General features: G+C 35.9%; 2 protein-coding genes across 6 annotated transcripts; one reads left to right on the top strand and one right to left on the bottom strand.

The window, feature by feature from the left end:
* Positions 1 to 61126: 61126 nt before the first annotated feature.
* LOC102688566 (protein phosphatase 3 catalytic subunit alpha) lies at positions 61127 to 227531 on the top strand. Of its 5 annotated transcripts, none has more exons than XM_069189313.1 (15): positions 61127 to 61609; positions 147305 to 147505; positions 177740 to 177864; positions 178479 to 178590; positions 182632 to 182777; positions 185122 to 185261; positions 193565 to 193642; positions 196836 to 196930; positions 205252 to 205377; positions 210099 to 210170; positions 214785 to 214811; positions 218793 to 218877; positions 219856 to 219953; positions 223345 to 223374; positions 225781 to 227531. In XM_069189313.1, exons 1-15 carry the CDS (start codon positions 61549 to 61551, stop codon positions 225975 to 225977), a joined length of 1593 nt encoding a protein of 530 aa, XP_069045414.1. In that variant the 5' UTR covers positions 61127 to 61548; the 3' UTR covers positions 225978 to 227531. The 5 variants fall into 5 exon arrangements, with proteins under 5 accessions (XP_069045414.1, XP_069045413.1, XP_069045417.1 ...); XM_069189312.1 differs by lacking the exon at positions 61127 to 61609 and adding an exon at positions 75621 to 75693; XM_069189316.1 differs by lacking the exons at positions 61127 to 61609; positions 214785 to 214811 and adding an exon at positions 75621 to 75693.
* A 2525-nt stretch (positions 227532 to 230056) lies between these two features.
* On the bottom strand, positions 230057 to 230686 carry LOC102692132 (olfactory receptor 1P1-like). Its single transcript, XM_006629750.2, has one exon. The coding sequence runs from the start codon at positions 230684 to 230686 to the stop codon at positions 230057 to 230059; it is 630 nt and encodes a 209-aa protein (XP_006629813.2).
* Positions 230687 to 237802: the final 7116 nt, after the last annotated feature.

Raw genomic sequence — 237802 nt, 5'->3', positions numbered from 1 at the left:
CACTTGACTAGATCACTTTACTGGAAGTAATATGGAATGTGTGGATAAAAAAATGTGTTTTATTTTTATTTCCATTTGTTTTTTATGTATTTTATATTCTTGATTCACCTTTGAATGATGAGAAAAATGATGATAAAACACTGCAAAAATAGGAGCGAAATGTTTTGTAAAAGTTGTGGCGCTCGCTAGTGTTAAATGTAGTCCCCCTGTGGAATTTTACCCTAACAGTTTCACGTTTTTTTCACACTTTTATTTCTCTGTAATAATCAATAAGGCAGTAAAATAATCCAAGGAGTACAGATATTGATGATCAGAATTAGAAAACATCTTTGAGGGAACTGCATTTCAGAATCGGGGCTAACACTTCTTTCTCCAAAATTCCCAGGGATTGGGTATGTGCAGAGCAGAGCTATGGGTCCTGAAACAAAGTTAATGTAAAAATGAACAGAAAAAAGAACTTTGCAAAAATTATAATCATTATGGCCAATCATTATGGCCAGCAGCCATAGCACTTTGGCAACCCACTGAAGCTAAGCAGGTGTGAGCCTGGTCAGTGCCCGGAATGGAGACCTCCTGGGAAAATCTTAGGTTGCTGCTGGAAGAGGTGTTAGTGGGCCCAGCAGGAGGCGCTCAACCTGCAATCTCTGTGGGTCCTAATGCCACAGTATAGTGATGGGGACACTATACTGAAAACAGGCGCCGTCCTTCGGATGAGACGTAAAACTGAGGTCCTGACTCACTGTGGTCATAAAAAATCCCAGTAAAAGAGTAGATGTGTAACCCCAGCGCCCTGGCCAAAATTCCCATTGGCCCTTACCAATCATGGCCTCCTAATAATCCCCATCTATGAACTGGCTTCATTACTCTGCTCTCCTCCCCACTGATAGCTGATGTGTGACAAGCGTTCTGGCTGCACATCGGTGGTGGTGGAGGGGAGTCCCCATTACCTGTAAAGTGCTTTGAGTGGAGTGTCCAGAAAAGTACTATGCAGCCCCACCTGGATGATGCGACGACAGCCATAGTGCACCAGAACGCTCACCACACATCAGCGATCAGTGGGGAGGAGAGCAGAGTAAAGTAGCCAATTCATAGAGGGAGATTATTAGGAGGCCATGATTGGTAAAGGCCAATTGGAAATTTGGCCAGGACACCGGGGTTACACCCCTACTCTTTTCGAGAAACGCCCCGGGATTTTTAATGACCACAGAGAGTCAGGACCTCGGTTTTACGTCTCATACGAAGGACGGCGCCTGTTTACAGTATAGTGTCCCCGTCATTATACTGGGGCATTAGGACCCACATGGACCGCAGGGTGAGCGCCCCCTGCTGGCCCCACTAACACCTCTTCCAGCATCAATTTAGGATAAGCTTTCTTGTTCTCCAAGACTCTGACAACCACTGTCATATCCAAATCTGAAACTTACTTAGCTGAAAATAACTATCAGACTGAGAAACCTACGTAACCAGAATTCTGAGTCTTCTTTTGCAAGAAGAGAAGTGTGAAGAACACATTAATTCCCAATAGGAATTTCACCCGATCAACAAAATAATACAATCTGTTGTATTTTAACTCCTGAATATTAATGCTTATTCAGAGTACCTGTTGTGTATCTTAATAAAGAGCTGTTCTTATATTATTTTAACTATTTTATTAACTACACAAATCACACCCTTACACCATATATTCCCGCCTTCTACTCTCGTTCTGTTGTCTCGCAATGTCTACTCACTATACTACAGTACCAACCACAAGCATGGGGGAGCAGATTTCCCCCCTAGTCATCTCAGCATGAGGCTCAGACAGAACTAATTATCTTTTCTGTACTAACAGGATGTGCTTTTGTGTAAGCCAACAGACAAACACTAAACACTGACCAGAACGAATATTCCTCCCCATGGGTATTTTTAAAATATTGTTAGAAGTTCTTATTCTTAGAAAGACCTTGTCAAGCACTCTATTTTTTAATGGGTATACTTTCAGTGTTCATACTATACTGTAAATCTCAAGAAGCTTAATCTAAACATGTTTAATAAAGATTAATCCATGAAAGTAATACAATTTTTATTTGTTTTTCAACTGTATGCATTTTAAGTAATTTGATAGAACTAATTTAAATGACAAGGTTGTCCACTATAAAATGTTTTTAAGTCATGTGTAATGTTGCCATAGCCAAAATGTAAATGTAGTGGCTCTCTGAAGGCACCAGTTCTGTAGGGTTTGGGCATTTACTGGGACAATTATTAATTGTAACATTAAATCACAAAACTGATTCTTTTGATGGCTTTAGAATCCAACCATGCGACATAACTCAAACAACGCACACACACAGGTACTAATACACGAGGATACATTTATTAATACATAGAATATGCATATAAACCTAACAGATCTTATCGAGAGGGTTATCAGAATACAAAAGATATATATTCAGTCAGTTACAAAGTGTTACACATATCAAGAGGACATACGTTCAGTATATCATTCATTTAGACCGTTTCGTAATTGAACTTGGTTACAACTTCTACATTAGATACTCAAAACAAGTACATAACTCTTAGGAATTAAATTGATATCAACTGGTTGGGATAACAATTGAATTCTCGAGCTGTAATGCATTGAAGTTGAATACTCATCCAATCTCTGGGGATTCGGATCTCCTGTGGGCACAAAGAAACAGTTGCAGGCTGTTGCTGTCCAATCCGCGCTCTCTGGCTCGGTGCCAGGCTGTGCTGTGCGGCTTGCGACGGTGCGCTGCTAATGCTCACTGACCAGCTAGTTAGTGTTGGCTTTAACTAGCAAAGTTTGCGTTTGGGTCCCAGCAAGTCAGGATGAGGACCGGTTCGTTCCTGATGAAGAGCTAGTTCTGAATAGTGATTCAGCTGTCCACAGTTCTGACCTGTTCACAAGGCTTGCTGCTGGTGCTAACCTCGGGTGGATCCTCTAGTTACTCTCTGGCAACCTCCGCTCTAGACTCTTAGAACAAAGGAAAGTTCTGGCACTCGGACACACTGGCCGTTCCGTGGTTGTCCGGGCTGAGTCTCAGGATGGTCAGGAGGCGCGCTGCAAGAATGTCCTGCCCTTGGGAGCCTTCTGCTCCTGGGCTGTCCTGCCATGGAATTCTCCTTTGAATTCCCTTTAGAAAAGTCCACAGAATTCTCCTGAATCTTACTGAATCTTACTGAATCTCTCAGGCTCTCTTTGTTGCCTATTTTTACCTGGAGGAACTTCAGCTCGCTGATTGGCTGAAAGTTCCATGGGCATCAGAGTCCCACGTGGGTTACTCGGCCCTACCAGTCCCTGATTGGTTGATCAAGGTGAGATATGAGTCACTTACTCCTGACACTTAGGAATGCAGTCCAGATGTCCATCTGGCACTCCCTAGACAGATAGGCACCCCCTGCTGGCCCCACTAACACCTCTTCCAGCAGCAACCTTATCAACAAATAACTTTGGCCTATTAAGAAATATAGAACATGGGAAAATACAGATGCAAAGCTTCCAAAACATAGGGAGAACCAGACAGAAGGGCCAGGCTGGTCCTACCAGAGCTTTGTACAAATCTACCAACACTACAAAGTTATGGGTTTATGTTATATGGGACCTTGCAGTCACGCTGTGTTACAATATATATAGACATTCAACATCAATAAAGAGAAATATATATATATATATTTTTAATGACAGTGACAGATATTTAACAGTAAAAAAAGATTATTCAATTGTCCTGTACCTTTATATGGAAAAATACCCATTTCAAAGCTACAAAATGACATTACACTAAAATAAAATTGCCCTGCTCAAATATTTTTACCTCTAAGGCCCTGGAAATACTGTACCTTGCAATTCTCCTCTATTTACCATTCCTGTATTTGCAATCTCCTTGGTAACAAAGTGAGCAAAGAGAGTAGAGCCTGTCTCAAGTCTTTGAAGCTGTTAGGAGGCTGTAGCTGAAGATGAAGCCTTTTCAAAATGTAATTTTGCCTGTAACATTATGCAGTGTGCTTCTATTAGTGTGTTAATGGCAGCTCCATTAGTCAAGCAGTATACATAATTAATGTTGTTGTTATATTGTCAGAGGCATGAATTAGTGTTTTTTCATGGGTTAGAAAAAAAAGCTTGCCCTCTGCTTCCTAATATACTCTATGTACACCTCAAAGCAACTGAAGTTGCTTTCATTACAGTAAAATTACAGCTGATGCCAAGCATCATTTTAATATTTAATGGACCTTAAACATAACAATTAAGCTTGGTTTGATATAAGTCAATACAATGATATAATAGTGGGGGGAAAAGTCTCAATCCCACCACCTGAAAATATCTCCACTCTTCTTTAACATACAGTACAAACAGTAATCATGCAATTGTGTATCTACTGTATATCACCTTTTGTGCTGTGGATACATTGACATTTTTGACTAAGTTCAAGAGGTATGATGACGCAACTGAACTAAATCATAATTGATCCTGATGTAATTTCTCAAAGCTACTGTACATGTATACATGGAAATCCTTTTTGTACATCCTTCCTCCACTGATCTCTGCCTTTGCCAGGGGCCTTCAGCCAAGTGCGTTAAGCCAAATTTCGCTGTGCCTGAATACTTAATAAACATTAAAATTACAAATTATTCTTAGGTGTCATTATTCCTCACAAACAAGTATTTGACCAACATCAGGTGAAGTTGTTCCATCCATCCTTTATAAGAAGTTCCTAGTCCTGCAGAAGGTCAAAGATGCAAACTGGGACAGAAAGCACACAACACCTAGAAAAGTGCTTTACCAGAGTACACATATATCACATATATTAAAGCTGAGTAGTGGCACAGTTATACAAGGGGCAGACAGATACCTTTATTTCACATTTTCATGATTATTTCCAAATGTTTCAGAACAGACTGCTATTGCATTTGGCATGCATCATCTACAGTACATGTGACATTTTTTCCTTATGCAAATTCATCCCTCAGCAGTCATTATTTCAGATGACACATGATAATCCTGAGCTCCTCCCAGGAGACAGAGCTATATTCTGGACTGCACACCAGTCACACCCACAGACAATTTAAAGACACCAATTGCCCCAGCTTGTATGTCTATGAATGTTGGGAGGAAGCCAGAGCTTCTGGCAAAAACCAATGCAAGCTCCACACAGACGGCAGCTGTCCAGTTTGCTTTTTATGCAGGATATTAATGAATTTTACAATATTACAGTGTACTGAAAAATTACACCCCTTAACATTTTGTGGTTTGAATTATTTAGACATAACTGACCATCACCAAGTTCTAACAGCACATAAAACTAACCTCACTTGATAAATAAGACATAAGTCTTTGTCATTATTTAAAAAAAAAACAGCCAGAACTTAATATCTTTGTGTGAAAAAGTGCATCCATGGATTGAGTAACATGTGGCACCATCTTTAGAAGCAATAGCTTAAATTAACATTTTATTGTAAGAGTTGATCGGTTTCACATCACCTAGGAGAAATTCTGTCCCACTCTTCCCTACAGAAGTGCTTCAACTCTGTGATTCACAACTCTCTCCTGCCACAGCATCCCTATAGGTTTTAGGTCTGGACTTTAATAATATTATTATATAGTGGACACTCCACTCAAAGGGCTTTAGAGGTAATAGGGACTCCCCTCCACCACCCATGTGCAGCATCCACCTGGCTTGCTTCAGCAACCACTTTGACTTGCCCATTCCAAAATCCTGAATTCCTTTTTTTTAGTCATTCTGTCATAGGTTACTTGTGTGTTTTGGATCAATGTCCACTTTTGATTTATCTTTTGTTGTCAGACAGATGGTCCCACATTGTCCTCTATAATACTCTAGTATACTGTGGAATTTGTGGTAGACTCAATAGATAGGGCAGTGTCCAGGCCTGCATCACAAAGCAGGCCCAAACCATCTGTTACACCACACCCCCGGAGGACTCGTCATTCCATCTCTGATTCCAGCACGTTTCCCATTTAGCCCCTTTACCCCAGCCTATTTAATGCTGCTTCACACTCTCCCCTGTGCTCAGTATTATGTTTTCCTGGTTAAAGCTACCTCGTCTTCCTGCAATTATTTACATCTTGGTTTTTGGCTTCCTGACCCTGGTTTGTTCCCCAACTACGTCTTCTGGTTTTGTTTTGGTACTTTGGTTATCGCTCTGGCTTTGACTCTCGGCTTCCTCACGGCTTACGGCTCCGCTTCTGATTTTGTACTTTTGTACCAGTTTGTTTTCCTTCGGCTTTCGGACTTCAGACTGTTAAATTGACTACACTTCTGGAGTTCGTCCTGATTTTTCTGCACAGGGTCCTCATTAATATTCTGTAACACCATCACAGCTCAAGACCAGGTGATAGTTGATATGAGGTTCTTCTGGTCAAAGGCAGTGTCATGGGAACATGAGAAATTGTTCTTTTAATAAACCCATCTAAAGTTATTTGTTTATTGTACCAACACACCTTGAAAGCACCAGCTGTTGTGTTTTCACTTTCTCAAGCTGTTGGTTCCAGCTGTATATTCTCGAATCTGAGGTGTCTACAGCATTTATGCCTGGTTGTTAATAACTTAAGTTGCCTGACGTACTTCCAATACCAATTCTATACAGTTAGTAGATACATCTAACACAGCCTGTATAAGGCAGCAAATTATATTTATAAACAAATTCTTTCAACATGTGTCTATCACCACTCATTCTTAGAATTAGCAACTATTGTAAAAAATTGGAAAATATGCTTTACATTTTAACTAGCACTCAATAAATAAATGGAAGAATTAAAACAAAGAGTATTATATAATATAATAATGTGTTTATATGTTATATAATTATGTAACTAGAATCCTGCAAGCTTATTTATTTGAAAGTACATCTTTCATTTGTCTACATCTAAAACCTAATTGGCATTTAGTTAAATAAATCCCATTTTATTCAAAAACAACATCACAGCAGAAAGGTAATCTATTATCTAATCTACCTAAAATACCTGCAACACAACAATTTCATTTCCAATATAATTACAATTTAAATGTTGGAATCAACAGGGGACAGAGAGAGAAACGGACATGGGAAGAGAAAAACAGAGGAGAGAGGATAAAGGAGGACACAGAAAATAAAGAGTGTGCCAGGTGAGTGGTCTTTGGCAGATCCTCTATAACGACCAAATTTGAGTTAAGTACAAGTTTGAACCTTGTTAAGCGAGCTTGAGATTTTGTTGTTTTTAGGGAACTCTGATTTCCTGTAAAAAGAAACCCTCAGTTAAAAATGTCAGTTAGTGGGTGCATTTTTAGAATAGTGAGATGGGTTCTCATTCATTTTGTATTATCTGGGTTTACAGAGAGAAAGACTTAACTGTACTGTAGGTCGCTCTCTGTTTTTATCTAGATTTATCTTGTTTGTGTAGTTGTTACAGAGGATTTGAATACTTGAGAGCAGTCCATGTTTTTTCTGCCCTTTCCAGGGCTTAGGCCTCTGGAAAGACATATTTGTAATTTTGTAAATAGTGTAACTTGTGTATTGTATATTTATGTTGTGTCATGTTTAGTGTATTATTAATAAATTTGTTTACTCCAGTGTGAATTGTTATTCTTTTCACAAAAGCTGTCCCAGAGAATAAAGAAGTCAGGTGCCTTTAATTATAACAACCACTTGGGTATATTATTGGCAAGAATTTTTACAATTTGGTGGTTATGAATATTTAATTTAATTACTGCTGAACCCACTTGGCCTGTTTCTTGTATTCACAACTCTTTCCTGCCACAGGATCCTTACAGGTTTTAGGTCTGGACTTTGACTTGGCCACTCCAAAATCCTGAATTCCTCTTGGCCTGTTTCTCTATTTTTGTAACCCCTGTTTGTAACAGCTCTAAATGCTAAAATTATGGTGATGAAATTTGTGGAATTCTAAAATAATCTGTATTATGACCACTACTCTCCCTGATTAATATCAATCATCTAGGTTCTGGCATAGTGAATATATCAATCAGGATCACAGAGGAAGCCGCAGAAGAACTACAAAGAACATGTAGTTTGAAATCAAGACTCAACAAACGCCTGGCAGTTTATATTTAATGTAAGCCAGAGTCTTACAGTACATGTAAGCAGCAAATTCAAACTACAACTATAAAATAGGAAACACTGAGCCTGAATATAGAAAGCATAGAATATAATCAATGGATGTTATATTGATTTTGCACAAAGCATTATAAAAACCTAATTTAGAATATTGCATAGAATTGTGGTCACCGCAATACTAAAAGATATTGTTGCTCTAGAGTCCAGGAAGGTACATTTCCAGGTTCAAACTCATGTCTTAAACACAACATACTAGGAACTGCCTGCGTGATAGAGTTTGAAATATTTAATTTATACCATGTCTGTCCATTTTAAACTATATTACTGTTTGTAGTATTATGATACTTTATTTACTCTAAAGTAATAAGTGTATTTATACTGGAAAGAAATTGTGTTCACTAGAATGATCAAATTAAATTAATGTTAAATTATTAACATTTATTATGTTAAATTAAATTTTTATATTTGATCATTTCATATTTTATTACCATTTAATAATATTTTATATTTATTAAAGCATAAACTCAAAACTAGGAGATCACGATTTTCTTCTTGAACAATACCACAAAATGCTTAAAACAGAAGCTGATTTAAATTAAATTATTATATAACTTCATGGAGATAACATGAAGCACGAAATAAAGCTCTGTACCTCATAGCTCAAACAGTTTCTTGTGAATGGATGTAGAACCCTCTCTGGAGACAGAAAAATATTTGAAGTTGCTACACCCCATTGATGGGAATATAATATTTTTTTTCCTGCTTTCATGGACTTTGTTTGAATTTAAAATCAATATCAAACAAGCTTTTGCACTTTGGTCTCACACGAGACCTCTGTATTCTGTGAGATTGCTTCAGGACACCAGAGATACTGTTTAAGTAGAGTATGGTAGTCATGGACATCATGCACAAAGGACAGAGACTTAATCAATACAAGGTTATGACTGACGCTTGCTGGAAATTCGTATATAAAATTATAATGGGGACAAAAACACAGTGTGATCAATTAGGTCTGTAAATACCAAATATAGAAAGACGTATATAAAGTCTTCTCATATGAAAAAGGCCCTATCATGAACCCTCTAGAAAAACATGAAAAATGAAACTCTGTAGAGCCTGAAAAAAGATTTCAAACAAAACTATTTTTTCCAGTGAAAAAACACAGTTGTTGCTTCTGTACTGAAAAGTGCTATATCATAGGTTATACTGTTAAAATTCCATAAAAAGTTTTTGTATTTAAAGGGTTCTTTTTAATAAAAAAGCATGCATAACATTCAAAGATCATTTATAGATCTATTTTCAAACCACTTTATCCAATACAGGGTCACAGGGGAGCTGTAGCCTATATTGAAAAGCAACAAATGCAAAGCAGGATATGCCCTGCCAGTCCATCGTATAGCTCACATATACAGTATAGACTTGCACACAGTCAAACCAGGGCCAGTTCTATCATAAGCCTACCAGTACTGTATGTCTTTGGTCTGTGGGAGCTAATCAGAGCACCCAGCAGAAATCCACATGAACACAGGGAGAACACGCACCCCACAGAGATAACACCCCAGACATTGAAACCTTAGCCCTGGGCATTTCAAGGCAGCAATGGTGACACCTGTGCCACCTTGCTATCAAAGTTTTCTATTTTTTAAAAGAAAAAACAATTCTTCAACAATTCCTCAAAAAAAATAAATTCTTCCTGCTGATATATCAAAGGAATCCTATGGTTTGGAAGACAAGATCAATATAGACCAGGCAGAGCATGCTTCTGTACTGGTACAGGTACTGGTACTACAATCAATGGAGACCAACTTACTCCAAGACATGCTTCTTTGGCATTTTCAAACATATTCTGGAATAAATAACGGTTAAAAAGAACAAGTTTAAGAAGTCTTACAAACTATCCTTTGAGGTAGTTATTCTTTCACTTTCATAGAATTTTGTTGTGAAAAGTATGGTATATTCTTTTTCATTCAATCGTTTTAATTGACTTACAGTACATAGAGATGGGCATTATTGTTCTGAAGGTTAGGTTGAATTCTTCAAGTTCTTACAGATTTGAACACAATACCTGAAATAATCTTCTTAGGTACTGCAAGAAAAATTAATAAGCTTGATATTTACGTTTTAATATTCACAATATTATTTGATATTTTTAAGTGTATAATTGTTTTAAAACAAACAATTTTGAAATTATTGGATTCACTGATTTCATCCAAAAACCATCTATAATTGGGAATTTAACTAGATTTTGATAGCTTTATATTTGTATTATGCAAAGTCTAAATAAAAAGTGGCCAAATATTCTATAATATGTCACTTTCTAGTCCCTAGTGAACTTATGTTCTTATTGATCGGGTGTGCTAGATGGTTCTGTTGCATAATAATATTTATTGTACCTAGTAAAAGTATTCATAGCCTTGTGCAGTTTACCTATTTTGTTGCTTTAAAGATTTCAGTCACGACACCCACTCTACACATTCAAAGAAAAACTAATAAAAAGAAAGAAGTAAATATGTAATTAACAAAGAAAAGTGGAATAGTAGAACAATAACAGGCTGTCCATTTAAACTGAGCAGCTGAGCAAGGAGGAAACTGCTTAGGGTTGCCACCGTGAAACCTACAGTGACTTTGAAAGAATCAGAGTTCAGTGGCTGAGACAGAAGAAAATGTCCATGGATCAACAATATCCTGGTCACTCTACAAACTGGACTCATAGAATGCATAACAAACCATCTCCAATTCTGCACAGGGTTTGTAACACAGCACTTCAGTGATAATTCCAAACACAGCAAAATTAGAACTTTATCTAAAGCATTACACCTGACATACTGTACAGTAAACCCAATGTAATCACACAGTCGATAGTGTCACAGTTATTCTTCTCATCAGCTTGTCTAGACTGTAGAGCAAAGTATTAGTAAATTTTAAAAGGACCTAAAACTAGGACAAGGGTTCTGCTATCTGTGGGACAATGATCCAAAGCCCAAAACCAGAGTTACACTGGAATGGCTTAAGAATTTGTGCAACTCTTTCCAGAACAATGGGCAAAACCTACACCAAACCGATGTGTGAAGGTGGTAGAAACCTTACCCTCCAAGAAACGTGTGGCTATAATGTCTATGTTGCTTCCACCAAAGTATTCAAGGATCTGAATAGTTATACAATCTGTAATAACCGCTGCTCTTACTCAATTGAAAGAAGCGTCCTTAGTCACAGAGGTGAACCCAGGTGGAAGGTGGGGCAAGAAGGCAGATGTCAGTCCTAAGATTGAAAGCGCAATTCAAGCTGTGATCAGAAAACAGAGTTCCAAGCCAGCTGAGAAAGGAAAGCAAAACAGATATCTAGGAGCACAAGTGCAGATCAAAACCAGAAAAGATAATCAAGCTGAACCCAGGGAAAAACCAGATTGAAGTCTAAACACAATCAATGTCCACAGCCGGAAAAGTCAGAGAGCACAGGGAAATAAGGTACAGTTAGTACTGATTTAATAGTGGACAGGTGGGGGTGATTTCCTGCCACTTTGCATTGTCATGGTAACAGATTGATTGACAGGTGCAGCCTAATAGTTGTTTTACATGGTTTCCCAGACATATCTGCAGGTATTCTGTTGGGAGCAAGTATGACACAATCAACATCTTTAAATTTTTTTCTCATTAGTTTTAACTGACTTTCTCTGTAACTTATTTTATCATTTAGAATTTGAGTATTCAGGGTTGAAATGAAATATTAAACCTGATCTAAACTGTATATTACATGTATAAACACCAGGAGCAGCTTCCACACAGATCCCAGCTGCTGATGTCCTTCCGTGGTCCCCAGGCATCCCATTGCCAGGAGATGAATAATAATAGGATTATAGCAGTGGTTCTCAAACTGTGGTAGCACCCCCAGGTGGATCGACAGATGACCCGGGAAATTTGTTGTGTACACTGAAAAATTGGGAATTAAAAATAGAATAATTAAAAGTATGTACATTTTTCATCTGTGATTTACTTAATCAGTTTCAGAAAGCTTGAGAAGGGTTTTCATACTTTCTATTTTAATAAAATTAGTTTGTGCGTTAAATACATGGCCTATGTACTTAGGTAAATCGATACAGCGCACTCTAATACTTGAGTGTTCATACTCTCGAGCTTTCAGAGACACAGCTTAGCGCCACATTCGCCAACAGAACAAGTGATCGAAAATGAATACCTCGCAAAAAACAAGTATTATGTCATGAACCGACACCAGCTCCGATAGATCACACACCCATTGAGAACGAGGAGGATTATACATTGGCCACTAGGGTTTTACCATATTTGAAAAACCAAAAAAAGGGGACACCATGAGGAAATTTCCTCTGGCCTTATCTGGGAAGGGGGTTGTCTTGGAGAGGATTTTCAAAATATCACAGGTTTTATGTTCATTGGTAAAGTAACTGATGATGTTTAACTGTGTGAAGTGCATAAGTCCCCTCTGCTGCAATAACTGTGTCCTCTGTTTTGCTGCCAGATTTGACAAAATAATCGTGTTTGAGGGTAGGAAAACGAGAAATTAAATAGGGAGCCTTTTGAGGGAATGCTTCTGCACTGCACAGACTGGGTAAAAACACTTATATTGGCACCCTATTTTGCTCTTTCCTGACAATCATACATATACAGGATGAAAACTGAACGACAACGTACTGTAGGTCGCGATGTGAACTAGAGAAGTTAATAAACTCTCTCTCTCTTCCTAACCTCCTCATCTACTATCTTTAAAACTTTTGTTAATTATTTTTCATGGTGAAAATAAAGCGGTCAAAATCCTTGACATTTTTGGCTATTTAAAAAATTCACTCCTGGACGAAGATATAATGATCAAAATAGAGGACATGTCCAGGAAAATCCGGAAAATTGATATAGCGCCTTTAAAGGTGGCTTCTCAATGTGTTTTACAGAAAAAAACAGTAACAACAACAAATAAAAATAATTAAGTGAGAGGGTTGAGCCTGTTTAGTCGAGCAAAGCAGATGTGAATTAATTTTTCAAGCCCTGATACAATTCACAACAGAGTCTAACAGATTTTAAATCGTGAGGCATTTTCTTGACTGCAAAAGTCTCGTGGTGGATGTTGCAATGCGTCCATTAATTTCTGCAGCAACCTCTCTAATTTGTGCAACTGTCATGGCTCTAGCACCGTCTGTGCAAACTCCTCCACATTTTATCCACTCGATGCCATTCTCTTCCATTGATTCATTCAGAAGCTGAAATATGTGCTCTCCTGTAGTTCCAGTTGGTAGCGGCTTACAGAACAGAAAGTCCTCATGGGACATGCCCTCAAACTCGTATCTAACGTAAACGAGCAAATTGGCCAAATCGACTACAGACTCATCTAATTGCAGTGAAAAACATCTGCTCATCTTAAAGCGCTCTATCAGCGTACGTTTGATATAATCCTTCATTAATAATTCTATGAGTGACTGTGTCTTTCGGGGGGGCAGAAGGTCGAGCTGTTTAGCAGCTTTTTCTTGACACATAATACGTGTCAGCTCTTTTGCCAACGGTAAATAAGGTTCTTCAAAAATAGTGTAGCTTACCTGCTTTAGCAATCCACAAGCTTGCATGTTTCCACGTTTCCTTTTTTTTTACCCCCGTATTTATTTTATGTTTTTATTTCATGCGCATGGGTGCGAAACACAGAGACACTCTGTGTATTTTTCTTAAATTAACTTACAGTAGAACAGTTCTAAAATATTTTTCTATCACCCTTTCCTATGCTCACAAGATTACCAGCATTCGTAGCACGTATTTCTATGCATTCCTGTGCTTACAACATTGGCATTGTTCCAAAATCATGCACATTCTCCTACCTCCCTATTTGCTGGAGATACAGTAGCTTTTTTTTAAAACAATTGGTCACTTGCGTCCATAGCACCCATTCCTATAGAGTGGTATAGAATTACAGAGTATCTCTTGTGTCCACTGAAGTATTAGCGCACACTGTATCGTAGTACATAGGTTGCGTATTCGACACGTATTAAAATACAAAATATGAAAACCAGTCCCGATTTTTCAGCGCACACAACACAGTTCAGGGTCATTTGGCGTACCACCTGGAGGAACTCTGCGTACCACTGCAGGTACGCGTACCACAGTTTGAGAACCACTACAATATACAATATTAGCAGCACAAAACGTCAAAAAAAAAGTTTTAGATGGTAGCAAATTTCAGTGATCCTAAAGTTTACTTGGGCCCCACAGTCCAGCACCGAGTGTAAAAAATGCCTACGTTGTTCGGGAATGCTAATCCTAACCCTAGCCGGGCTCTCAAATGAACAAATCTGCAATCTGTGTCTGAAGCCCTCAACTCTTCAGATTTGAAAATATTGTTCAAACTCAAAAATGAGTCTTAAATGATCTACACTGCTGAAAAAACCTCTTGGAAATATATATTCTTCAATTCCATACAGTACCTTGTTTGGACATGTTTTCAAACAGCTCAAAAAGGCTTCTGAAATGGTTTTAAATTCATGGTACATTTGAGTCACTATTTGGGTTAGGGTTAGAAGAACCATTAAGTATTGAGTTTAGCCATGCTTCCAATTGCGCTTAAATTACAAATTTGAGAGAGTTTACACAGTAGAACTAGGTATCTAACAACTTTTAATCTGGCTCAGTTTTGGAATACCATTACGGTGCAATGCAATATACAATATGAGCAGCACAAAGCGTCAAAAATAAAAGTTTAAGATGGGGGCAAAGTTTCAGTGGTCCTAAAGTTTACTTGGGCCCCACAATCCAGCAAGGAGTGTAAAAAATGCCTACGTTGTTCGGGAATGCTAGCCCTAACCCTAGCCGGGCTCTCAAATGAACAAATCTGCAATCTGTGTCTGAAGCCCTCAAATCTTCAGATTTGAACATGTTTCTCAAACTAAAAAATATGAGTCTTAAATGATCGACACTGCTGAAAAAACCTCTTGAAAATATTTATTCTTCAATTCCATACCTTGTTTGGACATGTTTTCAAACAGCTGAAAAAGGCTTCTGAAATGGTTTTAAATTCACAGTACATTTGTGTCCCAAATAGGGTTAGGGTTAGAAGAACCATTAAGTATTGAGTTTCGCTATGCTTCTAATTCCACTTTAAATGACAAAATTGAGCAATTTTACACATTAGAACTAGTTATCTTACAACATTTGATCTGTCTCAGTTATAGAATACAAGCATGGTGCAATTGTAATATACAATACGAGCAGCACAAAGCGTCAAAAATAGGATGTCCCAAATAGGGTTAGGGTTAGAAGAACCATTAAGTATGGAGTTTAGCTATGCTTCCAATTGCGCTTTAAATGACAAAAATGAGAGTTTACACAGTAGAACTAGGTATCTAACAACTTTTGATCTGGCTCAGTTTTGGAATACAATTACGGTGCAATGCAATATACAGATGCAGCCATTCAAAATGCGCTGGCGATACCGCATTATTTTGCGGTGCGCTTTACGCAGTCTACCGCGAGTTACCATAAATTCTCCTATAATACCTCAAGCAAAATAATAGTATCCGGAATTTCCGCAAGGTGGAGCTAATAAAGGTCAACCTCTCATGTTTGAGCTGTCGCCATCAAAGTCTTTAACGAAGATATTACTAATAGTATTAATAATGAATGACCTTGGACAAGCTGTAAACTCAAAGTATTGCCCTGGTCCACATTCTTTTTTTCATTGACCGTCTTGGTAAAAGTAACACCACAGCATTTCGCAATCACGCATTTGTTTCCAATCATGCAAAGTACAGTAATTTTTGAGAATCAATTCACCATGCCTTTTACATGCTCATAAAAGAGATTGATTTAGGAACATAAACATATTACCGTATGCAAACAGTACTGTATACAGTATGTATATGTATATTTAATGTCTTAACTGTGCCCGTTTAAGTATTGAATATTTATATGGAATTTTACCACTGAAGGGAAATCTTAGTACCTGAGCATAAAAAGAATAGGAGCATACTGTAACGCGTGTGAAGGCCATAAACAATATTAATTTTGGAACTTAAACATACAGTATATGGCTGGTCTCAGTACTTTAAAGAAAACATACACACCAGTATTCCGTTTCTCCCTAAACATTTTAAGCATCAAAGTCTTTAAATAACATGATACCGGAGTCAACAAGCATACTTTTAGAATTTGATTAAAAGGGAATATAATATGGAATCGCGTATCTAAAGAAATTAATAACGATGTAATTATATTCATGTACCGCAACACAAGAATAGTACACGCTGTACATTGTCTGTTGATAATGTTTCTGTAGTGCTTTATCAGCCCTCTGCATCTGACCTTGCTGGTGGTGCAGTGGGTTAGGTTCCTGACTCCCACGTCACATGGTCTGTGATTGAATCCCACTGGAGCCATGGATTTCCTTTAACAAACATTTCTTTGAAAAAATGAAACGTTTCCCTGAGTCAGAGATTAAATAAAACCTCACTCTCACTAAACAAATTTATATTTCTAAATATCACAACGTGATCAAATTTAAGTCATTTTAATAACAATGAATAGTCACCTAGGCGTTACAATATAAACATTTATATTTATTTAAATTGCTTTTTGATTTAAATCACAAACGCGGGTTTAAATATATGTGTTTTTTGATTCACAATCAGACAAATGCAACATAAATTAATGTCTTTGTCTTTTAAGTATCTTAAACTTTCAGCATAGCTTTCTCTTGGGATCTTGGGATCAAACGTGCAAAGATTAGATTGTAATCGTTTTTATTTTTTAAATACATTTTAGAAAAGTGTAATCTATACTAAAAAGCTGTACACCACCTGCTATAAAGATACATATTGTAATACTTTCGAGTTCGGATAGGACAGACACGAGAACTCAGAGTTGCGGAGTTAAAGCAAGTTAAAGCCTTGATTTTATATTTCACCTTTAAAAGTGGCATCTCAAAGCAAAGTAAATACCCAACACTGATTGTACCCATCTGTCATGCTAATAAAGCACCTCGAATTGAATTGAATTGAGGGAGAGAGGGGGGGAGGGCGAGCGAGAGAGCCAGGACAGACAGGCAAATAAGATACACTCCACAGACATTCACAACAGCGACATATCATAAAACGTTTGCACATATAGTTAAGTTATTACTTGGTTTTCAAAGTAATAATAATAATAATAATAATAATAAACTTTATTTTATATAGCACCTTTAAAGGTGGCTTCTCAAAGCACTTTACAGGATGACAATAACAATAAATAATATGATTTCACAAGATAGGACAATTATAATTACAACAATACAACAATAACAATAGAGGAGACCGTGGAAGGTGGTATTAAGAAGAGCAGAGGGGTGAAGAATGGAACCAGTTAAGTAAAGGCTTTTCTGAAGAAGAAGGTTTTGAGTCTGGATTTGAAGGAGTTTAGAGAAGGTGACTCTCTAATATCCTTGGGCAAAGAGTTCCAGAGCTTGGGGGCATAGCAGGAGAAGGCCCTGTCGCCCATACAATGTAGACAGGCTTGGGGGACAGTAAGGAGGGCAGAACTTGAAGAGCGGAGGTTGCGAGGTGGGGAGTAGGGGGATAAAAGTTCAGACAGGTATTGAGGTGCCAAGCCATGTAAAGCCTTATAGGTGAGCATGAGGATTTTAAAGTCTACGCGGAATTTGACAGGAAGCTAGTGCAAGGACTCCAGGATAGGAGTAATGTGAACACTTCCACTAGACCTGGTCAGGATTCTGGCTGCTGAATTTTGGACATACTGCAGCTTGTTCAGAGTAGATTTAGATACCCCAGGGAGTAGAGCACTGCAGTAGTCAATTCGAGAGAATACAAATATGTTGATCAGCTTTTCAGCCACAGTTAATGATAGCATTGGGCGTAGTCTTGCGATATTTCTAAGGTGAAAAAAAGATGTTTTGACAGTATGCTGTACATGTGGGTCGAATGTTAAGCCAGAATTGGATATAACCCCAAGGTTTTTCAATTTAGATTGAAGCTCAAGTACAGAGCCATCTACAGACAGGGTTATAGGACTGGCTTTACGAAGTTGATGGGGGGTACCAATAAGCATGACTTCAGTCTTGTCACAGTTAAGATGAAGGAAGTTTTGAGTCATCCAAATTTTTATGTCAGAGATGCAATTAGATAGAATAGAGATAACCACATCAGTGTCGGGTTTGGTATGGATGTATACAGTATTTGAGTATCGTCAGCGTAAAAATGAAAGCTGAGGCCATGTGATATTAAAAGCTGACCAAGTGGGAACATGTAAATGCTGAAGAGCAAGGGGCCCAGTATTGAGCCCTTGGGGACACCAGACTTGACAAGACCAATTTCAGACCTGTACCCATTGAGAGAAACAAAGTGACAGCGATCAGAGAGGTAAGACTTAAACCATTTGAGGGCAGTTTCAGAGACTCCAAACACAGTCTCGAGACGAGAAAGTACGATGTTTTGGTCAACTGTGTCAAAGGCAGCACTGAAATCAAGAAGGATGAGTATGGAAAGAGAACCAGAATCAGAAGCTATTAGGAGATTGTTGGTGACTTTGACTAGGGCGGTTTCTGTCCTGTGAGGTTGACGGAAGCCAGATTGGAGGGGTTCGAAAAGGTTGTTTGTCATGAGGTGGTTATGTAACTGAAGTGTGACAGCACGTTCTAGGATTTTAGAGAGAAAGGGTAAGTTGAAGATGGGGCGGTAGTTGAGTTGTTAAGATTGTCGAGAGCCATGTTAGGCTTCTTTGGCACGGGGGTAATAGCAGCAGTTTTGAGAACCATTTGTACAATGCCGGTGCTCAAGGATTCATGTATTATATTGAGGACAATGGGACAGAGAGAAGAGAAACAGGACTGGAATAAAGTGGTGGGAATGGGATCTAAAATAGATGTGGTGGGTTTCATGCACGTAACTAGTTTGTTTAGGGATGCTGAGTCAAGAAGAGAGAAGCTGGAGAGACGGAAACCAGAGAAGTTGGATGAGGAGGGAAGAGGTATGGAAATTATATCCGTAGTAGAGAGAATGTGATGCCGGATGTTGTCAATCTTAGAACTAAAGAAATCTAAGAATGTGTTGCAAAGTTGTGATGAGGCAGGTAATGTGGTAGGGCAGTTTGGCTTGAGCAGTCTGTTGATGGTGGAGAAAAGATGTCTGGGGTTGTTTTGGTGATTTTCAAATAATGTGAGAGAAGTAGGTGGATCTAGCAGACTCTACAGTAACCTTATAATCAGATATGTAATCTCTCCAGGCCTGATAATGTACATTTAGGCCGGAAAGACGCGACCTACGCTCAAGTTTGCGAGAGGCTGCCTTCATGAATCGCAAATGGTCATTGTACCAGGGGGCAGGGCGAGAGAAGGAGATGGTTCGAGTTTTTAAAGGGGCAAAGGTGTCGAGGGTAGATAAAAGAGCATTGTCAAGTAACTGTATTTTGTCCTCTAGAGGGTCAGAGGAAGAGAAACAGGATAAGGAGGACAGAACAGAATTTGCAAACCTTGGGTGATCAATTGATCGCCAGTTGCGGAAATTTACAGAGCGTGAGGGGGAAGTGTTAGAAACAGGTAATTCCAGATTGAAGAGAATGGCTAAGTGGTCAGAGAGGCCTAGATCAAGGGGAGAGCAGTGGGAGACAAAGGAGTCATTTGCAATAATTAGATCTAAGGTGTGTCCTTTGTTATGTGTAGGGGTACAAACAAACTGAGCAAGGTCAAAGCATCCCAAAAGAGAAAGGAAGTCTTTAGCCAGACTGGAAGAGGTTGAATCAATGTGTATATTAAAGTCCCCTAGAATAAGGATCCTTTTAAATTTAAGGGATAAGAATGAGAGAAAATCAGCAAATTCACTTAAGAAGACTCCACTGGGTTTGGGTGGTCTGTAAACTGTGGCAATAATAGTGGATTGGGGGATAGAAACATTTAAAACAAGACACTCAAAAGAAGAGGGAGGAGGTATAGTTATAGGACTTAGACTGTAAAAAGGGTTGTAAATAACTATGATGCCCCCGCTTCCAGGAGGAATTAGTTGGTTGAACAGGAGTCCATCGTTTTGTTTGTGCCATGTTTCAGTTAAACACAGAAGGTCCAGTTGTTTTTCTTTGATAATGTCACATAAAAGAAGAGCCTTGCTGTTAACGGAGCGGGTGTTGAGTAGCGCTGATCTGGCCAGTCTCGGGGATGCAGGGGGAAGCGGAGTGCGGTCCAGGTGCGGTAGTGAGAGGAGATTTTTGAGATCGGCGCCGGTACGTGATGGTCTTACAGACGTGCGCCGAAAGGCAGGGACAGAGACTCCGCAGGCGTCTGAAGAAGTTGCAGTGCAGTGAAATACAATATTGTTGTTGTTGTTGTTATTGTTGTTTTTATCCTGTAAGGCATTTTGACAAGCCACCTTTATAGGCGATGTGGAATGTGTTCCGCCGGGGATTCAAAAATTATTTTTTTTAATCGCATATCTAAGGAAATAGCAGTATAACCTTGTTCATGCACAAACAGTGGCATGTTACATTATTAATTTGGGTGTCTCCTCTTACCAGAAAGCTCTAAATTGCATTTTGAGTGCGGTTTTTGGCTTTTTTTAAATTGCAACCCATAAATAAAGCTGATACTGTTTAGACTTTGAATTATTTTAAACTGTATTACAGCAGCACAATGGACAATGCAACGTAAATTGCAAAAATGCACTTGGAATCTGTCCAAGCCCTACTTTGTCAGGCATTTTCTTTTACTGCAACGGACATAAAAACTCCCTTGCTTTTAACACAGCGTTTCATAATTTCTAACTACCAAAATTATTTAAACTGCGACACTTATCATTCAACCAGAGCTCGAAATATCACAAGGATCCCCAAGAGCACAACAAAGACTGTATTTAAAGAATCGCATATCTAAAGAAATTAATAAGATATAATTATATCCGTGTACTGCGACAGGGCTGTGTAGGGCTGTTTCACCTCTCTCTTCATGTGACTCTATTCAAAAGCCATTTAGCAAAGAGGGGATGAGAAGAGTGACAAACTAGTATACTTTAGATCTTTTTTTCTGAACCGGGGAAAATCTGATCATGTTTCTCTATAACAATAATAAAAAACATTGCCACACCCGGACTGTTAAACCAACGCATTAGCGCGTCAAAGCCCATTGAGGAGCCGGGCGCAATAATTGTTTTGTCCCTTGATTTACTGATCTACATTAATTACAGAAATCAAGTTCCTGCTCTTTGCAGACGACCTGGTCCTGCTGTCGCCCACAGAACAGAGGCTGCGGCAGAACCTGGCACTGCTGGAGTAGCACTGTCAGACCTGGGCGCTGACAGTCAATCCGGACAAGACCAGAGTTATGGTTTTCCAGAAAAAAAGCCAGACCTCAGGGAAACAGGTACAAATTCACACTTAACAACAACACATTAACACCTAACAACGGGAGCAAGGCCGAATTAGGCCAGTACCCACTATTGTTAAACATACAGAAAAGAATATTAAAGTATTGGCTTTAGTATTAGCCATACAGAACATTAAAGTGCCCCTTTCCATTCAGCAGGTGTCTGAGCTGCTGTGTCCTATCTTCTGACAGTCGCTGTTGTGAATGTCTGTAGAGTGTATCTTATTTTTAGTACTATATTTTAATATTATATTCCCTATTAATCAAACTCTAAGAGTATGTATTGGCTTGTCCGCCCCTCCAGCCCCTCTCTGTGTACAGTAGAGCCTCCTGTCCAGCCAGCACATGTCCACAGACATTCACAACAGCGACATATCATAAAACGTTTGCACATATAGTTAAATTATTAGTTGTTTTTCAGGAAGTAAAAAAAAACACTTGAATTACTTATCCAGTCTCTCGAAATAGCTATTTTTCAAGCAATGCAACAAACGTCGGGCAAAGTGTTTTTTTTTATATCCAACATTAACAGCCACATCTTAAATCTTGTCAGTCAGCTCTTTTTTCTCTCTTTGAATTGTGGCGATTCAAACAACCTGGGATAACAAGTGGTCTCAAAGTCACCAAGCTCACAGAGCTTCAACAACAGATTACAATTCCCTTAGTCCTCCCTTAGTCTTCCTGAAATTGTCGGATTATGAGTGAATAATGGCATGTTATTTAAAACACGATTGCATTTGTTTGGGAGCTATATTATGTATTTTTCATATGTAAGATATAATGATGTGTTCCCGTTTACACATCGCACAACTTTAAAAGCTAGAAAAACAGGTTTCGATTCACATTATCTGGCGAGCCTTTTGTCAAAGGACAGCACAAAAAAAACAGACAATACACAGTGGGGGGAGGGCAAGCGAGAGAGAGAGTTTTTTACCCTCTGTCAAAAAAAACCAAATCACCCGGGGCAGAGACTCTGGGGGGATCATTGTGTGTTACAGAGCGGAGCTCAGTCAATCCAAACAAGTACAGTAGTAAAAAGAGAAAAGTCAACAATTGATTTAAGGACGATCTTTCAAAGTGCAATGAAATACAATATTGTTGTTGTTGCTGGTATTGTTGTTTTTATCCTGTAAAGCGTTTTGAGAAGCCACCTATAAAGGCGATGTATAAAAGCGCTGATTCTTATGGAATGTGTTCCGCCGGGGATTCAAAAATTATTTTTTTTAATCGCGTATCTAAGGAAATAGCAGTATAACCTTGTTCATGCACAAACAGTGGCATGTTACATTATTAATTTGGGTGTCTCCTCTTGCCAGAAAGCTCTAAATTGCATTTTGAGTGCGGTTTTTGGCTTTTTTAAATTGCAACCCATAAATAAAGCTGATACCGTTTAGAGTTTTAATTATTTTAAACTGTATTACAGCAGCACAATGCACAATGCAACGTAAATTGCAAAAATGCACTTGGAATCTTGGAGTCCAAGCCCTACTCTGTCAGGCATTTTCTTTTACTGTAACGGACACAAAAACTCCCGTGCTTTTAACAGAGCATTTCATAATTTCCAAATATGAAAATTATTTAAACTGCGACACTTATCATTCAACCAGAGCTCAAAATATCACAAGGATCCTCTAGAGCACAGCAAAGACTGTATTAAAAGTATACTAGTGACAAACTAGTATACTTTAGATCTTTTTTTCTGAACCGGGGAAAATCTGATCATGTTTCTCTATAACAATAATAAAAAACATTATTTTACATATCACCTTTATGTGATATCACCTTAAGGACAGCACAAAAAAGGTTAATTGCACAATGGACCGCGCAAAGAAATTTAAAATAGTCTTCTTTAGGTGTGAGGGCAGGAGTGGATCGCAGAAGGCATAATCAGCAAATTAGGAAAACAAAGAACAGGACAGGTGAGACGTTTATCCAGAGAGCAAGTGATCAGAATAAGGAACAGCTGTTACGCCCAGGTTTTACTCTCTCTCTCTCTGCTGAATGAATAAAAGCATTTTATTAAAAACACGTTTGCGTTTGTCTGGGTATTTACTGGGTAATCTGTGGTTTACATCTACTGTATTGCTTTGAGATGCCACTTTTAAAGGTGATATGTAAAATAAAGTTTTTTCTTATTGTTATAGAGAAACATGATCAGATTTTCCCTGGTTCAGAAAAAAGACGATTAAAATCTGTAATCTTTCCACTTGTATGTCATCGGAAAATACAAGGAGTTTCTGCTTTGTGTAAGGATGGTATCAAAAAGTAATCTAAGTGGTGAGAAAGCTGCGCTCCTCAAAGCGCTTTACAGGATAAAAACAATAACAACAATAGTGTTAGGCTGGGCAAATTATTTTTTTATAGAAATACAAAATGAGATATAATGATGTGTTCTGGCTAAGACATTAATGAGTACAACCCCTCTCTGCGGGAGTGCTGGCTGTGACGAATTAAACCGGTTTCACAGGTATTTTCAAAGTAGAAGGGGGCAAGATTTCCAGCGAAAGACACCTCCCCCCTCCAAAACCACGGAAGTACAGTACTTACTAGTTAAGAAAGCTAGGCTCCTCAAGGAAATCTCTTTAACATGCTAATGCTTTGGTGTAACAGTCCGGGCATGGCAAGCTTCTAATGTCAACTCGACTCGATTGGAAGACAATGAACATATTCTAGCCCTAAATGAATTAATAGCAAACATGGTTTACATAAAAGACATTTTTCCAAGAAGGTTTATAATAATACGATCTATAGTTGAAATCTGAGCCTAAATAAAAAGAAAAGGCATTTTCAGAGAGCAATTACGCTGTGTTTAATTGCTTCATTTAATTGTGGCAAGCTTCTAATGTCAACTCGACTCGATTGGAAGACAATGAACATATTCTAGCCCTAAATGAATTAATAGCAAACGGTTTACAAAAAAGACAAGTTTATAATAATACGATCTATAGTTGAAATCTGAGACTAAATAAAAAGATAAAGCATTTTCAGAGACCAATTACACTGTGTTTATGTAGAAAAAGTGATTAGGTTTATGAGCAATCTAATTACATATTTGTTTAAAACGCTATATAAAATAAAGTTTCTTATTAATTTGCTGGACAGAGCGGTGAACATTATTATGGATAAGACAAAGATAACGATCCTGATCAGTTTAGAAATCTGTGTACGCTGTAAGGTTTTTACTTCTTAAACTTTTAAAATACACGTTTCGAATAGAAAGAAATCATCTTCCTGGTACAGTATGAATAGCAAACCAGCACGTTTTTTTCACCAATCAGAGGGGTTAGATGCTCGGTTAAAAGCAAAGGAGATTGTCTGTTATAGTGGACATAAAAACAAGAGTTCGCTGGCATGATATCCTAGAAGACACAGACCGGCGCCAGACCGGGAGAATGCCCGTAGCGTAAAAGAAAATGCCTGATGAACTAGGGATTGGACAGTTTCCAAGTGCTTGTACAATCGATGGAAATGTTCAAATAAATGTGCAAAAGAAATAAACAAAATAATCATTTATTTCTTTATCATATTGGCTAGCTAATGTCCTCTTTGCTAGTTAGTGGCTGTGTTTCTGCGTTGTGTAGCAACGGGTGACTGTTCTCAGGCGGAAGATGTAAACAGCTTAATTTTCATGTTAAATAATTTTTTAAAATTAAAATTAATTCTATATAGCAATTGCATATTTGGGTACCGTTTCATAAAACTTTCATGCTTAAAATGTTTAGGGAGAAATGTAAGACTGGTGTGTATTTTTTCTTTAAACTACCAAGACCAGCCATAAACAGTACAGTTTATGTACATACAGTAATGTTTATGTTCCTAAATTAATATCGTTTATCGTTTATGACCAGATGCGTTATGCTCCTCTTCTTTTTATGCTCAGCTACTAAAATTTCCCTTTAGTGGTAAAATTCCATATAAATATTCAAAACTAAGCGGATTAAAATGTGCACAGTAAAGACAATAAATTATTAAATCTTTTCACTACCAACCAATGCACCACGAGTGCCCCTGTCGGTCATTTTGGCCAGCCAATCACTTACTGCGGTGCTATGGTGCCCCACGGTGGCTTGTGGGTAGATTACCATACCGCAGGTTTGTACCGCGCATTTTGAATGGCTGCATCTGTACAATATGAGCAGCACAAAGCGTCAAAAATAAAGGTTTAAGATGGGAGCAATGTTTCAGTAGTCCTAAAGTTTACTTGGGCCCCACAATCAAGCACTGATAGTAAAAAATGCCTACTTTGTTCAGGAATGCTAACCCTAACTGGGCTCTCAAATGAACAAATCTGCAATCTGTGTCTGAAGCCCTCAAATCTTCAGATTTGAAAATGTTGCTCAAACTCAAAAATGAGTCTTAAATGATCAACACTGCTGAAAAAACCTCTTGAAAATATTTATTCTTCAATACCATACCTTGTTTGGACATGTTTTCAAACAGCTGAAAAATTAAGTATTGAGTTTAGCCATACTTCCAATTGCGCTTTAAATGACAAATTTGAGAGAGTTTACACAGTAGAACTACAGTGCCTTGCGAAAGTATTCGGCCCCCTTGAACTTTTCAACCTTTTGCCACATTTCAGGATTCAAACATAAAGATATAAATTTTTTATTTTATGTGAAGAATCACCAACAACTGGGACACAATTGTGAAGTGGAACGAAATCTATTGGATTTTTAAAACTTTTTTAACTAATAAAAAAATGAAAAGTGGGGCGTGCAAAATTATTCGGCCCCCTTGCGTTAATACTTTGTAGAGCCACCTTTTGCTGCAGTTACAGCTGCAAGTCGCTTGGGGTATGTCTCTATCAGTTTTGCACATCGAGAGACTGAAATTCTTGCCCATTCTTCCTTGCAAAACAGCTCGAGCTCAGTGAGGTTGGATGGAGAGCGTTTGTGAACAGCAGTTTTCAGCTCTTTCCACAGATTCTCGATTGGATTCAGGTCTGGACTTTGACTTGGCCATTCAAACACCTGGATACGTTTATTTGTGAACCATTCCTTTGTAGATTTTGCTGTATGTTTGGGATCATTGTCTTGTTGGAAGATAAATCTCCGTCCCAGTTTCAGGTCTTTTGCAGACTCCAACAGGTTTTCATCCAGAATGGTCCTGTATTTGGCTGCATCCATCTTCCCCTCAATTTTAACCATCTTCCCTGTCCCTGCTGAAGAAAAGCAGGCCCAAACCATGATGCTGCCACCACCATGTTTGACAGTGGGGATGGTGTGTTGAGGGTGATGAGCTGTGTTGCTTTTACGCCAAACATATCGTTTTGCATTGTGGCCAAAAAGTTCGATTTTGGTTTCATCTGACCAGAGCACCTTCTTCCACATGTTTGGGGTGTCTCCCAGGTGGCTTGTGGCAAACTTTAGACGAGACTTTTTATGGATATCTTTGAGAAATGGCTTTCTTCTTGCCACTCTTCCATAAAGGCCAGATTTGTGCAGTGTAAGACTGATTGTTGTCCTATGGACAGACTCTCCGCCCCAGCTGTAGTTCTCTGCAGTTCATCCAGAGTGATCATGGGCCTCTTGGCTGCATCTCTGATCAGTCTTCTCCTTGTCTGAGCTGAAAGTTTAGAGGGACGGCCAGGTCTTGGTAGATTTGCAGTGGTCTGATACTCCTTCCATTTCAAGATGATCGCTTGCACAGTGCTCCTTGGGATGTTTGAAGCTTGGGAAATCTTTTTGTATCCAAATCCGGCTTTAAACTTCTCCACAACAGTATTACGGACCTGCCTGGTGTGTTCCTTGGTCTTCATGATGCTCTCTGCGCTTTCAACAGAACCTTGAGACTATCACAGAGCAGGTGCATTTATACAGAGACTTGATTACACACAGGTGGATTCTATTTATCACCATCAGTCATTTAGGACAACATTGGATCATTCAGAGATCCTCGCTGAACTTCTGGAGTGAGTTTGCTGCACTGAAAGTAAAGGGGCCGAATAATTTTGCACGCCCCACTTTTCATTTTTTTATTAGTTAAAAAAGTTTCAAAAATCCAATAGATTTCGTTCCACTTCACAATTGTGTCCCACTTGTTGGTGATTCTTCACATAAAATAAAAAAATTATATCTTTATGTTTGAAGCCTGAAATGTGGCAAAAGGTTGAAAAGTTCAAGGGGGCCGAATACTTTCGCAAGGCACTGTAGGTATCTAACAACTTTTGATCTGGCTCAGTTTTGGAATACCATTACTGTGCAATGCAATATACAATATGAGCAGCACAAAGCGTCAAAAATAAAAGTTTAAGATGGGGGCAAAGTTTCAGTGGTCCTAAAGTTTACTTGGGCCCCACAATCCAACACTGATAGTAAAAAATGCCTACGTTGTTCAGGAATGCAAACCCTAACCCTAGCCGGGCTCTCAAATGAACAAATCTGCAACCTGTGTCTGAAGCCCTCCAATCTTCTGTAATCATACTCGGCCCAGGGACGCCAAATATGTAACGTTGCCATAGCCAAAATGTAATGTAAAAACAAGTACATAACTCTTAGGAATTAAATTGATATCAACTGGTTGGGATAACAATTGAATTCTCAAGCTGTAATACATTGAAGTTGAATACTCATCCAATCTCTGGGGATTCAGATCTCCTGCGGGCTCAAAGAAACAGTTGCAGGCTTGTTGCTGTCCAATCCGAGCTCTCTGGCTCCGTGCCAGGCTGTGCTGTGCGGTTTGCGATGGTGCGCTGCTGATGCTCACTGACCAGCTAGTTAGTGTTGGCTTTAACTAGCACAGTTTGTGCACAGGAGAAAAGATGACTGTGGGTCCCAGCAAGTCAGGAAGAGGACCGGTTCGTTCCTGATGAAGAGCTAGTTCTGAATAGTGATTCAGCTGTCCACAGTTCCGACCTGTTCACGAGGCTTGCTGCTGGTGCTAACCTCGGGTGGATCTCTGGCAACCTCCGCTCTAGACTCTTAGAACAAAGGAAAGTTCTGGCACTCGGACACACTGGCCGTTCCGTGGTTGTCTGGGCTGAGTCTCAGGATGGTCAGGAGGCGCGCTGCGAGAATGTCCTGCCCTTGGGAGCCTTCTGCTCCTGGGCCGTCCTGCCCTGGAATTCTCCTTTGAATTCCCTTTAGAAAAGTCCACAGAATTCTCCTGAATCTTACTGAATCTCCCAGGCTCTCTGTGTTGCCTGTTTTTACCTGGAGGAACTTCAGCTCGCTGATTGGCTGAAAGTTCCATGGGCATCAGAGTCCCACGTGGGTTACTCGGCCCTACCAGTCCCTGATTGGTTGATCAAGGTGAGATATGAGTCACTTACTCCTGACACTTAGGAATGCAGTCCAGATGTCCATCTGGCACTCCCTAGACAGATAGGCGCCAATGGATGACCATTGATCATGATAGCCAGGCTTAGCTAAGTGCATCCCCCTTTGGGAGCTGTCCTAGGAAACCTTAAATCAGCCTGCATGAATAGTTTCTCTGCGGCTGCACCACAGAGATGAACAGAGAAATGGGGCCTCATTTGGGAAAGCCCAGAACACTTAATTCTTTCTTATTATTAAGCCTCGCCGCTACACTTCAGATTTGAAAATGTTGCTCAAACTCAAAAATGAGTCTTAAATGATCTACACTGCTGAAAAAACCTCTTGGAAATATATATTCTTCAATTCCATACCTTGTTTGGACATGTTTTCAAACAGCTTAAAAAGACTTCTGAAATGGTTTTAAATTCACGGTACATTTGAGTCCCAAATAGGGTTAGGGTTAGAAGAACCATTAAGTATTGAGTTTAGCTTTGCTTCTCATTCTGCTTTAAATGACAAAATTCAGAGACTTTACACAGTAGAACTGGTTATCTTACAACATTTGATCTGGCTCAATTTTGGAATACAATTACCATGCATTGCAATGTACAATATGAGCAGCATAAAGCGTCAAAAATAAAAGTTTAAGATGGGGGCAAAGTATCAGTTGTCCTTATGCTCTCTTTTGCCGTACAATTTAGCACTGAGTGTAAAAAATGTCTACTTGTTAGAATTTTTACCCTTACCCTATCCAGCCTCTGAAATGAACAAATCTGCAATCTGTCTCTGAATCCCTGATGCCATCAGATTTGAAAATGTTTCTCAAATGCAAAAATGTGAGTCTAAAATGCTAGAAACTGCTGAAAAAACCTCTTGGACATATATGTTCTTCAATACCGTACCTTGTTTGGACAAGTTTTCAAACATCTGAAAAAGGCTTCTAAAATGGTTTTTAAATTATAGTACATTTGAGGCCTGATTAGGGTTAGGGTTAGAAGAACCATTAAATATTGACTTTAGGTATGCTTCTAATTGCACTTTAAATGACAAAATTAATAAAGTTTATTCTGTAGAACTGGTTAACTTTTTTGGATCAGTTTTGGAATACAATTAAAAAAAAAATTAATCAGCTTTCTGTCAAAGGCTACCAGAGGCAATTTTCACCTGGAAAGATGTTCTCTCAAAGATTTTGTAATATTTCTGGAAGTATTGATAGTAGTGGTGTGGTTTAAGGCTTAAATTGAAGCTTATTGTTGTAAGAGAGAAGTATTCTGTAAGTGCCTTATTTAAGTGAGAGATTAGGGCACATAAAGTTTAATTCATTTGCAAATATAGATGAAATAAAGTTTTTTTTAATTTTCTGTTGCCTAACTAATCGATATCCAAATGAAATAATGCAAATTATGTTCATGTTTGATGGGCAGTGCAGAGTTAACAACACAAAGGAAATCCATATGGTTCCACAAGTTTTCATTTTAATCTTGGCACATAAAGACCATTTTGGTTTTCACCCAAAAACAAGGGCACCTTCAAGCATTAGAAATAAAAGATCAGCAGCACCTGCTGCCAGCCCCCTTGGAGCCTTTGAGAAAGAATGCATGAGCACGAAGGAGTTGGAGCTAAACCTGATATACCTTATGGCCTAGAAACTCATATTTAAAACATTTTTTTAGAGGAGAAAGCACAACCCAGCTTAAGAGCAGGATGTCATTTCCCACATTCCAGAAATGTGCTCAATAATGCACATTGCTTTTTTTGATACTTTTGATAATAACAGGTTCCATGACAAGAAATTTAAAAACTGGAAAAAAGTCTGGAAAAACGTTGGGATATACATCAGTTCATTCTAGAAGCAGCTACAGTATGTGATCCTGAAAAAAATGTATGCAGTGGATGCTTTTATAAACTTATAATGTGGTAAGACCCATCACACAAGTACTGTACTTAGTTTGTCCACTCACAAATTGAATGTTATTCAGTTATTTTGAGAATAGATGTACTGTGCTAGTCTATTTTTTCATAAACTCAAAGTTTGAAGAACTTCTCAGGTTTGTGTAGAGTTATGAGCTGTTTGTATTACTTATTACATACACTACTACACATTTGTCCGTTCATAATTTTTCCTTTTTTTAAATTGGATGTCAATTCATCTAATTTAGGGTCACGGAGGAGTACATTTACTGTATATACATTTGTATCATCTGCAATTTAAACATTTTATTGAATCCAGAAGACTCTAATTTGTTTCTTTTTTTATATAAATTCGAAGATGCAGAGGACCAAGTACTGATTCCTGGTGGACTCTATTATTCTATTCACTCCACTTATAAATATTCCCCTTTTAAGGGCTCTTTGTTTTCTTAAATTAACTTTAATTAAAATTTAATTTATATCAGTTTTGTTTTAGATGCTTTTTTCAGGGTGACATAGTAGCATGGTGGTCAGCATTGCTGCTTTGCAGCTCTGGGGCTCTGGGTTCAATTATAGACTTGAGATGCTATCTGTGTGGAGTTTGTATGTTTTCCCTGAGTTCATTGATATTTCCTCTGGGTGCTCTGGTTTTCTCCTACATTCCAAAGACATACAGGTAGGCTAATTGGCTTTTGAAGAAATGGCCCCTCGGTATGAGTGTGTCTTCCCTGTGGTGGACAGACATCCTATCCAGGGCCTATCCTGCCTTGCACTCATTGCTTGCTGGGATAGAATCCAGTTCCCATTGAATATAGTGATTAGAAAACGGATGGATGCTTTTTTCATGTGAAATTAAATTTGTTTTCTCCACTGGCTTTCCCAACCTGGTACAGAGAATCTCTACATGGTTACATTGAGTTTTGCAGAGCTCAAGTTGATTAAAACACAGCTGAGGTCAACCTTGGTACAAGACTGTCTCAGTGAGCATTCTGTCATGAGCATCAGCCATGGAGTGGGTCAACTACTATTGTATGAGAAGTGATGATTTTGCCTCCCAAATATCTAGGCAAATTGATTTATAGAGCCTTTTATTCTAAAAAATTCCCATCCACTCAGCCTTAATGATCTCACTTTAATTACATATTTATTTCTACAATTCCTTTCTACAAAGGTTTCGATGCATTAAGTTATGATTTGCTATATTTTTGAAGTAACAGATTCTGTTCAAATTTATTATTAATGTTCCTATTATTATTTTCAGTGTTAAATTTCATTGTCCTTGTTAAATTTGTACTTCTTGTTCTTCTTTGTAACTTATTTATTATGTGGTCTTCAAAGCTGGTTAAATATGTTTTCTAGTTATATAATTAATTTAATTGTTCTAAATAGTAAAATAAGTTTGGGGTGGGAGCTGATAATAGTGTATGCACAAATCATAATCTGGAGGGGCCCCTTTCCATAAACTTGCCAAGGGCCCCAAAAAAGCTAGGGCCTGCCCTGACTAAGTACTATAAATTTACTTCAAATATTCCATATTTAAGATACATTTCATCATACAATAATCCTTGGTACATACAATAAGCCCTGGTAGCAGGGTTTGACAACTCTTCTTAAACCCCGTTACCATTTTAATTAAACTCAAAAGCCAAACACTGGGCAGCTAGTCTTTATATGAAATCACATGACAGGAGCTTAGTGTTTTGTTAATCCAGTGAACAATACTACTCATGCAACCAACAAACCTCTCTGCTCACCAGTTCCAAAGTAAAAACCATCATGTACAGTAAGTGCTGAATGAGCTATAGAGGTAGAACAATAGTTGCTTTTACATTACATTATATTTAGAACACTGTTGTATTATCGTTTGCTTGCCGTTGGGATGCATTTAGGCTGTGCCTCTAGAAATGTTCTGAAATGTACACATTTGTTCTCTACTGACTTCATATCTTTTTTTATCCCTATTTCACTCTCTTAAACACCCTGATTCTAAAAAGATCCCAATACTTTAACCTCTGTTCTCTTTAGTGTCTTTTAAAGACTGGGAAAGGAAAGATCTAAGGGAGCAGTGTCTCTTACGGGTGTCTTTAGAAATCTGTTGCAACAGGCTGTCAACTCATGGTCATCTGAAGAGGACACACCTGTTAGGGATGACCGATACTTGCAGTCCTCTCTATACAAACTGGTGCTCTTTTCAAGCAGGTGTGAGGGTTAGCCACATAAAAGACAGATATGGCACAAATACTTGGGCACTGCAGTAGAGCTCAACAACTGAAGAGTCTAAGCTATCAAAGTATAATAATGTAGACCAAATATTTCTGTTCACTGAACTGTAGCAGGTTGTTGCTTAATCCTGCCCCTCACCAACGCCTTCCCAGGTATGACCATTCGTGAGTGCATCTCCTGTTCTCCATGTTTATCCAGGTGATTTTTAAGTGCCATCACTGATTCTAACAGCTATTGGATTCTTAGGCAGTTAAAGACATTGTTCAGCTCCGTCAAGCTGATCTGTGAACAATACCGGTTGTTCTGTTCGGAGAATAAGAGTGTCGGCACATCAATTTCATTTTCATCAACACCCAAAGAAGGCTCCACAGTGTTCCTTTTCTTCTCTTTTCAACATGGAATGAACCTTTACTTGTTCCTTTACATAATTTTTATGTTGATATTTTCAATAGCTCAATTTACTGTGTTGTGGTCTTCTTTCTTTTTGTACATTTTCTAGTTTCCTCCATTTGATGGCACAATAAAGATTGATATGTTGTCCTCTAGGTGTATTTTTTCTCCCCAAAGTACAGAATTCCTATTTTCTAAGTGTGGAATCCTTATTGTACTTAAAACCAAGCATAAAATAGCTGTGTAATTTGGAAATCTTACCTGGAATTCATTCACACTTCATATTAAATAGTTTTGATAGGCTAAGACTGCTTTGTTTGTCTCATCACAAACGTACCCTTGTCATACAAACTTGGCTCTGTCCAACCTACATAAGGAAGACTAAAAACACCTAGAAATAATAATTAATAGAAAGCAATGGAGCAACAATTTTTATTCCCATAAACCTACTGCTAATTTTTAATGCCCTCCTATTCAAACAAATCAAAGATATATGTTTATAGCATATTGCTGTTCATTGGTAAGATATACTGCTCTACAGATACTGTACATCTCCCTCTAACTCAGACTCTAAGATTGTTTTACCAAAGTAATTTACTTCTTCCAAATTCCTGGTTTAATTCTTCAGTAAAACACTTATTTCTGAATTTGGTTACTACTATTTTTTTCTTTTGGGAAGATTATGTTTATGTATCTTACACATGCCAATGTGGATCAATTAGTATCGTTAAATTTAGTTATTGTAATAATTAAGATGATGTTTTACCCAAAGCAACATATACTGTAGTACAGTATATGTACTGTATATAAACAATGAACTATTGTATATAAACAATGAACAAACAACATGGTACAATATTACTGTACCTTGCTGTAAGCCTAGAGGAGGACATAAAAGTCATAGAAGACTCCTATATGTAAACATACTGTATAGTAAATTTCTAGCTGCTTTTCATTGTTTTTATTTTGTAAGATGGTTATTTATTTTTATGCATATTCTGCATTTATATTTAATGCCTTAAAATGTAGCTTGTGTGTGGCATTTCATGCATTTTCAGTTACATGTGAATGAGAATTTATGTAATAAAAACTAATGGTATCCTACACAATTTCTGTGAGTCAGAAAAGGGAAATGCATGAACCGTCTTACATAGTTGATATCCCTGTCGTAATGTTGAACTTCCTAGATTTCTGAGAAGCCATTATAAAATGTCTTGTAAATGAGTGCTTCAGTTTTACTGCTGAAAAGAGAATAACATTGACAACATGCTGTGGTATAAGAAAATACTTATTTCCTAAATACAGAAAACACTGTTCTATTTATACTGTACATTTTATTGCTTCAGCAGTTTGTGAATGGTACTGTAAGTGACCTTTCAAAAAGAGTAGTATATACTGTATAATTGCAAATGGGCTGTGGGAACATCCAGGAAAATAACTCCACCAAAATATAATCAAAATTACAGTGGTTTATTTTATTGTTAATTTTTAATTAAAACATTTCTATTGGTGGGAATGATAACATTTTGTTTTTGTTAACCACATTTACCTTGGATTAGTGAAAGATGTAATTTATTCACTCCTCTTTGTTAAATATTTGTATGCCAAAGGTGCAATCATAAATCAGTCTCTACAATGGAATGTGATTTGAACTCATCTTTTCACACAGAATCAAAAAAGATTCATGTCTGTCAAAAAAAACCTCCAAACTACAAAACCTTGAGGGGCTCGAGTGGTAAATTAATTAATCTGCAGTGAGTCCTTTATGCTTAGTATCTGAGATTTCAAAGCAAGCTGTGGCACCCTATTGCCTCGTATTGGAAATGTTTCTAAATATCCATTACTTAAAGCCAAATCTATGGAGGTTATTTTCTGGGCTTGCAAGAAGATTGTCTATTTTCCTTATAGAGGATGTATTTGTGAGGCATGTATATAATTATACATACCTTAATATCCAGCTTTTTTAGGATGAGACTCAAACACAGCTGTAACACATCTGATCTAAAACCCCATTGCTTGATTGACTTCTTGTTTATTTAGCTAGGAAATACATAGGGAGAACCGCATAGAAAGGCATCTGTAAGTCCTTGCCTGTTTGAAAAAGATTATTTTATCGGGGGAATTGTTTGATTTTCTACTCCACAATGGTCCCTATTGTGGTGTAGAACATATCTCCCTGTACTTAATAGCCATCTTGGTCTTGCCAAAATCCAGCAGTAATGCGCATCTGGCGTCTGGTGATTTGTCTAGACTATGGAGTTGAATGAGTAATGATTAAACTTTTGTAGTCTTTTGGTTTCGAAGTTTGAAGAAATTTAACGCTGATTTGGGGGACTTGAAAAGAATTGAAAAACACGTTTTTCTACAGTGCCTTTGAATATTAGAAAATAATTAAAAATTGGGAAAAAAAGCATAGCTGAAACCAGTTTCTGCAGCTGCGGTCATGCCAGTTTGATAACTGTCTGAGTTTCTTTTTTTTCCCCAAATGTACAAACACAGCTTGCGCCTTTCGTTGTTTTCTTTTAAAGAAGCACCAAAGCTTTCTCATGGAAAGCAAGCTGGGGTATGCGAAAAGAAGAATTCCTAATGCAAGAAATTGTATATGGCTAATAAAGTGATCTTATCTCAAAAACTATTTTTCTACTCATTCTGTACTAGGACAATTTAAAAGCTTATTGTTTTCATTAGAAGTTTAAAAATATAAACCACACTGTGGGTACAGTAATGTTCTTATTTAAAACAAATTGCTTTAAACATCATAGAAAAATACTTAAAAATCAGTTTAAAACAGATGGCAATTCCCCAAGTAGTGGAGCCCAATTGGCCAAATGCCACAAGGGTTGAATGGACTACACTGGACAGAGGATTCCTCAGAATCTCCCTGGAGGCAGGGAGTAGAGCGAGAGATGTGCTGTTCATTCAGTCATTGCTACATATTGTACCAGGGTTACATTAGACACTCTAGGCATTGTCTCTCTTGTGAAAAAACAATATCATGAAATTATATATAATTCTGCATTATCTTTAGTTGTCACAATGTATTTTCTGCATAATGTAAATATTTACTGGTAATCATTATTTCCTAGCTCCTCGCTCCTGGACTGGGCTGTAGTAGTCACAGGTTGAGCAGAGTAGACCAGACACCCCTTTCACTAGCAACAGTCTCCTCCTGTGGGACAGCCAAGCATTCCCAGGCCAGCAAAGAGATATTATTCCTTCTGTTTCCTGGTTCTGCCCTGGTTCTTCTCAGTGTGTAATGCCCAGTACATCTTCACCAGATGCCCGAGAAACTGGCTCGCATCGAACTGGAGCACCAGTGACTCTACTCCAAGGTCTTCCCAGAATGCTGAGCTCCTCATCCTGTCACAGAAAGTAAGCCCAGCAACCCTACACAGACACCTAATTTCTACCGCTTGTACCCATGATCTCATTCTTTCAGTCACTACCCAAAGCTCATGACCGTAGGTAAGGATATGTAGGGGATGTAGATCAAACAGAAAACCTACAAATCCACATTGTGTGGTATTAGTTGGAAATGTGTCTGATAACCAGGATATTTAAACTCCTCCACTCGAGGCAGCTGTTCCCCCCCCTCACCTGAAGAGAGCAATTCATTCCTTTCTGAGAGAGGACCGTGACCTCAGATTTGGAGGTGCTGACCCTCATCCCAGTCGCATCACACTCAGCTGCGAACCTCTCCAGGGTGCGCTGGAGATCACAGTCAGATGAGGCAGAGGAAAACATTATCTGCAAGCAATAGGTTGCGATGCAACCCTCAGATCCCCAGATTGGATACACACCAAACCTCGGCTGTGCCTTGATATCCTGTCTATGAAGATAACACATGGGGTGCAAGAGCTTCAGTTGCCTGCCATCTGATCCCTATATTTACAGAGAGTTATGTCCACACTCTCCACTTTAAGTTGAGCTCGCTCAAGGTGAGTGTCACAACACACCAATGGTGGACTCTGTTCTTTCCTGGCTGTGATTTTATGGTGATATTAACAGAGAATTCACTCTGCACTAAAATTTAAAAAATGAGAAAAAGGCACAAGGCATTGAAATATTAACAAATATTCTTTTACAAATGTCGTCGACATAATATCATCCCTAAAGGATTTCGCCTTAAATTTAATACCTTTTCTTTTGACTCTGATACCACCCAGAGTAAAACAGTTTTCTAGGACACTAATGCTCTCTACCATTTTCTCCCTCAAAAAACAGATTATCCTTTCAGACAACAACATCAAAGAGGCTAAGGAATTTCTTTGTCTGACAGCTCCACATCATCTTCCCTTCATAACTAATCTCATTAGATCTCTCAACTCTAAACTCTACCAGTTTCACACTACAGAGAAGGACAAAAAACTCAGTCACCTTCTACAGAAGAAAACCATCATCACCCCAAACACCCTCACCAACCCTAACCTTGTTGTCACCATACCTTCTGACCTTTCCCTTTCACAGGATGAGCGATCCCTCCTCAGCAAAGGGCTCGGTTTTGTACCAGTTTCCAGGAAGCTGGACATCCCCCAGACCAATGTCGACCTTAACCGCTTTTACCGCAGTATCCATCTCATAGCACATTTTGCAGACGATTCCTCTTCACAGGCAGCTGATAACAACCCGGTTATTGATGTCATTAACAACATTAATCCCAAACAGAGCTGTTGGACTCCCCCCTCTGGCCATTTTCCACCAGTTGATTATTTCATCAACCAATGCACTAATCAAGCTCCCAAGGCACTCTCTGTACCCAGCAAACACAGGTCTAACCTCACCCAAGCAGAAAATCAGGCACTCCAGTCTCTCCGCAACAGGGATGATATTGTCATCAAACCAGTGGACAAAGGAGGCGCTGTTGTGGTGTGGCGTAAGGATCTATATATCTTTGAAGCCTCTAGAGAACTAACTGACACTTCTGCCTACCTCCCTCTTCAACAGGACCCTACCACTGACTACCAAAAGGAAGTGGTATCCACCATTTCTCTTCTTATCAGCAGTAAGGAGCTCCCCCAGGAGGCGAACCGGGTCATCATGGAACATCCGCAGGTATCTCAATTTTACCTCCTCCCCAAAATCCACAAACCGGACAATTCTGGACGCCCATCGTATCAGCATGTATCTGTCCAACTACTTACATCTCAGCCTTTCTCGACAGCCTCATGAGACCGCTGGTTGAAGATCTTCACTCATACATCAAAGACACCAACCACGCGCTCCAACTTTTTAACGATTTCCAATTTCAGGGTACCGAATGCTACATTTTTACCATGGACATCCCATCTCTGTACACCGTCATTCCCCATAATGACGGCCTTACAGCCCTCAAGCACATGCTGGACAAACGCACAGTGCTTGATCCACCCACCCACACCCTGGTACGCCTTGCAGAATTGGTCCTCACACTAAACGCATTCTCTTTCAATAATCTTTTTTACCAACAGGTCAGTGGAGTTGCCATGGGCACCAGAATGGGACCCAGCTATGCCAATATTTTTGTCGGCTGGGTAGAAGAACGCTTCTTTGCTTCCTACACTGGCTATGTCCCCGACCTCTACAAACGATATATTGATGACTGCGTCAGTGCCGCCACATGCTCCAACGATCTTGAGCTCTTGAGCTTGAGCTCTTCCTGCACCATTTCACCAACTTCCACCCGTCCCTCAAATATACGGTTAACATATCTTCCACTACTCTTCCGTTTCTAGACATCAACTTCTCCATCAATTACCCCCGACTGTCCACTTCAGTTTATTACAAACCCACGGATTCACACAGCTACCTCCTGTACAGCTCATTTCACCCCAACCACACTAAAAACTCTCTTCCTTTTCACAGTTCCTTAGGCTACGACGATTATGCAGCGACGACATCAACTTCGAGAACCAAGCCCTCGAAATGTACTCCTTTTTCATCAACAGAGGATACCCCAGCAGTGTGATTGACAGGGCCCTTACCCGAGCCAAAAACACCCCCCGGACCATCAACCCGATCAGGAACTCCCGCCGTAACAACTGCATTCCTTTGGTGCTTCCTTACCACCCTAACACAATTCCTATCCCCAGGACCATTAACCACAACTTTTCCATCCTACAGGATGATCCCTCCATTGGAGCCTTCTTTTCTGATCCCTCTATTATCTCATATCGCTGACCACCTAATCTGCATAACCTCCTTGTTCACAGCTCCCTTGATCGCCCTCAACAACCATCCACACCAGGCACTTTCCCTTGCAACAGAGCTCGCTGTATCACCTCCAAGTACACATCCACCACCACACTCATTCAAGGCCCCTCAAGACAATTCCGGATCACCCAGACAGCATCTTGTACCTCCAGCAACCTTATTTACTGTATCTCTTGCAGTAAATGCCCAGCCATCTACATTGGAGAAACAGGAAGGAGACTCGGAGACCGCTTCAGAGAACACGTCAGGGCTGTGAAGATTAAAGATCTCTCCAAGCCCATTGTTTCTCATTTCACCTCTGACTGCCACGACCACTCTAATCTCTCCGTCTGTGTTCTCAAAGACGGTTTTCCGAACTCATACATCAGAAAGACCACTGAAACCAAAATTATTCTGCAGCTAGGATCACACATTCTCCCTTCTCTTAACGACAGACTACTGTTCTTTTAAATTTTCTCCATTCATTGGATGTTTCATTTCACACCTCTCTGCACCCATTCTGACTTCACACCTCTTGATTGGCCTCTCTTTCTGTCCACTGCTCCCGCCTCTCACTCCTCCTCCCTCCCAACCTTTGTTCTCCCGCTACTTTACCTTTGCCTACTGCCCTGTCTCTCTCACACCTGAAGAAGGCTCCACGGCCAAAACATTGTGTTCTCTTCTTTTTTTCAGCATGGAATAAACCTATTACTTGTTCCTTTGCAGCCTACGCATGCTGACGCAGCTACCCACCTGAAATATTAACATACTGCATGTGTAGCAGAGGAAATATACCATGGGAAAAGACTTTCTCCACCTTTAGTGGAGAGTTTGTGAGATGCTACTCTTAATTTTAGGAATTTAGGTAACTAATCTAAAATAGCAAGTTTATCCCTGACCAAACCAAATACTGTACAGACATAGCATCATTATGTCTCAGAAAGACTTTTCAAAACTGGATTTTCAGACAAAGCAGCAGGATCTATTGGGGATACGCAAGTGCAAATATATTTTACATTTTGATTATCAGTTTTTAGGTAGTTGTTTAAAAACAATAACCTTAACCTCAGGAATTAGTATTTATTAAAAAAATATCCATATAAATTAAATTGGTGCATACTCTAGGTTTCAGTATGCATTCTTTTATGGATAATAATAACCATAACTTTGACAGTGAGGTCAAGTGATATACAAAATAGGCATTGAAATACATTTGTCAGTTGAATTTCGTCAAATTATAACTACCAAAAAGGCAAGATAGGCAGAATCTGAGGTGTTGGTGACCTGTGTTAGTTACAGTTTCATTTCCAACTATGCTTCTAATTAGAATACTGCTATAAGAACAAGACTACAGTATATGGTTGAGTCTATGTAAAGTGCTGTGTGGTGGTAGCCATTACCTACCCAACCACTGACATCCCCACATATTTCTGTAACTCATCTCTAAGTCACCAGGGAGTTTGGTGTTTGTCAAATGATGAATTAATTTGATAGATAGTTGTACTGGAGGCACACATTTTTAGTCTGTGTAGTACAGAAGTAAAGCATTAAACTGAGTTGTTAATTGGATTTACAACTGACAGTTCCAAACTGGGCGGGTATAGAATAAAAATGGATAAGTAATTCTATTAGAAAACTTTAGTCAAACATGTACTCTATGTTTGTGTATGGATTCAGCTCATTCACTGTAAGTGAATCTGATTTATTTTCATAAAACTTGAAGTATCACAATAAATGAATAACATGTCTTCAACACAGGAGTATAGCATAGCACAAGCAAGCTGCTCTGTTAAAAATAATTATTTGAGCTGTAAATGGAGATTGCTGAGTCACTGTAAGTGATGTAAGTATTTGTATTTGGGAAGACACATTTGTTTGTTTTTGGTAGTGTACATAAACATGCTTCAAAATGGTTTTTCAAGTGAGGCCACCTATTATTTCATTTTCACAAAGCTCAAACCATAAGCAATTCTTTCTCGTCAGGCGACCACCTATAGTGTTGTGTTTGGTTACATCACTTGTTTTGTTATTAGAAATGACAGGAAACTAGCCAATAATTGCCAGCATATGGCAAGCCCAGACTTTATTACTGCCCTGCAGCATTCATTGCTCTCTGCTTAAGGGTTCTGTCACTTTGCACCAGCTGGTGGCTGGAAAGTCGACAAAAACATTATAAAAATTCTAATCTCATTAGATGAAGTGGTGAGGTTAAGCTTTGAAAAGAGTTAATTCAGTCTGCATAACAAAGTTTTGAAATAGGACAATTAGTTTTAAAAGATGAAGGAAATTGATGTCAGTGCACTTCTAGTTATTTATATTTTATTTCACTGCATAAAATTAAACTGCAACTGATGTCATTCATGGTCAACCTGATCACAATCCTTAAATACTTTCTCTGTCCTCCTTTTATGACTGCATTTAAAAGTTTTTGTAACTTTTGACATTGTCTAGTGAAAATTATAAACAGACAGCTTTGACTGGATATACACAGGTGAATTTTCTGACAGATTTGATATCCTTTTGAAAATGATTTAGGACAGGATTAAGGTCATGTTATAATAACAAATCCATCCAATTTTTATCTTCTTAAATAATTCTGCTGGTGCTCTGAATCATTACAGTGTTGAAACACAAAGCTATGTACAGGTCACTTGTGACAGCTATGTATAATTTGTATCAATAGTATATTTTGATTGTATTGATATGTATTACACGTGTCAGCCAAATCTAAATTTGACAGCAAATCCTTGATGTCTGATAGTAGGTTCTGTACCACTGAAAGAACTGCAGTCCCAATTTCTCAGACCAGTTATTAACTCTTGGTAACAAAATGAATTAATTGACAGTATCGTAAAATTTTACAAACTCCAAATTAAGCACAAGATTGTGAACTTTGTGAAAATACTGTATGGTCGCCATTGTTGTCACAAACCCCTTGTCTCACCATGGGTGAAAGTTCACAAGAATCGCAACATGAAACAGCCCTTCCTGCTCACCAGTCACTACAATGATGCGGCATAACGCAGGGGCGTGTTCAGTGTGGAGGCGGAGGGCTGGATTAAGGGTAACGCATTGCCTAAGTAATCACAGCTGTCCTAGCAAATTAAGGACGAGCAGCAGCTGTGGAGGACACTGAGCACCTTCCCAGAGGGACGAGCACACCCCCGCAAGGAGAGAACCTTCCAGCGACAATCCCGTAGGGAACTGTGATGCAAGCGTAAGGCCGCATGTTTTCTTCTTTTTTTTTCTTTTCTCCTGTTCTGCTGTATATCTCCCACCGGAACAGGTTGGCCCTGTTAGATAGTCCAGTCTGGATACCACTGTTCCAAGCAGTTCTTTTTTTCCCCAGGCTGGACCCCACTAAATAGGGACAGTCCAGCCTGGATGCCACCGTGCAAAGTGGTGCGTTTCTCTTTTTCCTTTTTTTTTTGTTTTTTGCTAGCCACACACCGGTGCCTATGCCTCCGCAAATGGGGTACTCTTAACGGTATTTGTCATGGCTCCTCCCACTCCCACATTGTTACAATGACTACTGTATGTAACACAGTGTATGAGTAAATAAGTACAGGTTGTGCAGCAAACATTTTACTGCAGAAATGTTCCAATATGAACTGCTTGCAGCGTTATGCAGTTATGAATACGTTTTGTCGAAAAACAGAGACGTCGAAAGCAATGCTTCTACTGGATTAAAAGAGACATTCACGAGCCTGCTTGTTTACACTGTGATATGGCTGCTTCACCTCACTGAATGTTTGGTTGCCTTGTTCTGAATCACAGACTATGGCGCTGTGAATATCTGGAAATTTAATCTATTTTATTATGTAAAGTGAAGGTTTTACATGATGCTGTGTACATTTTACTTCATTGTGGTTTGCACTCATCAATGTCGATTCTTTCCAACCCCAAAACAAAAATACAGTCGCAGTTCCCCTTTAACATTTGTATTTTTGGATACCTCCTTAATAGAACCCCATCAGATAATAGGAACTTGTCAAATAATTTGTTACCTGTGTGAAATTCTAAAATATGTATGCACTTACACATTTATTTTTCTGGATAAAAGCTAACAATTGAAGTTCCCAATTCTTCCAAATAATTACAAAGGTTAAAGTTGTTCATGTAGAGGTTTTAAGAACCTCGTGAACAATTTATCTTCCTGTATATACACCTTACTTGGTCTCCTGGGTCAAAGAATAACTTTGGTTGTATAGTACCTGCTCACCTGAACATCTCATTTAGAGGGTGGCAGGTTCAGACAAGATGACAGTTCTTGTCTGAAACCACATTACTCAGAAATGCAAATGGGAATGGCCTGCTGTCCTCAGCCACCTGACCAGTAGGTTGGGTGTCATTTAAAACCAGGATCAGAGACTTCCACATTGGTGGTGTATATCTGGGGCAAACATCTGATCCTCTGTATTGCACTTTATCAGAAGAAGTGATTGAAGCATCCAACTGGCCTGTGAGCTTGGATTGAATTGTTTTTTTGGAGGAGTCCTGAGGAGAGACTATGAACAGGTTTTTAAAAAATCACTTTTTTTCTAGAGTGATTTTGTTTTAAACAATATTTTGGTGCTAGCAAGTAGCTTAGTTGCCTTACTGTTATAGAAAGGGAGCAAAGATATTTTATATGTTTTTACCTTACAAATTCATATGCGTCTGTTGTACCCGAGACCAACAATATTTAAAGATACTGTTACAGCACCATTGCCCTGGGTATGTATTATCTCATAATACATTCTATGCAGCTAAATATCCTAAACATTCTTGCCACCTTTGTGTAATGTGTCTAGTTCACCTAACTTTGAAAATTCAATAGTAATCACAAATATTGCTGACATTGGAAAAACCCTTATGATGGATCGTAAATTACTATTTGGCAATTAATAGAAAAAAATCAAAGTTTGTCCCAAGGATCTCCATTAAGTTGATTTGTACAGCTGTTCAGGTTCTGGCAGGATTTATCTGATCTGTCGTAACACCTGCAGAGCACCTGTGAGCAGGGTTGTAGAATGTTATGTAAGAAAAAGTATAGTTAGTTAAAATAACATGTAATTGCAGTACTGTAAGTAAACATTTCCTTCTGGAAACAACTTGAATAAAAACACAAAAGCCTCATCTCACCATAATCAAAAGTCAGAAGTAATAAAGTAGCTGTCCTTACATTCTACATTCCATGGAAGTCTGCTGTTCTGAGTCTCACACCAATTTACAGTATTTATCAATGGTACTTCTATTTTACACAACACCAAAGGTTAGATTGAAATCTCATATTAAGAATGTAAATTATAGCCACAACATTTTTCTATTGATAAAGAATGAACCAAAAACATAGAAAGGTGATGAAAGAGAGAGGACCATTAAACCCATGAATCCTAGGATTAGATGATAAAAATGTGAATTGATTTTATTTTGAAATGGTTTGCAGAGTAAATATCTCTTCTAAAATACTGAATACACCCTCCACACCTGATCTAGAGCAATACAGATAACAAAAAACTTACACTTAGATTGTTTTATGTTGTTTTTTTACACTCAAAAACATGCATTGTATTGCTAATTCAAAACTTATTATTCAGCCTTAGGAGCAGTTGGTTAGCAAAATCCTGTCTTACTGTCTTTATGCCGTCTTGCTTTCTTTGGGGTGCTCAGAGGCTGAAGTGTTTACAAGAGCATTTGTTTCCATGGACTCTCTGCTTGTGGGAAACTACTTCAGCAGATCCATTTCACTGTATCGGCTGAACAGGTCAAACAGCCTTTGAGCTGTTTCTTTCTACTGTGCAAGGAAATTTCATAGAAACAAAACAGTCCTCTTTATCTGTGTTGTTTTGTGGCTCAAGGGGATCCAATAAGGCTTCCATCTGCTGCCTGATATACTCCAGTCCTGTACTGTAAAATAAACACTTAATATCCATAATACAACTTGTATAGAATGTTGATGTTACACAAATGTGAAATGGAAATATTAGGAAACTAAAATAATTACATTAAAAAAATGGTGCAATGCCATTAGCCAATCAGCATTCAGAATTAGCAGGCTATATTTTCCATATATGCCTGCTGGAATGTAAATTGTAAAATTAAATTTTATCTCAATATACACATACATTTACTTTCCCTTTTAATATTACACTGTAACTTTGAACATGTGATAAAGTAGGGCAACTAATTTATAAAGGTATTTTGAACATATAAATATTAGTTAATGGTTTCAAGCTCTGTCTCCAAAAACAAGTACTGTACCAACTCACGATGATACAGCCAAGATGTATTACAGTTTTTTTCTAGAAATTACTTTATCAATGATAATAATGTTCACTTTTCCAGCAGCAACATCAAGAAAGTGTCATTTGCAAATTTTCATTTCTGCGTTGTTACTTTTCCCTACTGTTACTGGGAGATCCAATCCTCCAATCAATGCTCACTTTCTCTTAAGGCTCAGTGAATGAAATGAGGTCCTCACAGGTGGGGAGATTATAGAAGTGAGTACAAGAAGACCACATTTTCATGTGTTTTACAGTAGCTGTAAGCCAACTTCATGAACAATTGGTGATTTTAAAGTCAATGGTTATTTTTTAATAAAATAGGAAATAGTACCATCCAATTACGAAACCTTTGTGTTGTGAGGTACAGGTACACAGTACAAAGTACTTGTTCAAATACATTTTGTTCCATTTATGCTATCAGTTTTTGTCAGGTAGAAATGAAAAGGTTACACATAATGTATTAGATAATTCATTGTTATGCCACTAAACTATCTTTTAAATTCTTCATTTACTTGAAAAAATATTCTTTATTTCGCTGATCGAGTAGGACAATGAACTGTTTATTTGAACATTCTGTTTATTTCAACTGTTTATGTAACAAAGTCTTATTACTCATAATTGATTTCATTTAGTTGAATGTCTTGATTAACATATGGCACATTACGGATAGGCCTATGTGTTCTTTCCTTTCAATGAAAATTAACTTAATTTAAATAAAGTCCTTCTATTAAGCCAATGGTTAAAATTTACTGTGTTATTTTATGAAGATTAAAAGTAGTTTTTGGTGCATTAATACCTCTCAACATTGTCATTGAATTCTGATGAGTTTCCAAATATTACTGATTGCCTGAACATCATGTATCTCAAGAGCAGCTTCTGTGGTAGAGCAGTCACATGCAGCACTGAACATTTTGTTAGTCAATGGACACACAGATTTTCATTTCTTCATACGTGATTGTTTATATAGAGTGGGTGGCGCATATTTGCAGGAAAGTCATAGTCACCAGTAATAGAAGCCCAGAGCAAGAACACTGTAAAATGTCTTCCAAGGTGTCAGTTCCCTCTTGTTTTTAAACACTCTTGGCATGGCAGAAAGCTTGATGTTTTTAAACAAATACTGATGCTATTTGACAGCAGCTAGTTTTGTGATAATTGTGCCAATGTTTAACCACTGTAGTCTCAAATCATTTTAATGATTACTTTAGGGCCCTCAATGACAACATCGTCCTCCTTAATGATACACTACAGTTATCAGTGTTTTCTCAGATTTCTGGCCTAGAGGGCAGCTGTACTTCATTTCTGCTGCCAAGGCAACAGTCTTGCTGCAGGCAGTGACTCAGGAAGCATCTGTATACTGTAGTAGAAGCAAGATACTAAAAAAGAAAATTGGCTCTCCCATGTGGTTTCTGATAGAGCTGAAAGGATGCCAAAAAACACAGATACGACTTCAACTGGTTACAAATATTTATCTATTTTAAATGTCAGGTGAGTAATCAATATGATGCCGTGAACAGGAAAAGGATATGTGTTGTTTGTTGAGAGCTCAACAAAGCCTGTATTCTTGCTTTCATTGTACTCCCTTGTCAAACATTAGTGATTAAATTTCTAAGCCAGATGCTAATCTACATGGTCACCAGATGTGTACTATTGTCATTGTGCTCTGAGTCATATCAGGAGCCAGCAACCTGTTTCTCACAGGAGATGAATGATTTAAGCCAGGAGCTTGCATTTTATTGAAGCAATACCTAATATACAAAATTACTGTATTTATTTTCACAGAGACTTTAATAGAGGTTCATTTTGAAAGACAAATCATAATTGCTGACATGGCATTGAAACCAAGAAAAATTAAGTGAATAGTTTCACTTTTCACTTAATTGGGGGGGATATACGGTAAAAATCAGATGTTTCTTTAATTCATATCAGTTCAATGTACTGTTGATACTGTTAATAATCTGTTATTATCTACTCAGTTATTTGAGCCAGTTTCCAAGCATAGACATGTTCTGTACACGTACGTGCAATAAGACTTAACTTAAAAAAGAAAAAAATACACTTATTGTATGAGGTGCAAAATAAAATAGATGATTCACTAAATTAACACAGATTTACTTTTATATATTGCAAAAACGTAATTACAATAGAAAGGTTTGGTGTGAAATGCTTTCCAAAATTATAGACCTTGCATTAGTGTTTCAATGATTATAAAAGTCATATGCAAACTGCAGTGAGTTGCTGATACAGAATTAAATAAAACAAATCTTTTTAATTTTTTGAAAGATGGTCAGTTTTGAAATTTACTGTAGAAATGCAATAGTCCCTTCACAAAACTATGGGATATTTTCTTTTTATGGAAATGTAATTATTTTGTTTTTTACATCATTATTGAAGTGCCTTCATCAACAACTCTAGATGTTGAGCTGAGAACTAGCAGACACTTAGATAAGATCACTTTATTAGCCGTATACAATTCCTTGCATTAGGAATTTGTTTTTTCGCATACGCCAGCTAGCTCTCCATGAGACACACAGGCAGGGAGAGAGAAGCTAGGGGTCAGAGCACAGGGTCAGCCATTTATATGGTGCCCCTGGAGCAGTTGGGGTTAAGGGCCTTGCTCAGGGGCCCAACGGAGAAGGATTCCTCTGCCGGCCGCGGGATTTTAACCTTCCAGCCACAGGAACAGATCCTTAGCTCAGAGCCACTGCTCTGCCCCTAGGGGATCCCCTGCTTCTTGTGGTGATATGCAAGTGTAATTGGGTATGACTATACCCAATACGAAAACAACAAAATAAACATTTCCATGAAAAGAAAATATCCCATAGCTTTGTGAAGGGACTATTGCATTTCTACAATTTCATAATTGGTTACGACTACAATTGACTATATTCCTGAATTTATAGGAACAAATTTATGGATTAAGGATATAGGAACTTACGTAAATTTGCGAAATCCACCAAGATTTTCTTTTTCAATTAGTGAACTTAGAAATGTCATAATGTGGAGGCAAGCAGGAAATTGTTTTTTTAATTTTTACCCACTGGAGCTAAGCAGGTGTGAGCCTGGTCAGTACCTGGATGGGAGACCACCTGGGAAAAACTAAGGTTGCTGCTGGAAGGTGTTAGTGGGGCCAGCAGGGGGCGCTCACCCTGCGGTCCATGTGGGACCTAATTCCCCAGTATAGTGACAGGGACACTATACTGTAAACAGGCGTCTTCGAATGAGACGTAAAACCGAGGTCCTGACTCTCTGTGGTCATTAAAAATCCCAGGGCATTTCTCAAGAAGACTACAGGTGTAACCCCAGTGTCCTGGCCAAATTTCCCATTGGCCCTTACCAATCATGGCCTTCTAATAATCCCCACCTATGAATTTGCTTCATTACTCTGCTCTCCTCCCCACGGATAGCTGGTGTGTGGTGAGTGTTCTGGCGCACTATGGCTGCTGTCGCATCATCCTGGTGGAGGGGAGTCCCCATTACCTGTAAAGTGATTTGAGTGGAGTGTCCAGAAAAGCGCTATATAAGTGTAAACAATTATTATTATTAAATGAGCTTTTATTTCAGAACATCCAAGAAACAACACAAACACGTCTCACCTCGGGCTTTCCATCCCCATGTCACTCCTGTTATATTTATGTCATACCCAATTACTCTTGCATATCACCACAAGAAGCAGGGGATCTCCTATAGATCAACTATCCTCATAAAAAGTGTTTACACAGTATGTATACAGTACATGCAGTTCCTTGCACCCTTTAAAAGTTTTCAATTGTTGCTGGATCACAAATGATATTTACACATTTTATAATCAGTATTTTTATTGTAAACTCACATGCTCAAGCATGAAACAGTTATTTCTCAGCAGACATCATAAAGTCAAAAACTGAAATATGTCACTTCCATAAGTATTTAAACTCCACACATTAATACATTAAGATTTGGTAGAGCCACCTTTTGCCACAATAACAGCTTCAAGTCTTTTGCTGTTGCTAACCACACTGGTTAGGACAGTGAAAACAAAATGTGAATGGTGAGTTATACTTTTTGGGAGAAAAGGGTAGCCATTCCCAATATACAATTTCATTGTTCAGTTTTCTGGATAAATTGCACTTCTGGCTTGAACAATCTGACCTACAGTATCTAAAGTTACCCCTTAATTCAATTGGTAGAACAATTTCAGTTCTAAAGCTCTTGGGTAGTGAGCTTCAGTGGTGGATGTTATGGTTGCCTTCCTACATATAAAGTGATTTGGGACCCTACAGGAGGGAAAGCACTGCATAAAATGCAAGGACTTATTCTTAAATTTCCTACAACAGTCCATTTGGGTTAAATATCTGTCTTGAGGTTACCCTAAGTGAAATAGTTGAGTATATTTTTAAACTCACATTATATTTTATTTTTTTCTAAAAACCCTAAAATGGAGTTCCACATGTTAATGAATCTTTAACAATGATAAAATAAAACATGTGTTATCTGCCACATGAGGTTAGATTTATCTATTGTTAGGACTGTTGAGGACTAAATGAAGGTCAGATATGTCTAAATATCTAAAACCATTGAATCATAAGGGGGTGTACTTTTTCACGATATATGGCACCCCACCCTCCAGTAAGCCACAGTTTATTCAACTCATAATTCAACACTTTAATTGTTTACTCTTCAATGACACCTGTCCTAAGTCACTATAAATAAATACTGATTTTAGACATTAGACTACAGAATTACAGTATAAGACAACACCATCACTATAAGAAAACGGCTGTTTATTTATGTTCAAACATCTACAGAATATTTATAGCATGGAATAAAAAAATAATTGATCTGTTTGAATTTTACCTGAGGCATTTCAGCCTTTTCAAAATATAATCTAGAAGAATTACATTGTACTTTTCAGACATATATAGTTGACTTCAGAAAAGGGATACAGTAGTTGTAATCAAGATTGTCTGTTGTGCTGAAGAAGAAAACTGAAGTGAGATGTACTGTAGTTGTACATTGTTTCTGCCTGTGTTCCAAAATAATTAAATTATAGTCCATTTGCCAGATTGTTTAATCAGCAGCTTCCTTCAGATTGCTTGTGGCAGTTTGCGTCTCTGGAATGCATGCAAACAAAGCCTGAGCAAGGTCAGACTTGCCCTGTCAAAAAGGGCACTGACATACAGTAAATACATTGCCATTGACTCACAAATAAGGTTCTTGGGCTTATTGCAGTGTAAGGTGCAGCTGAAGAAGTAATTTAGAAAGTATTAATTGGAAAGGTATTGGGAATAAATCCAAAGATGTCTAATTTAAGGGTACCTTTTTTGGGACATCAAGATGCCCCCATGCTTTTAAATAAAATACTGTATCAAATGAACAAAGTAAAATGGCCTCCTCATTTCATACTATATGGTCTTATTTTTAATGAAGACCACTTAAGAAACATGCAGGAGAAATCATTTAGCCTAACATGTCATGGTGCTTTAAGATAAGTGTTCCTTTCAAGTAAAGTGAAGACTTTTTGTGATTAGTATAATCATTTAAAGTTCTTATGGAAACATATGGAAAGTTTGTGTGGGATTGTTTTAGAAATAATTCTTCCAACAACCACTTTTCATTCCAGGAACAACAGCCTGTGGTTCAGTTATGTTGTCTAAGTACATCTTTTATTCCACCAAATAAAGGTTTTCTTCAGCTTAGTTTGCACTTTAAGTATAAGTAATTTTTTAATTACTCTACCGCATCAGAATTGATCTGATTTGTGAGGTCTGTTAGAAAGTGACAGCAGAGTCGGGCAGAATAACTCAAAACTTGTATTCAACACAAACACGACTATCAGCTTTGTAATTCACTTTTGGACATATCAGATGGAAACATGAGTTTAAAAAGACTGATGTTTGTTTTGGTGAAGAATTATAAGCAATGGTTTTCTTCACAAGCATTTATGTACTATACAAGGTATTTCCAAACTTTTGAACACTGTTATATATAGAGAGAATAAATCCTTGCTCAAATGTTTAAAAGAGCTTAGTACTCACTGTTCAAGAACTTCAGTTTTTAAGTTGGTACATGTAGCAACATGGTACATTCTTTTTCTTTTTCCATTGATAACAGATACAAATTTAACTGGAACAACTCCTAATTCAAGTACTAGCATTCTATTCTAAATTAATTCCCATATAGATCTAAAAGTTTTGAAGTCCGATAATTCTGAAGTTTACAGGATAACACGATGTCCATGTTGATTGCTGTTTCCTAGTACTATGAGCTATACCATAGCATACTATATTCAAAATAATTTTAAATTCCAAATTTATAATGTTTGAAATTGGGATCTTGTACAAACCAATACATGTTTTTACCCTTTAGATTTATGCAAATACATTACTTCTTCATGGGAGGATGCTTTGGAAAAGATAAACCTACTGTACACCAATACAATACAACTGTTTCTTCTATAAAATTAACTATAGGTAATTGATAGATAACTGGATGTTGAACGGTTCAATTGGCAAAGTATTGTAGAGAATAAATGAAATAACCAAAGCAGTCCACCAATGCTGTCTGTTTTCCTTGTTTAAAGGGAAAACAGTAAAGAGTAAATGAATTATATTTGTTTAAAAATGTAATTTGATTTTAACAAAAGAAAACATGGCAAGATTGAAACGTTTTAGAAACAAAAGAAAATCACTTTATCACACCCCCATCCAGACTCCAGGATCCTGTATGATTGGCTATTACTGTACAGTATATGTGAAAATCATTAAACTAATTTCCAGCTAAAACTGAGATGGTATATCTTAATTAAAATTTCTGACAAATGACTTAGCATGATTTATGAAAGTAAAACAATGAACTGCTGCAGATGTAAAAATATTCTTCCAGCTTTTTCAGTATGTTTTTGCTTTACTCCAATGAAATACAAAAATAGGTGTTGTCCATCAGAGGGAGAATTCTCTAGTAAATGTCTCTTTTAAGGCATCATTTTGAAGGCATTTAGAATTGATTTTTTTCATTGATTAAGCCCTTATTTTTGAAATATTTCAACTGATACCACAGAGTAATGACAAATCACACCCTAGCATTGGACTATGACTTGGGAAATACACTATTCATACACCTTTCGTTGAGCAGTTGCTAGATAAGTTCCTGAGGGTGCCCACTCAGGACGTGACTAGTAATTGTTATTACTTAATTTCATGTACATTCACATACATAAAACACATACTTAAACACAGGTAAGAGTGAGCATTGTGGTGTGAATAGAGAGTGCTCTCAAAATGGATGATACTCACTGTTTGTTTGGTGTTTGTTTGGTGTTTGTACTTCCAGGGTGGGTCAGTCTATAGTGTCCTCAGAAGGCCAAACCTAACACCACTTCCCAAGGTTTATTTATGGAGATGGAAAAACCACATGCATGTGAAGAAAGGGAAATGTTATTGTTTGTATTGTTTATTTGAACCAGGATCAAAAGAACTCTGTTATTAAGATATTTGATGTTTTTGGTTAGAAAGGAATTAATTATGAATGTATACATTGTGAAATTATGATGAATTAGAGAAATGGTTCGTTCCAGAGGGGTAGGGACTTACATGCTATTTAAGCTGGCTCCTCAGCCTAAGAGGGAGTTGTTGGTGGTGGTTGGTGAGTCAGGTGGTGTGACTTAAATCAGAGAGAAGGCACTAGGAAAAGGAGGATTTGTCTTTAATTGAATAATTATTTTTGTTCCTTTTTGGGTTTTAGTTTTTCTGGTGTTGGGGACTGGGAGCACTGTAAATAAACTGCACTTATTTTACTTGAGTGCTTTGCGGTGGAGCTGTTTATTTATAAAACACATCTATTTTGGCCTTCCTCATGTGATGCAATCACACCCAAAAACATGACATGGACCACAAATATTGACATACACCGAGTCTGAGTTGTAATCCTTCAAACATGCCAAAAGGTTCCTCATTACCATTCATATAAGACCTAAATAATTGCCAAAATAAAACAATGCAAATCATGAATTTCTAAATCAAATTTCATAATGAATTGCTTTATAGTAGCAAGAGGTTTAGTTGTCACGCAATCCTGTCTCTGTGGGTAATGTAGACCGGGATATCTTTCTTCCACCAATCTTGACAGGAAACAAAAACTCAAAATGTAAGGTTTCAGGACAAACAATTGGTACTGTAGATTTATTAAGGTTGTGAGGCCCATAAGGACTCCCCAGCAACCTCTGGGTGTCTCTCATGGACAGAGTACAGGGACAAGAAAAACAAAAATAAGGATAGGAATGATACAACTAAAAAAAGCTATCTGCAAAAAAAAAAAACACAAACAAAAATTAAACCAATTGTGGATTACCACCACTATGCCTCCTACACTGGACACTGAATCACTGACCAACTACTCTCCTCTCAAAACAAAAAGGTCCACAGTGCTCTGCTTCCCAGCATTCCTTTTATGTGGCCTGGAATGTTCCAAAACACACAAACCATAAAAATAGTAACAGTAAATCAAACAATCAATTTCCATATTATTACAAAGCTTAAATTATTTTAAATTTAATTATTATTCACTTAAACTATTCACACACAAACAATACAAGAGAGACGGACATTACATTATAGACATTTTTTATCAGATTAATAGTTGAGGTACAGTAATATGATAGAGTCATCTGAGGTTTCTAGAAAATATGTCAGTCACACCTGCCTTGATTAACTAATGTGCTGCCTGTGGAATGGAACTTCACAGAAAAAGGCATATCTAATTGGTCCTGTGTATAACTGGACAATCTTCAGGAGTGGTACCAGTCTGTATATTTCTGTATAGTCAGCAACAGGTGCAAAGGGCAAAGGGCAGAGGGCTGTGTCTAGGCTCCCTCTGTTAAGGGAGGGAGAGTGTGTCAATTGTATCCTGAATTTTAGAGAGTTTAGATAGCATAGTGTTTATTCAATGCCTGTGCTTTAAGGGGCGGAGCAGTGGTACTGTGGCTAATGATCTGCACTTGTGGCTGGAAGGTTGCTGGTTCAAATCCCACAGCCAGCAGAAAAATCCTATTCTGTTCAGCCCCTGAGCAAGGCTCTTAACCAAAGCTGCTCCAGGGGAGCCATATAAATGGCTGACCCTGCACTCTGAGCTTCTCTCTCCCTGTCTGTGTCTAATGGAGAGAAAGCTGGGGTATGTGAAAAGACAATTTTACAAGAAATGGTATATATATGGCTAATAAAGTGATCATATCTTATCTTAAATCAGTGGCCAACTGGCAGGCCTAACACCAGTTTTATGATTGAAACTCTACAGAGATAATGCAAACATGCAAGGAGTTTGTAATGGATTGGGTTTAATGAAGAAAAAGGTGGAACTGATTGAATTTAGCATTTGTTTTTATAGTATGTACTGCTTTTCCAGACTGTGGTAACCTGGAGAGATTCCCAGAGTCAACTGTGAAAGACCACCCAAATGTGCATGTGTAATCTGGTGACATGTTGCCTCAGGGTTACAGTTTATGACACTTTGGAGGTTGGCATTTCCACATTTGGTGTCACTAGTGGGATTCCAACTTTGTCCACTTTATTAGCCATATACAATTTCTTGTATTAGGAATTTGTCTGTTCACACACCACTGCTTGCTCTCCACAAGACACAGACAGGGAGAGAAGCTGAGGATCAGAGCACAAGGTCAGCCATTGTACAGCACCCCTGGATCAGTTGGGGTTAAGGGCCTTGCCCTACAGACCCTGCCGGCCATGGGATTTGAACCAGCAACCTTCCAGCCACAACCACAGCTCCTTAGCCACAGTGCCACAGCTCCACCCTGAGGGCTGTCTTATCCCATATTCACATACAGTACATGCCCTAAAGTTAAATTGGCTATGGAGAAATTCAATCACAGACTACTTAGATTGACAACAATAGATCGGTTTAGTGTTAAAATGATAGTATCTGTGAAATTATATTGTCGGCTTTTTATCATGAGCACCTGGATTAGTTAATGCACTTAAATACCAGACATTTGAATATGTTAAACGTTCTTATATTCCTTTTATCCTAAATGTTTAATTATAAATACCCCCCTTTTCCAGATGCTGTATTTTGTGCAGAACAACAGCATGGTGATTACCAATATGTGCTGGTACAAGTTTCACAACTAATGGGTTCTGGGTTTGATTCCAGTGCTTCAAGCGCTTGCCTGTTTGGCATTTGCATGCCTCCCCTATGTTCTTCTCTTCTTTTCTCTCACCTCCCATAGACATGCAGTTTAGGTTTGATTAGCTGTTCTAAAATGTTCCTTTCTAGGTATAAGGGGTTTCAAGAGGATTTCATACATGGTGGGACTCTGAGAAAAAAAGTATTTAATTCTTTCATATTTTGTTCCTAGCATAATCTGTATTGGCTATGGAATATACCCTAGATGGAAACAATTTCTCAGAGTTGCCTATTCTACTTTGTGACGTTCTGGTGGTCCTTTCAATTTCTGTTATTAAACTTGTGTTTAATGAAAGAAAATGACTTTTCACAGCCACAGCTGTGGTTATCCACTCAGTACACCCAATACCCGGAAATAAACTCCAGAGCCATGCATTAAATAGCAGCTAGAGATCACAAACACAGGTTTTACTCAACATAGTAGTTTATCTATACTGGCAAATCAATGCAGTGCCTTAACCCATATCTACAGACCCTCAGATCCCATACGATGTCCATATGCATGATCATTCAAGCTGTTAGAGCTGGCAACAGAATTATGTCTATAGATCTAAAAGATCTGTAAAGTAACTATTTCCATATTGCTATATTGAAACAACACGGACACTAGTGGCATTATTTAGGAGAGAGTTTGAATTTTATGCCCTCCCTTTTGGACTCCTGCTTGCACTTAAGACATTCCCAAACCGCATACAACTAACTCCACTACAATTCCAGGGAATGCAAGGTTTAAATTACCTGGAGGTTTAGTTCACCTTCAATTACTGCTATAACACATAGCCTTAACTATAAATCATGAAAAAAGTATTATGTCACTGACATATTCTGCCACTTTGTTTGGCCTACAGCTTGAAACAATGAGCAGACACTTGCTAGCAGGTGCTACAACTATAGCACAAGTCTCTATCATGGGTTTAGAAGTAAATCAGCTTATGTCAGCAGACTAACCTCTCAGTCCTTACAATGGAAACGACATTAATGGATTCAGACAAGCAACAGCCGCATCCAACACTCAGCACCACTCCACTCCTGTGACTCTATATATACAGTATCATGCATGGAAGCAAGACATCAGGTTTGGTGCTGCCTACAGTACAGTATGTCACATCGGGCACAATGCACTACAGACATCTTCTCCCCACATTAGGCACAGTCCACTAAATTCCTTTCTACTTCCTAAACTCTCCTCCAAAATTATTCCTAAATGGACATCTACACCGGAGCTATGTGATCTTCCCTGTCCTGGTTCCCCATAATCTGCCATGTGAATGTGCTGGAAACCACATGTCCATCCTTTAGAAACACAGTCTCGAAATCTGCCACATCCCTTGTGCATTACTGTGTTATAGCTCACATGTATTGCAGAGGCAGTTGCCCATTTGCAGATGCTTCAGTATTCATCACCACTGGTGATGACTGAGTTTGTATAGAGGAAGGTAACAATGGGCGGCTTTCATAATCTTGATTCCCTGAAAAGGTGTCATCAGCTTTTTTGGGTCCCTTTAAGTTGACCTACCTGCCTTTTGGCTATCCCAAATTTAAGAGAAGGGCAGACCCATTGGGATGACATGGCTGACCCTTCATGGGACTAATTTGGTACAAGGTCTCAGAATAAAGGGATTGAGAAGGCACTTCCCAACCTGCAATGACTGCATTCTTTCAGAGGGAACCAAGGTTATGAAGACAACACACCATTTACATGTCCTTGTAACAGGAAGGACTTCACATAACAGAAATTAGTTGTTAAAAAAACTGCCTCCTTTGGAATATCTCCCACACAAGACTGAATACTGTAGTTAATCTAATGCTTTTGTGAGAAAATAAATAACATTCTGTTTCTGAGTAAAATCTATGCTGAAGCCAGCCTCTGCATACCTCCAAAGCAAGCAACTAGTAGTAGGTAAAAGATGAGAATGTGATGGAATCTGCCTGTATGAGAAATGGCACTAATATAATTAAAACCACACTGTACCTAATACGCTTCCTATTAACCTTATATAACTAGTGTATCGTTATTTCATTTCGTGCATATTTTTATTAGGTGGGACTCAGGTGACAGCTTTGTGAAGCTGCCCCCCCCCCCTACAAACAGCTCAAACAATGAAACCCACCTCATTTGTTAGTGCGGTGCTTGTGCCGGTTTCTGCCGTTGAAAGTAGCGTTTGTGCTGCTTTCGTTTCTGAGATATAGCGGTTTGTTGTTTCGGGGTCATGGCGTCAATCAGCTACCATAAAACGTTGTAGAACCAGTCTAATTTGTTAGTGCTGCGTTTGTATCGGTTTATGTCACTGAAAGTAGCTTCCAAGCTGCGTTCTTTCCTGAGATATAGCGCCTTCTTTTTGGAGAAGTCAAGGGGAACCAGACCGGCCTCATTCGTTAATGCGAGTGTAAATCCGACCTATCTGTCCAGCCACGTATTTAAAAAGGCTTTAATTTGCAACTTTATGAACAACAAAACCACTGTTTCACTTTTTATGCAAAGCAAATTCGTCAAGGAACCAGTGTGTTTTTTACACAGGTAGTTCATAACACAGAAGAAGCAACATTGGAAAGTCTACCGTCTTACACATGCAGACCGCGGCAATATTGGAAAAATATTTTTATTTTCACATAACAGAGGTGAACATATATCTAAGTTCCTTAATAAACTCTCATTATCCACGTGTTTGTATTTACAGGGTTCTCATGCGCAAACATGAAACGATTAGCTCACAGTCTTTTTATCTTTGTGTTTCTGGTCAATCCTTGGTGTAGAGTACAGCGTGAGGGCACACCTTGACCTCTGAAGACAGAAATGAGCGCCTTTGTTCGATCGTCATATTTCTCCCAGGTGAAGTTGTGTCTTTTGCAGTATGTAGTGTAATGACCCAGGACATGTTTGCTTGTCCAGCTCCATGAACTTGTCCTCCCAGCCAGCAAACAGCAGAAACGACGGAACCCACCGCATTCGTTAGTGCTGCATTCGTTCCGGTTTGTGCGTTAAAGTTGGTTTGTGCTGCTTTAGTTTCCGAGATATAACGCCTTGTTTTTTTTCGGATAATCACATGACTATCTTCAAGGACGTTTACAGGTACTGTACCAACATACTCGGTACTTTAACTCCTGAATGTGATTTAAACGATGGGTGCAATTTGTTTTCTGAGTCTGTCTGCTTGGTGGCGTGGATATATAAATATATTTCAATATAGCGCCTTCTTTTCTGGCTGTGATATCACCCTGTGACGTACAGTACAAAAACAGCAAGGTCACGACCACCACATCTTTCAATTGTGATCTTTTGATCAGTTGACCCGAGCCTTTGCAATTTAACACCTTTATGGTCGGGGAACTTTTCCTTGAACAGAGCAACACACCAGATGATGCAAATTTATACTAAACTCTTTAATTCTTTAATATACTCTGTTTTTATAACTTAATATTGCAAAAAAATATATTTTTATATATATACAAATATTTGCTTTTGATTTTATGGCAATACGCACAGATTATTGGATATGTTGTAAAACGTCGTTGTCCAAATAGTTGATCTTTACAACACACAGGCAGCAAATGGACAGTTTAGCTCGTACCCTTAACATTTTAAAGACAATCAATATCCACAAATATACGAGCCTGCTTAGATGTGAATAATACTTAAGACATAATGCAACAAGTTAACCATCTACGACATAAAACTGTGGTTGTAATGTATGTAAAATCACCGTGATTGTAAGATCTTTGGTTTTTATTTTCTAAGGCACGTGTTCCTTTCTTTCCCTACCGTGACACGCTGTTCCATACTATTGCGACAAGACCTCCACAGTGTGTCATGATAGGGACCGCATGTACTGTACATTGCAGCAGTGTATATCACGACAACGGGCGCACGTGACAATCACGACTGGTGCCTTGCTTCCATGGCATCCTGGCACCGCTGTCATGACAAAGGTGTCATATCACGACATGATATACCCAGATATGTATGTCATATCGCGATATATGGACTTCATGTCACGACATGGGGGTGGGGCTTTTTTGTCGGGTAGGTCATATCGCTTCATGTCACGACATGTGGGCGGGGCTTTTTGTCGGGTTAGTCATATCGCGATATAGCGCTTCATGTTGCAACATGGTGAGGGGGCTTTTTGTCGGGGTCTCATATCGCGACATACGTTTAGCGTTGTAGCCTTTGTGCTGCTTTCATTTCCAAGATATAGCGTCTTGGGTTTTCAGGTAGTCACGTGACTATCTACAAGGAGGTTTACAGGTACAGTATCAACATCCTCGGTACTTTAACTCCTGATGTGCTGAAAACAATGGGTGCAATTTATTTTCTGAGTCTGTCTGGCCTGGTGGGGTGGGTGTTTGGATAAATTTCAATATAGCGCCTTCTATTTCGTGACGGCAAGGTCACGACCACCAGATCTTTCAATTGTGGTATTTTGATCAGTTGATCCAGCCTTTGCAATCTGAAAAAAAGGCGCAAACGCTACTTTTAATGACACCAACCAGCACAAACGCAGCACTAACGAATGAGGGGGGTTTCATCGTGCTGTTTGTTGGTGGGGAGAGCTTCAGATGGCCTAAGTCATTTGCATTGCCATTTCAACTGCTCCTTGTAAAAAAAATCCATTATCACAATGAAGTGCTGTGCATTAGAACTGTAAATTACTAATTACACTTAATAGTGGCATTCTCGATGCAAAATACGAATCACCAGTTCGTTTACCTTAATGGATATTAGCTGTTGAATTACATTTATTTATAATGCTATTTTTAATTGAACGGTAATTCCTATCAGTGAGAAGTAATAAAGATTATAGGTGAATTCAGAGTGCCTTTGCCTGCGACACCGTGGATTCACTCTACTGCTTACTGCACCTAAACGATTTTCATGTGCGTTTCTCCGTGTACTTCATTCTTAGCGAAACCTTCACTTATACATACGTATCTAATCTATATCGTTAAAATTATTTGAATAAAACGCGCTTTCTCATAATTATATAACTGGTATTTTTTAGGAAAGTGTTTCTTCTAGTATACCTTCACTATATAGCCGCCTTTTTATCCTGTTTTCGTTATTAAAGAACTAAGTACTGTCGTTGTACTGGTAGGACCAAGGTTCCAAGGAAGCTTTGTATGCAGAAGTTGTGTATTGCGTCGTGTTCTCTTCTATGGCTAGCACCCAAGCACTGCACAAATTCATTTTCTGCCTACGTCCCTTCTAGCGCAACCCCCCTACAGTATTTAGTCTGTGAGAGAGCCCTGTCTTCCTACATGGACGATTATTAATTACCACTCCCCAACCAACGAAACCCTTCTACTGCTGCCTTCTGCAGCAATTCACGGCATAGTGCAACAGCATACACACACTTTTTAGCGTAATCTAACCTGAAATATACACTGTGCACTAAGATTGACAGGAAGCTCGCCCATACACAGGAAAAAGGGGTTTCCTGGAGTCGAAACAAGCTGCGTGCGTTACCAATAGACATACAACCTGTGAAAGGAGGCGGACGTATCTGAACTGTAGGCTAGGTTGAGCTGCGAGCAGGAGACGGAGAAATTGATACAGTGGAGCAGAAAATCTGGGAGACCTTTACTGTGTAGAAATTTGTAACATTGTTGCAAGTATTTTGCTTACTAAAGACTGAAAGAAGCAAGAGAGATCAGAGTGGTTTCCCATTTGGGGACGAGTTAATTGTTGAGCAAGGGCTATAACGGATCGTTTTCAGCTACAATTTAAATTTGACTGAAATATTACGCTGGAAATGTCCGAAAATAAGCCGAATGATGATCCGAAGTTGTCAACGACGGACAGGGTGGTGAGATGTAAGTATAAATGTATTGCTCGTGCTAGTTAGGAGGCTTTTCTCAGTAATTTGAAGACTATTTTTATTATTTGCATTTTCCCCTGCACTAGGGTTTGTCTAACCACACTCCGTAGCACCTTTTAAGCGTCTGGTCTGCTAAAGAAATGAAAAGCTGCTTTGCAGAGAAAAAGGGTGTAGCTGTATTAGCATAAGTAGGAAGTGAATGTAATTATTTACTCAGGTTTGAGGCATGCCAGTTCTACCCTAATTTGCAGTACCCTCCTCTGTTTGCCACTGTTACTAAACACCTACTCTAGTATTGCATTCTTGTTTATAAAATTCTACCAGGGACTGCATTACACACGATCTGTGAGAGTCCCACTTCCTAGTTTAGCATCTGCTGTATTGTATGGCTTTGAACAGTTCATACTGTTTGTGTATTCATGTCTCGGTGAAGAGAAACCCGTGTTGCACGCGCTGTGAGGGTAATTGTTATCGCAAGACTGAGTTCAATAAAAGTTTTATTAATGTGATTTCAAGAATGTGGAAGCCACTATGTTGAATGGGTAGGCTGTTGTGATGACCAAATCCTTGCAAAAAACAAGGTATTATTTACGAGGAATAATAAAACATAATGCATTCTTCCGACACACTCTACACCTCTATTTTTCCATCTGTATTATAATAACGTATTTTAACAGGGATAAGGCTGAAGTAAGCGCACGTAAAACCTTTACATATCCTTCCAGTATGTTATGATTAACATCACGAAATGCTAGCTAGTATGTGGCTTGTCTTTAGATGTATGTTCATAAAATAAATAAATTTAAAAAAAATGTAAATACTAAGGTGTTGTTATGTGCATGCACTTAAATACTGATATACAATATCTGAATAATATTATTTATATTAAGTTTTAACGAGAAGTTTCAGGTTTTCCTGTTATCAGTGAACTCACTGTGCAAAACAACGGTCTTTGATTAATATATTAAATAAATATATTATGTCATTCTTTTTATTTTTGATGTCTGAGCTGCTGGATGTTTTGAAAATTTGGAACATATATTTTAGTACTATATTAGTACTGGGCATTACTATGCAGTACATACTTTTATAATTTATTGAATTAAGGCTGAGGAAAATTTAACATTCTTGTGAAGGTAATTAATCGAGAAAACGTTTTCTGAAGCTACAGAAAATTATACCTTGCTTGACTGTGAAGAATCAGAATTTCAGTTGTTGTTTAAAACAATGTACCTGAATTTAACAAGAAATGTGTCTGTTTCAAAGAGTACACCTGACTACCTACAGTATGTGTTCTTAATTTATATTTCACTTTGAAAATGATATCGACTAAATTTATATTTTGTCACATCACAATTAGTAGTCTGCCTTGGGGCCAATCCTGTGTTTCTTCAGAATACTGTATGTGCAAAATGACACCTGTAAACCGATCTGTGTGTCGACTTTAATGTGTGTTCTACCATGTTTAACCATGTAATTTGCAAAAGTCTCTTGAAATCTGTATTTTTATGGCTCATATATTTTTGTCATTATGTAAGTAATGTCATAATGTCTGCGGGAGTGGAAGATGAAACAAGGTAATGTTTTGACTGGTGATAGGATTTTTGAAACTGCACGCTTTTAATTTACAAGCCCAGCGAGAAAGATAGTGATGCAGTGAGAAATATATTACGTTGTAACTTGTGGCTTTGATTCCTTTGATAGATGTAATAGAAGCTTAAGATATTTGTACTTGTAATTGATCCCTTTGTTGTATTCTCTGTATTTTACATCTACAGAAACAATAGATAGGCTATTCATAAATCAGGTCTGATTAACTCGGAACAGATAATCATTTTGTTATTGATATGGTAACAATGATTTTAGTTTGCACATGTGATTATGATGTCCTTTGACTTTTCTTTTGCTATATTTTATTCTACACTACAATTTCAATCACTTTTTATTTTGTCTCTCTCGTGCATGTGCTTGATATTGATTTCTTTCACATTTTGCCATTTTAACAGGAAAGAAAAACCCTGGTACTGTATGTTGATGGGTTAAAGATATGTGTTTTGTTTTGCCCAGGTGTGCAGGCACAAGCACCAGATGAATTTACTGAATAAATTGGTGTCCTGCTTTAGTTAATTATACAAAATTCGTTTTGTAATTGATTTTGAAAGCAGAAAAGATTTATTTAAGGTCTTAGGGTCCCTTTCACAATGAAAAGTTATGATGGCTCAGTGCTGCCTCTGAAGCTACAGTGTGTGTTGCATGAATTGCCTATGCAGATACAGAGCCTGCACAAGCCTTTAGCCACCCTGTAAGGTGGTTCAGAGACAGTCCATAACTTTTACAGTTATCTATGTGAATGGGTATACTTTTTCTGCAGTGGAATAGCACATATTCAAGCACTGCAGCAGCACATAAGCCTGTACACAAGAGGTGACAAGGAAATAGGTGTGACTGTTGTGGATATTTTGCTTCACATAAACATATAGGGGTGTAACCCCGGCGTCCTGGCCAAATTTCCCATTCCCCCTTAACAATCATGGCCTCCTAATAATCCCCCTCTATGAATTGTCTACATTACTCCGCTCTCCTCTCCACTGATAGCTGATGTGTGGTGAGCGTTCTGGTGCACTATGGCTGCCTGCACATTGGTGGTGGTGGAGGGGAGTCCCCATTACCTGTAAAACGCTTTGAGTGGAGTGTCCAGAAAAGCGCGATAAAAGTGTAAGCAATTATTATTAATTATTATATATATTTCTTAATTTCAAATATAAATAATTCGATATAGCAAAACATTTATTTTCCTCAACTTCAGAAAATTGTGAGAGAGTTCAGTTTCAAAGTATATTTCTGGGTTGATGCTATTAGCCCAATAGTGTGGTCAGGGGTGCATTCTATATGTACAGCAATCATGCATTATCGTTTTTGCTTTCATTGCTGTTGCCTTGATGGTATATATCTTTCTCTTTTAAAGATTAGGTGTTGCCTTCTTTGAATTAAAATGTGGGATCTATGTTTTTCCTGAAATTTCAGTAATCTGGCACTGCTTGTGGTGTTGCACTGTAAACAGAAATAATCATGAATTTAAAAGAGAAAGCAAAACTACTGGGGTCCTCAGTCAAGGATGAAGCCATTTTGTTGCACTCATTTACATGACAACAACTTGCAGGGTCTTTTATGATACCCCTGTCTGTGTGAGCAGTATACAGTATTTTGGTCCAGTAACAGTACGTATGTGCTGTTTTTTTTAGGAATATGTGAAACACCTCTGTGATGGTTTAGAGGCAGCAGTTCTGTGTGAAAAGGGCACTGTAGGCATGCATTGTATAAACATTAACAGGGCTACTTTCAAAGCATTTTCCTCCTTTGCAAAACTTTCCCTATTTGTTTGTTGTCAGGATAAAGAATGTTTTCCATCTTGATTAGCATCTTTGTTCCTTTGTGAAAATGTTTAGCTACCTACGTGAATATTCTGCTCTGGAGCAAAGAACTTTCAAACCCCTGCATACTAACATATGAGCTACCATAGAGGCTTTACATTTCGTCTTATTTATATTTTCATATTCCAGACGTTTTCAAATGTGAAGTGTGTCTCAGGAGTGTCTGCTGATAAAGGAGTCTCGGTATAAGAGCGATCATGTCAGTGGCTATGGTCTCGGTCCATCAGTTGGTTTTCTGGCGTGTGTCCCATTCAAGTCAAAAGGCTTGAAACCAGTCAGTGATGTAATCTGGCTTCTGGTGAAGGCAGTTTTAAAGTGCTCCAGAGAAAAAATATGATGAATCATCTAAAACCGAGTTCAGAATGTGGAAAAGGCATACAAGACCATTATGTTTTGATTCTATTTAGATAGCTGACATGTAAAGGCATACAGATATAAGGACCAACCGACCACTCTTGCCCTCTATACCAAGCGGTTGGCTGCTGGATATCATCTAGCCGTTTCTTGATAGAAGAACTTCCACCAGCTTCCACAACATGGCTAGGTAGCTTGTTCCATACTTCCACAACATTTTATTAAAAAAGCATCTCTCATTCTCAAATTGAAAATGCCCTTCCTCTTCCTCACAGTTGATTCTGCAGAAAGACTTTGTCAAGGTCCTTAAGAACGCTTAAAATCGGGTTGCGTCACTATCTTTGTTCAAGACTAAAGGGACTCAGTTATTTCAGTCTGTCAATGTCAGACTTTGTGTTAAGCACAGAAATATTTCCTGTTGCTCTTATATAGATTGGGTCCCTAATAATATATTTGTGTAATGTAGCAACCAAAATCAAATTGTACAATTGTAATATAACCCTTTTTTTAAACGATATACATTCTACAGATCTGTATGTCACAATAGAATATGATATATATACTCTATTTACATATACATCCTAACACTGTTTGCCCTTTTAATTTTTTGATCGCATTGTCTAGAAGATAAATGAGCATAAATTGTTCATTTGTTTCATAAACTTCTCTAAGTTTTTTTCCCATTTTGTATTTATAGTTTTTTCTGTCTGTGCAGTTTCTAAAGTGTTTGTGATAATTATTTATTGATATACAGGGTTTCACAAAGAATGTTTAATACCTTTTTTGGAATTTCGGTGTAACTCAAATGTGGTATATAAATATCAATAGACATGTTAAATCTGTTGCTTTATAACAGGCTTTGATATGCTTTGATTACCTTGTTTTAGATTTGCCTCACCATTAAACACTTAAGACATTACAAAATACAGAATTAAATACAGATTGCAAGAGTACAATTTATGTAATACAGTATACCATATTAATGCAGATGTATTTCTGTTCTCCCATATAAATCATGTTTGCTACCCAAAAGGCAGCTGATGCTGTTGTATTCCAAAGTCCAGGCCTGTTGAAAGCAGTTATTATAATTGCTGCAATTTCTATTTTATTTTTCCCTAATTTGTAATAACAAATTTACTTGCACAGCATCATATACTGTATGAGCCAGGAATGCAGAAGATGAATGGCTGTGCTGCAGTGATAGGGCCAAGTCAGGTCCTCCGTTCTCCTTGTGAAATATTGAGCTGGGGTGGATGGAATCTGTTTTGGTCAGATCTGTCCTGTCCTTCTCTGAAGTGTGATCAATAATGCTAAGCAGTTGTGATATTCACTGTAACTCTGTTGATTTATCTATGAACGATCTTCATCATGATTGTCCTTATTCATTACTGCAGTTGTTCTTTAATATCTCGGCAGAAATGCACATAATTTACTTATTGCTTAATTTAAAAAAATACAGTATTTCATACTAGACATAGAAAAGCCTCTCTGTGTTCAGTATGTAGTCAGTACCCAGCAATAATTTTGAGGCCACAAAACATATTTCCACTTCATTCATATCATTCTATTGCTAAAGTATAATAAGTATGTGTCTGAAGCAAACAATAAATCCATTGTCTGAGAAGAAATTAATTGCTTTAATAGTAGCATACTGTAATATTAATTTATACAGCCTTGTTCACTTTTTTGGTATTTTGCATATGAAATTAGGTGTATTTATTGAAGAAACCAGAATACATTATACATGCTCCTTTTCTCTTTACCTCTCTCTTTCTTATACACATGAATATACATGCTCCGTGCATTCTTCCAGGTGTACAGTGGTACAGTTCCTGAAGTAGCAGACAATTTGACTGTAAGACTGTGTGTGAACAAAGCCAAAGTCATGTTGGTATTATTTAGAATAAAGGGAATATAACACACATATCATAAATACGTCTTTATTTAGCATTTTATGCACACAGGAATACTGAAGAAGGATAGAATTATTTTTCTATAAACCTTGGAAATGTGGGATAAAGTAGTCATGAGTGCAGTTCCGTGTGGAAGCCCTTGATCAATATTAGATTTGAAAAATCAATACTTAGGTATCAAGAAATTACATTAAGCAAATTTTATATTTATTTTGTTAATCAGATCCTAGACAAATTCGTTTTTTCAAGACCTGGTTCAGTGTTATTGCTCTATAGTGTAATAACGGCATTGAAACCAGCATTGTGCCTTGTTGGTTTCATTAACCTCTATTAATTTAGACCACTTTTGATTTAGACCACTAAACATTTTTGATACAGTAGTTCTTTGGATATAACAGGTGTCTTCTCCATTTTAAATTTTCAGATCTAATTAGAATTTTTATAATTCATAGGAGCCCCTAGTTTATTTATGTGTTAGTTGATACAGGCTGAAATACATTTAATTGGCATGACAGAAGTTCACGAGAAGAGCATACCCCAATTCCCAACACCCACTGGCTCTCTAAGCTGTATATTTACAGTAGCTCCTCCCACATCAAATCTTACTCTTCATTACAGTTAAATCCCTATACCTTATTTTATAGTATGGGTGTCTGATTTACTTGCAAGCGGTTTAAAGATAAACATATCAATAAATACTCTTTCTTTATTACTATTGTATCTTTTTATACTAATTAATTTCTTGCAAAGTGGTGGCCTGCCCTGGTTCTGAAGAAACACTATCAGCAGCCCTTGTATTTCATCCTGTTTATAAGGGCATAGAGACGTATATTGTTGTTTAATTCTAAAAGTTAATTGGATCAGTTAGGTTTAGTGAGGAATGGCCAGCTGTGGTCCATGAGAACTATTTATGTTTTCGAATGATCTTGGAATTATTGAAACCGCTCACCTGCTTAAGTGGTCAAAATGATATTGCCCCTAGTGCTCAGAAATGGATGAGTGGTGAATTGATTCATTGGACTGTTAAACCAAAACCTGCATGTAATATCATGCTTACAAGTGCATTAAGAACGGAGTGTTATATAATCAGTACGAATAAAGTAAATACTAACTATTCTTCATGTGTTTTTTAGTCATTATAATTCATCTGCCTTTGTTACCCTACTGACTGAGAGACAGGTGAATATCATACTTATCTAAAAAACTGCACATTTTGTTAATTCTTTTAGGATTTGTTACTCAAAACCCTGATATTTACAGCGACATGTTGTTAGATTTAGAAAACCCTGTATTTATTAGAGTTTTCTTATCGATAAGGTCTCCCGTTATTCCCCTTCCCCCTCCAGTATGATAAGAGGTTGGAATTGCTAGACAGAGAGATGTCGAGTTCATATGACCCCAGTTAAACTGAACTTCTCCTTGATGTACAAAAATTGGTCAGGTATTGGTGACTGAAGAAACTGAATTCAAGGAAATGAGCTGTCTTTTATGTTTGTTAAAATATTTCCCTTATTAATCTGCCAGGCAAGGATTATCCCTTTTACTCATATTTTTATCCAGTTTAGCATCAGTTTAGATTACAGACTCACCTTTTGATGATTAGTTATGAGCATGGATGCCCTTTCACTTATATAGATGTATGCTTCTTATTTCAGCATACAGTACAGTAATCTGTCTCGGTAATCTATTTGGTGAATTGAATGTGGTGATTTGGCCCCTGGAACTCACTCCAATAGTAAATATGAATCTGTGTGTTTTGTCTTCTGTAAATTTGTATAATGTTTGTCTTTTAGGCTCTTGTCTATTTCTCTATCACCAAAGTGTTTATGGAAAATTAAAGAAGTCGTGTTACTTTGCTGGGCATTCCCAACCAGCGCTGGGTGTTTTGCTGTTCAACTTTCATGAGATGCTTCTACTTCAGCTGTTGTGAGGACCGACTAATATTTGAACCTCTATTTGTCTTCTTTTAGCTACTAACAACCTCCTTGATTATAACAAACAATATCAATATTTTCTCATTTTAAATAGATTAATGTAATAGGTAAAATAGTTTAGGCTAGCTTGCTTATTTGGTTGTGAAAGAAATACACGTTACAATGATGGTAGGTAGGTCCCTTTTCAGGCCATAAAGGCCCATGGGGAATGGGGGGCAAGGGCCAACACTGGAGGTGGAGGTGATGTGGTCAGCATCATGTCCGGGAGCCAGCCTATTACCCCCAGAAGGATTAACCCCCCTGCTACTCATTTGGAAAGTAGGCTGAGTGGACCTGGGAGCCGTCTGGAAGGAATTAGAGCAAGCTACATTGCTTGCTCCTACCTGCGATTGAACCCGGGACCTTCCCGTTAAAATGATGCCAACAGTAAAAAAAAAAAGGTTTCTCACAAAATTAAACAGGAAATGCATTATTTAATGACAGAAAGGGTTTAATATTAAATGTGATTGCTAATGCTTCTTACAATGCAGTAGTTGAATTCACTTATTTACTTGGATAGTTCTAGCATATCCTATATGCTAGTATTGCCTGATGCCAGGTATTATTCTTAGTTCTTTTATTTTTCCCATAGAGATTAATTAAATTCGTATGTATAGTGAATTGATCAATGACTTTGCAGGATACCTAATGCTTTGAATAGCTATCTTTTGCATATTTTAATGTAGCTTGTTACATAACATGCTTTTTCTCATAGTGGATCTGCAATTCAAATGTATGATGAACTAATATAATGAACATTCAGATCTGCAAGTTTCTTTTTGTTTCTTTGAAAGAAACTCAGCTCAACACTATTTTTTCCGGTTTTCTAAAAGTGAAATAAAGATTTCTATTCATTATGTCTGCAAGACATATTAATTCAGTTAATTAACTGTCAAAGTAGCTGTCAAGTAAAAGACGCCAGCAAAAGTAGACATAAAATCTATGTACAGTAAAACCTCAGATTCTGACATTCTACTTCTGATCTTCTTGTTCAGTTAAGGTATGATTTGAAAGTTGACATTTTTCAAGATAGAGATGTCATCCTTAATGCATTTGGATTTAAGCATGCCAGGTGTTTTACTACAGCAGTCTGAATGAAATAATTTAACGAAGGGTACGATATTGGTGCTCCACCTGGGATTTGAACACAGGGCATACCAGTTATGTGTCAAGAGCCCTAACAACTTGTTGTAAGGAAAACATTTTACATCAGGTTAGTATATAAAACAGTAAAGCCATATTCTGATTGAGTTCTTACTACTGCAGACTGTGGTGTTCTTAAGATCCTAAGCTTAGGGTGTTACAAAAGTATTTAAGTCCTTGCACAATTTTCACATTTTGTTGATTTGGGGCTTTTGGTCCCTTAAGTAAAGCAAGCCAGATACCTTTACAGTTAGTGAGAGCAAGATGAAGTGGGATAGAATCAATTGGTGACGAGGGGAAAACACATGCACACATTTCCTAATTGAGCCTCAGAGATGGACTGAGAAGCTTCCAGCTTCTGTGAATCTTCAGGAATGCCTCTCAGACCAGGCTTATCCTGACACCACAAGCATGTAAAACCACAGATGAAGAAACCTTGGATGAAGACGAAGAGGTATAATGGTGTTCACAAACTATTAATTGGCATTACAGTACATATACCAGTAACAGATTAAACATTTCAGAAAGTGATTTTTAGGGGGCTAATGGTTAAACAATCCATTTGTAAGAGCAGAGGATTCAGTGTTGGTGTCTTTACCTATGTGAAAATGATTTGGATGTTGTAGTAAATTTATCACTGTCGTCATTCAGGATTTGTTAAGTGGTTAAGAATGTAAATTGGATAAGAGTATGCAATACTGAGGTTAAGGTAAACTTGTATTATACTTAAGATAGACCACACAGGCAACACTGTCTTCAGTTTAGAGACTTACTGTAGGTGCTTAAACTGAAATTATATACAGTATGCAGTTCACATATAATTTCAGTGATAAACCTGCAACCAAATGAAAATAAACACTCGCATGCTGAAAATCACATTTTACAGATATTAAATTAGCTAAAAGTCTTTATACTATGTAGGTAAGAACTCGTATGTGAGTATTGGTTAAGGCCATCAAAATATTGATGTAATGAACAAGGATCTACCGTAAATTATGGTACTACCAGCACAATCTGGGGTTACAAATAGCAGGTGGAATATGAAGAGGTGAAAAAAAATCTTAATAAAATATTGCAGTTTTCCCAGCTGATCAAATACTGAATTCAAGCCTCTAGGATCCTTGACCAACCAGTTTATGCTACATTACATTCTTTTTGCGGGAACTGATAGTGGCTTTGAGCTCCTGTACCTGTCTGTCTTAATCTCTCTTAATCTTTTCTCAGTAAAATAATTCTGTATATACTTTTCTTAACAAAGGTCTTAGAAACAGTAGACACACTCAGGAGTTGAAATATGTGTGTGGTATTGCCATTAACAATTACCTTAAAGCCTCCTTTAGTGTTTTCTGTTGTTATAACAACTTTACCTTAATAATACCTCATAGTTTGCGTAAGAAGAAACCATAGCTTCTTGCACGGAAGAAACTGGAATACTGAGCAAAACTGATAAAATGTAGAGAAAATACACAAAGTGTATCAGACTCATTTAGAAAATAATTGCTGTTCACATGCATTTACAATTGTTTTTTGCTTTCTTTAATAAAATTTTCACATTTTATAGTCAGTATACTATAAGGGCTAGGTAGAAGCAAACACTGTTAATTAAATTATTAAAATGTCATATATAGCAAAATAAAATATTTATTCTGTAATATGTAATGGTAAACTTTAAAAAGCTTTGAGGGTTTATGGTTTTACAGTTTTCAGATCATTATAATGTTGGGTTTTCAGGGTTGTTACTATGATACTGTACATCTGTGCATTGCATAACAGTAATATCTTGAACATTATATAACCATACCTTTAAATTTAATGGGGGTTTTGGCCAATAAAGCTCAATTAATTAATCTGTATGTTATGTAATGGTAAGTACAAACTAAACTCAAATGAACACACTGTGCCTTTTTATCTTTAATTAAAGAAATATCAATTATGGCACAAAATCTGTAATTAGGAGGTGTCATCAGGGCAGAGTATTACAGAGACCTAGAGCTCCTTCTAAGCCTACAATCCATTATTACCCTTTGTTGCCAAAATGAATATGAAATAATTTAAGCACACTTTAAAACATAATCTTCCATTGGTCTTACAGTAGGTATCACTAAAAGCATTATAAAACAGAACTGTGAAGATTTAAATCTTAGAGATACACTGCCATTCTATATATATTCTAGCTTTTCTAGCTATTTTGTTAGTCGAGGACGAAAACAAAATGGCAATATTACACCTTCCTTAGGTGATTAATGTACATTTTAGACATTTATATTTAGACATATTGGGGCAGTGCGGTGGCTCTGTGGCTAAGGATCTGTGCCTGTGGCTGGAAGGTTGCTGGTTCGTATTCCGTGGCTGGCAGAGGAATCCTACTCCATTAGGCCCCTGAGCAAGGCCCTTAACTCCAGCTGCTCCAGGGGCACCGTATAAATAGCTGACCCTGTGCTCTGGCCCCAAGTTTCTCTCCCTGTCTGTGTGTCTCTGTGTCTCATGGAGAGCAGGTTGGGGTATGCAAAAAGACAAATTCCTAATACAATAAATTGCATATGGCCAATAAAGTGATCTTATGTTTGTTAACATGTTTGAAACAAAAGTTTTAGAAGGCTAACACTAGCTTTAATAGTGCTTGGACAAAATCCAAAACAAAAGAAGCATATTGCCCCAGATGTATGACTTTATTGAACTTTTCCCAAAGTTACCTCAGATTTGATCTTTAAAATATGTTCTTGTTCTACTTGTGAAATGAGTGATTTACTTTTCACTTTGTGCTTTTACCTGTCTTAATTGATTAATGCCTCTACAACAGGTGTGATATACTGTGAACTCTATGAACTCAGTTTCAGAAGACACAGACAAATCATTGCAATGCCTTATTGATATTTTAGCTTTAACTCTCTTATTTTGAGGGAAGGACAGTTGGCTATATGGATGAGGAAGTTAAAATCTGCCTAGTCAATCTTGCTGTATTGGTGGTGGGAAAGTGTAAGTGCACCAAACACTGGCAAATAGTGGTCTGGTGGGTGTTATACCCAAGAGTTAGGGTCTCTAGCCATGGTCCCAGAGTGTCCCTATAATTATTTAAGATGGTGTTGTTTCACCAAGTAATTTAGAGATCATTCGGAACAAAAATTAAAATATTCTTCTTCGGTAAGAACCAGTGCACCCTTCATTACACATCACTTTCTTAATGAATCTGTTGTTTAAACAAGTGTTCCTGTTCTTTAAATAACGGATGATTTATTGTGACCTTTAAGAATAATTGGATTAAGTCTTTCCAGTACCATAGTTGGAGACTAGTGCCCCCAAGCCATTGATTGGTGGCAATAGGGTCTTATCCTGCTAGTAAACTTTCTTTATGTGCTCCTTATGTTGGCATGAATCGAGGAATAAACAACATTTTACACAATTTCAAATTGCTCTGGTGAGTTAATCATTTTCAGGCAAGAGTATAAGATGATTACTTTATTCATTGAAGCATGCCCATAAATTATGTGTTTTTTCTGTCCTTACATGTATATTTGAAATGATTGTTTTTGGTTTAAAAGTTTCCTGATGTATAGCAAAGAGCAGTTGTGAACAGAACATTATCTGTCGAAAGGCTGAAGGTTTCTAAGACTTAAGCATTCTGTAGAGACATTTATGTCTTTGACATTATATATTGTGGTGCTCTTTGCACTTTCCATTTACGTGCAGCAGCACAATAGTATGACATTTCAAATTTTTAGCCATTTTGTTTTAAGGTTAAAGACTGAAAGGTTTGTATTTTAAAGTACAAAACATTGTCTTTTAGCTTTAATTGGAATTGATTGGTTAATGTGATTGATAGGCTACTGCAACTATTATTAAATGGTTTCTCATGTATCATTTGTCTTGAGCTGTGATTGGGATTTAGAAGATCTGCCCTGTATAAAGTAAAGATTGCTAAATTAAATGATAAGTATGGTTTATTCTCATCCAAGCTAAGGTGTATTAACCAGATTTTTATAATCGTATAAAACGCTAGTGGAAGCTGTGAGTGATTCATACGTGTATTGTAAGATGTTTAAGATTTTTACATAGTACTGTAGGTCTGATAATTAAGGATTGTATAAGTTTCAGTGTTTCAGAACCTATTCTGCTGGACCAGTCAGAGCATATTAAATCATTTAAACTGGAGCCATGGACTACTACATCTCAGTTTAATTTAAATAAAATAATAATAAAATAACAAGAATGTAAAGGATTAGGAAATCTATAAAACAAACTTGTTTAAGTAGGACAATGAAGACATTTTGTGGGATTAATAATTTGCACATAAGGCAATGTTATTTAATATTTTCCTTTTATTTTCAGATATAAGTAGCATAGCATGTTATGCAATCATGTATAACCTGTCCTCTTTATACACTGTTTTGTAAACTAAAATTGACCTTGAGCATATCAATGAAGTAGCGTATTGTCCTATTGGTCTTAAGTGGTTTGTTTTCTGTAAGGAATTTTAGATGCGATTGGCTATCAGTTTTCCAGTCTTAATGTTTTAATGAGAAAACACATCCCATATAGCAAATTGAAAGTGAGATTGCTTGTGTTTTACAAAAATTGTTGCACTAAATTCTAAGTGATGTGCATTTCTGCTGGTGTGCTTTAGGATGCACAGTATTTAACTTCCAAAAGTCAACATCTTTTTAAAGTTTTTAATTACTTTAGTTCTTGTGTTTTGTGACTAAAGCTGCCATCTTGTTTGTAGAATTTATTTTTTGAAACTGGACCTGAATTTATTTGATCAGTGATTACCCTTGAATGCTGGATTCCTACTTTTAATTTTTAATAGTATGCAAGACGAATGAGGCTTGCGGTCAAACGCATCAATTAAAACCCTCATTTATCTCACTAGATTTCCTAGACTGCACATGTATGTTGCCATATTCTTTTTTTTAACAAACTGTCTTTGAGTCATTTCTTCAAGGAGGCAGGACAGTTTGCTTGGCGATAACCCCTAAAATGTGGAGCAGACTGAAATAGACACTGGGGCTCAGGGAATAGCTTCCAGTTCTGTACCTTCTGCTTAATATCTGTCACATTTCTTTCCTGCCTGTGGTTCTTGTTGTTGCACTTTTCCTTGACACTGAACCGTTTGGGAGGTGTCTTACTGTTGAAATTTGTGCAGCTCTTCCAGGAGGCTTCAGTGTATCTCTCCTGTCCTCTCTATCTAATCGGCGAGCTCAATGTTGGCAATGGCTTCTTCTTTTTATTTTGCGGAGAGGGTGAATAAAGTGGGAAATGCGAAGAGAGGTAAAAGACAAATGCCGTCTTAAGAGTCGTTTTTGTATTTTGTAGCAGTTGGGTTGTTTTATTTTAAGGGCAGAAACCTGAATTCTGCCAGGTTCAGCCTTAAAGCGATGTAGGTTTTTGTAATTGCAAATGTGAGTATTGAAATGTGACTACAGTATTGACAGAGCTTATCAGGACTTAGGCTCTCATATAAGATTGGTGGCATGAAAAGTGAATCATTAGTAAGAAAAGCTTGAAACTTGTGAAGATTAAGCCTTCGTTGAAAGGATAGGGAGGGCTTTACATTAATAGCTGTAATTTGTAGTTTGAACATGTACAGTACAAGATACATGTCTAAAATGCTTCCTTGTCAGTATTGAGAAGAATTAAAATTTATATCTATCACTTTCTAAATTGGAGTTTGCTTATAGGAAAGTGAAGTCATGACTTCATTTGTTGTATAGTACTGCGTGCCCTCTTTCTGAGTGATTGTTAAATCCTCAAAATGTGTTAAAGCCTGTTGTACAGAAACAATAACTTGAATCATTGGCACTCTTTCATGACATTTCAGAATACTTTTCAAGGGTTGTATATTTCACGGTATAAATAGACATTCAGCATTCATTTTTCTAATGTGTGTTTTAAACTCCATTGAGATTTCACCTGCCATTTCTTATTACATTATGTTGGTAGACCTAAAATGCAGTGTAGCCTGTACTTTTTTTGTCCCACAAGCTGATTTGTTTTAATGTTATTCATATATTACCACTTGAAATCTAGAACTGTATTAAGCAAGAAATATATTTAAAACCTATACAAATGACAGATATGTTAACCAATAATTCATAGTGGTTTTTGTTTAAAGGCCACTGGATTATTTGTAACTCAATTTGTACAGTGTAATTTATTTTTTCTAGTGGAGCGTTCTTGTTTACTTTACGTCCATGCTATTAGAGCCTAGAATGGTGCATTTGTTGCATCTGTGTTTTCTCTTCCAAGTGTTGAAGCTCATTTTGTCACTTGTGCTGTGCCATGTATTTACTTGTCACACACCAATTGCAACTACTGGGTTGTGAGTCCAGACCTTGGCCAGTTGTCAAGTACTCTTGTTAATTTTATTTCCCAAGGGATTCAAAAGAGACTGACACTGAAAGATGTAGTGATTGAAACATGTATTAGTTATGCCTCTCTTAAATGTTTCTGCCCCATGTTGCAAGGTCTCTTCTTAAATTGCTCTACCTTAAATGCTGTGTTTTTTAAGCGATCTTAAAATAATGTGCCCTTGATACTGTGAAGCTTTTATTTATTAGAGCAAATCTGCAAGAAAACTTGTGCCTACTTTAGGGGACTGTTTCTGGAAAAAAGAGCTTAACAGCAAGGCCACAATTGTTCAGAGCCTCAGGTAAAACTCCATGTGGAGGAGTATTTTTGGAATTTGGGTTACAGATTTCCCAGGAGTATTAAGAATAGAGAGCAACCAAACAAGTATTTTTTTTTGGAATGAACACAAATTAATGGGGAATTTGGGCAACACTGAGAGCCTTTTCTGTTTAATTTCAAATTAATTGCTCTATATGTTAAAAATGTGATCGCAATGTCTTTAATTAGTACAATTTACAAATATTCCCTGTTTTTGTGCTCAAAAGTTCTAATGTGTTAAGAAAACAATTTGTTTTGACTAATATTAAAAACAGGGCAGCATGGTGGCATGGAGTTTAGATTTTCTTCCTGTGTTTGTGTAGTTTTATGCCCACAGTCCAGATATACTGCTAGGTTAATTGAATTCTGGTAAATTGGCCCTGGTGTGAGTGTTTTCACCTCTGTGGTTGTGTGTTTGTGTACCCTGTGAAGGACTGGCAATCCAGCCTTGTGTCAGTTGCTCTGTGGGACGGGCTACTGCTTCCCCTCGCTCCAGAATTGGATGAAGCAGTTAGAAAATGGAAGGATGGAATATTAAAGACATATTCAAAATGGACATTCATACAATTCTTTTGCTATACACACAGCGATTACTATTGAAAGTTTTCCCATTGAAACACTTTAAGATTACAAAAGGAGCAGTCTTTGTTTTTGTCTGATCTGTTGTACAACAGGATACTTAGACATAGCTCTACTTTTGTTATACAGTATATCATTGTGATAAGCTGACACTTCCAAGCAACATAATGGCAGAGTAAATTGTTTATTTTATACACTGTGTTACAGAGAGCTGGACAAGGATTACAGTGAGAGAAGATACTGTGATCTCACATGAAGAAAGTGGCTTGTTAACCACTACCCTTAGTTCAAGTTGTAAGGGATTTTGATTTAAGATTTTGATTATGGTTTGATTATAACACCACCAATGAATCTATATCACATATTTATAAGTACAGCAAATTATAATTTAATGAGTGCACAAAGTTGTATCTGGTGTACTTTCACATCGTAGGTTATTGTAGTAAAAGGATATTAACATGGCAAGTCTATAGTGTGGATTCTTATCTTAAGTCCATTATTTTTTATAATGGCCTGGAAAAGCTCAGATAAGTTATGCCTGCTGTTCCACTTTATTGTTCCAGATCTATGGTAGCTAGTTAAATAAAACCAAATTCCTACAGTTAGTGAAATATTTGCTTTGGGAGATCTTAAAATTTAAACTAAAATCTCATATTAGAACACCCAAGCTTTGCTATAATTACTGAAACTGTGCTCTGCAAGACAGATCCTAAAATAGATAGCTCAAAAATGATTGAGAAAGCTGTATTTACATAGTTTACTTAAACTCCTCAGTCCCTATGAACAAATGCATTGTTGATATAAGGTTGTATCTACTGTATGGAAAGAAAATCAATTGCAAATTCATATTTTCTTAGGTGACTAGTCCTAAACAATATGAAATACCATTAATGAAAATAAGAGGAAAAGGCTAGAAGAAAATATTTTATGATTGTATAGAATCTTATCTCGTAGGATTGGGACCTTGCAAATTGTGGGGCATTTTTTGCCAGGATTTAAGGGCAACCAAAACCTCACTAAATGCAAAGTTTGTCTGAAATTTCAGAAATACTGCTAGTTGTAACTTATTTTGACAGACTTAAAATAAACCACCCATTAACAGTTTGTTATGAAGTGGATAACTGTGTATGTACAAGACATTCTACAAAATGATGCAAGTACAATCTGTAAAAACCGAAATAGTGTGGAAGAAATAATTAATACAGTTGTAATACCAATTCATTTTATCATTGCTGATATGAAAATTGAACTAGCTTGTGATTAAGTGTCTGTATAGGTATGGGTGTCTGTATAGGTTGGAATTTGTCAAATCCAGATTATGCATACTATTACTATTAATGTAATATCTTATTAAAGGTGTACTTTCATTTTAATTTTCAGACAGTTGCTGCTTTGTCTTTTGTTAGATCTTTATAGGATTGCAGTTGTTGCAAAAATTGATCAGTGAAAGGTTGAATGTGCAGTGGTTGGAGAATTGACAGAAAATAGAAAGGCTTGAGTAATGAACCAGCAGTTGTGTGCTTTCAGTTAAGGAGTCGAGCACATATACCCTTCTGTTTCGTCCCCATCTGCATCAACAGCCGCCTTCAGAAAAAGACACATTCATTATGCATTCAGAAGATTCACAAACGCTCACAATTAAAATACGAAAAGAGATACTCAAACTCTCATGTTTGTGCTGCACTGTGCCGAGTGAATGTCTTACCTCTGGTCTGCATTCTAATCGCTTAATTACTTGTGGTCTCTTTCTTTCAGCTGTTGAAATGATATTTTCCCTTCAGTGTAATCATATTACTTTTAGCTAGTTTATATTTAGTGTATATTGAACTTGGACTTCTGTAAAATGTATGATGACCGGAGGTAATGTTAGCACTTTATAGCATATGTAATCTTGTTGGATCTGGGAAGCTGAGCAAAACTGGTGCTGAGTACTAGGATTGGAGGGTTGAGAGGAGCTGCGTGAACTCCTCTGAGAAACTCCGGAAAAAAGAAGCCTTCTTAGTATGGTGACATTAGACAAATATTGTTTTGGGTGGGACATTAAACTGTGCTCCTGTGTGCTTGGCCGTTAAAGATTCCATGGCACCGTTCATAAGAGCATGGGTGTTAACCCTGGTTTCCTGGCTAAATTCCACTTTGGCCTTGCCCAGTCTGATCTGCCTCAGTTCGGTTGATGAACAAATTTCCTGACAAAGAAAAGAAATGAGCTGTAGGTGCATAATGGGTGTCCATGTAACCCAGGTGGGTACTGTACTTATTTGGTAGATGAAATGGGCCCCCTTCCGCATGTAAAGCTCTTTAGAAACCTTTGGGACAGAAATCACTGTATCAATTCAAGTTATCATTTAGATTCAGGAAGCACCACCAATGAGAAAATTCTTCATGTTTCCCAAGAATGAATAAAACATTGCCTTATCTTACATTCTAAATCACCATCGTCATGCCTTTTGGCAACATTAGGAGTGAACCTGTTTTATATCTAATTTCTACAGGCACACTAAAAAAAACATTGATTGTTTTCTTTGTTAAATGATCTTATCATCTTATCATATCTCATACCGAGCAATGTCTTAACACATTAGAAGGGTTTTTTACAGGTTGACAGCAATTCCTGCGTGAAAGCAGTGATTCTAAATATATTGGCATATGAGTGCTTTTTTTGTTGTTTAATGCATTTTCCATTGTATTTTACTTTTTGGATTTTTTACTTGTTTTACTAAGGCAAGAAAAATATTGTGTGCAAACAAGACTTCACAACATACCATTTTTGGAAACGTCTGTATAAGAAGCATTTCCATCATGTTAAGTAAGCTCTTTTTTCCTCAAACATTACTAATTTCCTTCACAGAATCCTTCTGTTGAACCTATATTGTTGTATAAACCCCTATTCTTTTGTAGAGCCAATACAGTAGGGGTTACATGGAGGTATTCCCCTGATAAGTTTACTCTCCCTGGACTCCTCCTATTTACTCAAATTCCCCTTGGTCTGCCAGTGATGATCAGTCCTCCCTCTCCTGTAGCTTCTTCTGTCTCCTTTTTGCACCATTTACTACAGCTGGTAAGCATTGAGAAGACCTCTAAGTCATGACTAATGTTTTTTTTTGTATGCATACTGATGTACAAAAGAAATGTCTGTGAGCTGTCAAAGTGTTGCCCCCAAACGGCATTTGAGCTTGCAGATCATTTTCATGCAGACACTAAGCTACAGTTATTCTACTGATACACTGGTTATTTCTTCCTGCTGTAGCCAGAGTACTGTGATAAAGATTACACAGGTGGATCAGATGGTTATCCTTTGCCTTTCAGAAAGAGCCCTGTACCTCACACAGCCTGGTTCCTGATTTCTCTGTTGAAACAGAACATCTCGTTCTTCAATCATCTTTTTTTTCAGGCATGCTGCCTTCAAACACGCTGCTAGCAGTCAGGCAATCATCGTAAGCTCAAATGGGAACAGTGCTCTTTTGCTGTTCTTATGATAATTGAAATGTATTTTAATGGATACATATACAGTACAGAGTCCTTACTTATTTTGATGATTTTAACTTGCTTTCCCAACAATGAGCACATGCCATTTTTATGAAATCACAAAGGAACAATATTGCACAGAAATTATCAGAGCTGTCTGAGACCTTTATAAAAAGTAACACTATGTATGCACCCTATTAATTATTGGGTGCATTTATAATATTCTATCTAGTGAAGTTTACACTATTACATTTAGACTATTGCATCAGTATATAATGCATCTGATAATTACAGGTGAAACAGATTACTGCTCTTTCAATTTCTAATTTACATACCTCCTTCATTAACCCAGGCCCTCCTAATACTCTCCATTTTAGTTTTATATACAATTCTGCACCTGTTGCTAAGCCCTGACAAAGGTTTGCTGTCCATTACACAATTCCTAGAAACCCTCCAAAGGTTTTTAATTTGTCTGTAGGCAGTAATAATATTAATAAAAACAAACCTGAGATATATGTATCTACAGTATTCATACATTTCTGCTACTTACTCAGATTGGAAGTTTCAGCTGTGTGTGAGGAGCCTACCCTGCTTTGAAGTTTGCCTGTTCTGAATAATGATTTGGCAGGTAAAGCCAACGATGTTCTCAGATGTAACAACAGAAAATCATACAGAATGTTTACCAGGGAATCCAAATAACATATCAGGAAAGTATATACATTTTGCTTTACATTTTTCCTGTTTCAGGATTATACAAGTGTGTTCTAAGGTTTGAGTGATACATTTTTACATTGTGATCCTCAAGTGCATACAAGTCCTTTTTGACAAAGTTGTAACTTTGACAAGCCACAAGTGTAGTTGTACCATGTTCAATAAGAATGGAAAGAATCCAAGAGTTTGGGAAAGTAAGTTTGTATGTAGCAAATAAAAGCTTGGCATTTCCTTCTTTTTTTGTTTCATGACCTGTTAAAAAGCGCCCTCACCATTTTGTTTTTAAGGTGGTAGACCCTTAATCCAATAAGTTGTATCTTGTACTGTATGTACTCTTGATTACCACTCAAATCACTTTTTTTACCCAGACAAAAGTCACAGTATACTGTATGATAAGGAAATCTAGACTTGATGCTTCAATTTTATTTCTTTTACACTGTTCAAAGCTAATACTACCTTTTTTTCTAAGCAGTTACTCTATTCTAGCTTTTATGATTCCACTAGATAAATTCATTTTAATTAAGTAATACATATGTAGATAATATACCTACAAGGGCAGGTTGTTGCACTATAATGGTGACTTATTGTTCTGAACAGACCTTAATTATGGTTGTATCTAAGGCATTGAAATAGAGGATTAGAATATGGAGAGCATGACTAAATTTATACAAAAACCATCAATGAGCTGTTGAATTTGTAAAATTAATTCAGATTTAATGTAATAGAACTAGTAACTTTGCCTAGAAGTATATTACATTTCTGTGATGTGAATGTGAGGATACTTTCTTATATTCTTTCAAATGCAGTACATTATTCTTGAAATTGCTAAATGTTTTTGTGTGATTTGTTTGAAAGTGTTAGTATTTTGTAGCTGTAAGTGTAGTGTAAATATTCCAAACATTCCTGTGCCTTTAGTGTCTTAGTGTTTCCAAGCAGAGCAGGTTTTATGCATTTGTTCTTTTCAAAATTTGTTGGGAAGCTGTTTAATTCTTTATCTGGAGTGAATTTAACATAAATCTGCTAAGCTTTTATCAGCACAGCATCCCTTTTAAATGCATCTATTTTCCTAATTCTTGTTTTATCAGGTTACAATGATATTGTTTAGTTTTCTTTTGAATGTGATATTTGTGATTAAATTTCTTTATAAAAAGAGGAATTTTCAAGTTGTAGGCAGTAAGCATTCATTATAAAGTGTTATTTGCATTGAAAACTGGTTAATTGATAGAAAAGTGACAGTACTAGAGAGAATGTTCTCTTTTCAATTGTAATGTTTCTTATGTACTTAAGTAATGTTTGGTATGCTTTTTTCTTTTTTATTTGATCATTTAAACAACAACAGTAGTATATACAGTAGTACTTTGACATTTACTCTAGATTCTTGATTCCTCACCTCTTTTTCATATGAATCTCCAAGTAGTAGTGTAAGATTTATATTTTGAACTCCTGTTTTCTGTACCATTTATACTACATTATGATTAAAGTGTTAGTAATGGAAATTAAAAAAAAATATCCCCTTAAGTCCTGTTACTACTGTTAATTCTATCTTTGAAGGGTTATTACAATCTTACTACCAAACGATAAGCATCTTTAATAGAGGGAACAAGTTTCTTTTTTCATGTCCTTTGAAAGAGGTTTGTTTTCACTGAAAAACTCCAGAAGGAAATCTTATATGAAAAGTTGCAGGACATTATACCCGAAGAACCAAATAAAGAGAAAAGGATAAATGTGTCACATGCAATAGAATGTCAGCATTTTGAGTCAGGTCAGAATACTGTCACATGACACATTTAATTTACATACTGTACTGTACATACTGTACATACTGAAAAATATTTCCTTCCCATATATATATATTAATAAGGACCCTGTATTTAAAACACTTAAGATAGTTGAATTCCTTTTTTCAACATTGTTTCCTTTGGGAGTTTATTTTAAGTGTTTTCATACAGTATATAGGATCCTAAGCCTTTAACATAAAACTAAGGCCCCTTTATTATGTATTGATATGATTGTCTATGCTTTATGCCAAAAGCTTGTAACCAGAGTTTTGTGGTGGCAAAGTACTTTTAGTATCCAGGTTTGATAAGCTTGTGAATTGATATCTTTATAGTATGTACTGTACTTAACCAAAGAAATCTTTAATAACAACCTACCAGCTCATAAATCAATGGATATTGCTTATATTAGTCAGTGTCCTATTATATTACATTTAAGCCACACATTATTATCTAATCTTCAAAACAAGAATGTGATACACTCTTCTTACTGGCTTTGTATTATGGTTTTGTAACCATGACAGTATACAGTATCTCATGTTTAAAGCAATAATCTGACACCTTGATTTTTCAGATGTATATGGGCACAGTTTTTTGAGTGAAAACGTTTCTAGTTAAGCATACTTTGTGTGCAGATTGCACTTGAAATTAAACTCCACATAGACAAGTACCGTATATGGAAAGTGTCATGTTTTGCCTTTTGGTACATTTTAATACAGTATATTTAATGTGTCATACTCTTCCTCTCCTCTTTGTTTCTCCGGTTTTGGTATGTTTGGTTCACTTCTTTCATTCTACAAAAGCAACCCACTCACAACTCGGAGTGGTTGAAACAAGGGATGTCCTGTAACATTGTAGTTAGATAACATCCTTATGTAACCCTGAAAACAAGATTTGCCTACACTTGGCTTCATTGGATATGCATTACAGGATTCTCTGCAGCACTGAATGGCAAATCTTGCCATTTAAATTTTTTTCTCCCTTTTTGTTTGGAGCATTGAAGACAGTGAAGTGCCCTTGTGTGTTTTGAACAAGATTGGTATGTGCATTACTCTGGCTGACTGGTAATGCCCCATGCATTTGATAAACAGGGTCACTGGAGATCCTGTTTCAGTTTTTCCTACTGGCACAATAATGATACATTCAACCTTGTGGATTAGCTGTAAATGTTTTCTCCGCTTCTTGAACTAACCCCCAGATACTGAAATATAAGGGTTAGTTTTATGCTTTGTAAAAACACTGAAGCAATATCCGACTGTATTTTTTATTCATTTATACGTTAAATTTGGTCATTTGTAAAACTTAAACAACACAGTCTTTTGGTCACCGTTTTTTCAGATTTGAAGTTTGTAAAGAAAAGGTTAACATAACTTGGACTGGAGTTAAAGAGACAACTTAAATTAATGAAAGACATTTAATTCTGGTATTTGCCAATTAAAACAATGTAATTCAGTAATTGTTTTTTTAAGTTGGAATTTCCAACCTTAAATGGTTAAACAGCTGCAAAACCCTGCACTGTGTCACTGCATGGATGTGAGTGAACGTCCAGGGCTCTTCCTTCGTGGTTATGCTTGTATTGTAATATTGTAATATTGTATTGTATTGGAGGTATTGTAATATGGATGTGTCAGTGAGATCTTAATGACGTTACTTTGTGAGATACACACAATGGCTATTCTCACCAAGACTGTGCCTTAACAATAATGACTCCCCCTAATTACAAGCTGATAGGTTTCAGTATTAAAGCTCTCTAAAGGAGAAGCGACATAGGTTTCATTCCCTACTACAAACAGATTTAAATTGTGTTGCAAGAAGCAATATTGTTACAGATAGTTACCTAAATGATGTTTTGTGCATCATTAATATCCACCCAGTCCCAGTAGAGTAAGCTATACAGTTCCACAGGGAAACTGAAGCCATATCCCTTGTGATTTTTCAGAAGACTCTGTTGGAACAGTTCTGTCTCCCGAGGTACTGCAAGAAGGCTAATGCCTACATATTTGTGTTTGTTTGGTTTCATTGTGGCAGTCAAGTGTAAAGATGCCTAGAGAGAAAACAGCTTGTTTTGGGGTAGGAAATCTGCTTAGTATTTTCAACTTCTGTAAGAACAGAGATAAAATAATTAAAAAAAAAACAAGATTGTGAATACAGTAAGTAAAGAAACCAATACATAGAAATTAGAGATGTATCCACCTGATTTTGAATTGCTGGTTAATTAACAAGGCCTGCTGCTGCAGCTCTTGTACCACTGAGGGAGAAAGGGGACCAGTGCAAGTTGTGCCTTAGAGTAGAATGAGTACCAAATATAGGTGTGGCATGTTTCACTGCCTTTACAGTGACATTATTAAGGGCTAGTGTTTACATCACTATTTACTTGATTTTTTACGAGGGATAGTAAGCATAATATTAGTGCCTTTTGTACTATAAAGTAGTATATAGTTCCCATCATGGTATTCAGTGCCCATTGCCTTCACTGCACAATACAACATAGTTGTCATTTGCAGTTTTAATACAGGATATAATTTTCTTAAGTGAATAAGAGTGTCAAATGGGCAAAATTAACACTCTAATAGGAATTTCCTGTGAGAAACTGTCATCAGAAATGCTTTTATTTCTGAATTCACTGTGAAATATATCAAATATAATCCCTTAAATGATAGGAAGAGGTAGTTAATTGGTGTGTTTCGTTTGGGAACCGTGAACTAAAAGTGAGTAATGCCAGTCTGTATCATAGTGGTGCAGTAGTTACACCCCAGTCTGTGGAGGTACCCTTTATTTGTACTCTGTTTTCTGTCTATATTTTGTGTGTATTCTAGAAATGTGTAAAAAGGAGAGTCAAGTATCTTTTTGCATATTTTGTCATTTTAACCTAAGTTGAGCCTTTTCATTTCATTTCTATAAATATACTGTATGTGACATACTTCTTGCTATAATTAAAATACTTTTGGAGTATTAAAACAAGACAATTTACATATTAGAGGAGCTCAGTCTAAAATAAACTTAGTTTCAACTTCTCTGGTGTTCTCTGGTTTGTGTTTCCATGTTGATTGTAAGGTGTTTGGGTATAATTTCTAGATGCTTGGAACTTGAATACTTGAATAAGGTATTTAGTCTGTTCAAGACAAACGTTTTTTCTTTTAACCTGTTTCAAGTATTGCTGTGCACCAGTATTTATACTGCAGCATGCATAGCATCATGCTGAGTAGAATATTATTGGAACTCACCCAGGCAACACTTGTAAATTCCCAGTGAATTGGCATTTAACATTTTAGAGAAGCTGGAATAACATCATACAAAGACTGTGCATGACATCCTCTCACAAAATTCCCTATAGGACAGGATTAAAAGTGGTGCTTTAGTGATACTTAACATAAACGTGTTTTAATTAAACCTTGATAAGTATTTTTTAGCCAAATAATTTACTGCCATTGAAGAATTATACAGAGCAGTCTCTGAAAACTGTGATGCACAGTGTGTAAGGAATATGTTACATTGAGATATAAGTATGTTTTATCTTTTGACTGACCAGTGAATACCTCTACATATATTCATCATCTTTTATGTTATAACAGCAGAGCGCTCTACAAAAGACTGACGATAGTGCACAGCACCTTTCTGCAGGCAGTGATAATCTTACTGTTGCCTTCAGTGGTGATTTTCAAAGCAAATTGTAACTAGATGCTTTTGTCCTAAGGGGATAATATTGTTAACAATACTTGTGCTTTTATTTCAAAGCTATTGATTTCTTATTTCAAAGCTATTGATAGATTGTTTTCTGATTATCTGGAAAATGTAACTGTATATTAAAAGTTTGATTTAAATGACGAGTGAAGACCACAGTTAAGAAAATCAGATTAGTTCTTTCTTGTCCCTTGTAGTCATGTTACTACTTTTAAGTGATTTGAGTCCCTGCGTACTAATGCCCTCGTTTGCACTTGAGTTTACATTTACAGTGCACTGTAACCAAGAATAATAGCAATGTTGAAGATTTGTAGTTAAAGATATCATGTTAAAATATTCCTGAAAAAAGTTATCATACTGTAGAACACTGTAAAACTTAGGATTCTATTACTGTTGGTGCTTTAAAGTCTTTATCATATATTTTTGTAACATTAAAACCATCTGTATATCCACATAATACATTTTTGGTAGAAGCTGCCACTGAATTTACAATGCCTATTTTTTGGTTTCCATAAAGAGTTAATATCCCTCCTGTTAATTACAGGCATTGACTTTCAGCACCGCAACACCCACGTGCTACAGCAGAAGGACTGTGTGCAGCACTGGTTAACATTACATGCCAAATGCAGTGCAGCTTGGCTGAAGTGTGGCTGTTGAGGGAGGACAGTGGGTTTTGTGACTGCAGTGTGTGGGTGGATTGGTGAGCAGGCAGCAGAGTGAAAACAGTGGACACCCTTCCCTTATAAATAAGCTTCATTGTCTTTGAGTTGTTCTATAAACTCTGCTGTCTAGACAACTGTGCTGCAATGCAGGTTTCTAAGCAGTGCAAAATGAAAACCTTGTCATGAAATTGCCACATGCTTGAAGCAGTATTCTTTCTAGGACAGTTCAGGCGTTGTTCCTGTTGGGACTCTCTTCTCAATAGCAATTGTTATGTTAGTCCTCTCTATGATAGGGTATAAATAATATGGAGCAATTATTCTTTTGTTTTCAACTGCTGTATGAAACATCACTCACAGGCTGCAAATACAGTAATATTTGTATACACAATTGATTCTTCAACATGACCCTGTTTTTTTCATCTGGTACATCGCTAAGCATTTAAAATTCCTCATAATAAAAATTGACGTTCCCAGAATAAACAATTAAATATTAAATCAGTTGAAACGTGTTGAAGTGTATCCATCTTATTCACCATACAGATACATGCATAAAGACGTTTTAGAGTGTTATGTTGTCAAATGTCCATGAAAATCAGTTCAAGGTGAAAGTAAGTTTATTTTTTTCTACTTTCGTGCTGCAGAGCTTCCAAATGTCCTTCAAGCTGAGAAAGTGGAAGCAATGAAGCAGACAGTCAGACTTGAACAGTTTCTGTTTGCTTTAGTAATAAAGACACTAATGTTTAGATTTGCTTCAAGAATACACAATAGTAGTTCTTTTATAAATTTGGGTAGTGTGGTTACTATTATGTTATTACTATAATGAACTACTAATTTACTAATATTCATTTTACTTCATCATATAATTTGACTCCTTTGGATTAATTCCTTGTGTTGGTTGAACTGAGGGCAGTTTTGTATTCTTTCACATTATTATACAGATATTTAGCAGTTTTGAACACAGCTCAGGGAATTATAAGTTTATAGTAGTCACATCCTTTTACTAGTTATTTTGAAATAATTAGCAGTATAGGTTTATTAATTAAATCACATTCTTGTTTTTTTGTTTTCACTAAATTAAGGAGGGGTCAATTAAAATAGTGCTTACTGGGAACCTGATACGCTCTTTATGAATTAGGCAAAAATTCACATTTTGTAAATGGGTTTGTAATTGATCATTTCAGTGACATAACTCCAGACGCTTTGAGGATAACTGTGCAGACCAGTTTCATGATGGCAGCTATCTATACACTGTCTCTTCTGTGTCTGACATAGTTCTGTAGTAGACTTAGCTTCTGTTTAAATGTAGCTCTTGTAACCTGGATTTTCATGTTGATGGGTGTCATGGTCTCCTTAATTTTGAATATACAAATTAGAAGGATAATTTACATATTTTGATGGGAATGGCATGTTCCTGGGGCCTGAAAGTTTACTTTAAAGGTATAGAAACAGCTACATGACAAATGCAGCAACTGGATGTACAGTATGTAATCTGTATACTATAACATAATACTTTTTTACAAGTAATACATGTAAGAATGACTATGTCTTGTTGTCTAGTATTAAGCACATATACATTTCTCTCAAGTTTAAAGAACTTTGTGTGTTTCATCAGGTTAAAGGATTATGTGGATTCTTATTTTTCTGAAGAACTCTTTTGGTTTTCAAAAGAAAACTAATAGACCTACTGTGTGAGTAAAAGAGAAAAAGGTCTTCCCGAACCTTATCTTAGCCTAATAGATATTGTGTAGATTCTTGCTCTGGAGCATTTTCACAGAGATGTGGGAAGTCTGAATCACTGAGTCAGGCAAATACAAGAGGTAACCCTACAGCAATAAACTGTGGGTTACCTCCTTAAAAGAGCTTTCTGTCACTCATCTGCACATTCCCTGTGAAAATTCTGCTTTATTGCAAACAGAAGTTGGGTAAAAATGCATTTCAAAAAAGATTTTCCTGTAATCTCACATTGTTGAATGAACATTTCATGACTAGGAAAACTAAAACATAATATTCTTTTCTGTTTTAGTGATCTTTGTTGGCTTAATTTGGGCTGATAGTTTGGTCTGTCTTATGTAGGTCATTTCAGTGGTTCTGAAAAGTAGAAGTGAAAATGGTCAAGTCTTTAGAAGAGAGATGGGATGAAAAAGTGGTAGTCAACCAAAAAACATAAGAGCTAAAATATCCTGGGAAAAAGCAACTATACAGTATTTAATAATAAAGGGTAGAGGGTTTAAGATTAAATTTCCCAATATAGAAGACTCCTGCCTATTGGCTTGTAAGAGACTGCTTTTAACTTTGGTTACAGCCCCAATCTGGTGTTTCTGAACTGACTGTGTTGTGTTTGCGCTACCCCATGTCCGTACACGTATCTTTCCTTGTGGCATGAGCAGAGAGCATTGTTCCTGGTTTAGAAGGCTGCCCTGTGAAGACTTTGTAAACATCAAACAATTACTATAAAGTGACCTGATACATTCTGTACGGCAGTTTCATTTTAGATTTTTGGTCATGTTTGATATTTCCCTCTAAGTGCATGGTTGTGGATTTACGTTGTGCTGTGACTTTATGAAGGACTTTTTGAAATCTTTAAATGTGATAGAACAGCATGTAACTGTGTTGATATTGGATACCTGCTTAACCTGCCCTCTTTTTTTGTGTATCCACCTCAGCCTTGAATAATTTAAAGAATGCCGACAACTCTGCAGTCCAGTGACACGTTAGTGCATGATTTTGAGACACTTTATTAAACATCCCTTTTACACTTGGAGCTCTGACTGACAGTAAAGATCATTATCTTTGTCATGTTCTGTCTGTGTAGAGAGGGCCTTGAGCAAACTAAGGTGTGTGAGCATATCCCCTGAATACCTGCTGACAATTTATTATACTTCATTCTAGGACAAAATGCTTTAATAACGGTGTTCTCCCAAATCAAACATTCATAGAGGACTAAACTGCAAAATGCCAAAAAATAAGGTGCTCTTGTCATCTGCTGGTTACTCGCCAGCTTCTTGATGTGCTCACAGCTTTGCCTTTTTGAGAAGTAAAGATAAAATCTATACTAATCTTCATTACCTTGATAATGACTCTTCTAATCATGGAATCATTAGGCATTATTCAATCTGTTAAGATTGTTAAATTAGCAATCTGTTAAATTTGTAAATGTTGGTAGATTACTTAATACCTCGTAATCTGTTTTTAAATGTATCCAATAATCTGAAGTAAAATATGTTGACTATTTTGAATTTATCCTGTAGGTTTTTGCATTACAATTCAGCAGTATGAAAGAGGCATAATTGTTTTTGTGAAGAAAATTAATGCTTAAATTGCCTCAAACATAACTTAATAATATAATAATCCTTATCCTTTTAGAAAAACAATCCATAACATTTCTGTTTTTATTTGCATGTTTTTACATGTTTTTGTCTGAATTCTTTTACAAAAATAAAAATACTTGTGGTACCAAACTGTTACACTGTTTAATAGGTAATTGTTAAGTTTTAAAACAACAAAATTCCAAGCCAAAATCACCACAAAAATAATCTCTCCTTGCCTAGTGTCTAGGAACAACTGTTGTTTGTCTTGTGCAAAAGATGGTATGCATTTTGTTATTATTGGTTGAAGAAAAGCATGTTTAAGTGCTCATAAAAAGGAGCTTACACTGTTGTTCAGTGTAAGCCTTGCAAATATTTGCATTGTGCAGGATTTACCAATGCAAAGGATTTAAGAATATTCTTAATGTTAGCTTGCCTGTGTATTTTTGTTCTAATAAGTTAATACTGTATAACATGAAAAGGCATATAAACTGTAGGGTTCCTTATTCAAAGATATTTTTATGTTTAAAATCCTTAACCTGATGAAGGGGAAGATCCGTGTAACCACACTTTTTCCCCAAAGAAAATGTACCCCTTCACCTTCTTGCTAGCTGTTTAACATTTCCCGAACAGACCTTTCCTGAATCCATACGAAAATACCTTTTCATTTTTTACCAACAGATTCTTCTTGTGCACAATAAAAAATTGTCTCTTATTTCAGTATATACCATATATTTTAGCTATAATAGAAAAAAGTGCTTAGCTAGATGTCGCACTAAAAAAGACCTTGTGACTGACGTATGGGAATCATTTCTGTTGGTTTAACATTTTAAAAATAAAAGCAAACTTGGAAAGATGTCTGCAACATCTTATAATCATAATTTATTGTAATTTGAGAACCATTGTGACATTTGTACATGGCAAGAAGTAAATTTCAAAACACAACCCTTCTGAAGGTGAAAGCCTCTGACATTCATATTGTGTCTGGATAGTGACAGACTTATGAAAACCACTTATGGTGAGTTCCTGCGGTTTCCATTTAGAATCATAGTTTCTCCTGAGCTGTTTAACAGAACCTTGTGCCAGATGGGGATACCAGTGACGATGATGATATTTAATACAGCCTGTGGTTTCTTTGACATGCAGTATATATTGTAGCATACCATGGGAGGGTTCCTTCAGACTGCACAAGTGCAAATTCAGAGATGTTAAATATATTTTTGAGCTGTCCTGATTTTTTGCAGTAAAGCAAAAAACAAATCCTGCATTTCCACACTCTTGCTTCCAATGGTAATTCTGAAACTGTTGGGTGCACAGTATGTATTTCAGTTAATAACAAACAACTAAGATAGTTTTGTGTTGAGTATCGAGTGATATTGTACTTCCCATTGCTGTGTCAGCTACAGTATGGTGAAAACTGATACCTGAATTCCACAGGCAACACAGAATGCCCACTTGTAAAGATCAACCACAACCTTTCCTTAAATGCTGCCATCTGACCTACTTACTAAGAACCCCAGGTACAGAGACTGCACTACCTTATTTGCTTTTAATGCCACTAAATACACTAAGTACACGGCTGCCACTGCCGTGCTCTGGAGAATGCTCAAGTTTGCCTCCAGCAATAACTTTGCCATACAAGAGATCTACGACATCTTTTGGCATAATTAATCAGCATGTTGGCAGCATTGGAAGCAGTGCCTTGCCATCAACTATCGACAACCTGTGAAGAGAAAGATGCAATAGGGCCCAGCAGCATTCAGCAACTTGATCATATGAAGCCATTTCTACTTCAGAGCTACCACAGGTACTGCAACGCTGTGAGTCACTATGGGTTATATTTGTGAGTACAGACAACAGAAGTGACCCAGTATTATTATAATCTTATTATATATATAATATAGTTTTATCATTATATAATAATATATATATATACTCATATATAATATAATGATGTATACTGTACTACTGTTTTGTATAATTTATATTTATTCAATTTTTTACTTTTCCAAAAGTCCACCCATTTTTAAAAGCATCCGCATTCGCTATTTATTCCTTTCATAATCTGGATTTTACTCAATCAAAGCCTGTCTTTGTGTTCAGTAACAAAGCAAGCTTTAGCTATTCTTTGATTCATTTCCAGGTTAGATTAAATTCAGTGCTGGCATATCTGCTCAGACTGTTTGAGAACGATGTAAAAGCACAGTTGTTGAGCTGTTTTTTATCCCTTTGTATAAGTGATTTTCACCACTTTTCAATGTGGTGGACGATCCAGTATTGGCAGGTCTGTTTTGAACATGCAGCTCCTTATGATATGTATTACTTTTTTATATGCAACAGTATTCATTAGTTGAATTAATTTAGTTGATTATATAGGACGGTTTCAGGATCTCTTGAGAGTTTCTGCTTTGTGTGAGGATACACTTTAGAATTACCACATATTTTCTCCAATAATTACTAGTTATGCAGTGATAATGGATTAACCTGATCTTATTAGTTAAAATGTGCCTGTAGAAAATGTTTAGACTTACATCCTATAAATTAATAGTGAAGTGTTGATAAACACTTGTTAAAGACTGTGATTTTTGACTTGTGAAACATGTGGTTGTACAAGTCCTGGACACCTAAGCCAAATTTGTGAGAGATGCAGAAACTGAAATTGAATTTGGAGTTAAGGAATTAACGAACCTTATATTCATGGAGCAGTGCTCCCAGATAATCAGCATGCCAACGCATAGAAACTGAAAGTAAGGAATTGATCTCAGAGCGTTAAAGGAAAAAAAGTGCAGAGGCCTTCTTCCCCCCACAAACTTCATATTACTACATTAGGTTGGTAGCTGCATAGGCTGAAAAGGAACAAGTTATAGGTGTATTCCATGCTGAAGAGAGAAGAAAGAAAACATAGCTGAAGAAGGCTCCATAGTTGAAGTGTTGTGTTTTCTTTCTTCTCTTTTCAGCATACTGTATATAAACCTATTACTTGTTCCTTTGAATATTACTACATTAGTTTGGTCCCATCCAAGACCTGATTAAGAGACAGTCATGATGGATGCTCAAGGCAGCAGCAACCAAGACAGTGTGATTTCAGGCATTCTAGCCTTAATGAGCTGCAACACCTTCGGGCAGTGTCGGTGACACCAAAACGGCAATGCAAGTAGAAACAGTGGATGTTGAGGATGGAGTCACCAGTAACACTGCAAATGCGATGTGCATCAAGGATCTTAAGTCATTAACAATGTCCCTGGAGTTGCATTGGTTGATAAAGAGGAAAAAGCAGGTAAAGACCCCATTATAGTTGTTTGTTTTGGTTCAGATGACATCTGCATAAATGGGTATCAAACAAATGAAAGGATCTTGTACATGAAGGGAAAAGTAAGACCAAATCATTGGTTTTCACAAGGGAAAGCAAAGACATCAGAATGGGCCACCAGTCACTTGCTAAAAACTGCAGTGGAAGAGCGTAAATACATAGCAAATCTACAGAGGAAATTAACAAATGGAGAACTCAAGGGGAAAACAAAATTTCAAAAACCAGGGAATTAAATACTTTTAACTTACAACCTTAGTTCTTTCAACTAAGAATACAATGCAAGTTATGTGTTTTTGGTGTAATTGGAATCACAAACATGTGGTTAACAGAGTTGTGGTGAAAAATAGGTTATTAATGTACTGTATACTAAGTAGCCCGGTACATGCTATAGGCCACCTAATTTAGATATCACAATTTATGCCATTTCAGGTGATGGGGTGTTAAAAGGAGGATATGGTTTTCTTGAGAGATTTTAACTTTCCCCACATAGATTATGAAATAACAGGAAGATCAGCAGCTATTGGAATGGTTGACATGGCTAATGACTGTTTTCTTACTCAGTTTGCCTGAACACCTATTAGACTCTAGAGGGAATGGCTGTATTGATCTAGTGTCTTTTAAAACAGATACTGTAGAATGAGATAAAGTGAGAACAATAGGTGAGAGAACCATTGTAGACTTGTGATCATTAAATGTTATTGTACGTATTTTTTGAAACTGTAGAGGTATTAGAATTTTACAAAAGCAGACTCTGATACAATGAGACTGAGGTTAAAAAAACGAGAATGTGACAGGATAAATAAGATTAGATTAAGTCCAATCATCTACAAAGATCTGCAGATAATAGACTCATCTCTTTAGTAAGTAAATAAATAAATCAGCAAGGACAGCAGTGGACTAAATGGTTAAATACGTGAACTAAGATTATTTTTCTATAAAGAGAAAAACAACACTTTATAAATCTGCATTATTAATTTGTACCAGATTTTTCCTTATTAGCTAGTGACCAAAACAACAGAAACAGTAAATACTCTGTAGGATAAATTAGACATGTGAGGAAATGAAATATGCCTGAAACAGGTTTGGAGACAACTTATCACCTGTCTGCTTGTGATCCATTTATAAATCAGTCAGACAAATTGGAGGCTGAATCAAGACATAAACCAGAGATCAACTGGCTTGATAGTATGTTACTGTATATCTCCTGTTATTTATTAGATACGTTTACAAATATCGCAGTAGAAAACAGCATTCAAATTAAACATTATCTAGCAAATGAGGGTTTCTGCTTTTTTTTCCATTGACTCTTTACATTAGGGAACTGATCTGCTACTTTTTTACAACTTTTAATTAATTTTAATGGATTATCAGAAGAAAAATAGAAGTTTGCTCACACTCTACCTGCAGTAAGTTATCTGTCATTATCAGTAAAAATGAACTTTTTAGATAAACAGAATTATTTTCCTACTTCTGCAGATATTATTTGTAATTTCTATTTATACCGTTATTTGTAATTTTACACCTAAAAAGCAGATTTTCAGAATCCAAGCTCCTTAAAAGATAATCAATACATTTGCAAGTGTTCCCAAGTGATATTTGTTGAAATAGAAAGGATTGAATGAAATGAATAGGAGCTTTGCAACTGTTTATGCACCTTATGGATGTCTTTTGTTTTTTTATTCTTAAGTGAGCAGAGTCACAGTGACAGGAGCTCCAGAGCAATAATAGAGTAGTGGGTTGCCTTGGCAACGCGCAGTTGAACAGAATGCAGCACAGTTAAAATGTTTGGAGGTGAAAAAAAAGATGGTGACTGTTATCAAAATTCTACACAGCCCCAAAATCCTGTGACCTGGTTTGACTCAAAACAAATGTGTGGGGAAAAACTGTAGTGTCTTCTCTGAAGAGTGAGGTCTTATGTATTTAAATGCTTCTGAAACCTGTAAGGTAGATGGGCAGATCAGTGTCTATACCTGCCAAGTAACATCGCTTTATAGATTAAAGGCAAGGACCCATATTTGATCACTGTGTCACACTCGCAGAAAACAAGTACAAATAAAGTCACTCTACATGAACACCTGAAGATACTGTAAATACCAAAATCTGTGAAGTATCACGGCGTGAATGTCAGGATTGTGTATCGTTTTCTGTATTTTTATTTTGCATATATTAATGCACAAAACTCACCAGGGAAGTGTGGAGGGAACACCACTGGAAAATGCAATGTGGCATTATCAGGATCAGTTGTTACTGCTATCTCCTAAGTCAAATGCCAAGGACCTCCTAGTTGTGAGAAGAAAAAGCAAACATTGATTTTGTTTCTAGTTGTAAATAAGAAATATGGAATAGAAGATGATTCATTTAGCTAAAGTTGTGTGTGTGTTTTATGTCTGTTGCCCATTTTAGCCTTTTCATTAGGTTGTTACTCCTTTTGCTTTTCAAGACGTTTGACATCCATTAAGATATCTTTGTACCAATCTGTACTGTATCTTACTATTCTGTAAGAGTACAGTATGATCATATTATTATTAACACACATTCTTGTAGAAGCTGGGTCTTGAGGGAGGTCTCTATTGAATCATTGTCTACTACATAGAGAATATGCCTTATGTTTCTACCTCAGATCTACAGTACCTCATCTGAGTCTTGCAGACAGTTCTCCTTTGATACAAGGAGCAGGGCTATAGTCTCATGGAGTACACATCTCTAGCAGAGACCTCAATTTCTGCATGCTAGTCACGTGTTGTATTAATTAGAATAACCATGCCATTTTCTCTGTGTACTCAACACTACAGTACTCTTGCATTCTTGTGGCACGTACACAATTGAAGTATACTTCTGTTTCACTACTTCACTGTACAGTGGTCCCTTTCATGGCTATGCTTGAGAGGGGATTCTGTTACATGCCCTACCACCATACTTGCAATACTAGATAATAAGTAGTTCGATGCTCTTTTGTGTTACTTTATTAATTCTACTTACCACTTACTAGGGAGTACAGTATGTTAAATATATTTAATATGGTGTTTTAATATGCTGTTAATTAACTATAGTTTAACAAAAGATTTATTACACCAAATAAATTAGTAAATGGCATTGCTGAAGATAGGCCATAATATGAAATAAAAAAAGCTTTGCACAAACTGAGCATTTTTTGAATGACCCTCAGTTGGTTGCATCATTTTAGATAACATGTTTGTAAATATTTTTATTTATTTTTATACATTTAAATGATTTGACATTACTTAAAGCATGAATGTAGAACTGTTCTTCAGCAGTGCAACATGCAACGCATCAGAAAAGTTTGAATGGAAGTAGTAGGGACCCACGCATGTCTTTTTTTGTTTGCATGAGAATGTACAGAACCAACTTCACTAGCTCCTGTGTTTGAGATATAAAGTCAGTAAAGTGTTTATCTTGACTGCATCATACTGTCCCATGCTGAGCAGGTATCTGGCGAAATGTGATGCAGATCTCCTGGGCTGAGCTCCAATGCTCAGCAGTGTCTGATGATAAGCTTTATCTGGTGTAAGGATAATCAGTGAAGAAGCTTTGATCAGATGTCAATCATCAGTTTTCCTCAGTTTGCATATTAAGCTGTAGAATTCAATTCAAGAGTCATCATGACAATATTTAGAGTCTGTTTAATTTTCACTTCTACTAATGATTTTCATTTGAGGGTTTTCTTTGGGTCGGGGGTCTGTTAGCTGTAATTTGTTATTATTTTCTATTTCTTCTGACTGTAGTAAAAAGATAAATCAATAAAGAAAAGGAGTCTTTATGCTTACTGTGTGTACCTAAGACTATTTATTTCAGAAGCTAAAAACCCAATGTGTGTCTGAAGCTGCTGAGCTGAATTGCTAATCTGTAAAATGTCTGTGCAATTTATAGCATTATTTTTCATTGTAATGAAAGCATGGGCCTGAAAAGAACAAAAACAAAGTCTGTTAAGATGAAGCAAGAATCAAGTCTCTTTTTTCTGATAATAAATTTTCCTGGAGCTTCTTGACGAACCTGTACTTCAGTATACCTGTACTTGCAGTATACTGTATGTTTAGTCAGTGTAAGTACAACGACTCTATACATCAACCTCTATGAAATGTCACTCACAGCACAAATATAGCTTATTGTATAATATACAGTGGGTGTAGAAAGTATTCACCCCTCATGGACCTTTACCACATTTTGCCATCTCAAATTGCAACACATTTAAACAGGATTTTTTTGTATGATTAACAAAATATACTTTAGATTTTGATGGGGCAAAATCATTTAATATTAAGTTGCTCCTGTTTTGCAGAAATTACAACCTCAGGTCTTTTACTCTATTTTGTAACCAGCTTTTTACATTTTGCATATTTAATAATAACCTATTTATGTTTTTACATATTCAACATGGGACTTTTTGGGAGTCTTTTTCATATATGACTTCCCGCTCGCCACTCTACAGTCCAGATTTGTGGAGTACCTATGCTGTTGTTGACGCATGGTTTCTCCCATCTGAACTGTGAGACATGTTTTGGAGGATGTTCTGGTCATTGAAGATTCTGAGTAGTTTTATGTTTCCTCCACTTCCTGATTATTGATAACAGTGCTCTATAGGATAATAATATGATAATTAGCCTAGTACATTACGAAAGTCTATAAACAGTTATACATATCTTTGAGTTCCATTCCTGAAAGTGCTAATATGTTCTGGCCTATAATGTTGGTTATGTGAGCACTTGATAGTCAGTAAGAAATGCTTCCAGGTTGATTTCTCCTTGTCTTTCGGATCATTAAGAGTTCAGACGGAAGAAGATATCTGCGCTCTTTGACTATACCTTATTTTAGTCCCATATTTTTTGTCTGAGAATTGAGTGTTCTGGATTGGCATAATGAAACCTGCCCACCTGTTTCTCTGCCTGTTCCAAGAATGGCACTAGGAGCCGCATAAACCAGCTCCCTCCTGCCTATTTAATGATCTGAAACCAGGAACAATGTCATCTCCTGTTGACACAGGCTTTGCCAGCAAAGCCAGTAATTAGATGGGCTTTGTAAAATTAATCTCTTCCTCTCTGGCGAGAGGAAAGAGAAAAGAACACTAAATGGGATGGGGGGGGTGGGCAAGGTTTCACATAGCTGCCTTCCATTCTTCCCCCGCACATACCCTGTGCACCACCTCAAACACAGCTTTACTTCTGAAAACAGTGATGGATTCTAATAGTGCTTTTTGTAAATCAATGTGACATTAAAAAAGCTAAATGAATGGCTGAAACAGGGACAGAAGATTTGCTTTTATTAATGATCTACAGCATAAAGGGTGGCAGGGTTGCACTGTGGTTAGCATTTCTGCTTCACTTCCCTGGGGCCTTGGGTTCAGTTCCAGACCTGGGGTGCTATCTGTGTGGAACTGGTATGTTCTTCCGATGTTTGGTTGGGTTTTCACGGGGTCTCTTGTTTCCTGCCACAGTTCAAACACGTACTGGTAGTTTAACTAGCCCTAGTGTGCAGGAGCCTATCCCTATGTGCTATTGGTGCCTATGTGTGACCTTGCTTTGTACCCATTGCTAGCTGGGTAGGCTCATTCTCCCCTGAGACACTGAATTGGATGAAACAGTTAGAAAATGGATAGCTGGAATAATCTATAAATAAAGGCTTCATTCTCAGTGCCTTACCTGATTTTTTGTAATGATAATGGAAAAAACACAGCAGTTTCATGCATCTTTATTGCATCTCGTAGAAGTACTGTAAATGAGTGTTCTTTGTCAACAGAATTTGCAATGAATCGCATATCTTTGATAATGCCTCTGGTATCAGTATACCTAAGTATGTTTTAATTCAACCAATTCCTGTTAATGCATTTATCTGTTTTAACATTAATACAGTTAGTGCAATATATAAAATAATTTCTTAAGCACATAAGAGCAATTAAAACTGAAACATTGTGCTCCTAGAAAAACAGCATAATGTCAAGAAAAGTGATAGGTTAAGACACTTCTGTGTTTAAGGGTTAACAGTGTGAGATTAATACTTGTGCAATTGAGGTTTTTAATGCAGAAGGACGTTTCTGCCACATTACATCACATGCCTGATTTCACCAAGCCTACGATGTGTAAGTGCTTCACTGGCAATGATTTTGCTTAAAAGTTTAGAGTATGGAAATTTTGCTCCACTTATTCTTAGAACTTTTAAATTTAAACTTTCGGGGGTACTAAAAGCTTGGCATCTGTAATGAATCCAATCTGTTGAATGTTTTAGCTTAGTATGTATCAACTGTATTATGAATATTGGGCCTCTATGTGCATGAACTATGTGATGTTAAAATAGAACGCATCCATCCCTTCATCTCTGTCTTGTAATTGCATTTTTAAAATGCCAATGGTTGCTATAGCAGTAAACTACCTCTCGTTGTGTGGTACTTGAGGATGTGGGCAGAAGCATATTTCTTTACATAAAGCTGTGACAAAACAATTTCCAAATGGAAATGATTTTGGCATATACTGAAAATGTTTAATTCCAAATATTTTACATTAAATAACCTCAGAACAAAAGGATATCATAAAACAGTGTACATGATCTAATTTTGAAGCATTTAGCTAAGATATTCACAATGGCTTTGGTGGAACAATGGTTGAGCTTTTAATTATGTGAAAAGAAATGGTCAGATCAGAACACATTTCTGGTCCTACTGTAGTTTAATCATGAGCCTCCTTATCATATTCTCTTCTGGTTCCATGTTTTTTTTTTTCTGATTTTGAGCACTGGTTGCCAGTGTAGTGCTGGTGTTTTTTTTGTATCTCTGATGTACTTTGTGTCCTGTTGCTTCTTTCTTTGGGGCCCCAACCCAATGAAGGTGGACAGAGAAGCCGACCAAAGCTGCTTCACTCATGGTTGGGTAATGAGGGTGGGGACAGTAGCCTTTCTCCTTACAGGGTTAAACCCAAGGGGACAGTGTGGACTGTTTAACCCAATGTAGCATGCGAGAAGTGAGGTGGAGAAAAAAACAAACTGAGGTCCTCATTAAAAAAAAAACCCATGCAAGCACATGAAGGACATACAAAATCTCCATACAGACATGTTCTGAAGGCCAAAATAATACTGGGGACCCTGGAACTGTGAGTGCCAAATGGGCAAGATGGGTTGAATGGCCTCCTATTGTCTGTAACCTTCCTATTGTTATTTCCTCGCTATCTTTGCTACCCTTTTGGATACTTGTACAGTATTTTGCAGTGCAGCATTGAGATGTAAACAACTTCATGTCCAGCTAAATGTTTATGAAATTCAGCTGGATATGAAGTAAAACTGATTTAAGCTAATCACAATTAAAATAAAGGATGATGACAGAATATCTCCTTGTGGAATGTATTGTTTCATAATAACACCTTGTGGAATTAGTGTTGTATATTAAATGCCATGTTTTCGAAATAATGTAAATTACTCTTGTTTAAGAAAGTTGCCGATGAGGGTGAACCTCCTTGGTACAGTATTTACTCTTTCACTGATAGTTTTTGTCTTTTATAATTTCTGTTTTCTAAGGCTGACAAAATTGCACTTCAGAGGGTTGCGTGGAGAATAAACTAAATCAAACCTCCTTGGTGTTGCTCAGTAGAAAAGTAAATCAATTTTGAGGGTCTAGTGTTTGTGAAGTGCCAAACGTTGGAAGTAGTGACTCCAGGGGAGCTATGATACTTTACTTCAAAATGAAATAAAACCAAATAACCAAAAAACAAATAACAAAGCTGGAATGCTGGAAGATTTATGCTGGCCGTAAATCCACACCACAGATTTTCCTGTTAATACAATACAAAAAGACCTACAGTATGAACAGACTGTACCCTATTGAATATTAATGACATATATAACAGGACTTTTATCTGGCTCACACCATGCAATGTATTTCTTTAGTACAACTGATGAGCCAAAATGGAGACCATTCCACAAGGTGGCTGTTGCCCTTGAAGCAGACGAATATATGGTTTTTACTTTTCCACTGTTTCATTTACAACCTGCAGTCCATCCCATTTAATCTGGTATGGACTGTTTCTACGTTAAAGTTCAGTGACTTTTATATATGCATATGGCAACTATTCTAGCAAGACTGTTGATCTTTATGAGGGCAATGGAGGAATGTTATTTTTGTCACACAATGCTGAAAAGTCAATTGAGGAAATCAAGCTAGTGTAACACTATTATACTTCCCTCTCCATTTTTCAAATACTTCTTGTGTTGCTTTCCCTAAACATACCCTAGCTTTTAACTTTCAAAATCCTTTTTACAATCGGTTTTTACAGCTAATTTTATCATAGCAAATAATATTCCAAACAGATAATACTAGGGAATCACATACAATTGAAATAACAGCAAGAAGCATATAAGCATTGCTCCTTTAACTGTTTGGTGGGTTTGCAATCACTATAATTGCAACAATTTGCATATTTCAAGTGAAAAATCATAGTGCTGGTTTAAAATGTAATTTTAATGATTTTGTTCTCCTTACTGTCTTTGTGATGTGCCACAGTAGTACATTTCTGTGTACAATACTCAGTTTTGGGATTCCTTTCTTCACTCAGAGGCTGTGGAAACTCTATGCCGCAATGAACAATGCTCTGAAAGCCTTACACTCTTAATGATGTGTGAATGGGATGTCGGCTTGCTATACAATACATGGATGTCTGGACTTCAAAATCATTTTAATGCTTCATTAATTTGTATGATAAGCACTCCAGCTCAGTTTGTCTAAAAGTGCAGGAATGCCGTTGCCACTGAAACATTTCTCTTTACTTTCACGGTCATGCCGTTCTGGAAAATATAATGATGCATTAATTAGAAAAAGATATGTGATGATCTAAGCAACTACTTGAATTTTAATTTCTAGAGTTCTTTAGGACAGAGTGTATAATATGATTATGTCTTATAAATGTATTTTGAATTTATTTTTTTATATTGTTACTTGTTATGAATGAATAATTAGTTGTGTTGCTTCACAATCAGTATGATGCTTTTGAATTTTTTATTTTGCCACTCCTTATGATTTTCATGATCATTTTTGGTTTAATTCACCAGGTAACGTTTTACCTAGATATAATTGTGTGCTCCCATTCTTAGAAGTAATTTAATCAACATTTACATTTAAAACTATACCTTAATGTTTATATATTAAGATACATATTATTTAATTTGTATTTTCTGAATGGCTGTTGTTCAACTGAGTTTAATGTTAAACTTTCATCTGCAGTATTTTTACAGCTGCTTATGTGTCCACCTGCATTGCAGACACATGGTTTGTCTTTTAAAGTATACTGTTCAAATACGTTTTTGTTAGAGAATATTCACATTTGTAAAGAATGTTAAGCTCAATTGCTTCTTCCACCAGAGACAGAATTGCAGGAGCATGACAGAGTAGCATTGTGGCTGTAAACAAAAGGTTTTGTGGAGAACTTTTTTAAATGTCCTTTGGGGAAGGACATTTTAACCAAGCAGCAAACAAATGAAGTTGAGTTAAAAATATCGCAACTTTCACTGAAGTTTATTAAAGGATATGTTTTTGTGCAAGGATATTATTGTATAATTTGGTTACATTTATTTTGAACTACTGTTCTTTATTCATGCAGGTTTGACTTCACCATGTATTATACATCCATGCAAATATTGTCGTGGCCATCCAAGTCTTAATTTTTAAGAAGCTGTGAGAAATTGTGTATTAAATATTACACAGACACGAATGAACTTTTCTGTAGGCATTTCAGTAGCAATGTGTGTAAAAAAGGTATGTAATAACATACAGTGTACTTCATGTACAGCTTCTCCTGTGAGAGTCACACTAAAATATAATGCTGTTTTATTTGGCAAATAATTATGTGTTGCCTCTTGGTGTGTAGTATACTTTATGTTGATACCCATCTTCCAGTAGTTTGCCAAGAATTATGCTGTGTGAAATCTAAGTGTGTTATGTAGGTGCTACAGGTCTACCTTAATTCAATGTACACTGGGATACCTTGGAAACACAAAATATGTTCTCACTTTTTGAGTGTGATATTAAGAGGGTAAGTGCTCACATCTGCCATTTGCACTCCTCTATATGTCCTGTTTATGATGTGACTAAACATCTGTCAATAGATGCTTGATGAGGTGTGTGTACTTGTGCGCGCACAGACAGGTGTGTTACATGCATACAGGATCCCCACTTTTAATCACACTGTAATGATGCCAGGATTCAATGAATGAAAAAGGAAGAGAATGCATTCTGGGAATGTAGCTGCTGGCAGGAATGTCAGAATGTCAGGTTTCTCTGGCGTTCAGGGACCATTTATCCACTATCATTAGATTCCGGTAGTTTTATCAACTGACAGGAAACTCCCTTGATTGACTCAGACCAAGTCAAGTGTGTGCTATTATTTAATGATAGGCTCATCTGATTTTGATGGAACGCCATAACGGACTGCTTCCACAGTGGAACAATTAAAACAGCTAACACAATTGGGCTTCACGGAACACTTACCACAAATCCAATTACAGTGATAAGGCCACCTTACAAGTGATAGCATTATGAATTAATAGAACTGTGCCGCACAGCTGCTGTTTAGGTATCAAGATGATATCGAGAAAGAGTGGTGTTTTGTGGTAAATTCTGGTTCTTTATCTCATTTGGTTTGTTATAGATCATACGATAGTAGATTTGTTGATAACGTAATAGTGTCACAGCAACAAGGGCAGTATGTTTTAACACAGCAATTCTCATTCTCCACACAGCAGCCATAGTGCGCCAGAACGCTCACCACACACCAGCTATCAGTGGGGAGGAGAGCAGAGTAATGAAGCCAATTCATGGATGGGGATTATTAGGAGGCCATGATTGGTAAGGGCCAATGGGAAATTTGGCCAGGAGGCCGGGGTTACACCCCTACTCTTTTCATAGAGATTAGCATATAGATACTTGACATGAATCAGCCATGTTACTCATTGTTCTGAAAGGCATCACAGCAAAAATGTATGCACTAAACCTAGCAACATCTCATCTAAACCTAATCTTAAATTCGGGTGTTTCACAGTTCCAAAGTGTTTTAGCATAAGTGGGTTATTTTAGCATGAGTATTTACCCTCCAAATGTGCAAAAAGGCTCCACAGTGCCTAAGTGTACCATATTCATTCACTGTCTCCAGTGAGAAAATATTTTCACTTAACCTGATTGTCTCGCAATTATGCAACAAGCAGTAATGCTTGTTACATTAGTGAAAAATGCTAGCAGCATGCTATTGATTATTTTTCTGAGTCTCTGCAGAATTGATATTGCATCTTGTCTTAAAGATTGCCTTTTATGCTGTCAATTAGAAGGCTTCTTAATGCATTTAGAAATCTTTTAGCGTGAATACTGCAGCAAGCTGTTATTCATGTATTTACTGTATGCGCAGGATTATGAGTTTAGTCTAAATGCTTTGTTACTGAAGACTATACTGTAAATGAACACTGTACATACTGTATACATCATTCCAAACTAACCCATTAATACTGAAACACTAATTCAGGCCAATTTTCACAATCAACGTGAGACATAAATTTAAATGTATTTTATACGTTTGGGCTGTGATCAAGCCCTTTATTGTTCTTTTTGCAATAAAGTTCCTGCAAAGGAAAAAATGGACATGCTGTATAATTAGTCACCTGATTATATTCATGTCAAGTATCTCTATATAGCTGATTAAACTGAACTCAATTACCTGACAAAGATTGGTAAAGACGTTGCACCCAGGCAAAACCAGCATTCCCTCCATTCATTTTAAAATATAGATGTCAGATTATATGAGATTAAGGAATAAAAAAAAACATCTTGCGTGGTTAATTATTAGAGGAGGGGGTATTAGTCTTAATAAAGCTGTTTAGGGCAATTTAACCCCCCACCAATATAAGTAAATCTTTATTTATAAGTTAACATCAGAGGAGTTTCAGCTTCCTCAGTTGATCTGTCAGTCTGCATGACACTGTAACCAGCACACTGATATTCAGCCTGTCTTGAATCTTGACTTGATCTATAGTCTCAGCCATGGTCTTATGTTTCAAAAATGATTTATTCTTCCACATGAAATAGCACTGTCTTTTTAATTAAAAAATGCTGGGGCTCCCACACTTTCATCAGCCATTTGATGGTATTGATTTCTCTGCCATGCAGCTTCATGATGGCTAAGCACAAAATGTGTCTGGGCTTCATTTAGATGTGGAGAACACAGCAGATTGCAAGCTGTTGAAAACCCTGTTTTTTATGACTATCTTCTTCTCTGTTGCACTGTATTTCTGCTGTTTTACTGATTTGCTACAGATGAGTTGGTAAAAACAAATCAAATAATTATTCAGTAGTGAATATAATATTTAATTTGTCCTGTGCTGAACAGAAGGTATCCACAGATGGGGTTACGCATCTGCCAGGTAATGACAGGGAACATTAATCCTTTTGTACATATAAATATTTGTATTTAGTATAAATTTAATCTACATGTAACCGGGGAATAAAACATATATAAGTGGAAATGTATCATTGTAAATCTCCGAGATACTCCAAAATGCTGATATGCTATAATGCAATGGTTTAAGTTATGTGGAAAAGCACTATTGAGCCATAGCCTTAAAAAGGAAACTGAAATCCTATGTTCAGACTCATTGATGACAGTTCTAATCTGAAGTAGTGTGGCTGTGGAAATAAATAGTCACTTGGGATTTTCCAAAAATGGAATGATTTTATTTTTGTTGGAACTAAAATGAGACATGATTTGAGAATTTAGTTGCAGAAATAAAAATGTCAACACTTAAATACATGACTTCACAGAGTGAGAGAACTCTGTTTTCAAAACAATATTTTCAACCAAAAGATGAATTGCACTTGATAAACTATATTATATTGACACTTTTGTTGTTGGTGCACAAACAGTTATTCCATTCAATAAGTGGTTGATATGGAGAACAGAAGAATTTATTTTTGAGCACATTTTCAATATAATGTGATTAAACACATGAAATTGTTGAAAAATATTCTGTTTCAAACTTTTTTCTAAAAAGATATTCCTAAAGGGCTGTATCTAGTATAGACATGTTTTTTTATTTCTTTAGAATCTGAGCTATCTACAGTATGTTTGTGCTGCAACTGCAATTATAATATAATGGAATTGAACTATAATCTGAAAGCTCATCTGCCTTTTCTGTCGAATGTTTTGGCTAACTTTATTCCCCCAAGTTCTCTTACAGCAAATCCATAAGGTTTTAATAACTGTTCTTTATCCTTGTTCTGTGGTGCTTCCATACTTAACTACTAGCCAGTAATGTGTTTAGGAAAGTCCTTCTGTTTTGACTTGTAGTTCTTTTCTTTTAACTTATATACATTGTTTCCTGTTTAAGGTTGTTTTTTGCTTTATCCCCATTGTGTGTAAAACTAGAAAATGGCTTGAGTGGAAGGAATGCACACATAGTCTAAACCCAACCCTTTCCCATGTTGCTGGTTAAAGAATTGTAGAGGTAGGCCAATAAAAATAGAATGTCACATTTATTTTTATGAACCTTGTCAAGGTATTGTGAAGACAAAGTATATTCTGTCTCATATTTATTACATATTTATCAACTATCACTGCAGATATGGGTCATATCAGCAAATACGTTGAATACTTTGTCATTAAAAAAAATAAAATAAGATGTTGTTCATAGTACTGAATATAACAGTGATGCACATTTTGTGATGCACAACTTCACATAATTCACCACTCAAAAATAAAATAACTCATGGGACACAGTTCATATAGGGGGTTAATCCAGAAAAATAGTTTCTCTGTATCATCCCATTAAAACATTGAAACAGCCTCTTAATCTTATTTATAAAGTAACATTCGTGAAACATAATTTGTAAGTTATGTCATATGGGCACTTGAAATGTGCACCTGTCAAGTAATCAATACATCTTGGTGTGCACATAGAAGTGTCCATGTTTGAAGATCTGGTGACACATGGTGTGGTGTAGTAATGGCTTACAGAATACAAATTAATTTGACATAAATGCAAAGAAATCCAAAATGCTTCACTCTGGAACTTTTAAAGAGACACCAAGACACCCCTAATTTGTTGTGTAAAAATTGAAATGCAGAAGTAAAAGTTTATTTTTTTCAAACAGAAAAAAAAATTACAGAGTTGCAGAGAGGCACAGCTGTTCTGTGCCAATAAGGCTTTCAACATTATGTTAGAGCCACACCAAGAAATGAACAAGGAGAATTGTGGACAGTGCACCCACACACCTCAGGTATTACCTCTGTGGCTAAAATGGAAACTACAGTCCAAATTAGGTAACAACACATGTAATAGATTACAAAAATAGGCTGTATGCTTTTGAAAAATATAACAATTGAAATTCACTATGAAAAGTAAACAAAGTCCAAATTCTTAAGTCACAATTATAGGGAATGTTATGCAATTAATCAAAAATATGGAAAGGAGGCAAATGTAATAGTCAAGTCAATAATCGATGGCTAGACTGTGGTGACAAATGCCTTCACTTACAGCATCAGAAGTATAGAATCTAATGTACACATTGACAACAGGCTTTTTGCTCTTTGCAAAATATTAAGTTGATCTGCCTTTGTCTTGTTGCTGTGATCAGAAACTGAGAAACGTTTAGCTTTCAATTTAATGGCAAAGGCTTACAAAATCGAGTTGAAGGATTTGATAAACCCCAGTTCTCCTGAAGGCAACCTTAATAAAAGTCTCAAGTAAAGTGGATATGTACATATGTTCCCGTCAGAAATAAAGATTACCCTTGGATTTCCCTTCTTCGGTATCTTGCGGTAACACATGTATACACTGATATATAAAAATGATCATGTCGAGCATCAACACATCAGGTGCATGAAAAAGGAAATAAACCATTAACATTTTCTGATGATTATTCTTTAGTTTCCACCATTACTTGAGTACCATGAATGTTCCATGCCTGTAATCAGTTTGTGTATACAAATGAGTGAAAGGGGACATTTTTACTGTTATGCCTTCTGTCACCCCACTACTGTGCCAGTAAACCCTTTTTCTAATAGAAGAATGAGATGGTAACAGCCTTTACTACCACAGTTAAACAGATGGTAGGTTTTATGAATAACCCTCACAGACTGTAAATGCTCAAGAGAAAGTAGGTGTGTAGAAGATTTACGGAGTGTAGTCAGCTGTTGTTTCTAATAGTTGAAGCTCTTTATATGCTTATTCTTCATGTTACCTTTCAAAGAATGGCCTAGAGACAAACTTGATCAATAATTGAATTAGGAAATAAGAACAATGACCTGTTTGCCAAGTCAGATGTCTGTTATGAATTCACTTTGATACTTTTGCTTTCTCATCTTCTCTTATTTTTCTGGGTGCTGTTTGTTCATGTCTACTTAATCACAGGGATTTTTAAACTTCTAGTGAACTCTGTTTTTGTTATTTTTAAAATATTTTCCATGATGTTTGGCTTGTTTATTACATCTCTTTCAAAATGGGACTTTCAGATCAGGGTGATCGTTCAGTCTTCTTTTAGCTGATGAGAAAAGCAATACAGGTGAATTCAAGGAAAATTACCCTTGTCTTATGAAATTACACCTCACAATATATTACACAGTAGCCGCAGTAAAATAAACGATTGGATATGTAGGGAATGTCAATAGAAATATGAGCAAGAATTATGAATTCCCATGGAAGGCATTCTCATAGTATCAAGGACAGAATGGATTATTTAATTACAGTACAAACCCTACTGGGCATAAAGATAATTTCAGTTATAACTATTAAGTGTTCCTCCTCTTTAAGGTAATTAGGATTCCAGCCTAAGACAGGAGATTAATGTAGCGAATAAAAATCGGTTTCATTATGCTATTCACTTTTTTTAAAAATAATTATTACTGTATTTGCTGTATTTTAATAATTATAATTTCAGAAGATATAATAGTCCAGGTGCTCATATCTTTTACTTTTATTTCTGTTTTATTCCTTCTGAAATTGAATTTAACAAGAGGTATATCTCATTTCCATCTGCAACTGATTTTGTGTTTAACTTTGTCTTTCTTCTTGGCATGAGGTTTTGCCACCTCCATTTCAACCGCAGGCTATCTGTTCATCTTCTACCTGCTTTTTGCTGCAAAGGTCATGTGGCACATAGTGTTAACATAAAAATCTGGAGGATATATAATTTAATATTCTGCTAAAGCTTGTCTAGTTCAATCATTGCAATATTGAAAATACATGGCATTAAGAGAGTTTTAGTACATTCCAGATAGCTGTATCTTATTATTTCTAGTTGGAACATAATCGGGCTGGAACCAATTCTCTAGAGACTTAGGCTTGCCATTTCTGTTCAACTAGATGGTCTTTCTCATGCCTCTGACTCAAAAACCCCAAATCACTTGATTAAAAAACTTCTTCAAGACTCATTTGTTCTACATAAGGCAACATTTAAGCTAAAGAGGCCATTGTTCTACAATGTGAAAGATCGCAGTTGTGAGTTACTAATCCCCAGTCAAAGGGAAAGACGCTACCAGAAGTGATATATAATTGAAATTCTGGGTAATGACTGAAAGGAAATGGTTCTGGGTACAAGTGTCAGAAATTGAGTTTCTTCACAAGGCTTATTCTCCATAATAAGGTGAGGAGCTTGGCTATCCAGCAGAACCTCAGAGTAGAGCAACTACTCTTCCACATGGAGAGAAGCCATTTTTAGGGGGTTTAGGCTTAACGTAAGATTGCCACCAAGGGAAGCTGTGGTTGGATTCCTACGAGGTTCATTCCACTGGCCTCTGGGCTGGGATCTCAAGGCTGACCCAAGAGGTTCTGGAGGAGCTGTATCTCTAAGCTTGCTTGAGTACAACCAAAGTTCCCCAGGTACAGCAAAAGTCTGTTGTGGAGAGAAAAAAGATCTGTTTCCTACTACTTAACGTGCTATTATCATAGCCCTGACCTGGAGGAGCAGAATCAAAATAGATGGGTGGGTGAATGGATGGATAATATCTGTGTTTAAGTATGACCAGATAAGTAACAGATTGGAAAGTTAAGACAATTTGGAATATACAAACAGTACAGCAGATTTATTTAAAATATAATTTGCAGTGAAGTCCAGCTGCCGTCTTTTAGAAAACCAGTAACACATTGGAATATGATCTTTGTGTCTGCTAAACATAATGTTTTAGAATTCATGATTCATTTTGGAGTTTAGCTGAAGTTAAAATTGGCTTTTAAACCTTCTTTCAGAAAGTAATAAAATGGCTTTGTAGTTTTTCAAGTAAAAGACTCGATCGCTCAGTCACCACGTCTCTAATTTTCTTCCAATCCATTTTCTACACTGCAAGCAAAGGACACAAGATGGGATACACACTCATTGGGATGCCTGTCCATCGTAAGGCACATGCAGCCATTCACACCAGGGCCAATTTTCCCAGAAGCCAGTTAACGTACTATGTACTGTGGGAGAGAACCAGAGCACCTATAGGAGACCCACGTGAACAAAGGGAATACATGTGGTACAATCTCCACACAGGTACCACCCCAAGAATGGAACCCAAGGACCACAGCTCTGTGCGACAGCAATGCAAAGCACTGTGCCTCTGTGCCGCCAGCAACTATTTAAATAATTAAGCAGTTTTTCTGAAGCAATATGAATGAAGTACCTCACTCACCAGTACAAGAGCAATGCCCTATTAAAGATTTGAACTTTCAGCCTTCTTTCATAGGGAATTAATTGTCATTTTCTTCTTCACATAACTTTCAAGCCTTGTGGTGAGGGTGCTAATCTTTTGAGCTGTTTTCATTTGTTTCATTATTTATGCTTTGAATTGTCATCTTTATTTCTGTATTTCCAACTCTCTATGTACATGTATTCATCTGTCAACGCTGCCAAAGTGTGCTGGTTGATTTGACATTACAGTCTCAGTGTAGTTAATTAATAATATGCTTTGATTCTCTCAGTTTCATTTTTGCTCAGTTAATTACAGAAAATTAACCTCAGCAATTATAGGCAGTGCAGAGGCTGGAACAGTGTTTTCAGGGAGTGCTAAATGTATGGATAACTTGAAAGCTTATGTATTTTTTGCTTTGAGGGATATCCCATTCATACCTATGCATGTTCCATTTCCTGTGTGGTAATAGACATTCAATCACAAAAGAAAACATATGTTTCAATTGTTTTAAAATATTTGATAACAATATAGCTTTGCCTTCTAGTTATGAAATAAAAAGAAGTAAGACTGTAGTTTTTATGGAAACTTTTTTAAAATAAACATGAGTTTTGTATCTGATTAAATACTGACCTTTATGTAAAACTTTTCAAAAACAAAATTGAAATGCCTTTAAAGCTTGTTTACAGCTCTGGTGAAATACAATTTTATGATTGTGCTTAAATATTTATCTTGATAACCTGGTACATTTAGTTTTGGAGCTGCCTTGAAATGGATTCTAAATGGACATTGCTTTTTTATTTCTTTCTGCTGGTGTGTAAAAAAGCTTACCTTTTAACTACATTAAGTCTAAAATATGTGTTCAGGTTTTTCTGACTTTTTCTGAAAATATCAGGCCTTCATGCTTTTCTACTACCTGAATAGAGATTTAGCATGTTATTAGTGAAGCACATACTGTACTTTGTAAACAAATATTTACCTTTCAAAAGTCTTTTTTCATTCTTAACATAAACAGTCTATGCCTAATTTAAAAACAAATGTTTGTAGTTTTTTAATGATTCATTTATCCCCAGCCAAGCAATGTTTAAAATTAAAAAAACAATTGTTCTGCTCTTTCACTATATTTCTATCATTTACCCTATTTCTATAATTGAGGCTTAGATATAGTTAGGTTCTGCATTCCATACAGTTTTGCACAAAAACATGATGCTGCGTGTTTATCCAAAAAATACACCTTGTATACTGTGTTTTAAAAATGGTCCTAGGAAGGTATTTTATATTAAAGCAACAAAGAGAAGGGCATAATTCAGACAATTTAACCTTTTATTGTCACTTTAAAGTACAATACATCAACGATCTGTACAGTAAATATTTGTAATAATAGTAAGAAAGTAAATTTATATAAACAGAATTTCCATTGCTCCTGGCACTGTGGGTATTGTATATCATCTTTATTTTCTACTTACTGAATTTTATGTCTTCTGCGTGCTATAAAAGGTTCTTGCATTTATTTTTTTCATAGATTACTGGCCGAGCTAGCTGCAGTATTTATTGAAGAATCAATGATCCTACAATGTGAAGATCAACCTGGAAAAAACAGAGATGCAGACGTTTTTCTTAAATTTGGTTTTATGATATCACCATGATAGCTTTCATTATTCATTAGTTTTATTCTTGTTATTATTCTCCACTAGATCATCCTGATGCACAACAATACAAATAATGCAAAGAATGCATTTTTTTGTGATGTGCTGTTCTGCAGTTGTAGTTTTGGACTCTGCAGGTCTTGAGTAGCTGTGGGACGACACTCTTCCGTATATAGGCAGTCAGTTACCAAGAAGCCTCTGTCTATCCAATGATTCAAAGCTTACAGTGTTGAACTGGACGCTATTGCTAGTTTACGTCTCACCCATCAGAATCAATTGGCAAATAACTTTATCAAGTTCTACAAATAAAGTACAACACCCCTAAGCATTCAAAATTTACCATTTGATTGTTTTATTATGCTAAATGTCTTTAGTTTATTTCTGGAAGCTATCAAAAATAAATATAGAGCTCTTTGCAGGATTGCAGTGAATACAATTATACAGTAAATTGGTTTAAGGACCTTTGTTAACTTGCATTTCTTTTTATCTTATATGTATTATTTTGAAAGCCGAGTCACGACTACCACAGAGAATATCACTTGACACTTGCACCCCACACTGTGCTTCGGGATGATTCATACTGTACATGTGTAAAGAGGAGAATCCCTGCATATTATTAGAGTCATTTGTAGCTGGGAAAAGCATAGCACACATTAACCATTTCATTTGGGGCCTAGAGTTGATCAAATTCCAGTTTTGAATGACTGAATAAGTTAAGATTCTTTTAAGAGGTGCAGTAACCAAACATTCTTGATGATTAAAAGCAAAATAAATCATTTTCATACATTTTAGTACGGTAAACACTTTGGACAGGAAAGAGTTCATATTGGAGCACAATCTCACTCTGTCATCTTTGGCTCTTATGCAGTAATAAGCAGTGAGTTCTGGATTTCCAAGAAAGGAAGAAAAGGGAAAAGAGTGCATTGTCAAGGAAGAATAACTAACGGAAAAAGTGCCTTAATTCCTGGCTAGTTACAATTATGCACCATTATTCAGACAGTCTTCAGGGACAGACTGTTTCTGTGTTAAACTAAAATGATGGTGTTGATGATCATTATCATAATTAGTGTTATTATGGCTTTCTGACTTTGATTTCCAAAAGGCATTGAAAGTAATGTGGAATGCCTTCAAATAGGATGATTTTCAATTGGTTCATAAAAATCTAGATCATTTTGCAAGGCATTTATGAAGTGCATAGATATTTGGTTAGATCAGATCATTTATATCTTTCAACTGATGTTTCATCGAAGAATACTTCTTCCCAAGTTGGACTGAGTATATCATTAATGCTGCTTCACCTGTGCTGCTTACTAATTGGCCTGTTGTGGTGAAGTGGAAAATTATGTTAGGAAACAGAAGATAAACATCAGTGTAGGAATGAAGTGTCGTTGGATTTCAATCCATTATCCATTCCTATTCTATTATTGTACTAAGCACCAAGTGGGTTAGATGGGCTGAAAAACCTCCTCTCACTTATAACCTTTCTTATGTTCAATTGCTTTTTTAGTCATTTTTATTTAACTATACACCCTTGAACATAAGCCACACATATTTTGATTGGACATGCACCTGGAAAACTTGGTTTCACTTTAAAAGCTGTCATACTCCCCCATCAGGTGATATCAGCTCGCATCTAGTGATATTGAAGTGATATTGCAGGAATTCTACGGGGGAATGTTTAACTGATGTGGAGAAACGTATTTGTCAGACATTTCCAGCAGAAGAACAGATGAATGTGTCCTGTAATAATACATTCCTGATACTTTTTCAGCACTCCCAAAGTTATACCAAGATTGTCTTTATGACAAATCATCTTGGCTTTAAAGACTGCAGGATGATTGTACATTTTTCATATCAACTGATGTAGACTTAATTTATCCATTGATCCATTTTCTAACTACTTTATCCAATACAGGGTCGCAAACATCCAGAGCCTATCCTGGCTAGCAACAGGCAGAAGGCAGGATACCAGTGCATCATTGAGTATACACAGACATGATCACACACACACTCACACCAGGGACAATTTTCCCGGAGCCATTTAGCCTGCCGGTGTTTCTTTGGACTGTGAGAGGAAAGCAGAGCAAACATGGAGAACTCTTTATGGATATTACCCTTGGAATGTAACCCAGAGACCCAGGGATACAAGACAGTCTTAATTTATATTTTGTCTGAAAAAACCTTCCTAAAAATTGCAAAGCTGTTTCATTAAGATTGAATTATATTTAAGTACTGCCTTTTCAGAAACTGCACTCATGCAAGAAATTGTCACTTTTTTGTAAAATGTTACAGAAAGTATTATGACAGTACATTCAGACAAATACATTCTTGTTCTTATCTATTTTTTACTGTTTTTAACAGAACTAGTCCTTAGTTTTTCTCTCTTGTATATCTAACATTAGTACTTAGGGATATGATCCATGTTTAAATTATTTAATTGCAGTGTACAGTACATGTGATAATGGCGGGACATGTTCATTGCACTTTATTCACCACTTGGCAGTATTGTGTTGGCCGCAATCGATGTGTCTTCAGAGAGTGCTCTAGAGATTTAAACTCTAGAAAAAAAGAAAGGTGAAAGATTAATGGGAATTTGTTGAGAGATTTCATTTTTGTTGGAATATCAATACTTTTGACTTGCTGTGCTAATAAGTGTCATTTCGAGGAGGAAATCAAAGAGAAGTATCAGTTTATTTTGCAGTGAGGTGAATTTACACTCTTATGCTGCCTTTTCTGTTTGAATTAACTGGGTAATTAGCATGAGTCATACAATAGAACTGAATTGAAGACATTTAAGAGAGAACATTTTTTAAATTCTGATACTGTTTACCTGTGAGGCTTCCTACATCAGTGGACACCCCTGACATTGAGTTAGTCAAGACAGTTATTGTGGCCTGTGATTCTGTTCCTTTTAGTACAATGAAGAATTTCTCATATTATGGTTCAATTGCATAAAACTTTATTTTTGACTAGTACACACTATATATCTGCTTTCCTGTCATCTCTCCTGACACCTAAACCTAATACCTGTGTCCCTTAATACACTCTTCTGTACACACCAAAGCCCATATGACAGTTCCCCCATTCCAGTTTTGAACTATCATTTACAATTAATTAGTCCATTTGCACATCTCTATGAGTGCACTGGGTGCCTCTAGTGCCAGTCCCACTGTAACTGGTTCTTGGCTTTACCTGCATACAAAACCACTGTTCTTGACTGGCCATATGAATCTGCAGACCTCAGTCCAATCAAATATTTGCATTTCAGGTTCAAAAGGGCTATTCACAAATGACCTAGAAAGATTATGCCAGTGTAATCCATGTCAGCACAGGGTTACTACAGGTTTGTAAATTAAATGTTACTATTGTAAATTTTGGAATCCAATGAATTATATATGACATAAATAGCATTAGTTTTTATGAGATCTTTCTTTTAAAAGGTGATATAATGCTCTTGTTCCTATTTCATCTGGAATATGAATAATCCTGCAGGGTACTGTACAAACCAAAAACCATACAGGGATTCTCCATTCTAGTCCAGCATATACTACTACTCAAACAAACTGTTATAACCTGTAATCTATTTAAACACCTGAGCCTCCCAGACAGCCTCCCCTGTTCCCCCTACCACTCTGTGCTTTAGCTAGCTAACACAATAATTCCATTGCACCTATTGAAAAAAATTGTATCAATTCCAGAACAAAGCAACATACAGCTGTTCGACCTCTTGTTCTGTCAGAAGTTCATATGCTCTATATTTTACCACTTGAATTCTATAACGATCCAGCCTCTCCTTACAGTATGCACCTTTTTTGCTCCCCTTGCCTATACCAGATAGAATTTGATGTAACCTTATTTTCTTCAGTGTGAAACCCACACAAATTCTAAATGTATTCCTCCACCCCATGAAAATAAGCATATATGTTCTCATTGTGCTGTGATGATTACATTTATGAATATATATAATTAGCGCCAAAGGAAACTGAACACTTTTATTCATATTTTTTTATTTATATGTTATAATAACATTGTATCTTATATGTCTTTTATTTATGTGTTTTAAGAAGTATATAAATTTTGGATGGAGATTACAACAGTTCAACATATCAGTTATTGGGAAGTCCAAGTGTGATGGTCTGGCAGGAGCTTTTAGTTGCTGTAGAACTCCACCTGTTATGATTGATGGAACCCTGACTGTACAATATTATTCTCATCATATCCTGGGAGCTCTCTTGGTGCCCTTCCTGCAAGCTCTTCTTAGTGTGAAAGCATTCCAGCAGGTCTTCTTCATGCTGCATGCATAACAGTGACTTTCTTGTGAGATTAGAAAGTATGAGTTATTTCATGGCTACTCGCTCAAAATGAAGCCCTGTTGAAAAGGTAAGAGGAAGGGGACAGAATCCCCCAAGACAGCAACTGTATCATGGAGCAAACAAGTGTAATGTTGCATTGCTTCCTTTGGTGGCTATATAGCACATGTTACTAGACTGACTTTCATAGTAGTTCAGGTTGGTAGCTATGTCAGCATGCGTAGGCTGCAAAGGAACAAGTAATAGGTTTATTCCATGCTGAAAAAAAGAAGAAAGAAAACACAACGTTTCGACCGTTGCTCACACCTGAAGAAGGCTTCACGGCCGAAACGTTGTGTTTTCTTTCTTCTTTTTTTCAGCATGGAATAAACCTATTAATTTTGACTTTCATAGTAGACACCCCGTTGATAACAAATGTCCATTGATTAACTTACACGTTTGGTCAATATAATGCCAGCGTACCAGCTCCAAAAAAAGATTATATTGTTCCTGGTATTTGTGATTCTGTTGTTATGATAAATTTATTTGGATGCTCAGTATACTGTAAGCACACATACTGTTCATACAGTAAGATGCCTTGCAAAAACAATTCAGGTCCTTCCTATGTTGTCACAGTTGGAGAAGTTACAAAATGATGCTTACACATTTTTTTAAACTTAATATTTATTTAGAACCTGAATGCGCGGTCTAAACATTTCTATGCATAAGTGACGTTTTGTCAGCCATAACTAAAGGGAAAAAAAAACTTGAAATGTATAGGTTACGTAAGTATTGAGACATGTGATCTCAGTATTTGGTGGATTCACGTATTGAAGCAATTACAGATGAGTGTGTTTTAGGTTAAATCTCTACCAACTTTATACTGGCTTGGTGCAGTTTTCACCACTATGCTTGACTGTGGAGATGGCATTAATTGCAAGATGTGTTGTGTTGGACGTGTACTGTACCAGGTGTAATAGTTGGCATTTACACCAGAGTTCCAATCTGATCTTATCTGACTATAGAACATATTGCTACATTTTTGCAGGATCACTCAAGTGTATTACTGCAAACTGCAGGTTGGATAATTTTTTGAAGTGACTGGGATATTGCCGATTGTTGGAGGTGACATTTTCTTTAATCTTTGGCATTGAACTCTGTGAAAGTTATCGTTAGCCTCAATGGTATCCCTCACTAGTTCCCTCTTTGCCCGGCTGCTCAGTTTGGACAGATGGCATCGAGGCAGTCTGGATGAGATGATGTGCCTTCCATGTTTTGATGATTGAATAGATTTGTTGTCACAGGGATATTCAGAGCTTTTGTTTTGTACCCTTTTTGTGATCTTGCTTTTTGGTTACCTTGTCTCCGATTTGCTTTGAAACGTCCTTATTCTTCGTGGCTGAGCCATTCCCTGAAATTCTCTCTCTGACCAAGAAACCTCAGAGAGACAGGTGTTTTTATTCTGAGATCATGAGAGCTATTGTTATTGCACAGAGACAGAGACCACGCAACTAACTGTGTGGCTTGTTATGCTGATTTTGTGCACCTCAGTTGAGGTTTTCCTCAGCAAAGGGCTTGAATACTTATGCAAACATGACTTTTCCATTACTTATCAATATACTTCTTTCTTTTTTTTTTTTAATAAGTGGAGTTGTTAAACGGTATGTATATAACAAATATTAATTACTAATTAAATATGTCATGCCTGCAAACTTTATTCAGACCCTAGTAGCACCATTTTCACATTGTTGTTTTAGTTTTGGAAGGTATTGCACTATGTAAGCATCTAAGGTTTTAATACATTTTTCTATTTTTCTGTGTTTTTACTGATATTCTTGTCATATTTTTACAGTAAAATGAATAAAACATTTTATACCATATAAAACATATAGCCCTAATGTAGCTTTTTTTAGGAGTCTTCAAAATATTTTTTGTTGTAGATGTGGAAGAGAATACTAATAATGCAATGAGTCTTTTGTTGTTAATGCCCCCCTTCCATCTTAGGTGACATTGAAAGTAGTTATGTTTTATTTGAAATATTATTTATTCACCACAATAGCACTTGTTGAATCCTCTTAGCATATTAATATCTTAACTTTTTATAATGTAAATGATATTGAAAGCTTATGAAAGTAAGAGAGTCAGGGAAACAGAGTTATATAACATATAATAATTATACTACCTCAGTGGATATAATCAGGAACGCGTGTCTTAAATTAAAGGGTTTTATCTCATGGATTCTGAAGAATATGAAATAAAATTATGCAAAGTGGGCACTGTCTTGCTTTGTAATCTACAAAACATTTTTTTTGTATACTACACAGTATATTTACAGTACATAATGCTGTAATTCACAGTAACTGAAATCCAAGGACTAATGTAAATTAATATGAAGATGAGTCCATCTGCTCATTGATTTTACCTGAATGGATAATTAGTAATAAACACTTAAGAAAAACAGATGTGAAGTTTGAAGATAATTATTTTTTTCTGCTATTTTTGATACATATTTTAAGTTGCCATTCTCTACTTTAATTTACTTGGTTTTCAAATTACTCCAGTCAAAAAAATAATAATTGTACTGTCTATATACTGTATATATACGTTAAGAGACATAAAGTGTTATTTTAATGCCTCTCATTGTGTATACAGTATATAATTAGAACAAAAGTGTGTTGCTAAGAACTTGCTGCTTGTGGTACCATTTTGTCTATATTTACTGTGATGTCAGAAAACCTTTTGTAAAATTTGTGGATATTGCTATCTACCTTCAAAGAATATTGTAGTAAAAAACACGCATGCCCACTGTGGCTGTTTTGCACCTAGACCCCTTGTTAAGAAAGGTGGAATCTTGAACTCCAACATGTACCAGGGCATTTTGGTCAAAGGCCTTGATCCCTGCCAAGGAGCTCAAATTTGCTAAAGATGGAAATTCCAATATGACAATGATCCAACGCATAAACCCAAGTCAATAAAGAAGTTGTTAACTGCATGCAAATTAAAACTCTCATCAAGAAATCTCAATCTCCAGACCTCAATCCAATGGAACATTTGTGGTTCAAACTGAAGAGGTCACTTCACAAGCAGAAACCAAAGGATCTTAAAGAATGAAGGAATTCTGCCTGGAGGAATAGTCAAAAATTCACCTCAGACATACCAAAATCTCATAGCAGACTATAGGACGCTTCTTGCCCAGTGCAATCCATGCCAGAGGAGGTTATACAAAATGCTAATTTGATGGGCGTGACTAAATTTGAACCTTGTGATCTGGACTTTTTATCACAAAGGAACAAGTAATAGGTTTATTCCATGCTGAAAAAAAGAAGAAAGAGAACACAACGTTTCGGCCTTCAGGTGTCACCTGAAGAAGGCTCCACGGCCGAAACGTTGTGTTCTCTTTCTTCTTTTTTTCAGCATGGAATAAACCTATTACTTGTTCCTTTGCAGCCTACGCATGCTGACGCAGCTACCCACCTGAACTTTTTATCACAAATATGACTTAGCTCTTAAAGACACCTTGTCCAATCTGTACATTGTTTGCTATGTTTTTTTGTTTCTAAATCTGCTGGTTACTGTATTTGGTATTCACCACTTATGAGTAAAACAAGGAAGGTATTACTAGATGAATAATTTCATGTTAAAAACATTACTGTATATTTATATAATGTGTTGTTATCAATAACAATTTTATACAATATTGCAAATATTTGAATATCGATATATACTGAAAGACATTAAAAACATAACACACCTTTCTATCTTTAATGCCTCTTAGTCTATATATTTCTTTTCACTATAACTGTCCTTACAAGACATTTCAGGTTCTTATAAGATACACCCATTAATAGACCAACTACTTTGTTGTTTTGATAAGATTGGCTCAAATGGACTGGTCATTACTAGGTTGACATTGGGTGATGACTCCTACAGTATGTCAGAATGCAGTGTAGTGGCACCTAAAGGCTGTTCTTACCCATAGTAATGGGACACTCTAAACTAACGTTATGGCGTAGAATGTCCTAAGTTCTAAAGATTGTCCCCATTACTTTTTAGACAGTTGCTGATAAAGATGAGCCATTGATCAGATCATCAGAAAACTGGGTTCTTAAGTGAACTGCTTAAAATTATAATACCGTATATGAAAATATACTGTATTTGTTTAACTTCATCACTCTCAAAAAGTGTAAGGCAATAATGGAGCTGATAAGTATACAGATAACTAGGAGGTGTTCACAAAGCTCATGAGGACATTTTGTGTTTTCATTTTTGCTTTTTCATTTTGAAAGCAGGAGTAATTAGATTTAACAAACAGATACAATATGAACAAGATTTAAAAAATGAAGTATACAATGGGTGAAATGATTTGCTGGTTTTAAACTAATGCAAACTTGCATGTAAAAGATATTTTACAATTCTGGTTTGTAGGGATAAGTTTTCAATCCATGGTGTTTGCTTTTTTTCCTGCTATTATACACTGTATAATAGAAAATGACACTGAGCTCAGCACACAGAATCCTGTACAGTAATTTGGTGGTGTTGAAGTGTCATGTAAGTTGTTGTCTTAAGCTACAAGAGCAGGTGACATAGTGTAGAATGTAAATAATTTATCTTCGCAAACCAAATCAACTTAACTAATAATTTGCTGAAATTTGGTTCAGTGGCTGTTGCTTTCTTTCAGTTGATCAACAAGCTTTAACCCATATAGACATTTTTAAAAAGTAATTATCTTTTTATGAAAGTAACATTTAGTGATTTCAAAATTTAACTGTATGGCGATTTGTGTTTCCCAGTCAGAAAAGGCTGTCATGTACCGTAACCACAGTTAAGTAAATTTTTATAATACATTTGACAAATACTGTTTATTAAGTGCATTCTTGAGAATTGGGATTTAGTACATATTTTTTAAGAAACAGAGAATCACAACAAAAACAAATGATTTGACTACATGGTAAGGTTCCGAAATATGTTAAGGGTAAATTCAGTCAAATTTTAAATAGTTCTCCAATAGCTTGATAAATGGTCTGTAATGTGAGAGAGGATTTTAGATGAGATCATAAGAGCAGGCCTCATAAACAGTTTAGCTATATGACAGATTCTTGGCTCAGGACATGGCTGCATTTTGCTGCAATATTTTACAGCTTTTCTTCCAAACAACCTTTGAAAAAGGTTAGCTCAGTGGTGAGGAGATAAAGGAAAACCCCACTTTAAAGGTCAGAGGTGTACCAGGAGACTCAGGGTGCATAACAATTTCATTCACAATGCATTACACATCCTGCAGACTAAAGTCATTTTATTTTTCGCATTTAATTCCCTAAGGAGGCTCTTATAGAATCTTTCTTCACTGAAAGCATTGCTAATGATTCAAATGACAACAGTAGAGGAGAAAATGTCCAGCAGAGCCCTTATATCTATGTGAAATACCTACAATTAGTCTAATTATACATGGTCAGCTGTATGTACTCTAATGTTTAGTTTTCACTAACATGATTACTGGAATGAAATGATCAGTTTGATTATAAGGCTTGAGAAGAGTCTGTTGCATTTTGTAAAGCTAGGTTTTGCTAATTTGGAACAATAGCATTATAGGATGTAAAGAATTGGTGCCTTCGGGACCTGCAGAGCTTTTTCATGAAAAAAAAAAAGATTAAAACAGTGTGCAATTCATTGGTTACTTAATAAAAGGCAGCACAGTGGGGGATATTGTAGGTTAGCATTGCTTCCTCGCAATGCTGGGGCCCAGGGTTCAATGCTGGACCTGGGCTCTCTGGATCATGGTGTATATATGTTCTCCCTGTGTTTCTGTAAGATTTTTCCAGGTTCTCCAGTTTCTTCCCATAGTCCAAAAACATACTAATAAGTTAATTGGACTTGGTGGGAGTGTGTTAGTGCTTGTGTCTGTGTGTGCTCTGGGTAGGACTGACGTCCTGTCTGTTGTGAGACTCCTCCTCAACCCTGCTTTGAAAAAGCGGTTAGAAAATGGATGGATATTAACTGAATTGTGTTGTGTGTAGGATACATGTACTTTTAATAATAATAAAGATATTATTTGACTCTGGAAAAATTTACTTAGAAACAATGGTTGCTAGGAGGAATAATCAGATAAGGTTTTCTAAATTGTCAATTAGGTGGTTTGTTCCTATCTTTTTATTACCAAGGTAGGTTTCTATATAGCACTTTTCTGGACACTACACTCAAAACACTTTGCAGGTAATGAGGACTCTGCTCCTCTACCACCAATGCCCCCCACCTGGATGTTTCATGGAGGCACTGTTTTTTCAGTACTTTATTAGGAGTCCATGAAACAAGTTGTTGTGTTCAACCCCAAAGCTTACTAGATTTAATTCTTCTGACGTAAGCACCTTACAAGACAAAATCTACCCTCATCCACCTTAAATTAGGTTTCGAGGAGATCGTGTCCTCTACCCTTCTGTTCACATTGTGGTAAGAAATGAGCTACCACATCTAGGACCAGCAGTACCAGAGCAAGTCCACAACTGTGCTGGTGTTTGGCAGACAGATTAAACAGATTTGATACTGATGACTGAGAGCTCTCTGAACTCCAAATGGTAGAGAATTTAGTTAACAGTTCCTGGGAGATGCCTAGATTTATTCATCAGTCCCAATGTCCGATGATTAAACTTGTTTCAGAATAACGCAGTAAAGGAGAATAATACGGAATGTGGTTTCTTTACTGACTTTTGATTTCACGTTACTCTTTAAAGTTTAAACACCAATTCTATAGCAGTGGTAAACTTTCTTAATAAGCTTGTTGTATCTATAATTTAAAGTGTATATATGTAAATAAACCATTGGATGGTATATAAAGATCTCAATAGCTCAGTCTAGCCTTTCCTGTAGTCATTCTTGTTTTTGTATTCTTTCTGTTACTCTGAAAACTGAATTGTGGTTGTAGGTTATTTTTATTTCTGAAACTGACCGTACCAAACCGGTCATATCACTCTAGTTAAATGTATCAGAAAGTACTTTCTTGACTACTATGAGAACAGATTTTAAGCAAATTCTGTTTTTATTTGTTTAATAAAATCTATGTATGTGAAAATTGCAGTGAAAATCCACACCAAAACATGTACTGTTTTCTTTGTGTACAGTTAATGTGCTATGATACAAAATATGGAAGCTAGTAAAAGGTTTTTGCACTTCTTGTATAGCTAGGAGATGAAATGGGACAACTGGGGCCTGTACATCTAAGTATACCACTTTATTATTAGTTTTTCTCCTGGTCTCTTTACATTGTTTTACATTCTCTCCAATAATGGTCAGTTCCTTGACTCTCTCTCATCCTAGCGTTAATTCCGCATCAGCAGGGGCCGCTTGTCGGCATGCCCGTCTCCAGTTAGTGGTTTGAACCAAATCTTTGAGCTGACGTTGCCATTAAATGCGACCAAGAATACTCCAACCGGCACTTCGCTCCGCCTGCCCTCAGAGTGGGTTGGGAAGGAGAACAAAGTAATGTAGCCAATTCATAGAGGGGGATTATTAGCAGGCATGGGAAATTTGGCCAGGACGCCGGGGTTACACCCCTACTCTTTTCGATAAACACCCTGGGATTTTTAGTTCCTGGACTGATGCTTTTATATAATTTATCAGCTTCAAAACACAACAGTTTGAATGCTTTTTTGTGTTTGGCAGAAGGTTTCAGACATATTAAGCTAATACAAAGATGCAAATGTGTATGTTTATGTATATAGAGGACACATGCAGATGTTTGCACATATGCACAAGCAAATGGAATGCTAATGAGAAATGAGAGTGGAGTGATTTTCAAGACCTTAGTTTTTATTTAAATTGTTTTCACTTTTCTAGATTGAATTAGTTATTTCTTGTTTTTGACCTGCATTTCTAATTTTGATTATTTGTTGTATCATTTTTACCTTTCACCACCACCTAAATGTCTGAGGTGTTTCAATTCATGTCTGTTTCTTCATATGTAGAACCACAAAAGTGTGAAAACAACTAAATTATAAAACATCCTGTGCAATCAAATGTGGAGACATGTTAGAGATGACATCCCCACAATTTTAGTTTGATATGTATTGCAACATTTATTTTTTGTTTAATTTAGTTATTTCATTTAACACTCACATTAGTGGCAAACACAAAAGCAAGATACTTTAGTAAACATTTTGAACAAATTGTGAGAAAAGTCTTAATCCTAGATTAGAAATTAATGACTGTCAACATCACCAACCTTTCAACTGATTCAGGAGCTCAGGTGCAGGCTGTGTGTTAGTTATACAGTAGCTTTACCAATTGAATATCTAACTATTTTACAGGAATTTGCCAGATAAATGCTCACTGTTAAAGCACAAATTTATCATTAAATAAAATACTGTATATGTGTGTCGGAATACCTGCAAGTTCTGGTTAATCGAGTTGTAGAATTTTTTTTAAATAAGAATTGCCGTTATTCTGTTATACCAGCCTGATTTGGAATTGCCAGTTGTGTTTGTTTCTCATTATGGGTCACAGATAAAGTATGAGATGCAGAACTGCACAGAGGGAAGAATGAGGAGTTCAACTCCCCTTCACTTACCCACGTTTGAGCTACATGACTTTTAATGCACTGCCACCCTGTATCAGATGTACCAGTCTTAATCAGCTACAGTAGATACAAGGCCCAGACTTGAACCCCTCCATATAAAGCTCAGTCCGCGCTCCTGCCTTTACTGGTTGACCCACAGATGCTCAAAGTCAGTATACATTTTGATGGTGGTACATTTTCAAGCACATGATATAGCTTGAATATACTAATGTGAAATGTGTACACATTTTGACATGTCATAAATAGTACCACAATAATAACACTTAATTGAAGAAAGGGGAGAAGTTAATATTTGTTTGGCAAATTATTGGTCTTAACATGTAACAGGTTTTGGAATTAATCTTTCATCTTTAAATTTTATATTGTAATTATGCCCCCATCTTTATGTAACTTGATACTTTTCTTGCCTATAAATTATTTTTTTTTCTGATGTTATTACTGTTTGAATTACTTAAAAAAATAACTTAACCCTGTCATAGTCTTGTGTTTTTACTTTTTGAATGAAACCGTGGCAACAGGAGATTGGTTGTAAACAAACCTTTCTGTTACTCCCAGATACTGTATGTTTAAATACACTGGAAATAAGCCTGCTCTAATCCCCAATATTTAAATAAGGTTTGTCAGAAAACTAATAAAATAAACAGTGCATACTCAGTGCATTTTGTTTACATTCTATTTAAATGTACAGGAGGGCTGTGCATCCATAAAACAAATTTCCCTTAGGGGATAATAAAACTCTTATTATATTCTATAATCTTATCTTATTTTATCTTACTCCCCAAAATAAAAATAAAACTAGGAACCCAATCATATTATTTACAAAACTCACACCAGGAGGCAAAATATCAGTTTAATGTATTCTTTAGTCATTCCAGGATCCAGCAGTACAATTAAACTGCTTTAAACTATTAAAAAACTATATCCCATTCATCCATTTACAGAAAAATAGGTTCGCAAAACAGTTACAGTATGTTTTGCAGTGTGAGAAGAAAATCATTACATAATGCATATCTGTGTGTATTTGGGATACTTTTGTTTTCCAAGTAGGTTTCTTGGTCTGGAATGTTCTGAAAGAAAAAGGAGGTTAATATAAATAATGAAATGATCTTTCAGTATTATAACCACTAAAGAACAGTGGATAAAGTATGTTTTATCTGGGGCAATAATAGGAAACATATACATAATAAAAGGGAAGTGACTATTGTGCAAAATGATCTTCACTCAGGTGTTCAGAGGTATTCACCAAGGAATAAATCAACAACATGCCAAAGGCAGCAGAAAGACAAAGTTCTATATTAAGTAGTATTAGCATAGAATTGTTTCAGGTACGAGAAGCACTCAGGATTAACAAAACTCCAGAGACCGGTGTTATCCTGCCAAATGTGCTTAAGGAAACGAGAGGTTATTCATAAGACATTTGACACAACTCTTCCCACAGTCACTCAGGACAGGGACCCTACCCATGGACTTAAACAAGAGGATCGCCGATATGGAAATTAGATCCTAGGAGATAGTAAACATGCATTTGAAAAGGGTAGGTCTTGATAAGGTATCTTATTAGAGTTATTTTATTAATCAACAAGAGTGATGGACAGACATGAGCAGTGCTTTGCGGTATTTAGATTTTCAGAAGGCTTTTGAATCTTTTCACATTTGTATCTACTTTTCACATTGCAGGCAGTAGGCATTTGGGAAAATGTTTTTAGACTGAGAATTGATTAATAGACAGAAAACACCACAGATTGCTTACATTAGGGTGATGTAATTAGTGGAGTACCCCAGGGATCTTTACTTTGCATTCCTTGCATTTGTCTTTTTGCATCCCTTCTCCATTCTGTCTCCACCTGTGCAGCCGCCCCTTGGTTAACTTCCCTCTCTCTAGGGGGGATCTGACTCCATCGTCCTACAGCCAGGTGGTTGACACTCAGCCAAGAAGGTTAAGCCAAATCTTACTATTCCCAGCGCCTCACTAAATATTCCTCAATTCCTTCAATTTTTTTGAATGTATTATTTAAAAAGAGCTAATCAGCTGATTTCGTGGAATTGTTTCATAAAATATCTGTGTTTTAATAGTGAAGTTCAAATTGTACTTTTATCTTAAGTGAGACAAGTGCTTTTTTGTTTTTATTCTGTCGCTTAAATAAGAGCATAAGGAAGGTTGAAAATGGAAACACATTAGGCCTGTCTTTCTCATTTGGTAGTTTATTAGCTAAATAAATCTACAATCTTGATTAGGTGTTTTTTCGTAGATTGTGCGCTGCTGGTGCAGCTTAGTTTATTACAAATACAACAATTACATGAGAAAATATTTTTATTCTCCATTCTACATGAATTCCCAGTTCTTTCTTCCCAGTACTCTTAGAATTTTATAATCCTACATCAGACCTCTTCTCAATCTCCTTTGTTCTACACTACAGAGTTTTAGGTTCTTTAACCTTCAGAAACTTAATCATTGATATAGATCTGGAAGAGAAGTGGACCTAACGCAGATCCTTGCAGCACACCATTGCCTAAATGTGTTCTTAAATCTAAAAGTTACAGGTTATAACCCTTAAGATGATACTAATTTTTGATTTATGTTAATCAGTTCTCAGTAAAATACATTTAATAAATAGGACCTTATCAAAAACTTTCTGGAAATCTAAGTGTATCATGTCATATGTTCTAGTGTTCTTTACTGTCCTTTTTGCTTGCTCAAATAATTCGAAGATGTTATTTAAACAATACCATCCCTTTCCAAATCCCTGTTGTTTGTTTCTTAAAGAGGAACAGTCCCAATTTCTCACACTGGTTATTAAATCTCCATAACAAAAAAAAAATAATCAATGTTGCATGCAAAATTACAAATTTTAAATTAAGCACAAAATCATAAACTCTGCAGAAGTACTGAAAGTTGCCATGTTGTTCCAAACTTGAATTAGAATTCCCACGAATTGTGACATGATGCAGCCCTTCCTGCTCGCTAGTTACCATAATGACTAATGTAATGTAATATGATGTACAAGCGAATAAATAATAGGGCTGTAAAATGTCACCAGAAGTTTTGTTGCCTCGTTCTGAATCGTAGAACATGACACTGCGCATACCTGGAAATTTAAACTTTTTATACTGTAAATTGGAGGTTTTACAACTTTTATTGCTATTTGAAATGCACTTATCAGTGTTGATTCTTTCTAACCCTGAAATATTAAAATAGTGTTGCAGTTCCCCTTTGAAAACATTGTAACAGATGTAAGAGTAATTATGTAGATTTATGTTTCCCTGGTCTTGATTTGACACCATTTTTATGAATCTTGCTACATTTGCAATTCTCTAATCTGTGGTTACTTCTCTCATTCTAAGCGAGAGCTAGGATATTCAAGGTAGGGTTGTTTATTATTAGCCTCTCATGTTAGTCTTTGTAGAACCTCAGTATAACAGGGGTCACCAGTCCTGATCCTGGATGGCCAGTGTGTCAGCATGTTTTACAGGTCTCTTTAGAGCACCTGTATCTGAAGAGGTGGGATACATTGGTCCAGTTATGAAAATAAACTGGTTCAGGTCATTTAGAAAATCCAAGGGGACTGAAAACCAACAGACACACCTGTCTACCAGGACTGGGAACCACTGTTCAATAATATAACGTTTATGGTATCTTCTAGTGTAAAATCTATTCATTTAATGTGTATCTGTATCACCTTATATTATTGATTTTTACTGCTGTTTTGTAAACTTTTCCATGTTATTTTCCTTTAGAGTTACTTTTGTATTGGATAATTACAGTACCTGCATTATTTAGAATCACTATTTGATGTTTTTTTTTTCTGTTTCATCTTGTCAGTTCTAATTTTTTTCCTGCCATACCTATAAATCAGTATTCTTTTGTCAGAAATCTTTTCATCTTTTTAAATCTACTGTAGGGCCATGTTACATATCCCGTAGAGCTCTTCTCTTCTTAAAAGTGTGTGTGGCAGGCCGTTTCTTGTATCAGAAAAAATGTGGTTGATCTCTGTAAAATAAGGTATCATGTTTATACCAAAACGGGATAATTAATTATTCAGAAATATCTCTCTGGTCCCAGGTAAACCCCTTTAAACTATAGTGTGAAAACTCTTACCTGGTCAGCTTGGCTCCACATCCTAGTGTGAAACATGGTGCACATTTTGCAATGTTTTAAATTAAAATGTATATACTGCTTTGATCTAGTTTTCCAGGCATTGTGACATATGGGTTTCAATCTTTGATTCACAAAACCATAACTAGTGTGGCAAAATGAACCACTTTGGTGTTAGTGTCTGCTCTGGGGCTCAAAAACATCTTTGCATTACTTGATTCCACACATATATAAGATGTAGGATCTGTCATAATTAATCAGTTCAGTGTTACAAAAATTCTTAATTAAACCGTGAAACTCATTACTTTTTTTATAATTTATTCTTTTGTTTTAAGAGTGTAGCAAGAAATCTCCATTAAAATGGAAAGGCACAAGTTGTAATTACTTATTAAAAATGTTATTGCAAAAATCAGTATTCTACCACTCCTGTTAAATTATTCTGTTCAGGTACAGTACTTTGGATTTTTTGGTCACTTCCAAAAAATATTAATCCGGCCAATAAAACCTTTTTTATGTGAATATCTTGGTCAAGTTGTAAGCTAGGGATTCATAAAATGTATTTTTATGTTTTGATCACATAGAGAGATTTGAGTCTCAATAAAATAAAATTATCATATTTTACGTCAGCACTTTTATTTTGTCTTCTGATGTATTATTCTTTTAGATTATGTTATTAAAAAGTGACCAGATGGCCTCCTAATCTAGGGTAAACCAATTAAAACAGAATAGAAATTTACAAAATACCCCCACATTGAAAATATTAAAATAAAAAAATAAAATAAATTAATACATACATTGAATGTCAAAACTTTTTTTAACTTGGCAGTCATGACAATAAGATATTATGCAATTTAAATATTTGCAAATAAGTCTTTATTGTTGTGGTCTTTTATTTTTTTATTGCTTTTTTTGCCCTTACTCATGTTTTACATATGCTTGTCCACTTACATCATTGAATATATTTCCCACATTTTTGTTGGCTCTATGATTAATGTTTGGTGAGTTTGAGCTGTGAAAAGAAGTGGAGGCCAGATGTACTTGCATGTTCAAAGAGAGTTGCACACTCAGGTGGTGTACCAAATTCCAAAAGCAAATCTAATTACTGGTACCTGATAAAGTAAAACGAATACATTCCACGATGCATGTTATTTTTTATTTTAGTCTTGTGTGATTGTAATTATGGATGATTTTATTTGAAATGCAGTTTTATTTTAGAAATGGTCAGTCCTGTGGCCTGTGACAGCAATGCTAACCACTGTGCCTCTGGGTTCAATTCCAGATCTGAGGTGCTATCTGTGTAGAGTCTGTATGTTCTCCCCATGTTTTAATGGGTTTCCATTAGGTACTTGAGTTTCCTCCCACAGTTCAAAGACATATTAGTAGGTCACTTGGCTTCAGGGACAATTGTCCCTGATGTGAGCATGAGCATGTTTGCGTCTGTGTATGAACTGCAATGATCTGCCATCCCATCCAGGGTGTATCCCACCTTGTGCCCATTGCTTGCCAGGAAAAGGTCCGGCTCTTGACCCTGAATTGGATGAAGCTATAAGAAAATGGAGGGATGGATAGGTCAGTTTGCCTTTGTACAAACTTTACAAACTTGACCAGTTACAGCTTAATCAAGGGATTTGATCATAAAGGGTTTTGAAGACATTTTCACTTAGAGCAGTACAAATTATATACATAGATGTGTTTATTTTGATTTTATTGCTGCAAACGTTTAAGCACAAATCATGTTAATGTGATTTCCTTCCTTTTCCAAAGACAGATTGGTTAGTTTGAGTGCTGTTTCTAGATCATCCCTGTGTGTTTGTATGCATGTGTGCTACATTAAATTTTATTTTTTAAAACTCCAAGTTATTTTATTCCTTTAAGATCTTACTTAATACAAGTGCAGCAGCTTATTCAGGGACATGTATCTGATCTTTTAACTCAAGTCTTGAATGGAGCAGTGTGATCTATTCTTATGAATCTAGGGTTTTTGGAGAAATTAATTATCAGTCCAACAGTATTTTCATATGTTGAATGAGTATAGTGAAAGAAATAACATATGGTTATTAATATAGAATCTTCCATGTTCTATATTCCTTTCTGGTTCTTTATGATTTATTTATTTAGAATCTCACTGTAACTCTAAACCTAATTATGTCTCAGGTAACAGTCTGGGCTCAGTTGATATATTCCTGTATTTCATTAGACATATTTGTCATTTTTAACAGTTTTTATAATTGCCACTACTATTACTGATACAGTAGCAAACATACAAATAATAATGATGGTGACAGGCTGGCCGCTATCACCTGCATTTTGTTCTTGTGATTTGGGTCAAATACAGTAGGTCATTTTTTTAAGGAGAGAGAGAGAAGACGACTGGAGGCTTAGGGGTGACCACGAAACCCATTTGTCTTTTCAGTCTAAATGATTTAATTTCAACATCGTTATTAGTGTAGTTCTAGCACAATTACCTTTTTACCTTGTTTTGCATTTTCATTGACTTTAACACTGCATCACTCTGATAACTGACTATTGCAGGTAACACAGGCAATCAAGGCACTTACAGTATTTATAGACTAAAGATCTTTGATCATACATCACAGGTTGCAGCAGATATCTCCCTCCGTGTTGAGGGATTTAGAAATGGAGTCTCAGAGGGGAGCTCTGACCACAGGATAAAACTTTAGCAGTTGTGTTCTGGGCTTTGATGTCTCTTCCAAAGCATAAGATCGCTGCTGGCATGGGAGAAGAGCACTGGTGGGCGGTAGACATCGATTCAGTTCACCTTCTGATCCTGTATTTGTAGTAGTATGAGGGTAGCAGTTTATAGTGTGAACTGTCTCACCACCTGTTTTGTTTTTATTGTTCTGCATTAACATGGAAAGATGTGACCTAACAAAGCATGTTTTTTTCATGTTTATCTTGAAAACGAAGTTTTTTTTGTAGGACAGGATCCATCTAGCAGAATGGTGCAGATCCGGATAGCAGCAAATTTCCATTCAAAACCTGAAAGGTTAAGTTACAGTTTAACTCCTGTGCTGTCCATCCCTTTAAAAATTAATGCTGCTGCTGTTACTAAAGATGACAGGTTTCAGCACGGTTAAGCCTTTCACTACTGAATCCTTCAGACTAAAAATTCGCCCAGACTGTACTTTTACAGAGATGATGATGAAAGTCGGCTTGTAGTCCCATTAATGTATTAACTCATTACAATTCATATCTGGATTAAACTGTAAATCCTGAATTAGTAGAGATTAGAAGCAGTTTATCCTATTACTTGCTCCTATCAACTGTGAAGAGATTTCCACAGACTTGGTCTTCAAAGAGTAATTACAGTACAGTCAGACACAGCATAAACCCATTACTGACCATGTGCCTCTTTTTAACTCATTATGAAAATGTTTACTTTCAGTCTTGACATGAGAATTTTCATTTGGATTAATTGATTTTTCATTTTGAATTGATATTTGTTGTGTTTTTGTTTCAGTCCATTAAAATAATTTATTTGGATGACTCCAACAACAGTAGGGATTTGAACTATAGTTCAGATTTCAGTTACGATTCCAGTTACAATTCAGAGGCTCTTACCTCTGTCCACACTATTGAATCAGTCAGTACCTCACTAACGATCTGACCATGGTGTAAAATAAACACCCACTAGTGATAATCTTCTGTTTTAGTGTGTAACTCTAACACTAGAACTCTAACACTAGCAGTATTGGTTTTTTTTCAATACTTTAAAGAATTTGCTTTTAGTTTAAAAATGATAAAAATACAATTCTACAAAACTATCCATAGTAAATTTATCATAATTCTAACCGATTTTAGTATGTTTCTATGCATAACATTTGTGTTGAAAATATTACCTGTCATTTCACATTTCACCTCTTTTACATACAGGACAACAGTTAACACATGAACAAGCAAAGGTTAATTTAATGTTGAAAATTCTTCATTCATTTACAATGTGTGTACTGATCCCTACTCTAGACCGAAAGGTAGGCTGATGAATTGGGAAATGTTTTTAATTCCAAGTGGATGGATGCCCCAGTGTTACTTTTGGTGCTAGTTTGTAGGTGCGTGTCAGACCAAACTTTTGAAACGTTGGAGCCATTCCAGATACAGTAGATTAGTACTAGTGCAGAATCCCATCAGATATGTACATCCTGTGCTCTTTTTTGGGAATTTACTCTGCTCTGCAGTTGGTCTGGCCATGAACATCAAGAATCAAATCGGCGCATCTTCTGAGAATCAAGTGCAGTACCTTACTACGCCTCAAGTAGTTTGTAATAATTATTGCTAAGTATTTCCTGACAGTTTCTTTTCTCTGTTGCACTCAACTGAAGGAACAAAAGATGAAGAATTAAATTGTCAAATTTGCATAATAGATCAGCAATTCTTTGGAGAGTCTATACATTTCTTAAGATGTCTCATATGTGTGGATGTAGAAATAGTACAGCAATAGCTGTAATTTATCCTAAGCTTTGTAATGGAAATGTGAAATCATTTGAAGCTACTGTATTTCCCAGGAGACCATTTTTCACAACATTGCAGCATTGTAAACTCATTTATTTTAATTTTAGAGATTAGATTTGAGCAAAGGAACTTTACATGCCATGATCAAGGAAAGTGAGACACAGCAACAAGGCATATTTTATTTATCTGAACAATATAACAAAATGACAGAGAACAATGTTGCACTTGGACACTAAACGACAATCGCTAATCATGTTTTGTAAAATCTATCCTTCCTAACTTTAATGATTTTCCCAAAAACAACAGAATTGTAAATGTTCTCCATATTTAACAGAAATTCTCAGTCATCACACATTCTTTATTAGAATATAAGATTTGATTGTTGTGCAATTACTATTTTTTCTTTTGATGTGATGACTGACTTTAGAGCCTTGAAATGTTTTATTCTGTAGTAAAATGGGACTTTGTGTAATAAAGTGATCCACGCTAAAAAGTTTTTTTAATGAAGTATGCACAATAACTTTTACTTGCTGTCTCTAATTAAGGAAGAAGGTAATAGCAATTGATTTTTCTGTATCTACGTGTTATTTTTCCCCATATGATGAGACATCAGTGGTTTCGTGTAGATTAACTTCTCAGTCTCTGCAGAAATATTTATAAAACTGAATGTTTGGGAAGATTAAAATGCATTTTAGCCATTTTCAATAAAGTCTGTGGTCAACAGATGTAAGCGGTCAGTCCACAGTGACTAATTTCCTGGATGATTCTCCTCCTGCCATAATGATACCACAAAAGAGTATCTGTTATGGAGATCACAGGTGAATAATAGTGCTTTTAAAATCTGCCTCAATTGAACAACTTTCTGCCTCATGCCAAAGCCATGTGCTTGCATTGGAATGGAGCTTCATGTGTTTGCAAGTTGGCTGTTGCAGTGCAGTGCAGTGCAAAGCAAGACAGAAGGATATTTGAATTCTTTCTCTTTTTAACTGGAGCATGGTGCAGTACAAAAGGGCATCTCAAATCATGTTTGCTGAACCCACCTGATTTGGATTGTGTGTTTTTCATTTCTTGATCCAACAACCGCACACTTGTCATTTAGCATGTCACAGGCTGGGTAGCTTACTGGGCATTCACCACTGATTAGAGCAGATGCGTGTCTCTCGCCTATACCACGACATGCCTGCAGGCACCAAGAGTCCTCAGCAGTCTCTGAGAGTCACGTGAGGCCAGGCCGACTTATCCAGTACTGCCCTTAGTGGGTCATAATTGGCCTTTCATCATGGCCCTCGTAAGTATAGGATATGACACGTAAGACTTGCAGTAGTACAAAAAAAAAATTGTGCTTTTGTGCTTCCATGGGGAAACACAGCTGCTGGGAAAAACACATTTTGCATTTTAACAACAATTGTATTAACATAGATATTTTTGAAACACTATTTTTTCTTATAAAAGTTCATCTTTTGAATAAAATATTGTTATTTTCACACCAAATATTTATGTATATAGCTTTTGTTTAAGATTATTTTATTTTACATTGTTTATACACTGATTTCTTCTTTCAGACAAGTTTATGTGTATCAGAATATCCCTGCAGATCAATAGCATCATTTTATAACCTCAGAGTTTGAGCTCCTTAGTACTGTTAGGAGTGCTTTACTGTACTTGTAAACAAGATGTCTCAGATGATAAGTGAACAAAAGTATGTTGAAGTTGGAGTACTTTGACATTTTCCTTTGTATTTAGAGGACACATTTCTTTCTGTACATATACTATACATATATAATACATGTTCAAGCCATAACAGACAATATATTGAAACGTTTGTTCTTCTGACAGGATGATTGTTAATAAATCAGAAAATGTTATAATTATGAAATATTCCAATTTATGTAAATCAAGTCCAGTTTTTTTAAAAGGGACATCCTCTTACAACCAGCACATCAAAGCTTAATTTGTTAATAAGCAAATTAAGTGCATAGTTTGTTTTTCTCATGGTAAACACTAAGTTATCTTGTCCTAACCCTCACAGGGAATTCTACACATTGCAGAGCTTTACAGACCAAAGAATCAAGAAGGATTTTTAATAATTAAGTTCTTATGGATTAAGAAACGTTTTACCCATTCTAATAATTTAACTTTTGTTACAGTAAGATATTTTTTTTTCCTTCTGGCTACACCCTGCAATGCCATTTGCTGGCATTTGGATTCTCTTGGCTCTTGTGAAACGTAAAAAGATTTCACTGGGTGTTTATTAAGCTGGTCTTATAATTAATAATAATAATAATAATTGTTTACACTTATGTAGCGCTTTTCTGGACACTCCACTCAAAGCACTTTACAGATAATGGGGATCCCCTCTACCACCACCAATGTGCAGCATCCACCTGGATGATGTGACAGCAGCTATAGAGCGCCAGAACGCTCTCCACACATCAGCTATCAGTGGGGAGGAGAGCAGAGTAATGAAGCCAATTCATAGAGGGGGATTTTAGGAGGCCATGATTGACAAGGGCCAATGGGAAATTTTGGCTGGGACGCCGGGGTCACATCCCTACTCTTTACAAGAAACGCCCTGGGATTTTTAATGACCACAGAGAGTCAGGACCTCGGTTTTACGTCTTAACCAAAGGACAGTGCCTGTTTACAGTATACTATACTGGGGCATTAGGACACACATGGACTGCAGGGTGAGTGCCCCCTGCTGGCCCCACTAACACCTCTTCCAGCAGCAACCTTAGTTTTTCCCAGGAGGTCTCCCATCCAGGTACTGACCAGGCTCACACCTGCTTAGCTTCAGTGGGCTGCCAGTTGTGAGTTGCAGGGTTAAATGGCTGCTGGTCCATTCTTGTGACATCATATGATGTATGTTACTTCTGTTTAAATATTTCTGAAACCTGATTATTAGAACAAGAGGGTTCATCCTTTGTGATGGTGAATGGACAACTTATGGTACTGTCTGAGGAGTTTAATAATTGAAATGTTTATATTAATTTATATGTTTATATTATAGGTTTATATTCCAGAAGGTAGGAACACTAAGTGCCACTCATACTGTATGTATTATGATGTGAGTCTTTTTAAAATCTTTGGGTCTGAAAAATAACCATAACCACAGTGTACACATGTCCATCTACTTTCAGTTCTCTGATTAACAAGGGAGAGACCTTTACACTAAATTTTCAGATCCATTCCTTGGTGGAACTTTATTTGAGCTTAGGTTAAATATAAATTCTCTCTTGAAGAATTAAGAAATTCAAAGAAAATCTCTTGACTCTTCTGTCATGTAAATCAACACATTTCTAATTAGTTCAGGTGGGTAGCTGCGTCAGCATGCGTAGGCTGCAAAGGAACAAGTAATAGGTTTATTCCATGCTGAAAAAAAGAAGAAAGAGAACACAACGTTTCGGCCGTGGAGCCGCCTTCAGGTGTGAGAGAGACAGGGCAGTAGGCAAAGGTAAAGTAGCGGGAGAACAAAGGTTGGGAGGGAGGAGGAGTGAGAGGCGGGAGCAGGGGACAGAAAGAGAGGCCAATCAAGAGGTGTGAAGTCAGAATGGGTGCAGAGAGGTGTGAAATGAAACTTCCAATGAATGGAGAAAATTTAAAAGAACAGTAATCTGTCGTTAAGGGAAGGGAGAATGTGTGATCCTAACTGCAGAATAATTTTAGTTTCGGTGATTACATTTCTAATTAGTAGGTAGTGACTGTACCCCCAATTTAATTTGACCAAGGTAAAGCACTGTGTGCTTTTTCAGATTCTGTGTTTTGTTTAGATAATGTTGAAGACTCTGCAAGTGAATAGCTTTGTAGGTGTAGCCCTGCCTAACCAACAGATTGTTTTGTGTCCATCTGAATAATCCTTCATATTAAAGTCAATTTCACCCAAAGCTCAACCTACACCAATCGCATTTCTGTTGATTTTCAAAGATGCTTGTCTATGAATTTGTAACTGAAATATTGTGTACTTTTAATAACTGGGTTTCAGAAATAAGAGGTTTTCGGAATTGTGTATGACAGGGTGATTCATTTCATAGGCCTTCTGTCAGTTTTACGAGCAGGAATTCTAGAGTGCTTTGAACAAAGATTTTTTTCTGCCCTTTCAAATTCAGGTCAAGCAAAATGAGGACAGAAGTGTCTGTGGCGTCTAAATTCCTATTGCTTATTCTGTATGAGGTGGATGTCATAGTAATTACTTGGTTTGGTTATACATCTACGGACGCCCTCAGCATAGTGAACACCTAACTTATTTACCTTGACAGTTTGGCAACCGATTCTCTTTTGACAGCTCTGTAAAGAGAGTCTTTGCACTTTACTACAGTGAAATCAATTAAAACAATTAAAGTTTTTTATTCCGTCATCATTAGCAATTATTAATTATCTGTTTTATTATTGGACAAGGGCAAGAATGAGTTTGTCAGTTAACCTCAAGATACAATTTTTCCTTTTAAACATCTTAATTCTAGCCATGTTTCTTATTTGTCTTAGAGGAATGTCTGTGTTATACTCTAGACTCACTTGCAGAATGCATTTTTTCTTGTATCACTTTATACCTTCATTTAAACAAAAAAATAGCCTTAGACAATAAAACCAAAGAAGCTTCTTCAGTAATTCTTTGCAAGATAACACTTTTAGAATACATTCTAAGTTGAAGATCACAAGGGTTGTTCCTAATCTTTTTGTTCCTTGTGGCTTAAAATAAATGATCTTGAACATGAGTGGTTGTGTTAACCTAGAGTTGGTGAATTTGTACAGTTTGCAGAAAATGGATTAAAAATTTCTGAACATTTTTTGTTCTGCTAATTTACCAAAGTTACTGACGCATTAAATGGTTTAATTAATTACATGTATTAAATGGTAAATGTAAATGGTCTGGCTGCAATACTGCTTTTATCTTTTCATTTAGTTTGTCATTTTTAGTGTGCATTAGAGGCCTATAAGTGTAGAAAGAAAACCATTAATAGGTAAATCTACCAAAAAATCTACCATTTTAATAGGACAGGACTAAATGGATGAAATAAAAAGAAGTAGCAGAAAATACCTTCAAGCTGTGCCAACCACTCCAACTAAGCTTCTTGCCTGTCTATCAAAATATTAGAGCTTCTGAAGTACAGTACTGTATGTACCAATGGGTTAAATATCTCAAAGAAATGACTGTGAACTCTTATGCTGTAGGTACAACTTTCTTGTTTTTAGTGGTTCAACAGAAAATTGTTCTGATGTAGTTGAATTTCTATGGTCACTGTACAAGTATCAGTGCAGCAGTAACAATACAGTAAAGTTCATTTTTAAACACTGAAATGAACAGTATCTCAGTGGATAATACAGATAATGGTCAGTGAATGTTCATATGATTCTTTGTTAAACACACATTATATTTGTTAGATAGATTAATTAGATTACACATTACGCATTGTATTTGCTAAATACTACATTAACTAAAATCCAGAATAACAAAATCTCAGTTTTCTACACTTTTATTTGCTGTCCTCAAAGAGCTACAGTATCATTACATGCTCTGTTTCTACTTCAGATTCTAAACAGTTGTGTAATAATAGCAGATGAGTCTCCAATCCATCTTCCATCTCTAGTTAATATTTATCTGCATTATTATAATAATGCCCCCTTGAGACTTATTGAAACTTGTTAAGAATGCACTAGTGTAACATGTGACATTAACTGAGTACAATACACTGAAGGAAGGTACTGTATGTACTACAAATCAGCGGGTGGAATAATATTAGAATCTTTTAGCCTTTTTGTTTTTTCTTTTTATTTTCTTGTAATAGAATTATTACCAATTCCATTAAGCTTTTCATGACTTAGCACATGCTCAGATTCTTCTATTTAACATAATGGAATTTCAGGAAATAACATGCATTGCTAATTTTATTGTTTGCTGCTCTCTTACCTCATCCTGCTATAACATACAGTATAAGAATTACATGCATGCAATTTTTTGTTGTACTGAACTAATACTTACCTAACTCTGGATTAGTTCAGGTGTGTAGCTGCGTCAGCATCTGTAGGCTGCAAAGGAACAAGTAATAGGTTTATTCCATGCTGAAAAGAGAAGAAAGAAAACACAAAGTTTCGGCTGTGGAGGCTTCTTCACACCCGAAGAAGACTCCACAGCCAAAACATTGTGTTTTCTTTCCTCTCTTTTCAGCATGGAATAAACCTATTACCTGTAACTCTGGATTAGAGACATTCATAAACAGTATTAAACAAATTTCAGTGTCTAAATAGAGGTAGTAGTTCGGGTGGGTAGCTGCGTCAGCATGCGTAGGCTGCAAAGGAACAAGTAATAGGTTTATTCCGTGCTGAAAAGATAAGAGAAAAACACAAAGTTTCGGCCGTGCAGCCTTCTTCGGGTGTGAGAAAGACAGGGTAGTAAGCAAAGGTAATGTAGCATAGGAGAACAAAAGCTGGGAGAGAGGAGGAGTGAGGAGTGGGAGCAGGGGACAGAAAGAGAGGCCAATCAGGAAATGTGAAGTCAGGATAGGTAAAGAGAGGTGTGAAATGAAACCTCCAATGAATAGAGAGAATTTAGAAGAAAAGTAGTCTGTCGTTAAGAGAAGGGGGAAGGTGTGATCCTAGCTGCAGGATAATTTTAGTTTCTGTAGTCTTCCTAATGTATGATGTCTGATGTAGTCTTTCTATTTCTAAATAGAGGTATATTTTTTCATGGGATTGCTATTATAGTGTATTATACAACATATCCATCACATAACACCGGGCATTCTCATCTCACTTGAGAATTAAAGATCATTTGAGGTTTTCAGTACCTTACACTGATCAAAGTCTCTGCTACTTTTGGTTTTCTAAAAATACTTATAGCAGGTCAGAGGTTTGAAATCTGAAATACACATTATTGGGGAAAAAAAACATAAGCATTACTAAAAGTGGTCTATGAGAAACTGAGGAAAAGCACTATAAAATTATTAAAGGTACTAAAGTTTTTAAATAGCATTTACAATCATCACTAGGTACAGGAAATAATCAGTTAATTAGTTAATTGGCTATAAATGTTTCTCTGACTTTTGAGTAAAGTATGGTTTTATTCCTCAATTTTGCCATTGATTTCTTCCTGCAAATTTGTTGCAAACCTCTGTAAACCTCTGTTTACATGCATTTCCAGAAAATTTGGCGCCACCCAGGAATAGACTATTCTACAATATACAGCACTAAGTTTTGTCAAACTCAGTTTTCTTTTTTTGCCAATTTCACTCTTCTGCCTGTGCAGTCAATCTCTGAGAACCTGGAATAAGGTCTTCACTGACAAATGGTGATAGTTGAGCTTGTCATGACACACCTACACTCCAGGGTTCTGTGTTTTTTTTTCTTATTTAACCTAGCAGAATATCATTCTGTTTCCTACAAAATGTTAAGCACAAGTGGTTGGCTTATATTTACTCCATAGAAGTGTGGGTTCATGAACAGGGGTTAGAAAATACATTTGGAATTGTGCAGTTGTTCATTGCCACCCCAAACACAACGAACTCCAAATTAGAGGTGATGAGCTAAAAAAGCTATACACATAGGCAGTGGGACTTTAAAAGTTAAAAATAAAACTTTCAAAATTAGACAGGTTTGGAATTTAAAAGTTTAAAGTTCTTGGAGCAGCATTTACATTAATGATTTTCATGTTCAGCTGTAAATATCATTGTGTTCCTTTCTGTTGAATGGTATTGGCTAACTACCATGAACCATTTTATATCATTAAGCATAGCTGAAGTTTGAAAATTGAATAGAGATTGAGATCATAAAGTGAATTATTTATATTTGACTGTATGAAAGGCTAAATATCCCAGACTGCTCACTGAAACGCACTATGGAAAAAAATGGGTGTAACAGCGCCAGATGAAAAACACTCTTTGAAATCTGCTTCAGGAAACTGTAATCAGTTTTTCCACTTTTCTAGCCCTTGAAAGTTCAGGGAGTTCTGTTATTCCACAGTAGGCTTTAGCCATATAAATACTAGAATAAAGGTCACAAGCTTGCACTTGTGCCCGGATCATTAATAATTTCTGACACAGAAATGTAGAATTCACTTTTAGGGTTTTTGTTTTCTACAGCGCGTGTGGACAGTTATGGCTCAGTACCTGAGCCTTATGATGAAGATTAAGTACTGTAGATTAATGCAACTGAATTTTGTGTTGTGGGAATTTTATAAACAGATTTGGTCATTGCTTCATTCTACTTTGGCATTTTATAAACATTTCAAGAACTGAGGTTAACTTGGAAAGTTGATATAAACCGAGAGAATAAAGACATTAGGAATTGCTCCTCAATATAGTTATTAGTTGCTTCTTTCCTCTCATTGACCCACTTAGCTATATATGCACGCTGTACCATTCTGTCAAGTAAATATTTATACAAAGATTTGTCATATCTGTGTATACTGTTTATTTTTACAGTATATATATAGTGGTAAGAGACTGGAATGATCTTTTGATTGTATTAAGTCATTAATCATTTTAAATCAGTATAAAGATCTACTTTAACATGGATCCACATTTAGAATTACGTAAATCCACGCACACCTTTAACAGTTTTATTTCTGTCCTATTTATTTTGTTCTACCTTTGTGTGGTTTCACCTATCTGCACATCTACAGTCTACCTTTTTAGAAAGGTACTTAATATTTTTTTATTTTTAATAGCACAACTTTTGCCACAATTTTGAAACCATTTGTAACCATTTCTGTCTAGATTACTGGAAAACGAAGCAGTTGATTATTATTGCTTTGTCTCACAGTCGGATTTGAAATATCTAAATAAGCTACTATTTGTGAACCAAGTGTACCCCATTGGAAAACAGCAATGGCAGCAAGGTACAGTAGTAATAGCAAACATATGTGAATACACAAACATTTGTACAAATCTATATTGTAGTCATTCTGCTGTTTGATAATAGTGATGGCAGTGGAAGAAATGTTACCATCAGTAGTGTTAACGCAGGTTCAGATATGCCAGTGTGAACAATGAGATAGCCTAAAATGCTAAAGTTGAACATAAACAATGTAGTGTGAGAATTTAAAAGAAAAGGGTATAATGTGTTTTCTGCATGAGTTGTCCTTTCTTGCTACTGGCTGATCAAAGAATTAAATTCAGTATGACTAGAAAGTAAGCAGATACAACACTTGACACTTGACATATCCTCCCAAGAAGAAAAAATACAAAGGTGATTATTAAAGTTGTTTATCAGAATAAACACATCAGTCATGGCTTATGTGGTAGAAATGCCAAAGATTATTTCTTTTAGTGTTTAACATTACACAAGACCATGAGAAGGCAGTGAAGAATATTGCATGTTATTGACTAGTGCCTCAGGCATGAGTTGCAAAGCAGACACTGTGGAGATGTTGCCTGTCAGGCAGTCTATAGCAATGGTGTTTGTGATGTGGTGATGAAGTATTGCTGGAAGAGTTGCTAGTTCTTTATCGCTGTAATTGAATTGTCTGTGTTAAGTTTTTTAATGTTCTAAACATTGTGTTAAGTGTTCAAAGGCTGTCCTGTAAGGCAAGTTACCTTTATAGATCATCCCACCATGATAGGGAAATCATACAGCACTTTATTTTTTTTCTTTCTGATTCCAGTAACATCTGTTAGAAATATTTTTTTTCCTCCCCAAGAAACATATCTTTTATGAGTTCCCACATGGCCTTCCCTGACTTCCTTATTACAAGATATTTGAACTGAATTAGTTTCTTTCTGATCTCACTGTCACACTGTCATATAACCCAGTGTCATATATCATGTACAGTGTGAAAGCTGAAATCAGTTCAGATTATGTCAAGATGCACTGGAAGCACTGAAAAAAGATGTGTTTTGCAGTATAATGAGATTGAAATGATATTGTAAGAGGGGAATCTGACTCATTTTTTGTTTGTTCATGCTGAACTAAACACCCTTTGGCTTCCAAATAGTGGTTCAGTTATTATTGGTATAGCTTAATCATAACCAGTAGCTTTCATTTAGTTAAAATGTAGGTATACAGTACTGTATTTAGGCTCTTCTCTTCAATATGATTCCTGATGTTTACACAGAAGATAAAAAAATAACTATTGTATTTTGCCATCTAGTCTACAATGGGCCTTTTCTTTGTAATATTCTGTATGGCTATCTGTGCACTGAGACTGTGAGGTCCCTGTAACTGGACAATGCCTGTCATAAAGCAGGTAGGGAGGTGTGAGATTCTACAGCAGTGGACACTGGAGAGCAATGTAATCTGTTTTCATTCTCCACCAATGACTTAATATAAATTGTGTTTTGTATTCCAGAATCACAGTATAAAAGGGAAAAAAATACACAGCTTTTGACATTTGAAAGTCATTCATTCAGTCAGACTATCCAATGAAGAAGCACTTACACATTCCTATCACATAGTCCTTATCACTAAGTCCTGGAAGAGTGACTTACTGAATCACTTTTTCGATGATGACGTGATGACTTTAATGTGCTCAATGGAGTTAATTTTTGTTGATCAGGCCATGTGAGACTTTACAGATATTTTCTTCCATGAGTAAGGAAAGATGTGTCTCTTAAAACAAAGAGTTGCTAGAGCATCAAATGGGAGATCATTCTTGCTTAAGTTCATTACTTTTTTTTCTTTTAATAAAAAGCTTGTTCTTCAGTTACATTAGTTGGAATTTGCAAATGTAATGGGCTCCTGCACTGTTTTCATGGTAACCATCATCAACTAGCTTTTCAAGTCAAAAGAGAAAACAATACCCCCTAACAGAGTTTAATTTGAATAAAGATAATTAAGCTACTGAAAACACTTCCAAAGCTTATTATTATGAAATTTGAAAATATCAGTAAAATACTAATTAGACATCATGGAATTTCACTCAAAGTTTCTAAACACTTTGTTTTATTTAGTCATGTGTTAACTTTTTAAAGGTCTTAATTTTCAAAAGTATTAACAGTTACATTATGTGTTATCTTTGAAGTAAAATTATCTATGTTACAGTCTAATGTTGTGTATTTGATCAATGACCACAAGGTAAAATAGGAATATAATAATCATATGAATACTGTGTGTCATATTGTTTTAGGACCCTGTTTGGGGCTACGCTGGAGAAAGATCTGAATTAGTCCCACTTCCATGTGAAGGGTTGAGGCTCGCCTCAGATTCTGTTAGAGTTTCTGCAGTATGAGTAATTCACTAGTATTGCAGCTTCCATATGAACATATTTACAAGCAAGAATATAGAGAATGTAGAGAATACACTGGGTTTAAGAAGATCATTGATCATAATGGGGAAATTTGTTTTTGTTTTAATATAGTTCTATTTCTAAAAAGTAATTACTTGGTAATAGTGTTTCATATAGTTATTTTTCCTAATCTACCTCGTGGTCAGAGCCTCTACATGCTGTTTTCTATTTTACCTAACAAGCTGTATAAACATGATCTGTATTAAATGGTTTAAAGCAGCACTTAAGCCTGTGTGTCTTATACAAATGCTAAATATATTAAAAGGGGAAATAATGTCATACATTTTTATATGTGTGAAATTATATATATAAAACCCTTTTTGAGTAATATAAATGTATCACAGATGTCTTTGAAAGGGCTCCTGTAAAATCCCTTTGTATGATGCTGAAATTTCCTGCAATTAGTGCAGCATGTTCACCTGAGAAACGTGTGATGTGCAAGTGGTTGGCATTGGAATCAAAGTTCTCAATTTCAACTAGCCTTAAGTGTTGCCATTTCTTCAAACGATGTCGTGCTTGTGGCATGTCTGCTTGTTAATTTTTGTTGGAATCTTAAGTGTTTTTAAGATTTATGTCTGGGGCTGTGATGTTAAAGTACCATTTTGGCACTGTAGAGCATTTTCCTTGCTTAACTGATAAATTAGACGACTCAACTTGGAGTCTCTTCTAGATTGCCTTATTCTTAAAAACATGGAGTTACATTTCTGTGTAGAACATGAAAAAAGCTTCCATGTTGTGGCTACATGGCGAAACAAAATTAAATCCTCCCTTAATGTTACTGGTGCAACTAAATTTTTGTTTTCTTCTTTCTAGCTGTCCCTTTCCCTCCCAGCCATCGGCTAACAGCGAAAGAGGTTTTTGACACTGATGGAAAGCCCCGAGTGGATGTTTTGAAGGCCCATCTGACAAAGGAGGGCCGGGTGGAAGAAAGTGTTGCCCTGAGGCTCATCACAGAAGGGGCAGCCATCCTCCGATCAGAAAAGAACCTACTGGACATTGAGGCTCCTGTCACAGGTACGCTTTTGACGTGCTGCAGAAACTTTGAAATGTTGAAATGTTGAAAAGTTTAATAAATTAAACAACATTATTTCTTGTTAATTATTTTCTCCTTTTATAAGATTATCTCATGAAAATTATCACTCACATGCTATTCTAAGAATTCCTCAGTGAGCATTGGTCGTGGGAGAAATAATGTCCCTTAATGCAAAGCATATAAAAATGTTGTTGGAAGTGAGCGGACCCTGAAATACCATTGAGTCCACATTTGCACTGAATTGGATGCATAATGCATTCCAAAAATAAATGGTCTTTAGAAATTCAGTTGTAGCTTTAGTTTTTTACAGTTATTTTTAATAAGCATATTTTTATACAGTATACTGAAACCCATTAGAAATGCAATACAGTGATGACAAATAACATGTTTTATAAGTTGATACCTTAAATATAACATAGGAATTTCAAACAATCACATGTGTGGCTACAGAATATCAGCCAGAGTGGTTATGTTGTATGTACTGTACCAACACAGGCATTGCTTTCTTACAAATCCATGTCTTAATTATCTCGAGAGACAGAAGAGAGTCTGAGATGTTGCTTGAATTCTCACCTGTTGAATATCTCTGGACATGTACAGCATAACCAGCATATAGGCAGTATCTGTTGATCATGTTCTTAGTATACCATGTATATCTGATTTCAGTGTTTCATTTCCAAAGTGTGTCAATACATACTGTACATAAACCTTTGCATATACTTATTCAGTATATACTGTATGTGTTTTTTGCACTACTGTATGGGCGAAACACAACTAATGAGAAGTAAAAACTGCCTCTTAAAGTACAAATGTTAGCGTAGCATTCATTAGAGAAATTTGTAAGTCTGACTTATCCTTGTAATTATCGTTTAGAGAAAATAAATGACCTCCCTAAGGTGCATATTAATACATTTTCAGTATTTTGCTTGTGACAAATAAATAAATGTCTGGTTGTAGTAGCAATAGCTCAAAATTATAAAGTAGTAAAATACATGTTTTAGCAATATACAAGTGTTCAGTGATCCATTAGTACATAAGAAAGGCACCAATGCAGTACCCACAGAAAGTCCTCACACCCTTTCCAATGTACGTTAACACATTATATGGCCTAAAAGCCTGAAATCAAGACAAGGTTGTGGAAAGGCGAAGAGTGAGAAATGGATACAATAAAATTTCAAAGGCCTTACATATCAAGTGGAGCATAGTCAAGATAATAATTGGAAGTGAAGGGTGTATGAGACCACCAAGACACTGCTTAGATCAGTCCATTAATGCCAGAAAGGGTGAGAAGACTTTCTATAGGCGCTATAAGTGCCTGCTGTTATCGCTTTTAAAATGCACTTTCACGTAGTCTGAACTCGTGTCCTCTAGTTTGTGTTTTACTGCTGGGTTGACTTTGTTGATGTCTTTGACATTTATCAGGTCCCCCCTTATTCTTCTCTGTTCAACACAAAAAAGATTAAGTTTCTTCCGTGTGTCAGTTTTGGGCCTTAAGCTCCAGAATATATGCAGTATGGTTGGTCTTTTCTGTTTGATTGCAGAGCAGCATCCAGGTGTTCTTCACTATCAAGTAGAGATTTTAGAAAATAAGTCAGCCTTACAAACTTCAGGATTCATTTAAATCCTTCTTCAGCACCTTTGAAATGACAGTGAGAAAACAGCAAATCAGAGTTAAAAAAAATAGCATAACAATTGTTAGAAAACAAGGTTCCCTAGCTATTTTTTTTAAAAAAAAGGATTAGCTGTTGAAAGTCTAATAAAGCTGGTGAGCATTTGTGGTTGTGATTTTTGACAAGCTTTTTTGGCAGCAATTTTCTTATCTTCCATTCATGTCTTATTAACATTCAGTGATTTATTTTGGATGAAATAAACCTTAGTTATACAAATTGATAAATTCCTTTTGTTATTAAATGATAAAAGGAAATCCAGACAGCTAAAAGGTCCACATGCAATAAATCCTTTGTGCTTCATATTTGAATGAATTTAAAATGTTTACTGTATGTCTTTTCATTTACAAAAGCAAGGTAACAGACCTGCTGCCACTTTGATTTTCCACATTCATTTTTTTTTAGTCATGGACATAACTTTGGAGCTTGTTTTTTTTCATCTTACACAACTAATGCTTTATTTTTCTTTGAGCATAATCATTCTAATGAATCACTAGTTCAGGTAATGGGTATTAAAGGCAGGTAGAAATGTGATTTTTTGCTTTTTAATTTCATGTTTCACAAGTGTAAAAAAGGGAAAAGCTTAGAAAGAACATTAATATGTTTAAGGATACTGAAAAATAAATGTCAAGGGGTGAATTAACATAATCAATTGAAATTTAACATCTCTTAATGCAGTTACTATATTTACATTCACAGCCGACGATACTTAATATGTCTTAGAGCGTAACAAATAGGTTGCTTGAAAACAGGCAACAACCTCAGACGTAGAAAAAAAAGAGCTTGAGTTAGAACACATAGCTAATACTTTTTGTTTCTGAAAAAGGTGGCCATATTTGTACTCAAATCTCAGTTCTCTTAAGGCAAACTAGAGATGGGAGAATTGTTTATTTAGGTATATGGTTATGTGTTGCTTAGTTTGAATGTTTAATGTAAGACAGTGTGACATTGGCATAAGTTATTATTTTATACCTGTATATTAAATATTCAGAAACATATTGCTTTTGTTTATTTACTTTATATGAACCAATTATCCTGCAGAAAATCAAGCTATGTCTCTGGAATAAATCTGAATGACTTTTTGTTCCTGAGTTATCAGAAGTTGCCAAAAAGATCTCTTTTGTTTGGAAATCCTTCAAATCAATGAGGAAAGCACCTTTTCCCCTCTCAATATTATGGTTATAGTTCATTTGCAGCATCAGAATATCAGTTGTTTTAAGAAAATGCATTGAAAATGAAAGAAAATTTCTCCACTCTCCATCATTCAGTAAACCAGGCTGTTCTTTTCTAACTATTAAGTATACAATATTTATACTAATAATCAACACTTCTCTGTTATTCCATTCCACGCCTCCCAAAGAAAATGTTGTTCTTTTATTATTTTGATGCATAGAGTATATGATATAGAGTAGCATATACTTCCATCTATCGTTTGTGTTTGAAAGCAATAAAGAACCATAATTGAACAAACACAGTTACAAAGTCTTTATAGGAACAGACTTTTCATTATTTCTGTGATTCATACCTTATTTGAATACCTTTGAAATAATGGTATTATTTCCAAATGAAACAAATACAATCTCACCTGTAGCATAATAATCTTGAATAAAAGTATTCATTTTACTTTGTATTACCTACAGTACACAGTACAGTATATAAATAGAAAGGAATGCTGACAGGTGTTGTAGATGTTTGTGTAGACTAGTGAACACACTGTATACAGTATGTGTACAGTATCTTGGTGGCTCAAGTTAGAAGGCGGTCACTTATATTAACAGCCCTTTTTTCCTTTGGTTCATCCATCTTTATACTAGTTCTGTTTCCCCATGCGCTTTATTTTTTCTTAATATCAAAATGCTTATTCTTAGAAGCATTGTTGTTGACAAGAGTTTAAAACTGCACAGATGTGTAAAAGCAAGACATGAACTAATCCTGTTAAGTAACCTACTTCTGTAAAGGTGCTGTTACCCCATCTCTGGCCTTATTTCCTGTAAGAGGTGTTTATTTTATATTGTATCTAGATTAGTGTATATTGTATATTGTATCTAGATTGGTGTCAAGTGGTCAGACATCTACAAGGTCCTGACAGTGTGTACCTTGTTCACACTGGCCTACTTAGAGCAGTGTAAACCAAACCAGTGGATCTTCCCAAGGCCATCCAAAAGCTCTGTTGTACCCAGAGGTGGCCCTGACCTGCTCAGAGCTGTGTAAATGTGTGGAAACCAGCCCTGCAGCAGCTCATGTAGCAGATGGATGTCAAAAGGCTACATGCCTCCTTGGTAGTGTCCCAACCCAGCTGAGAAACGGGAAAGAACTCCCAAACGTGGGCCTGTCGATAAAAAGCTAAGAATCTTCACACCTTCTCTGAAGGATGCATTTAATCAAAATAGAATATGAAGACTTTAATATGATCTCCATGTGAATGTTAAAAATATGAAGTGCATACTGAGATGTAAACAAGCATTCATTAATAAATACAATGTACAAATTTTACACTGGGGAGTGAGGCAAAAATATTGACAGTGGTGTTTAGTAAAAATAGAGAAAAGCTGTGTATTGCTATTTTGCCAGTGTTACAGTGCCAGTTTCTAAAAGCACTCAGAAAAATGTGCTGTATGAACCGGTCAGAACTTCATAAAATCTTTCTGTATAATTTACTATATGGGTGTGTGTACTGTAGATTTTATTTAAAGTGATATTTCAGATAAAATGCAGATGTCTGTATTTATTCAAAAGTGTAAATATTAAATAGCTTTTTTCTACAGCTGTCTTTTGACAATCTTTTTACACCAGAGCTGATTTACAGTATATAATATCTCGTATTCTAGTTTAGAGGTCATATACATTGTAGCTTGGACCTTAGATAGCTTCATGTTCCGTCATTTGTAAATATATTATGACAAATGATAAAGACTTTGTTAACAGTTGGACCTAAGTCTCAGTTGTCAGTCCACACTGTGCAGAAGGGCCATGTTTCAATGGTAAAAAGCTTGATAAACTTGTCTTTTTTATTTTATTATTTTTTATTTTCAACCAAATACAGACAGATAAATTGTCTCAAGTATAAAAAAAATGAATCAAGCAGATCTAACAAACTGTAGATACTAGACACCATTTTGATTTCAATTTTAAGTGTTTACTCATTCCCAATAATAATCATCCAACAGTCAAACACAACAGGGCTTGTACCCATGGTCCGGAGAACTACTAATGTAATGCCCATCTATAAGAAGGGTGACAGAACTGGTCTAAGTAATTATAGAACAACAAGTGTAACTTCTCTTGCTAATACTGTATGGGTATGACAACAATTATCAAAACTAAACTACAGGATGACCTAGATGGAAATAATATTCGAGAGAATAGTCAACACGGATTTAGAAAAACTAGGTCTAACCAACTTGTTAGAGGTCTTGAACAGCCAAGGGCTGAAATAGACATACACAGAGAATATGATAAGGTGTACTGTATTTAGATTTTCAGAAGGCCATTAAAGGTAGATATGCAGTGAAATATGTGCATTTGGATTGAGAATTGTTTAATAAATTGCAAACAGAGTGCAGGTAAGGAACGACTGTTCAAATCAGGCTGTTATCAATGGAGTACCACAGGGAATCTGTAGTAGGACCACTGTCGTTTTTAATTTATGCTGATGAACTAGATTCTGTTAAAATTAGTAAACCAGTCAAATTTGCAGGTGATTCCAAATTAAAAGGGTTAGCAAATGGCTAATGTAGATACGTACAGGGTTTTGCATTTAGGAAGCCATAATTACAAAATTAAGTTGATTTTTCATCCAAAACTACAATTTTAGTAACAAATAAATCAGATATTATTTCATTTGAATAATAGTTATTATTAAAAGTGAATTCATGAATAATTAGCATTTCTCAGTATTAAGCAAGAGTTACAAGATCTTTTCTTAAAACAAAGCGGAGGATTTGTTCATGTACTCAAGTCAAGCTTTGGATTTTAACTCATGAGCTGTAGAATAGCCGCAAGTCTAATTAGCCATGTATGAAAATTAGACAATAAATTATGTATTCACTACTTGATTATTCTTTACATCAGCTCCATGGGTTGTCTTGCATCTATGTCAAGGAGATCTAATTCACACAAGAATTTCGTAAAGCCCTAGTACAGGATTTGTAATTCAAATTTGAATTTCGTGCTGTGTTTAAGCAGCTCATGCATCCAAAACATTTTTTGCAGTTTGATTGATTAGAGACAGTTGCGAGCCTTTTAAAATGTTTTTTTGGCATTGATTGTAAGATTAGTTGCATGCAGTAATTAATTTCTTTTCAGGTGTTAACAGTTAGGCAATTGTCTTATTTATCTCATAGTCTTTTGGAGCATAGCTGCATCATGGCTTGATTATCTTCATGCTTTGAATTCTTACTGAACCTGGTAAAGACAATCACTTCAACAAACAATATCAGCAATTCTATCTTAGTAATTAATTCAATTGGTGATTTTCTCAGATGTATTAGACTAGATGTTTTTCATTCAGTAGGGTTTAAATAATACAAGCAAAATTATTAAATTATCCTTTTAAGTCTTTGTGCTTATATTTGAAATATTAGTAATATTTGAAGTTTTAAAATAGTGCTGAATGTTCATTAGAATCTCAGAAATACAGTGTGAACACAGGCTGTGACAAATCATTCAGTCATGGATATGCTGGTTATACCTTAGCTCTTTTTGGCAAATAGTTTTGAAATAGCGAAGGACAGCCAGAAGTTTTCTTACCTGATATAGAGAAGTACATATCAGAGACTCAATAAATGTTTTCTGATACAAGTTGGAATTGTGCTCAAATTCATTTACACTACATACATTATATTTCCACAAAGCTTGTAATGCATGATGAAGAGATTGTTTAATGAAGGAATATTTTATGGAATGATTTGCTTTTTAAATAGCGCTTGCATGTTTTGAATGTTTTAAAAATGACTTGTAAGAAGATGTTGGGGAAATGAAGTACTTTGGTAAATGTTTTTAGTAAAAGTGAAAAATAGGCATTTAAAGCTTTCAGTGTGGGCGAGTTCAGTGACAACAAATGGCTATTTTCTGGAGCAGTGGATTTTTTTCTTCTTTCAGTTCTGATATGTTACTTATATGAAAATACCTCATATTATCCTCTCATCCATGACATTAAAATTGCATGAAGCGTAATGGAGCAAAAAGAAATGGATTTTAAGTGGGCAAGCTAAACCCCAAGACATCTCTGAAAGCATTGCACTGCATGTAAATCTTCACTGAACTTGTCATGCACACCAGCCCCACACTCCCTCCAACAAAAGTTGAAAACAGCTCATTGGAGAACTGCTTTATTTGATAATGATGCTGCATGTACAGTATAATGCATGTGAATGAATATATACAGTTAATGATTCAATTGAGCTAATATCAATTTAAAAATAATTACTTTGATCTTACCCCTGCCTTAAGTGAATCTAAATTGCTTCTTTTATGGTTTAATAAAAAGGAATTAATGCAAAGGTAGTATAATCATTCTAGATAGTTCAGGTGGGTAGCTGCGTCAGTATGCGTAAGCTGCAAAGAAACAAGTAAAGGTTTATTCCATGCTGAAAAGAGAAGAAAGGAAAAGCAACGTTTCGGCTGTGAAGCCTTCTTTGCGTGTGAAGGCTCTACACCACACCTGAAGAAGGCTCCACAGCCAAAACATTGTGCTTCCTTTCTTCTTTTGTCAGCATGGAATAAACCTTTACTTGTTCCTAATCAATCTAGATGTTTGATATGTTCCTGGGACAATTTTCTGAAACCTTGAAAAAAACTGGTAGATAATTAAATTTGATATTTTTCTTTTAATACAAACTATTATTCTTAAAATGGTTTTCCATGTTTTCGTCAAGCAAAATTTGATGCATCCTTTTTATTGTTTGAATAATATTCAGTATCATTTATTTAATTGGTAGGACTTTTCTAGCATCTCTCCACGTTTCTCTGAAGTGCCTTACATTAGGTTGTGTGTAGTGGCATAAGCCTTGCTGTATGCCAGATCTATTACATAAGCGAATTAATCCTGCACAATTTGTGGAGATGACAAGAGGTTGTAAAACACTCAAAGACTAAAAGACTGCAGGTCAAGATCAAGACAGTGAATCTCTGAAAGCATGCTGGGGCCCTTTTAAAACAAAGTGTTGAATGGTGCAAATGTTTTTTTTCCCCCACAGAAAAGCAAACACATTATTTAAAAGAGCACCCAAAGGATTTTTGAATTTCATGATGTAATGTGTTGTGGTAATTGGAAACCTTATGTGTATATATATATATCAATTTATACAAGGTTTGCTTTACCGCGTGGTTTTGCAAAAATAGACTTCTTCTCTTATGTGCTCCCTACCTAAATGGTAGGAACAACCCTTTTTATTTAAAGAATTTTAATGTTTTGTCTCCGATGGCATTGAACTACAGTATATACTGTACAATATAATTTATATGAATTAGATTGTTTTAATAAACACTCTGATACCTACAGTATATACTGTACATAAACCAAAATCTAAAAAAACACACAACTTATAATAACATTTCTAATTCTATTATGAAATTCTGAATTTAGAATGCTTGAGAAAGCAACGTATTTGCTTTGATATTCCAAATGAGACATACTATGTAGTTATTATTGCAGGATTTTTTATGTGAGTTTTTTTTTACCCCTGGTGGCTCATCGTTTCTCTCATTATGCTTTTCTGTGGGAGTTTTCTTTTGATGAAGATGGGACCTGACATATACAGATTTGCTGCAGTGATATACAGTACAGAGAATCTAGTGAATACCTTGCTGCAAACAATACATTAATTGCCCATCTATTCTTACTAAGGCTTCTCTGCTTATGCCTCCAGCACCCCCAGTTCTCCCTGATTAAACTGATACAGTTTACTACTACAGTAGCTAATGATATGCATTTGGTACATAATAATTCCTAATACTATTGTTTGGCTTTACAGAGTCTTCTACTCCCCAGCAACAGGCAGGGGTGGCAGAATGTTTAAGAGTTACACTCTCTTGTCCATATTGCACAGGGTAGTTAGATTATCCTAGTGAATGGCAAAACACAGGTGTTAAAAACTGAAAAATGAATAAGGAAAAAGCATCAAAACTAGTGAAAAGGTACCCTAAACACTAAAAAAATGCAGTAAGCAGCAATCTTATTGCAACATCCAAAGCCGATGCAAAGGAAATAAAAATAAAGAACTGGTTGGGACTGGTGTTACTGTAATATTTTCAATTGGATGATTGAAAAAGATGAAGGTCTAAACTAATGGTAGTGTAGGTGTTTCATAGAAGCCCTTCAGATGTTCAGCTTAACTGTACTGATTGTAAGTCCATACAGTCTGATGGCCACAATGACTACAGGAAGAAAAAATTCCATCTCCAAGTATATAAAAACTTAACACTTGAATAAAATATAATTAAAAGAATTTATTTTAAAAAATAAACATTTTATAAAACAAAGAAATGTGCAGTAGTATCTTCCAACCACTCGGTTATGTCCTATGAAACCAGAAAAAGGATAATGGATTCACATGGCTTGGAAATTTCATCCTCGGACGGCCTCCTGTTGTGTCCTGTCTGTTCAGTAATTTAAATTATTTTAAAATGCTGTAACTAATTAAAGAATTTAAAGAATTACCTTTTACTAAATGCGGATATGTGTGAGAATTCTTTGTTTTAATGCACAGTTTGAATTTATTATTGCCGAAAGAAACTTTTTAAAACAAATTGTAACTTTTCTTTACTGTACCATTTACTTTTATGTAACTAGTTTAAACTACTAAATACAAAACTAAAGCTGAAAATTGTTGTTGAAAGCATTACATCTCTAAAGGTAACAAAGGTAGGTAAGGAAAAGAACACAAATGAATGCATAGCAGGAAGTAAGAGAAAGTTAATACTTTCAAACAAAATAATATGTTTAGCTAAATTTTAATGATACATAAAATATTTTCTTGATATCCTAGCCAAACAATATTTTGCTGGTTCTTTGTATCACTGAAAGCTACTGTACACCTGCTAATACCGTTTTAAATATGGAATGCATGATGTCCATTTTTCCTGTATGGTTTAGTTGGCATGAATTGAGGCACTTAATATTGAAAGAGTAGGAATGTATGGAAACATTTCTCAGTTGCGGTGTGTGGATGTGCATGTACTGTATATTGGGGACTTGGCCAAATGAATTGAGAAATTCAATGTTAAAATTTAAAAGGGGGAGCGAGTGATGTGTGGTTTTGAATTTGCCACGTTTCAACATGTTTCATCTCCTGAGCCTCCTGCCCCTGTGCTGACTCTCAAGCCAGCTCTCCAGATGGCCAGGCAAGAAGGGAGACGTGCTGCTCAGGGAATGCCAGGGGAGACCGGCCATGGTGTGCAATCTGCTCCTTGATCTTTTTGCAAGGACAGCATCAGCAGAAGTCAGTGTTTTTCTTAGGATGCTTGTGATTTCTCCGTAAGAGCATAATACATAATGCTTGTTGTACACAATTTTACAAAACATTCATTAAACCGCCCTAGTTTGAATTCAAAAAGGTTCTAAGTAAAAACTGTAAATGTTCTTTCCATGTGTGTTGTGATATTCTACAGATGATGGAATAAGCGGAATTACTTTTTTTTTTTACTTTGTAGCATGAAGGATATGAGACATTTTAGGGACAACTAACTAATGTGTTTGTTTTGAAGGGAGTATCCCAAAAAAAAGTGCTTACAAAAAATCCAGCCTACAGAACACATAGTGACTGCATTTAAGTCTTTTTGATGTTGAAACATTTAGGCAGCCAAACAAACGGACTAAATAATTATTTTGCAGAAATAATTTAATGGGTTGCTTTTTCACAAAGTATTTTCTTAATTTGTTAGTGTCCCACTAGATGTTCAGTAATATTTGTAGTATGCAGTCAAGAAAGTACACCCTCAATTCAGTGGTTTTACTTATGAGGGCATACTGTAAATAACAATTGACTGGTCCTCACCAACTTCTATAATACAAATCCAGCCTCAGATAACAGACAACAAATAACGGATTTCACTATGTCATTATTTATTTAACAAAAGTAAGCCAAAATGCAGAAACCATGTGGGAAAAATTAAGTACACCCTTACTGCTTCCATAGGAATTAAGAAGGTAATTAGCAGCCGCGTGCTGCTAATCAAATGCACTTGATTAGTATATCATCAGGAAGTGTGACCACCTCTATAAAAGTAGAACTTTTGGTGGTTTGGTGGTCTGGAGCATTCAGGTGTGTGTTAAGGAGAAAAGACAACAGCAACTCAGAGAAGCAATTGTTGCTGCTCATCAATCTGGGAAGGGTTATAAGGTCATTTCCAAACAATTTGAAATCCATCATTCTACAGTGAGAAATGAGATTATTTACTAATGGAGAACATTCAAGACAGTTGCCAATCTTCCCAGGAGTGGGCGTCCCAGACAATTCACCCCAAGGTCAGACCGTAAAATGCTCAGAGAAATCGCAAAGAACCAAAGAGCTACATCTAGGGATCTACAGGCCTTGGTTAACATGTTAAATGTTAAAGTTCATGACAGTACGATCAGAAAAATACTGAACAAGTATGGCTTTCAAGGAAGGGTAGCCAGGAGAAAGCCCCTTCTCTCCAAAAAGAATATGGCTGCACAGCTTAGGTTTGTAAAGTTGCATCTGAACAAACCACAAGATTTCTGGAACAATGTCCTTTGGACAGGCGAGACCAAAGAGGAGATGTCTGATCATGCACAGCGCCTTGTGTGGCAAAAACGAAACACAGCATATCACCATAAACGCCTCATACTGTACCAGCCGTCAACCATGGTGGTGGAGGGCTTGTTTTGCAACCACGGGACCTGAGCACCTTGTGGTCATCGAGTTGAACATGAACTCCTCTTTATACCAAAGTATTCCAGAGACAAATGTGAGGACATCTGTCCGACATGTATCAATAATACATACAGTTATGTGAAAAAGAAAGTAAACTTTCTTTTTCACATAACTGTATGTATTATTGACGTAACAATTTTTATGCTTGCAAAGGTAGAATGTTATGCTGGATTGTTTTATTGTAGAAAATGTTAGTCCTGGGTATACATTTTAAAGGTGTGTGGCCCATGTTGTGTGCTAGTATTAAGCTGTCTTTTGTAAAAGTGTTTTCTGACCCATCATGTGAGTGACCTGAAGCCAGTCTTTACATCCCCAGACACATTGCACAAGAAGGCTTTTTTATTCCACAAGTAAGAAAAGTAAATGTTAGGATCTATAGTGAATGAAATAAAAAGGTTCTGTGTATTGAGGCCCTTGGTCAATCTTTCATCACAGTGTCTAATTCAAATACAAATATATATATTTAATTTTGACTTCACAAATCAAGTATCTCATTCACATGGTACATTGTGTTTTATAATCTGAAAAAATGTATTCCCTTTTGTGTATCATTAGAATTTTCTGTTTCATTCAACTGAAACAGTTTCATGTCACTCCAATAAAAGATCTTTTCACATTAATTTAATTTTCTTCTTGGTGTGTTTAAACACTATTTTAATTAGCTGCTATGCACAACAAGACACACTAGGAAGCCACAAAGGTTTTAAGGTTGTAACTGCCGTCCCAGTAGTTAAATGACTTATTCTTTAATCATGGTTTTACCTATTGCCTTCATTCACAAAGACTTAAAGCATCTTAAGTACTTCTAAGTGCTGTTTTGCCAGTAGTAACTTTTATTTATTTCAATTCTCTTTTGGCTTGAAGCTAAATCCGGTACTAGGAAGATCATTAGCTTCTGTCTTACTAGAAAGTGGTATGTCTTCATCTGCTATAATCTGAGCTTTATCAGCTCTATCCTGTGGCTATTTTACACTGATGTAGTTAATATGGCTCACAATTGAGAGGTCATTTTTCATCTCTTGCATATTTGGTTTAGTTTAATGTTCTAAAATTCTATTTTTAAAGGATCTCAACTTCAATCCCATGACCTGGAAGTTGGTTCCAGGCTCACATAAACCTCTATGTTTCCTCTTTTTTTGCTTTTACATGCCCTTCAACTTGACTCCAACTGTTGCTAAATTATTCACTTCCCTTTGTCCAAAATTTTAACTCCCTTCAGCCTAGAAATCAAATATTTTTATTTTGTGTTGCTTCTAGAGCAACAATATCTTTCATCTTTCTCATAACTATTACAACAAACACTGAAGAGTATTACTGAAGAGGTCATCATGATTTTTTTTTTTTGCTCAGAGTCTAGTTCATTGGCATTAGAAAGAGCACCAGTCTTAGAATTCATCACGGAGTTATTCCACTACTGTGCTAATTCTAGTCTAAATCCACTTTGTTTTAATCTTTTTAACAAAATTTCAATACTTCCGCATCTTAAGGTTTATTGGTTAGGGCTTCATATCGCATGTTATCAAATCAAAATCAAAATAATTTGATCTGAAGTTATCTACTTAATTAGTTACATATTCCAAGATGCGTAGTGGATTAGACCAGACGTTTTCATATCACAATCTACTTCTTCTAGAACCATGCTGGCTATTTCATAGAACAAAGTTTTCATTTACTGTAGCTGCTATTCTAATTTAGCTCTATAAATGGTTACCAACTTTAGATTAACATGGTTTTTGCTGTAATTTAGACTCTGAATGAGGCTCTGTCCCCCTTTTTATGAATGAGTGTTGTATTTCCTTGATTTGACAATCAGAAATCACATACCCTGCCATAAAAGTCATTTGAAATATTCCAATGAGTGGTTCATTAGTTACTTACATAATTTTTTTGAATATGTGTAGATAGTGTCTCTTCTAGACAGTTTGCATCTTTATAACCTCACCATTATTCTTTGCTCTCACTATTCGGAAACCTGAAATTTATTTAAAATTTGAGACAAAAATTCAAATGACAATGCTCAAGCTGAGAATTATTTATCTCTGAAAGCTAGCTATTAATTATGCAAGGTGCAGACAATTGCTGGCCCAAGGCAACAGAAGAGCATATACAGTAAGGAATTGAATCATTCCTAAGCCCTCACTAAAAATCACCTACAGTCTAGAAGTCAGAGGCTTTGGCAAGATTTTTATTTTATTTTCCATTCTTTGTATCCCCCTCTTTTTCATATTTTAATAACTCAGTCATTTTGCCTACAAAATGACCTGTGTAGGTTAGGGAGCAGAGTCGTGTAATGTAGCCTCCTACTCACCTCCTAGTGCTGCTGCTGATATGTATTTGTTTAGGAAGATTATTATGACATTATTGCAGTTTGACCAATGCATAGTTCACTTGAGATAATGTACTCCCACCATTTAATGTAGAGGAAGCTTAACTGTTTGCCTTACAAAAAATGTATTATTTATTGCCAAGTTGGAAAAATGCCTTGGTATTAATTTCATATTAATTTTAACCTTTTTTAATATCATGAATACATCATGTATAAATATTAAGATGAAACAGTGTAATTGTGTAATTGTGATTTCCCATAATGTATAGTATTCTGAACATTCTTCAGCATTATTTGATGATATTTTGCAGAGTCCTCTGCAGTACAGTAGCCTAGTATAAGATCCTTAGTGCTTAAGAGAGATATATGCATGCTTTTTAAAGTAATTGTTACATTCTGCATATTTTTACAGTAAAGCAAACACAAATTAAATCAGCGTGTAAAGCAAATTAAATAGCCAGCTTACATTATCTTAGCACCAACAATAAAAAAAACTTGAATGCAGGCACAGTAGCTTGTGTGTTCAGGTAAGATCTAGGGTTGGGTGTTTGGTTACACAACTTAATGAAAGCCTAAGTGACTGACTTAGTTAATAGACTTATAGGAGAAATAGTGCAAAGGTTAGTATTTTCCATGGGAAAAATCCAGGAGGAACAAAAACAAAAGTCTGTGGCAATTTTTTTTAAATTAGCTACACATCATCACCACAATATCCAAGTCATACTACTGTACACAACCTAAGACAAAACAGTATAAAAGTGATTATGTTAAAAATAATCAAGAGAGCAATTGAGACAACAGCAAAACAGACACAAATATAGACGTTTTTCAAGGCTGAAAGCAACAGATAGGTTGAATATGACGACACATGGTTCAGTGCACCTGTGGAGACTGGGGAGGAGCCAATATAGACAGAGTGATGATCAGGAAGTTCAAACCAGCGGTCTTCAGATTGGGCAGTGAGCTGGAAGTCAGGAAATTTCCAGCATTCCAACAGAGAACATTTTACAGAAAATAAAAGAGATGGACAAGTAAGGAGGTCTGTCATATCGGCTGTTGTAAGACTCCTGGGCCTTTCATGAAATAATTCACCCAAAGTATTACAGCACCACAATGAAAGCAGACCCAACACTGCTGCCGACAAGGTTGTGCCACACTTCCAAGATACATTGTACATATTGTGAGCATTGCTTGCACTGGTTCGCAAATTGAGTGCACCATCTGGGACATGGGTCAGAATACAGTATACTAATTGGAATTTTCTTATGGTAAAAAAAATCTAATCATTTCCTGATTCAAGCTGACTACTTTCCAGAATATAGCATTGCTAAGTCATTATTTTAAAAAAGACAACCAAGTGCATTTAAAAAAAAGGGTTCATATGTTCGTAACTGGAGCATCACATGATGCCAGTTTAGAAAACAGCTATTGCCATGAAAGTCCCTTATGTGAGACACCAATATCTGATCTAGAAGTTTGGGTTGGCTAAATAAAAGTAGCACCGTAGGAATTTTGAACTCACTTACCACCCACATTCGTTTAAAACACATTTGTGCCTGTGGCACAGGAGACATTTTGACTTTTAGAATTTATATCAAAGCAGCCCTTCTTAAAATCGATTTCCTTTTCACATTTTATTTTTTTTGGTCACAAATTCTGAATATCTTTAATAATGTTAATTTTTACCCTGCACAATTTCACAATTTAGGAGTGATGAGGACATAAATGCTTTGCAAAACACTCCCTCCCTAATATTAGACAAAATGTGCCCTTTCCTTAGACATTACCACAAAACTACACAGAAACTATCACCTAACATCTAGTGGGAAACTAGAATTATTGATAAAGTAAAACAGTCACAAGAAATATACCTGTAGTGGATATTTTAAATAGCAGGTGTCAACTCTGCTAAAATGTATTTACTTTATTTTGTGCACTACATATGTATATTGACATAAATAGAAAAAAAGTATAGGCACTATATACAGGATATGATTGAAGGGTGTCTGACTGTTAGGTGTTTATAGAATCTATAAATGAAAAGGTGTTATTTAGTGAAGAGCTAATCAGTCTGTAATTTACAGATCATGAATAATTGAGTAAAATCTCAACTGTGATACAAGGTTTAAGATTAATTCCAACCCTTAACCTAGTACATTGCTAGGTTACCTTCTGTGTTGGTACTCATTTTTTAAAAGCTTGTGGACTGAAACAATCAATGTTGCTCAATGTGCTCAGTAATACACTGTATTGCAATTAACTTCAGAACCTCATCTATTGAAGACCACCTTTGATATGGAATCTAGAGCTCTAACCTAATCTCTATACTGCTCTCGCTAAAGGGCAGAAAGACCGTAACATCTTTATATCCTGTGTGATGTCCCTGTCATCACATACTGTATGTTTACTTGCTCAAAGAAATGGCCATGTTTAGAAAGTGCTGGTGGAATTTGATTTTAAATTATTCCTCATAATATTTCTATATTATCCTGATGCATTTAGGCAGCAATGCATTGCTGAGATTGCAAGTGCTTTCCAATTTTCAGCTTTTAGCCACTGAAAATGGTAACCACTGTGCTGTAAATCACACCTCATTTTTCTAATTCACAGCTGTTGTACTCATTGCATCTCTCTGAACCCGGTGTGTAGAAAGAAGCAGAGATTGGTCCTCCAATACTGCACATAAGCAATCTCCAGATTTGGAGTGGTGAGAATTTTTTCATGAGTCAGATCATTTGAATATCTCTCTGCGCTGCCATTTCTGAGCCGGGGGTAACGTTTTTTTTTTGTGTCAGAGCTGAAAATGAGTTTGTAGTCCGCAAAGGTTTTATAACAAATGTGTAGAATACGCAGTTAATTCAGAAAACCTCCTTTCTGAATTACAGAAAGATCTGTGGTCACCCTTCTAACCACAGATCACACTCACAGAACTTCTACAGACCTGCACATTGCATCCAAAAAATACTGCAGCCTGAGTGCTTCATTAGTGGTAGTGAGATTGGATTTGACATGTATTTGCATCAGGTTACATGCATTGGCAATTCCTGCTTCCAGAATCTGATTAGAGGAAGAAATCTATTTCCCAACCCTGACTGCATGGTTTACAATGCTGTATTCCTCATTTCACATAACTAGGACACCAGATGTACAGGACTTCAGCTGCTACAGTATATAAACACAGAGTCGAGCGCAGGTGTCAGATTTGTTGTGTGTTGCACCTAGAGTGTGAAATACTGAATGCATGGATAGGCTCTATACACTATAGCCAAAGTTATAGGTTATTAGGTGTTATCACCATAATATGAAGTAATGTAATTTCTCACCAGTATACTGCACCCAATATTTAAGTTGAACCTGTGTTTGAAGATTGAATTTGCTGCAGTATTTTAACAAAATCATTTCCCTCCTTATTATTTTAAGTCTTCCTAATGTGGTGGCAATAACCATGTGGAGAGCTGACACAGAAGTGAGCGCATAATTTTTCTCCTGTTTTCTGTATTTGAACAGAGTCTATGTATTGACTACTCAGCTGTATTATCATAAGAATGTGTACTACTGTAAATGTCTTTTGGTTACTTTAATTAAAGGAAAGCTCTTTTTGAAAACAGGACCCTCTTTTGCTTAGTGTAGTATTGAAGTGAAGTGTAGGCATAATGTAGCATTTTAAACTCAATAAACTGTATGTTTTTAGGCATTTTGCCATTTTCTTTTTTAATGGTTTACACACAGTATTGATACTGTAAGTGACTCAGTCAGTTTTATTGTAATCTGCCTTGTGGCATTGTAACTTGTATGTAATTATTTATACAGTAGCTGTCTATAATGAACTTTCTTTTTATAATGGATGCATGTTATTTACCTCGGTTTTCTTTTTTAAATCATATATATTCTTCATTAGCTACAGCTAGTACAGTGGTGCCCGTTAATCCAGCACCCTTAAATCCTCTTATGTTTGTTTTATTCTTTTAATTTGCATTCACCTTAAAACCATAATAAGTATGGCTCTTGTTTTAGCATTTGACATGCTATATCCAGTCTTTATTAGTCAACCTAATCGTGGAAATGCAATATACTGTATGGTATGGGAGCTTGATATTTTAAAATTGACATTAAAATGCTTGTCATTAGGATTCTGTGATGATGTTTTTCTGAAATAAGATTCTCTCAGTCTAATGTTAAGGACAGTGGCTGTTTTTATCTTCTCCTTGTATATAGGTATTATGGATTCACTTGATAATGGGCAGCATAGTCTATTGCGTCTGTCCTTCTGTGGAATGAGCTGTCCCTGATGCACATCATCTTCACACCTGACTACAGCCAAACTGAAGTCAGAAATCCAGCTAAAACAGAATAAAGATTGCTGACATTCATTTAATGCCTTTTGTGTTTTTTAAAATAATTTCACAGAACTGAAGATTGGTGTTACTGCTGAAAAAATCATTCTTTTTCTAAAGTATATGTCTTTTTCTTCATTTATTGTTTTTGTGTAGCTATGCCTGTACTGCATAGTCAGTCCATCCCATAGCCTTTGTAATGTCATCTTAGAAACACACTCCTATAATTCACATTCAGCTGTGGTTTGATTCTGAAATCTAGAATACAGTCATATCCTATTTGATAAATTCAGTTTTTTCTTGTTTTTGGAGTTGTACATTTTCGGGTCTTTTTATTAATAATATGTATGAATTATTGTGTAAGCACAACTGAGTTGTCCATTTAATTGCAATTGCAGCTTAAATATAAAGCTTTTAAATGTTGGATTGTAGTCAATGTGTAAATTAAAGTTAACTAGTAACTGTTTTAGTACAGAAATGCCTAGCCGTGTTGTTGGAGGCAAAAACCCTGCAAACCCTGTCTTACTGTCTAAGTAGGTCAAAACTACCAATACCACCATCACTATCATCATCATCATTATTATTATTAACAACTGCACTTGCATCTTTGCAAATATTATTTTTTTATGATCTGCTGTTGGCTGACTATAAGGTATGGGCCGCATTACTAGGATCTTTGGAATCTCTGTAGTTTTATATTTTTTCAGTCAAAAAGTAAAAAGTGATATATTGGTAGTTTTAAAAAATAAAAAATAAAAGCTTATCAAAACTTGACATATTTGAGTCTGTAGATGAGAGAAATGTAGCTGTGTACTTGCTATACAAGGGTTTTTCCTGTTTTTCTGTCTTCAGTGAAAAGCTTATGAAATTTCTTTTGTTAACTGAGCCAGTGACAGACAGTTTCCATGCCAATGAGCAATGTTTCCATGGAGATGGTCAGCTGCTAGAGTGTATTTACTTGGCTGCTTGTGTATGAGCACATTAAGGTGTGCAGACATTATTTCTATACATTGTTTTCTACCACTCTAGAAATTATCAAAATAATAGCCATGGCGGTCAAAAACTTTTTTTTAATCTGGCTAGATTTTAAACTTCAGTTGCCTTATATAGCCAGAAATGGAACAGAACATTTCACAATAATATCCTGAAATTATATATTATTTTTTTTTAAAAACCATTCTGTAGATTAAATTAAGACACCTTTCTACTCCTTTATTCCATCTACGATAAGCAAGAAATCTGTGAAGTAAGATTCAGATAATTAAAAAGTTTTTGTTCATTAATTTTTAAAATGTTTGTTCAGTAAATGTGTTCACAAATGGCTTTCAAAAAGCACTTCAATTTTATCATTTAGAAATTGGAGTATTCCAGATGATGTGCACAAGGAGCATAAAAACATCTACTGATCTATTAAATAGTCAGTGAAAATGATCTTATTTGTTTGCTAGTAACCTTTTGTTGCAACGACTTAGCCAAGTTGTTTCCTGAAATCTTCTTGTGGATCAACATTCCCAGCATGCTCTGGCAGTTTGTTCTGTACGCCCACATCTCTTTGTGTGAAAAAGTGGCTCCTGTTTTCAGTCCTCAATGTACTTGAATTTAATTACTATGTATCCTCTGGTATTTTGTGTCTCTACTGTATTTGAAATAGAGGTTGGTGTTGGTGAATACTGTTAGGATTTTGAATAGCTCAGTCAAATCTTCCTGAGATATTTTTTCCACACAAACATACATACACTCACATACAGATTGAAAGGTGCATGATCCGAGCATGAAGTAAATGGGTACTGTATATATTCTTCCCGTGATGTATAGGTCATAGTACACTACAGATAAAGTTCTTTAAATATGAGCTCAATGTGGGTTGCTCTTTATTATATATATAAGGTTAATTGGTTGCAGAAGAGTTTGGCAACAAAATTCATTGTGCTATATTTATATTTGAACTGATTAGTATAGGTGGCAAGGTGGCACAGCGGTTAGCATTGCAATTCCAGACCTGGGGTGCAGTCTATGTGGTTTGTATGTTCTTCCCGTGTTTGCATAGATTTCCTCTGGGTAATCAAGATTCTTCCCACAATCCAAAAAAATACTGCTAGGCTAATTGACGTCTGGAAACATTGACCATAGTGTGTGCCGGTTAGTATACGGTTAGTATAATTTCTATTTTAAACAGCCAATAAGATTTATTACTTAAAAATTCTCTATCGTAGTTAATTTACATTTAACATTTTCTATTGGCCTTTTTATTTTGGATTATGAACAGTAAAGACTAATTTTAAATATATTTTAAACATGTTGCAGTCACTATACCCATTATTTTTTTTCACATTTGCTGTGTCTTATGTGCCATAATAAAGAATAGAAGAGACGAATGTATCATTTGTACTCAAAGCACTGTAAAGGCATTCGAGCAGCTGTCTACTGGCAAACAAGACAAAAACAAACAACAAAAAGGCCATTCCTGCCATTTTAACATTATATCATGTCTCTAAAAAGATTATGAATGTGTAAACATGGTAAAATCAAAATTATGATCCATCTGCTTCCACAAATCATTGGAGATGTTTTTTTTTCAGTAGGGACTCACAACCGCAAGTACTAGCCACCAATAAATTATTTTTCAAAAGTCTATTGAGAGACCTTAATTATAAGTCCTTATATCTGTCATATTTCCCAAGATACCTTTAAAATACCAATCATCTCTACAATCGTAGATGCAGTAATGTGTAGAAATATTTTCAAATCATGGTCAGAAAAGGCTGCTCTTTTTTAACTGCAGCATGATATTTTTATTTCTTAATTGCATAGTCCTTCAAAAGAACAAAAAGGGCAATTGTGACATTGTAATCCTTGCTATGAATATGTATTGGCCACATACAATACAATGTAGTGGATGCTGTAACCTATTCAAGTATAATAGTCTAAAACAGAATAGTTTTTTCCCATTATTTCTCAAAGATTGTGTATGTTTTCCTCTCAATTTAAAAATGTCCTCTCCCCACCCTGTGTGTAATAGACTTGAGGTATTAAAGAAGATCAATTTAAGTTTATTTATTCACAAGAAACCACTAGAGAGCTGTGCTTGAATCCAGGCAAAACCCATGTGACTGAAAGTCATTCCAGACTGACATATGCAAGGGTCAGAATGGTTTCAGGTAATGTAAGCCCGCTCCCCAGAGTTGACTTGTAATTGGTAGAACTTTAGAAGCCTCAGCTCTGAGCTCAAGGAGAGAGGAAATATTTCAGGCAAGCATGAGTACTGTGTCCCTTAATTTGAAGACGCAAGAAAAGTAACCGATCATTCTCAAAGCAGGGAAGGGAGAATTTTATATTGAATTCAAGTAACGGTGAATCCTATTCAATCCGATTGACACGAATGAGAAATTATTAAATGAATGAGATTATCATCAGGATTATTATTTTCCTTTGCCTTTGCAGATCGGTCTCATTAACCTCGGTAATGTTCAAGTGAGGTCTTTGAAGAGAAAAAAAAGTCTCAAACAAAATAATAGCAAGGGGTCGTGGATGTTATATCAGTATTATTACTACAGTATTGCCATATGCTAGATGGGCATAATGGCCTCCTCTCATTTATACCACTTTTCATGCCATTTCTTATTAATGTACATTTACTCTGTTATCAGAACCATAGATGTGATTTTTCTTTTTTTCTTTATGTGTCCTTCTCTGAGTTGGTCTGTTATCTACAACAAATCCATTTTGAAATCTAAACTTACTGGAAAATGTTATTTTCATACTGGGATATTACAAACACAAAAATGAAATGAAGAAAAATTTCAAAGTATGATTGACAAATTTTCAATTACACTGAGTAATTTAATTCTGGGTTGTTTTATTCCAAAAAGTAAAAGAACAAAGGTTACATCTCCTTGGATTTTTTAATTTCAAAGTGGCTTGTTTATTCTATAATGAAGTACAGAATGACATAATAGTTTTAAATCCCAGAGTAACTTAAAAAAATATTTACATTGAGAGAAAGCTACACAAGAGTAATGTTATCTTTATCATTTCAAGCTCATGAAATATATGTATGGGGCCAGGTATCGATAATCACTCATTCTAAAATGCTAAATCTATGCAAACAAAAATGTAAGTGAAATATAATAAGTAATATTACCATGTAGATATATAAGATAATATCTTAATTGTTTGTGTTGATGCAATTATTTGGTAATTTGTCTTTTAAAATCTAAACACTTGTAGAAACTGAAATAGCTTATATATTTACTGTAGTTTCATTGCTAACAGTCCAGTTACTATATTAAAAATGATAAATGTCGAGATATTGCAAGAGAATGAATATATCACAAAATCAGACGATAGACTCAAATGCATGTAGATTGTACAGACTAATGAAACATTGATTTTCATTGTTTACAATTAAAAGTATATGTAAGGAGTTGTATGTGTTGTATGCTGAATATATATGTGTAAATAAAATATTGCAGATATTAAAACAAGTAATAAATAGACTGATAATAACAATGAAGGAAAACACTGTAGATGAAATAGAAACTATAGACGAAATAGAAACACTTGGACTTTTTGCTGAGTCAGAACAAAGCTAAATTATAGCACTTTCCAACTCTTTATTATCAGATGCAAGAAAGAAAGAATGAGTTAAAATTTAATGTTCAAGGAAATGCAGGCCAGATGGGATTGCATCTGAAGAAACTAAATTATGATAATGCATGGTTGGCTAATTTGAGTGTGCTGCTGGAAGTGGAAGGGTAGCAGCTATGTTATAAAGTGACTGATTTTAATGGGCTTGAAGGCTAGGAGCACTGAGAATGTGATAGTGCCCTCGAAGGCAAGTTACATAAAGAATTTAAAAGGACAAAGTGAAGCAAAATATTAATGCCTAACACCCATATAACCATGTTTAAATTGTTTATAAGGTCAATCACTGAAGAATATAACCTTTAAAAAATGTAAACTAAGATGATGTACAGTAAGTATTTAGATTCACTTCAATCTGAAAGAGCTTTGCAAAGGAGCGGACCAGAGGGATGCAAAAAGTATTGCCTCCTAAATGACCCCTTTATGCCTTTCTAAACATTCAAAATTGGTGTGAATTTCTGTATTTTTGTTTGCTTCTAAAGAGTGCTCGGATGTAAAATTAGGGATGTTAAATACCATTTTGCCATTTTTTATTGCTTTACGAGAGTTATGTTGCTTGCAAAGTTATACAACTTAGAAATAAGAAATTCAACTTGGAATTCAAAATTCAAGTAAAATACCCAAAAATGATTCGAGGAACATAGTGACATTTAATATTAGCTGTATAAAAATTAAAGGACTACTAGGCAAAGAATACAGATTATTTATACTGAGGTAATCTTAGGAAAAAAATCCCAACAATAGCTGCTGTAGGATCCCAAGACCTCCTGCAACTTAATTATTGTCTAAAGAAGAAGCCACATGATAATACACACAAAAATGTTGCTTGTGAGGGTTCAATAAGTAATGGTATCTGAGCACAGGGTGAGTTCTGTGATCAGCCTTCTCATTCTTAGTGAGTCCTCCCCGCACTTAACCCAACCAAACAGTAATCTTGCATTGAGTGTCTATAATCAATTTAGTTGGCTGAACGCCTTTGAAATAGGTCCTACTGACAGTCCACTATAGCACCATCTCACTGTGCATTTCAACAGGACTCCCCATCACTCTACCTACCTTAAATGGTGACTGACCCTTTATTTCAGAATAGGGGAAGCATTCCCCAGAAATTTAAATTAAGTTAAAGCAGCAAGGAAACCCTCTCCCTCTCCAGACAACCTTTGCTAGGGCACAATTTGTTAGTTTTGGGGGTGCCCTTTAATGAACACCAGGGCTCTTCTCTTAGTCACTGAAACAACCCAACTAAGACATTTTAGGTGACCATCCAAGTAAATGGAAGGAAAATTCAAGTTCTTGTGGACCTGGCCAGTGCAGTGATCCTGATTGGAGAGATCTTGCTACTTAACTAACGGGCTTTACCAGCAGTCAATGGAAGTAAACCATGGCCAGGTAGATCTTCTGGATTAAGCCCAGTAGATTTAGTGAGGGGGTGATAACTATTGTACGTCACTCCATGATGATTAGACAACTTTCCAGACTTCCAATCCTTGTTGGAAACCTCATGCGCAAAAGAGAGAAATGGCCCAGAACCTGATCATTCCTTTAAAACTCAGGGTCTTTGTAATAGCTACCTTGAAATCCAGGAGTTAGTGGTGCCAGCCAAATAACTTTGGAGCTCCCAGTAAACTATAGTCAGGACCAAAGGAAAACAGGCCAAAACAGAGGAAGTGTGCACTAAAACAGAGAAACAGTGTGACACTATACACTTAAGCAGCTTTTTCCATGAATCCTGGAAAGCAGAGAAAGCTGGACGCTCAGTCTCACTCAACCTACCAGTCTGGCAAGAACTGTAAGAGGACTGGGAGAGTGACTCCTCGCTTGAAACCTCAAGCGACCAACTTGAGGATCTCACTTTGAGATATATTAGGGCTCAGGTTATAAATAAGATGCCAGTTGATGGGTTTAGGAAAATGTACCATCTCTTTCTTAATGAATATTGACTTTCTGTATGCAATTAATGGTGGGGAAGGCTACCAACTTGTAGATCCCCAGAAACATGAAAATATCGTGATACAACAGGTCCATAGCTACCTGTTTGGAGAGTGCTTAAGGGAGATAAGAAACAGGGTAGAGTAATACAGCTGTGTTTGTACATATGAGAATGTAATCTCACCTGGCTAGACCCAAACCTGTGTGCACATAGATTTAGGCAGTTCCCTGCCAAAGACATCCAGAGGCCACAATCACATCCTCATAGTCCTTAATCATACCATCCAATGTCGTGCAACCTGTACCCCCAGAAACCAGTAGAACCCAAGTTAACCAGCCAGATTGGAAAAAGAATGAGCAGTTCCATCACATCAACCTGCTGGAAGTCTGGAGAGCATTGAACAGGCAATGCCTCTGCTCATATTTAAACATCTGCTCATCACAGCTGAGTCTTGTGTCACTCGCACAATGTGTAAACTCATGATGACCTTGCACAAAGAGCAAACCACTACTAGAATTGTCTCGGATTTGATCAGTACTGTTGAACTTAAATGTATGGTTACATTCCCAACCATTCAATTGTAAATTATTTGTTTTGTTTAAAGATTTCCTTTTTTTATCATACAAGAACGTCAAATTTTTCCATTAGCCTATTGTGTTTAGATTTAATCCAGCCCTTGAACACATCAGTATTTATGCTCTTTATTGTAAGCATTTTGAGTAAAATAAGATTTCCAGTATGTACATTTATTTATACAAATAAGATTTTAAAATTATAGTGTGATGCGGTACAAAATTAAGCAATATAACCAGAACAGGACAACACAGAACAACACTACAGATTATATGACCATAAAAGCAACTCCTATGAATTAAATTTCATTGACAAAATTAATAATATATTAGCTGAAACAACAGTTACATTAAATATTGAGTAGTCTTATGCTTGATCCATTTTGCCTAGAGATACACTGTCCCACCATTCAGGCCATGCATGACATAAAAGGCCTTCACTGCTCCTTTTCAATCTGAAAAAGAAGATACCTTTTTTATCTGGCAGACCCAAATAGAAATAAATAATTCATCAGTTTTTCAAGAGTCTTCAATTTTTTTTTTCATTTTTGTTATCCAGACAAATTAGCGATTTTTCAGAAAATCATAATTAGCCTTTATACAGTGCCTTGCGAAAGTATTCGGCCCCCTTGAACTTTTCAACCTTTTGCCACATTTCAGGCTTCAAACATAAAGATATAATTTTTTTATTTTATGTGAAGAATCACCATAAAAGTGGGACACAATTGTGAAGTGGAACGAAATCTATTGGAATTTTGAAACTTTTTTAACTAATAAAAAAATGAAAAGTGGGGCGTGCAAAATTATTCGGCCCCCTTGCGTTAATACTTTGTAGAGCCACCTTTTGCTGCGATTACAGCTGCAAGTCGCTTGGGGTATGTCTCTATCAGTTTTGCACATCGAGAGACTGAAATTCTTGCCCATTCTTCCTTGCAAAACAGCTCGAGCTCAGTGAGGTTGGATGGAGAGCGTTTGTGAACAGCAGTTTTCAGCTCTTTCCACAGATTCTCGATTGGATTCAGGTCTGGACTTTGACTTGGCCATTCAAACACCTGGATACGTTTATTTGTGAACCATTCCTTTGTAGATTTTGCTGTATGTTTGGGATCATTGTCTTGTTGGAAGATAAATCTCCGTCCCAGTTTCAGGTCTTTTGCAGACTCCAACAGGTTTTCATCCAGAATGGTCCTGTATTTGGCTGCATCCATCTTCCCCTCAATTTTAACCATCTTCCCTGTCCCTGCTGAAGAAAAGCAGGCCCAAACCATGATGCTGCCACCACCATGTTTGACAGTGGGGATGGTGTGTTGAGGGTGATGAGCTGTGTTGCTTTTACGCCAAACATATCGTTTTGCATTGTGGCCAAAAAGTTCGATTTTGGTTTCATCTGACCAGAGCACCTTCTTCCACATGTTTGGGGTGTCTCCCAGGTGGCTTGTGGCAAACTTTAGACGAGACTTTTTATGGATATCTTTGAGAAATGGCTTTCTTCTTGCCACTCTTCCATAAAGGCCAGATTTGTGCAGTGTAAGACTGATTGTTGTCCTATGGACAGACTCTCCCACCTCAGCTGTAGTTCTCTGCAGTTCATCCAGAGTGACCATGGGCCTCTTGGCTGCATCTCTGATCAGTCTTCTCCTTGTCTGAGCTGAAAGTTTAGAGGGACGGCCAGGTCTTGGTAGATTTGCAGTGGTCTGATACTCCTTCCATTTCAAGATGATCGCTTGCACAGTGCTCCTTGGGATGTTTGAAGCTTGGGAAATCTTTTTGTATCCAAATCCGGCTTTAAACTTCTCCACAACAGTATTACGGACCTGCCTGGTGTGTTCCTTGGTCTTCATGATGCTCTCTGCGCTTTCAACAGAACCTTGAGACTATCACAGAGCAGGTGCATTTATACAGAGACTTGATTACACACAGGTGGATTCTATTTATCACCATCAGTCATTTAGGACAACATTGGATCATTCAGAGATCCTCGCTGAATTTCTGGAGTGAGTTTGCTGCACTGAAAGTAAAGGGGCCGAATAATTTTGCACGCCCCACTTTTCATTTTTTTATTAAAGTTCAAGGGGGCCGAATACTTTCGCAAGGCACTGTATGTTATAGTAGGTGCTAAACGTGTTTTTTGCTTTATATCTATATTGTTTTTCAACTAGTGTTACAAAACATTTTCTGATTTAAAAACCTAAGAAATGAGAGAGTTGTAACATTGAGTAAGTCTCTAAATAAATAAGCCTTGTTCGGATCAAAACCTGGAATTGACAACCATGTCTTATTAGTAATGCGTTGACTGAAATATTGAGTATCTTCTACCCTGTGTGAATCTGCTAATATAATATTGCAAAAATGGTGTTGAATCAAAGTAATATATTTATGTGCACTCCAATTTAAATGTATGTAAGACAGTGGCATGCAAAGTATGGATAGTGTCTAGGAGCCTAGTTATAACCTAGCAGCGATAGATGGGTTTGGAAGAAACCATGTATCACTCCTAATCTGGCTTTTACATTCTCTGGACAGGACTTCAATGGGCCTTTTTTTAAATAATTGTGACAAAAAAACAAACCTTTTTTTAAAGATAGGCCAGCAAGTAAAGTCTACTGAGAAATCATGGCACAACTCTGCCCTAGTGGCTAATTAAATTTTCATTTTAAATTTTCTGTAAATGTTTTGAGCACATAATATTCTTTATTAAAGGCAAAATATTTTTAATTAGTACAGAGACCCTGGGATGGTGGTATTCTAGTCTTTTAGATTATCACAGTAACAGTAATTTTGTAACAATTTTGTGATTGTTTTCACTGTCTCTGTGTAAGGAGAATGGCAGAAGCACAGCTTTTTCCTTTTTTTGGCCTTTTGCACTTCATTAAAATATTCTGCTTCACTGCACTGGAGTTAGCTTTCACTGTGGATAGGGAGAAAGAAGCAGAGTTGAATTTGGGGTATATATTTCTTAAAAAACACTTTCAGTACCAGACTTCCAAGTAGATAACTGTTGAAAAACTATGGTTAACCAAGAGTTGGACACCAGGGAGCATCATTCTTGCTTTTTTCTCACATAAAGATTTTAATTTGAACAAGAGCGTGAATAAAATTATTTTTGTGGTTTTAAACTAGTCCAAACTAAACCAAGTTGTTGTTCGTACTTATGCATACTTATGGGGCTTTTAATATAACCAGTAAACTGTAGTAAAACACTATTATAAATTGTTTGGGGTAGTGTTTGGAGTGTACAAAAAAGCACCTGAAAAACACCAGTTTTGCAGTCGAGCTTTAAAAGCACTTAAATAAATATTCCAATATAGTTGGAATGTTAGCACAGTGGTAAACGTTGCCGTCTCAAAGCACAGGGGCCCTGGGTTCAATTCCTGGGCTGATATGTGCATGGAGTTTGTATATTCTCTCGTTCTTGTGGGTTTCCTCCAGGTGCTCTGGTTTCCTCCCAAAGTCCAAAGATACAGTATACTGGTAGGTGAATTGACTTCTAAAAAATTGGCCCTGGTGTGAGTGTTTGTGTTTGTGTCTGTGTGTCTGCCTTGCAATGGACTGGTGTCCCAACCAGGATTCATCCTGCCTTGTGCCCATTGCTTGCCAGGATAGGCTTTGGCTTCCCTGCAACCCTAAAATGGAAGCAGCTGTTAGAAAATGGATGGATGGATATTTTACAATGCAAAAAAATTATTCTAAATGTCTACCAGGAGAATACGCCATTGATCAGATGGAAGTCTGGTTTACAAAGGATTATATGCCTTCAACTAGTACTTGCCAGCCATTTAAAGAGAGGAAACAAATAATATGAAGTGATAATGAATCTAAGAGACCTACAAAAAAATGGCAAATGAAAAAAAAACTAGACAGCTAAACTCATTATACTGTTTGCATTGCGATATTATACACCTGTTCATTAGAAGAAAGTCATTTGTCCTGGTGAAGGTTCACTTTAACTCTAAATCCAACCTAGAAGCATAAAGTAGGTGAGCTGTGAGCACATGATTCCTCTTGCCCCGCATAGCATGTCCTTCCTTTGCACGGCACATCAGGGTATTAGCATGAAGGAAAGGGAAAATGTTTCTACAGTTCATGGCAGTGGTGCTGTTATAATATCGTTTTTTCATGGTAAACAGTATTTAGTGTAAAAACATGTAAGACTAGTACCAGGTACAGTATATACTTCTGCAACTACAAAACCAAGCTTTAAGAAAAAATGAACATTTCTTCTACCTGTGATTTTTTTTGTAAAAAAAAAGTTTTCAGCATACCTTTGATGTTCATAAAATCACCTAAATTAATTTTCATTGCAATATATTATAATATATTTTAGTAATAAGTGTTTTGTGTGTTCTTTCAAATCTAAATGTTTAAAGGTCTATCGTGACGGAAATAGAGATTGTGTTAAACATCAGAATACTTTATCAGAATGGACAAAACTTAAGTAAAAGCATCTGATTTCTTGCACAGATGCAAGATATGACAAGGGACAAGGTATTGGTTTCACTTCATACTTTCCAGTTTTCTTGTTTTAGCTCTGGGTCACATCATAAGTAAAACAAGCCTGGAGTTCTGATTTAGTGTTTGTGTTCCGTTGGTCAGTACAACTGAATGCTATTAGCTGTGAATATCAGCATTGTTGTGCGCTAGCAAAGTTAAAAGACACGCAGAGTGTTGAGATGAGTGTACAACACTCGAAATGTTCGTTCTGGGGCTAAAACTCCTTTAAAAATGATTTCATAGCAATTCATGCAAAACATTGGATATCCATTCTATTCAAGTGTGCAATTGACTGCCGCTCATAAAAGCAATAACATTGCAATAACATTGCCATCATTTTTCCCTTTTCTTCTAGTTTGCGGGGATATTCATGGGCAGTTCTTTGACTTAATGAAGCTCTTCGAGGTGGGAGGCTCTCCAGCCAGCACACGTTATCTTTTTTTAGGGGATTATGTGGACAGAGGATATTTCAGTATTGAAGTAAGTTTTTTTTTTTACTTTTTAAAAAAAGTCTTGAACCCCAACATGCACTATGAATTTTCATTATTCAAAGTATATAGACCTTGTCTGGTTCAGTGAAGTTTAGGTGCAGAGTCAAAAATGTTGTTAGGAAACTTATTTTCTAAAAAGAGATGACCCACTTTTGAATGATTGGTTCTTTGACGTGATTCAGTCACTCCTCTTCAATATACAATTTGACAATATACAAGTTGAGTATTCCCTCATTACCTAAAAGACTAACAAAAATAGAAATTGTGACTATTTGATTGCAGTTTTGTTTGGCTTTGAGTTTAATAACAATATTTCCTTTAAAAATTTTTAATCTGACTTAAGAACTATACTACAGAATTATCTTATCATAGTTGGTTATTTAAAGGACTTGAACTTTGTCTCCTTAAAAGTTATTTAGTTAATATTGTTTTTTTTTTCTTGTTTGTTGATTTATTAACTTTTTTGTAATTACGGCATGAAAATATGCCAAACGTTTGGATTTAGACAGATGTGTAAAACTTAAAATGAATATTAGTGTGAACAAGTAGCTGCTTTGCTGGTTAATTACCTTTTTATAACTGTCTTTGTCTTTTTCCTTTCAGTGTGTGCTGTACTTATGGGCCTTAAAAATTCTTTATCCCAAAACACTGTTTTTGCTTCGTGGGAACCATGAATGTAGACATTTAACAGAGTATTTCACATTTAAGCAAGAATGTAAGTATCATTTAGAATTAATTGGAGCACATTTCAAAAATATAAAACATAATCATATTAAAAACAATGTCATATATCTTTGTTAAACTATAGGTCTGCATGATTGTAATGTTCAAATAAAAAATAATTTTGGAAAACAGAGCAGCAGTTTACTTTAAGGTAAAAATAGAGCTTTTATGTAGAATATTTTTTTGTTGTTGTAAAAGACTGTGTTATGTCCCAGTGTGTGTTCTGTGTGTGGTCTGTGTGTGTTGTTTTTTGTTATGTTCCACACTGCTGACCTTTAATTTTTCTCCCTTCCCCATTGGCCCACCATTACGCCACTGTTCTGTATGACGTCATATTCAATCAGCCTCTCTGCCAATCAGACTGCATCTTATTCACTATATAACATGCAGGTTTTCAGGAAAAAGAGGCCTTTCGTTTGACTTCGGTCCCGTTTGGTTTTGCTTTGTTTCATTTCGCTTTGGTTATCGCTTCATTTAGCTTTTGCTTCAGCTTTGTTGGTTTGTTGTTTTGCTTTGTGTGTGTGTATTTTCGTAAAGCTTCTGCTTTGTTGTTTTGTTGGTTTCTGTTAGTTTCTTTGTACTTTTGTTTGTTTGTGTTTATCCTTGTTTTGCCATTACCTTGCCCTAACGTGTTACTTGTTCAACCTTTGTGTTCTTTTGTACCCTGTTCCTGTTGATTACTCTTGTTTAGGTTGTTGGGTACATTCTACACACTTAGTTGATTTTGTATTAGTAACACTAGTTTAGTACGGGTGAGTGCCGTTTGTCTTGTATGGTTTTGGGAAGTCAGTGAAGGTTAGCTAGGGTGTAGAAGACTCGAACAACATGTGTTTCGGGTTTTCTTTTGTAGTCAGGTTAGCTTTCCCTCACCTTCATAGCCAGCTCCATTTTGTTTGTTATTTTGTTTTCTTTGGCACCACTCTAGTTCCTTACCCTGTGTGTTATCGTGTCTTACAAGCCACTTATTCAATTTAAAACTTTTGCACCCACTTTTGTTATCACGCTTCCTAGTCCCTCACCAGAACCCACCTGCTTCCAAAAGAATTATCCTAAATGTTACACCCCTGTACCCCTAGACACTTGGGGTCGTAACAGACTGTCACAAGCCTTTTACTTTAAAAAATACTGTAACATTGTGTTACAACCCCACGTGTCTAGGTGTAAAGGGGTGTAACATTTAGGATAATTTTTGGATGCAGGTGGGTTCTGGTGAGGGGCTAGGAAGCATGATAAGTGTTAGTGCAAAAGTGATTATTTTAAGGTGAACAGGTGACTGGTACGTAATATAGGACACAATAACACACAGGGAGAGGGAACAAGAGTGGAGCCAAAGAAAAGAAAATAAACAAAATGGAGCTGGCTACGAAAGTGAGGGAAAGCTGACCTAACTACAAAAGAAAACCCGAAACAAGTCTTCAAACTCTCTAACTAACCTTCACTGACTACCCAAAACCATACAAGATAAACGGCACTTACCCGTCCTAAACTAGTGTTACTAATACAGAGATCAGCTACTTGTGCAGAATGTACCTAACATTAACCCTATACACAAAAGCTCATATAAATACACAAGTGAACAAGGAATACAAATAAGGGGATAACGAGAGTAGACAATGGGAACAGGGTACAAAAGAACACAGAGGTTGATATATACATGTATATATACATGTTAGGGCAAGGTCATGGCAAAATAAACAATAAACACATACAAACAAAAGTACGAGAAAAACACCAACCAACAAAGGCAGAAGCTGTACAAAAACACACACAAACGAAACCGAAGCTAAGCCAAGCGGGACCAAAGTCAAACGAAAGGTCCCTTCATTCAGTAAACCTCTTACTTATATACTAAATAAGCTACACTCTGATTGGCTGAGAAGATGGCATGGACACATGGACCACATACTGGGATGTAATGCGTTGTATAAATTAGATTCGCCGAAGAGTTTTATGTTGCATAGTGCAAATACAGTATGCATCCATTTTTTTATTTCATGGGGGAGCTAATTTGAACATCAATTCCAAATTGTGTTTGTATTGTACTTCTCCAATTGTATTTGTATTCCAATTTGTATTACAACCAACAGCATTCCACCAGTATTGAGACCAGATATTCTGTACTGTTTCTTTCTGAGGAGGTGTTTTGTCATATCAACATCATTACACCCAGGTAGTACTCATTACATAGTATTGAGCATCTTTAAATCCATCAAAATTTTTATTGACCATTTTAGTTCACTCAGCATTCTCATTCCAGTTTTCATAACAAACCACCAGCAGGTTAGATTGCTCATTTGTGATTTTTTTCTTAATCTGAAATTGCTTGAAATTCTACTTTCAGTCCCATACTTCCTGTAATGTTCCAAGTAATGTTGTATTAAATATATTTTTAATACTGACATAATAGTTATAGAAAAAGTTGATCTGTAGTAAAGGGTATATAGTATGTCTAATTGTAAAAAGTTTGTTTAATTTACCAAATATATTCCATTAGAATTCGAAAATCATTTTAGAGATAACAAATTGTTTATTGCTCTATAATACCATATATTTGCAATGCTAATATGTTTCTGTGAACATTGACATCTTCCTTTAATTTAAATTTGACCCCTTCCTCCTAATGCTTTTCCAATAGTATTAACTATGTGACCCTGTTTAATCTGTGTCAGAAATGTCAGAGGTTAGTGATTTGTGATTGGAATCTACAGTCACAACCTACACGACCCTGCACTTAGTTACAATGGTATCGTCATTTCTCCAGCTTTTTGAAAAAAGTTATAGGTACATCTCATCTAAATGAAGGTTAACTGGGGAAGGTTAGCTTTTTCATCTCCCAAGTTTAGAATTATGCAAATTTCTACATCAATGTCTTGAAATTGTCTGATCAGAACTTGTAATTTTAGGGACATCTGATGTGTATTGTAATGGTTGTTACCAATTTGTGAATTATAGTGCGCCACAGGAACAAACCCCAAAGGAGCCATCAATAAATAACCATATCAATCAGTTAATCAGGAAGGTCATATACACTTACAAATGTTATGAACAAGCCATTTGTCTAACCTTGTTGTCTTGGCTGTTATGATTTGATGAAGGATCTCATCAGTCTACTGCTTGGAGTATCCTAGTGGATCAGTTTCTACAACACACTGCAGTTTTCTAGTTTACTTAAACACCAACAGCTTGCTGTCTAAAGACATGGTACTTGTTTAAGGTTCCAAATGCGCTTACTTCATGTACAGTATAATAGAGCCTTCTTTAGCAACACAAATGAACATAAGACTAGAGGAGAGTTAGTGATGCAAGGATCTCAAGCAGCCATTTGTTGGAAGAAGCCAAGGTATTAATTTGGCAGCATGGGTAATTGGCTTGTTCTAGACTCCTACAGCCTCTTTTCTTAAAAAATGCCTCCTGTTCTATGTTTTATATATATTTCTCTGTAGTTTCCGCTTATATGCTCTTAAGTCAGGTGGGTTCACTGTGTCAATGCATTTGAGAATTTTTGAAAATTTCTGTCAGGGGGCCTCATAGTTATCTATTTTCAAGACTAAAAAGAGTAAGTTCTTTTAGCCTGTCAGGTTAACTCATGAGTTTTTCAGTTACAGAAATAGAAGTTTCAGTCCCATGTCTCTTCTGAAATATACTGATATGTATAACTCAGATAGAATTACCACAACACTTTAATGCAAGACAATACAAATGTTGTCTTTACATTAGTCATACTTTGAAAAACAATTGGATGAACACACATTCTAACATAGGGATTTATGAGGAACAACTTATTGAATTCGGATCTGCTTCCTGAAGCATCTGAACATCTCATTAAAGAGGATGTACTTTTATATTGTGAAGTTCAAATTTATAAAAAAGCCTTAATACTTGCGTGTTAATCTTTGTTTGCTAACATTTTAAATAAATAAATAGTAAATAACAGCTAATAAGAAAGGCAAACCACATTTGTAGTTTAAGGTGGAATTTGATGTTTTGTCTATGCCTTAAATTGTTTGTGTTGTTGTGTCCTATTTCTCATAAGGTAAAATTAAGTATTCAGAGAGAGTATACGACTCATGTATGGATGCCTTTGACTGCCTTCCCTTGGCTGCCCTGATGAACCAGCAGTTTCTCTGTGTACATGGAGGCTTGTCTCCTGAAATCAATACTCTAGACGACATCAGAAAAGTAAGTATACACCCTTTAGCATTTCTACCATGTCCTAATACTAATTTTGCTATAACAGTATCAATGCCTTATATAGCCATGGGTGCAGATACATGTAGGTCCCCAGGTTAAATTAATTAGATGACAATAGTGTTTGTCAGAACAGCAGTTTATCTGTTTAATTAAAAACAGTGCCCATAAACTTCAAATCATTATGTTTTCATTATAGGCTTAAAACATAAGATATCGCTGAAGGACGTTTTACAATATCCACTTACCTTTTGTGTTTTTAACAAGGCTGACTGCTAGTTTCTGCTGCACATTGAATGCAAAGGCCACAGGAACCGTTTGTGATTCACAGATTCAAAAGTGAAAATTTAGATGCTTGTGAAAATCTTCTGTGCAAAAGATTCTGTATTGACTAGTACAGTTGTTGCTTGTTTAATCATTGTCCTAAAATGACTTTTTAAATCTGTTTTAAAATACATGCCTTTTGACCTTTTGCTTCCCCTCTTTCAGCCTCAATCCATTGAAATAAATACATTGGAAGCAAGACAACAAGAGTTTAGGCTGTTCTAATTAAAGGCCATAAATAGGCTGTTTTAACATGTCCAATAATTTTAATTTAATAAAGAGGAATTAAAGATACAACAAGTACATTTTTAGATCCATGGAAATTTACCATAGACCTAGTTGTGTTTATATGGGTTTTGTAATTCATTTGACCAATATTATTTCCCTCTATCTACATTGAGTTGGAAGCTGCATTCTGATTGCCGAATCACAAGTATTTCTCTTTTCCTTTTTTTCTGATAATTTGCATTGTCTGGAATTTGATTTCCCTTCTCTGAGCTTGTACTTGTGCATGTGCCACAGTGAGTTTGCATTTGGTTGACATATATTTATATTGACCTGTGGAGATCCTCCTGGCAGAACATTCCTTCAAATGTACAGTATGTGCCTTCCAGGCCCGGTCAGCATTTTCAGTTTTTGAATTTAGAAAATTTTGGTTTAGATCATGTAGTTCCAGCAAGCAGTGACACTATTATATTGACATTTGAGATTGAGGGTAGAGACTTCAGAGTAGCAGTGACTATTTGGAATGAGGAGTTGTGTCCAATGGGACTGCAGTGTAAGACAGGAAAGGCTGTGCTTTGTGTTTATTGAGCTGACAGCAGTGCTCTTTTTTAATCGTCTGTTTGATTTATAAACATCTTCATTCTCATGCTTTCATTTTGAAGTTGTTTGTTTTTTATCATTGTCAAACTTAATTTTGAACTAAAAGAACTTAGGATTTTAAAATCTAGTGAATGGCACCAGAGGTTCTGCTAACAAAGCCAACTGCAGCTGTGATTAGGGGAAGGGGAAGACTGTGTTGAAGTGGTTAATTTTATTTGATCTTTTTACAGTAATGATAAAATTGGAGCTATGATATGTGCTGGGTGGAATGTCACACTGTTTTTCTTGCATCTGTGGGGAAATTAAATGACATGCAGAAAAGGTTGGCTGTAGGTACTTAGTAGAAAGTAATTTGACTGCTGCTTTAATAGTCGCTCTTAATGGCAATTATGTAAAAAAAACAGTGCGATACCTCAGCTCTTTATTGGATGTTGGCAGCATTGCATAACAGCAAGTCAAGCTGAGTCGTGATGTACTGTACAAGAGTGGAATTGTTGCACATCCCTGATAAAACAATGGTCTTAGCTTTCTACACTGGTGCATTGCTATAATTCTATACTGCATTATGTGTTGTGGCATTTATTCAATGCCTTGTTTTCACTGTTCTTTTCTGCCTATTTGCAAGTGTATTGCCTTTGTCTTTCTAAAGACAGGCACAGCATCTGTAGAATTAAGTGTATTTCCCATGTAGTTGTCCTGCCTTTTCCCACATATAAACCATCCTTTTTTATAGGAATGTGGTCACAAAGAAAAAGTTTTTTCCTGTTCCATTATTTTAATGTGTTGTATGTGTTAGGATCAAGAATATGAGAACATATAGGAATGCAAATAGACCCTCTGGTCCATCACAACCCATTTATGTCTCTGTAAAGGATCAGTTACTGTAAATTCCTGTATTTTTCCTTTCTTGTGGAAAATGTTTGGGTTGTTTCACTGACAGATCTGTAGATTTAATAAACTGTCTATCATATTGCATGTGTTTTCATGCACGTAGCAGGTTCTTTTTTGTTCTTATGTCATAAGAATATCCATGTCACTTCAGTTTCTGCAAGGTGTGAAAAATTCAGTTTTCACTAAACTCACAAAAACCCTCTCTCACAGAATTGCAAAACTGTCAATAATCAGCTCTTTTAAAATGGAATTAATTATTCATTCCCTTACACCTTTTTTCTGATCTATTCTTCAGTTAGATAGGTTCAAAGAGCCTCCAGCATACGGACCTATGTGTGACCTCTTGTGGTCTGACCCACTGGAGGACTTTGGCAATGAAAAGACGCAAGAACACTTCACACACAACACAGTGAGGGGCTGCTCTTACTTTTACAGGTAAGTTATCTTCAGATTTATGCCCCTATAAATAAGGAAAACAGAGCCACTTCTTAAATTCTGTTCCAAAGCAGAAACAGAAGAAAAACAGATGTTTGCCATGGTGCTGGTAGAAGACACCTGTGATATAAAAACAACAGTGTCACCATGCTTTGATAATGGCATGATAATATTTAATATTCTTGAGCTTTTTTGGATACAAATATTTTTCTTCTTTTATAATCAAGAACCACACCATTTTAAATACTTTTTTTTCCATTCTCTTCCCTTAGAAGCTCTTGGGTTTTGTACTTTTATGTAGATACAAAACTCTAGTGGTGTTAACACTCTATTTTGCCTGGGAGCCGAAACATCTCATACCACCTTCAAGTTAACCTCAAGTGATTCAAATCTATATGAAAACACACAGCCTGCTATAGGGGGCATTCTCATACTATTCCAGAAAACATTTATGACCAAGGGCCTGAAAGAAGGGTTAGGAAATTGTGGAAAACTAGAGCAATTTTTGTGTCCTTAGAAATCTAACAGTTGTTGTAATTATAATATTACTATATAATTAACAGTTTCTAACACTCTTTCATATTTAAAATGATTTGTTGCTGCTGCAATATCACTGAGATTCAAATTATGCCCTGATTTTTTTTCTTTTTTCAGTAATTATGTGAAACGGTCATACATTTATATTTGTCTGTAAGGCTTTTGATTTTGTTTCAGTTTATTTTAATGGTGTTTATAAACTGTAAGTGCTATTGCAGCCAGTTGGGTGCTGCACTTCAGAGGTGGATGAAGTGGGTCCTCTTCCTCTATTTGAAACACTTTGGGATCTTTCAGGATGAAAAATGCTATGCAAATGCTAACAATTACTGTTAATTATGATGGCCTTTCATGGACTTCAGTCCTTGTGAATAGAGAAATAAAGATTTGGCAGGGCAGAGATATTTTTTGACCAATAGCAGTGGGCCCTACTTGTAAATTAATGCTTGTGTTGGGCAGAGTTATACAGTATTTGATTTATGCTTATTCTTGATTACCAGGTGGATATATATTGATAGATCTTATGTTTGCTAAAGATTGACAATTGGTAGCTTTTGAATGTAGGCAGAAGTAGGTAGTTTAGTTTAGACTTTGAAAAACACTTTTATAGATTAATTTAATGGATCCTATTAGTGTGCTACACACTGCCAAGGACTGAATTACAACATCAGTAGGATACAATAATGCCCTTACTTGTTCCCTTTTAGTAAAAATGTAGCTGTTGCATCTTTTTGGAGCTCTGTTGACACAGACACTTGGATTGCAAAGGACAAAACATAACATTTTAATCATACAAATAATAAAGTCATAAATAAATATGCAAAATAACAAATAGAAAGGTGAAGATATATATGTGAATCAATCTCCTGTGATACACAACTGGCTTGCCAATTATTCAGGGATCACTAAAGATTTAATTATATGAATAACAGGGCTAAGATACGCTGACTACAACTAGATTAGTAGTTGATTTGTAAATATTCAGTCTCAAATATACACCCACATTCATTCAAGTTAACATTTAATTACTGTACTGATTTTACTGGTTTAATATTTCTCAAACATAAAACATATATTTTTATAAGAAAGGGTTAATTCAAGTGTCAATCCATAAATATTAAAAATACTGTATATAATCAGATTTATATGCTGGCCAGCTCTTTTCCAGTATTTATCTTTTTTATAACCTGTTGCTGAAATGGTGGAATAAATAAGAATGTTTTGTTTACAGGTTACAGGTTAACATTACAAATACTGCTAAAGTTATTTACGTTTATAAATATACAAGAGTTTAGCATGTAAAAAGTGTCATTTCAAACTTTTGAATTTCAACTATTTTTGACCGACAGGCAAAATCTGCAAATTTGACCCACGTTTCTCTCTCAAGGAAATAACGGAACAACACATTTCCTGCATTTCCAGTGCATCCTAAAGTACAGCAAATGCATCACAAAATGTCTAGGTGTTGTTCAAACCCTAACCATAGTTTGGGCATAACAGGAACACTTAACAAAAACCTTGCCTAAATAAACTGTGTTCAGTTGGATAGATCCAATTGCATGTCATTGAATAAATCGCCATTATGATGGCTGACAGTATTGTTTAACTCAGTTATGTGGCAGAGAGATGTAGTAATTGTGTGAGTCTTCTGTGACCTGGTAATTATCAGGGAAATAAGTCTAGTTCTTGCTGTCATGCAGCAGGTTTGTATAGTGTAATTAATATATAAAGTATATATTGTGCTCAAGTTCATATCGTTTTCTTTTGAATAATTTCACATGCTTTCCCATAGATTTATAGTGTTTTCTTTGCAAATGTCACCAGTTTATTGGGTCTGTTATTGCCAGAATGCCACTGACAGAAAACACCTAAGTGTTGGATTGCCTTCTGTGTAAGTACAACGAAATGCCAGATAAGAAATTGAGTATTTTACCTCACTCACTATTCTCAATTCTTTAGTCAGTTAAACTTCACCCTCCTCATGCCTTCATGTTTTATCAAATCAGTGCATTTATTTCAGAAATCAAATGACTGTACAGTATGTATTAAATATCCACTATATCTTATTTGTGTCCTGTTGTAAAATTGAGTCAGCCTGTCTTCAGGAGTGTTCTTTAAAGTATCGCATCACTTTTCATGGCAACAAAACCATTGCTCAGTGAACTGGTGCAATTCATGGAGTTCTTTTATAAGAGCAAAGATGGCAGGCTTCAAGTTTGATCAATTTCTGCTTACAGCCTTTGGGACTGTTAAATATTCCATGTTCTTTGAGGTGGTGGAGGGTGTCAGGTATTTTGTGCTTCTTTCTAAGAACCATCTGGTCAAATGGATCATGGGTCATGAACACTATCTGGATGGTCTCCTGGTCTTCCGAAGGCCCTATCTGTATTCTGGAGCCTCTACCAATTTATCTTCTGGCCTTGCCATAGCTTACCTTAGCATAGCTTGCCATAGCTTGGGTATTACTTTTTCCCAATAGATAACATCAGCATTGTCGTGATTACAACTGTGTTTCAATGAAAATAAATTTGTTACCCTAGAATGAGAAGAAGTGGAGTTGGGTTGGGTGACTCTGCAGGGTCTGAGTGGATGTGTTTGCTGTATGGAACAAGTAATAGGCTTATTCTATGCTAAAAAGAGATAAAAGAAAGCACAACATTTTGGCTGTGGAGCCTTCTTCGGGTGTCCACCAAAACGTTGTGTTCTTTCTTCTCTTTTAAGCATGGAATAAACCTATTACTTGTTCCTTTGCAGCCTACACATGCTGACGCAGCTACCCACCTGAACTACTTTGCTGTATGTTGTCAGCAATAAAAATCTAATGTTCTGGCAATTGATTAAATGATTGTCATACTCTGCTTAAAGGTACACACATACACATTCATACAGACATTTTAAGAATTACTGGGAGAAGTGAAGTAGACATACTGTAACATTGTCAGATATCCATTATTCAAAATTAAATATATATAGATGAAAATATTTTTCTATATTCCATCCATTGTTCTGTGGGTTTTTGTTTCATTTTACCAGCTCAGCAGCATACTTTTAGCTCCTGCAGGTAAATGTCACACTTCTTTAAAGCACTCCAAGCTGTGTCTGTTCTACTCACTCCAAAAAGGGAACTGACACAATAGTTTTACTTTTCAGTTGGGTTAATGAGTCAGAATTCACACATAACCAAGCAGGGAGAAGTCCCCATTTTATCAGATATTCCTATTCAGTACAGAGTGCATAACATGCATCACATATGGATAAACAGTATATATTCATATGTCGTGCGGATTCTCACAAAATCCTACAGCTGTAAAGGGTATTTAAATATTATCCCCTTATTGTAACAATTACACATTTGATTGCTCAAAAAAGCGACATGTTTTGTGATGGAGTCTTCTCTAAATTAAAGGAAATGTGAAATAATAGAGAGTGAAGCAGTTAACCTTTTTCTTGCCTATGAAATAGTATATTACTACTATAGGTAAAATGTGTACATTTATCAATTCCAGCTTCATTCTAGATAATAGGCAGATACATCAGTCTCTACAACAGATGGGGTTGAATTTTTCAATTTGACTTGTGGTTTTTATGGGCTGTCCTGATAAATGGAGTATTCTGTGTCATGTAATTGGAAAAAAAGAGATAGCTCATATCAATTGGATCAGAATCCTTCCAGCAAATTGCATTTTCCTTCTGTGTATTATTTTTGTCTATAGTGTACTACAGATTACATGCATTATATCTTTCTTGAAGATGGTATAGTACTGTATATATGCATTATTACCGTAGATGTCCATATTTCAAGAAAAGATGCTGCATTTTTTTATTCCCTTGTGTTATGCAGTACATGCAATTAAATGTCAGTACCTGTTTTTTTAATAAACAATTTTATTCAGTAAACCACTTATGATGTAATATAAAATTATGAAAAACATAAACATTTCATATAACAGTTTTAAAAAGCATATGAGTCAAGCAATATAAAGTATCTTAGATTTTGAACTATTTGTTTACAAAAGAAGTACTTTATTTCTAGATCATTTAACAGAAAAATACAAGATGGAATATTTTAATAAAACATCTGCCATTTTAGGCCATTTAAGCTGATATTCTTCTTTATAATAACAGGTACTGTATTACTGTCTGTTTTTTATTTGATTGTTAAAACTATCAGAGAAGGTTGCTTTTATGCCTGCATTTTTAAGTTGTTTGCGAAGGATGTCAAAGGTTAGGAATCTTAGTCATGTATATTTTTCAACCTACTTTTTCCCTGGAAAGTAGAGGTAACCTTATACATAAAGGTGAAAAGTAGATGTATAAACACTAAATATCTCCTGAGTCCAGGAGTCCAGCTCTTCTGATACAAATATAGATCCAAGCAGCTCAGACTTAAGCAAAATTTCAAATGAACATGCTGCTTTTGGAAGCAGAATAAACTCGCTCATTGAAGTACAAAGTAACTATGTATTTAAATACACATACATTTTATAGGTAATGCATTTGTGAAGCCAGCAACGTTTTTTTTGTCTAAATTTCAACATGCTCTTTGACAGCTATACACATACACCACATAAATTGAAAAGCTGAGTCATTTCAAGATTTGTTTTTAAATAATTCCGTAATTATTTAGTAATTCAGTTGATTTCTTTTGGAACTCCAACTATTTGTTATACTGTATGCTCACCCAGTTTGGAGTGGTCAACTATTTTTAAGACTAGGACTCAGTTTTATGGCACAAACTCCTGTAGCTTACAGGGAAAATGAGAAACTCCTTTGACACACCCGGCTGTCACAGCAGTTCATCTCTTTACATGGGAGAGTTGGCACCAAATTGAAGAGTGATGCATTTCTTCGTGACTTCACCATGCATAGTGTTTAGTGTTTTTTAATATACAGTTCATGTAAACACAATTCACCATAGAGTAAGAATGGCATGACTGGTGCTTGCTAGCTCTCAAGCTTGGAAGTATTCATTGTTTCTCTGGAAGTTCAAAGGGTAGCTGGACAACTAAAACCCACCCTACCTTCAGAGCTAATAATGCTTCACTACAGGACAGTCACAGTCAGCTAGTGACCTTACCTAGGCTCAAGCAAGCGATGCTGGCCAAAGACCAAGTAAGAAGAAAAAGTATTGTATTCTGCCTGTGGTGTTATTGGGGGAAGAGAGAATTGAAGGAGGGAGCAGAACTATGAGGCAAAGGAGTGGGGTAGGAAGGTTAAAATAAAAAAAGATTGCTTGTTGAATTTCAGAAAAAGAGTTAAAATTGTCAAGTTTGTTAACATTCAGTCAAAATTGTACAACATACTGGTCAGATCTCATTGAGAATATTGTGAACAATTTTAGTTACCATATTACCCAAAGAAATGTTGCTGCTCTAATCTCAGTCCAGTGTGAAATGACCAGTTATATTCCCAGGCTCAAAGGAATGTTCTACATTGACAGACGAAAAGAACTGGATCATTTTATTCTGCAAGGGAGAGCGCTTACGAGGAGATCTGATTCAAGCATTCAGAATTCTTAAAGATGTTGACAAAGTCGACTCAGTGGATATGGATAACAACCACACAAACTAGATGAACCAAATGGCACTCACTCATTATCTGCCTTTCTTGTGTTCTTATAACATTGAAGGTCCTGGTTTCCTGATGTTAACATGATATTAGTGTTATTGTGCAATGATGGGGTTGTCTGTTATCTTGTGTTACCCAAACATTTTCTTATAAAACTATTCATAGGTTTCTTATGGTTTTATCATAATGATAAATAAACGCATTCTGTGCATTGTACAGTGCTTAATAATACTTAAATTCATCCTGAGTGGGTGCTAATGCCATCATTTGCAATCCTGTTTGCTGAAATCTAACGATATCCATGGAAACATCTCCTTTGTCACTTATTGAAATGAGAGCCTTCAAGAGGCTTCCACAAATGCTATAAATAATATGGACACAATTGTAAATTGCTTTTAAAAATTACACATTATTGTACAATAGCTGTACATAATGGCTTTCCAAGTAGAGTCTAAAGTAAAATTGTTACATTATTTGTTCTAGTTATTATGTGTTATAGTTACATTCTATTGTTATTTTTACGATTAGTACTCATACCTGTAGTAGTATTTTACATACTGTAATTTGAAAATCTTGAAATTATTGAGTTTAATGAAAAATAATAATGTATCCCATTAAATTTATTCTTAAATGTAAACATAGTTGAAACTGTAGAATTTATGAAGTATTTGATGTGTGACAAATTACAAATAGTGAAAGAAGAAACATTTATTTCCAATACTAAACAGAATAAAAACAGTTTTGCCTGTTCTGTAGTTATGTTTAGTTTCTTTCCCCTGATGTACTATAAATGGAAAATTAAGAATATTTATTTCTCATTAAAAATGCTGTTATATTATATGGACAAATCATGTTTTTGCTTTTCATCCAGTTATGTAGAGGGTCAAATGTGTGACTAGTAGTATCAGCTAAATGTTTATACAGTATCTGCATTATTTGAGGAACAGTTAATCGATTACATTTGTTTACTGTTAGTTTATTTTTATTCCATTGCTTTTTAAAAAATGCATACAGATGATGTTGATATGAATTAAAACTGCATACTGCACAAGTACTGAATCACATGGGACTGCATGGCAAAACACACTGAGAACAAAACAGATTCAATATCATATTCCTGCCCAGCTCCCAAAAAACATTATATCCTAACACCACCAGCAAGAAAGAAGTTATTTCAGTGAATTATTCAGAAAACATATGTGAGGCTTTTTTTCCTGGCAATTTTTCAAAGGATTCCTTGATTCAAAATGACAAATTTGACACCAAATCTTTTAAAGCACACTTTAAGCTTAGTACTTTGTACTACTACTATTATTATTTTTTGTTGTTGTTGTTGGTGACGACAACAACAACAACATATATTTAGTTGTAATATGAGGAAGACATTGTTTCCTCAGTGGTGTTAAAGAGCAAAGGAACACCGAAGTACAAAACTGGTGACATTATAGCAGTTTTGTGTTTGTTGTGATGGTTGCCACAATGATTGTTGCTATGCCGCTGTCAGTGATTCATTCATGGTAATACAGAAATCAATTTAAAAATTACTTGGTTCACTCTAGCTCGTGATCTATTTCTTCATATAGTATATACTGTAGGTTATAGGGTGGAAAATTCCAGCAAATGTATTGCCTTGAGTTGTTGACAGTTTATTTTGGCTTCCATGTTTGCATACCAGTCTCACAAGCTGGGCAGTTTCCCCTTCTTCTGGTTTGGTAAGACAAATCTAAAGGTGATTACCCACAAACACAAAAAAATAAAGATGGTCGGTTGATGTCATGGTGCTAAACACTGGAGTAAAGCACGGAACGCACACAATCTCAGACAACACAGTGTCAGCTGCTCGTTTTTTCTGCCTTTGTTTTCAAAACCTTTCTGTAGGACGTTTGACTGGGACAATAGTAAACACTCTATAGTATGTATAATGGTATAAATGAAAATGTTTAGAAAATGTTTCCATTAAATTGTTTTTTCAAGGGTTTTAAAATTGAAACATTCCTTAAAATATAAGATAATGTCCTTAAAACTAATAAACAAAATGTATTTAATAAAAATTTCCAGAAAGTAAAGCATTGACAAAATGAACATAATTATGAAGCAAAATATTGTCATTGAAAGATTTGCTATAATCAGTGGGAGCTGGGAATTGGATTCTTAGCACAAATTGTTTAACTGACTAAGATGTTTTCCTTTTTGTTTTGTAGTTACCCTGCTGTGTGTGAATTCTTACAACACAATAATTTATTATCAGTTATTCGTGCCCATGAAGCTCAAGATGCTGGGTATGTATTTTTGGAATATTTTTGGTGTTTTTAGGAGAAATTAAGAAATATAAATTAATTCATAGTTAACACTTTTAGTATCTAATTCAATGAAACATATCTGAAAAAAGTTACTAAAATAGAAGGGTGTCATATTTAGCGCCAAGAAACTGTTTATTCCAGGAGATTCTCACTGGCTTGCAGAATATTATACCGATGGATTTTTACAGGTGAGTGAAAGCTTGTTGAGCACTATTTCAGAAGACTTTAGATGTTACTACTAACCACTCAATTTTTATATGAATATTAATTTTATGTTCTACCTTTTTTTGTGTTCTGTGAAATATAAAAAACAGTATTCATAACAGCACCTGCAGTGTTCTTGAGTGGCATCATTGTCAGGATGCTGTGCCCAGCATATTGTCATTTATTAAATACCCCAGAGTGCAAGAAATAACCATTATTTTATATAGCACCTTTCATGGTACATTACTGAAGGTACTGCACCATAAAATAAAAACAATATGTTTGACAGCCTTGCACAAATTCAATAGTAAATTAAATACAATCCCAGAAATGTGGTGGAGTAGCTGCTCATCTCCAGCATGAGTGACTTACGGTTCCCTAGCTATTTGAATTAAATTTGTGGTGTTTTTGCTCTTCAGTTTTCTTGTTTCGCTGGTTTCTCGAGCCAGTAACCCATATTTACTTTGCCACAATCCATAGCATGCACACTTCAGGACCAGAAGACACCCAGCCTTGGTGATACTCCAAGCTTCACAGGGTCCTACAGGGTGTTTGGTCAACCACGTGTTAACCCCTGACTAATACACCACCTATACACCAGAGTACAGAGACCATAACCCAAACCTGTAAACCATAAACCCTTACATGATCACTCTTCAACCAAACCAAGAGCAGACCCATTACCATAAGCCATTACCGCAGTCATTACCTGTAACCATTAGTCCGTAATTGTGTAATGTCTCTACTGTATTCATAATCATCAGTCCATATTTCTAAAACACCAGGTGTTTTCACTTTTGCATAAGTCTCCTCTGGGATTATCAGTAGCCATGTTTTCTCCCAGGGAAAGTTCTCAGCAACGCACTGTGTCCAGGGCTCTATTCCCCTGGTAGCTGATCCAAAGAGTATTCATACAACCCAAGGGTCTACCCACTGTGGCATCCCACAAACCTTTGCTCACAGAAAACCTCACAGCCTCCTCACTGTGTATAGTGCAATTACATGTAAAAGGTGCATTCTCCTTTGTTCAGTTGCCATATCTACTATAACCAGGTATAAAACCTTCTAGATCATAAGATGCTTTTCCTCCCTCACCTTCACCACCTTTGGAATACAACCAGAATCTCCCCCCACCTTCTTGAGTCTTCTGGAACTCAGGACCCTACTTCTGTCATCTTCATTAGTCTTTTGGGATGTCAACAGCATTCCCCTTTCCTTTGGGACTTTTAACCTTTATTTACCCAAAGTGATTTTATCTTATGTACAGTATCGTGAGGTTAAATCATTGATATAATATAGCCTGCAGCTATATTAGCCTGCTGAAGCTAGGCAGTTGTAAGCCTGGCCAGTACCTGGATGAAAGACCTCCTGGGAAAGCTAAGGTTGCTACTGAAAGAGCTGTTAGTGTGCTCACCCTGTGGTCTGTGGGTCTGTGTGGGTCCTAAACCCCAGTATTGTGATCAGGACACTATTCTATGAAAAAAAAGGAGTTCCAGTCAACACTAACTCCTGTCAATTGTTTTGAGATAAGATTTATCATAATGCTAAAACCAGTAATATAAAAATAATTCTACATAAAGATGAAAAAAAAACATAAAGCGGTAGCACACAGTCAAATTGAGAAATGTATTTTCAAATAACGATGTCCAATCCTGATTCTGTATCACTGGTGTGTTTTCATGCCAAATCAACACCAAATGAGCTAAATCAGTTATTTACTGACAGTTGGACTAATATAGCAGTTTCTTCCAGCTTTTCAGACGCTTTTGCTTTAAAGAGACCTAGAATACATGGCACACACACTAGCCGTTTAGGACCAGGAATGAAAACACTGTTTGAAGAGCTACACTTTGTTAGAATTTATTTCAGATTGAGGGAACATGAGGGAAGGGATCTGGTCATCAAACATGTCTACTGAATACAGAAAGTTCATTATTTTTCCTTTGCCTTAGATGTCTTCATCCATTTTGTCCAATTAATTGGTTGATTTATTCAGTTCTTCAAAAACTAGGTTGCTAAAGATGTCTTGCATCAAAACATCAGCAGCAACAGCTATAGTCAGTGTGACTGGAGGATGACCTTCATGTCTATATTATGTGACTCAAATTAAGTCCAGCAATTAATAGAAAAATACCAAAACAAATCTAAAACTGCAATGTGTGGCATATATACTAGAAAGACATACCAGAGACGGTAACTAAAGGCAAAATGGTCTGTGGGGTGCTTTATAATTGCAGGGAATAAGCATACCTCATTTTTCCTTCCCAGCTTTAAAATCTCTCTACACTCATTAATCTGCATCAAAGTGTTAACCTACCTTTCCAAACTGTTGTTTATGCTGTTATTTCCTCCAAATGGACAGATTATACAAGGGGAATTGGAGACAGCTCTTCAGTATGTTGTAATGTGAATTTTAATGGCATTCTTTCTGAAAGAGGTGACTTGAATGATTTGTTTTTCAGCCCAAGAATGAGGGACTTAATGTAGTCTCTTGCATGTACTTCAAAAGTACAGTTAATGTGATGTTTATATTGACTATTTTAAGTAGCCTGAAGTGATCAGTAGCCATGCAGTTTTAATAAAGTTTTCACACTAGCAACCAAAGTAATATAACTGTAGGTCAGCTAAAACGTTTTTTTAATTAAGATTTGTAATCAGGTAGCTTGATCTTGAAAAGATTTCAGAAGTGTTTTGTGCATAAAGATTTCATATTGATTCTTAGGTTTCACAGTAATCTTAAGTGCAAATGATATAGCATTATTTAAGAGGTTATTTTCAGTTCTGGATCTTCATTGATTTTTTTAATCTATTATTTATGAGCTTCAAAGTTTCACATATAGAAAAACCTTGCAATTAAAGTGGGAATTTCTCATAGAATAAACTAATGAATAAAGCTGGGAGATTTTCAACAATTTGTTGCATTGGTAATTGATCTGACCCCTGTGTGATTACCCTCTCTATTCTCCAGATATCGTATGTACAGGAAGAGTCAAACAACAGGCTTCCCCTCACTAATCACCATTTTCTCAGCACCCAACTACCTAGATGTGTATAATAACAAAGGTAAGTATAGTTTTTTACTTAACAAAATTAATTTGGGGAGAAAGCAGAGAGAGCCATGTACATAATGTAGTATTATAGTGTATCTTGTTTGAGTGGTGCAAACAACCCTATAAACAAGATATTCCTTATTTTTAATGTTTTTTGTAGCCACCATTTTAATGCTCTTTTGAATTTCCTTTAAAGGAGACAAAAGTAAACAGTTTTTCAGTGGTATGAAAACACTTGCTTGTATTCTATGAAACAGTTTTATAGTTCTTTTCTGTCCAGCATTTTTATTTTCAATGACAAAAATTCTAAGGACATTTTTCAAATTTAAAACATTTAGCCATTAATTCAAGCAATGACATTTGAAATATTTTTTTTCTGAATAGAAGAGCATTCTCTGTCATATTTCACCTGAAGTAATCGAAATGGCATATCAAGGAGTCTCTAAATCTCATTGTGGAAATGAAATTATTACAAACTATTTGTCTTTAATGGCCCATTATGTGTTATAAGACCAGTAAGCAATATATCAATACTGTAGAAACATGCATAATGGGCCCAGTTCTGAGCCCTCCTAGCCTCAATCGTTCCCAGGTGTGGGCTCTCTGGCTTCAGAGCTACAGTGCACCACTTCTCTTACAGGCTATGCCAAAAGACCAGGTGTTACCAGGAGCACTGTAACTTCAAGTTACACAAGCACCTTCTGAAGGAAACTAAGTACTAGTGAACCCTCTTATACTGTACATGAATTAAAGTTCAAAAACTCTAGGAATCCAGACACTACCCTCGTAGAAATTGCTCTTCTGAAGACTTCTTACTTAAGCATTATCAAAGCCAGGTACACCAACCAGTGCCCAGAGGACTACAGTGGCTTCTGAGCTCATAAATTTTAATGTGCAAAATGTGCTTCAATATAAAATATGTAGTTCTGGGCCCTAGTTCCAGTTCAGCTTTATCATAACCTTTATTTTTAAAATTAAAGGGTTATTGTCGAAAAATACTTCGATGACTGTTTTTTTTTTTTGTTGAAAACCCAACATCAAGGAATTCACCAGGGCTCCCAACTTCCCAGTTCTTTTCCCAATTCATGTTTAGAAAGGCGTTCAGATTTCGTTTTGAACAAAATCACACAATGGTGACCCTGACCTCTCCATGAAAAGGTTTGACGTATTGGCAGTGTGCCATCTAGTGCGTGTGTAATTTATTGCAGGAACAAATATTGTAGGCTTTCGCCAGCTGTAATTGAAACCACTGCTGAATATGAACGATTCTGTAATGTCACCTGGGGTGGAACAGACTGCCCAGGGGGTTGGATTTGGCCCTTGCATCATGGTTTGCCTACCCTTGTGTTGGGTAGTTTGAGTTTTAAACAAGATATTCCATTCCTCATTTCAGCAGCACTGTGAATGGTGTAATGACATGGTTGTATTCCTAGTTTTCTTTGACTTGTAGACTATCTTTCACTGTCAGATGTCAAGACCTATGACGCAATAGCAACACTAATTCAGGTAGTACCACCTTATACAGTGACCTGAGAAAATCGGGTCAATTTCTTGAACTTAATTTCTTTTCTGGCCTACATTTTTGAATTGTCTTGCCAGAGTGAAAGCCATCACTAGACATTGATTAGCACCAGGCAGGTGTTTCTCTGTAGTGGAATTTTTCAAGAAGTACTGCATTTTTCTTGAAAAGCATAATATTTAGAAATTATTTAACATTCTACTCCAAAACCAATGAAAGATATCAAAGTAGGAAGGAAAACTGATGTAAGTAATGGCATTTTGATGTTAGGTGATAGATACTTTATTGATCCCGTGAGGGAAATTGACATAATCCTTTAACATACCCATCTAACCAAAAGCCACACACCATACTGTGAACCTATTAAAGCATTCTAATTGTAGAAGATTTGTTGTTAAGCACAATAGGGTCTGCAACCAGGATATTTAAATTTGGTGAACATACAGTATACTCAGCATCAGAAGAATAGTACTATATTGCCATCAACAAACATGAACAATGAGGAGACTCATGTGAAAGTCACAAACTAGTAACATATGGTGTCCTTGTTGGAAGCAATACAAGCCATACAGCTGTAATGCGTGCTTTGTACCGTATTGCAGATCCCATCTTGTGTGGTTCTGTCAAATTTCCTCTCAAAAATAGTGGACAAAGATGTGCCTGTTCACTTATCTCTGAGCCTTGGATGCCAATTGATGTTCCAGCTCATCACATACTGTACATGTTCACTGGCAGTTCAGCTATGGTGAGTAGGGCTTCCATGACATTAATGTCACAGTTAGGCCCTCTCACAGCATTTCCTTGTTTTAATATGATCATCTTCCGTTTTATCTTGTCTGAACCTGCCACACTCTTTCATTGGCTGTAAACATTCCAGACAGCGGTCCTAGCCAAACCTGCTCTCTTTTTTCTGTACATCGTTCTTCACTTACTCAAGGTTTTGACAGTTAACAAGAAAAATTACCTTATGACCTCTGCCCAGTCACCTCTCTCACTGATTATCTAATTTAGTGGTTAAGCAACAAAGTCACAAGACGAGTTGTGCATGATCATCTAATCAGTATCTAAAGTCCACAAAAAATGATATACCTACATCCTTGTACACATAAATAGAGTGATACATTTATTTTAGTGCCCAGTATCCATTATTGGGGCTTCTAGTCAGTTCATGAATTATTTGACATTTGCTTAATTAGAGATGATTATATCTGATTATATTTTTGTCCTTTAAAGTCAAATTTACATGTCCTTCACTTAAAATGTCAAGATGAACAGCTCCCAATGATTCAAATACTTCAGGAAGTTTAGGATAGAAAAAGAAGCAATTGCATTCCGGGTTTGCTTTATGTAAATTGTACAGAACAAACTTTATTCTGAACCTAATGTGTAACAGGAAAAAACATTTTTGTTTAAATAATTTTGAAATAGGAACTGAGTAAGGAAAATAGCTTACTTATATATTTACAGAATATATAATCCACTGATTCTGAAAAAAATGATAATTGTATTTTGACACAATTAATCAGAGATTGGTGGTAATTAAGGATTACTTGATTTAAAAACATTGAATGTCAAGGGAATCTTCAACCTCATAATATAAATTGATTGAAGTAAAACAGAAGATGTGAGGTATATGACAATTTCGGCTATCACTCCTCTGAAAAAATACATTAAACAGTAATTACAAAATCTCTCATCTCTTGAGGTACTCAACCCCCTCCAGCAGTTTTAAAAAAACGCAGGCAAATGGAATAGATAATAGAAACATCCTTGTAAGACTTAAAGCATTTTCTTTTTTCCAAAATATGCAGACCTATTCCACCTTGCTGAGTTTCCGTAACTATATAATTTACAAATACTTTTACAAATTTACATCTGGAGGGCAGACATCAACTGGGGGTAATTTTCTCATGATGATCAAGATAGTAACTTCCATTGAGTACTGTAGGTATACAGTATATACCCTGTAGGTAAAGAGTGTGAATATGTCCAAACAGATGAAAATTGCAGAGACAAATTCCATGGGAAGTGTAGAAGTGTTAATTAATTGAAAGATTAAGAAAGGAATTAGAGAGATTATAACATATCACACTGCTGCCAGATTTGCTGTTCTCTAGTGTATCAGAAATTATTTTGTATACAGCTTAGTTTTACTCTTCATTCCATGCGGTCTTTTAGATATGGCAATTTTAAACTAGTGAATTAAGGTTGTTATTACTGAAAGCCTTGCCCTTTGGTTATACATTTTAATTTTACCTCTGATACTCAGTTGGTGTTCCTGTGATTGTGTAATGTTCCTAATTGTCCCAGTATGAAAGACTTGTTTGTAACTGTAAAACACCTGAGTTGTGGTGGGACTGAGCATCAAATTTATACATGCAGTGACACCTCAGGTCAAAGTTTAGTAGGTTGCACTCTGTTTCCTGTTGGTTTAGATCAAGGCTGTTGACTTCAGCTGCAGGCTAAGTGAGTGGAATGAATGGCAGCGCAGATAGTTAAACTAATGGTGTAAACTGTGCTTAGCATTTTTCCATTCATTATGTATGCAGCTTTGAGTAGTAAAAAGTAATCATAACCCTATGGAATTCTCAACTGAAAAAGAGCTCCTTGTAAAAGCATACATCCCTTGTTTGTCTATAAAATATTAAATGCCACTGTGCTGCAAATTAAGCCATCCTGAATTTCTGCACTGGTTGATCGCATTGAAAATGTAACCTTTAATTAAGTGTTTTTTAAAACAGTGTGTTGGAAAAAAAATGGTGTATTTAAGATTTTTAGGGAACTGAAGACTGGAAAGAGTTGAGACTTCAGAGCATGTTACTTAGCGGTTTTTACAGAGCTAAATCTTTTGTGTGCACCTCTTCAGTTTTGTAAGCTTTACATAATGCCAGCAGACTTTCGTTTCCAGAAACAGGACCAGGGTTTTTTTTAATATTAAAAGGGAAAGACAAAACAATAGTGGCTTATGGTACAAGAGTGTTTCCAAAAAAATACTGAGCACTGACATGATGCAGAACCCTACAGAGTTGAAAGAAAACCTGGTTCAAGATTTACATTTGTCCATTTGTCTGACATTGACAAGGCAAAAGACATCTCCTAAAGGCACATTATGAGCAAGATAAAAAAAAATAAAGTTTTGTAAATTTTCTCCATACTTCTTTTTCCATTCTTCATTCAGCGATGACTGTTTAAACCCAACTATTGTGTTTTCAACATTTATGTAATTTTCTACCAAATTACTACCACTGTTATTTATGTTGTAGTATGACCTATTATGTGTTTTTTTACCTTAATATATTGGAATTACATTGAAAACTGGTGTGGGGGGATAATTGAATTCATTACAGGAAGTTAAGTAATCTAGTTTTCTTAATAATATCAGAGCCTTGCAAGTCCCTCTGCAATATTGACCCACAATTGCCACGTGAATAATTAATCAAGTAATTTTCTCTGCAGAGCTTCTCTCTCCACTGCATCATCCATTACAAAGCACAGTATGTTCTCATTCTGCCAGAGACCAAAAACATACTCAAAGGACTGAGTGCTTAATACAGTACTCTCAGTAGAGCAGTGAAAGTCTCTGCCAAATGTTTGGAGACCTCTTGTGTTGTTTTTTAGCACTGAAAATGGTCAGTTGGATTACTGTGCACACTGTGTTGTAAATTGTTTCCTGATTAGATTTGTTTGGTTTGTTATTTGCCATTTACATTTACTAAACACCAAATAATATATGAGCTGAGAACCTGTAAATTATAATCAGTGTGGACTTCCATGCTGTTTCCCTTTGATAATGCTTTGTGATTATTACCAAGTTGTGCTAGTTTTTTTTTTATTATTTAGCCAGCAGTTTTATAAATGAGTATACTTTTTTTTGGTAAAAACTCTTGAAGGAGCTTGACTTTGAATCACATTGAGAAGTGAATAACTTTTAAGCTAAGAAGAGAAAAGAAAATAGGTGCCCAATTTAATATTATACAGGATATCGCAAAAGTATTCAGACCTTTTCACAGTTTTCACATTTTGTTGTTTTTGACTTTGCTGTCATGTCACTTTGAAGGAGAAATTAATATATGGTATTGTAATATATGGTGTGGTATATACACAGCCTACGCCACATATGCATAGGAAAAAAAGAGAAAAGAATAAGTATTCAAACTCTTTGCTGTGACAAACATAAATTAAATTAGCTGTACAAAATTAGTTTATGAGCTACACGATGGGATGTCTCTGTGAGGTTCCTCAGACAGATAGAAATTGCAAGTAAAGTCAACCATGAAGACCAAGAAGTTTTCAAAACAACTCAGGGATCAAGTTGATAGAGAGATAGGTATAAAACATTAAATAAAATGATGGTGGCAGCATTAAATTATAGTTTTGCTTACCATCGGGGACTGGGAGGCTTGTCTAGACTGGTGGGAAATATAGATGGAGAAAAGTGCTGGCAAATCTTAGAGGAAAACTTGCTTCAGAATTAAAACTGGGACAGAAATTCACCTTTCAGTATGACACAGATCCAAAGCACAAGGCCAAAGCTACACTGGAGAGCAATAAGAAAGTGAATGTCCTTGGGTGACTCAAAGTCCTGACTTCATTGCTATGGAGAATTAATGGAAAGACTTTAAAAGTGATGTCCATAAGTGACCCCCCCAACAACATGAAAGAGCTTGAGCAAATTTTCTATGAAAAAAAGGCAAAGTTTTCACTGTGCCAGTGTGCATATATAGTACAGACTTACCCAAATATACTGTATTTATACAGTATAGTAGATATAATGCTGCCAGAGGTGTTTCCACCAAATATTGAGTTCACTGGTCTGCAGTCAACATTTTTCTTTTCTGTGGTTTTTGCTGACATTTACTATAACTTTTAGGCTCAGAAGGGAAAAGAAGAAAATAGATGGCCATGCATATTGTAAATGAGTCTGCATTAAAATCTGTAATCCATAACAGAATAGCTGACATAAGCTTTGGAACCATATCATCTTTAATGAGATAGTTCACTTCAGAATCTTAATTATCATTTATTATTGTGAAAGAATGACTGATGTACATCTAAGATGTGGTATTAACATGGAAATGCTTTTTCACAATACAGTATAAGTGATAAGTAATACAGTAAGGGAATTAGCTTGTTTCATGTTCATTGTGCCAGTGTTTTTGTGTGTGTTTACTCCATAAATGAGGAATTAAGGACTTACTCTTCTGCGAATGTGGTGAGTCACATTACCAGTGACTGACCAAAGTACTTTATGCATTCCTTGATGGAATAGCAGAAATCCACTTTGTTTAATCAAAAGTCATCAGCTCTCATCATAGTATAGCATCAAACTGATGATTCCATAAAAAGAAGCCAAGCAATTACTTATACTGTAATAACTCTATTGCACTCCAACTTTATTGTCCTCTAGATAATACAATTGTGGTGTTTTTAATGGAAGTTACTATGATGTATTTCCAAATGAGAATAACTGAAAAAATAAATGTAATTAAATGTTTTTGAGCATATTTGCAAGATTTTTTTTTTCATTTATCATGAAGGGATCAGAATTAAATATTTAAAATGATATGAACATAAATGTCAATTAAAAGTTTTGAACTTTTGATAAACTTCTGAACTATTTTGAACAAGTCTTGTTTATATAAGCAGCAAATCTGATAAACAGATCATTTGTTATTAAATCAGAATATAAAACACTTATCTAAATGATAGCTGTTATAGTCAATTTTATGACAGGTTATATATATTTTTAATTTTAAAGGAGTATAAATGGTTTCTTAGTACAATCTCTTGGAGGATATTGAAAGACAACATTTTAAAATGCCTTTACAAATTCTCCTCGGTGCAGTTATCTCTTTTAAACCCACATCCTTGGCTGTTTTTTTGCCTAGTAGAAAAAAAATGCAATTAATGCAATTAGTTTTTTAAGGAAATTGTTGCTACAAATGTACATGGACATTTTGGAGTGTATGGGGGTTTCCAATGGAGCATTCCAGAAATTATTACTAGTCTTTTCTTCTTCATATTTCACTCTGGAAAGCAACCACACTTTCTTGCCAGATAATAAATACAATTCCATCTTGATATATGCTGAGCCAAGTGCTGTTTATAAAAACTTTCCTTAGTTCATTGATTTTTGAAAGTAGCAAAGGATTGTAATCAATGCCAAAGAAAGTTCTGGGAAGAAAATAATGAATTACCAGCTCATGTGGTTGTTATTTCTATGTTGTGTATCATAAATAATTACACAGAAATGGGCCCTGTGCCCACCTTTTATGGCTCATTTTTGTAATATACGAGTATGTGTATACAGTATACTGTATATACAGTATATGAATAATTGTCTATTTGTTACAGAGTATAGCTCCAGCTATAAAACAGCCTATTTAGATTATGGAGGGCTATGAGGAATTTAAGTCTGACCTTATGTTTTTAAAAGGAATGATGGATAATTTAAAATACTTTCTACTATAAAATTAAAATGGCAAAAGATAAATAGCAGTATTATTGTGCAAGTATCCACATGCATTTTTTAAAATAGTTAAATTAGTATTAGTAATTTAGTATAAAAATAGTATTCTCAGGTTGGAAAAAATTTCTAAAGAAACCAGCTATTTTGCTCATCTTATTGAAGAAATGGAGAAGGCTCATCATTATCTGAAGATTGCTTAGATTATGACTTAGTGACAAATGGGAAAAACAAACGGCTTGGGTTTCTGTTAAACCGAGTGCGACGGACATCAATCAAAATAGAAATCTCCTTCTGCTTATTCCTAACCCTGAGTCAGCTTTTTTCCTCTTTATTTTTCCATTTCCAGCTGCAGTATTGAAATATGAGAACAATGTAATGAATATCCGACAGTTCAACTGCTCTCCCCATCCTTACTGGCTTCCCAACTTCATGGATGTTTTCACTTGGTCATTACCATTTGTTGGGGAAAAAGGTGAGTAGAAATTAATAAAGGTATCACATTTTCACAGAAAAAAGCTTACTTGTTTTTAACTGTTTCACTATAAAAAATAGCAGTACAGCCATTCACACTTCCTGTAGGTTATGTACATTGTTTACATGCTTATTCGGTGAAACCTACCTATTTTTGAGTGGCTTGCTACTCTTTGTATGTCACAGGAAGTACCAGACAATTTCCTGTCACCGTCAAAGCACTTTAGTCATCCATTTTTTTTAATCCAATATCCAAAACTGAGAGTGTGTGTTATTCATAAAACCTGCCATATATTTTAGCAGGGCTCTTAGTGCCTTGCTGTATTTACTTATGATTTATAAACTTGCACAGTAGTTGCATTATAAGATGGAAGGGAATACCTGAAAAATGCCCCCTTTTCCTTCATTTGCATTTGCTGAAAGGGATTTTTCACAAATGTGATGACAGAAATGTTTTTTTTTACCAGCATGGAAAAACTCTCAGTTTCTAATGCTCAACTCCAAACAGTATGGGCTTGGCAGTGGGGGAAAGGTTTAATTTTGTTTTATTCCATTTTATCTGATTTAATGCATCTGTCTGTCATGATAATTGTAATTGTGTCATGATAAATGTATATATGTGTTGTTCAGTCAATGAGGTATTGCAGTGAAATATGGGAGCAATTTTCTTTTCTGATGGTAATGCAGTGAGAAATCAGTTTCAGGTAATTAGGGCTGTTGTCAGGAGAAAGGAGATTTATCATATAATTCAACTCATTTTTTTAGCCTACAGCTTTAAAATACACAGTGACCATTTTTATTTTTCTGATCATGACACAAAGCAAAGGATTCATTTAAAGGAAAAGAACTTCAATTCTTTTGTCATCAACTGGACAGAGAAACAGATCCAAATCTTTCAGAAATGTGCAGTTCCTGTGCTTGCTAAATTGCCTTTTATTTCCTTGCTACTGGATCAATGTTTAAATAAGATATTGTGTGTCCAATGCTTTCAGTGAAGTTGTTTGACACAGCAATATAATAATCTATTACTGATTTGGTTATTATATTGCCCCCTTTCCATATTATTTACCAACATTGTTCCAATTATTGTCCATAATTGTAATTACATATTTTCTTTACTTTTCGTTTCTAGTGTCCAGTGTTTTTAAGCACTTGCATTTTTGTATATTATTACGCATTTTGTTGTGTAGCTTACATATCAGTTTGCAGACACAGAGGTGTTTGGATGAACTTTGCACAGTCCCTCTTGTTGACCTCTAGATGTATCTCTAATATGGTGATAAAAGCCTTCTTGATACAGAACTGTCTATGTAACTCTTATCAGTTTATTTTTTCTTCAATCAATCAAAGTTTATGTATCAAATGCACAACAGTACAGCATGCAGCGGTAGTTGCTGGTAATGAAATGTCTTCATGAACAATAGTGTAACTGGTGATTCTGTATTATGAAGCAGTACCAGTACATTACTATAATATGTTATAGTTCAAGTAGGTGGCTGTGTCAGCAGCCTGTAAAAAACTGTAAAAAAAACAAGTAAAAGAAAAGTAAAGGTTTATTCCATGCTGAAAAGAGAAGAAAAGAAACACAACTTTTCAGCAGCAGAGCGTTCTTTGGCACCCGAACAAGAATAATGTCAGTCAGTTCTTGCTCAAAAAATTGTATAGATGGAGCTCCATTGCCATATTTTCTAGACAAAGAAAGGTGGACTACAGTGCTCTTGCAGGGGTCCCCCATTGGTGATGACTGAATTCCAATTCATGAAACAGGTTTGTGAAGCCAAACTAGCAATTCAGTCATGTTTTGAGTCATACAGTTGTGAGAAAACATGTGCACACCCTTAGGAATTATCTGGATTTCTGCATGAATGACTCCTAAAATGTGATCTGATCTTCTTCTAAGGCATAGTAATAAATAAAGACAGTCTTATTTAACAAACAACACACACAACATTTTACATTGCCATATCTTTATTGAACAAATGGTTTAAACAATCATTAGAACCAGTAGCATTTGCTGTGTTTCAGTGCTTCTCAGTAAATAAATATAGAGTGTCATATTCATTTTAATTCCATAAGCCATTAAAACATCAACTTTACTGCCAGCTCTGACTTTCATTTGCATACTGGCCTTTAGTGGTTGCTTGACATTTGCCAGTAATTTTCCACCACTTTTGAAGTGCCAGAACAACATGACAGTTCCATTATATACAGTACCTTAAATATTAGATGTGTAGCTGGTTTAAACCTTTTTTTAATCAGGATAAATGTTAAGAATTTAGTCTATTGTATCACTAAAGTGTGAGGATAGGACAGTGTATTTTTGTGGTTTGAAGCCTGGTTAATATTATTGCATACTGCCTGAATGAAACAGTTGTAGATCATGCAGTGGGACATACAGTATATTGTGTTGTGGTTTTCCTAATTTTGTTCAGCTGCAGTAACCCTAATAGCTGTGTGCATTTCATATGTGAACACAGCTGGACATAACCCTTTGCCCTCAGCAGTAAAGCAGTGCAGAAACCGTCTGAAAATAAATGTTTTGTTTCCTTCTTAAAATAAAATTCCTCGGTTTCTGTCCCTCCCTTCCCCTGCCACTGCTGTGTATAGACATTTTAGATACTGTACCATAGTGGAGATACTGAACTATTCACTAGCAGTTCAGAAGGAATGGTAGCTTAAACTCAATACTGATCGAATATAGTGTTGGGATTTTTTAATTAAAACATTTTAGTGAACAGGAGGCAGCATTTGAATGTACAATATTTCTTGGCTCAATATTGTTACAAATCAGCCGCTCACCCTAGACAGTCGAGTTCGAATGTCAATGTTTATAAATTAAGCTCGTAAATAATTGTGAATTCAGGCTCTAATATTAGCTTGTCTAGCAGGAAATTTGAAATAATGAAGGGAAATAATTTTAATTTTAATTTTAATTTTCAGGAAACAGGAAGCAACTTAGAAGACACAAACTTCTATGTATTTATTAACAGACAAAATACACAGATTGATATGTGCAAATATTTACATAATATAACACAAATATTTACACAGAACCAAGACAGCTGCCTGAGTCTCTCAGTGACAAACAGATTTTGGCATCATCCAAATTATTGACAAGTTTTGGTAGTTAAAGCCATTATTTAACAAAATAAAAGGCTTCATCCAGGACAAAACTACTCTGTAAACTGATGTTACACTTGGAGGAACCTTTCTCCATATACCAAATTATGCATTAAAATGACATGGTGGATCCCACAAAAAAGGAAATATTTTCTTTAATAAGACCATTTTTTCTTTAAATTTGGTCTTTTCAGTTCTCAAATAATTTCTGTATTTCAAGATTAATGCCCAAGCTATTAGAAGTTTGGGACCCACTCACATGATGATGCTGTTTTTCTATTCTGTTGTAGTGAGAGAAAGAGGGTGATAGTAGCTGAACCTCTCATATTACTGAGAGACCAGCCATTCACCTCTTAGACTGCTGTTTCATTTCTATATTAAAGCAGCTTTTATAGAAGTCTCTTCCTATTCATACCTCCTACTCAGAGATGGGTTTAGGCTTATTGTATACAGCCTACTATACCACCTCCTCCACATCTCATGTCTAGTGTTGAGTAAAAACCCGTAATTGAGCTGAGTGGTGAGCAGATTGTAGAGTGGCTATAAATTAATTTAAATACAGTCTTCTCCAGATATATTCAGTGTAGAATGAAATAGGAGCAGAAAACATTGATTGACAGAAATAATTATGTATTCATTACTAACTGTGGTTTCATTTGATGGTCATTAAAGTTATACATTTGTAAAAGGAAACTGAAGCTCTTGATATTTGGAATTTGAAGGCTATACCATTAGAGTAGTATATGGATGGTCATGAAAATATATATATGTTGTATTATTGCTATAATAAGCCATCTTGGGGGAACTGTCTCATTTTTTGCTGCTGGATATTGTTGATTATCAGTTGGTACACAAGCTGATAAAAGTATTTTTTACTTTGTTCCAAAGTTACAATTTTGTATGATTTGTGTGCCACCAAAATAAAGGTACACAATTTTAAAAATATTCTACAAATGTTATACTCTAATAGTAGTATTGCACAGAACACCATGACTTGTCTTAAATTATTAACTGAATTCCAGAAAACAAAAGGGTCACACTTATTTACACCACCTTTAAATAAAATCCAAGAAAAGTAAATGTACATAAACATTCTGCTCTTAGGCAGTGCATGCCTGTGGAGCTTTATAGAGGCCTGCAAACCCCTGTTTTCCCTGGGTTTTAAAAGGAGGCAGCACAAGGAAGACATTTAGTAGTAGCATGCATGATCAAGGCTAATGTTGGAGGCCTCTACAAAGACTGCAGGCCAATAGTCTTTGTTGGACGCTTGCTATAAAACAGTCCCCAAAAGTGGGATCTATCACTTTCCACAGTAGACTATTATTCAGAGATTTGAGGCTAGTGGTACTGTACAGTGGCCGTGCTGTTGGGAAGTGGACACAAGTGTATCTTACCACCACAGGCTGTGACAGAGAAGGTGTTCAAGAGGTAATCATAAATACAGTGGCAACAACTGGAGATCTCCAGCACTAGAATTATCAGAGTAGAGTGTCAAAAAACTTGGATTCAATGTAAAATAAAAACTGACCTGTGCTGATGTATTATCTGAGCCTGAGCCTAGCCTGCCTGTTGTCTTAACACTCTGTTTTATTTTCTTTGCAGTGACTGAGATGTTGGTAAATGTTTTGAGCATCTGCTCCAATGATGAGTTGACGACTGATGAAGAGATTGACGGTGGGTGCAAAAAAAAGTTAATGAAAGTAATCTTGAGTAAATCAGTTGTGCCGTGATTAACTTAATTCCCGGATGATACAGAACAGCCAAGAAAATAATTAAAAATCTCCTCTGGGAAGTAGGATTAAGAACTTGGCCATTTTGACTTGAGGTTACCATGATTTTATTTTACTTTGCAAGATCTCCACAAGGGGGCTCTCTTTCCACACAAAGTTCTCTCTTAGAGTCCTCAGATTACATTCATTATCCTATTCACATAGAAAACAATGCATTAGAACTGCTGGATAAGTAGACAACATCTGGTTCAAAACATTTCTATTAACTGCCTAGATGTAGTCATACATTTTGCCTGTGTATATGTGCATGTTATATCAGGATGAACTACAGGAGATTTAACACCGGACTAGTTTTCCATCATAATGATCACCTTACAGCTTCACATAGCACCTATTACCTTTGTTTACTTTTCTGGGTAATTACTCACAGCATCCCAACCATCTCCACAGTTACCTACAGTAGCTCACATCTATGCATTCTCTTAGTATGGTACTCTGCTCAAATCATCCTGCCTGTGGGATGCTTTTGCTCTATCAGTAGGCAGATTGTAGGCGCTGACTGATGTTCACTGCCTGTGCCCTTTCTAAATAAATCCAGAAAATGTCTTCTTTCCTGGTGCTGCTAGTTTACATCCTCAGGTCAGGAACACTAGTCTTGTCCTTTTATTTCACTTTCATTCATATTCACAATATGTTTTAGCGAATATTTCCTCATTTAAGGTATAGTTGTGCTACATGGTGGCCTATGTACTGTATTCAGTATAGTTATATAGCAGTCCATATTTTCAACAGCAGCACATCGGGCACAAAATATAATTTAATAACACTGCCCTGTTTTTTGTATGTATTTTTTTCTGATGCCCCTGAGTGCATGTTAAGGTTTACAGTGATGTGAAAAAAAAAGTACACCCTCTTTCAATTGTATGGTTTTATATATCAGGACATAACAAAAAAAAAAAACATCTGGTCCTTACCAGGTCCTAAAATTAGGTAAATCTAACCTCAGGTGACAAACAACACATAACAGATTCCACTATGTCATTATTAATTTAACATAAAATAAGCCAACATGCAGAAGCCATGTGTGAAAAACTAAGTACACCCCATGAGTCAGTAGCTTGTAGAACCACCTTTAGCAGCAATAATATGAAGTTATAATTTCCTGTATGAGTTTATCAGTCTCTCACATCGTTTTGGAGGAATTTTGACCCACACTTCTTTACAAAATTGCTTCCCTTCATTGATGTTTGAGGGCATTTGTTTATGCACAGCTCTCTTAAGGTCACACCACAGCATCTCAATGGGGTTGAGGTCTGGGCTTTGACTTGGCCTTTCCAACACCTTGATTCTTTTCTTTTTCAGCCATTCAGTTGTAGATTTGCTGGTGTGCTTGGGATCATTGAACTGTTGCATGACCCAATTTTGGCCAAGCATGAAAGTCATACTTATTCAGTCTTTTTCTGATCATACTGTCATGAACTTTAACATTTAACATGTTAACCGAGGCCAGTAGATGCCTAGATGTAGCTCTTGGGTTATTTGCGATTTCTCTGAGCATTATATGGTCTGACCTTGAGGTGAATTCCCTGGGACGCCCACTCCTGGGAAGATTGGCAACTGTCTTGAATGTTCTCCATTTGTAAATAATCTCACTTCTCACTGTAGAATGATGGATTTCAAATTGTTTGGAAATGACCTTATAACCCTTCCCAGATTGATGAGCAGCAACAATTGCTTCTCTGAGCTCATTGCTGATGTCTTTTCTGCTTGGCTTGGTATTAACACACACCTGAATGCTCCAGACCACCAAACTGCCAAAAGTTCTACTTTTATAGAGGTGGTCGCACTTCCTGATGATATACTAATCAAGTGCATTTGATTAGCAGCACCCGGCTGCTAATTACCTTCTTTATTCCTATGGAAGCAGTAAGAGTGTACTTAATTTTTACAGCATGGTTTCTGCATTTTGGCTTACGTTTTGTTGAATAAAAAATGACATAGTGAAATCTGTTATGTGTTGTCTGTTATCTGAGGCTAGATTTGTCTAATTCTAGAAGTTGGTGATGACCAGACGATTGTTATTTATGCCCTCATATGTAAAACCATTGAATTGGTACTTTTTTTTCACATGGCTGTAAGTATGCACAGTCAAAGGTTTTACATACTATCTGTAGGTGCAAAGGTCATAATCCAAAATCCCTAATGGCACATTTGTTAATACTGATGAAGGGCTTCATGGTTTGAAATTTAATGAGTATGAGAAATAAGGAATTGTTTTGTAAATCTTACTGTATGAGGCATACAGTTTAAGTGGGATAAGGCCATGGTTATTTAATAACAACAGATTAAACAACAGATCAAATTTATTGCTCTTATGGGATCTGTCTGTTTGATTATTCTTTGCTCCTGGACTGTGTCCACAAAGCAGGAGTTTGAGAGTAAATATCAGAAAGACTTAAGTGCTTCCTGATGAAAATGCACTTCATATATGTCAGAGGCAAAACACTTTGTTCTGCTGTTTTCAATAATGTCTTTAAGATGAAAGACTGCTCATTGAGTGGCATGGCTTTAGTTAAGGACTATTAATCCTCCTACATTAACACTGTTTACTCCTATCAGCAGGTACTTCAGTTTAGTGAATAATTGCTTCTCAGGGACAAAACAGACCCACAATTCATTAAATAGCCCTTACTGTTGTGCAGTATGCTTTTGGCAAAATTAAGTACAATACCTTTTCCCTGAAGGCAGAAAAGCAATCTTACCCTGATCAATTTAAAAATACTGTCCTACAAGAGTTTTTTCTATGTTCCTACACTTGGATGTACTCTGTTGCTTTGAAAAGGTTCTATTTCTATGAACACATTTGACATTTTAGTAAGTTAATGTGCATCATGTATTTTAAATCCATTTGGCCGCAATGATTCTGCAATCACTGGTGATCAAATTTGAATGTAAAACCAAAAAACATTGAGAAATATCGAAAAACTAAAAACTGGCAGAAATGCATTATTTGATCCAAGAATAAAGAAACCATTTTCACACATATAATAATATGATTTTTAATTATTTAATTATTGAAAAATAAATATTGAAGAAGTACCCTGTTCAGTCATCAGCGGGACAAGCCCAAACGCCAGGGGCTCTAAGTGTTATTTCACATCCTATAATGGTCAATCATAATCCAGTCTTTCTATATATCAGAAGACCACATTAGGTCACAGTCTGAGCCCTGTCAAACAAGGGTCTTTTTAGCCACTGTGTCATTTATAAAAAAACAAGGGAAATCTTTCATTATTGAGATTCATACTTGTAGGTTTCTAAACACAACCTGCACCAAAGCGAGAATTTTAGCATTTTAGCTGCATATGGAGTAATAAGGAAAATCCTTTGTTTTCAGGATCATCCAGATTGACAGAAAGAAAGGTTTAAATTTCTTCTACTTATTACACATTCATGAGGGGGTTTTAGCTTTTGTTTTGTTTGCCTTAATAAATTAAAAACTTGACATTTTCAGTTGTAGCTAATGTCCATGTGAAGAAAGCTAATGTGTACAGTAGTATGTTCTTTAGTATGTAACATTCATTATCATTTTAAACTATTTTTAATTCAGATCCTTATGTTTAAGTTGTAGCTTCAGATATGTAGCATTGTATTTTATTTTTTATATGATTATCTCCAGAAAGAATATCTTTGTGTCCTTTAGTGTATATATAGTACTTACATTCAGTAAATAGAAAGAGTAAAGTGATTTTTGATTTTTGAGAAAGACTTTGAACCATTTGAACATTTAGTCATTATTTTTTTCACTATTATTTAATAATTGTTATTTTAGTTAAGAAGTAGCAGATGTATCTTTAAAGTATATCTTTAAAGGTAGGTGGACAAGTCTCAAATACACCCCACCCCCACCCCTCCGCCACTCTGGAAACTTTCCAGTACTTTTACGAATACTTGCAATTTAAATCCATGGCATCTCTGAGTCACTGTGCTGTTTACAAGTATTTCCAAAACTGGAACACCAGGTATAGATCCCCTGTTAACAAACCTCCTGATAGTGAGGTGATACTTGTTAATTGAACCCAGATGTATGTTGTTCTAAGTACAATTTCTTTGCGTACCAAATTAAGCATGCACTTATTTGAATAACTTTCTTGAAGTTAGTATTAATTAAAGGAGCATGAATCGTGCTTATTTGTGTTTTTGCATCAGTGAAATGGCTGCTCTTAAGGCAACTGTTTTTAAAGATGATTTTTTGTTGCTGTTGTTTTGTTTAAACATCACACATTTGTCACTACCATAGTATATTGGTGTTTTGATTCATTAATGTTTCATAAATTGTTTTCTTTAATATTTTCTGCTCTCCTTTCTTACATAATTTATTTCCTTTCTTTAGGTGTCATGTCTAATTTGCTTCTTCTTTCTGTTTTTCAGACTATATTTAAACTTTTCTTTGCCATCGGTGTTTGTTTGCTCCTTTTTTGTTGTTTGTTTTCTTTCTCATTCGTCAACCACCCAGTGATCTCTCTGTCTTTTTCTCTTCTGGGGTTTTCTTGAGAAGAACAGCTTATTTATGGCCCTAAGAAAGGTACAAAATCCAACATGTGAGCCACTTTAATGTACATAAAGGTTCTCAAAATCTTATCCATAAAATATTTTTTCTATATAATATATTAATTTAAAGCAAACAAAACACATACTAGTTGAGAAGAAAGCAGATAGGATTTATAATCAATCATGGAGGTTAATGTATGTGGTTATTCAGACTTTTACGAGTTCAATACGTATCATTGTTTAAGAGTGGATGTACAGAATACATATGATAGATAAAGGTCAAACCTTTTCATATATTTCTCCATTTTTTAACCACTTCACCCATCTCAGAGTCATGGGGAGCCAGTGCCTATCTAGGCATGCATTGGGCACAAGGCAGGGTACACCCTGGATGGGATGCCAGTCCATCACAAGGCAGACACAGGCACACACTCAAAGCAGGGCCAGTTTTACCAGAAGCCAATTAACCTGCCAGTATATTTTTGGACTGTGGGAGGAAACCAGAGCACCCAGAGCAAACCCACAGGGTCCTGGATACAGGTAGAAACCTACAAACTCCACACAAATAGCAGCCATGGTCCTGAATTGTGCATGAGCCAAGCACTGCGAGGCTGCAGTGATAACCACTTCACTACTATGCTGCCCTTTTCATAAATATATCACTAATTAACTAATTAAGACAATAAGAGAAAGAAAGCCCAAATTCATGTATTTAGAGACATCATTTTAAGAGTTATCAGACTTTGTTTGGTCAGTACCTTGCAGTTCTCACTGTTTTCTTTTCTTACTCTATGCATCTATTTTCATTCATAACCTCATTTACCAATCCCATGAGTCTACTGCATTTTATGACCATTACGATGTCATTCCAAGATGTCATATTCCATGACTTGTACAACACTGCAAAGATGAAACCAGAGGATGAACTCTGAATCTCAAATATCTCTAGACTGTGCTAGTTTTAGATGCTCTCTTTTTGAGCAAACGGTAAGGCATAGGATAGCACAGAAAACTGGTTCCAGAAAAACACTAGAAGTGTCTAGTGAAGAAGAATTACATTAAAATAAGACTGAAGTATGTTGTATAGATCCAGCCTTGGTTTGTTTCCCCCTGTACTTAACTGATGAATCATTCAACAATAAAATACAAACATTTAGCATTGTTTTTCATCAATTAAAACTGTATAAGGTTGCCCTTTTCCCACCATTTTTTCAGATAAATGTTTAATTGGCCCCTTTAGATCTCTGATTCTCTGAATAATTAAGCTACCACAGTGAAGTCTGACCAAAGGGACCTTTTGGAGTTGCTAATTAGACACAATGCAAGTTTGAAAACAACATGTTTCGATACAAAGAAGTTAACACCTAAGGGAGAAGCAAATGCCTTTGTTGTTAGCAACTTCCTTTTTATGTATAATTTCTAAAAAGATTTTAAAACCTGCCCTGAGTACAGTAAATTGGTATCCACAAGCAGTCTAACTCCTCATAAAAATAAAGAACATACTGTGCAGCAATAGTAATTTTTCAAAATCTTTTATTGTAATTTTATTTTTCATTTTTTAAACCATGTGAGGTATCTTCTGAGTGATACGCAAAAATCAAAGGAAGCAACAGATAATTTAAGAAATAAATTAGTCTCAGAGGCCAACTAATATCTTTTATACATTGTATTTTCACGTACTTTTGAGAAATTGTTAATACTGTATGAATATTTGGGTTGATGTAAAGAGTCATGTACAGTTCCATAGGGCTCCATTTTAGTCCCATTGCTCTGTATCAATGTTTTAAATTCTGGTATGCATGGCAAGCAAGGCTGAGCCTGATCAGTACTGGGATGGCAGATCTCTAAAGAAAACCAGGATGCTGCTGTAAGTTAACTGTGCTATATGAGGTGTCATTCTTAAGATGAGAGTTTAAGCTGTCAAAAAGTTCATTCTCCACCTGATTTGTTGTATCGTGAGACTTTAGACTCATATTTGGGTGCTATATGTAAAGCACTTTAAAATAAAAAGAAGAACATGTATTGTACTGTACATATTGCATGGGTGGCCATGAATTACAGAAAGATTAAATGGATCTTGGAGTTTATGCAGGTTCTTGGATGTCCTCTACAAGACAATGTGAGAGGAAACAATTTCTGGTTATACAGTATGTTAGAAAATCATAGGAAGTCATGGTGAAACTTTACAATACATTAGAAAGGTCTCATTTAGAATAATGTACCTATTTTTCGTCACCATTATATAAAATAGATATTTTAGAATCAGCCTCCCAAGAAATCAGAGGTAAAAAATGATTCCAGGTATTTTTTACCCATGATACTGAACCTAATCTCTAGTTCTGGCCAGAATAGAATAAAATTTGATCCAGTTATATAAAATCCTGAGGTACGTTTAGGATGGATAACAGGAAATGCTTTTTTAACAAGCAAAGCTGTAGATATCTGGAATAGGTTACTTCAAGAAATGGCAACTTTAATTTAAGATTCAATTAGCTACCAAAGTTTTTTTTAAAAGCTATATGTTCTGTATGGCCTCTTCTCATTTTTAGCTTTTCTTATGGTCTTACGATATTTTTTTTTAATTGATGGATTTCTTATTTAGAGCCTGGAAGCTTTTGTTCTTAACATTTCTATTTCTGTTCTATTTCCATTTTTCCAATACTGATGCTGTATTCAAAGGGCAATTTGTTGAACTGACATTTTAATAAATGCATCTGTTCTTCCATATACTGTAACATGACAAGGTTGTGGAGAAACCAGACCACATTGGTTGGATCATGGACTTTAACCTGCCAGAACAATTGAGGTTCTTTACTTGTTGGGTCTCTTGGATATCCCAGGCGCCACCTATCTGATGTAAAAATAGTTGGGGTAGCCTAATTATTGAAATATTGGAGAAGAGGAAACTACCCAGAACACTAAAACTCATAAAATGTGCAGTTCTATTAAGTCTCTTAGAAAACAAAATATTAACCCACTTCGGAGTAAAGCTTTTGCCCACACAGCTTTAAAAAGCAAAATTGTTGGTTTATGTTTCAACAGTCTAATTTAAAAGGCTTTGTAAGAAGTAAAAAAAAATGTGTGTTGGGGGTGGGGTGGAGGAGTGGAGAGCAGATGATAATGATGGCTTTTTCATTTCATTTGGCTTTTTACGATAGCTGTGTGCTGTTAAAGGAAGAAGAAATAATAATCTTAATAATCTATTAAGTGTGATGTCCAGTTTGTTAGTTCCCTTTTTGAGTTTGCTATTTAAAAATGCAAGGTTGGATATAATAAGCTGTGGTTTACCATTCAAAATGACAAAAAAACGTGACAAAATAATGACTGAAAAGCTTAAAAAATCATCAAGCTGATTAAATACTAACCAGATTACAGATTGCCATATACATCAGGAGGAGATCATGCTTGAGATTTATCAACATTTTTATTTTCATTAATATCTAAACCTCAGCTTTATCTTTAGTATTTTTATTTTTTCTTTATTATTCTTAAAATGCTTATATTTACATTTTTGTAAAATTAATCACAACAGCAGACATAAGACAGCCTACTTTGAAATCAGGTTCTTTGAGGTCAACTGAGTAGAAATAAATCATGGTCTATAAGTGAAACTATTATCTCTTATAATGAGCTTCTCATCATAACATTAGGATCCTTTTACTCTTTATTGGTGTTCTGTAATTACAGGCACTTCTGCCTTTTAAAACCCTCACTGTTAATGAAATGAAAATGGCATAGTTTACCAGAAACTATTGGGCATTAAAGCCAATCTATTTAATACATACCATATTAGGCTGTTGCTTCTATACTTATTTTGCTTATCTACATCAAGAGAGAGTCAATATCCTTTATATTATGTATAAACATCAGCCCATCATAGTTATTTTAAAAGGGTTGAGCAGAAGATAAAGAATGAGAAAAGATCAAATTTGGCTTCTTGCTTACTGGCTGATTTGGTCTCATCAACAAATTCATCATGAGTCTCATTGTTTACTTTCTGTTTTCCCTCCCACAGGTGCTACAGCATCTGCACGCAAAGAGGTCATCCGCAACAAGATCCGGGCCATAGGCAAGATGGCCAGGGTGTTCTCCGTCCTGAGGTACAACTAGGCATGAACCCAGCCACTTTGAAGAGAACCACAGGACACACAGAAATGCTGAAGTGCAATGAAATAGTGAAATGTTTACTCTTTCTGTGTATTGGGCTTTTTTTAAGTTTAACATTAGCTGCTTATTTGGTAACACAGTAAGTGCTGAGGCTCAGCTATCCCAATAGATTATTCAGGCAATTAGAAAAAAAAAATGAAAGGACAAAGAAATAAGGCATTGTTAAATCTATATTTTACCCTTAAAAACTAATGTATTTATGTGACGAAAAGACCAAATTGACCCAAAATGTTTTACATCCAGCCTTTCCAGACTTCCAAAGCAGGGGTCCCTGTGGCTCTTTCCCCTGTGAGTTTTTTACCTCGTCACATCGCTTGTGATAAAATACCAGCTTTTGCTTCGTTCTATGGTCAGCAGCTTGGCAGAAACTCAGACTTGGTAATGTACTTGGTAATGTCTCAGGTGCTCTGCAAACCTGAGTCTTTATCAAACTCTAATGTGTTGCAAGACCAGGCATTCAGTGTTAGAAATTTTGGAAAGGTTTATTTGAATGTTGCTGCTTCATTATCCCTTCATAATTGCTACAAAAGACATTATATTCACATGCATAAAGGGACTTTTAAGTAACATAACGTGCATAAGAGGTCATGTCATTTGTTCTAGCATTGCATTATTCCAAGCACTATACAGTAAATTGTCACAACATCTTATGCACATGTCCCTATAAAGCTCGACCAAAGTACCTGGGCTGAATGGCCTCCTATCTAGTAACCATTCTTATGTTTTTGTGTGTTCATTGCATTTTTTTTAGCTTGTATAATTCAACGTTTATTGTCAGGTATACAAGGTTTCGCATCTGACTCATCACCACAGTGTTTCAAAATTTGGTTTTCTTATCACAGCTGATACAGAAATGCATGTCAAGCTACTAAGATCTCAACAGTGTAATGTATTTATCCTCATCTTTGCAGAGAGGAGAGTGAGAGTGTCCTGACATTGAAGGGTTTGACTCCAACTGGCATGCTTCCCAGCGGTGTGTTGTCAGGAGGGAAAGAGAAACTTCAAAATGGTAAGCATGCACTTAAGCCATGTACCTTTGTCTTAGACAGCAATGTGTTGTATGGAGGTAAAGAAACATCAATGTTAAGCTATCTGTGTAATGTTCTTTGTTATGTAATGATGTAGTATGATATACATATCCTTACTGCATTTATGTCTAATGATGTATGAAAATCTGTTTATAACTGTTCCACTCATAAACTCTATAACAGTAAACTGCTTCCTTTGATAAATATGTGTTTGATTCCTAAGCACAGTATTACAGAGGGTTTTTTTTCAATTAGTTACAAGGCACAAAGAAAAGTATAGAATTTCCCGAATGTGTCTTGCTGTTTAAATTATTGTATATTTCCTTAGAATAATAATCAGTGAGTCTTCTTCTCAGACGAATAAGACTGTTTTTTCTCAAATCCCATGCTACTCAGGAATGGGGATCCACTGAATCTGGAGAATTAACTTTCCTTTATAAATAGGTTTTTATTTATTATCCATTTCTTAACAATGTCTGCGGTATTGCCGACCCGAATAAACTATCACTTACTTTCCCTCTTTTACTCTACATTCTGCTGGTTGTTTCAAACTTTTTTTTCTATTTCTTTCTTTCCCCTTTCTCTCTAGAAACTGCAGGTATAATCTTTTGCGCAAGTATTCTGCCTAAAATGTGTTTGTGAGACAAAAGCAAACTTCATCCACTCATGTTGAATACAAAATACTTGTGTTATTTTGACATTCTATCTCCCTTACATCACAGAATTATGTATATTCTTTTAAATATGGTAATACAAAAATATTTTCAAAGGAAAATATGAGGCATTTCATACTTCCCTGGTTAATATCTGGATACTTTCTGTTGCAAAAGATCCAGGGAAGAAACTATTAGACATTTGCTTTAATCATAAGCTGTGTTTGAAAGGGGATAACAGGTATCTATTTCTCATCCACAAAAAAGACAGAAATCCAAACAATTTCACTCCTCTTTTCATGACATGTTATTGTACATATTATGCAAAATTATCAGTTTTTCTACTATTGATATAAAGTGACATCTTACTTTATATTTTGGTACAGAGATGTGCCAGGGTCTTTGTTGGTTAAAAGTGCCTGCAGAGATTTAAATTATAGTATAATGCGTAGGCTGTAAATTCATTCAGTTGAAACTATTTTAATTTAAACTGATTTTTCAAAAGATGAGTAGCTCAGAAACGTTGTCTAGTGGAAACAAGATAAAAAGGGGGAAATGACTTGGATTTTGACATTAGCTTTAGTACCTTTTTGCCAGATCTTTTCAGCTCTCAGGAGCTAAGCAGGGCTAGTTCTGGTCCATACTGGGAAGAGAAACCTTGAGGGAAAACTAGGTAGATACAAGTGATGTTAATGGATCAGTAGGTGGCACTATTCCCTCTGGGTCAGACTTTCTGAGTCAATATGGTGATAGGGAACACTGTGCTGCATGAGGTACAGTACCATCCTTCAACAGAGGACTGGACTAAAGGGTCATTAATGATCCCATGGTACTGTTCAGATGAACAGGAGTTTTAATGCCAGTAAAGTGGTTAAACTCAAATTGGGTTTTGCACAATCAGGCCTCCTTAGATTCGCCACTTAATTCAATTTGTGAAGAAATTCGCACTTCTCCACCTGATGTGATGTGCTGTGGGGCTTCTGGTGCATGATGGCTACCACATGCCACCGAGGTGGGTACTGCATATTAATTTTAATTAATGCATTTTAATGGTGGACAATGTAGGTCCCCTCTTATATGTAAAATGCTTTGGGGATCTGTAGAATGAAGAATACTTTACAAAAGCAAGGAAATATTTTTATCGTGATAATGGTGATATCACAGTATTTATAATGCATATTTATATTTGTGAATTCCAAATTCTGTATAAGAATCTGGAGCGTCTTCTGTAAAAGGTAGAAAATTATTCATAAAACAATCATGACTTTTTACATTAAAGTCATTTAAAGGTCGTTGTATTAAAAAAGATTTCTGGAATAACAGAATGCTCAGTACCGCTCTAAAACTTGTGATCCCTTATAAAATTGGTCTCTAAAAGAGAGCTGCCATAGCACAACCAGGAGAAGAGACCTTGTTGGGTTCTTGGTTTATTTTGTAGAATTCCTGTTAAACACAACAGCAAACCAGTCACCCCCTGTGTAACATTTGTATTCTTAATCTAGGACAGGAATCTATCTTCATCAGTTAGGTACCACTCAGAGGGCAATAAATGCTCTACAAAACTCCAGGTGTATTGTACAGTATAGTAAAATAGTACCCAACAGAGGGAGACATTTAAACATGTCAAAAGTGAGTGATATTATTCTGATTCCTGTTTCAGCATTTGTAGAATCTTAGCAAAGCATCTCAAAGCTGAGACGGACAAATGTGCTGCTGTCACCAAGTTGTGCTTCATTATCCACTGGATTTCTTTTTTTCTTTATGTGTCATGTTTTTCAAGGTTGTGGGACATGTACTGTACAGTATACGGTTGTGGGTGTTTTTTTATAGAAGTATTTTTTAATCCATTAGCATTAGACTCACAGGACAAAATCATCATTACTGTGCACTGGATAATGAAAACGAATGATATCTCAGTAGATTTGTTTACAAATTGAGATTCATTTCTAAAACAGTTTAAAGATTTGAGTTGTGTACATGTTGTGAAGAAAAAAGTAGAGCAGTTTTAGCCTGTATTTATGACAGTACTTTTTTGTAAGGATGTTTTGTTCTCTTTCTGTAACCACATTCCCTCATGGTTATGATCTTTGGCCTTTAAAAGTGTCAACTTGTAATATTGATTGTTTTATCAGTGTTCTAAAGGCTTTATTCTTTTCACAACTCTCTTTTACTAAATACATCATGCTTTTGCAGCCCACGTACTGTATATACAGTATTGTGTTTGTACAACGTACAGCAAGACCTGTGAGGGAAAGAGAGAAGCACTGGTTCTATGTTTGAACTCAATATTCTTGAGCTCAAGTCTTTTTTTCTCACCAGAATCCCCAGCAGCAGCCCCCTAAAGTGTAACATTATGACTTAGTCATTGAAATGCTTAATGTTTTACAGTCATACATTGAGTTTTCTAGTTTAAGAAAAAGACTTAAAAGAGCAAAGTTACCAAAAGATCCTCATCGAATTCTCCTTTAAAAAGCTGCGTTTTGTTCCCTTACTTTTTTCTTCACCCTGATCTTGTTCGTACGCAATCTCTGATATTTTAAGAAAAAGGCTCATGCTTCCTTCTCTTTCTACTAACATTCGTGTGTGTGGTTCTGTCAAAATACCCAGAAGTTAACATTTTAGTTGCATTAGCTCCTTTGCTGCTCATTGACTTGTTCTCAGAATTTAAATCCTCTGCTCACTTTTCTCATTCGTTTTGCAACCCCTTTCTTCTCTTCAGCTACTATTGAGGCTATTGAGGCTGATGAAGGTAAATAGGCCAGTCCCCCTTTCTGTTGCTTCTGCAATAGATAAGGGCCCAGCTGGGTTTGTTCATTTTGCCGTAGCTTGTATAGAGTGTGTGGGTGTTGGGCTAACAAACTGTGCCTTAGTATTAACAAAAAAACATGCTTGATTTAAAGGGGAACAATCTTCACATTGCAGTGAAGATGGTGTATAGTACGTACATAGTTGCGTTGCTTTGTATGAAATCTCCACCAGAAGTTAAAAATCTGCTATCTTTATCTACCTCTGTAAGGATAAAGATATTCCATTTTCCCACCTCTACAACACTGATCACAATATGAGCATGGACTTCATTTTGCAGTGTCATGCACATTACATTTTAATTTGAAGTAAAAGTTTGAAAAGGCTTTTTTTCTGCATAATTAACAGAGAATCAATGTCTCGTTAAAATAAATGATCAAATCCTGTTCTAGTTAACCTTTTTGATCCACTTTTACTTCCTGCATGACCGCTCTGGTGGCATCCTTGTTTGTTTTCAGGAAACAGCAGCCAGCGGCTTATTCTTTGCTTTACACCAGCCTTCATACTTCAGTTTCAAGCCATACTTAGGTTACTTAGGAGACCCTGCAATTAAACTCCACAAAATTGTTCCCCTTTAAAACAAATTAGTATCTGCAGTTGTACTTTGTTTTTGCAAGAATGTTTGGAAATTCTTTTGGAGATCTATATTGGAACTAATGAGTGTCAAAATTTGAAAACTCTCAAATTTTGTGTCTGAAAGCAGAAAAAGCTAATTGAATTAAAAATGAAAGACGCAAGAACAACATCAACTGCTTGCTAAATAGCAGTTGACTAGCTGCTATTTATGTTGGAATTGCTGATTAATTCCTTCTAACTGATTCTAATCTACAGTGTGCATCAGTGTTGAAACCTTTTGCTTTTCCATGTGATTCCTGTGACTCTGCTGTGTTGTGTTATAAATGTGAGCTGCTAATAACCTGTGTCTGACCTGTACTATGCAGCAACACACTGTTCTACAATATAAAGATTAGTTTTTAGATCGGAATTTGTTAAAATGAAAATCTCTCTATCCAGAACTGATATTAGAGCTTTTTATATGCTAGTGATTTGCTGCATGTTTAAAGCAGGCAAAACAAGTGGTTAGCACCAAGTATTTTGTTTAATATTCCCACACCATACTACATCTCTGACAGTTTTAATGTGTTGGTATTTGTGGATCTTTGAAAATTAACTCATTCCTTCTACCCACATAGTAATTATTACTATATTTTGTAGCTAAAGACACTGCTACTGTGTACCACAAACTGATTTCGTTAGGCTTCTTCTCAATGGGCAAACAATTTGTACAGTATGAATTTATTTTGTTAATGTAATTGATGCCTAGCCAATTTGAACCATTTCGTATTCTATTTCAAACTAGTGAACTATAAATGTAAACCTTAATATATTGTTAAAAAATGTGGTGAAAAGTCAGTTTTGTTTAGCTGTAAAGCATATTTGTCATCATTTGTTTACATCAGTGAAATAATGAAATATTTGGTTTAGAGATAAACACTGATGTGTTCAACACTGCCAGTACCTATGATCAGAAAACATTTTTACTGGCTTTCTCTTTACAGTCGGGAGATCATAACATTTCTTAAAACTATACTCTAAATACATTTTAAAGATAATGGTGGGCCATTGAAATGCAGATTTGTTTAGAGCACCTTAGTAGAATTTGGCAAAAAGCTTAAGTTAAAAAGTTTCGATTAACTTGGAACATGCTGCAAATGTGTTTGGTAGATCAATGTGAGCTCCGATGTCTAGGCAGCAGAGAGCTTCCCTGACTTTCGAGCTCAAACTTCCTTGGCACTTCTTTCTTCATCTACCCTCTTTCTTCATGCTTTGCAGTGTCATTCTTACATTTCTTCAAACATTGTATCAGGCCCTCCGGGATATAAAACTGAAGTCTAGATAATTGCTTATTTAAAAGCAAAATAGCCCATTAAATATTGCTTTTATTCCCCATAGTAATTCAAAATGTGTGCCAGTTTCATATTAGGTATTACTAAGAAAGAACTATGGAGAGCATTACTTTTTAAGAACGAAAAAGAACGCTGTCCAAGCAGCAATACTAAATGTACTACATACTGTAGCTGCCTATTGTTCTGTGAGCACATTGTATTTTTATGGATTATCAACCAACAGCTTAAAAATCAGTCTTTTAAATAAAGAAATGGTGTATGTGCTTGCCTATAAGATAAAAAGCATTTTGATTTAAACTTCAAATATAACTTTAAAAACGTTAAATTGACACATTGCTTTTGTTTCCTGTCAGAAAGTCTTCTTGTCAGTGAATAACAGTGAAAACACATATGGCCCTATGGTAATGGGTGCATTTTTCTCATTTCTTTCATTTCTCCTTCAGCCATCAAAGGTTTTTCGCCTCAGCATAAGATCACGAGCTTTGAAGAAGCCAAAGGGTTGGATCGCATCAACGAGAGAATGCCTCCACGCAAGGATGCCATGCCCACTGATGGCAGCCTCAACTCCCTCAACAAGGCCATTTCCTCAGAGACCAATGGCACTGACAGCAAGGGCAGTAGTAGCAGCAACATCCAGTGATGGGCTCCTGGTTTGAAGGCTGTAAGGCATGTAAGAATGGCTGCCAAAAAAGCAGCTGGGACGTTGTTGCCTCTGAAGCAGCTTGCAAAGGAGTTGAGGGGTGGGGAACCGGGTTTTCAGAATCGAGGGACAGAGAGTGAGTGATTAGGGGGTAGAGAGAGAACTATAGAGAGAAAGATAAAACATTATTTGGTGGGTGACATTTCTTGTTCTTTGGATATGCCTTTAATGCTTGTAGTAACATGAAAAGTTATTGCTGGTTAACTATTTTAAGAATCTTGGGGATATACTTGATCATGTATTGCATTGGGGAAAACTTAATGGGTAATGTTTTGAAAGGCCTTTACTCTATTACTGGACATGGAAACTTTGTCTAACTTCTTACTAACTCTTGTACGTTTACAAAATACAGCACTAAAAATGGACAGAACGTTAAGAAATAAAAACATTTTTAACAAATAATGGTGTACAAACTAAGGACTATTTATTGATAACTTTTTTTTTTGCTACTCTTGTCATAAAAATAGCTCTGAAGTAAATTAGGCAGTCTTAAAAGAATGTTGCAAAATTGTTAAAATGCCAAAAAGGAAAGTTTAATGGTTTTGTACAGATTATGCTTACCTCAGGTTTATTTAGTGTGTGCTTGGCCCTACTTTCTGTATAATGGCTAATTAACTTGGCAATGAATACCTTTATTCTTTAAATTTAATAACTGGAATTACATTCATCTATTATTTGCAGATATTTTTGTTTGTTTTATTTTGTTGGGGGATAGAACTGTTGGTTGTGGCTTGCTGGAATTCTATATTTATGAGTGGTATTTTTTTTATTTTTTAAGTATAGTGAACAAAAAACACCATATAAGGTTCAGTGAAAAGCATCTATATTATGTAAAAAAAAAACAAATAAATAAAAGAATCTGCCTATGCATGTTTTCTAAAACTAAATAAATAAACTTGGCTGCAGAAGCCTGTTTGGGACTGTAATGCGCTTAGTGGATATATACTGGAAATGTATACCGCCATTCTTTATATTCACTTAATGATACTGCTTAATGCCTTCAACCTTTTTGTAATTAAAGCATTGAAATATTTAAGATGGGAGAGGATTCATCATATTTTTAACATATGCTTGTAAGTGCACATGTAGTTCAATTAGCATGTTTAGCGATTATTGTGAGATAAGTTTGTGGTTACATGTGGAACTCAAAATGCATGATAGCTGTTAGTGTCATATAATGGTTTAGTCATTTTTGTTCTGTTCTGTAATGTGCCACAAAAATGTAATTTTATTATTAATTAATATTATAATTTTTGGAACTCTCTTGCTTTGTATATCAGTTACGGGTTTATTACTGCTCCATACTTTAAAATTAAAGAGAAGAAAAAGTCCATTGATCTTTTTTAACAACTGTATAAGTGCCCAAGTAATTCACTACAACATGAAGCCTTGCTTTTGTAATTTGACTTCTAAACTGTTGGCAGATAAAGCATGCACTTGCAACAATGAAAAGTATTTTATATTACTGTTCAATAAAACGTGCATGGAATTCAATTGTGTTGTTTTGTGTGTGTGCATGTAAACCAGAACTAATATTTCATGCTCTGAACTAGAAATTCAATTGATGTAATGGTATAATAATATTACTGAATTGTAGTCCTATACAGTATATTTACTCCCTTATGTCACAGCCACTTAAAAATTAATTTTTTCTAACGATAAAACAACAGCACTTTTAAGAACTGCATGCTGATCTACTTAAAGTAATTCTCTTTAAATTTCATTTTTTCATTAGTGCAGACTTGTTAGAACTGCCCCAGTACTTTTCTAAGCAGCATCTTATTAAGCTACTGTTATTTTTGTCATGACCAAGGCAAATAAAATTCCATATTTTCGGGATATAACTTTCATTATTATCTTGAAATTCACAGTGTCTATGAAACACATTCTTCTAAGTGGTTCAACATTGAGGTAAAGCCAAAAGTGCTGATTGCTTAAGGCTAATTCGTTAAAGTATAAGGTAGTAATCATGACAAAACTAGACTTGACAATGAACAACACTGTATTTGACACATCTGCCAAAACATTTCCCACCATCTCCCTGCTACCAGAGTAATTTGAATATTACATGGATTGTTTTGCGAGGAAAGATTTCATATATGTTTGGGGTAAGCCATGTTTTAGGATTTACAGTACCAAAGAACACCCTTTTAAAACTAAAATTCTGAAGGAAAGATTTACTATGGTTAAATATTAAGGTACAGGAGAATGAATTAGAAATTAGTTGGATTTCTAAGAAAATAATGTACAGTAAAGTCATGCATTCGATTTCTTTATACAATACATATTTGATCTAGAAATTGACACACAGGACAACACCTAATCTTCCTTTTAACAATATTTGAGATGTATCTAAATAAAGGGAGTTTTTAAACTTAAAATGTATGCCCAGCTACCAAGAAAAGATTGCATTATGAACTTAATTTGACCTAATCTGGTTTTAAATTGTTTTTTTATGCCCAAAACTACACATAAAGCATTGAAATCTCAAATTAATACAGTATGAAGGTTCATTATCCACATTCCATATGTGCAGTACAGATACTTAATCAGTTTTATCTACTGTACAACTATAAAATAAATTACTCTAAGAAGAGAAAGCATTTTCTTATCTTTGATCAAGAATATACACAGAAAGACACAAGCATGAATCATCTTTTTATTTTCTAAATGGATTTAAACTAACATCTGGAGTGTCACATAACATACTCTTTTCATGTGCCGCATGAACTAGAGACAATTATCTTTACTTTTTTTCTTTGTGTTAAATATATATTTCAAGGGTAGCATCCATAACCATTAGTCAGCAAAGTAACACAACTGAAAGAAATCTAATACCAAAGCCAAATGAAGCTCATGAACAACATGATGATCTTTCTTGTCTCATAGCATTGCTGTAAAGGAATATATGTTTTAAAATACACTGGAATTCATGGAAAGAAATGTTTTGTAGTTTCATGCTTCATGGTGCAGAACCTCAATTACTTTTTAAATGTATTATCCTATTGAATCAGTAAAAGCATACACAAAACGCTTCTCTTGCTTTCCCTTTACTTACCAGTATTTTAAGTGATAAGATGCATTACTTTATTCTGTCTTATTCTACTATCTTGACAACCAGGGAATGTCATACAATGCTATTATTGCACAAGCAGATTCCCTCAGTTCGTTTTCCAATATATTAAAAAGGATTACAATTAAAAGTCATATTTTTAATTCTGTAGTAAAAGTATGGGTGTAGGAAGTAATGAGGTTGCATAAACCGGCAATATTAAACAATACAAAGAAGAGAAAAACATGAAACAAGACAAGCAAAGTTCTGATATTTCTGACAAAGTAGACAGTGATGTACAAAAAAAGATACTGAACACATTAAGCAAAGTTTGTTAAACAATTCTCATACATTGCATTGCCTTAATGTCACACAGAAAGGCATTATTAATATTGGTGAGCTTTTTCTATCAACCGATTTAAACTTTAAACTATGTTATTTCAGGGCAATATCATTCCATGTTTTATCTTAAAACAGTGCACAACTAAAATCACAAAACTATGTTTAAGTGAAAAATGTTAATTTTATTTTCTGTGCCTATCTTTTCTATATTTTAATTGGAATCTTTAATTTAGCCTCGTCACTTTTGTATTGAAAATCTCCTTAAAATCTATAAAAGCTTTAGTTAGTTCTATGACTAAAATAGAAAAATGATTAGGGTCTCTTAACTGAGTGTTGTAATGCAGCACTCTTACAAACACTCCTTTTGTTATTTATTTTTACGTTTCATATCACAAGTTACATTGAAAGCTTTAACAGCATTTTACTTTCACTAGAATGTCAGAACTAACTAACATAAGACAACTACTGTATCTCCCTTAAAGTTGACAAGGTTTTCAAAGGAGACTGACTTACAACTAGCAAGATCTACTTCTATTGATATTTTATTTGGGAGTAAACATTTCAGTTAAAATACCTCCTTTAAACACACCTGGAAGGGCTTCCAAAAATATAAATTTTATTTTAATCATGATCCAGCAGGCTTGATCTTGGGTTTCCTCTTCAGCATTTTGAAAATCTCCTTTCTCATTTCCTCATTCCTCAGGCCATAAATGATGGGGTTTAGGGTTGGAGGAATGTTCAAATACAGCAGATCAGCTGAGAGACGGATACCTGTTAGGACAGTATTCTTCTCCGGGTCCTTTATTTCCAAGCTGCCAGTCACAAAGAGCAAATAGGTATTCCCAAAGAAAATTGACAGCACAATGCCATGTGTGACAACAGTGTACATTGCCTTCCTTGATGCTTCAGTGAGACGAGCACTGCGGGACTCCTTCAGAATTTTCATGTAAGAGACAGCGACAATTATTTGGCCACCTGCTAAGTGTATAGCAATCATGAAAAGCCTGTAGTATCTGGGAAATACCGAGATAGACATAGTACATGGGCTAGCCTCCAAGGCAGCCCCTGTGCACAGAAAGCTGCTAGAAGTAATAAGATAGCAGGGCTTATGACCCACGAAGGGGAAAATATAAAACATGGGATAAACAATGGCAAAAGCCCAGCAGATTACTATGAACTTATGGACGCGGTCATTGGAGACTTTCATCTCATAGTCGAAAGGGTAGCAGATCACAACAAACCTATCAATCGCCATGAATGTCACCATCCACATCCCAATGCAGGTGAAGACATTTAAGAAGTAGTATTGTATGAGACACCAATTTAAAGTAATGGGTTCTGTGCTAGACATGGAAAATCTGGTGATAAAATAAGGCGAGAACGTTAGGAGTCCAAAAAGATCAACCAAGCAAAGGTGAGAAATAAGGACATTTTTCGGATTTCTCACTGAGCTCCTTGTAGAAACAATATGAATGACCATGCTGTTTGCTAAAAAGCCAATGATGAAGACAATGACTTGAAAAGGAATTATGACATGCCTTACTTTGCTACTGTAAACTAAACCCAGCAAAAGGAATCCAGCTGTTTCATTGGCTTCACTTCCAGCCATTAATATTGATTGTATTGAAAATTACAGCACTAGTTTCTCACATCACAAAAGAAATTTGTCAAACAAAATGAGAATCCACACACTCTATCGCTGGATTCATGACACACCATTAAAAAGGGACTGAAACGGTCCTCCTTTTAGCAATTTTTTTTTTGCTTCAGTGTCCTTAAGGGATCTGCCATTGGCTGTAAGGTTTGTTTTTCTTCATATAACACTTTTAACTCTTTGAAAGTCAGTCCTGCCATGCAACCAATATATTGAAAGACATTCATTTTATATTTTAGGAGAAAACTGTTTGTTGTTTTGATATTTGTGCTTATTACATTTTGTAGTTTTTTTTAAACAAAGCCATTTGTCCATGCACATTCCACGTGAAATCTGTACAGTACATATAAAAATGCAATAGATATAATTATGGGAACAAAGGTATTATCTTTTTGAACAATAATATGAAATACATGCAATTAAAATCTATATATATACTGTATGTAATACACATATATATCAGTATGTGTAATATATTATAACATATTTTTACAAATAACAGGCCATTTGGGCTATCTAGATCATTAGTAGTTAAAAGTAATTGATCTAATTATCTGATCCAGCAACTTCTTAAAAGAAGCTTGGTATTGCCTTCAGCAAAAACTTCGGGTAGATTGTTCCATACTCCCACATCCATTTGTGTAAAGAAATAGTTGTCTGAGTTTTAAATACACAACCATAGCGTTTCCAATTGTATTTCCTGGTTCCAGAGTCACTCTTAATTCTGAACAGGTTCACTGTGTTGAATTTGTGAAAGTCCTTCGGGATTTTGAATACTTCTTTCATGTCACATATTCTACTCTATTCAACACTGAAAATGTTCCGTTCCTTCAGCCTGCCAGTGTGAGAAATTTCTTTACCGCAAAAAATTAATGTGTTTGCTCCTCTCTTGACTGATTCCAGAGCAATAATGTTTTTTTTTATAATGTGGCAAATAAAATTGTACACAATATTCTAAATAAAGTCTTAGTAGTGCACTGTACAACATTAACATTCTTGAATTTAAATTGTATGCTTTTAATTATGACTTAACATTGGTTTGCCTTTTAATGCTTGTAAAATGTTCATTTAATATGCATTTAAATTATGTATGTTAGTGAAAACTGCACTTGTGTTAACCCCTGCTTATAGAAAAGCAATATTGCTCTGTAACTCTCACTCCCTAGTCCTCTAAGAAAAAAGTCAAGGAATTGTAATGTAGATAAAGTCTGTGCCTTGGCCTGCCTTATCACTAAGTATGAGCTCCAGTGAGCATGCCAGCGTCCCACAACTCTCTTGCCAGTGACTTCCTGACCAGATCATCCATGGGCGAGCTAATGGACCAGCACTTCTCATTTCATCCACTGTGTGTCTTTACTGCTTTTCAGGGAAACACAACAATTGGTTTCACACTTTCCTGAGTTGCTAAATACTTTGGTTTCCCTTAAAAGAAAACTCTGCTTTTTAAGTCCATTAACATTTGTGAGGAACTGCTCCTGATGTGCTCTTTGTTTTGAGTAAAATATGTAGGACCACCAACAATTCTTGATAGCTCAATAAAGACGTAGGACACTGTGTTTCTTCATAAAGTTATGCTTTTATTAAATGCCTTTCTGCAAACAACTTCATATTATCATCCGTCAAATTGATGTTTTATTTTTTTAGTTATCCTCATTTGATCAGTAATCAACCTTTGTTTTTTACACATTTTAAGTTTCTTTACACATCTCCCTTAAACAAGCTCAGAGAAGTGATTTAAATAACGATAGCAGGAACATCTATGCATAAAATATCCTTTTTAAAGCAGGATGTTTTTGTCTGTCTTTTTTTCTATTGAAAGAAGCAGAAAGCTGTAGCCAATAGAGACTTTTTCCGTGTCTCATTTATTTCTAGAATATCTCCTTATAGGGTTTATGACGGCATTTGTAAAATTGTTGCATGCCATTCACAAGAAACATACTGTACTAATTTCACGTTCAGGCAAAGTTTTTATTAAAGCGGTTTTTGAATAAGGTTTGGCGTCTTAACATACGTATTTCAGGGAATTTTCGCGATTTCAGGTTATTCACCTATTACGTATTTTCAGAACAGGCAAACGAAAGTGCGCTGTGTAAACAGAGTACCTGTATGTCTTGTTCTTGATCAGCCATTGTGGATTGCATGTTAACAAGGGTATATTGTCTAAACACTTCTGACGTTGCTTTGACTTTGCCTGCTATTTTTACAGAATTATTTGATTGAAAATGTTTCAGTTTTGTGCCTTTTCGGGTTTGCATTGTTAATATCAGAACGCATCAATTTGCTGTGTTTATAATGTATGACATAAAATGTGGTTTGACTGCACAGTACTGCATGTAAAACGACGGGTGAAATTTCCCCCAGCGAGCTCGTAGACTAAGAACATTATGGGACGCCATAAAGCGATTATCATTCTTTTTAAAAAATATTTTGTGCACTGTGTGGTGTCTTCACATAAAGTTGTTTTAGCATATCACAATACCTGTAATTTCAGATTCAGCTTAATGGTTTTCTGACAGATTCTCTATTTCTTTTGAATCTGAATAATTTTAATAAAGATTTAAATATTTAAAATTTCCCTCAGAACATTTCAAACAATAACTTAAGTATTTACCTTACGCAGCATTTTTTCAATCATGGGGGCAGCAAAGCATTAAAAATGACCTAAATCTAGGACAAGAACCAGTTTACATTTCTATTTATATACTACAGTATAGAGTTTATAGCAATAGAGGACATTATGTAAAAATACTAAGACAAATGAGTTAGTATGGAAGCGGCTTTTTATTTTTGTTTGAGAAAAAAAATGTTTTTTATTTTCTTGTACTTTGTGGTGTTTGGGTCGTTATTCAGACAATGAAAGTAATGCTTAATTGCAATACACAGAAAGTACGTAAAACTTGACATAATACCTGCCTGCTTGATGTTGAGACATCACAATTTATGGTAGTGATAAAAAAAAGCTGATTATTCAAATTTCTTGGAACAGGTCATGGGTAACATATTATTAGCACATTATTAGCTTTTACCATGTATAAGTAAAATCTGTTGCTTCTCTTCCTTATCACTTTACAAAAATGTTTTTTTTTATTTGGCAGTAGGTACAGCAAACTGAATTTTCTATTTGCTAAAAACTATAATGACATCAGTGCCATTTTCCAGATTAAAAGAAATATAAGGATATCCTTATTCAGTTCTATTTCATTTGAATATCCAGATTCTGTTAATAACTGTGTAATCAAATTTAGCCACAAGCACACTTACAAGAGGTGATTTATTCCAAAAAGTCTCCAATGCAGGCATTCTTGTATGTTTTATCTTTTTATATACCGGGACAAGGCATTACTTTAATGACAGGAGCTGGTAATGGGTGAAACTGCTGGCATTTACCAACAGCTACAAGTAAGTGTGAGATTTTCTCTGATTCAAACAGGTTATTTGTCTTGCTGTTCATAATACTGCGGAGAGCCTGGTTCTTGTTTCTTTTAAAAATCTTAAGAAACTCTTTCCTTATGTCTTCATTTCTTAAGCCATAAATGATAGGATTGAAGGTGGTAGGCACATTGAAATAGATTAGATCTGTGGCAATTCTCAAAATAGCTATTACTGCTTTGCCATTGTCTGCATGGAGACTTCCTGTAACAATCAAGAGCAATGATGAAACAAAGAAGATTGCAAGTACGATGCTGTGGGTAACCACTGTATTAAGAGCCTTGCGAGAGGATTCAGTGAGACGGGCACTCCGAGACTCCATTAAGATCTTGACATAGGAGAAGCCCACCATGGCTAAACAAGCTAAAAGGTGGATTGTGAGCATGAAGAGTCTGTAGACCTCCTGAAATGTGGTAGAGATACACATACTTTCTTCCAGAGAGATTCCTGTACACATGAAGCTGGGGGACAACACCAACCTGCAGGATTCATGTCCAATGTAAGGAAAAGAGTAGATCATTGGATAAAAAATGGCAAACAGCCAAGAGATTCCACAGGACAGCACAGCTTTTGTATTTGTGATTGTCATTTCATACTCGAAAGGGTTACAAATGACATAGTACCTGTCCACTGCCATCAAGGTCACAATAAAAACAGACAAGCAGCTGTATGTGACATAAAAATAGTACTGCAACAAACATAACTTCATATCCATTGGGCTAAGATCTCCCAGAACAAACCTGATAATCAGGTAAGGACAGGTAGTAGTTATGCCATAAAGATCTACAGCACACAGGTTACAGATCAGTATGTTCTTTGGTGTTCTCAAGTAGCTTTTTGAGTAGACAATAAAAATGATAAAACCATTTGCCAAAAAGCCAAGAAACAAAAAGAAAACTAAAATGGGAATGATAATACCCCTTTCATCAACACTGTAGATAAATCCAAGCAAAATCACTCCCGATGTTGTATTCAGTTGTGTATTCATTTTTTATTTTCTATTTTTAAAGGTTTAACTTCTTTAGGCTGGTAAAAGAAGCAGTTAATGTGAAAAAAGATAATACTTCATGGGAATGTGTTTATATCATTTTTTTAGAAAATAGGAAATTATTAATTCAGAATTGAGGCTAAAATAAAATGAATATGATGTGTTTCCTGTTCTGGGTTTAAATACATATTTGCATCTCACATGTTGTACCAGGGGAATGGACACTGGACTGCCCATCAGCTGTAATCAAAACAATAAAGTTCTAGAAACAGTCGCTCATTAACAGAGCTTGAAATAAACAAGGGCAAGTGAGCGAGCATTGCTGAGAGCCAGGCATTTTGAGCCACTAGAAGTGTGAAAAGACAATGAGCTGTGTTCGCAAGTTAATATTTCTCCAGGGAAATTGTATTTCAAAGCAGTCAAAGTAACACATTACATTATCCCTTAATTTCTGTTTCATTTATTTTAAAAAAATCCACTAGAACTTTCTTTCTTAATGCATCATAATTTTAAAAAGTACTTTCATTTGTTCACATTACTAGTTAGGCTACAAAAAAAGAATGAATAACGTTGCAGTGCTATTTATCTACGAGTTGTCTCAAATGCATAATGACAAGCCATCCATAATACAGCACCAATGCATCTGCCTCCATTAAATAATTTCAGCATCATAAAGTTCAGCATAGTTATAAGTCTTCTTTGCTAGTTTACTTGGATAATGTTCTTTCTACCAATGTAAGAACAATAGATATTCTTTAATTACATTAATAATAAAATATTGGACATTAAAATTGAGAAATTGTAAAAAAGGAAAGCTGTAACTACACACTTATACAGTAAACAGCATTTTCTAAATCCCAAAAACAAAACAAATCGAAAATGAGACATCACTCCTTCGAAAAAAAAATGCAAAAGTGATTTAATTCATGCTGTACATAACACTTATCTCTGCTAAGGTGATGACATATTTTTTTTGTTTCAGAGCTGAGTCAAGAGTGGCAGACAGCAAAGAGGTAGACATGCCTGTTTAGTCTGGTGCTGGTTCGGGGAATGGGGTATACTGTAACGCTTTTAATTGTGGTCAGCTCTCACCATTTTACATTTAGTTTTGTCAGTGCCTCAGATTAGAAAAACTAACAATGTAGATTCTAAATTCCAAAAACAAAACAAATTTGAAGTGAGATATCACTCCTTTGGAAAAAAAAAGCAAAAGCGATTTCATTCATGCTTTAAATCACTTTCATCTCTGCTAAGGTGATGACATAATTTCTTTGTTCCTTACTGTTTTGAGGCAATAAATTGGGTTTCTGTCCATCCAATATTGGAAAGCTAATTATCTTTTTAAGGTTAGAGTTGATCCAAATCTTGCCCGAGGAGCATAAGGCAACAGCGCACGACTCTGATTCAAACATAACTAGCCTCTGGGAGCTGGTCGGAAACAGAAGCACCTGGCAAAAATCCACTTGAACACAAAGATAACATTTACGTGAATAAACTCCACACAAACAAACAGTGAAACAGAGTACAGAGAATATAAGTGGTAATGGGAGTATGTTTGTTTTTTACAATCCAATCATATCGAAATTGATGCACTGTCTTCTTTCAAGTACCAGTTGGGCTACATTTTGCCAAAAGGCCACCTCTCATCAGTATCCATTGCAACGTATCATATAACATCCATTTTATTTCTTACTTTGAGTCATTTCTTTATGTATGGTGGCAGTTGTGTATCGTTTTTACCTGCCCTTTGAGTCATAGGTCACTCTAGAATACTTTAGACTAGAATTGAAACAGAACCATGGAGCTGTGGGGCAACAGTTTTGACCTTCCCTTCAAACCACCTTGATGACCATCACAGATTTGTCCATTTATTTTAAACAATATTGAGTAAAGCCCAGGATTTCTGTATTGTTTTGTTCTTTCACTTCAATACTTTACTTTAATACTGTTTACCTAAAGCAGTGACCTATTTTTGCAAGTGCTCTATCTGAAAACATTTTTTTATTAAATGTTTAATGTCTATGAATCTTCCAAGCTAGCTAATTGTAACAATAGGTCAAGAAGCCAATAATAATGTGTGAGGCTCTTCTACTTCTGGGGGTTGGGCTAACAAACTGGGCCTTAGTATTAACAAAAATACTAAAATTTAAATTTAAATTTGATCATTTTATTTTATTGTGTTGTTTTTCTCTTTATTGTTGTTCACAATCACTGAAGAGCAATAAGATTAAGAGAACAAAACAAAAGAAATCAATAAAATGGGATTTAAGCACCGGTGTCTACTTGAAGAGTCCCTGACA

This window comes from Lepisosteus oculatus, chromosome 1, assembly GCF_040954835.1.
Source record: "Lepisosteus oculatus isolate fLepOcu1 chromosome 1, fLepOcu1.hap2, whole genome shotgun sequence".
Classification (NCBI taxonomy): domain Eukaryota; kingdom Metazoa; phylum Chordata; class Actinopteri; order Semionotiformes; family Lepisosteidae; genus Lepisosteus; species Lepisosteus oculatus.
Note: the sequence above shows the minus strand (reverse complement) of the source record. Positions and strands in the feature narration are given on the sequence as shown.

Bases quoted from the DNA above. Each gene is read 5' to 3' on its own strand.
- LOC102688566 (XM_069189312.1), top strand. From the start codon at position 75,627: ATGTTGGCAATGGCTTCTTCTTTTTATTTTGCGGAGAGGGTGAATAAA. The intron at 177,865-178,478 runs GTAAGTTTTTTT...TTTTCCTTTCAG, and splicing joins GAGGATATTTCAGTATTGAA to TGTGTGCTGTACTTATGGGC. The intron at 185,262-193,564 runs GTAAGTTATCTT...TTTGTTTTGTAG, and splicing joins GGCTGCTCTTACTTTTACAG to TTACCCTGCTGTGTGTGAAT.
- LOC102692132 (XM_006629750.2), bottom strand. From the start codon at position 230,686: ATGGCGATTGATAGGTTTGTTGTGATCTGCTACCCTTTCGACTATGAG.